Raw genomic sequence first — 286,610 nt, 5'->3', positions numbered from 1 at the left:
TCAGCATTCACCGCCGCCTGGATTCCAGCAACATCTCTCCAGCACTCCTGCCGTCATAGTGGACATGCCGCAAGAATCTTCGGAATCCTTCAGCCAGAACATGCAGTGGAATTCATCGAGTGCCGCCAGTTTCTTCCAACCGCCAACGGTCGTGGACTCTGGCTTTGTTAGCCTGAACCTTCCCACGTGTTCTCCACAGAGTGTTGGTCGGAACATTTCTACTCCTGTGTCGACCACACAATTCAATACAGTTTGTGGTGTCGAGCGAGGTTTTGCTACTTTGGAAAATCCAGTAGTAAATTCAAACTCGAATCAGTTCCCGCCACGTGTGTATCCTTCCGCACCGGCTAGTCAACAGGTGTTCAATGCTCGCCAAACAGCAAATATCACACTGAGTGTGCATCCTAGTGGACGTATGTGGGATCCTTGTGTTGCTTCTAATCAGGTCAACAATTCTGTGCTGGACAGTAATTACTCCGACATCTACAACCAGCCCCACCACTCACAGTCGAGTGAATACTGTGTGCATAACGGACATTCACCGGCGTACTTAAGCACTTGTGGCTTCTCTCCAAGCTACCACGTCAATGAGAATGCACATTTTGACTATGATCCTCACACCGTTCGAGCGTCCGTCACTTCTCAGCTGCCCCCCCGGCGTTAAGTGAATTTTGCGATTCCCGCATTACCGGACGCCAATAATCCGGACTCGCAATCACCTGCATGCTCTACTTCCGTCTGAAGTAATAGGCGCACCTCCGCAGTGACTGCAGTGCCGAATCTGCCGAAATTACCAGACTTCAAACCCGCTCACCCGGAGTTCTTTTTTTAACCTGGTTGAGCAAACATTCAATGCCTGTGCTTTGGACGACGACGCACGCTTCGCCTGCCTCATGAACCATCTTCACGACCGCGTCGATTTAATTTATGATCTGGTCAAAGCACCCCCCCCTAGCAGGCGTCTCTAAAACCAGGAGAGAAAATGTGCGACAGCTCATCTACGAAGAGCGTCTCGGCGACAGGTATCCGTCCCAGCTGTGGCGGTGCACCCGTCTTCTTGTCGATGAGCAAGTTATGCCTGATGACACGCTCGCAGAGATCTGTACTGAAAAGCTGCCTTTGCCTGTCCAGACTGCAATCTCTGCGTATGAAGATAGGCCAGTAAATGAACATTTACGCGCCGCCGACAGAGCATACTCCGCCAGGCAACGTGAGCTCCGTGCACTGCATTCTGGACGTGATCGCACTAAAATGCTTTCTGACGCCACGCCCTTGTCTGGTGCTGCTGATAACAAGTTTTTTAAACTAGCCACCCTGCCTGCACCTTCAACTCCTCACAACGACAGTGCATCGGCCTCTGTGGCACATACTCCGTCACCTAGCAACTACCCACGGGAGCACAGGCCCGCCCAACCTTACTGTTTCTTCCACGCGAGATTCGGGGAGCAAGCTCGCAAATGCCAGCCACCATGTTCTTACCCAAACTCCAACCGCAGGTAGGCTACGGTGCCACCTCTTGCAGTGTAAACAACGGGCACCATCCCACGTTGCACTCTGTTTCGGACAATAACAGTAAGTGTGGTCGAGTCTATGTTCGCGATCTACGATCAGGTGTATGTTTTCTGGTAGACACTGGCGTAGATGTCTCTTTGCTGCTGGTTCGCCTAGCAACTAATAAAGTGCAACCACACAAAACAATACTTCGTGCAGTGAACTTGTCTACCCTACAGTGTTCAGGTTCCACTTTGTATACAGCGAAACTTTCGCCCGAGTGCAAGCTGGAGTGGACGTTTCTAGTGTCAACAATTGAAGAACCTATTCTCGGAATTGATTTCCTCAAGCACTATCAGTTGTCACTAGATTTTGTGCAAAATACTGTGTTTTACCCCTTCCTTAACAAACATATTCCTTTCGCTTCGTCGAGTGACAGTTCGGCTAACACCAAACATGTGTGCTGTGCTAAGAAGTGTGTAAACCTATCCTTGGAGCTGCAATCTTGGACAAACAAGTAGCTAGTGGAGTGCACCAAGTCTTCTAAGTTGCGGATGGAACGTATGGAAATGCTGGTGCATCTCCGCGACATACACCACGAGTTGGCCTCCACACAACAACGCCTCGCGGCACTACAAGCAGACGACTCGTCGGCTACAGAGAAGGTCAGTCCGTGCCAATCTGGTGTTCCCGTGCCCGCGCACGTTAACGACAATGTTGTGAACTCTGTAAACTGTGTCAGCACCCACTTTTGTAATGATAGGGTATGCCCGAGTGCTCATGCTCCTTGCGTTCCGAATGGACAATTAACTTGCCAAGTTCATAGCAATGAACTACGGCCATCTGCTGTCCGGCGACGCCCACTCGTGCCTACAGCACTCATAGCGGCACGGCCTGCTACCAAGAACCAGTGTACCAACCTCGCCCATGTTAACACGTGTGCGGCCTTTACGCAGCCTACGAGCGGGTGACACACCTGTACTTCCGTGCCCTCAGCGCCACAGCTTGGCCCGTCCGCCACTGCCTGCTCCGCTTCACGGACATCTGACTATCGTGCCGTGCCACATATTGCAGTAGTCACTAACGGCACAGTTCATCGGTTACGTCTAACCGATGGGCCGCCCATACGCCACCTCAAGCCGGAATTTATGAAAATTGCAAAAGAACAATTGGGCGATCTGTTACAAAAGGGAATAATTGAACCTTCTTCCGGTTGCTGGGCTAGTCCTATCCTGTTTGACCAAAAGAAAGACGGCACTTGGCGTATGGTCGGAGACTACAGGCGTTTAAATGCTTGCACCATCATTGATAAATATCCGGTCCCACACATCGCAGACTTCAATCATGCGCTCGCAGGTGCAAAGTACTTCTCTGTTTTGGACTGTAAGCACGCATTTCATCAGATTACTATGGCTCCGGAGGACATTGAAAAGACTGCCATAACCACTCCCTTTGGGCTGTTCCAATACAAATTTATGCCGTTTGGGTTGAAAAATGCCCCCCAAACGTGGCAGCGTTTCATCAATCAAACTTTATCCCATCTAGACTTTTGTTTCGTATACATGGACGACATATTGGTTTTTGCTTCTACTTTAGAACAGAGTGAGGAGCGTGTTCAAGTCGTGACAGATATTTTAGCAGCCGCTGGTATTGAACTGAACAATAAAAAGACTCAATTGCACCAGTCAACCGTCACATTCCTAAGTTATGTCGTGTCATCGGACAGTCTGACACCACCACAGGACAAGATCAAGCCTGTTCTTGAGATGCTACGCCCTCAGACCTATAGGGAATTACGCAGGTTCATCGGAACAGTTAATTATTACTGAAAACATTTGCCAGCCGCTTCTGCGGTGCAGGCTCCTCTCACAGATGCTCTCGCTGGCCCACAAACTTCTGGCACCCGCCAGGTACCATGGACACCAGACATGGACAAGGCATTTAATGAACTCAAACAGCTGTTCGCCTCCGCTGTCACTATTGCTCACCCATGGGTGGACGCCACAATGTTTATCACTACTGACGCTAGTGATAATGCTATCGGCGCAGTACTGAGTCAGACATACAATGATGTTACGACCCCCCTGCAGTTTTTCTCAAAAAAGCTAAACAATGCTCAGAAGAAATACTCAGCATTCAACAGAGAATTACTTGCAGTTTATGAGGCCATAAGACACTTCAGAACTGATGTTGAGGGACGAGATTTCTATGTGCTCACTGACCACAAGCCGTTGGTTCCTGTCATAAAAAATCCTGCTGCTGATCCGCCCCCACGACACTTTCGTCACATCGATTACATCTTGCAATTTACTAATGACATTCGCTACATCCAAGGAGCAGACAATGTGGTCGAAGATTTTGTCTCGCGTGTTGGTGCTGTCACAACCCTAATTGACTTAACGGACCTACCTCGGTTGCAATCGCCAGACCCCGATACCATGCAGTTAATTTTATACCACAGCTCCTCTCTCCAACCGGTACGCTCTACTTTCCCTGGCATATCTGACTTAGTGTGGTGTGATGAATCGACTGGTACATTGCGGCCATTCATTCCTAAGCCCCTTCAACGCCAGGTCTTTGACAAACTACATTCATTAGCACACCCCGGTGTCAAAGCTTCCACCCGTCTGGTAACTGAACGGTTTGTCTGGAGAGACATGCGCCGTGATTGTCAGTCTTGGGCAAGGGCATGCATGGTGTGTCAACAGAACAAAGTTTCCAGGCACATTTCTCCACCCCTTGGCTGTTTTGCCCAACCGCCAAGCCGGTTTCACCATGTTCATGTCGACCTCGTAGGCCCTTTGCCCCCCTCCGAGGGTTTCCGTTACTTGTTTCCAGCTATTGACAGGATGACTCGGTGGGCTGAGGCTGTGCCTATTCTGAACATTACCTCCGAGACAGTAAGTTGAGCATTCTTAGATTCGTGGATCTCTAGATTTGGCTCACCTGTTTACCTCACCACTGACCAGGGGCGACAATTCGAGTCTTCAGTTTTCTCTGACTTATGTAAAATGTGTGGTATTGTCAAAATTCATACTTCTGCATACCACCCCCAAAGCAATGGGCTTGTCGAGCGATGGCATCGCACCTTAAAGTCTGTCCTCCGTTGCCATGACTCACTATGGACAGAGGCACTGCCCTTCGTGCTTCTTGGCCTTCGTGCGACTTTCAAGGAAGACCTCAAGGGTTCTGTAGCCGAGTTTGTGTATGGCCAACCTCTGGTTTTGCCTGGAGAATTAGTCACTCCGACCCCACTTCCACGGCCCTCTGAACTCCCTTCACTTCTCGAGCGGGTGCGCTTGCACTGCAGCAAAATTCAGCCGCCACCTCCGGCTGCTCATACACCTCTGCGCGCGTACGTACCGCGCACGCTAGACTCTTGTGAGTACGTGTTTCTCAGAGACGACTCAGTCAAAGCCCCGCTTCAGTCGCCCTACACAGGTCCTTACAAGGTCATCAAACGCTCTGAGAATAACATGGATCTCCTCATAAAAGACTCTGTAACCACGGTCTCACTCAACCGAGTGAAACCAGCTTTCATTGAGCCTCAGGTGAACCTCCCTGATTCTGCCCCTATTTCTCCCACTCCTGCTTCGAGCGGCCATCCATCTTCCCACACCATGCATTTGGGTAATGATTCTCCACAGCATGCTTCTCTGCCGAGCACTGCTCCTTCTCCGCGTTCATCTAATTCGAGTGGCCAATCTTTTCGGGGCTTCACTCCTCACAGCCCTCGCAGTCGAACTGCCAACCACTCAGATTCTACCATTGTGTTACCATCTTCGTGTGACAGCTCTCTGTCACGCCGTTCAATCCACGCTGGCTCCTCATTGCCTTCGGTCACGCTCCCTCGTCTGTCAGCTGATCGCCCGAGGTTGTCTCCTGCGCAGTCCAGTGCACCTGCCACCCCCCTCCTAGCAGATGCTTCCCCCTGCCATGGCTTTCCCACACCTCCCTGCCTTCCTACCATTGCTCGTACAGGTGCCATCCAAGAATTCACAACACATGTGCACCCTGATGATATACATAAATTATCTGTTGTCGTAGATGGCGATACGGTGTGTGTGGTACTTGCGTGTGACAATACTGGGGGAGGAAGTGCAGAATCTCGTGTGGTGTGCCGCTTTAAATTGAGCAGAAGTGCTGCATGTGGCAATTTGCGTGCCTTTGTTAGGCCTTCTGGCAAGGTGATTCTCCGTCTGCCGGCTGACGAAGTGCTACACCTCCACTCCAGGACGGGACGTCGTCTTCAGCCGCCGGCGTCGCTTGCTGACTTCACCGTCGATGTACCGGGTTTCACCCCCCCGATCTCCTACCAGTCGGCCGCTTCTGCCTGATGCAGAAGAACTGTGCGTTACCTTCCTAACTTCTCACTCCCTCCCCCCATCCACAGGGACGTACTCCATACTGCGCGGGGGGGGAGGGGGGGGGCTATGTGGCGTAGAGCGCCATAAAAATCGATATTTGTTCTGTGTGTAAGTGTGCTATCTTTGAGGAGAGGGCTTTGGAGAGCATGTTGGACACTAACGGCAGTTAGTCTCCGGACTTGTATCTGTGTAGACGCTACGTGTGAATAAATCTGTATATGAGAGAATTCTAGTTGTTTACCTACAACTATACCATATTCCCTCAGATACATCAGCATTTGATACAATGTATGTTGTAATGCTTATTAAATGATAGCTCCTGGAACAGAGGAAAGAGTTGAAAGGAAAGGCTAGTAAGGCTTAAGGACAAAGGAAAAGTCTCCCAGGATCCCACATCAAGGGAGACTTACAAGACACATTAAGGTTAAAATGTTTTCAAATGAATCTTTCACTCTGAAGCAGATTGTGTGCTGTTTGGATACTTAGTGGTAGATTAAAACTGTGGGGCCAAGAGGGACTGTAATCCACAACATTAACTTTCTTGCACGATGCTCTTACCAATTAAGATATTCAGGCATGGGTCATGACTCACACTCACAGATAGGTTCTGGTGTAACAGAGAGACGCTAGCAGAAGTAGGGCAATGAGAGTGGATTTAGAGTCATGCCTAGATAGTTCTGTTAGTAACAGTATTGCCCACAAGAGGAAAGGTTCTAGGTTCCAGTCCAAATCCAGCACACATTTGTAATTTGCTAGACAGATTCAGATTTTCAGATCTTATCCAGTACCTACAATTCACTGTACCATCTTATTGTGAATGATAAGTTTCCATTACCTTAGGTTATGGGTGACTAACCTTAAGCTCTTACCAGTCTTTGTTGTTGTCTCTGCATTCTCTGAGCTTCAAATTTTATACTAAATGCTATAAAATGGACCAGTTACTGACAGTGCAGTCTGCCACAACTATAAATAATGACTGTCTCCTAGCAATCAGATAAAATCAACAGTTTTTACCCAGTATATGATGCTGCTTCTCCTTGATAATATCAAATTAGGATCTGTGTACCACTGATGGCTTAGATTAAGGAGAACATCTAATAAGAAACAATGAGGTCTGTATTTGGGAACACAACTTCACACAATGTTAGTGTCAGATAACAACAGTAAAATGTCACATTTTACCTTCGTTTATTCTTCTCTATGTCCAAATATGTAGCATGAAAAAAATCTTACCTTATTATACCCATTATATCTGCTCCTTAAAGAAGTCATTCCAGCAGTGTGCAATTTTTACTTACATATGCTTTTGCTAATGGCAGAACACAACTATTGTGATTAGCTCTCTCTCTCTCTCCAAACTGCTAGTGGAGATAGACAATGCAAGACTGAAAAAAATTGATAGTCTTCATTTTCCTCTTTGTAAATGAGAAAACAGAAGAAGGTAGACAGTGATGAGCATACTATTTTATCTGTGGTTAATGCTACAGCAGGCTGAGATTAGTCACTGAATTATTATTTGACATTTTATTAAAAACTTCATGAACATAATTCCTATCTGTGGAATGTTACACCAGTAGTGCACCAGGGTGGGGACGGTTAGTGATTAAACAAGCAAATCAAACATGCTATCTTACGATATATGAGGGATAGGTTGAGACTGTCAGTGCTGTATATCAGTTTTGACATGTGACATAGTGATGTTGTGAGATCTGATGTCATTTGTGTAAGTGGAGATACAGGAAAACAGAAACAAAATTTATTTTTTCTTCTGTAATATTTTTTAGGGATCTAGGTAGTGGTGACAAACTTGTCTGTAATTTACCCAAAGGTCTAGTTTAGGTTGGAAGCTGATAGTTTGGTTGTGGATTGCTGAAGCCAACAAATGTCAATACAAAATCTAGTTATGAGAATCTGTAGCACAGTATGAGATATAGATTACGCTCAAAAGTGAAAGTTTGGTTATGAGTTGGCAATTCCAATGAATGTGATGTCATGATGATAACTCTTATTATGATGGCAAACGGGCAAACATTGTATACATACTAGATTTCAATTAATTTTGTATGTGCATTGTTTTGAAGAAGTCATGTACACACACACACACACACACACACACACACACAAAACAAGCGGGTGCGTGCAACAGCATAATGAATTTTAAGCCAGTTGAGCTAATTTCTGTTTCATCAGCTTGGTTTACATTGTAAAAATTGACTATATCATTATGAACTGGGTAGTATTGTGATTGTTGGTGCTAAGGCTACCTTATTTTTACCTCCTATGGCTATCTAGTAAACTGTTCTGTAATTTGGCAAGGTAACATCAACATTATTTGGTGCACCCCCTTGTAATATATTGGTTGCCTGTTAATGAGGTAATATTGAGTACCTTTACTAATTTAATTTTTTCATGACCTTCACTCTAATACTGTGGAAATTAACTGGCTTTGTCCTTCCTTTTATGAGGAAGCTTTATAGTTTCCTTTCAACATGAGTATTGAAATAAACAGAGGCTAAACATTGCCAAGGTCTTCTATGCTGACAGCACGCACGTTACACACACACGTTTATACCATTACCTTTTTTACACCTACATCTACACTATGCAAACAACCATGAGGTGCATGGCAGAGGCTATGTCCCATTGTACTGGTTTTTAGGGTTTCTTCCTATTCCATTCACATACTGAGTGCACGAAGACTGATTGTATGAATCCCTCTGTGCATGCAGTAATTATTCTAATCTTTTCCTCATAAGCCTTATGTGATTGATATGTAGCGGGTGATACTATATTACTGGAGTGCTCATTTGAAGCCAGTTATTTAAACTTTGTTAATAGACTTTCTCAGGATAGTTTACAACTGTCTTCAAGAGTCTTCCAGTTCAGTTCCTTCAGTATCGCTGTGACTCTCTCCCACGGATTAAACAAACCTGTGACCATTCATGCTGCCCTTCTTTGCATATATTCAATATCCCCAGTTAATCCTATCTGGTACATGACACACACACTTGAGCAATATTCTAGAACTGATCACATGAGTGATTTGTAAGCAATCTTTTTTGCAGACCAATTGCACTTCCCCAGTATTCTACCAATAAATTGAAGTCTACCACCTGCTTTACCACAACTGAACCTATATGATCATTCAATTTCATATCCCTACAAGGTATTATACCCAGGTATTTGTATGAGTTGGCCAGTTCGAGTGATGACTCATTGATATTATAGTCATAGGATGCTACTCATTTTGTGAAGTGCAAAGTTTTACATTTCTGAACATTTAGAGCAAGTTACCAATATCTGCACCACCTTGAAATCTGACTGAATATTTATGCAGTTTCTTATAGATAACTGCAAAATCTGCAAGGTCACTAATGTACACCATGAGCAGCAATAGTCCCAACACACTTCCCTAGGGCACACATGAAGCTACTTCTACATCTCACAATGACTCTCCATCCAAGATAACATGCTGTGTCCTCCCTTCCACAAAGTCCTTCATCCAGCGACAAATTTCACTTGATAGCCCATATGATCATACTTTTGACAATAAGCATAGGTGTCATACTGAGTCAAATGCTATTCAGAAAACAAGAAATACTGCGTCTACCTGACTACCTTTATCCAAAGCTTTCAGAATGTCATGTGAGAAAAGTGAAAATTGGGTTTCACGTGATTGATGTTTTCAAAATACAATTCTAATTGGCATTGAGGAGGTCATTCTGTGCAAAATATGTCATTACGTTTGAACTCAGAATATGTTCTAAGGTTCTACAACAAATCAGTGTCAAAGACATTGGAAGGTAATTTTGTGGAACACTTCTACTGCCTGACTTGTAGCCTTAATATACAACCAGAATTTCTTTGGGTTCTGTGAAAGATCATTTAACAACATTCTGCTACAGTAGTCACTGAAGGCATCATGCATTGCTCTGTTGAAAGCCAAACATTTTTCATTCAGCATCTCTCTATTTATAGTCCTATGCTTTGTTTTACACCTATTATGCAGGAATCTCTGTTTCTTTAGAACTTTCTTTACAGTGTCTATACCATGGAGGTCCCCTCTCATTATGAAATCCTCTACTGGAAATTTATCTATCCTGTGTATGATCAACCATAGTTCCTCTACATTATCCTGCCTTGTGCTGGAAGTTTCACGTTCCTCACTGAGATATGACACTACTGCTTTTTTATCTAGTTTACTGAACACAAATAACTTTCTGCTTGTTTTAGTTGTCCTATGTACTTTGCTAATTATTGTTGCGAGAACAGCGTCATGGTCACTGATACCAGTTTCATTAAGGGCATACTCAAAGCAGCCACATATATTTATTGCCATTAGATCCAGTATATTAACATCATGATTGGGGTTCCCAACTATCTGGTCTTGGTAGTTTTCAGAGAAGCATTTCGTAAAGTTTCACAGGATGGCCTCTTACACCCATCACCAAAAAATTGTAATTTTTCCAATTAATTGTTGGGTGCTTAATGTCCCCACATATGTCTACAGTATGATAGGAGAAGTTATGTGCAAGTGATCTAAGGTTTTCTCGAAAGTTTTCAGTTACATCAGGACATGAGTATGGTAGCTGAGAGAAGGATCCATTTTCCTCATTGTTCTACTTAAACCATAATTTTCCCAACTCAGTTATTTAGGCTCAGGATGAAAATTACATAATTTTGCCACAATTTTTGTATGTGGTTCCTGAGAATTCAGGAATTTCCTGCCAGGTCCCTCCATCAGTTTCCTTAAGTCTGTCATAATGGGTACCCTAATGCTTCCAGTGTTGTTAATTTCTTTGTATTTATATCCCATATTTGTAGGATATAAGTTACTTCAGGATGCTGTTTTTTCCCTTTTTTTCCAATATACCAGATACGTAATCACAAAAAAGTCTCAAAATAAAGCAGCACATGTAGAAAAGAAATATGCAGTCTCAGTGGTACTCAAGAGGCTTTTTTAAAAAAATTTCTCTCATGTTTCTTTTAATTAATTTTCTCAAATACTTCTTGTTTATTATACAACCAATCACTTCAACTAAGTGAGAGTTCCATCCCCAGTGACTGTAGACATCACTGATATGTTAATTTGTAGCGTACCTTTGTTTGTTGTAGGGGGTCACCAGACCAAAGTCTGTTTCGACGCTGCTCTCCACACTGGTCTATCCTGTACCTTCCTCTCCATCTGTAAATAACAACTGTAAGCTACTTCCATTTGAACTTGTTTGCTGTGGTCAATCCACTGTTTCATGCTAAAACTTTTACCCTCCCACAATGGCAAAAGTTATGTAGTGACCAGTCTCACTTTTTTCATAATTTATGTACAATATATATTTGCATAATATGCAGCGAAATACTCGTTAGAGAGTTGTGCATTATTTATTTATTAAAAATTGAAATACACTGTATTGATGTTTTACAATAATATTTATTTTGTATTTCACTGTGGATCAGGTTTTGACTTTTTAGACCATCCTCAGACAAAATAACATAAAATAAATAGTCCACACAACATCAGAAACAGTTTATAGTTGTACAGACATTGGTTTTCCAATGATATGTGACCTTATAAATGAAAACCACAAGCATAATTAAATACACAGACAAGTTATAAACAAATAAACCTTATATTACATTATACACAGAAGTAAAAGCCAGAAGAATATACAGGACAAAATAGCACACAAGTGAGTACTAGCACAGACAACTCTGTGTTTTACGGAAAAAATAACTTGTGAATATGATGAATAAGCAGTGGGGAGGCATGAGGGGTGGGGGTGAGGGTGGGGTGGGGGTGGAGGTGGAGGGGCAGCAGAGGGAAGATGGAGTCAGTGGAATGTGGGTGGAGGATAGTTCTACTGTTTACAAGAAGCATATTATGTGATAATAGGAAAAATATTAAAAGCTGCTTACACCTTTAGCAAGGGTGGATAATGGAACTCTGTTTCATCATTAAGGATTAAGTCAAGATTTTGTGATTGCTATCTACTGATAGCCAGAATTCCAAGTGAACTTAGTTTTCTACCTTTTATTTGGCCTATGAAGAACATCACATTTAATATCATACGAACAACAGTTATTCAAAGAATATACAGCAAAGGTGTAATCTTTTATTTTCTTTCTCCAACTTCTTTCAAGCTCAGTCAGTATAGTAGTTATAGCTCTACCTGATTGACTCACACACAGTTTGCTGCACAAATTGCACAGGAAATCCTATAAATTCCACTATGTTGTAAAGTTGGAGTCTTTACTTTTGAACAGAATGTGGACAACCACTGTTATAGAAAGCAGGTATTTATTTCCTGGATTTTACTTTGCCAGCAAGTACCTGTGATATTTTTTCTGTGTATACCATGGGGGCCATTTGTTGTCAGTGTGATTTAGTTAGTATCTTCTGAGGAGAATAAAGAAGTGTTGTTCCCCTCTGCCTCCTCTTTCTACAAAGTATGCTGTCAGTTTGGATAGGACTGTAACCATTACTTTATACAATTTTTTAATTATTTTTAAGTCATCTTCAAAATCTGGTTTGGGTTGTGGTATAGATAACAGATGGTGCACTGTGGCATGGATGGCTACTTATTTGTGTTATAGGATGCTCGGAAGTGGCAGTTACTACTGTGTCTATAGAAGTGACTTCCCTGTGTATATCAAATAAATATTTTTGCTTCCTAATATCATTGGTAAAGTCTGAAAAAGTTGTGGGAATGAGATGGGTTACTATCCTGAAATCAAGCACTTCCACTTTATATTTCGATGCAGATGTATATTTAAGCACAAGCATGATGTGCACAAATGCCAAGAGACTGGTAGCGAGCACAGTGAATGGCAAGCAGGAACGCATGGTGAACATTGACTGTCACTTTGGCACCTGGAAGCAGGTGCAGGTGTGAGCAGCACTGGGTGAGTGTGAGAAACAGAGGTGTCGGCTATGTCACATGGCTGGCACACGGGAGAGAGGGACTGTTTATCAACACGTGGCATCAATCTGTGTGGAGGAGGTGGGTGTGTTGCATGTGTGAGGGTGGGATTGGCATTCAGGCCCATGACTGGTACACATGGCACAGGGAGGGATAGGCATGGTGTGGGTGGTGTGTCTGTCACAGAAAACTGTTTGTCACACGCAAAATGTTTCATAAGACTGACCTGAGAAGCAGCCAGACCGGAGCCGGTGGAAGAAACTTGTTCTGTCACTGGTGTCATGACTTTCAGGTTCTGCAGCTGAATGCGGGCAGAGGCAAGCTCACTGAAGGTGATTGAAATGCAGTGTTGGAGCTCGCCATTCTCCCAATGGAGTTTCATCACAGACTTGCACTACGACAGTAAAATGTTCACACTCCTCAGAATGCCACCTGCAAGAGAAGAACACTCATGCACCAAACTATTCACCACGAGAATACTTTAGCAGGAAAGCAAAAGGTGAGTGTACTGTATGTGTGTATTCGTAGGGTGGTGCAGCACCATGCCCTGAATGACATTCGGAGAAAGTTAGTGGTGTGACAAGAAATCCATCTCTAGGATCAGCTCATCTATATCGGCTAGGTAAAATGTCAAGGGGAAACACAAGGATTTGATGGGTGAACTTTAACTTTGACTCAGCCAAAGTTTTTAGGGTCAAAGCATTGATTGCTGAGAGGAGCAAAGTTGACGGAGAAAATGCATGCGGAGCCATCGATGTAGAGATTATAGATACGATCGTGCCCTTGTTGACAAAAAAATTGAGTTTCGAAGAAATGTCTGTTACATAAAATGCAGGTGTACCAACCTGTGGCAGAGAACATGGAGATCAGTGCTATCACAGGAGAGAGTAAAACTGATCAGTGATCCATAAGCGTGATCAGATTGACTTGAAGGAATGTGGTATCAGGTGTATCTAGAGATAGGTGGGTAGCTTAGCACTCCACACCACCCAGAGCATTGTATCCAGCATAGTTACTTGTTCATCAGCAACCATAGGCAGCACCAGAGTTGTGATGGTGTCCAGTCTCCAAGGTATTCTTTGTATAAGATTATTAGGATGAGCTCACAGGTGAGGCACTCTATAATCGTCTTCTTGGTGAAGTCATACTTCAGAGCCGGGGAGAGGAGCAGGTCACAGATCAGGTCCAAGTGGTCGTGAAGGTGTGTCATGAGGCACAGGAACCTGGAGTTATCATCGGAAATGTGGTGTAGCTCAAAAATGTGCTCTACCAAAGTGAACCACGACACAGGGTTGTCTTCTGACAGCGGCAGTAACTTTCGTAAGCATCCAGGGGGAGGAGACAGAGGAGAATTAGGAACCTCCGGGAACACTGAATTGTCTTTGTGAGCCACAAAATCCCATTCCAGCAAAGGAATGGTAGCATGGCAGTCCAGCACAGCAGGCACAGGCGGTCCTGTGGAGAAAATGGGCGTAATGGCAGAGGGGGGGATATAGGTCCAGAAACATGTTTGTCACAATAGCCATGTGTGAGATCACTGAACATATATGTCATGTTACAGAAGGCCATCGTAGCAGGCATGGTCAGTACCATGGAACAAATGGGCGGCAGGAGCTGGGGTCCTCGAAAATGATATGCTGGCCAAGGGTGTCATGTTGAAAAGTTCAACTTCGGAGAAAATGCAGAATGCCATCACGACAGGCACAGGTGCTGCTGTGGAAACAGTGAGCCAGTTTATGGCAGGAACCAGAAAACACATTGTGCGGGAAGGGGTGGAAGGGGCAGGGGGGGGGGGGGGGGGGTAGATTGTGAATGTTTCCAACACCAACATGAATTAAAGTTCAGGACATACAGTGGCAGCAAAGTTTGTTGTGCGGTGATAGTATGTAGCCGGATGGGGGTGGGGGTATGCATTCATCAGTTGCACAATACTAGCAGCAGGTGCTGGCCCATACACTGAACTTGCACTATTATGGTCAACCACCTGCAGAGAATTCCTGGGGAATGCCCGTGGTGCACTATTAGTGATGATATGTCCTGGCTAGTATTCACGGGAGTCATAATAGGTGTGGAGGATGGCTGACTGAAACATGTTACATGTTGCGGTAATGGCAGCATTGCACACAGCACCACATCAACAGATGTGGGAGCATGCTATGAATGAATATTCAGCTGTGGAAGCAACCTGACCTGTGTGTTCAGATTACAATCGCAAGAAACACTGTTCTGAATATAGTCTGAGTTGAAATGTACATGGTGAGGAACACAATCCGGCCATACAAATCCTGAGTCCATTGTTCTAGTCGGAGGTGTAGCAAACAGCCACTGTGGTGAGATGAACATGTCATGTGCCATGGGTGTAGTACATGGATTGTAGTCAGCAGGAGAAAATCCAGCTGCGGGAGACGTGATGAGTACATCTGGAGAGTTGGTTTGAGCTTCCAGGTCCATGGGGAAAGTGTTGTATGGAGAAATCATGGCAGCAAACAATCACTTGTAGAACAATGAACCAGCACAGGAGACATGGAATATACTCAAAATTCATAATGGGGTCACCACTGTGGGAATGGGATGGGTTACTATCCCAAAAAAAAAAATGGTGCAAATGGCTCTACGCACTATGGGACTTAACATCTGCGGTCAGCAGCCCCCTAGACTTAGAACTACTTAAATCTAACTAACCTAAGTACAACACATACATCCACGCACAAGGCAGGATTCAAACCTGGGACCGCAGCAGCAGGGCGGTTCCGGACTGAAGCGCCTATAACCGCTCAGACACAGCAGCTGGCAACTATCCCCAAATCAAACACTTACACTTCATATTTCAATACAGGTGTATATTTCAGTACAAGTAACAACATGTAAACATACAACAAGTCACATAAACAGACTGAGTTATCTCAAACTTTTGTCCAAAGAACTTGTCAGCGGAGAGAGAGTCCTCGTTTGTGGATCAACTGTAAACTTAATTTTAGTGTGTTGTGTATTTAAATATTTGAATAATTCATTTGATTGTCTTGTGCTCCACAAAAAGAGTATATTGTCCTTGTACCATGGACCTTGCCATTGGCAGGATGGCTTGTGTATCTCAGCAATACAGATAGCCGTACTGTAAGTGCAACCACAATGGAGGTGTATCTGTTGAGAGGCCAGACAGATGTGTGGTTCCTGAAGAGGGGCAGCAGCCTCTTCAGAAGTTGCAGGGGAAACAGTCTCAATGACTAACTCATTTGGATTGTAACATCAATCAAAATAGCCTTGCTTTGCTGAAAGCAAGGCGAAACTACAGCCATAATTTTTCCTGAGGACATGGAATGCTACTGCATGGTTAAATGATGATAGCACTCCCTTAGGAAAATAAAGACAGACACCTATTAGAATATCTGGGCTGGAACTACTCAGGAAGATTTTGTCATCGGGAGAAACAAAACTGGCATTCTACAGATCAGAGCGTGGAATGCATGATCCCTTAATTGAGTCGGTAGGCTAGAAAATTTAAAAAGATAACTGGAAAAATTGAAGTTAAAGATAGTGGGGATTAGTGAAGTTTAGTGGCAGCAGGAACAAGACTTCTGGTCAGGTGAGTACAGGGTTATAAATACAAAATCAAATAGGGTTAACGCAGGAGTAGGTTTAATAATAAATAATAAAATAGGAATGCAAGTAAGCTACTATGTATGAATAGTATAGTGAACACATTATCATATCCAAGATAGACACAAAGCTCACACTCACCACAGTAGTACAAGTTTATATACCAACTAGCTCCGCAGATGATGAAGAGAAAGAAAAAAATTATGATGAGATAAAAGAAATTAATCAGATAGTTAAGGGAGATGAAAATTTAATTATGATGGGGGACTGAAATTTGATAGTAGTAAAATGAAGAGAAGGAAAAATAGTGCATAAATATGGACTGGCAGAAAGGAATGAAAGAGGGAGGCCTCTAGTGGAATTTTGTACAGACTAATATTTAATCATCACCTAACACTTGGTTTAAGAATCATGAAAAAAGATTGTGTACATGGAAGAGACTTGAGGACACTGTACGGGTTCATACTGATTATATGATAGTAAGACAGAGAATTCAGAACCAGATTTTAAATTGTAAGACATTTCCAGGGGAAGATTCGACTTTGACCTCAATTTATTTGTTATGACTTTAGATTAAAACTAAAGAAATTGCAAAAAAACAGGAAATTAAAGAGATGAAACCAGGATAAGTTAAAAGAACCAGAGTATGTAGGGCATTTCACAGGGAGCATTAGGGTATGATTGACTAGATCAGGGGAAAGAAATAGAGTAGAACACAAATGGGTAGCCTTGAGAAATGAAACAGAGAAGGCAGCTGAGGAACAAATAGATAAAAATACAAGACCTACCAGAAATCCGTGGATGACATGAGAGATACTGAAATTAAGTTATGTAGGAAGAAAACAAAAATGGAGCAGATAAAAATGAACACAAATGTCTAAAAAGTGAGACTGACAGGAAGTGCAAAATGACTAAGTAGGAATGGCTAGAGGACAAATGTAAGGATTTAGAAACGTGTATCACTTGGGAAAACAAAGATACTGGGGAAAATTAAAGAGGTCTTTGGAGAAAAGAGAAGTGTGGTCTGCCTATCAAAAGCTCAGATGGAAAACCAATCCTAAGCAAGGAAGGGAAACCTGAAAGGTGGAAGGAGCATATAGAGGGTCTGTACAAGGGAAATGAACTTAAAGGCAATATTATAGAAATGGAAGAGGATGTAGATGAAGAGGAGAGGGGAGACATGATATTGTGAGAAGAATTCGACAGAGCACAAACATGACAAAACTCTTAAATCAGGGGTACAAAATGCCCTGAGACTTCAAGAAGAATGTAATAATTCCAGTTCCAAAGAGAGAGATGCTGACAGGTGTAAATAGTAATGAACTATCAATTCAATAAATCATAGTTGCAAAATAGTAGCACAAATTCTTTACAGAAGAATGGAAAAAACTGGTAGAAGCCACCCTCAGGGAAGATCAATTTGGATACTGGAGAAATGTGGGCACATACAAGGCAATACTGACACTATGACTTATCTTAGAACATAGGTCAAGGGAAGCTAAGCCTACATTTATAGCATCTGTAGATTTAGGGAAAGCTTTTGTCAGTGTTGACTGGAATACTCTCTTTCAAATTTTGAAGGTAACAGGGGTAAATACAGGGAGAAAAAGGCTATTAACAACTTGTGCACAAACCAGACAGCATTCATAAGAGTTGAGGTGCATGAAAAGGAAGCAATGATTGAGAAGGGAGTGAGATAGTGTTGTAGTCTATACCCAATGTTATTGAATCTGTACATTGAGCAAGCGGTAAAGGAAAAGAAAAATTTGGAGAAGGAATTAAAGTTGAGAGAGAAGAAATAAAAACTTTGAGGTTTGCTACTCACATTGTAATTCTTTCAGAGACAGCAAAGGACTGAGAAGTGCAGTGTCTTGAAAGGTGGATATAAGACAAACACCAACAAAAGCAAAATAAGGATAATGAAATGTAGTAAAATTAAATCAGATGAAGCTGAGGGAATAAGATTAGGAAATGAAACACTTAAAGCAGTAGATGAGTTTTGTTATTTGGGTAGTAAAATAATGGTTGATGGCCAAAATAAAAAGGACATAAAATGTAGACTGGCATGGTAAGAAAAGTTTTTCTGAAAAAGAGAAATTTTTTAACATCTATTTGATGTGAGACATGTACAATAAACAGTTTAGACAAGAAGAGAATACAAGCTTTCGAAATGTGATGCTACAGAAGAGTGCTGAAGATTAGATGGGTACATCATGTAACTAATGAAGAGGTATTGAACAGAATTGGGGAGAAATGTAATTTGTGACACAACATGACTAGAAGAAGAGATCAGTTAATAGGACACATTCTGAGGCATCAAGGGATGCCAACTTAGTATTGGAGGGAAGTGTGGGGATACATGAATACAGTAAGCAAATTCAGAAGGATGTAAGTTGCAATAGATATTCAGAGATGAAGAGGCTTGCACAGGATAGAGAAGCATGGATAGCAGCATCAAATCAGTCTACAGACTGAAGATCACAACAACAACAACCTGATCACATACCTCATCCAGTATTGTATTTTAAAACTTGAGTGTTCCTTACCTAAAAAGTTTTGCTCAAAGGAGGTTATAAGATGAACATCAACAAAAGCAAAACGAGGATAATGGAATGTAATTAAATTAAGTCGGGTGATGCTGAGGGAATTAGATTAGGAACCGAGACACTTAAAGTAGTAAAGGAGTTTTGCTATTTGGGGAGCAAAATAACTGATGATGGTCAAAGTAGAGAGGATATAAAATGTAGACTGGCAATGGCAAGGAAAGCATTTCTGAAGAAGAGAAATTTGTTAATATCGAGTATAGATTTAAGTGTCAGGAAGTCGTTTCTGAAAGTATTTGTATGGAGTGTAGCCATGTATGGAAGTGAAACATGGACGATAAATAGTTTAGACAAGAAGAGAATAGAAGCTTTCGAAATGTGGTGCTACAGAAGAATGCTGAAGATTAGATGGGTAGATCACATAACTAATGAGGAGGTATTGAATAGGATTGGGGAGAAGAGGAGTTTGTGGCACAACTTGACAAGAAGAAGGGACCAGTTGGTAGGACATGCTCTGAGGCATCAAGGGATCACAAATTTAGCATTGGAGGGCAGTGTGGAGGGTAAAAATCATAGAGGGATACCAAGAGATGAATACATTAAGCAGATTCAGAAGGATGTAGGTTGCAGTAAGTACTGGGAGATGAAGTAGCTTGCACAGGATAGAGTAGCATGGAGAGCTGCATCAAACCAGTCTCAGGACTGAAGACCACAACAACAACAATCCATAAACATTTCAGCTGGTAAGGGACTCAGAGCAGACCCCATAAGTAAACCTATCTGATTGACTGTGTAAAGTCTGTTGAAATTGGTAATGTCTCAGTTACTATCTTCTGTCTCCACTGGATTCGTTCTGGTTTTATACACCATTTATGTTAAAATTTCCATAGCCTGTCAAACAGAAATAGAAAATAGACTAGCAATATGAAATTAGTCTAGTTTAGCACTAGCTCAAAAAGGTGCATAACTTAGTTTTTCTGCTAATGCAAGCAAATATGGTATTCATGTTTGTGAGGCGTTTAGAGCCACTATCAGCAAACATGGATTGGCATGTTTTAATAAGATTCTTCACTTTCATAGAATATTCCATCATGGTGTCATTAAATAACTGAAGGGATTCTGGAGGGTCGAGGAATGTAAACACTTTTTCACTATATTCTGCCTTATTAATTAACACTAAACCATTCCCTTGTCAACTTTGATGGCAATCACACCTTAAAATGAAAGTATTTTCTTTAATGCAGTCAACACCCTTTGCTCCCTATAACTTGATGGAAACATCTACATTTACAATTTTTAGTTCATATGCTATCAAATGTTTTTGAGATATTGTATGACAAAGAATATTTAAGCTCCACTTCAGTTTGTCTATGTTTTTCTTGAAAATACTGGATTTTGGAGCACATTTAATTCACTTATTTAAAATCTTTCAAAAGTCAAATTTACATTTGATCAGTTTATGACATACTCTAATAACTATTAAGATTTAGCTGCTGTTGGTACTAGTTTCTGTTTAAATAACTGTTTGTGATTTTAGGTTTCTGTCAAAGGTACATCAGATTTTTTTATGGCAAGTGAAGCTTCTCAAAATGCATTGTCAAATAAGTTGAAATAACAAGGGTGCAGGAGTGTTGTAATCGCCAAGTGAACAATTTTCAGATGTAGATACACATTATCATGCACCAACCACATAGCACTTCTTCATTTCTTCTTTCACCCAGGTTCTCTTGACATCATGGATAGCTTTCTTGCCCCTTCTGCAGTGCTTCTTGACTTCATAGTAGTGTATTTTGGTGTTATGTTTAGTTATAAGCCCCAGCAATAAAACCAAATGTGTTGCATGGCTTAAAGTCCCATTTACACTGAAAAAAAAATAATAAAATAAAATAAAATAAAAACAAAAAAGAAAGAAGCAAGTAGAAATGAATGCATATTCACAAACAATGCACAGGGATTGCAGATAAGCATTCACATTAGAGCAAACAGAAGAGAATGCAAGGAAACAAACATCAAAACATGTGCTGTGTGTGCTGTTTATTGTTCTTTGGGATTAACAATGTTGTGGTAAAACTGCTTAACTTATATCCTACACAGCGTACTATAGTCATGATAGAGAAAAGGAATGTACAACTTGGAATGGTAAAAGAGGAATTTATGTGGTAGGGTGTATCTGGCTCACAAACTGTACAGTTTATTTACAAAATGGACCGGCTTAAAATTTATGTGTTAGTTTTATTAAAACACGTATTTCCTTTCTTGATCATTTACTTTCATACCGCTCAGTCTTTAGTATACATAAATAATAACTACAATATCCACGAACATGTTATGAGACAGAAAGGAAAGTTCCTGGTCTAATCAGTAAGGACATCAGCTTATAAAAGTTGCATAACAAATAGTGCAATACAAATGCACAGTAGTCTTCCACATAAGATAAAAATTATTTTATCATTCTCACTTTGTAGTAAAACCCTAAGGTCGTGCTTAATCACTCTTTCTGTTCAGCAGCAGAATTTTTGTAATAAATACCAATGATAACTGAAATAAGTGTGTGTGTGTGTGTGTGCGTGTGTGTGTGTGTGTGTGTGTGTGTGTGTGTGTGTGTCTGTGTGTCTTCATGTTCCTTGGCAAGTTCTCAAAATCGAACGAACCCACTCCTGGGAGGGAGTGTAGTTATATTTACATAACATACTTCCATTAAATCAGCAAGGAAGTTACAGAACATTTTAGAAAATGAGAAGGTGAAGAAAAATTTTTTGGATTTGGTGAGACATAAACCAGCTATACACTACTTCATTGCTCCGCACTTGCATCCATTACACTATGCTGAATTTATGTAACTTACAACCAGGTATTTTATGTTACCATTTCCTGAAGGCTATAGTCACCCACATGTTATTAATTGGCATTGAATTGTAAGAAACTGTCCAAGAACAATGCATTTAGATAAATTTTCAATATGCCATTGTCTTGAAATTGCACAGTTTCATAACACACAATTTATAAGACAAAAATAACCAAATAAGAAAACACTTTAACCGCAGGTATGACATTACCTTTCATTTTATTAGAACAAATTGTACTATTAACAATGCATTTTCAAGAGATCTTCAGTATGGTGGTACTTTGAAATGGCATGTACTTGCAAGATGTAATTAATAATACATAACTCACCAATTATGGGCTTCAATCCCAATCTGAATATGGCATATATCTCCCTTGCTCTGCTTGTAACATACGGACCATTCTTTCCTCTTATTGGTTAAATGTTTCCTTGCACATTTCCAAAATATCACAGAACTTATTTTATATTTAATGGCCAAAAATGCTTACTCAGTATGAAGTAACAGGATCAGACATCAAAAACCTCCTACTGCTCCATATCCACATTAATACAACTATTAACTGTTGAAGCACAGAGTCCTCTCACTGACAACTGAATGCACACTGACATGGAGCTGGTCTTAATCAAGAACGTTTGCATACAGTGGAGAAGATGCAAGTGGACAAGGCCCCACTGTCAGCAGTCCAACGTGTTCATGGTTGCCAACTGGGGTGCTGGCTGTGGGTGACAGTGGCGTGGTTCTGTCACCCAGTCACCACCTGTGTTACATACAAATCCTGTGATGACACATTGCTTGGGCACAGTGACACATCCCTGCCCTCTTCCATGCAGCTAACACCACAGGCATCTGCTAGCAAAAAAGGACGCCCACACCAGCCAGATTGCTGTTGGTGAACAGTTAACACAGGTAGTGGAGCCACCATACCTGCTCAGGTAACCCAGCGATGACTACGGTGGTGATGGCAGCAGCACAATGGCAACTGCATGGCATCATTGTTGGCTTTCATTGGCTTATCAGTATCTGAAGAGTCACACTCATAGGGACTGGCTATCTCCAGCTCGGCAGGGTGTATGGGCAGAAGTGTCCCAGACAATTGTGTGCTGGTCACAGCGATGACCCCATAGATGGAGGCTCTGTGGACCATGCAGAGGCAATAAATTAAGGCAGCAGCAATATGGGTATATCTGCCCAGTGCTTTGAAGAGTGGGTGGCATCCAGGCAGCTGCTGGCAGACACTGGTTGAGAGCCCAGGATAAACAGTGGCTCGATCTTGACATCATTCACACCCACCAGGACATCCAGTGAACAGTGAAGGAGCCCCTGGAAGGGGACAGCACCTGCACGAGATCCCTCCAATGGCATCCACTGAAGCTGTGGCAGGTCATTACCCCACCAGGGGTGTAGCTGATTCCAATGGCGCAAGAGTGAACATTCACCAACCATGCATCTCCCGAACCATAGCCAGGTCCATCCTGTCCATTGAGCAAATATGCGCACCCAGACTGTATCGTCTCCAGCATATTATGAAGGAACAGTGGCACCACAGGCCATCGCACAGGATGGAGCACGTGTAGCAGTGTCTCGGGTTTTCAGCCATTTATAACTTCTGCTGGGCTCCAGCCATTTAGTAGGTGCTTAGGAACAGAGGCAATGCCATATTGGCAGATAAGCCCACAAAACACTTTGTCAATTCTGTCTTAAATGTACATACCATATGTTTTCAAATGCCCTGAGCACTATCTGAGGTCATCAGTCCCCTAGAACTTAGAACTACTTAAACCTAACCAACCTAAGGACATCACACACGCCCATGCCTGAGGCAGGATACGAACCTGAGACCGTAGCTGTTGCGCAGTTCCAGACTGAAGCACCCAGAACCACTTGGCCACACCGGCCAGCTCCATATGTTTTACCTCACCATTTGATTTGGGTAAAATGGTATGGACTTGAGCTGAGTAATACCATTTTGGGTGTAAAAATTGTGGAACAACACTGAGGCAAACTGTGGTCTGATATTTGAGACAATCGTCTCGGGCAAACCTTTGATCACAAAAATCTGTGTTAGAGCCCACACAGTAGTGCCTGACAAAGTGGAGCACATGTGCATGACATATGGGTAATTGGACAGTGTGTCCACAACTATTAAGGAGATGAAATGACACAAAGGATCTGCAAAATTGATGTGGACATGGTCCCATAGCTGATCAGGAGAGGGCCACGGAGCTAAAGTCATGAGGGAGCTGCTTGATGGTCGGCACACTGTTTGCGCCTGTGGAGAAGTTGAATCAATGCTGGGCTAGAAGGAAAAATAACTTGCTAGTGTTTTCATGTGGGTTATGCCCCAGCAGCCACAGTGGAGAAGCACAAGAATCTGGGACTGCAGGACAGGCAGGGTGACAATATGGACTTCATCTGAATCAGTACTAAGGAGGAGTATTCCATCAGCTGCCACCAGCCGATTGCAAAGAAGGGAAAATTATGGAATGGGCCCACCTCCTCAGCAGACAACTCGTTGGGCCTACCTTTCAACGCAAAATGAGACACCTAAGACAGCACTAGATTTTGCTGAGTGAGTTTCCTATGTACTTTGCTGTGACTGGGAGCCTATCCAATGCCAGTTGCACATGATCATGGATTAAGAAACACACAACTTCCATTTTGTCAAAATCTGGGTCAGGACCAATGGGTAAGCATGCAGTGTCTCTAGCACTGGGATGATAATGAATCTTGTACTGATATGCACTCAAAAATAAAGCCCACCGCTGAAGTCTTTGTGAGATTCTGTCAAGAAGCTGAGAACAGGGACAAAAAATCACCACAAGCAGTTTATGGTTGGTGATGAGATGTAGGTTTCCATAAAGGAAAACATGGAACCTGTGGACCTTGTAGAGGACCACCAATGCTTCCTATATATTTGTGACTAATTGTATTGGGCTACTGTCAATGTCTTTGAGGCGTATGCTAGAGGTTGTTCAGTTCCACAAGCTTCCCTGTGAGACAAAACTGCCACAAGTCCAATCCAAACTGGGATGCATCTGTGGCAAGAAGAAGCATTTTACCTGGTGTACAGGTATCAAGACATAGGGAAGAAATTAGCAACAACTTGATGTGGGTAAACACCTTGTTGCAGTCCACAGACCAAATGAAAGGAACATCTCTTTTCTGCAGATTGCTTAAGGGATGAATGGCATCGGCTGCATTGAGGATAAACTTTGAACAGTGACTGACTTTTCCCAAAAAATCCTTCAGGTTTCATGGTTAGGAAGATTGGAAATAGCCTCTAGATGATGCTGCAACAGACAGATGCTGTCCTTCAAAAGAAGATGGTCCACATATTTTACTTCTGTCTGAAAAAAAAACTTGAACTTCCACAGATTCCACTTAAGGCCTGCCTCTTTCAGTTTAATGAGAAGAGTCCTGTTGCCCATATGATCCTTTTGTCAGGACCCTGTGATAATAACGTCATCTAGACAGATTGCAGAGCAGGAGATGTCACATATTAACTATTCTAAGAATTGTTGAAAAATAGTGAGGCCCTAATGCAAAAAGGGAAGCACATGTAATGATATAAGCCGAATAGGATGTTGATAACCATAATTTGTTGGGATGTGGAATTTAGATGAAGCTTTATATCTCCCTCTGCTAAAACAATTTTTGAAAAATATTCATGCCACTTTTTAGTTTTGCAAGTATTTTGCCAGTCTGTGGAATGGGGTAACAACCCACTAGGAACTGAACATTAAACAAAGCACCCCAGAAAATTTGGGAATGACAACCAATGACACAGCCCATCAGCTAGAGGAAGCAGGTTCAATGATACTTTGGCCCTGCAATCAATCAAGTTCCTCCAGGGTGTATAAGTGGCCAAGGAAAAACAATTCCCGGATCTCCCGATTTAAAATACATTTTCTCCCAGGAGAAAATACACTTTTTCTGTGTTAACTGACAGTATACTTTCTGTCAGAACTGTAAAACTTATCAATCCTTTGAATGAATATGGTTTTATACAGCAGCGTAGAATTTCTCAGCGCTCTAGAAAACAAAACTCGGGGGGAAAAAACGTGTTTTGGAAAGATCTTTGATGTGCAGCAACATGTATGCTGCATATTTTCATATTACTAACGTATAAATTCGAATTCCACCAACAGGAAAAGTTAAGGGTTTAAGTTACTATACACAGTGTTGCAACAAGAAAAGCAAAGCTTTCACATATAATATTTGTCTCAATGATTAATAAGCTACAAGAGGAGCTAAACTTTCACATACAATGTTGATCTGTTTAGTGCATGTTACACTTTAAGATACATCACACAAATACATCAGTAAAATTTTTAATACCGAAATAAATCTCTGATATTCTGGGCTCGAAATTCTTTTAAATGTCTTGTCACCAGAGAGTTGATTTTTAAATGAGAGCAAATGCTCTGTGATTTAAGAAATTCATTGTACATTTTCGCACATAGTTCATCTTGCGTAAAAGGAAATTTATTTTGAAAATAACACTTTTCAAACCACAATTCACAATATTTTCCCACAATCTGTTAGAAATAGATTCATTTCAGCAGTTGCCAGAGAGCGCCAGATAAGAGGTGTCACAGCACTTGTGCAACAACGGTGATGTAGAAAGCCTGTATGTTCGTACGTGTAAAACATTAAAAGATCTTACTTACATTATGTCAGAAAAGAAACAAGACAGCAGAGAATACTCCAAGAGTGTTGGAATTTTGTGAACCACACTAAAATCATAGTTCACCTTAAAGCACACATTCGCATGTCCAGATTCCCAATGGCATAGACCTCGACCTGATATTCAGCTTTTCGGTATGGTTTTGGGAGGTAAATTTTCTTGGAGTACCAGTACTGTATTATCTCATGTTTGGTTCTTTATTATGGCATAATGCCATAGGTGCCAGAAGATGAAAACATGCACTTGAAATGCTGCAAACAGTTGACACTGGACAATAGTGTGGAATTAAACACTTTGTTTCAAATAAATTTACTGCAAAGCCAAATTCCTTTAGCAAACCGACAAAAATAACTTTATTGTTCAGCAAGGCGATTAATGCTTGACTGTCAGAAAGGTGGAAATAAAAAATAAAGTCTGACACTAATAACATATTTTAGCCTTCCGAAATTATGTGAATATATTTTAATTCATTTGATAGCTCTCTGTCACAGAAATCCATCTTGTTTTCATTTGACAAGAGAGCAGTAAATGAAGAGGAAACAGAAAAATCACTAAATTAAATGTAAACACGGTCACGGGGGACACAAAGGACCCAGTGTCGACCTGGAAATGGAATGGTTGTTGCTGAATCAGGAGCATAATATAAATCTTACTGGAGATGTTGAACTTGCAGCCATGGACTGGTGTAACACTATGCACTGCCATGTACTCCACATAAGTGTCTAAGGTCCAGCTGTGAGGGGAGCGATGACAGACCATGGCCACAAGGCGTTGTTTATGGCAAACAGTCTACATGACACATCTACAAAGTTGTCAGTGCTGGAAGCATACACAGAAACAATCAACATGATGGTAAATTGCACCAGAAAACAGCAGTGTTTTATTATGACTCAAATGCCTTAGGGGAACAAATTGAGAATGCCACTGATATTGAGCCAATGAGTGCACTGAGTAACATCTATGACATCCTCAAACTATTCAGACACAGTCTGTGACATTTCGAAAGCCTTAGCTATAGCCAAAATCTCCTCAACCATTGGATCTTCTAAACACAGTACCTCCCAATGGATCTATATGTTTGGGGAACAAGGAATAATTACTCATGAATTAGAGAATTGGCATAGGAGTATTGGCGGAAAGCACACACAGAGTTGGACTTCCCACTCAGCCCACGAAGGTTGGCTACACATGCTTGATAGTACTGGTGTGGTTTCTTTTGTCGCTGGTGGAACTCCATCAGGAAACTCTAACGTGGGTTTGCTTAAGATAATAAGCACAAAGCAAGTCACGCAATTCGGAAAATAACAATGCTGATGGGTCTTTCAGTTGGGCAAGATTTTAAAGCAAGTGGAAAGTTTCAGAGCAATCCATGACAAGAAAAGAGCTTTTTGCAACAATGGATCTTCTATCAGAAATGCTGCAACATGCTGCTGCAGATATCACACAAGTGTGACCCAAAATTCCTTTGCTTCTTGAAACAATGGAAAAGCTGCGTGATGGGTGGAAGTGGGGGGAGAGGTGGACAGAAGTGTAGACAGCAGTGGCCATGGGGCCACTGCAGCCGGAAAATTTGAAAATAATTGATGAAACAAGTCTCACTGCTGCTGTTGTTGCACAAGCTGTGGCTGCTGCTATTGCAGCAACTGGACCAATGCTAGATCCATTTCACTCGTGAAGAGCATGTCCACAAGAAACTACGTCATCACCAAGGTTGCTGTATCTATACTCTTTATTGACACAGTACATAAACAAAATTACATTGGCTGATAACTTTATGCCAAGAAATGACAAGGTTAGAGAAACATTAACACAACTGTTAACTGTCTTAGTACAGAGTCCTACCACTGACAACTGAATGCACACTGGCAGAGAGCTGGTCTGACTCGAAAAAATTGCATAAGGTGGAGATGATTCAAGTGTCAGTGGTCAGACTTGTTTGCATTGCCAGCTGGGGTGATGGCTGTGGGTAACAGCAGTGTGACAGCTTCACTTGGGCTAGATAGAAATGCTGCAGTCGCAGATAGTGCAGGTGCATTACCACAAATAGCTGCTTTATATTAGGTAATTTCTGGGCCACCAGAAATAGCTGATTTACATCATGTAATTTCTGTTTGCAGTGACATATGTGAAGCACTACAAGCAATTCATTAACATATGTGTAATGAAGATAATGTCAATAAAATATGATTAATGGAATGTGAACATACATATGATGTGTTACATAGTATACTGAAAAAATCTACTATATATGTTGCTAGAGAGCAGATAGCATGATCCAGGATAGGCAATATGAATTAATCACCAAAAATCTCTAACATAACAGTAATATATCAGCCATGTAATTAAAGATACCATGAACATAAGCAACAGGTATCATCAGGTCTTTCATAGTGATCCTAGTGGTTTGATGGTTGACTACCAAAACATTCACAACAAAGTTCCAGTGTTTGAAACACTCCTAAAACCAGTGGAGCTTACAAAATACTAGGTTCATAAAAATGGCAAAAACCCAATGTTAGCAGTTCTGATATTCTAAGGGAAATTTAAGTGTATATAAAAAGGATAGGCTAGTGGGAAATGGATGTGACGTATTTGTCACAGTAGATAGATGGGCATAAAATTATGAATGGCTCCTTCCATTGACAACCAAAACATTTAGAGAAAAACTCTATTTGTTAGTACCTAAGTTTCCCAATCAAACTGTAATCATCAGAGGACACTATAATCAATCAAGATAACTACTGTTGTGTTAGTAGTGGGTGTGAAAAGACAACCTGTGAGGCATCATAAAAGCCTTCTCTAAAAACTACCTAGCACAATATTCTGAAAAGAAAGTTGCCACTCACCATATAGTAGAGATGCTGAGTCGCATATAGGAACAACAAAAAGACTGTCACAAATAAGCTTTAGGCCAACAGGGCCTTTGTCGAAAAAACATGACACACAACACACAACACACACACACACACACACACACACACACACACACACACACACAAACAAACACTCACACACACATGATTGCAGTCTCTGGCAGCTGAAGCCACACTGCAAGCAGCAGCAGCAGTACATGATGGGAGTGGCAGCTGGGTGGGAGTAGGGAGGAGGTTGCATGGAGGGGGTGGTATAGAAGGGTAGGGGTGGGGGACAGTGAAGTGCTGCTGGGGAGGACAGGGACGAGGTGGAGGAAGATAGGGCAGCTTGGGAGGGGGGGGGGGGGGGGTAGTGGATAAGGAGAGATGTAAGACTGGATGCGTTGGTGGAATGAGGGCTGTGTAGTGCTGGATAGGGAACAGGGAAGGGGCTGGATGGGCGAGGACAATAACTAACAAAAGTTGAGGTCAGGTGGATTGCAGGAACATAGGATATATTACATGCAGAGTTCCCACCTGCACAATTCTGAAAAGCTGGTGTTGGTGGGAAGGATCCATGTGGTATAGGTTGTCAAGCAGTCATTGAAATGAAGGGTGTCATGTTGGGTAGCATGCTCAGCGACAGGGTGTTCGACATGTTTCTTGGCAGCAGTTTGTCAGTGGTAATTCATGTGGACAGACAGCTTGTCAATTGCTATGCTCACATAGAATGCAGCACAGTGGTTGCAGCTTAGCTTGTAGATTACATGACTGCCTTTGATGGGATAAGTGATGTTGATGACCGAACTGTAGTAGGTGGTGGCAGGAGGATGTATGGAACAGATCTTGCATCTAGGTCTGTCACAGAGATATGAGCCATGAGATAAGGGGTTGGGAGCAGGGGTTGTGTAGGGATGGGGGAGTATATTGTGTAGGTTCAGTGGAAGGCGAAATATCACTGTGGTAGGGGTGGGAAGGATAGTTGGCAGGACATTTCTCATTTCAGGGCATAACGAGAGATACTCGATACCCTGGTGAAGAATGTAATTCTGTTGCTTTAGTCCAGGTGGTACTGAGTTACGAGCGGTCTGCTCCTCAGTGGCCGGATGGAGAGACTTTTGGAGTTGGTGGGAGACTGGAAAGACAAGGCGTGAGAGATTTGTTTTTGGACAAGGTTGGGAGGATAAGTATGATCTGTGAAGGCTTGTAATGGAACTGACAAATAGATGTCATTTTATTTTATTATACACTAAAGTCGTGTTAAAAAAGCTTTTGCTCAGGATAATACTAAGTTAGGTGTTGCGATCAATAATCGATGTTGGAATTGTATGTTCTTTGTAGCTTATGACTGTGATCTTTGGTCTACAACGGGTTTTCGGCCACTTGAGTGTTGGCCGCGGTTGAGTATAGTTGTGTATATAGTTTTGGCAATAAATGTGTTTTTGATACAAAGAAACCGTGGAATGCTGCGTCATTTTTCAATAGTCCAGTAATAATTAAAAAACCCGCACCTTTTCTTGGACTCAGAGCAGCAAAGGAATCATCGCCAAAGTGCGCGTCATATATCTTGGCGGCCGAGTTTAGGTTCGTTCTGCACATCTGACGTCACAAAACACAGTCAGTCAATGAACAGAGAACGACGTTGCCAGATCTCGACAGCAGTGCAGAGCATGGACGAGTGTCTTCAGTTTTAGAAACGTTCAGTCATAAATAAAGTAATAGAACAAAAGCAATGTCTTGATAGCAGACTTTCTTTTACAGAAAGTTTGGAAAAAGCATTCTTTATACCAATTGCTTCATATTCTATTAATTAATTAAACCAAACAAGCAATAAGACTCCTAATTCAGGTGATAGCAAGGAAAGGTGTTTGTTTCAATCTCATGAACTGCTTTTTCGCAATAAAGAACAGCGGTAATTGTTTATTTCCTATTGTACTTCGACGAAGCGTGAGTAATTCATAGTCATACCAACAGTGTTTATAAGTAGTTGTGTGAAGTGTTAGAGTCATTATGGAGTTACACTGATCGATGAGTTGAGGTAGCGAAACGGTTAAGGTGTTGGGCTGCCAAGTGAAAGGTTATGAGTTCAAACCTTGTGCAGTGCTTAATATTTTCTTTATTTAAAAACAATATTGGAATGCCTTACTTCACGAATTTTATTCGTTTGAATGAAATTTCTAGTGCTTTGCCTCTTCATTAACTTTTTCGCTCCTGCAGACACGTGCTCCCCGCATTCTGCGCTGTGCGCGATTTTGTCATCACTGCACTTCTTGCCTGTGCAGACACATGGTGTTCCCACTGCTTTGACACACTTGTCATTCGATTTCACAAAAACTATTTGGCCAAAAAATTTGATTTTTACACGTCTTCTTGCCTGATACCTTCCCCCCATAAATGACTTAATTTTGTTTTGATGTTCAGCATTAAATGTAGTAAACCATTGCACGAAATTTTGAAGAGTTTGCAGAGGTAAAAGTCCATAGCGTATACTTTGCGTATGGTCGATTTTAGTTGCCACAACGTTGAGAATGAAATGTGGACAAGATACCTAAATTTCATATAATATTTACTGTATAACAATATCTCATTTAATTTAAGTACCACATGGGTGTCGTATGTAATATTGAGAAATATTCCGTCTTTCGCGACTGTAATAAAAGTTTTATATACACACGGCATGTTTGGCTTTATTTTAAAGCACTTCCATCGGTGAAAGGTATGGCACATACACAATGGTATTCATGTTCTATTTCTTGTTTTTGTTCCACAGTCGCAGTTTTACCAATGGTATTGAAATATATCCCTCTTCTGCAACTGTAATAAGCGACTTATTTAGACCAGACGCATTTCTCTCTTTTGAAGCATCATAAGAGGACTGTATTTTGTGTCCTCCATTGCCAAGTCACCTTTCGTAGTTTTGTGCTGCGGTAGCACAATATTCAACGTTTGTGTTGGCTCATCAGTGTTTTAGCAAATAAATGCTGTTTGTGTGTGCCACACACAAAATTATATTTGACATAGCTCTGAGCACTTCACTGACAGACGGTATATTCAAGTCCTAATGTTTTTGTAAGTCCACAGTTTTGTTTAATGTATTTTGTCTACTTCCTTTTGATTGATTGAAGTGCTTTAAAATAAAGCCAAATGTGCCCAGTGTAAGTAAAACTTTTGTTACAGTTGCGAAAGGTGGAATATTTCTTAATATTACATACGACACTTATGTGGTACTTAAATTAAATGAAATATATAGGTATCTTGTCCACATTTCATTCTCAACATTGTGGCAACTAAAATCGACCATACAGAAAGTATACTCTACGGACTTTTACCTCTGTAAACTCTTCAAAATTTCGTGCAAAGGTTTACTATATTTAATGCTGCATAATAACTGCATTGAACATCGAAACAAAATTAAGTCATTTATGGGGGGAAGGTATCAGTCAAGAAGATAGGTAAAAATCCAATTTTTGAGCCAAATAGTTTTTGTGGAATCGAATGATAAAGAGTGTCAAAGCAGTCGGAACACAATGTGTTTGCACAGGCGAGCAGTGCAATGACAAAATCGCGCACAGCGCGGAATGCAGGGAGCACGTCTTTGTAGCAGCGAAAGGGTTAATGCGGCCGTGGAGGCTTTACTTCATGAACTGCGTGCTCCCCCCTACACGTAAGCTTGCGAACTATGCTATACTATGGCGCTGCTTCTATTGGCGCGTGCGTCGTGTGCAACTGGCAACGCAGCAATCTCCAGCGTCTGGGCGGGCATGCGCGAGCCGCCAAGATAAAAGAATTGAACTATAGACAACGAGAAGCCACATGGACAACGCAGACTCAGCAGCATCAACAAAGGAGACATCACGGCCAGCTCTACTAAAGTACTATACAGCCATTAGCCACACCGTAACGGTGTCCTTATGGAGATAACTTTTCCTGCACAGTAGAGCGGGTTTGTGACAACTGGGGGCTCTTTGCCGGGATTAAGACATTTATATGTACTGGATTGACGAAATCTGTTGTGCAGAAGTCTAATGACCACGTGGTACGAAGAAGTGCTATACATGGAAGTCAAGGGAGATGAAACGAAGCAGTAAAGTGGACTGACCACATGTGTGAGGACCCAGACTGAAAAGATAAGTACATTTGTGTAGTGTTGTTTATTCCTTTTATTATTTTGTGTGTGAAATTTCACGAAAATGACCATTGTGAAAGAGGAAAGTGGTGCTGAATCTGAGCAGGGTTGTGAAAATTTGTTAGTCTTTGAGGACGTAGATATGCCGATAAAAACGGACAATGAGTCAGTCAAAGAAGTGGATCAAGGTCTTAATTCATCAGAATGTGAGACGTTGGACATTAAATTACTGTTACAAATGATGGAACAATCGTTAGCTTTAAATCAAACAGTTGCAGCCCGCTTACGAGCTAATGAAGAACAATTGCAAAGCATGAATCAGATGGTCGCGGACGGTTTTCGGGTTATAAATCAGAAAGTGTCGCATCTAGAGGGAGCAATGAACAAAAAAATTGATAATGTCTTACTTTGGGGTAATAAACTTTGCAACGATATATCAAAGATAGACAAGAAACTTAGCAAGGCTGAAACAAAGATTTTGGCGGTAGAATCTAAAGTGGGAGAAGTAAAAACTAGTCTGAGTAACAAAATTCAGTCTGTAAAAAATGAACTGGTCACAGACAGAGAGAAAAATGCAAAGTGTTTTGTTAATGTTAATAATCAAATAGATACAGTTTGTGTAAATGTAAAAGCTATGGTGGTAGATCTTGAAAGTAGAGTAGATTCGAAACGAAATGTTGTGAATGATAAAATGGAAACAGTCAGTAACACAGTAAAACTCCACGAGATTGAAACTAAGACAAACGTTAGTGAACTAAAAAGTGCAGTATCAGAGTTAAACCAGAAGTTTGAAATATTTAGCAATGATGTAGCTAACAAAAATTTTTCTATGAACACATGTACCTTATTATCCAATATTCCAGTTAAAAACTTTTCTAATGAGTGTAGTTTGCATCCTGTTGACTTTCTGCAGAGTTGTAGAGAGAATTTTTTTCCCAATATGAGTGAAAGTTTCAAAATTAAGTTTGTTAAAAAAATTTTGGAGGGGGAATCTTTATCATGGGCCAATCAAAATTTTTCTATTGAAATGTCTTATGCAGAATTTGAAATTGAGTTCTTAAAACGGTTCTGGTCTGAAACTGAACAAGCCAGGATAAAGGGCGAGTTCCTGAATGGACCAAATTGTAGAGAAACACAGGGGACTATGAAACAGTTTTGTAAAAATCAATTGAAGAAACTTGTACATTTGAGTAAACCCTTTGATGAGCTCTCACAGATAGTTACAAAAGTTGAAAAAGACTATTTCTTAAACGTGGGGAAACCAAAAGCAATCTTGTCGGATAATGGTTCTCAGTTTTTGTCTAAAGTTTGGAAAGCCTTTGTTGATAAATCAGGAATCAAACATGTTCAAATATCTGTATATAATCTGTCGTCAAACCCAGCTGAGTGGTATATGCATGAGATTGGTCATTTATGTCATACATATTGCAGTCATAAACCTCCTACATGGTATGACCATGTACAAGACTTTGAAGATGTTATGAATAGCTTGCAGCACACTTCCACAGGATTTTCACCTCATGAAATTATGTTTCATCTAAAACCAGACAACATTATTACTGAACTCATAGAATTTCCACCATGCACAATGATGACTATGCATGAACGTGAAGCCATAGTCAAAGAAACAATGATAAAACAGGGGGAAATTAGAAAAAGATGACATGATGGCAAGATCAAAGCATCCAAGTTTAAAGTAGGAGATTATGTTTTAGTAAAATCACAGGAGAAATCAAAAATTCTAACTTCTGAAATAAAGAAATTCTTTGATATATACATGGGTCCATTCGAGATTGTAGAGCATCCACACCCAAATGCATACCGGTTGGTGTATCCTAAATCCAGGAAAGTTCTCGGGCTGAGGAATATTGTTTCGTTGAAATTGTATAAACAAAAGGGATAAGACTAGTCTGAGAAAGTTAAAAGGTAACTCAAACAAAAGTTTTTCACTAGAAATTTTGTATATAAAAAATTGTCTGATTTTGATACAGTTTTGTGCCCTTGAAAATGTTTATTATTTGTTTAATGTGTATTCACTGTATGAAGTGTTTCCAATGAATTTTCTGTGTAATATGCTAGCCATGTTAGTTTTTGATATTTCTGTATGTTTATGCAATTTGATTGATGTTTAATAATTTGTGTAATTTTAGTTTGTGTAACTCTCACACCACACTTGTTGAGATGTCATTTAAAATGCAAGCCACTAATCAGCACTAAATCTGCCTTGCAACAATTAAGTTTTTTAAATTTTTTACTCTTAAAGGCAGAGTCCTAATTACTACACACTTAAGTGCTTGAAATGTCCAACTCTACAAGGAGACAATCATTTTCAGTAAACCACATGAATTACTGTATATTTTTCTCTCAACCACTGCAAATTCAAAGGAAGTAATATTTTTTAATTTTGATAAATACATACCGCTCCAAAACTTTCATCCATGATTCTACCTTTGCACTTTTACTGTGAATATGAACCCTCATAACAAACTGCCTGTAACTTTACTTTTGAAAACAATTGCATTTTTTTATCCTTGGAGTAATGTCTCTGTGATAAGATATTTTACACCCAATATGTTAATGCATTTGTATTACATGTTTATTGAATTTATTAGTATTTAAAGAATCTTTTTTTTTTTTTGACCAGTTCATATCTGTGTAGTATTACTCAGACAGATACTGTAAACTTCTCCCACTAGATAAACATTACCAGAAGGTTAACTATGTATCCTAACCATGTACTTACATATAAACATTATGTAACCAAAAGGTGATCTCTGTATGTGATTTTTAGATAACATGGCATTATAGTCAATGAAGCAATACAAACAGCTAAGCTTTAGAAACAGACACACTGCAGGACAAGCAGAAATCAAACCTTTTAACGGAAGCCACCTATGTGCAGATGGACAATGTGGGACAGACTATGAGTAGTGTGAAAAGTGGGCAACAAAAGAAAATAAAACAACCCTGCAGTTAAAAGTTACAGTCTTTCAATGGTTTCATGTGAAGTGCTACAACTTTATGGACTCCTCTAAGTGAAAATTGTGAATCTTCTTTCGTATTTCAGTTACTCTAAGGTTAAAAATTGTATGTTTTCCTTTACTGAGTATAACAATTTCAGTGTTAGAATAATTCAAAGGAAACAGTCCTATTAAAAATTTTGATTTATTTAAAAACATATTCTTGGCAGTTCCATTATTCTGGTGTCAGAATTTTGTTCGCATTTTCATACTTACAAAATTCTTGGGGGGCTATTGTAATGGAACTGACAAATAGATGTCATTTTATTTTATTATACACTAAAGTTGTGTTAAAAAAGCTTTTGCTTAGGATAATACTAAGTTAGGTGTTGGGATCAATAATCGATATTGGAATTGTATGTTCTTTGTAGCTTATGACCGTGATCTTTGGTCTACAATGGGTTTTCGGCCACTTGAGTGTTGGCCGCGGTTGAGTGTAGTTGTGTAAATAGTTTTGGCAATAAATGTGTTTTTGATACAAAGAAACCGTGGAATACTGCGTCATTTTTTGATAGTCCAGTAATAATTAAAAAACCCACACCTTTTCTTGGACTCAGAGCAGCAAATGAATCATCGCCTAGACAAAGAGAAGCCACATGGACAACGCAGACTCAGCAGCATCAACAAAGGAGACATCATGGCCAGCTCTACTAAAGTACTATACAGCCATTAGCCACACCGTAACGGTGTCCTTATGGAGATAACTTTTCCTGCACAGTAGAGCGGGTTCGTGACAGGCTTCAGTGAGATCCTCTCTATATTTCAAGAGGGACCACTTGTCACTGCAGATATTGATGACCACTTGTTGTTGGGCTGTATGAAAGAGACATTTTGGTATGGTTTGGGTGGCTGCTGTCGAAGTGGAGATATTGCCGGTGGTTAGTAGGTTTGATATGAACAGAGGTAGTAATGTAGCCATCCTTGAGGTGGAGGTCAACATCTATGAAAGTGGCTTGCTGGATTGAGTAGGACAAGGAGAAGCAAACTGGGGAGAAGCTGCTGAGGTTCTGGAGGAATTTGAATAAGATGTCCTCACACTTGATCCAGATCACAAAGAAGTCATCAATGAATTTGAATCAGGTGAGGGGTTTAGGATTCTGGGTGTGTAGGAAGGATTCCTCTACATGGCTTATGAATAGGTTGGCATAGGATGGTGCCATGCAGGTGCCCATAGCCGTACCTCATATTTATTTCTAGGTAATGTCTCAAAGGAGAAGTAACTGTGGGTGAGAATATACTTGGGCATGGCAATTAGAAAGGAGGTTGTTGGTTTGTAATCTGTCAGGCATTGGGAAAGGTAGTGTTCAATAGTGGTAAGACCATGTGCATTAGGGATGTAAGTGTAAAGGAGGTGGCATCAATAGTGACAAGCAGAGCACCATATGGTAAAGGGATAGCAAATGTGGAGAGCTGGTGGAGGAAATGGTTGGTATCTTTTATATTAGAGGGTAGCTTCCAAACTATAGGTTGAAGGTGTTGGTCTATGACAGCAGAGATTCTCTCAGTGGGGGCACAATAACCAGCCACAATGTGACTTCCTGGGCTGGTGGGTTCTAGACTTTAGGAAGCATGTAGAAGGTAGGAGTGCGAGGAGTGGTAGGTATGAGCAGAGATGTGGACTCCTGGTAGAGGTTCTGGGATGGGCCTAAGAATTTGAGGAGTGACTGAAGATACTGCTGGATTTCTGGAATAGAGTCACTATGGTAATGTTTGTAGGTGGATGTATCTGACAGCTGGTGGAGTCCTTCGGCCAGGTAATCCTTGCAGTTGAAAGTAACAGTGGTGGAGCACTTATCAACTTGTAGGATTATAAGGTCTGCATCAGTTTTTAGGCTGTGGATTACAGTTATTTCTGCAGATGTAAGGTTATTTTGCAAATTGAGGGATTGGGGAATGATGGCGAGACAAGTTTTGAGTTTAAGTAATTCTGGACAGTTAACAGGGGATGATCTGGGGGCAGTGGGGGTGGATCATGGTTGGATGGAGGAGTGAACTGCATCAGGCAGCATTTAACATTGGTGTTTGGCTGAATCTGACTGGTAGGGTTGGTGGCAAAAATATGTTTCAACTGTAGGAAATGGGAGAAGGAGATAAGGTTTTTAAAAGATCCAGCACGATTGAATTTGGGAGTGGGGAAAAAGGTGAGGCCTTTGGAAAGGACTGACATTTCTGTAGGGCTAAGGCTTCTGGAGGAAAGGTTCATGATTGTGTTTTGGGTCTGTTTAGGTTATGGATTCTGTGTGGTGGTGGGAGTGAGTTTTTAAGTGTGAAGTAAATGTTGTAGGTCTGAAAGACATGAGTTTTCAGCCATGAGGGGACATGGGAGACATTTGGAGGTTGTCCTAGGGGTTGTGGGCAGTGGTAGTCCAAAGCAGGAGTAGTAAGTAAGCAGGGTGGAGAGTTTTTTGAGGTGGCATTGTGCATGGTGCTCCAGTTCCTGGAGAGCAAGAGTTTCAATGTGTGTTATGGGTTCCAGGAATTTGGGATTGCATAGCAAGAGAATTTTGTGGATGGAGAGAAGGTACTGCAAGGAGGTTTGGACTTCATTGATATGGTTTTGCAGGACTATGTTGGTGAGTCTAAGGATTGGTGGAATCTGAACAGTTGGAGGTCATTGTGAAAGGAGGGATGGCAGCCGGATATGGGTAATTTGATGGTAAGGTCATTTGGGGTGATTCCATGAGCCAAGCAATAACACAGGAACAGTATGTGGGACTGAGTTCTGGCTAGGGATGAGAAAACTTTTCTGTATTGATGCTGATCGAAGGAGTAAGGATCCATGGTGGTGGAAAAAATTATGTAAATAACATAGAATTACGTAAAAAAATTCGAAAAATACATCCAAATACATGGGAAAAATCACAAGAAGGATGAAACAAATGAAATAAGGGGAAAAAACAAGATGAAATCTGAGGGAGTCAATGACAGTGAATAGCAAAAATTCAATAAAATTGGTGTGAAGTCATAATGAGATCAAAGAATATATATTACTGAGGGTAGCAGGTCTAAGGGAGGATAAGTGTGAAGAAGGGGACGGCAGATGTGATTGGATGAGGTGGAATTAGTGGGTCCGAACTGGGATAGAATGGCGAAAGAGTAAGGAGTGGTGGTGGGAGGGGTGAGGAGGGGTTCATAGGATGAGATACAAGCTCATGTGGCACTGGAAAGGTGAGGGAAATAACACGCGGAAATATGGGAAAGTGATACAGGGAGAGTGATAAATTTGAAGGTTTAGGTATTTAAGGTAAGGTATTGAAGGCAAGGTATTGGCCGGAGTAATGTAGGATGTAAGACGCTGCACTAACAATCAGCGTGTTTTTGCAGCCATCTGTTGTGTGCAGCCGAGATGGTTGATACAGTGTGGCTCATAAGTAGAGTGTGCAGTGAGATTTGTAAGGAGACAAGAGAAACACAGGAAAGAAGAGCAGGAAGGATGGTCATTGAATATAGTAATGCATTAGAAAATAGTAACAAAGGAAAACAGCACAGGAAAACAGCACAGGGTTAGGTTCAAAGAAACTGAAAGGATTATTTGACAGAAGGAGTCCACCAGCAGTCAGATACATCCACTTCCCACATTACCATAGTGACTCCATTCCAGAAATCCAGCTGGATCTCCAGTCACTTCTCAAATTCTTAGCCCATCCCAGAATCTCTCCCTGGAGTCCATCTCTCTGCTCACCCCTACCACTCCCTGCACTTCTAACTTCTACATGAAAAAAAAAGTCTAGAAACCCACCCACCCATGATGCCCCCTGGTACATGGTTATTGTGCCCCCACTGAGAGAATTTCTGTTCTTGTAGGCCAACACCTTCAACCTATTATCTGGAACCTACCCTCCTACATAAAAGGTACCAACCATTCCCTCCACTAACTGTCCACAGTTTCCGTTCCTTTACCACACAGTGCCCTGTTCATTACTATCAATTTTGCCTCCCTTTACATTAACATACCTAATGCCCATGGTCTTACAACTATTGAACATTACCTTCCCAATGCCCAATGAATTCCAAACCAACAACCACCTTTCTAGTCGCCATGCCCAAGTATATTCTCACCCACAATTACTTCTCCTTTGAGACATTACCTACAAACAAACCTGAGTACAACCATGGGCACCCACATGGCACCATCCTATTCATGGGCCATCTAGAGGAATCCTTCCTAAGCACCCAAAACCCTAAATTCCTCACCTGTTTCAGATTCATCAACGACATATTTGTGATCTGGATCAAGGGTGAGTACAATTTATCCACATTCCTCCAGAACCTCAACAGCTTCTCCCCGGTTTGCTTCACCTGGTCCTACTCAACACAACAAGCGACCTTTATAGATGTTGACCTCCACCTCAAGGATGGCTACATTAGTACCTCTGTTCATATCAAACCTACTGTCACAAAAGTGTACTATACCAACCCAAAATCCTCTACAGTGCTCTCCCCAAAGAACTAAAAATAATACCAAAACTGTACATATTTAAAAGAGAATTAAAAAACATGTTATTGAGCAATAGTTTGTACAGTATTGAAGAGGTTATGAATCATTGAAAATAAAAGTGCTGTTAATATTTCCCTGACATAATAAATATGTGCAATTGCTCACATTTAAATACTTGCTGTTTCTATGAAAGTGTGAAACAGTGTTAAGGTAAGAATGGAAATAATCTTTGATGTGAGAATCACGAGCTTTTTTTTTTGTATGTTGTTATCCTACTTGTATATTTTTATGTTAACGTTCTTATAGTTCTATTAAAATTGTAATGTCTAAGTGACAAGTAAATTCAATTATAAATTTTCATGTACATGTATTTTAAATTGTAATGTTTATTGACAAGTCCTATGTCATTTTGATGATATACTACAAGGACACTAATAAATTGAACTGAATTGAATTGAACTAACACCTGGCAATATCTCCACTTTGACAGCAGCCACCCATTCCATACGAAAAAGTTCCTTCCATACAGCCTAACCACATGTGGTCATAGCATCTACAGTGACAAATGGTCCCTCTCAAAATATAATGAGGGTCTCACTGAAGCCTTCATAGAGTGTAATTATCCTCCCAACCTTGTACAAAAACAAATCTCCCATGCCTTATCTTTCCAGTCTCCCACCGACTCCAAAAGTCTCACCATCTGGCCACAGAGGAGCATATCTCTTGTAACTCAGTACCACCCAGGACTGGAGCAACTGAATTACATTCTCCACCAGGGTATAGACTACCTTTCATCACGCCCTGAAATGAGAAATCTCCTGCTGACTATCCTTCCCATCCCATCCACAGTGATATTCTGCTGTCCACCGAACCTACAAAATATACTCATCCATCCATGCCTAATCCCTCCTCCCAACCCCGTATCTTGTGGGCCATATCCCTGTGACAGAACTAGATACAAGACCTATCCCATACATCCTCTCAACACCACCTACTCCAGTGCGGTCATGAACACCACCTATCTCATCAAAGGCAGGGCTACCTGTGAAACTAGTCATGTGATCTACTGATCTACAAGCTAAGCTGCAACCACTGTGCTGCATTCTACGTGGGCATAACAATCGACAAGCTGTCTGTCCACATGAATTACCACTGACAAACCACTGCCAAGAAACAAGTGGAACACCCTGTCACTGAGTATGCTGCCCAATCTGACATCCTTTGTTTCAGTGACTGCTTGACAACCTATATCATAGGGATCCTTCCCACCAACACCAGCTCTTCTGAATTGCGCAGGTGGGAATTCTGCATGTGATATATCCTATGTTCCTGTAACTCACCTAACCTCAACTTTTGTTAGTCATTGTCCTCACCCATCCAGCAAGCCCCTTCCCTGTTCCCATTCCAGCACTACACAGCCCTCATTCCACCAACGACTCCAGTCTTCTTACTTACTTCTCTCCTTATCCACTACCATGCCCAGCAGTTAGAAGAAAGCATAGGTCACAGCCAGATACAAAAATGGTAGCAGAAATGATCTGTGAAACTACTGTCAAATATGTTGACACCCATTTGTTGCAGAATCTTAGAACATATTCTGAGATCAAACATAATGAGGTGTCTCAAACAGAGTGACCTCTTCCATGCCAACCAGCATGGATTCTGAAAACATAGACCATGTTGTTTTTGTTGTTGTTGTGGTCTTCAGTCCTGAGACTGGTTTGATGCAGCTCTCCATGCTACTCTATCCTGTGCAAGCTTCTTCATCTCCCAGTACCTACTGCAATCTACATCCTTCTGAATCTGCTTAGTGTATTCATCTCTTGGTCTCCCTCTACGATTTTTACCCTCCATGCTGCCCTCCAATGCTAAATTTGTGAGCCCTTGATGCCTCAAAACATGTCCTACCAACCGATCCCTTCTTCTAGTCAAACTGTGCCACAAATTTCCCTTTCGCCAATCCTATTCAATACCTCCTCATTAGTTACGTGATCTACCCACCTTATCTTCAGCATTCTTCTGTAGCACCACATTTCGAAAGCTTCTATTCTCTTCTTGTCCAAACTAGTTATCGTCCATGTTTCACTTCCATACATGGCTACACTTCATACAAATACTTTCACAAACGACTTCCTGACACTTAAATCTATATTCGATGTTAACAAATTTCTCTTCTTCAGAAACGATATCCTTGCCATTGCCAGTCTACATTTTATATCCTCTCTACTTCGACCATCATCAGTTATTTTACTCCCTAAATAGCAAAACTCCTTTACTACTTTAAGTGTCTCATTTCCTAATCTAATTCTCTCAGCATCACCCAATTTAATTTGACTACATTCCATTATCCTCGTTTTGCTTTTGTTGATGTTCATCTTATATCCCCCTTTCAAGACACTGTCCATTCCGTTCAACTGCTGTTCCAAGTCCTTTGCTGTCTCTGACAGAATTACAATGTCATCAGTGAACCTCAAAGTTTTTACTTCTTCTCCATGAATTTTAATACCTACTCCGAATTTTTCTTTTGTTTCCTTTACTGCTTGCTCAATATACAGATTGAATAACATCAGGGAGAGGCTACAACCCTGTCTGACTCCTTTCCCAATCACTGCTTCCCTTTCATGCCCCTCGACTCTTATAACTGCCATCTGATTTCTGTACAAATTGTAAATAGCCTTTCGCTCCCTGTATTTTATACCTGCCACCTTCAGAATTTGAAAGAGAGTATTCCAGTTAACATTGTCAAAAGCTTTCTCTAAGTCTACAAATGCTAGAAACGTAGGTTTGCCTTTTCTTAATCTTTCTTCTAAGATAAGTCGTAAGGTTAGTATTGCCTCATGTGTTCCAACATTTCTACGGAATCCAAACTGATCTTCCCCGAGGTCCATTTCTACCAGTTTTTCCATTCGTCTGTAAAGAATTCGCGTTAGTATTTTGCAGCTGTGACTTATTAAACTGATAGTTCGGTAATTTTCACATCTGTCAACACCTGCTTTCTTTGGGATTGGAATTATTATATTCTTCTTGAAGTCTGAGGGTATTTCACCTGTCTCATACATCTTGCTCACCAGATGGTAGAGTTTTGTCATGACTGGCTCTCCCAAGGCCGTCAGTAGTTCTAATGGAATGTTGTCTACACCCGGGGCCTTGTTTCGACTCTGGTCTTTCAGTGCTCTGTCAAACTCTTCACGCAGTATCTTATCTCCCATTTCGTCTTCATCTACATCCTCTTCCATTTCCATAATATTGTCCTCAAGTACATCACCCTTGTGTAAACCCCCTATATACTCCTTCCACCTTTCTGCCTTCCCTTCTTTGCTTAGAACTGGGTTGCCATCTGAGCTCTTGATATTCATACAAGTGGTTCTCTTCTCTCCAAAGGTCTCTTTAATTTTCCTGTAGGCAGTATCTATCTTACCCTTAGTGAGACAAGCCTCTACATCCTTACATTTGTCCTCTAGCCATCCCTGCTTAGCCATTTTGCACTTCCTGTCGATCTCATTTTTGAGACGTTTGTATTCCTTTTTGCCTGCTTCATTTACTGCATTTTTATATTTTCTCCTTTCATCAATTAAATTCAATATTTCTTCTGTTACCCAAGGATTTCTATTAGCCCTCGCCTTTTTACCTACTTGATCGTCTGCTGCCTTCACTACTTCATCTCTCAGAGCTACCCATTCTTCTTCTACTGTATTTCTTTCCCCCATTCCTGTCAATTGTTCCCTTATGCTCTCCCTGAAACTCTCTACAACCTCTGGTTCTTTCAGTTTATCCAGGTCCCATCTCCTTAGATTCCCACCTTTTTGCAGTTTCTTCAGTTTCAATCTGCAGTTCATAACCAATAGATTGTGGTCAGAATCCACATCTGCCCCTGGAAATGTCTTACAATTTAAAACCTGGTTCCTAAATCTCTGTCTTACCATTATATAATCTATCTGATACCTACTAGTATCTCCAGGATTCTCCCAGGTATACAACCCTCTTTTATGATTCTTGAACCAAGTGTTAGCTATGATTAAGTTATGCTCTGTGCAAAATTCTACAAGGCGGCTTCCTCTTTCATTTCTTCCCCCCAATCCATATTCACCTACTATGTTTCCTTCTCTCCCTTTTCCTACTGACGAATTCCAGTCACCCATGACTATTAAATTTTCGTCTCCCTTCACTACCTGAATAATTTCTTTTATCTCGTCATACATTTCATCTATTTCTTCATCATCTGCAGAGCTAGTTGGCATATAAACTTGTACTACTGTAGTAGGCATGGGCTTTGTGTCTATCTTGGCCACAATAATGCGTTCACTATGCTGTTTGTAGTAGCTAACCCGCACTCCTATTTTTTTATTCATTATTAAACCTACTCCTGCATTACCCCTATTTGATTTTGTATTTATAACCCTGTAATCACCTGACCAAAAGTCTTGTTCCTCCTGCCACCGAACTTCACTAATTCCCACTATATCTAACTTCAACTTATCCATTTCCCTTTTTAAATTTTCTAACCTACCTGCCCGATTAAGGGATCTGACATTCCACGCTCCGATCCGTAGAACGCCAGTTTTATTTCTCCTGATAACGAGGTCCTCTTGAGTAGTCCGCGCCCGGAGATCTGAATGGGGGACTATTTTACCTCCGGAATATTTTACCCAAGAGGACGCCATCATCATTTAATCATACAGTAAAGCTGCATGTCCTCGGGAAAAATTACGGCTGTAGTTTCCCCTTGCTTTCAGCCGTTCGCAGTACCAGCACAGCAAGGCCGTTTTGGTTAATGTTACAAGGCCAGATCAGTCAATCATCCAGACTGTTGCCCCTGCAACTACTGAAAAGGCTGCTGCCCCTCTTCAGGAACCACATGTTTGTCTGGCCTCTCAACAGATACCCCTCCGTTGTGGTTGCACCTACGGTACGGCCATCTGTATCGCTGAGGCACGCAAGCCTCCCCACCATCGGCAAGGTCCATGGTTCATGGGGGGGCACATAGACCATGTGAAACCCAATTTGCACTTTGCTCACATAACATACTGAAAGCCATGGATCAAGACAGTCAGGCAGCTGGTGTATTTCTCAGTTTCAAAAGGCATTTGACACCTTACCACATCCACAGTTATTCTCAAAGTTCTTATCAGATATTGTAGGAACTGAAATTTGTGACTAGATTCAAGATTTTTTTGATATGGAGGACACAGCACGTTATCTTGGAAAGGCATTGACTGATATAGAAATAATTTCAGGTGTGCCCAGTGGAAGTGTATTGTGATCATTGCTGTTCATATTGAATATTAATGAATGTGCAGACAATATAAATAGTAACTTCACACTCTTTGTAGATGATACAGTTATCCTTAATGAAATACTGTCTGAAAGAACCATATAAATACTCAGTCAAACTTTGATAAGATTTCAGTGTTGCAAAGATTGGTAACTTACTTTAAATGAAAAAAAAAAAAAACATAGTATCCTATAACTATAATATCAATAAATCACAGTTAGAATTGGTCAACTTATACAAATACGTGGCAGGGATGAAAGGCAAAGATCACATAGGCTCAACTTTAGGTAAAGCAGGTGGTAGACTTCAATTTACTGGTAGACTACTGGGCAAATTTAGTCTGGAAATGAGATTGCTTGAAAATCACTTGTGCAACCCATTTTAGAATATTGCTTACATGTTTGAGACTTGTACCAAGCAGAACTAAAATATGGTCTTTTATGGATACAAAGAAGGTCAGCACAGATGGTCACAGGTTTGTTCAACCCATAGGATAGAGCTACGAAAAGAAATGAACACACAGGTGCTTGAAGACATATGCCTGTGAAAACCTACTTAGAAAGTTTCTAGAAAAAAGTTCATGTGATAAATATAGGAATATTCTACAACTCCCTACATATCACTCTCATGAGAAATGCAAAGACAAGATCAGATTAATTATGATGTTTTTGCCTCATACATTAAGGTATGTTATTGGATTTAATCTGGACTAACAAAGTTTTGTTTTTATACGTGATACCTGCAGATAAGAAAAAGTATATGTCATAACTTATACATAAAAAACTATTACTTACTGTTCTTCATTTTTCCATCAAAATCTGTGTTTGAATTTATAAAGCAACTAGTCAGACAGCTCGAACCAATTACACACTAAGCAATGTTAACAAGGGTGATAGAACTACAGGGAAGTTAATAGCATATTAATATGATTTTGAAACATATCAAGTTGTGGTGGTGTCTAGGTGCATTGTCGATTAAGCCCTCGGATACTTGCAGAACAGCTGTAAATTGATTTCCAGGGACTGTGCTAATGACATACACTAAACAAATTTTCAAGTAATGTGATGTTTCTCTAGGTTTATTATCACAATAAACATTATGATGACTAGATCTAACCTCAGATTAAGCAGTTGCTTACAGGCAGATATGCACACACTCCTATGACACAGTATCACAGTGACAAATACAGTTTACTTTATCATACTAAGACTCACAGGTGAAGATCAACATTGCCTTCAAATTACATAGTTACTGGGTACAATAAGTTGTTCCATGATTGAAAATAATGCACACAAATGTGTACAGTTCTTCCTAAACCATTAACACAATATAAACAAATGGCACTCTTTAAAGTATTATATGATTGGTGTTCAGCCACAAACTGAAGAACAAAGAGTTTCACAAAGATACAGCATCAAGATAACATGATACTCACAACTTCAATAAGTGTGTGTTATGTGTGTGCTAGCTCATGTGGGACTTTATCAAAGAAGTTGCTTGTGAGCTTTCTAAATGTGAAGAGACTGTTGTGGGGTGGGAGTTAGTCTTATAAAGACTAGTGTAAGGACATAAAATGATTTCAAAACCTACATGATGATCTGAAAGATGGCTAGCTTATATATTGCTACTTCAGAAGTTCGATAAGTATTAACAGTAATTTGGTTTATGAAAATGTTGTGGGTTAGCAAAATGGTTCAAATGGCTCTGAGCACTAAGGGACTCAACTGCTGAGGTCATTAGTGCCCTAGAACTTAGAACTAGTTAAACCTAACTAACCTAAGGACATCACAAACATCCATGCCCGAGGCAGGATTCGAACCTGCGACCGTAGCGGTCTTGCGGTTCCAGGCTGTAGCACCTTTAACCGCATGGCCACTTCGGCCGGCTGTGGGTTAGCAAATTAGGAAGTTCATGAAAAGTCAAAAACTAATCATAAAGATGAAACATTGAGTTGCAGAAATGAACAATGGAAAGATGGGACACCCTACCTGAGATTCTTCCTATCCCCTCCTGAAATATCATTTCACCAGCCACCCAACCTCTACAACATTCTATTCCATCCCTATGCGATTCTCAATGCCAAGAGCACAGAGATTATATCCCGGTGGAGAACCCAGGTGCAAGACTTACTCCATACACACACCCAGCACTTCCTATAAGCTCTGTTGCCATCACTCCTCAACTTTTGGTAGTGGTGTGACTATCAACCAGCTGTCCATCAGGATGAGTGGCCAACTTGATGTGTTTTATCTCAAGTTTTAGGTTATGTTTTTTTGTTTATCTTTCCAAACTTACTGGAGATCAATGTGTCATTGTAAGAAGGGTAACCGCCTAATTACTGAACATGGGCTGGTGTCTGACATGAGCAAGGACCAACAGCATCATTGTTTGGAGATGAATGACTGAATCATTTGAAACATCTCCTGAATGGAGTGGTTGCAGGGTACATTAAAACGAGTGGCCTCTAATCTCAGAGTCACTGATTGCTATGAGCAAGTACAAATTAATTATTAAACACAATACACGTTCAGTCTTTGTGTCTCTTCACAACAATCTGCTGAGTCCACTGAATCCTATGGCAAACAATCACATAAAGTATCCAATTGGGAGGAGGCAATTTTAAAATAATTGCAAAAAATTTTGAAAGATATCACATACTCTAAAACCAAGAACCAGAAAAGGTTTCAACACAAATTGCACAGCATGTCTGTACAAGAGACAGACAAAGTAAGAGGGAGTGAGCTTGCACTCTTAAGCAAAGAACAAAAGAACATTTATCCCAACTCTATTCTGTTTCAGCAACAGGCCATTTCAGTATCACTGATGAGATGTTTATATTTTCCCAACTCCGCGTTGCAAATGTTTTGACTTTTGAGTGAAATGCCCAGTCAATGTGCTGTTGTTTTCATGTTGATTCTAGCAACAGTGAGAGTTGTTTAGTTCTCTGGGTGTTGTAAAATTCCTGGATTCGTCTCGTCGCTGTGCAGCCTATGAAAAGGATTGCGGAAGACTCCCAAATAAATACCAAAGTACAGTGCAGTTTTAACACCAATATATTTCCAGGACTCTGGTGTCCGAGCCTGGTGAACTGTACCGGTTACATCACATGTACCCAAAATTGGCATCAAACGACACAGAGTTCACAACAATCACTAACGAGTGAGCCTACAATACATTTGCTCACAACCCTAGCCAAAAAACGAGCGCCCCAAGGCACCTGCATGAGCTCTATTTATACTTTTGTTAAAAATTACCTACAATGAAAATTACAATTTTATGTAAAATCACAATTAAAAGTTAAACCGAATATGAGATACACATTGCTAAAAATTTACAATCTCAGTGCTGAACAAGGTGTACCTATTTTCAACTTAGTTATGAGTTAATATAACATTTTCTGACTAAATATGTTACAGGTAACAATTAAATTTCTAAATTTGTTTATAACAAATCAACTAGTGCCTGAATTTTAGTGCTAACATATATCGGAGATTCAATTAACATGCTTTATTTATATGTTCTATTTAATTTGCTGTAGTAATTTTATAATGATACGTTTACTGGTACATCCTGACCACGTGCTACATTTCTTTCAATTAGTTACAGTATTAATTTCACATTTATATTGTGTTTTTCACATAAGAACAATGTTAATCAGCAAAGCATCATTTTCGAATTATATGTATACTGAAATAGTGGTTATTTTTGTATGTAATTTGGAAACTGGTCACTTTACAATCAGGCAATTAGGACTGGTGTTTATCTTTAATGCTCTGTATGTAATTTGGAAACCGGTCACTTTACAATCAGGCAATTAGGACTGGTGTTTATCTTTAATGCTCTCCGAGGGGTTCTGGTCGGTAGCAATGAGATACAGTAATATTTCACTGATCAGTGATAAATCTCTCCGATGGTGTCACAGAATACAATTATTGCTGTACACAGAGACTATTATGGAAAAAAAACTATGTAAATGAGACTTACTCCTTACAAACATTAACGAAAATGTATGGTTCCTCCAATAATTAAGTAACACTTTATTGCTGCTCAAAAGGCTTGAAGCTGTCCTATTAGATGAAGAGGGCTTCAAGAAAAAATAAGTAGTAGAAGAAGAAGAAGAAGAAGAAGAAGAAGAAGAAAAGGAACTTCATCAATTTGAATTCTATTAGAAGGCAGTTTAATGAATATAAATCTCAGTAGAAATTTCAAAAGTTATGCTCATTATACAAGTACACAGTTGTTTTCCTTTTAACAGTGACGCAAGTACAAATTAAAAATAACACATCACATCATAGAACAATACAATACATATATAAACAACCCTGCAAATAAAACCTGCAAAATGTCATCCTAGGTATATCCTGCTTCACTCTCTGCCCATGGAATGGAATAGGTTTGGTGTGAAAAGATATCATGGGGAGCAACATACATGTGATGTATATGATCTCTTATCAGTCCACATGTGCTGGAGAAACTCTGAACAAATGACAGTAATAACTCTGCCGGTTCAGCATTTTGACAGTTGCTAAGGCAAGCAGATTCTTTTGTCTTTATGTAAATCTTATTGGCAAATCACTTTCTACATTTGTTGACACAGGTTTGTCACATACGTAGTCAACAGGGTCACTGTCTGCCGCTATTTTCAACTTAAGATTCTGGCAGAAACTGCCTTGGTGCACATGAGTTCAAATTAAATTTAATACTATATTCTCCCCTCCTCCCCCCCTTTCCAGTATTCAATAGGCAAGTTCTACTTTAGAGGTCAAATCTTGTATAGCTCCCCCAACCCACAATCATAGACATTCCATGTCCAGTAGGAATGCCACAAATAACTCTTTCACAGTGAAAAACATGCACTCATCAGCTCTGTTCTCAAATTTGAGCTCCACCTGCACCCACTTTTCTACCCTCTGCTTACAGGTGACAATATATCCCAACAAAACACAATTTTTCACCACTGGAATTTTAGCAGTCTCTGAGATATTTTTGAAAAAAAAAAAAAAAATGGCTTGCCAAGACATTCATTTTTGCTCCTGTGTCTATAAGAACAGTGGGTGTTATTCCACCCACAACAGCTTGAACTGCAGCCTGAAGCTGGTCATCGAAATGTTCCATACATGACAAAGGACCAAAAAAATGGTTCAAATGGCTCTGAGCACTATGGGACTTAACAGCTGTGGTCATCAGTCCCCTAGAACTTAGAACTACTTAAACCTAACTAACCTAAAGACATCACACACATCCATGCCCGAGGCAGGATTCGAACCTGCGACCGTAGCAGACAAAGGACCATCATGTAACTCATCACATATATTCTTTCTGTCATTACAGTGTACCATATGTGTTACTGCATTATACATGTATCCCCATACCATTCCATGGTCAATATCTGGGAGAGGATAAGCCTTAGGTCTAGTTTGTTGCCTCTAGTTTGTTAACTGATTAGGCATGGAAGGCCCTTCATCAGTGACTTCAGCCACTCTTATAGGTTCAGAATGTTGTTACGGCCAACAAGGAGGTGATTCAGAATAATTTATTGCCCTATTGCAGTTACCATTAGCATCCTGCTTAAGTGGTGGTTAGCAAAAATTCTGTTGCCACTGGTTTCCATGGTTTGAGGGAGCTCAGTACCATTCATTTGGGATATTCCCACCCTTCTGGTATCCAGGATGGTACTGATACTGAGTATTTGTATTTTGCCTCAAATACCCTTAAGCATTTTGCATTGGATCGTGTCCATTTTCAATTCTAGGGCCTGATGGAGGCAGAGTGGCACTGCTGCAAGTGACATGATTCTGGCCATTGTTGTTGTGGTTCACAGAATGCTGTGTTACGGCACCAGTCGGTTACTATATTTGGTGTCCTCCTGAATCTGATCGAGTGAATCTACCACAGACAAAAAGTTTTCCACTTGGTCTTCTGCTGCATGAGACACTTTTTCACAAATGCTGATTGGCAGTTTGCACTTCAGTATCCAATGACATCTCTGTGTGCCACTGGCTTATTTCATAGCATGTTTCTCCTAGATATTTCTCAAAATCTTTTCTGAGATGTCATGTTTCAGGTTGTACATCTCACGATTGAAGACTTCATGTCTTAAGCAAGCTTGACATGCACTGACCAGGACCTCATAAGAAAAGCTTGTTCAAACAAATGCACAAATTTTAAGTCTAAAAGTTTTTTGTGCTGCAACACATGTTAAATATAGTTACCAACGTTTTAGGAAAGCTGATCCAGTTGCTGTACAGACTTTTGTAAACCTTATCAAGGAACAAGAGTGGCAAGATGTTTATAGTGCTGATACAGTAGACGATAAATATAATGCTTTCCTCAAGACTTTTCTCGTGCTCTTTGAAAGTTGCTTTCCGTTAGAACGTTCAAAACAGGGTACTAGCACAAACAGGCAGCCTGGGTGGCTGACTAAAGGGATAAGAATATCTTGTAGAACAAAGTGGCAATTATATCAAAACGTTAGAAACAGTCAAAATCTAAATGCAGCAGCCCATTACAAACAGTATTGTAAGGTGCTTAAAAAAGTTATTAGGAAGGCAAAAAGTATGTGGTATGCAGATAGAATAGCTAAGTCTCAGGATAAAATTAAAACCATATGGTCAGTCGTAAAGGAAGTGGCTGGTCTGCAGAGACAGGTCGAGAATATAGAATCAGTGCGTAGTGGGGATGTCCGTGTTACTGATAAGTCGCATATATGTACAGTACTTAATAATCACTTTCTGAATATAGCAGGTGAACTAAATAGAAACCTAGTCCCAACAGGGAATCATATAGCGCTCTTAGAAAAAAGTGTTCCGAGACTGTTACCTGAAATGCTCCTCCATGATACTGACAAGAGGGAGATTGAGTTAATAATTAAATCACTAAAGACCAAGAACTCTCATGGATATGACGGGGTATCTAGCAGAATACTGAAGTATTGTTCCACGTATGTTAGCTCAGTACTTAGCCATATCTGTAACTTTTCCTTTAGGAGTGGTCGGTTTCCTGACCGATTAAAGTACTCGGTAGTGAAGCCACTTTATAAAAAGGGAGACAGGGATAATGTTGACAATTATAGACCTATTTCTATGCCATCGGTGTTTGCTAAAGTTATTGAGAGGGTTGTATATACAAGGTTACTGCAGCATTTAAATTCACATAATTTGCTGTCAAATGTACAGTTTGGTTTTAGAAATGGCTTAACAACTGAAAATGCTATAGTCTCTTTTCTCTGTGAGGTTTTGGACGGATTAAATAAAAGGTTGCGAACGTTAGGTGTTTTCTTTGATTTAACGAAGGCTTTTGACTGTGTTGACCACAAAATATTACTGCAGAAGTTGGAACATTATGGAGTAAGGGGAGTAGCTTACAATTGGTTCCCCTCCTACTTTAAGAACAGAAAGCAGAAGGTAATCCTCCGCAATATTGAGAGTGGTAATGATGTTCAGTCCCAATGGGGCACTGTTAAATGGGGCGTTCCCCAAGGGTCGGTGCTGGGGCCACTGCTGTTCCTTATTTATGTAAATGATATGCCTTCTAGTATTACAGGTGATTCAAAAATATTTCTGTTTGCTGATGACACCATCTTGGTAGTGAAGGATCTTGTGTGTAATACTGAAACATTATCAAATAATGTAGTTCGTGATATAAGTTCGTGGCTTGTGGAAAATAATTTGATGCTAAATCACAGTAAGACTCAGTTTTTACAGTTTCTAACCCACAATTCAACAAGAACTGACATTTTAATCAGACAGGATGAGCATGTTATAAGCGAGACGGAACAGTTCAAGTTCCTAGGCGTACAGATAGATAGTAAGCTGTTGTGGAAAGCCCATGTTCAGGATCTTGTTCAGAAACTAAATGCCGCTTTATTTACCATTAGAACAGTATCTGAAATAAGTGACATTTCAACACGAAAAGTAGTATACTTCGCATATTTTCATACGCTTATGTCATATGGTATTGTTTTTTGGGGTAATTCTTCTGATTCAAAAAGGGTATTTTTGGCTCAAAAACGGGCTGTTCGAGCTATGTATGGTGTAAGTTCGAAAACCTCTTGTCGACCCCTATTCAATAGTCTGGGAATTTTGACATTGCCCTCACAGTATGTATTTTCTTTAATGTCGTTTGTTGTTAGCAATATTAGCTTATTCCCAAGAGTTAGCAGCTTTCACTCAGTTAATACTAGGCAGAAATCAAATCTGCATGTGGAATGCACTTCCTTGACTCTTGTGCAGAAAGGAGTGCAGTATTCTGCTGCATCCATTTTCAATAAGCTACCACAAGAACTCAAAAATCTTAGCAGTAGCCCAAACACTTTTAAGTCTAAACTGAAGAGTTTCCTCATGGCTCACTCCTTCTATTCTGTCGAGGAGCTCCTGGAAGAGATACAAAATTAAGCAAATTCCAGTGTACATTTTTGATTTTCTTTATTTAAACTAACGACTTGTCGCCTGAATATGTTTCTTATATTTCATTTTGTCTGTTTCTACAATCGTGTTATAATTTCATGTATTGACTCGTTCCATGACCATGGAGACTTCTCCTAAATGTGGTCCCACGGAACAATAAATAAATAAATAAATAAATAAAAATAAATAAATAAATAAACTGATTGAAAGTTGAAGAGGCTTCAGAAGTTGTTGCGGTCCACAGCACAGACTCTCCTTGCATGTATGATTCTGCAGCTGTAATTTTTGTCTCTCACTCCACATTTTAGGTAAGGTCACTGTAAAACTATCAGTGAAAATGACAGGATGTTGATACCTTTTCTGCAGGTGTATAAACCTGGAACTGCTGGTGCCTGAGCAAATTTTCCTTTGAAAGCTTGATGGTTAATGTGGGTGCTGCCCCCAACAAATAGTACAAACATTCCAGACACGGGCAACTACACCCTTGATGATGTGGAATAGACTAAATGAATTGCCTTGTATTACCATAATTTCATTCACATGTGACAGTGTCAGCATTATCTCATGTGGTGAGTTCTTTATCATCTCAAGTTATTGTTTCAGGTCAGTGGCCTGCATATTAACTGTGTCAGGCAAGTCATGGGTTAATATCTGTCTTATTTGACTGAGCTCTTTTCATATCCTCTCACTCAAAGTCCCTGGTCAACTGATTGTACTGCAGCATGGATTTCCTTTTTGGCTTTTTCAAGAATGTCACTATTTTTCTATATAATCCACTCATTAAACATTTTGTTAAACTGTTCACCTTGAGCAGACAGGGTCTGTTGTATTATCTTTTGTTGTTCAAGTGACAATCTGTTAACTTGTTATGTCAATTCCGACAAATTATTTTCCATTGTAGTCTGAGTACTTCTTCATTCTTTAACATCCTCCAACAACTGGCTTACTATACCCGGTATTTCTTGAAATGTTTCTGTAAAACCATATATTCAGTTCTTCACTGAATCTAAAGTGGCAGTAATCTGATTATTTATGCCTTAACTACTCTGTCAAACTTTCTGTGCATCTTGTGGATTGTGCTTTCAACCTATCATCAGTTCTAGTAGACTCTTCTCCCAACACAAGAGGAATTTTAATTTATTCCTTCAGTCTATGATCAGTTCTATTGGCTTGTTCAGCATTATGAGAAGTCATCAGCTCTGTCAAGGTTTCAAATAAATCATAATAGGATGTAAGAGGTTGTCTGGTCAGTGTAACTTCTACACAAACTTATGGTTGTACATTAGCCTCCCTCAACAAATCCCTCACATTAGCAACTGCAGATTCTTAAGTATCCACATCAGAATCTGCTATGTTCATAGTCAGACTGATAATGTTGTCACAGTTGACAGGGACTTGTTATTCTGCATCAGGGTCTATTTCCGTCATTTTTGGTTTTCAAAATTTTGTCATAACTTCAATCTCACAGATTCCTGTAATATTTTTTAAAAAAAGTTATTCACAGAACTTAAGTTCACTTATTCAGTAACAGTGTGCTGCAATACTTATTGACTACTACAGACAGACACAATGAATGCTCATTTAAATAACATACAATCAGCTAGCACTCCATCTTGCCAGTGGGACAACTTCTTTAAAGCAATGTGCAGAAGGACATTGTTGTTGTTGTTATTGTCTTCAGTCCTGAGACTGGTTTGATGCAGCTCTCCATGCTACTCTGTCCTGTGCAAGCTTCTTCATCTCCCAGTACTTACTGCAACTTGCATCCTTCTGAACCTGCTTAGTGTGTTCATCTCTTGGTCTCCCTCTACGATTTTTACCCTCCACACTGCCCTCCAATGCTAAATTTGTGATCCCTTGATGCCTCAGAACATATCCTACCAACCGAGCCCCTCTTCTAGTCAAGTTGTGCCACAAACTTCTCTTCTCCCCAATCCTATTCAATACCTCCTCATTAATTATGTGATCTACCCATCTAATCTTCAGCATTCTTCTGTTGCACCACATTTCAAAAGCTTCTATTCTCTTCTTGTCCAAACTATTTATCGTCCATGTTTCACTTCCATACATGGCTACACTCCATACAAATACTTTCAGAAACGACTTCCTGACACTTAAATATATACTCAATGTTAACAGATTTCTCTTCTTCAGAAACGCTTTCCTTGCCATTGCCAGTCTACATTTTATATCCCCTCCACCTCGACCATCATCAGTTATTTTGCTCCCCAAATAGCAAAACTCCTTTACTACTTTAAGTGTTTCATTTCCTAATCTAATTCCCTCAGCATCACCCGACTTAACTCGACTACATTCCATTATCCTCGTTTTGCCTTTGTTGATGTTCATCTTATATCCCCCTTTCAAGACACTGTCCATTATGTTCAAATGCTCTTTCAAGTCCTTTGCTGTCTCTGACAGAATTACAATGTCATTGGTGAACTTCAACATTTATATTTCTTCTCCATGGACTTTAATACCTACTCTGAATTTTTCTTTTGTTTCCTTTACTGCTCGCTCAATATACAGATTGATAACATCGGGGACAGGCCACAACCCTGTCTCACTCCCCTCCCAACCGCTGCTTCCCCTTGATGCCCCTCAACTCTCATAACTGCCATTTGGTTTCTGTACAAATAGTAAACAGCCTTTCGCTCCCTGTATTTTACCCCTGCCAAATTCAGAATTTGAAAGAGAGTATTCCAGTCAACATCGTCAAAAGCCCTCTCTAAGTCTACAAATGCTAGAAACGTAGGTTTGCCTTTTCTTAATCTAGCTTCTAAGATAAGGCGCAGGGTCAGTATTACCTTACGTGTTCCAACATTTCTGGCAAATCCAAACTGATCCTCACCGACGTCGGCTTCTACCAGTTTCTCCATTTGTCTGCAAAGAATTCGCATTAGTATTTTGCAACTGTGACTTATTAAACTGATAGTTCGGTAATTTTCACATCTGTCAACACCTGCTTTCTTTGGGATTGGAATTATTATATTCTTCTTGAAGTCAGTGGGTATTTCGCCTGTCTCATACATCTTGCTCACCAGATGGTAGAGTTTCGTCAGGACTGGCTCCCCCAAGGCCGTCAGTAGTTCCAATGGAATGTTGTCTACTCCCGGGGCCTTGTTTCGACTCAGCTCTTTCAGTGCTCTGTCAAACTCTTCATGCAGTATCGTATATCCTATTTCATCTTCATCTACATCCTCTTCCATTTCCATTATATTGTCCTCAAGTACATTGCCCTTGTATAGACCCTCTATATACTACTTCCACCTTTCTGCTTTCCCTTCTTTGCTTAGAACTGGGTTTCCATCTGAGCTCATGATATTCATACAAGTGGCACTCTTTTCTACAAAGGTCTCTTTAATTTTCCTGTAGGCAGTATCTATCTTACCCCCAGTGAGATAAACCTCTACATCCTTACATTTGTCCTCTAGCCATCCCTGCTTAGCCATTTTGCACTTCCTGTCGATCTCATTTTTGAGACATTTGTATTCCTTTTTGCCTGCTTCATTTACTGCGTTTTTATATTTTCTCCTTTCATCAATTAAATTCAATATTTCTTCTGTTACCCAAGGATTTCTACTATCCCTCGTCTTTTTACCTACTTGATCCTCTGCTGCCTTCACTACTTCATCCATCAGAGCTACCCATTCTTCTTCTACTGTATTTCTTTCCCCCATTCCTGTCAATTGTTCCCTTATGCTCTCCCTGAAACTCTCTACAACCTCTGGTTCTTTCAGTTTATCCAGGTCCCATCTCCTTAAATTCCCACCTTTTTGCAGTTTCTGCAGTTTTAACCTACAGTTGATAATCAATAGATTGTGGTCAGAGTCCACATCTGCCCCTGGAAATGTCTTACAATTTAAAATCTGGTTCCTAAATCTGTCTTACCATTATATAATCTATCTGATACCTTCTAGTATCTCCAGGATTCTTCCATGTATACAACCTTCTTTCATGATTCTTGAACCAAGTGTTAGCTATGATTAAGTTATGCTCTGTGCAAAATTCTACCAGACGGCTTCCTCTTTCATTTCTCTCCCCCAATCCATATTAACCCACTATGTTTCCTTCTCTCCCTTTTCCTAGTCTCGAATTCCAGTCACCCATGACTATTAAAATTTCGTCTCCCTTCACTACCTGAATAATTTATTTTATCTCATCACACATTTCATCAATTTCTTCATCATCTGCAGAGCTAGTTGGCATATATACTTGTACTACTGTAGTAGGCGTGGGGTTCGTGTCTACCTTGGCCACAATAATGCGTTCACTATGCTGTTAGTAGTAGCTTACCCGCACTCCTATTTTTTTATTCATTATTAAACCTACTCCTGCATTACCCTATTTGATTTTGTATTTATAATCCTGTATTCGCCTGACCAAAAGTCTTGTTCCTCCTGCCACCGAACTTCACTAATTCCCACTATATCTAACTTTAACCTATCCATTTCCCTTTTTAAATTTTCTAACCTACCTGCCCGATTAAGGGATCTGACATTCCACGCTCCAATCTGTAGAACGCCAGTTTTCTTTCTCCTGATAATGACATCCTCTTGAGTAGTCCCCGCCCGGAGATCCGAATGGGGAACTATTTTACCTCCGGAATATTTTACCCAAGAGGACGCCATCATCATTTAACCATACAGTAAAGCTGCATGCCCTCGGGAAAAATTACTGCTGTAGTTTCCCCTTGCTTTCAGCCGTTTGCAGTACCAGCACAGCAAGGCCATTTTGGTTAGTGTTGCAAGGCCAGATCAGTCAATCATCCAGACTGTTGGCCCTGCAACTACTGAAAAGGCTGCTGCCCCTCTTCAGGAACCACACGTTTGTCTGGCCTCTCAACAGATACCCCTCCGTTGTGGTTGCACCCATGGTACGGCCATCTGTATCGCTGAGGCACACAAGCCTCCCCACAAACGGCAAGGTCCATGGTTCATGGGGGTAGGAGAAGGAAATTACAAATAGTAAAGTTCACCATTCAAAAACCCAAAATGAGCCAAGAGCTATTTAAAAACAATTTAAGAAATTTGTGGAACAAGTAAAGATGGGCTAACACTATGCTGGTGTCCCTTACCTTTTCCTTACACTGTTGCGTAGCATCATACAAAATTTTCCTCATCTGAAAACAGAAATCCAATCTCAATAAGTCTTACATTGAGATGAAGCATTTCCCCCGTTTATATAGGTTTTCTCCTCTTGTGTTCAGTTAGATAAGATCCATGAAACGGAAAAGAAAAATCACATAATACACATACAATTATCTTTTTACCATGTCCCACAGGCCGAATTTTCATAACCAATTTAGACAAAGATTACCACTTCTCATCAAAAACAAGATGAGTAATCAGTTTTATTAATTAACAATATACCATATTTACTCGAATCTAAGCCGCACTTTTTTCCGGTTTTTTGTAATCCAAAAAGCCGCCTGCGGCTTAGAATCGAGTGCAAAGTAAGGGGAAGTTCTGAAAGATGTTGGTAGGTGCCGGCATAACTAACTTCTGCCGTTGAATATATGTAGCGCTACACAGGCATGCTTTGCAGGCACAAAGACAAATACTGGTGCCAAAACCTCTGCGTCAGTAAATAAATTAAAAAAAAAAGAAAAGGTGGAAGACGAGCTTTTTTCTCCGCCCCGAGTTTCGACCACTGCAGTTTCATACATTATACAATGAAGTAAATACAAATTCCGTTTTGTTCATCTTAGGCTAAATTTATACTGCCCGCGATGCGATGCTGAGCCGAGCGGAGCGATGAAGCACTGAAATCGCGTGACAATGGGCGGCTTTGGTTTAACAGTGGCAACAGAGCGGTGCCCGTTTAGACTGCAGGCTGGGCCGAGCGATATGATGCGGTGCGATGCGATGACTCCACTGTAGTTGCAACCGAGTTTGCGTTTCGCGCGTATGTTTGGAGCGACTGCTTGTTTGGGCTTGCATCTGAAGTAATTGCTTGCTTGCAATGGACATCGAAAGACTAATTAATAATGTGCGTGAATGCTCCGTGTTGTGGGAGCAGAAAAATAAATATTACCACAATACGGATTTTGTTCGTCAAGCATGGAATGAAATAGCTGAAGATTGTGGAACAGACAGTAAGTACAAAAAAGTAGAATAAATAGCTACAAGACTCCAAGAAATAAGTAACACAAACAACTTCGTTTATTTTCTAATTTTAATTGTGTATAGATACTATTACAGTATTTTGATAATGAAATGACGTTCACAATAGTTATAGTATTTGATAATTTCGACATGAAATATATTTGCATTAATGACTGTTGACATAGTTTTTGAAGGCCTCTCTGACACTCCTCGCTCTTCTTGAAGCACTACTGTTTGCTCTGTCATTTTGGAATTTCACGTATACATTTTCAGGCGAGGTACTGAAGAATAAATGGAAGAACCTACGTGACCCTTCCCGCTTTGTACTCAAAAAAACTCGTGCTGAATGTTCGGGAGACGAAGGTGGCATGCCGCATTTCCAATCCAATTGGGCGTGGTATGAGCTAATGACCTTCCTGACTGACATAATGACGCCACGGGAGACCAAGACTAATGTTCATCACAGTAAAAGAACAGCATCGCAACACGACGACGCACACGACGATGTACCATTTTCACCAGCTCTTACAGAGAAAGAGAGTGTTTCACCTGATGAAACCATACATTCCATAAGTTTGTCATGCATATCTTTTCTAATATTTTTGAAATGATACAGGTAATTTTTATGGAATTGTACTTATTTACATTATCTCTCCCACCTTTTTTTAGGTATTTGAATTGCAGTGGCTGCCTGAAACGAACCATCACATAAGTATGTAATTAGTTCAACTACGTTTGAAGCAGTTTTCTTTGAGATTGTTGCAGGGACACCATCAATGCCATAGTTCTTTCATTGCTTTTGCTACTTAAACTTGTGTGATAGTGCTGATGTACACTGACTTACTAAATGTGCTTATTTTATATTTATTGGATTGGGTATTATTATTTATGTCTGATTTTATCATATTACCTGTAACACCTGCAAAAAATTGTTAATTGTGTAGGCTACTTCTAAGGGAGTTGTTGATTTTTTTTATTTTCTTGTCATAGTGTTATCTCTTTTCATGATGCTCTGCTTTCACCTGTTTCTTAATAACATTTCATAGGACCTTCACTTTATTTGTGGAATTATAAATGCATTTATCAATATGCATTATTTTTGTTACTCTTTATTACTTTTTTCAGTATTTTGGAATATTTTGTGTAATGTATGTGGAATTCAGGCAATCAGTTATTCAAGTTACATACACTGAAGAGCAAAGAAACTGACACACATGCCTAATATCGTTCACAGCCCCCATGACCATGCAGAAGTGCCACAATACAATGTGGCTTGGACTCGATTAATCTCTGAAGTAGTGCTGGAGGGAACTGATGTCATGAATCCTTCAGGGCTGTCCATAAATGCATAAGAGTACAAGGGGGTGGAGATCTCTTCTGAACAGAACATTGCAAGGCATCCCAGGTATGCTCAATAATGTTCATCTCTACGGAGTTTGTTGGTGAGCAGAAGTATTTAAACTCAGAAGGGTGTACCTTGAGTCACTCTGTAGCATTTCGTGATATTTAGAATGTCGCATTGTAATCCTCGAATTCATCAGAATGCATAATGGACATGAATGGATGCAGGCAATCACACAGGATGCTATTGTACATGAAACCTGTCAGAGTCATTTCTAGGCATAGCAGAGGTCCCACATAACTTCAACTGCACGCGCCTCATGACGTTACAGAGCCTCCACCAGCTTGATCAGTCCCCAGCTGACATGCTACCTCAGAGATGCTGTATCTCATCACTCGTGCAATGACTATAACACCACATTGAAACTCACTTAAATCTTGGTAACTTGCCATTGTAGCAGCAGTAAGCAGCTATCAACTGTGCTAGATACTTGTTGTTTTATATAGGTGTTGCTGACCACAGAGCTATATTCCACCTGTTTACATGTCTCTGTATTTGAATATGCATTCCTATACCCTCTTCTTTGGTGCTTCGTGTATTTTATGTAGTAATCTCTTCCTCATGTGATCCAACTGTTTGTTCTAGAATTTCCTCTTATGGTTACAGTTTTCTGGGGAAATGCAGTTTGAAAGTGATGGAGCACACTATGTCTATGCACAAAGCCCACCAATATGCCAGTACAGCAACATGGTTTACCTATAAACAAAAGTACAGGAGCCATGGCAATGCTCTTATAACAAAGCATGTTAGAATGATAATAACAATAAGAAGCCATGCAACTATCTTATGACATCACTGTGACTCAGGGTGTTTACCTCACTAGTAAGTGGCAACAGCATTAAGGTGCAGATAGATTGGACCTATTATCTTCAGCCACATTACATGGCTCATATCCAGTAGTTGAAGTCAGCCAGCCAACATCAGATCACTGCCTTCTGGAGCTACGTGAAACTGCCAGCAGTCTTTGTCTTGGCTCCACAAAGCTTTGACCTATTGACACCCCCAGCCTCCCAGACTTTGGTATCTTGGCTCCCATACCGCGACAGTGTCTAGAGACAGTTGTCTCACTGGGTGAAACTTAGGACATGGGCTCTATGATATAGTAGTGACCCAGTCATTCTATGCAAACAGTTGACCTTCGACTCAACCTGTCATAAATGTAAAATAAGACATAAAATTTGACTGATAAACTAGTCTTGTGTCCTTGTGAATTTATGCTCCTAGATGGAGATGAGTGAATTTTTGTTATTAATAAAAAAATGGTCATTTATTGTCTACCTGGGTATTAGTTTCTCTGGTGCAAGACTCTTCAGGTTAACATACACTCCTGGAAATTGAAATAAGAACACCGTGAATTCATTGTCCCAGGAAGGGGGATCTTTATTGACACATTCCTGGGGTCAGATACGTCACATGATCACACTGACAGAACCACAGGCACATAGACACAGGCAACAGAGCATGCACAATGTCGGCACTAGTACAGTGTATATCCACCTTTTGCAGCAATGCAGGCTGCTATTCTCCCATGGAGACGATCGTAAAGATACTGGATGTAGTCCTGTGGAACGGCTTGCCATGCCATTTCCACCTGGCGCCTCAGTTGGACCAGCGTTCGTGCTGGACGTGCAGACCGCGTGAGACGACGCTTCATCCAGTCCCAAACATGCTCAATGGGGGACACATCCGGAGATCTTGCTGGCCAGGGTAGTTGACTTACACCTTCTAGAGCACGTTGGGTGGCACGGGATACATGCGGACGTGCATTGTTCTGTTGGAACAGCAAGTTCCCTTGCCGGTCTAGGTATGGTAGAATGATGAGTTCGATGACGGTTTGGATGTACCGTGCACTATTCAGTGTCCCCTCGACGATCACCAGTGGTGTACGGCCAGTGTAGGAAATCGCTCCCCACACCATGATGCCGGGTGTTGGCCCTGTGTGCCTCGGTCGTATGCAGTCCTGATTGTGGCACTCACCTGCACGGCGCCAAACACGCATACGACCATCATTGGCACCAAGGCAGAAGCGACTCTCATCGCTGAAGACGACACGTCTCCATTCGTACCTCCATTCACGCCTGTCGCGACACCACTGGAGGCGGGCTGCACGATGTTGGGGCGTGAGCGGAAGACGGCCTAACGGTGTGCGGGACCGTAGCCCAGCTTCATGGAGACGGTTGCGAATGGTCCTCGCCGATACCCCAGGAGCAACAGTGTCCCTAATTTGCTGGGAAGTGGCGGTGCGGTCCCCTACGGCACTGCGTAGGATCCTACGGTCTTGGCGTGCATCCGTGCATCGCTGCGGTCCGGTCCCAGGTCGACGGGCACGTGCACCTTCCGCCGACCACTGGCGACAACATCGATGTACTGTGGAGACCTCACGCCCCACGTGTTGAGCAATTCGGCGGTACGTCCACCCGGCCTCCCGCATGCCCACTATACGCCCTCGCTCAAAGTCCGTCAACTGCACATACGGTTCACGTCCACGCTGTCGCGGCATGCTACCAGTGTTAAAGACTGCGATGCAGCTCTGTATGCCACGGCAAACTGGCTGACACTGATGGCGGCGGTGCACAAATGCTGCGCAGCTAGTGCCATTCGACGGCCAACACCGCGGTTCCTGGTGTGTCCGCTGTGCCGTGCGTGTGATCATTGCTTGTACGGCCCTCTCGCAGTGTCCGGAGCAAGTATGGTGGGTCTGACACACCGGTGTCAATGTGTTCTTTTTTCCATTTCCAGGAGTGTATTAATGGTGTTAAATTTCCCATTTAGGTCAAACAATGGAAAATCCAGAATGCAGTGTAACAATATTATGAAAAGGAAAATGGCTACTCACCATATAGTGGAGATGCTGAGTCACAGGTAGACACAACAAAAAGACTGTCACAAAGCTTTCAGCCAGTAAGGCCTTCGTCAAAAATAGACTATTTTTGATGAATACCTTACTGACCGGAAGTTTTGTGACAGACTCTTTGTTGCGCCTACCTGCGACTCAGCATTTCTGCTATAGGGTGAGAAGCAGCTTTCCTTTTCATAATATTATGACATTTAGGTCATTAATTTTATAAACCTGTGACCAGTTTTCTTTGTTTAGGAAACTGTAGAAGTAGTTTATATTATCCTGACTAAAGCATTTACATGTAGTTTCTCAAGACATGTTGTTCCCAGTACATTGAAATTTTTTAATGAAGTGCTGTATAAGCTCTTCTTGACAAGTGTTGCAAGTGTCTGATATGTGGGTAGCAGCATTTACTTTAGCAATTAATTTGTAGGGTATAGCAAAGTTCAATTCATTCATGAAAAGTTCAAAATTCCATGTAGTGACCAGTGAACTGCAGCAATAACCAAGTCAAACTTAGTAATTTTTGTAGCTTAAATGGCACAGTCGTTTTTTGATGTTTGTTCTAGTCAAGCCAAGTAGAATAGTAAAACTGGTACTTTTCTTTACATGAATTGCTGTCCCACCTTGCTTCCTATTAACTCTGCAATAGCAGGAAGACAAAATTAACTTATTTGTTGTTGTATGTTGAATAAATATTCCTCTTTAATATCTGTTTGAATATTTGTGCATTCTTATAATACACTGTTTTACAATGGCAAACATGTTTATATTCAGATCAGAAAAAAAACAGTTTCATAATTATCCTATTATTTAATATTCAGATCTCATGAACATATAATATAATGATTTGCAGTCATATGATCATTTCCGTCAGCAATTTCATATTTTAGAATGTTGAAGAAATTTTCCTCTTTTGTCATCTGCTTGAATATCTGTACATTCTTATAATACAGTGTTTTGCAATGGCAAACTTATTTTTATATTCAGATCAGAAAATTCCAAGTTTTATAATTACATTATTATTTAATATTCAGATCTCATCAACATTTAACGTAATGATTTGCAATCATATGATGTTCACTTCCCTCAGCAACTCATTATGTATAAGCCTTTCAAATCCAAAACGTCTCAAGTCTATTGTCTTGAATCCACCTTCAAACATCATTTCCATAATGGCACGCCCAACAGCAGGTGATTGTTGAATACCTGTAGCAAAAAATAAAGTCAAATGAGAATTTCATTTGGATAAGAGAATTTAGACACAAAAATTTTTCATTGATTTTCATATAAATGACTGCTCTGCAATACACACTTAAGTGCCTGCCAGAGGATTCTTTAAACCCTCCCAATGTTAGGTTGATGACATGAAAATATTTTCTCATTCAGAGGAGAAAGTTGGTGATTAAAATTTTATGAAAAGATCTCGTTGCAGGTAAAAATGCTTTTGTTTTACTCATTACAACACCAACTTGGTTATCATGTCCATGACACTCTCTCCCCTACTCCGTGATGATTTAAAATGAGCTGTCCTTTGGTCTTTTTTGATTTCCTCCATCAATCCTACATGGTAAGGATCCCAAACTACCCAGCAATATTCCAGCAGAGCATGGACATGGACAGTGTAGGTAGTCTCTTTGGTAGACCTGTTGCATCTTCTAAGTATTCTGCCAATAAAAAATAGGCTCTGGTTTGCTTCTCCCACTGCATTATCTATGTCACTGTTCCAATTTAAGTTGTCCATAATTGATTTTTCTAGGCATTTAGTTGAACTGACAGCCTTTAAAGTTGTGCAATTTATTACATAGCCAAAATTTAATGTATTTCTTTTCATATACCTGTGGATGACCTCACATTTTTCCTTATTCAGAGACAACTGCTGCTTTTTGCATCATGCGGATATTTAGTCTAAATCATTTTGCGATTTGTTTTAATTTTCTGGTGAATTTACAATACAGTAAATGATAGCATCACCTGTCAACAATCTAAGAGAGCTTCTCAGATTGTTTCCTAAATCATTTTACAGCTGAGAACAGCAGAGGGGCTATAACACGTCCTAGAAGAATGCTGGATATCACTTCTGCTTTAGTCAATGATTTTCCAGTGATTACTATGGGCTGTGACCTTTCTGACAGGAAATCACAAATCCAGTCACACAACTGAATTGATACTCCATACACTACAGTTTGATTAGAGATCTCTTGTGAGGAATGGTATCACAAGCCTAATAGGAATCTACAAATATGGATTAGTTTGAGATCCCTGTTGATCTGAATCAGAAGGCCTGCCTTTATTAAGTTATTTAAGCTGCTTCATTGCACCATGGACATCCCCAGTTATGTAGCTCATATTGGCAGCTGTTATAAATTCATATTTTGAGATATTTACTTTGTCTTCTTTAGTGACAGATTTTATCAAAACTAAGTATAATAACTCTGCTTTATTGAAGCTGTCATCAGTAACACTATCATTGGTATTGCACAGTGAATGTATTGATTGCATCTTGCCACTGGTGTATTTCACATGTGACCAGAATATCTTTGGATTTTCTGTCAGATTTTGAGAAAAAAGTTTTATTGTGGAAGCTGTTAAGAGCATCATGCATGGATGCTGCACTAAGTTTCAAGTTTCAGTAAAATATAATCAGTATTAAGGCTTGTGTGTCCTTTTAAATTTGGCATCCTTTTTTAACTGCTTCTGCAACTGTTCTGACTTGTTTTGTGTACTATGGTGGATCAATACTGTCTTTTATTAATTTATTCAGCATAAATCTGTCAATTGCCACAAACACTATTTCCTTGTGTTGAAGCCACATCTGGTCTACCCTTACATAGTTAGTTTGGAAAGAGTTGAGACTGTCTCTTACGAAAGTGTCAAGCGAATTTTTTGTGGTGTCACCGCCAGACACCACACTTGCTAGGTGGTAGCCTTTAAATCGGCCGTGGTCCGTTAGTATACGTCGGACCCGCGTGTCGCCACTATCAGGGATTGCAGACCGAGTGCCGTCAAACGGCAGGTCTAGAGAGACTTCTTAGCACTCGCCCCAGTTGTACAACTGACTTTGCTAGCGATGGTTCACTGACAAAATACGCTCTCATTTGCCAAGACGATAGTTAGCATAGCCTTCAGCTACGTCATTTGCTACGACCTAGCAAGGTGCCAGTACCAGTTACTATTGATACTGTAATAATGTACCGTCAAGACCGACGTTCACCATGAATGGATTAAAGTTAAGTATTCCACCAGCTACGTCCGTTTTTTTCTAAAATTCTAATTTCCTTGTCCTGTTCCAGACCTCACGCCAGCCTGCATGAGCTAAAACGCGTGCCTTTCGGCTTCCTCTAGTAAAACGGTGTTGGCTCTCCTGCCAACTACAACATTTGGTGACGAGGCCAAATCGCATTCTTATCGATATTGCCCTGATTTACTTGTGTAATGGCTTCACCACAATCTCCAGACGTACTGTCCAAATTTTATTGCTTACAGAATCAGCAGACGCAGGCCTTACTGGATGCCCTTGGACAGCTCGTCCAGGGTCAACGTGCAATGCAAAATGATGCGGCAGCCGCCGCTCCACTGCTCACACAGCCACAACACGCTGTTGCACCAACTTTTCGACCTTTTGATGCTGCACTGGAAAGCTGGACGGAGTGGTCACACCAATTTGGATTCCATCTTGCCGCCTAGAGGATTCAAGGTAACGAGTGGCAGCCTTTTTTGTTGTCCTCAGTAAGGGTGCCCACGTACCATGTGATAGTCAAATTATTTCCCCGACACGACATAGCAACTCTGTCCTACAAAGAAATTTTGTCTGCACTAGATGCATATTTCAAAGAATCAGTCAATGTAGTTGCGAAAAAGGTATACCTTCTTTCGTACAAAACGTACGGCAGGTCAGACTAATCGGGAGTGGGTTGCAACCTTGCAAGGCCTTACTAGGGATTGTGCTTTTGAGTGTCAATGTGGACTCCCTTATTCGGATACTATGGTACGTGATGCAATTGCACAGAACGTTTCTGATGTTCGTATAAGGGAACAGATTTTGAAACTTGTCAGTCCCTCCCTTCAATAAGTGATGGACATATTGGATCGGCAGGACACACTTAACTTTGCTCAGGAATCATTTGAAACTTCACCAGCCGTGTGTCAGGTTAACCGGCCCACTGGGCGAGCTGCACGGAACAGTAAACAGTCTTCGCGCCGCTGCCGCCAGGCTCTCAGCCACGTGTGCCGCGCAGGCAAGCAAATGCAGTGCTAAAATCATGCCCGCGGTGTGCTACTAGACGTTCACGTGAGAATTGCCCGTCACACCAGGTTATTTGCTTTTTCTGTAATAAAAAAAGGTCATGTTCAGAGTGTTTGCCAGACAAAGCTCAGATCGGAAATTCGCAACCATTCCAGGCCCTTTGCTTCGCGCCGGAATCAGATTCGAACCAAGGATACTCAGGCTCGTGGAACTTCGCCCATGGAAATTCATGTAGTTCATTCCACTCCGCCCAGTGCCACTCTCTCTAACAGTGACTGTGTTCGCCCCACAAACAGTGTGCATCGACATCGCCGGAAATCCCATTAAGTCGCAAGTGATTATGTGCCAGTGTCAGTTCACAGTGCACGAGACAGTCGCTCTTGTCGTCAGCAAGACAATAAACTTTTTGCAGACTTGGACATTAACGGCAAAGTAATACCATTCCAGCTCAATACCAGAGCTGCAGTTTCACTGATCAATCAAGACATGTACAAGCAGCTGGGCACACCTCCGTTGCATGCCGCAAATGTTAAGTTAACTAGTTATTCCGGTCAAGATATCCCTGTGTTAGGATAGTGCAGCCTTCTTGCAACATACAAAGGCCAAACAAAACTTGTGTCATTTTACGTCCTTCGTTCTTCTTCTGCAGTGAACTTGTTTGGTTTCGATTTATTTCAGTTGTTTAACTTGTCTATAGTAAATCAGCTCCTATCAGTGAACCAGACTGTGCCTTCCAACAGTGTTTCTCATCTATGTGAAGAGTTTGCAGACATTTTTGCACCGGGCCTTGGTTGCGCTAAGAACTATAAAGCACATTTGGGACTGAAAGTAAACGCGCAACCAAAATTTTTCAGAGCGCGCAATGTTCCCCACGCATTGCGTGATGAGGTCGCAAAACCATTACATGATTTGGAATCACAAGGTGTAATTGAACATGTGTAGGCTTCTCTCTGGGCATCACCCTTAGTAATTTTGCCAAAACCTTCTGTAAAATTGAGACTTTGTGTGGACTTCAAGGCAACAGTGAATCCACAACTAGTGATTGCAACTTTTCCTTTACCCCACCCGGAAGATCTTTTTGACAAACTGTGCCCGGGTAAATATTTTTCGAGGTTGGACCTAGCAGATGCGTACTTGCAAATACCGGTGGACGAAGAATCCCAGCGCATTTTGGTGGTTAACATGCATCTTGGGTTGTATCAATTCAAACGACTGCCATTCGGGTGTGCATCTGCCCCTGCATTGTTTCAGCAATATCTACAAACTGTTTGTGCGTCGGTCCCTACTGCAGCAAATTATCTGGACGATATTGTGATCTCTGAAAAGACGGAAGAAAAACATATAGCCAATCTCAGAACATTATTTCAGGTCTTGCGACAAAATGGTCTTCGCTTGCGGAAGGACAAATGCGTGTTTTTTGCTCGTGACTTGCCCTACCTGGGACATGTACTCAATGCCCGAGGCATACATCCCAGTCACGAGCACCTCCGTGCCATACAAGACTTGCCTTCGCCACAGAATTTGAAGCAGCAACAGATTGTGCTGGGAAAAATCAACTATTATCAGCGTTATATCCCACACGCCTCTTCCATTTCAGCTTCGCTTCATTGCTTACGCCATAAAGGTGTTCCGTTCATCTGGACGACAGAATGCGAACGCGCCTTTCGCCAGTTGAAATCAGCGTTGCTATCCAATACTTGCCTTACGCCATTTGATCCCCAGAAGTCCCTTTTGTTGATGGTGGATGCATCGGATTTTGGGATCGGTGCTGTGCTTGCGCACAAAGATGGATTGCATGATCGCACTATTGGCTTTGTGTCCAAATTGCTCTCGTCTGCGCAAAGAAATTATTCACAGATCGAGAAAGAAGCATTGGCTCTCGTATTTGGTGTTACAAAGTTTCATGATTTCTTGTATGGTCGTCACTTTACCATCATCACAGACCACAAACCTTTGACATCGTGTTTTCATCCGAACAAGCCTGTACCTCCACGTACAGCGCAGAAATTCATTCGCTGGTCTATTTTCCTCTTGCAGTACTGCTACGATATCTTGTATCAGTCCACTGCTAAGCACAGAAACGCCAATGTGTTGTCCCGTTTGCCTGTTTGCCTGTTGCTGAGGAAAGAGCATTCGATTCTTCCAAACTTGCTTGCATGTTCATTGATTCAGAAACCGATGATGTGGTCGAATCATTTCCGATTGATTTTCGTCGTGTAGCTACAGCCACAGCTGCCGACCCTGTCCTTGCTACCGTTCTGCGTTTTGTTGCTACGCAATGGCCCTTGTCAAAGTCACGGATCGGGGATCCGATGGTTCGCCAATTTTTTGCTCACAAGGAGAGACTTTTCGTTCGACGTGGTGTTTTGCTGTTGCATTCTGATAATGATCAGTCCAGGGTCGTGGTACCACATTCATTACAGTCCTCTGTCTTACAGCTTCTCCACCAAGGACATTGGGGTATAGTGAGAACGAAACAACTTGCTCGTCAGCGCTGTACTTGGTTCGGAATCGATGCCGCAATTACGAAAATGTTCTCTTCTTGCATGGTGTGTGCCGAACAACAATGAGCACCACCGCGGAAATTCTTTGCATGGCCAAAAGCCACTTCCCCTTGGCAATGCTTGCACATCGATTTTGCTGGTCCATTCTGGAATGCTCGATGGTTGGTTGTGGTAGATTCCTTCAGTAATTTTTCTTTTGTTGTCCGGATGTCTTCCATGACGTCATTTGCCACCATCCAAGCGTTATCTGCTATCTTTTGCATTGAAGGTCTTCCACAGACTATTGTTTCCGACAATGGCCCACAATTCATGTCTGCAGAATTTCAGTCATTCTGCAAGGCCAATGGTATTCAACATCTGACGTCCACGCCGTTTTCGCCACAGTCAAATGGTGCCGCTGAACAATTGGTCAGAACTTTCCAGTCACAGATGTTGAAGTTGAAAGAGTCGCATTCTCGGGAGGAGCGTTATTGCTCTTTTGTCTTCGTATCGCTCTCAGCCCCGAGATGGTTGCTCGCTGGCTGAGTTGCTCCACGGTCGTCATCATCGAACCTTGATGTCTTTGCTACATCTGCCGCATCAGGTTCCTGTGCAGCGGCAGACACCTGCTTTTGCTCCACGTGACGTTGTCTACTATCGCCACTATCGAGGTTCACAGTGTTGGCTCGAAGGGCACATTCTTCACTGCCTCGGACGGACTATGAATCTGGTTTTGGGGGCCTCTGGTGAGCTGCGTTGGCATGTCAATCAGCTGCGCCTCTGTCGTCGCACAGGATCTGTCGCTCCCCGTCTGCTTTCAGCGATGGTGCTGTCCGGTCAGTGCCCTGGGGACCCACCTACTGGCTCGCCTCAGCCCCAGGTGTTACCGACGCTGCCTTCCATTTTGCCCCATGGCTACGCGCCGCCGCTGCCTGTTCTCCCGCCAGCGACGCCCACAGTGGACGCGTCGCTGCAACTGCCGGGTGCCTCCCTGGGTCACACGCTGCCGATCGCTTCCCGTGACCAGATGTCCTCCGACATGGAACTCTTGCCCGCTCCGGACCATATGTCGTCTTCACCCATCGGGTGCCCCGGCCCGATGGAGGTTGACCCTTCGGCCCCTCCTGTCTCCCTGCGGGCACATACACCGCATGTTGGCGTGCACCCTGGAGCAGGTTTTCAGGCGTTTCCTAGCTCCCCGCGGTCCGAATGGCAGGGTACGGGTGGCACAGCCTCGCCTGTTGTTAGGCTCCCCACCTCGTCACGTACGTCAACATGGGGTCCTCCCCATGGTGGGCAGAAGCCTTATGCCGCAACCGTACGCCGATTTGCGGGGGAGGCATGTGGTGTCACTGCCAGACACCACACTTGCTAGGTGGTAGCCTTTAAATCAGCCACAGTCCGTTAGTATACGTCGGACCCGCGTGTTGCCACTATCAGTGATTGCAGACCGAGCGCCACCACATGGCAGGTCTAGAGAGACTTCCTAGCACTCGCCACAGTTGTACAACTGACTTTGCTAGTGATGGTTCACTGACAAAATATGCTCTCATTTGCCGAGACGATAGTAAGCATAGCCTTCAGCTACTTCATTTGCTACGACCTAGCAAGGCGCCAGTACCGGCTACTATTGATACTGTAATAATGTACTGTCAAGACCGACGTTCACCATTAATGGATTAAAGTTAAGTATTCCACCAGCTACGTCCGTTTTTTCTAAAATTCTAACTTCCTTGTACTGTTCCAGACTTCACGCCAGCCTGCGTGAGCTAAAACGCGTGCCTTTCGGCTTCCTCTGGTAAAACGGTGTTGGATCTCCTGCCAAGTACAACATTTTTATCTGCATTTTAAACAGATATATTTTGTGCTTATTTTGAGTTGATTTAGATGTTGTGGTGGTCAGTGTCACTACAATGAACTTGAGGTTACTAATCCCTGTATCCATCATGGTGCTCCCTATTTGCTCATGATTATTTGTTGCTAAGAGGTCAAATATGTTTTCACAACCATTTCCACTTCAAGTCAGCTCCTAAACTAACTGGTCAAAAGTGTTTTCAGAGGAAGCCTTTAGTATAATTTCTGACAGTGTTTTATATCTAACACCAGATTTGGGCATGAATTTTCACAAACATATCAAGGACAGATTGAAGTCACCACTAACTACAGTTGTAAGAGTGGGATACCCATTTGAAATGAGGCTCAAGTTTTCTTTGATCTGTTCATCAACTGAATCATCTGAGTCAGGGGTTTGGTAAAAGGAAGCAATTAATTATTAATTTATTCTTGTTCTCAAGTATAACCTCCACCCATATTAACTCACAGGGACTATCTATTTCAATTTCACTATAACAATACTGATTGTTGCTGTATCTAGATTCTTCCTGTGTTTGTCCTGCACCATTTGAGACTGAAACCCTTTCTAAACTTTCAAGAGACCCTCTAAGCTAAGAAACCATCTAGTCCATTCCACACAGTCCTCGCTATTAGTGTAGTTGCCTCCTGTGTGTAGTGTACCCCTGACCTATTAAGCTGAACCTAAAAATCCACCACCCTATTGCGTAAGTCAAGAAATCCACAATCTACACAGTTGCAGCACCATTTAAGTCTCTGATTCAGACCCTCCACATGGCCCTGTAACAAATGTCTGCAATCAGTTCTGTCAGTGACGCTGCAGAGTGTAAGTTCTGCCTTCATCTTGCAAGCAAGATTGGGTATCTTTACCACTTCAGCTAGCCACCTGAACTCAGAGAGAATCTATTCTGGTCCCTACTGACACACATCATTGGTACTGACATAAGCCACCATCTGCAGTGTTACACACAAAAATTAAGAGATCTAACAGAAATCAGGTTACATATAAATTATGTTTCTGTTTGAGTTTGTAATAGATAAATTATTGGTTACTGCATTTACACCTTAAATTTAATTAGGTCAGGTGCAAGCATTTCAAATTTCCAGCTTGGAAACTGCTAGTAAGGTGCTTCAACATCTACACCTACATCATTCCTTTACGAACTGTTGTGGACTCTACGACAGAGGGTAATATCTACTGCACCAGTTATTAGGGCTTTTTCCCTCTCCATTCACATACGGGGAATGGGAAGAATGATTGCTTAAACAACCCTGTGCATGCTCTAATTAGTCTAGTCTTGTATTTCCCATTCCTATGGGCGCATTATGTAGGGGGCTGTAACATGTTTATAGATTTGCCACTTAAAAAGTTGATTCTAGGACTTTATAAGAAGACTTTTACAGCGTAGTATTCTACTGATGAACCACAGTCAGCCATCTACTTTATCTATGGCTGAGTCTATTACATTTCAGTTCCTCAAAAAATTTTAATCACAGATATTTGTATGAGTTCACTGATTTGAACTGTGACTCATTGATATCATAGGCACGGAATACTGCTTTTGTTTTTTTCCCCCATTTTGTTTAGTGCACAGTTTAATGTTTCTGAATATTTAAGAAAATGTGTAAGAAAAATGTGTTTTCGGCTACACATGATCAATAGTCCTGGAACCATGCTGGTTGGTATGGAGCAAGTCATTTTGTTCAAGATACCTCGTTATAATGGACCTCAGATTATGTACTAAATAGATTTTGCAGATATTAGAAAGTAGTTTCGTAGAGTACTTCTGCTGCTCTTCTTGTACCTGGATGTGACCTGTGTTTCATTGCAACCAGTGGGCGCAATTTTTTGTTAACAGGGTCTTCAATGCATTATGTTTAAAAGAGGGGATCATCTGGTATAGAATCTGATAGGGATTCCATCAGGCCATGGAGGTTTGTTCAGTTTTGATATCTATTTCACTCAGCTTTGCAATGATGCAAGAATCAAACTGAGGTAATACACCTGGGATTTTCTTCGCAAACAAAAATTTGAAAATGGAGTTACAATTTCTGATTTTTCGTGGACACCCTCAACTTCAGTACTTGTCCATCCATAAATGTATGGACACTAACTTTAGTATTGCTAACAGCCTGCAGGTTTCATGAAAGATCTTTTGATAATATTTGACTATAGCAGTCATTGAAGAGTTCACAAAGCACTCTCTTGATAGCCACACACATTTCACTCAGCATCTCTCTATCTATAGACCTATGCTTCATTTTAGATTTATTTTGCAACAGTTTTCTTTACACATTTCTTCAGAGTGACTGTACACCATAGATGGCCTCCCTCATCGTGAACTAGGTACATATCAATTCACTGCATGGTCGACCATTCCTCTAAACTTGAGCCACAGTACTTCAATGTGCTTCTCTCCAGAACTAAATGTTTGGTTCCTCACTGGCCTTTTATGTAGTTTACTCAACATATATACTTCCTATGTGCTTGAGTTGCACTTTGAACTTTGGTAACCATTGCTGCTACAACTATCTCATGGTCATTGATATCAGTTTCAGTGCAGACATCCTCAAAGAGGTGGGGTGTATTTGTCACCATTAGATCCAATACATTTCCATCATGAGTGGGGTTCTGAACTATGTAGTTCTCAGAGAGGGCAGTAATGTTTCACAGGATGTCTTGTCATACCAACCACTAACAAGATTATAATTAGACCAAAGTCTCCTCCAAAGATCTGCAACTGCATCTACATGGATACTCTGCAAATCACATTTAAGTGCCTGGCAGGGGGTTCATCTAACCACCTTCACAATTCTTTGTTATTCCCATCTCTTATAGTGTGCGGAAATAACGAACACCTATATCTTTCCATACAAACTCTGATTACCCTTATTTTATCATGGGGGTAGTTTCTCCCTATGTAGGTCTGTGTCAACAAAATATTTTTGCATTCCGAGGAGAAAGTTGGTGATTGGAATTTTGTGAGAAGATTCCATCGCAACGAAAGATGCCTTTCTTTTAATAATGTACAGCCTAAATCTTGTATCATTTCATGTTTCATGATAGTACAAAACGTGCTGCCTTCTTTGAACTTTTTTGATGTACTCCATCAGTCCTATCTGGTAAGCATCCCACACTGAACAGCAGTATTCTAAAAGAGGACGGACAAGCATAGTGTAGGCAGTCTATTTAGTAGATCTGTTACATTTTCTAAGTGTCCTGCCAATAAAACACAGTCTTTGGTTAGCCTTCCCCACAATATTTTCTATGTGTTCCTTCCAATTTAAGTTGTTTGTAATTGTAATTCCTATGTATTTAGTTGAATTTATGGCCTTTAGATTTGACTTATTTATCGTGTAACTGAAGTTTAATGGATTCCTTTTAGCACTCATGTGGATGACTTCACACTTTTCGTTAACTATGGTCAACCACCAAGTTTTGCACCATTCAGATACCTATTCTAAATCGTTTTGCAATTTCTTTTGAACGTATGATAACTTTATTAGTGGATAAATGACAGTGTCATCTGCAAACAACCTAATATGACTCCTCAGATTGTCTCCCAAATCATTTATATAGATAAGGAACAGCAAAGGGCCTATATCACTACCTTTGGGAATGCCAGAAATCACTTCTGTTTTACTCAATGACTTTGTGAATTACTACAAACTGTGACCTCTCTGTCAGGAAGTCACAAATCCAGTAAAATAACTGAGACAATATTCCATAAGCATGCAATTTGATTATAAGCTACTTGTGTGGTACAGTGTCAAAAGCCTTCTTGAAATTCAGAAATATGAAATCTATCTGCAATCCCTTGTCAATAGCACTCAACACTTCATGCGAATAAAGAGCTACTTGTGTTTCACAAAAATGACGTTTTCTAAACCCATGTTGACTGTGTGTCAATAGACCGTTTCCTTCGAGGTAATTCATAATGTTCGAACACAATATATGCGCCAGAATCTTGCTGCATATTGATGTTAATAATATGGGCCTGTAATTAAGTGGATTACTCCTACTACCTTTCTTGAATATTGGTGTGACCTGTGCATCTTTCCTGTCTTTAGGTATGGATCTTTCATCGAGCGAATGGTTGTATATGATTGTCAAGTATGGAGCTAATGCATCAGCGTCCTCTGAAAGGAACCTAATTGGTATACAGTCTGGACCATAAGACTGTCTTTTATTTAAATTATTTATTTAAGTTGCTTCACTACTGCAAGGATGTTTACTTCTACATTAACTCATGTTGGCAGCTGTTCCTGATTTGAATTCTGGAACATTTACTTTGTCTTCTTTTGTGAAGGCATTTCAGAAGGCTGTGTTTACTAACTCTGCTTTGGCAGCATTGTCTTCAACAGTATCTCCATTGATACCATGCAGAGAAGGCATTGATTGTTTCTTGCCACGGACATACTTCACATATGACCAGAATCTCTTTGGATTTTCTGCCAGGCTTTGAGACAAAGTTTCATTGCAGAAACTGTTACAAACATCTCACATTGAAGTCTGTGCTAAATTTTGAGCTTCTCTACAAGATCGCCAATCTTGGTGATAATGCATCTGTTTAAATTTGGCATGTTTGTTTCGTTGTTTCTGCAACAGTGTTCTGATCCGTTTTGTGTACCAAGGAGGATCAGCTCCATTATTTGTTAATTTATTTGGTATAAATCTCTTAATTGCTGCTGATACTATTTCTCTGAATTCAAGCCATATCTGGTCTACACTTACATCATTAATTTGGAATGAGTGGAGATTGTCTCTCAAGAAGGCATAAAGTGAATTTTTATCTGCTTTTTTGAATAGGTATATTTTTTGTTTATTTTTGGAGGATTTGGGGGTTACAATATTCAGTCTTGCTATGAAAACCCCGAGTTCACTAATCCCTGTATCCATTTTGATGCTCGTTATTAACTAAGAGGTCAAGTGTGTTTTCACAACTGTTTACTATTCTCATGGGCTCATGAACTAACTGCTCAAAATAATTTTCAGAGAATGCATTTAACACAATTTTGGATGATGTTTTATGCATAGCTCTGGAATTAAACATGTATTTTCACCAATATATTGAGGATAAATTAAAATCACCACCAACTATAATCGTATGAGTTGGGTACGTGTTTGAAATCAAACTCTAGTTTTCTTTCAACCTTTCAGCAACTGTATCATCTGAATTGGGAGGTCAGTAAAAGGATCCAATTATTATTTTATTCCAGTTGCCAAAAATGACCTCTGCCCATACTAACTCACAGGCACTCTCTACTTCAATTTTGCAACAAGATAAACTACTTCGAACAGCAACAAACACGCCACCACCAACCGTGTTTAGCCTATCCTTTTGGAACACCATTAGGTTCTTCACAAAAATTTCGGCTGAGTTTATCTCTGGCTTTAGCCAGTTTTCAGTGCCTACAACGATTTGAGCATTAATGCTTTCTATTAGCACTTGGAGCTTTGGTACTTTCCCAACACAGCTATGACATTTTACAACTGTGATACCGATGGTTTCAGTATCTACATTCTTCCTGTGTTCAGCCTGCACCCTTTTTGGTTGAAGTCCTTGTTGTGTTTTCCCTGAGACCCTCTAACCTAAAAATCCACCCAGTCCACACCACACAGCCCCTGCTACCCATGTAGTCACTTCCTACATATAGCAGACACCTGATCTATTCAGCGGAACCGGAAACCCAACCACCCTTTGGTGCAAGTTGAGGAATCTGCAGCCTACATGGTTGCAGAATTGTCTGTGCCTCTGATTCACACCTTCCACTTGGCTCTGTACCGGAAGTCCACAACTGGCCCTGTCAACTATGCTGCAAATGGTCAGCTCTGCTTTCATCTTGCAAGGAAGACTGGCAGCCTTTACCACTTCTGTTATATGCTCAAAACCAGAGAGAATCTCTTCTGATCCGAAGTGACACATGTCACTGTTACCAGCGTGAGGAACCACCTGCATTTGGCTGCACATTGTGCTCTTCATGGCATCTGGGAGTACCCATTCCACATCTGGAATGACTCCACCCAGTATGCATATGGATTGCACATTGGTTTTCTTTCCCTTCTTGGCAGCCATGTCCCTAAGGGACCCCATAACGCGCCTAACGTTGAAGCTCCCAACTATCAATAATCCCACCCTCTGTGATTGTCCAGATCTTGCAGGCTGAGAGGTTTCCTCTAAAACAAGATAGGCGACAACATCTGGCTCAGCAACAGCATCAGCCACAGACAGTGCCAGAACCTGTTTGTTAGACAATCTGGGGAGGCCTTACATGTGGCCGCCTGTGAATTCTTTCGCTGCTTGCTATGTCCTGGGGCAACCTCCCACTTGACCACAGGTGAGGGGTCAACCTCAGTGCAAACAGTGTGTCTAGTAAATTAGATTAACAAGCAGAGATTTAAAACCCTAACAACTGAAGCACTCAGGTAAAACTAAATAATTCAACCCTGATTAGGAACTTGTAATATGTCACAAAATTAGTTTACTTTCCAACCCAAATGAAGACGTGAGAACTGTGACTATTAGATATTAAATAAACATGCAGAACCACTAGAAACTAAACTATTAAAGCACACAAATGATATTATAAAATTCGCTCTTGGTTAGGAACTCGGTTACTTCCCTGTTGCTGCTTGTGTCTTGGCCAGCTGCTGCTGCTGCCTGACAGTATGATTGGGGATATGAAATGAGTGTTTTTGTAAAGCTTACATTACATCGGGAGACAAGTCAAGTGGGCAACAGCAGGATCAAATTACAAGTTTAAGTCCTCCCCTTATAACTGAGTCTTGCTCAAACAGTCTTGCAAGCAGCTTCAGCTTCTATTTCAGTGGATCTGAATTTCTCACCTACTACAACAAACACAACACTACTTTCATTTTCCACTAGTGTATCCTTTCAATGTGCACTCAAATTTTCCCCAAAATTCTCACAGTTGTCATTTCAGGATTTAAGCAGTAGTATTATGTGAGCTTCACTGCTTTTTAGGATTGCTTTAAGTTCTATCATTTTCTTGTCAATGCTTCAGCAGTTAACCACTAAGATATTTATACTCTCACCTGTCAAAAGGGTGTGACATTTCTTCCAATCTTACACTGATATTTCTGTATCTCCTACATCTGGATTGGACAGAGAGTCATCTAATCTATAAAAAAACCTTCACATTCATCCCACATTCCGTAAGCTACTAGGTAGCAACCTCTGATGTGTAGTGCAATCCTGACCAATTTAGGGAATCTTTTTGCTGTAGCCACCAGAAAGATCGCGGGAGGCGCACATTGGCACGGCGCGGCACGGACGGTAGTTGCCGCAAGTAGAGTCCCGTCCACCAGAGGGCACGTGAGAATTCGGACGCGACCTCTGCCGGCATAACAACAACAACAACAACAACTACAACAACAACTCCGGCAGCACGGGCCAGGCCGAGTCAGTTCACATCGGGCAGGTCTAGCAGACAGTTCCCGGTGTACACTAGGTGAAGTGCGACGGTAACGTGAATCGTGTTATTACACTTTTAGTTCTCATACCTATTGCTCCAGTCTAGGAAGTCACAGCATAGCTTGTTGCATAACCTTTAAGTCTCTGGTTCAAGACTTAATCTCAACTCAGAACGAGGGGGCTGTGATCAGTCCTGGGGATAATGATGCAGATTGGGAGCTTTATTGAAATATTGTGAGCAAGGAGGGTATTCTCATTTTTTTCTGCCAGTTGCTGGAGTGATCCAAGTATAATTTTGGGTCCATAAGACAGGCATCATTTGTCCCAATGTCCGCCACAATCTGCAGTTGGTTGCACCCTATTCTCTGAAGGCTGCCTCTTCAGCATTTTCAGTGATGCTCCCATGCACACACAGTGTTCTAATTGGTAAGTAATAACCTACTCTCACATAGATAGCTATCTGTATCTACATACATACTCCACAAGCCACCTTATGGAGCAAGGCAGAGAGCAGCTTGTGCTATTGCTAGTCTTTCCCTTTCCTGTTCCACTCACAAGCAGAGCAAGGGAAAAACAACTGTATTGATGCTTCTGTATAAGCTGTGATTTCACTTATCATTTCTTTACAATCCTTATGCAGAAAAATCATTCTGTAGTCTGTTGCAAATGCCAGTACTCTCAACTTTCTCAACAGTGTTTCATGGAAGGAAAAAGAATGTCATTTTTCCATCAGGGATTCTGATTTGGGTTTGTGGAGCACTGCTGTGATACTTGTGTGGTCACTGACTCTACTGGTAACAAATCTACCAAAGACTTAAGCAGTACTCAGGAACAGATATCCTTTGCACTATCCTTTACACTTTGCAATGTTACACCTAGATATCCAGTTGCTGTGTCTGTATCAAGTAGCACACCACCAGCACCATACTCAAACATTCACAACTTTTTCCCTAATGATTTGCATGAACTTCATCATAATAAACTGAAATTCCATCTGAGTCATATTGTTTCCTCCTACATTGTCAACATAGATAGTTTCCTATATACTACATCATCAGCAAACAGTCACATATTGCTGCTCACTTTGTCTGTCAGATTGTTTATGTCCAGGAGCAGTCATATTACCTTTAAGAGCAGTCATATTACATTTCCTTGGGGATCTCCTGATGAAACTTTCCTTTCTAATTTTTGAAGATAAAACTGAATAAAACAGTGATGTGGTTAGATAATTTGAAATAATAATCAGTCTTGACTGCAAATTTTTATTAAAAAAATTAAAATCACTCTCACTGATGTGTGAGCTACTCATATACATGTTCCATTCAGAAGTTTCTGCAAGTCTAAAAAAAAGTAGGTTACAATGAGATATCCATCACTTTTCTGAGCAGGACCTGTCAACTGCCTTTCAGTATGAGTTCAATAATTGATCCTCTACAGATAAAGCTACTTTCATCTATCCAAGGCCTTTGATTCCAAACACTATAACATTGAACTTTAGAAACTAAATACAACATTATGACATTAATGGTACCCATTTATACACAGGGGGCCTTACCTTTAAAATATAAAGCAGGGAATCACGTTAATATCCTGCATCAGAGAAGTGAAAGTAACAAAAACTTTGCAAATGCTGTAGCCAGATACAATTAAAATATTTACTGATGTGTCAAAAATATCTGGCCAACCATTAGTGCCTACTGCCATCCTTCATCCTGACCTCCATAACATCCAAGCAAAATCGTCATACACCATCCTTCTGAGCATTGGTTTTGTGACAATAGCCAAGGCCATCTAGTACACAGTATAGTTGAATGGGCACTGAACAAGATCCTGATCATATCTGACTCATTACGACCAAGTGTGCAAGGCATATCTTAGATAAGCACAAAAAATAAACTCCAATCAAATGAAATTTGGAATTTTGTATTGTATAAATGCAACACTGAGATTATTTTGCCATGAACAAGGATAAACTTTGCCAAAATGTCACTGATCATATCAAATTCATTTGTAATCATCAGTTCAAAACCTAGTGACACTACAAAATAATATTTTTTTTTTCTTAAATACGAGCTGAAAAACAGGAGAAGACTGATGAAGAGATGATAAGACTGGAACTGGCCTTAGTCCTAATGCTGGAGTGGTGGTGGTGGTGGTGGTGGTGGTGGTAGTAGTAGTAGTAGGCACTGTGAAAAACCTTAAAAAAACTTCACAGACGCTCAGCATCAGACTAAGAAAGGGAAATTAAAAATATGTGCAGTGAACTATCAAGTGTGTGAAGTTTGACAACACCCAATAACACAAGTCAACAAATTTTGAATTTTTGTCTGGGGGTTGCATAAAAACATAAATTTCTGACTAAGCTGTTTGCACTGACCTTGAATCTGAAGCCTGTCTCTCTCTACAGTGCATCATGTTTTTGCACCATCATCATCACCCAGATCTGTACCTAATGAAACTGAAAAGCAGTGTACCTAATGAAACTGGAAAGCACTTACAGGAAATGTAGGTGAAATGGAACAATAAAATGGAAAAAAGTAATATGAGAGAATATGAATTAGAAGAAGCAAAGGGACACTTACAAGGTGGAGGTATTACTTCCATTTATGTTTGCCCCTGAATGAACATCTGATGTCCTTCCTTTTGTGTGTCACATCTCCTTCACATGTGATACACCAACAGTAGTCAGATGTAATGTTTATTCCCCAATGACCTTGATAATGATGTTTCAGTGTTTTAAGTTCCTGATGGAACCATTCACCATGTTCCTCTAATTTGTTGGCCGAAGTGTTCTGAATTTTATATTTGTGTGACATCAGAAAATGTAGTTTTAGGGGGACCTTGCATCCTAACCATTTTAACAACTGTAGTATATTTTCCACAATTTCCTTGCAATTAGTATTCTAGTCAAGGAAATTATGTACAACATTTTTAAACTCTATCAACTGACCCATTTTTGTCATTTTACTTTCAAAATGTTCATCAGACATCAACTTACATATATTCAGTCCAACAAATATCCCTTCTTCCAGCTTTGCAGCCAAGAGATTTGGGAATTGGCTACACAGGTATTGGAAACAGTTTCCCATTTTATCCAATTCTTTATATAGTGCTTCATCAATCCTAATCTGATTCACAATGAAGGCAATAAAAAGTTATCTGGATTAACCAAACACTCATTTGCAATGTTCTTCAGTTCTACTATCAGGGATTTCCTCTTAGGCCCCTCTCTCCTACTCCATGCTCATGATATGCTCTACTGTCTCATTCACACATACAGCAAGGCATTTTCGTGTACTGTGCTTTCTGGCTGAGAATAATACCAATCACTTTAAAGTCACCACACACAAAGCACTGGCTTTTTTCATACTTCACTTTTTCAAGTAGCATTTTCATGATATTGTATGTCTCTTTTAAGTATACTGAATACACAATTGGAAATTGTGTTAGGTCATTCCCAATTTATAGCAATTCTTCTTTCAAACTTAGCTTTGAAGAATTTATGCAAACCTCCATTACTTGCTGTCATATTTTTGAGCTCCCATGTTTGTCAACTAATCTGGTAATGTCTTTGCAGAACACCAAACTGTCCTCAACAAAAAATGTCTTGAAGGCTTTATCATGATTTCTGTACACTGACTATGATAAACCATGTGCAAATAAATTATTTTCACTGAGACGTGATGCCAGAAGTTGTGATGCTCCTTTTGAGAATCCAAGACTTTTGCCAAATTGTTAAATTCTGTTTGAGTAAGAGGTTTTGGGTTATTATCAGCACCACACTCAACACAGATTGACAACTTTCATGACTTACCTCTGGTTCAGAGAATTCAAATGTATCCATTTAAGTTTATGGAGAGAGAATCAGAAGACTTGTACTATGAGGGACAGGTCTAATTGCTGAATGTAAGTTCAGATACAAGATTTTGTTCATCTTTATTTTATTGTATCTTGCTAGTTTCATCATACAGAAGTGAAAATCACCAATATGTAGGTAAAATAAAGTGATCAAACTTCATCATTCCCATGGTATGTCTCAAGCTGTATGCACCATAATATGGGAATAATGAAGTTCAAACACTTCATTTTATCGTCGCTCCACGTCCTTAACTGCTCCACATGTGTATGACACAGAATGTGTGGAGCAAATGATTTGTTCTGAGCCCTGAGCTTCATGCTGAAATAAGCAAAATATGATTTTTGCATAACTTCTGTTATTTGTCTATGTCTTGTACTTATCACAGAAGCTCTACATATGTAACAAAATGCATCTGGGCTATTCATATACTGTCTTTCGAACACAGCATCAATAAAATAACACCACTCACAATAACATGCGTAAGCACCTTCTCCTGGCTCTCGCACTCACTCAACTATTGATTGTTGTGGTGATAATGGAGTTTCAGCTGTGAAGTTCATTCTCCCCCTGTACTTCACTATCCTACAAACAAGCAGTGTCACCACATTTATACAAATTATGCTACATAACACAGACTTGACAGCCAATAGCGAAATAGCCCATAACAGGTTTGGCGGAGGCATAGCTGTGCAGAGAAAACTAATGGTGATGCAAAAAACTTATATTTTCATGTTCAGGGGTGCCAAATTAGTAAAGAACATCACTGACTTTCCAAACCCCAGAACCCGTGTCAACCTGTGTAATCATTGGCCATCTCTTGCAAAAATGCTCTCTAGGTCTGAATAACAGTAATTAACACAATTTGTATTAAATATTAATTTAAGTGTGTGTTATTAATACATACTTAAATTACTATGACAACTGTCCATGCACTAACAAACAGAATAGGAAACGTATGTAAATCAACTAGTAGAATTATATTTATTGGCCAACTTGTAATTGACATTGTGTCTTGGTGCTCAATGGTTACATGGTGGACTATGGACTCAAAGTTTGTCAGTTTCAGTTTTTCTTCCTATTTATCCTTTCTTTCACCACTTGTACTACTTGTTAATGTGCAAAATTCTGAGTTGCATCATTTTTCAGAGGCCACATCCAGCAGTAGGGCCCTGTGTACCTGGATGAGGAAGGCAAGGTTATACCATGTCCCAAAGGATCATGCCCAGTAAATCACTTGGGGATACAAACTATAGGCTGATGACAGCTCTAATTCAGCAGGTAATGCAATTGTATACATCTGCCACTCTATGACAAGTGTTTCTTTATAGTTAAATGAAATGGCTTTAGAACATGGGAACTATTGAAACTTACATCCACACAGAAAACTGCCTAAATCCATGGCCAATAAGCTGTTACATGTACATTTTCATCAACCTTGGCAAACCTCTGAAAGCCTGATACATTGCCACTTTTGTCTACAGTTTGTTTGTGTTTGAAGTCCAATTGACCACACCACTTAACAGCCAATGCCAGCTAGCCTTAGATTATCAGCTGCCAAACAATGTATTCTCTACATTATTGGTTATTAAGATATTTATGACAGCTCTATGTTTTGAAAGCACACTACTAGAATATGCCACATGCAGCTTCCCTAATGTTATGGGACACTGTGGTGGGCAACAGTCTTCACAAGCCATTTGTGCTGGGAATAATATTGTTTCTTTTTATTTCTTTTCAGATATATATGATTATTTCCATGTTTTTCACCTGTATAGAAATTTCTTGAGGTAGTTTGAGCAGTTTCTTCTGCCCATATTCCTTCCTCTTTACAACACAAAACCTTCAATAACAGATTCCTTGATCTACTTTGTCCCTTTAATATTTGCAATTGGAGTGTGATAATCATGCCAATAGCTGATCTTGTGGTGTTGCCAAGTGTGTTTTGTGCTAATTAGATCACTCCTGAACTTGATTCAGTTGATTCAAGTTTAGTGTAATAGAATGCAGGGAATTCATGAACTCAGTTCATTTTCTAAACTAAGATCAAACTAGATCTCCAGTCAGTGACGTATATACAATTGCCCTACGTGTACAGTTGGCTCTTAACATCCCAGCAATGTGGAGGGACAACAACAATCAAGTAATGAACGTAATGCAGTAGATGGTTGAACTACAGTGGTACAAAACTTCAGTGAGCCTTCTATAGATACCTGCACACAGAGGTGGCCAACAAAATGGATATATGGACATTGACACAAAGGACACAGTGCATTGGGCACTTGATTATCTCTGACTTCACTACATTTGATGACATCCCTGAATTTAAAGTGGCACTAATCACCCCTTTAACCCCTTCAAAACCATGTTTATGCCTTCGGGATTCTGTAACACCAGCCAAACCTGGCAATGCTTTCTTGATAATGTCCTATGCTGTTTTGCCTACCTGAATTATATCTACACCTGTGCCTGCAATCTTGAGGAGCGTTGCCAGCATGCCCTGGAAGCATTTTACCACCTCCTAGAACGGGAGTTATCATCAGCCTAGAGAAGTGCATTTTCAGTGTTGCAGAGATTGACTCTCTTGGACACAGGATATCATCCAATGGCTCAATTCCACACAATCATCAGAGAATGCTGCAGTTTCCACAGTATGGCAAATTTCTTCTAGTGCCACCTCAAAATCACTGCAAGCGTGCAAGCACCAGTCACTGCTACACTTCAGGGTGACTGCACTAAAGGCAATAGGCCTAGTCCCTGTATGATGCAAATGATAGTGAGTTTGGAAAAAACAAAATGTGAGCTCTCACACGCTGCCCTCCTGGTACACTTGCATCTGGCTGCCCCATTTGCAATCGTAATGGATGCCAGGCAGTCAGCCCTAGGCACCATTCTTGAACAACAGACTGAAGGTTCCTGGTAGCCACTGATATTCTATTTCATGAAGCTCTCTGTGCCACAGTGGAATTGGGCTGTATATAATTGTGCACTCCTTGCCATATATGAGGCAGTCAAGTACTTCTGCCCCTTGGTGGAAGGACACCCCTTCACCGTCTACATCAACTATCACTCCATTACAACAGGCTCTCGTCGAAAGGAAAGCACACAGATTTCCCCTAGGCAATTGCATCAGCACTCATACATACCATAGTTTGACAATATCGCCGCTGACTGCCTCAGCCACTCCTGTGCCCTCACTGCATCCCTCAATTATATGGCCATGGCCACCACTCAGGTAGCTGATCCTAAACTATTAAGACTGCAGAATGACTCAAACACCAGCCTTAACCTCAAACCACACACGAATTCCAGTATGGATTTAGACATCTGGTGCAATGCTCACATGCATTCTGATCGCTCATGTAACTACGCAGAGTGTATCCACCCTTACCTTTTCCTGATTTCTATGAGGTAGCTTTCAAACACTTTCACGGTCCAGCCCACACTGGTGGATGTGCAACTGTGGCACCATGGAGGAGCATTTCACATGGTCTGGTATCCAGTAGGACTGCATCGATTGGGCCTGCAGCAGCCTCCCATGTAGTGCACTGAAAGGCTAAAGGCTACCCTGTAGCTAACGGCATGGTGGAGAGAGTCCAGAAGACCCTAAAAGCTGCCCTTACCTGCCAACCTGTAGCTTTGACCATCGCCCTGCCACTAGTTATTCTAGGCTTGCGGGTGGCCCACAAAACTGACACAATATTTTGGGCTTGACTGATTCAGCACTGTCTCACTCTGGCCTTTCTGATTGTGGAGCATCCACTTCACAGAGGCCATTATGATATAGTGAGTGCATTGTGAGCAAGGTTACCAACTGCTGTGATAAGTGTGTGGCTGTCAGAGGCAAAATCCAAACATTGTTAGATTAGTTCACCTATGGTCCCCAAGTTCATTATTGTGCCATGTGATCTCCTTGGTTATTATATTAGATTAATCACTACAATACCAATTCGCAAATTGTTCATATTTTAGCCTTTTCCATTTTTGTCATATTAGATATGCTTATGTTACCCATGTTCCAGACATTCTTTCATGACACGTACCACGATTTATCATCCCATTTCACCCAACTCAGCTAGTAATACTTCTGTATCTGCATGTGATGTTCAATTAATGTAACTCCCACCATGGAAAGGGAAAAAGCCCCAGAACATATGAGGTATGGGATCATCTGTGAGGTATACTTGGGCATTATAATTAATGGCACACTTTCCAAAAGAAGCAGTGATCCAAGTTTTGGTCTTGGCTTGCCACAGGTTTAACTTGTCACATAATATCCATAAAATGTATATTTCACTAATAGTAAGAGAATTTATTCTCAAGAAGCCTTTAGGCTAATCACATAACTAGTCTCGTGTTCTGTAAGTATGTCTTTTGTTTAGGAGGTAGCAACAACCTACATTAAAGGCTCTCTAAAAGTCAGACACAATGGCGAAAATGTTGTTTCCAATACCTATTACATTTTGATGGTCAAAGTTAAAGAAAGAATGACATAGCGAGAGAGAGAGAGAGAGAGAGAGAGAGAGAGAGAGAGAGAGAGAGAGAGAAACATGTTCCAGAGTGAATCAGTTTAAGTCAGACATTGATGCACAGATAAGTTCATCTGTCTTCTGAGTGTTCCTAAAAATTGGTCTAATTTATGAGTTTTTCCAGTCATGTCAGGCATATCGCTGCCAGGTCGATGAAAAACTGCTGTTAGAAGAAACACCAATTATTTCATAAAATATACACTCAAAACAGCATCCCTTCAATATCAGTTCTGCTTTTCAATTCTGTAAACACTTCTCTCCGTGCCTGTAATTAAAAAAAAAAATTACAGGAAATAAATGAAAGGAGGAACTAGAGTGTGATTTTTCTTCATTGAAGCAACTTCAGGAGACAAAATTTGATAGGTTTGGCTTCACTTGGTCATTTTTTTGTGTCAATATGATAAGTGTGTACAGATGGATTGATTTTGTAGGATTCATTTTCTTTGTTCTCCATATCTCTGTACAAAGTTTCACACTTTGTATGTTTCTGTCAACAGGGTTCTAATTATCTATTACATGACTATGTTATTTTATTTATCTGTTGCCCAGAACAGTGATGCAAGAGTTATGTATTCTTTCTAATGCTTGACTTACCATGGCCACTAAATCCAGTTGCTATGTAAAGATTATGGTAATATGGATGGCGTCCAACAATTCCATTTTCATCTGCAACATTGGTGTCATAATATCCAGCCCAGGCATTTGTCACCTACAAATAAACATCAGTTATCATTCTTTGCCGTAAATTTGCTTTTCCATATAATGCAAGACAAAATTCAAATTGATACCCAAAGTATAATTTTTTGACAATAAATTCACACCACAAAATCATTTAACCAACTACTAAGCATTCATCAATAATATTAGATTAATATTCTTCCTATAAACACACTTATTCATCAACTAACTGCAATTAAAATGCTTGAAATCTATAACTAAAATTAACTGATTTGTGTGAATCATGAAGACTAAACATACAAAGATTTATAGAAATTATGAGCATAAAATACGTAAATGTAACTGTTCAGCATACAGCATAAGCATGGAGTCATCAATACACATATTATGCTAAACTTCAAGAAACTATGCTGTTCAGCTTCTTGTTTATTTCACAGTCAACTCCTATATTTCCTTGAAGTGGTGAGTGACTCTGTTTACTCACATCATTATTTGATTATTTGTATCCCAAACAGATTTACAATATTCCATTAATCATACATCTGGTATACATCTCCACAGAAGGTGAAGGCCCAAGTGCACTGATATCTGGCTAATTGTGGATATAGGAGTACAAATGAAAAATGCCAAGTTTATGACAGAAAGTGATGAAAAATAAATTCATTGCATGGTGCAATTGAAGTTATAGTCATCTTGGAGAAGATAAACACAGGTCATATACGGTTTTCAAGGGAATCTTATACCATTCTTCCTACAAAATAGTGGAAAGTTCAGGTAACAATGATGGAGGTTGATAGTGATCATGCCCCCTTCTCTCCAAAGTAGACCACAATGGCTCATTAATATTGTGATGTGATGACTATGGTGCCCAGGGGAGAAGTGAAAATTCATCCTTAAGCTCACAAAACCAGTACTGGAGAATGCAAGGTATGTGAACAGGGGCCCTGTCACCTTGAAACACAGCATCACCATTTGGGAACAAACATTGTACTATGGGATGGACTTGATCAGTCAAGATCATCACATCATCTTTGGCAGTAATGTAATCTTGCAGAGTAACCATGGAGCCCATGGAATGCCATGATATGGCTGCACAAATCACCACTAAACCCCCACAATGTTTCACTCTTGGAATGTAAACTGAGCCAGAGTTTGGAAACAGAATGAAACAAGACTCATCCTGTAATAAATCAAGATCTAATGGAACATTTTTCTCAGTTAACAAACCATGTGATATCAAATAAATTTCTGCCAGATTTGGATTGATTTTCATTTATAAATCATATATTCCATAAATGTTGATGTTCATGTGGTTTTCCATGTGTTGGGTGCATTTTTTCTGCAAATATAATTTTCCATTTATATATAGATATGTTCTCATATTTCAGTATTATACTACAAAAATTATTTTGCAAATAATTAACAGAAAATGCTTGAAAAACAAAGCTACATCATTTTTGCTGTTTTTACTATTCAGTATTAAATGCAGACAAAGGATGCATATATAAAAATTGATATTGCAACAAACAACAGGTTTCCAATATTTATATTTGCAAATTTTGCAACCTTCAATATTATTACTAAAAATCTTTACATAAATACATATCTTCAGGAGACATTCTGTGAATTAAATCTGATGTATAATTTAAAAATGGAAGGCACCTTAGTATTATTTTAATTTGTGGAATGTTCTGGAAGATTCAAAAAACCATTAACACAACTTATATTACAATTGTTTGGCACCAATAAAATCAGTAGAGATCAGACTGTTTTCAGAATCATTCAGATGAGTTTCATACTGTTTTTGATATGAGAAGCTCTTTGCGATATGTAAGGCAACAAGATAATGAAAAGAGCTCTAAGTATTATGTTTTGATATTTCCTTGTGGAAATGTGAAAATATGTGTGAAATGTTATGTGGAATTATGAATAAACCATATTATGTAACAGAATAACTATTATCTTCGTGCAGTGTATAGTGTAACATTTCACTTAGTTAAAAAGAAGTGTTGCACAGTGTATTTAGAACTGACAAATGACATGTATGGACTGCTGAAGTATATTTATTTAATGTAGTTTAGAAAGTAGGACACATGTGTTTAGTGGGGGGCTTTTCAGTATGTGCATGTTGATTGCTGGTACAGGAGACAGCACTGCTACTGGATAGGGCGATGTTGGCAGTGGTTCACATTTGGCCACATCTGCTGCTCTTAATGTTTTCTTCCTGCTGCAGATCCCTGCCACAGAGTTGAGCTGGCTTCCATGGAAGAAGATGCCTGTGACGATGCCTAAGAAAGTCATGGAACAAAACAGGTTCAAGGGGAGGGCTGCTCTGAAATTTAATTGGGTTCATTGTGAATTTTGTTAAAATATACTTGTCAACTACCCCCATGAACCATGGACCTTGTCGTTGGGGGAGGCTTGCGTGCCTCAACGATACAGATAGCCATACCGAAGGTACAACCACAACAGAGGGGTATCTGTTGAGAGGCTAGACAAACGTGTGGTTCCTGAAGAGGGGCAGAAGCCTTTTCAGTAGTTGCAGGGGCAACAGTCTGGATGATTGACTGATCTGGCCTTGTAACAATAACCAAAACGGCCTTGCTGTGCTGGTACTGCGAATGGCTGAAAGCAAGGGGAAACTACAGCCGTAATTTTATCTGAGGGAATGCATGATGATGGCGTCCTCTTGGGTAAAATATTCCGGAGGTGAAATAGTCCCCGATTTGGATCTCTGGGCGGGGACTACTCAGGAGGATGTTGTTATCAGGAGAAAGATGACTGGCGTTCTACGGATCGGAGCACGGAATGTCAGATCCCTTGATCAGGCAGGTAGGTTAGAAAATTTAAAAAGGGAAATGGATAGGTTAAAGTTAGATATAGTGGGTGCAGTAGCCACCAGAAAGATCGCGGGAGGTGCACATCGGCACGGCGCATCACGGACAGTAGTTGCCACAAGTAAAGGCCAGTCCACCAGGGGGCACGCAAGAATTCGGCCGCACCCTCTGCCAGCGGAACAACAACTCAGGCAGCACAGGCCGTGCCCAGCCAGTTTGACATCGGGCATGCCTAGCAGACAGTTCCCGGTCTACATTATGTGAAGTGCGACGGGAAAAATGAATCATGTTAATACACAATTGGTGACGAGTAGGGTCGTTCTTTCACGTGTTGCTCTGGTTTCGCAGCTTATCCATGGCACGGGGAATTTAGTGTGGGTATGGTTGAGCAGCAGAAGGAGCTCATGGCAACCATGACACAAGCGCTTCCGGCGTTGCTTCCTCGCAGTCTGCTCGAACGCCATTCCCTCCTCCCTTTCCCCCGTATGAGGAGACGGCGGAGGATTGGCACGCATATGAACATCGCCTTCGGCAGCATTTCCAGGCATTTCATGTTGCCAATGTGGAGGTATGTCGTGCTCTATTCTTGTCTTGGATATCTCCCTCGCTGTATCACGTTTTGTGGTGGCTAGCGCCACCGCAGGAACTCTCGTCCTTGTCTTTTGACGCATTGCATTCATTGCTGTCTTCATATTATCACTGCCCCACACATGTTGTGGCGGCTAAGGTCGAGCTGTATCAATGCAAGAAACAGCCCCATCAGTCTTACCGGGCATGGGCCGCTACCCTGCACAGTCTTAGTCGCAAGTGTCATTTTGTCACGGAGCAGTTGCGAGAGTCGTATGCCCACATTATGGTGCGAGACGTCATTGTTCGTTTGGCCCCTGATCGGGAGATCCGGCAACAGGCCCTGCAGTTGGAAGACCCTTTCCTTGAGGAAGTCCTGTCCCTTGCTCAATCGTATGAAGTCTCTCACACCACAGGTCAACAGTTGGAAGCGTGGTGCGACGTCGCGGTGGTTCAGGGCGGCACGGCCACGTCCACTGCGTCCGGGGTGGACGACATGCGAGCAGTATAATCCGGCCATTACAGCCGCTCCCACATGGCACGTAAACAGAGTTCTGGCCACCGGCCCCTGTTACCATCCTGTGCCTCATGCTATATACATCATGACTGGTCAGAGTGCCCCCAGCATTAGGCTGTTTGTTGCAAATGTAATAAAAAAGGACACATTGCTAAAGTTTGCCGCTCAGCCTCAAAAGAATCGAAGGCAGCAGGTACAGAGAACATGGATGTTGACATTCAGGAAGTTTCATGGGGCCAGGCTCCCAACGCATTGGCACACAAACTCTTTATTGAGGTGTCAGTTCGGTTGCGCCGACTACAACTGCAAGTAGATACAGGTGTGGCAGTTTCCTCATTGAATGCACAAACTTACTCCAACCTTGGGTCACCCCCATTGGCACCAGTTTACCAGCGTCTCCGGGGTTATGGTAAACAGTTCATTCCCCTACTGGATCAATTCACTACCAACGTTACTTACAAATCAGTCACTTGGCCTCTTACTTTTATTGTTGTCAGTGATGCAAGCCCTGCTAACCTTTTTGGATTGGATGCCTTTCAAGCTTTCGGTTTTTCTATTGCAGACACCATACAATTGGTCTCCGAAGACGTGCCCTATCAGTCACTGGAATCTTTGACCTCTGCCTTTAACGATATCTTTGAGGAGAGCCTGGGGCATGTTTCAGACTTTGAAGCTTACTTAACATTGAAGGCGTCGGCTCGCCCACGTTTTCTACGCGTGCGGCAGATCCCCTTGGCTCTCCGCCCTCAGGTAAAAGCAGAGCTAGACCGGCTGACAGCCCTCGGGGTCGTTCTTCTCATTTCTTCTAGTGAGTGGGCTTCACCCTCATTATTGTCAGGAAACCCTCGGGACAATTATGTCTTTGTGGCGATTTCAAGGCCACCATTAATTCCTAATTGGTGGTGGACACCTATCCCTTGCCTCGTTCTGATGAATTGTTCTCCGACGTGGCGGGAGGCCAATATTTTTCGAAAATCAATCTTTTGGAGGCTTATCTTCAGATTCCACTTGATGAGGACTCCAAACAGCTGGTGGTCATCAACAGCCCGTTTGGCCTTTACAAATACCAGCGGTTGGCCTTCGGAATATACAGTGCCCCGGCAATATTTCAGCATTATCTTGAGCACATCACATCGACAATCCCTCATTGTATTAATTACCTGGATGACATAATAGTCACAGGCCACAGCACGAAGGAACACTTGCACAACCTTCAAACCCTCTTTCTCAAATTCAGGTCCGTGGGCCTGCGTTGCACCTGCGTAAGTCTTCCACCCGTCCATTGAGTATGTGGGCTACACCATCTCTCGGCATGGCGTCCAGCCACTAGGAAGTTTGGTCCAAGGTATTGTCGACCTTCTGCGGCCCGCTTCGCTGAAGGAGTTACAAGCTTTTTTAGGCAAGATTGCCTATTATCACTGGTTCATTCCCAGGGCTTCCACCATAGCCCACCCTCTGTACTGTCTTCTGTCCAAGGGTGTTCCTTTTGATTGGTCGCCTGCATGCAAGCGAGTATTCACCTCATTGAAGGGCCTCCTCATTTCAGCACCTTGTTTGGCTACTTTTGACCCCAATAAGCCGTTGGTCCTGGCTACAGATGCTTTGCAGTATGGAGTGGGGGCGGTCCTGGTCCATCCAAGCAGCCAGTGGCGTTTGCATCTAAAACTCTTGGTCCCGTGCAGGCCCATTACTCCCAGGTGGGAAAAGAGGCTTTGGCCATTGTCTATGCTGTTACCAAGTTTCATCCTTTCTTCTATGGCACGAAGTTTCAGTTAATCACTGACCATAAGCCATTAATATTGTTATTTGACCCCGCCTCTCAGATTCCAGATAGGGTGGCCCACAGACTGCAGCACTGGGCCTTGTTCCTCTCTAAGTACCATTATGACATTCATTTTTGCCCTACCAGACAGCATGCCAATGCCGACGCTCTTTCCCGTCTTTCGGTGGGCCCGGATCCTAAGTTCAATAGGGAGGAGATTATGTGTTTTCATTTGGATGTGGTGTCCCGCCAAGCGGTCGATGGCTTCCCGATCACTAGTTCTAGAGTCGCCAGGGAAATGGCAGCTGACCCGGTTCTATGGCAAGTAGTTCGCCTCGTTCAGCAGGTGTGGTCGTCCGATCTCCAGGCCGGGCCTCGGACCCTCTTCGCAATTATTTTGTTCTACGAGACTGCCTCTCAGTCTTGGAAGGAGTTCTCCTTCTGGCTACTGATGATACAGCTCCTCACGTGGTTGTTCCTGCAAGTTTGTGAAGGGAGGTCCTCACATTATTACATCAGGGGCACTGGGGTGTTTCCCATACTAAAACCTTGGCTCGCAGACATATGCACTGGCCCGGTATTGACAGAGAAATTGAGCACTTGGTGGCTGCCTGTTCCCAGTGTGAGAGCCAACAGGCATCTCCCAGGTCAGCGTTCTCTTTATGGCCGCCTGCAACCCAGGCATGGGAACGTGTTCACATAGATTTTGCGGGCCCGTTTCTCAATGGCTTTTGGCTCATTGTCATTGATGCTTATTCTCAATTCCCATATGTGGTTCGCTGCTCCTCAACCACTTCAGAAGCTTCAATCAAGGCACTCACAAAAATCTTTTCTGTGGAAGGTCTGCCAGTCACCCTGGTATCGGGCAATGGATCCCAGTTTATTTCGCATACCTTCCAGGATTTTTGTAGGCACTTCGTTATTCGGCATGTTTGCTCTCCACCCTTTCATCCACAATTGAATGGGGAAGCCAAGCGCATGGTGCACACATTTAAGACGGAAATGAAAAAGTATGTGAACGAATTTCCTGTGGAGGAGGCATTGACGTTTTTCCTGATGGCATACCAGACCACACCAATGGGAGAATGCAGCCCTGCAGAGCTCCTCCACGGGCGCCAACCTAGGACTCTGCTGCACCTCCTCCGGCCTGGTCCTCGCCAGTCTTCGCAAAACGGGGGTACCGAGCTTTCCACCGTGTATGTTGGTCTGGGCATGTGGGTTTGGTCGCAATCCACGTTGGATACCGGCGGTGGTCCTGCACCACAATGGCTGCTGGCTCTATACTTGCAGGCGGGGGACCGGGAGGTACGTCGTCACCAAAATCAGCTATGTCCACGTTTGGACACCCACCGTCCAACCCCTCAGGTGCCGGCTTCCCCATTGCCGGCACCCATGTTGTTTTCTCAGGGGACACTACCGCCCCTCTGCCCTGTGACTCTGCCACACTGCGATGGTTCTCAGCCTTGGCAGCCTCCAGTAGCTCCAGCACCAACATCACCATCGTTAGAGATGCCCCGGCAAGAGCCAGCCCCCCTCGCAGGCCTAGTTTCTCTGGAGGCTGGTTCACCTGTGGTCGTGCCTTTCCCATTGTCCCCGCCACTGGGTCTTGCCCCTTCCAAGGTGGAATGGGATCCGGAGTTCAACAGCTTGTCGCCCATTCTGTCCTGGGGTCCGATGATGGGACGACGGGGACTTCTTCATGTGGGTCACTTCCAACCAAATTTGAAGGTTCTGGCTCGAGGGTTGGCAGATCCCCCCCGACTCCAGCATTCCAATGGACATGGAGGTCATCGCTACTGCACAACGCTCCACCTTCTGACGCAGTGGGTCACAGTGGCTTCACCCCCCCGAAGGAGGAGGAGTGCAGTAGCCACCAGAAAGATCGCAGGAGGTGCACATCGGCACGGCACATCACGGACAGTAGTTGTCGCAAGTAAAATCCCATCCCCCAGAGGGCACATGAGAATTCGGCCGCGCCCTCTGCCCACTGAACAACAACAACTCAGGCAGCATGGACCATGCCCAGCCAGTTTGACTTCGGGCATGCCTAGCAGACAGTTCCCGGTCTACACTATGGGAAGTGCGATGGACAACGTGAATCATGTTAATACAGTGGGAATTAGTGAAGTTTGGTGGAAGGAGGAACAAGACTTCTGGTCAGCTGAATACAGGGTTATAAATACAAAATCAAATAGGGGTAATGCAGGAGTAGGTTTAATAATGCACAAAAAAAATAGGAGTGCGGGTAAGCTACTACAAACAGAACAGTGAACGTATTATAGTGGCCAAGATAGACACGAAGCCCATGCCAACTACAGTAGTAGAAGTTTATATGCCAAATAGCTCTGCAGATGACGAAGAAATTGAAGAAATGTATGATGAGATAAAATAAATTATTCAAGTAGTGAAGGGAGACGAAAATTTAATAGTCATGGGTGACTGGAATTCGAGACTAGGAAAAGGGAGAGAAGGAAACATAGTGGGTTAATATGGATTGGGGGAGAGAAATGAAAGAGGAAGCCATCTGGTAGAATTTTGCACAGAGCATAACTTAATCATAGCTAACATTTGGCTCATGAGTCATAAACGAAGGTTGTTTACATGGAAGAAACCTGGAGATACTGGAAGGTCAGAGATAAATTATATAATTGTAAGACAGAGATTCAGGAACCAGGTTTTAAATTGTAAAACATTTCCAGGGGCAGATGTGGACTCTGACCACAATCTATTGGTTATGAACTGTAGATTAAAACTGTAGAAACTGCAAAAAGGTGAGAATTTGAGGAGATGGGACCTGGACAAATTGAAAGAACCAGAGGTACACAGCTTCAGGGAGAGCATTAGCGAACGATTGACAAGAATGGGGGAAAGAAATACAGTAGAAGAAGAACAGGGTAGCTTTGAGAGATGAAATAGTGAAGGTAGCAGAGGATCAAGTAGGTAAAAAGGCGAGGGCTAATAGAAATCCTTGGGTAACAGAAGAGATATTAAATTTAATTGATGAAAGGAGAAAATATAAAAATGCAGTAAATGAAGCAGGCAAAAAGGAATACAAATACCTAAAAAATGAGAGTGACAGGAAGTGCTAAATGGCTAAGCAGGGATGGCTAGAGGACAAATGTAAGGATGCAGAGGTCCACATCACTAGGGGTAAGATAGATACTGCCTACAGGAAAATTAAAGAGACCTTTGGAGAAAAGAGAACCACTTGCATGAATATCAAGAGCTCAGATGGAAACCCAGTTCTAAGCAAAGAAAGGAAATCAGAAAGGTGGAAGGAATATATAGAGGGTCTATACAAGTGCGATGTTCTTGAGGACAAAATTATAGAAATGGAAGAGAATGTAGATGAAGATGAAATAGGAGATATGATACCCTTTCAAATTCTGAAGGTGGCAGGGGTAAAATACAGGGAGCAAAAGGCTATTTACAATTTGTAGAGAAACCAGATGTCAGTTATAAGAGTCGATGGGCATGAAAGGGAAGCAGTGGATGGGAAGGGAGTGAGACAGCATTGTAGTCTATCCCTGATGTTATTCAATCTGTATATTGAGCAAGTAGTAAAGGAAACAAAAGAAAAATTTGGAGTAGGAATTAAAATCCATGGAGAAGAAATAAAAACTTTGAGGTTCGCCGATGACACTGTAATTCTGTCAAAGATAGCAAAGGACCTGGAAGAGCAGCTGAACGGAATGAACAGTGTCTTGAAAGGAGGATATAAGATGAACATCAACAAAATCAAAACAAGGATAATGGAATGTAGTCGAATTAAGTCGGGTGATGCTGCAGGAATTAGATTAGGAAATGAGACGCTTAAAGTAGTAAACGAGTTTTGTTATTTAGGGAGCAAAATTACTGATGATGGTTGAAGTAGAGAGGATGTAAAATGTGGACTGGCAATGGCAAGGAAAGTGTTTCTGAAGAAGAGAAATTTGTTAACTTCGAGTATAGATTTAAGTGGCAGGAAGTGGTTTCTGTAAGTGTTTGTATGGAGTGTAGCCATGTATGGAAGTGAAACGTGGATGATAAATATTTTAGACAAGAAGAGAATAGAAGCTTTCGAAATGTGGTGCTACAGAAGAATGCTGAAGATTAGATGGATAGATCACATAACTAATGAGGAGGTATTGAATAGAATTGGAGAGAAGAGAAATTTGTGGCACAACTTGACTAGAAGAAGGGATCGGTTGGTAGGACATATTCTGAGGCATGAAGGGATCACCAATTTAGTATTGGAGGGCAGTGTGGAGGGTAAAAATCATAGAGGGAGACCAAGAGATGAATACACTAAACAGATTCAGAAGGATGTAGGTTGCAGTAGGTTCTGGGAGATGAAGAAGCTTGCACAGGATAGAGTAGCATGGAGTGAAGACGCCACACACACACACACACACACACACACACACACACACACACACACACACACACTTGTCAAGCAAATAGGGAATTGTCTGAAGTGTTTCCTTTGTGTAATAATCTGTTATAATATATGTGGTTTATAAAAGGAGAAAATTCTTTCATTTAGTAGTATGCAAAGAAGAAGTCTGTCGTCGAGTTTTCACCACTCAGCAATATGCGAAAAAGGAGAAGAAGCCAATGATACAAGGTATCCATGGCACACGTTGATGCTGATTTGAAGGGAAGGAGAGATTTTTTTCAAGTCAATATGCCGGTAATGAGAGAAAAAGGCGTTTTGACATTAGCAGCCTAACCTCCAGCTGATGTACTGCACTACTCAGGAAGATACATGGAGAAACCTAGGAATCATTACATTTGTGGTGACTGTGCTACAGAATGGCAAACCTTCAATATTTAGCAAGAAACTTGAAATAAACCAATAATTTTTATCAAAATAAGTTTTAGTACAAAAGTGCACTGTCCTTGGCCACAAGGTCAACTGCGAGGATTATTCAGTGCAGCTAACATTAATAATACTGCATTTGAGAAACATTCACAAGAACTGAGCTGTTGAGGAGAAAACTTTTAATTCCTCAGCAATACAGGAAGAAAAGAAGAAATTTAGTTGTCAAGAAATCACTACTAAATTACTTGACAACAATTACGATGGAGAGTAACATACATGTCTATGATCTGGAATGTGGCTGTTTTTGAGCCATAAGTTCCACATCATAGCATGCTGCCTGACTGGCTGCAATAACATCAACAGCACATAAAAGACCAGTGTAGGACAGTGCTGCGACAACTTACATCTTAGCTTCCCTCTCTCCCTTTTTTAAGTAGCAACAAGTGGTGGGATATTTACATGCAGATTTCAGTACTAAGTTAGACGTTGCAAAGCAATGACTGATTTAAGTAAGAGCTCAGTGCTAAGCTCAAGACTTCGATTGAAGATTTAAGTGCAAAGTAGACAACGCAAATAGTACTTTGCAACAACTGCTCAAAAGTAACATGTTCCTAAAATAGCATGAACACCTAGAATTATTTTATAAGTATAACATGATGTCATAGGAGAAATGATGTATATGACATAATCTGCTACTAAAAAATTATTGATAAAATACTTGAAAATGGCCTAAGGCTGAAATTGCACAATCGTACATACAGAAAATAAAGAGACTGGCAGCTGAAGGCTTCAAGAAATCTTTCAACAAATAGTAGCCTTGAATGGCATATCTTGGAATCTTGTAAGAAGAAAAAAAGAGAAAAAACAGAAATAACCAACTTGCAAACAATATTATCCAGTTTACAGGGAGAGTTATGTACAGAGATAAACCAACAATATGATCTTGTAAGAAATGAGGTTTTGTAACATTATAAGAAGGTAAATCAGAATGTAAAACAAATAACAGAATTAACTGAATAAAAGTTTACAAGAGTAAATGAACAAAACTTAAGACACACAGTTATGGTTAAACAGGTTAGAGCAGGGCAAAGATTCAGACATAACGGCTTTACCAGGCTCAACCTTCACAACTTTGAAGGAGCATGTAAATAAATTAATTACAGTACTTAAACCGTACAAGAAATGAAAGATTCATTAGTTAGCACACCATTGTCTGCAGTTGGTTTACAAAAAACAGAAGGGGAAGTATGAAATCTTTGGATGGAACTTAATAATACCAAAGAGGGAAGAAGTAAATGGAAATTTAACAAAAGTAATGGGCTTTCACCAGAACTATTGGAGGAATTAAATTAAGGTGGAGAAGATTTAAGATTTATTTACACCCACGACACAGGAAGTGGCTATAAGTATTTCAGCTAGGGGTAATCATGAAGCGTTACTGATGCTAAATCTATCTCACATGACCTGGTGTAGTATTGGATGTACTTTTATTTAGTTACTATGAGTACACAAATATTTCCTTCACACTGGCATTAATTTATATACTTACCTCAGGCAATACAGCCATGTTTCTTATTTATTTATTTGTTGTCTAAAGAAAAGAGGAGACAAGAAAGAGGGAACTAGAATATCAAGTATCATTTATGAAAATATGCAAGGAACAGATTGTGCCAATATAATCAAAATTCAGTAGATCCAGATTTTAAATTAAATGACTTAGTGCTTGTAAGAGCCTATTGTCCAAGTTCAAATGTGAAGTGAGGAAATACGAAGGCCCTTACAAAATAGTTGAAACACCACACCTGAAAGAAGTATTTCTTATAGAGCCATTGAATGGAAAAGAAAAAGGTCTCTACACTGTTGACACAGTAAAGAAGTATATCACATAAAAACGAAGTACTAGGGTAGACAAAATACTGCCCATTTTTCCCTCATACTCTAACACATATTGCAGGTATTAAAGTTCAGACAAGCACTTGTTCAAGTAGCATTTAATGGCCTCCAATAGATTACTAATTGGTATGAAGATCATTAGATGTTAGCCATGTCAGATATGATGGGTAGAAGGATGAAGATAGAACCTCAGGCTTGCTTTAGGTGATGTGCTAACATCTGAAAGATTAAAATTACAAGAATAAAGTACTAAATCTCAGACTTACACTATGTGAGGTGCTAACATAAAGTACTAATACCTATAGCAGACAGTGCATAGAAATACTGAACAGGAGCAATGGACAGAGTGAATGGGATCATAGAGGAGTACAAGGGAACTTACTAGAAACACAAGTTCAAGTCCCAGAAACCTAATTTAAGCAATAGGAGTGAGTTAACAAAAGAAAGGTTTAAAGTAGTATGGAGGATAGAATATTAGGCAGGACAGTGTACCCAAATGTAAATTAGGGGAATGATTGGGTGTGTGGGTAAACAAAAGGGAAGGATGATCCACACTAAAAGGAGAGTATAAAGAATTTATGCAGGGACATTATCTCTGCCAGGAGTTTATATAAGGATATAGGAATTGGTTTTCTGTGGAGCATAGTGTATGTCAGTGTCTACAGGGTTAGGATGTCAACAACTTGTCTGACTGACTCCCAGGTTGCAAAAGTAAATGCATTTCACTGATTTTTGTAGTTCGCTTGTAAGTTGAGGTACTACCTGAATGACATGAAGGAATGTGTCTGAGCTTTGTGAGTACTAGTAATAATACCAGAAGAAGAAAGGCAATGTGTGGTTGTTGCTGCTTGGAAGTATGTAACTTCTCAGGTTCAGTATCACAAATGGAGTGAAGCTGACAAATGGCAGAAGGGTGATTGGTGGTGCTGACTAAGGGCAAACTAAGAGAAATCTACCTTCATACATGTGTAAAGTTTTATATGGCTTTGTGGTCAAGTAGCACATAGCATACCTGTAAAGAAATCTTATACTGGCGATATCTATAATTTTTGGTTTGTGATTGAAAAACATCATGGTTGGGATAATATATACTTTTGTAGTGGAGGTTAGCATAAGATGCATTAAATAAAAGGACCATATAAGTTATCTCTCTTACATGGAAAGAGAATGAACATAAAATAAGAGGTACTAATAGCTAATGATGTCTTAAATAGAAACAAAAATAGATTTGCACGTGTGTAATAACAAGTAAAGGTTTTATATTCTTACAAAAGAGATGGTATGTTTTATAATCTTAAAAAAGAAATCTAAATAACTGAAGCTCATGGTGCTTAACTTATAAATGGAAAGGAACAGTAGAGACTATATATATTTATATCAGTATGTTAACTAATACTTAATAAACCTGCTATCTCTAATGTATTAGCTAAGAATCTTCTGATAAGAATTGTCTATATTATGGTTATGTATTTTTGTAAATTTTGCAGTGGAGATGAATTCATCTGCGGTGGGGCATAAGTGTAACATATCACTTCATTAAAGTGAAGTGTTGTACAGTGTATTTAGGACCAATGAATGATGATCATAGACTACTGAAGCACATTTACTTAATGCTGTTTGCAAAGTGGGAGACATTTGTTGAGCATGGGGTTTTTCTGTATGCATATGTTGATTGAATGGTAGGGAAGGTGGCGTTGCTACTGGATGGGGCAAGGCTGATGGCAGCTAGCATTTGGCCACACTTGCTGCTCTTAATGTTTTCTGCATGCAGTGGATGCCTACCTCAGAGGCACTAATAGCATCTGTGTCCACGGAAGAAGATGCTGTGATGATGCGAGAGTCAAGGAACAAAACAGGTACAAGAGGAGGGTTGCTATGAACTGTAACTGAGCTCATTCTCAATGCTTTTAAAATATACTTGTTACGCAGACAGACAACTGTTTGAAGCATTTCCTGTGTGTAAAAAGCTGTTATAATATGTGTGGTTTACAAAATAAGAAAATTCTCTCATTTAGTAGTGTGCAGAGAAGCAGTTTTCAGCACTCAGCAGCAGGCTGAAAAGGAGAAAGAGTCAGTGATATCAAGTGCACACACTATAGTTGGATGCCTACTTGGAGAAAGATTCAGTGATATGAAGCATACACAGTATAGCTGGATGCCTATTTGGAGAAAGATATTTTTTAACGTCAAGATGCAGGCAATGAGAGAAAGGTGTTTTGAGATCAGCAGCTTACTTTCCAGCTAGTTAATGCACTACTCATTGAAAACTGTTATGAAGATACCCAGTTAACATAAAAATGATGGATGGCACCGATAAAAGTAGCCCGTGTAAGTATAAAGGAAATGCAGTGAAATTACGGAAACTAAGAGCTGAAATGAACTTTCCATTTATTTACAGTGAAAAATACAGTGAAAAACACATTTATAGAAGATGTTGAAAGTGGCCCCCTGCAACATCAGTACACAGCTGTGCACATCTAACCATACACAGTCATACCTGACATGAACTTCAGATATCAATGGCAGCAGCTTCAGAGCTGATGTCTTTTAGTTCCTGTATTGTGTGTGTATTTGTTTCATAGACCTTGTGATTTTGTGGACTGAAAAGAGAAATGCCTAACTTCACTGATGAAATAAACTGAAATGCTGACATAAAACTGCTAAAAATTGACACTGCAGAAAATTGTACACAGTTGTAGCTGTTTACCATATTTCAGAAGCCAAAATATTGTATTCGCATTCAGAGGGAAGGCAGGTTACTTTTACCTGGGCTACCCTGTACAAATAGCTGATGATGTCTTAAATAGAAACAAAAATCAACAACAACCCTGTACTAGGGTAGACAAACTTCTGATCAACACATTCTGAAATATTTCTCTCATACGCTACAGAAATTGCAAGTATCTTTAAGTTTTAAGTTCTGTACATGTAGTGGCTTGAGTAGATTAATAATTGGTATGAAATCATTAGATGTTAGCTACATCAGATTTGATGGGGAGAAGGATGAATATAGAACATCAGACTTGCAGTAGGTGATGTGCTAACATCTGAATGATTAAAAATATGAGAATAAAGTACTAATACCTTTACCATATGGTGCATAGAAGCGGTAAGCAGGAACAGTGGATGGAGTGAATGGGATCACAGAGGAGGGCAAGGGAATTTACTAGAAACATCAGTTCAAGTATCTGAAACATAATTGAAGCAACAGGAGTGAGTCAACTGAAGAAAGATTTAAGGCAGTAGGGAGGACAGAATATTGGGCAGGACAGCATACCAATATGAATTAGGGGAATGATTGTGTGTGTGGATGAACCAAAAGGAAAGGATGACTCACCCTACAAGGAGAGTGTCTAAAGACTGTATATTGGGACACTATCACAGTCAGGAGTTTATACAAGGATGTAGAAGTTGGCCTTCTGTGGAAGACAGTATATGGCCTGTGCCTACAGAGTTAGCATGTTGACAATTTATGTGACAGACTCCCAAGCTGCGAAGGGTAAGTGCATTTTACTGATTTTGGTAGTGCACTTTTAAGTGCAGGTACAACATGAATGACATGAAGGGATGTGTGTGAATTAGTAATAGTACCACAAGAGGAATCTAGTAAGTAGAGTAATGTGTGGTTGTTGTTCTTTAGAAGTATGTCATTCCTCAGGTTTAATGTCGGATGGGGAATAAAGCCAGCTGACAGCATAAGAGGTTATATACACGGGTGCATTAACTAATATTTAATAAACTGGCTGTGTATAATGGATAAGCTAAATATTTTCTGACAAGCTTTCTCCATATAATGGCTATGTAGTTTCATAGAGTTTGTAATGTAAACACCATCTTCCATCCGAGGTGGGGCACATTCAGTGTAACATATCACTTCATTAAAGTGATGTGTTGCACGATCCTCATGTTGGTTGAATGGTAAGGGTGACAGTGTTGCTGCTGGATGGGGTGATGCTGGTGGTGCTTCATTTATGGCCACACTTGCTGCTCTTAATGTTTTCTCTGGGCAGCAACCTCCATGGAAGAAGACGCCCATGACAATGCATAAGAGAGTCATGGAACAAAAGAGGTTTGAGAAGAGAGCTGCTATGAGCTGTAACTGGGTTCATTGTGAATGATGTTGAAAATACATTCATCAAGCAGACACTGAATTGTTTCTTGTGTGTAAAAAGCTGTTAAAACGTAATGTGCTTTATGAAAGAAGAAAATTCTTTCATTTAATAATGTGTTGGTTTCAGCAAAATGCCAAAATGGAGAAGAAGTCAATGATATGAGGTATACGCAGTATAGCTGGAAGCCAATATGGAGACAGAGAGATATTTTTTCAGGTCAAAATGTCAGTAACGAGAAAAAAGGCATTTTGACATTAACAGCTTATACCCCAGTTAGAGTATTGCACTATTCAGCAAAGACTATCATGAAGATATACAGGAAGCATTTCAGATGACATTTAACACCCTGGACATTATATATGATATTACATGACATTTCAGTGCCTTTGGACACTGATGCCATCTTGAAAAGCTAAATAAACTTTTTAAAAAATTTTGACGTCATCTTCCTTGGACTTGAATATACATTGTCTGCTAAACAGTAAATGTTTTTGTGCAATGTCAATGTGAAATATAGCCCTTAAATTATTTAGCAATAGTAAGAAAGGAGGCATCACATGTGGGGCTGCTGCTGGGATTATAGACATTTTGGCAGTAGTATTAATAGTTTTTATATTATATAGAGACCTAAAAGATGAAATTTATGTTGATAAATAATACGTATGCAATAGTCCACCTCAATAGCTGAGTGGTCGGAGATGATCTTGAGTCAGGGACCAGGTGTTGTGTTGCCTTCATCATCATATCATATTCAAAATTAATATAAAAGTTTCCAGTTTTTGATTTAAAATCCATGCCATTATTAAAAAGTTCTTATATTTGATGCCATGGGGAACCTGTCTCTATCTGGCAACACTGGATTTGACTGGCAGCAGCAGTGCACCAATGCGACAAATGTGAGTTGCATGGATTCACAAGCTTGCTAACTTTGTCTCCCTCCTGCCCCACCATCACAAATCCAGAACACTGTCTAGCCTATGATACATCATTACAATCTAAAGTGCCAATGAACTTGAACTGAAAGTGATGTGTGTTATCAGTAACAGTACAATATTTTTGTTAGGAACTACTTTCGTATGGGAAAAAAATAAAAGGTATTCATTTGATGTGGGATGCAAATTGAAAGTAATAGTATACGTAGAAGAATATGGTAACAGAGCAGCTAAGTGGCATTTCAAGAGTGGTAGGCTAGTAATGAAGAACTGAAAAAAATTAGGAAGACTGAATGCGTAAAAAGAGGACTGAATGCAAAATGGGCAAAACTACATGGTGACATATTGAAATGGATTCAAGAACACCGTTGTAATGGGCAGTGGAATTAATACAAAAATTACTCAAATAGATGCTCTTAAGCTAGGATTACAGTGGAACTTAACAGACTTTAAGGATGGAGTTGGTTTGTGCTGCAGGTTTATGAAGTGTCATGAACCAAAACCAAAATATCTCACAAAATGCCACAAGGCTATGAAGAGAAAATATTATCTTTCCATCACTTTATTATTCAACATTAAAAGAAAACCAGAGTGGAACTAAGACAAATAGTAAATATGGACAAAACTCCTCTGACATTTGATGTGATGTGTGATCGAACTGTTGCCATGAAAGGTGCTAAAACTGTAACTATAAAAACAAATGGGCATGAAAAAATGCACTACACTGTTGTCCTTTAAAGTTGTGCTGATGGTACTAAACTTAACCCAATGATAATTGTCAAGTGCAAAACAATGACAAAAACCTTCTGAAATACCACCAGATGGTGGTGTTCATGTACACGACAAGGGTAGGATGGACAAGGCTGGTATGAATTTACAGATTAACAGAGTGTGGGAGTGAAGAAACGTGCTTTATTGTAGAAGAGTTCTCTAGTTGTGCTAGATCAGTTTATTGTCATTTGAAAATTTCCATGAAAGAGAAATTAAGACAGAGAAATGCAGAGTTTCCAGGATGGGTTATTTTACCACTGCAACCTCTCAGTGTCTTGATAAACAAAACATTTAAAGTGTATATGAGAGAGAAATGGAACAAATTGATGATGTAATAAACCCAACATGAATTCATGCCATAGGGAGCTTTGAAATAATCTACAATCAAACAAGGGTGTCTGTGGATAAAACAGTTGTGGTCCAGAGTGAGAGAAGACATTATTGTTGAATCTCTCAAGGAGTGCAGCATAAGTAAGACTGTTGATGGCAGTGAAGACCATATTATATATGAAGAGAACAGTGATGATGATGAAAAGGAAGAGGAAGAAGGAGAAACTTCAGATGAGGATTTTCAAGGGTTTTAAAGAGGAGTTCAATTTTAGAAACTAACTTTTTTTTTAGTCTGGCTTTGCAACCTTATAATGCAAACAGTAAAAATGTTACTTTTTAAAAAAAACTGCTTAAAAATTAGGGTGTGTCTTATAGTCTGTAGCATCTTACAGTTCATAAAATACAGTAGTAATGAACAAATTAGCAATAAAGTCATGGGAAGCTATCTTTGCTGAGTATACTAGAAAAAAATCACTCTTTACGTCAGACCTGTTGTTAATAAAGATCCTTTCATTGAAACAGACATAATTTTCATGGTATAGGAAATGTGTGGATCTAACTTCACCATCTATGAACTTACATGTGGTAGAAAATAATGAGACTTTAGACAACATTTACAGATATTTTGGAAGAAAAATTATCAGAAGCAAATCTGAACTAAAGGCAGAACTATACATTGCAAACAGTTGTAGGGAAAGCAGCAACTGTAACATATTGATGGCAAATAACAACATTAACAACATTAACAAAACTTCAACTGTAACAGGCTACAGCGAAAACTTTGGTTTTAGGAGTGTTCAATCGATCTTGCAATTTGAAATGAGGGAAATGTGTTGGCAGAATTACTGGCAGTATGTTATGGTGCTCTGTCACAAACTGTGTTCAAGACAGAAAGTTTAGATGGTTTTATAGGCAACAGGTATTAAAAAGTCACAGTTATGATAGAATTTGCAACTGACACAGTCTACATAACATACGGACACCGATAGAGTGCTATAGACAAGATAGATGAACTATTACAGTACAGTCAACAATGGATCACAAATATTGTTTGTGATATGGGTTCAGCTAATCCAGAACCATCATGCTCTTGTAGTATTTCTTCAAAATTTTCAAATTTCTGCACTGTATGTCTTCTCTTATCTTTATCCCTTTTTGCAACTATCTCACTATCAGTCTATCTTCTTCTCTTTACTCATCTAATAATCATGATATAGTTATGTGGCGGTCAAATAATCTCAAGCCACCACTGAATATATTAACCTGAAACTGTGAATGAGAAGCTGAAAAGAAATTGTACAGGCTTATTACAAATGATTGAAGCGATTTCACAGCTCTACAATAACTTTATTATTTGAGATATTTTCACAATGCTTTGCACACACATACAAAAACTCAAAAAGTTTTTTTAGGCATTCACAAATGTTCAATATGTGCCCCTTTAGTGATTCGGCAGACATCAAGCCGATAATCAAGTTCCTCCCACACTCGGCGCTCACTGCAGGCCGACCCGTTGATTTCCCCTTACAGAGGCATCCAGAAGCTTTAAACTGCGCATACCATCGCCGAATGGAGTTAGCAGTTGGTGGATCTTTGTTGAACTTCGTCCTGAAGTGTCATTGCACTGTTATGACTGACTGATGTGAGTGCAATTCAAGCACGATATACGCTCTCTCGGCTCCTGTCGCCATTTTGTCTCACTGCGCTCTCGAGCGCTCTGGCGGCAGAAACCTGAAGCACGGCTTCAGCCGAACAAAACTTTATGAGTTTTTCTATGTATCTGTAGTGTATCGTGACCATATGTCAATGAATGGAGCTACAGTGAATTTATGAAATCGCTTCAATCATTTGTAATAGCCCTGTATTATCTATTACAGTTTATGCTAAAGGTACCCTTATAGAGAAAATAACTTGATTTAAAAAAAATTACTGTGCCTGAGTTTATGGTGTTTATATGATATGAAAATCCTTATGCTTCTTTCTAAACACAATTTACTGTTGATCTGAATTATGCAAACTAAGCTATGCTATGTCATATTGATACTGTTTGGTATGTGTTGAAGGCAAGGATGACGAAACTTGAATAGGAGTGCTAGTTCTGCAAGGTTCGCAGGAGAGCTTCTGTAAAGTTTGGAAGGTAGGAGACGACGTACTGGCAGAAGTAAAGCTGTGAGTACCGGGCGTGAGTCGTGCTTCGGTAGCTCAGATGGTAGAGCACTTGCCCGCGAAAGCAAAGGTCCCGAGTTCGAGTCTCGGTCGGGCACACAGTTTTAATCTGCCAGGAAGTTTCATATCAGCACACACTCTGCTGCAGAGTGAAAATCTCATTCTGGAAACATCCCCCAGGCTGTGGCTAAGCCATGTCTCTGCAATATCCTTTCTTTCAGGAGTGCTAGTTCTGCAAGGTTCGCAAGAGAGCTTCTGTAAAGTTTGGAAGGTAGGAGACGAGGTACTGGCAGAAGTAAAGCTGTGAGTACCAGGCATGAGTCGTGCTTCGGTAGCTCAGATGGTAGAGCACTTGCCCGCGAAAGGCAAAGGTCCCGAGTTCGAGTCTTGGTCGGGCACACAGTTTTAATCTGCCAGGAAGTTTCGAAACTTGAATGCTTTGGGAAACTTATGTGCACTGAAAATAAATTTGAATTTTTACATAAGGAGAAGTCAGACTGGGGCGACCAGCTTTTGATCAAGGGTTTAAGGGAGATGACTAAAATCTGACCATGATTATAAGGGAGAATAAGGGGGATTTAATCATAGTGAATTTCAGCTGCACAATTATATGCATTTCCTTGAACTGGATGACAATGGGGATGTAAACATAAAAAGTAAGACATACTTTGCTTACTTTTACTCGTATATCATATTTTGGGGTAGCTCTTCAAGCTGAGAACAGGTTTTAAAGAGTGCAATGAAATTAATAAGACTCATTTGGGGAGTAAATTCATTATATAAAAAGTTCATTGAAATATGTGTTGCACAGATGTGTTCTAAGCATGTTTCTTATGTTTTTTGTTATGTTTCACACCTACAAGGATCCACTCATTTTTTGGTCTATAGAATCAAAACACTGACAGCACTTTTTACAGTAGAAAACTCCTCATACAGAGCATCTTCATTTACAAAATCAAGAACAAATTCTTTAACTATGGCTTGTAACTCACTAAAAGAAAGTTCAGTTTCCATCTTTAATGGTAAAAGACAGTGAACTGGATTTGCAGTTGATACATCAAAATTTTTTGTTATGTAATTATTTAAGGAATGGTAGAAGTTAATAAAATCATCTCTGGCACATTGTTCCATGGATGGACTTAAACTGTTCAATAATTCTTCAGAGGCAGTACCAAAAAAACTGTCTTTAATCCTTTGATGAATCTTATTACACACATCTTTCATCACTTCATAGGACTGCATGATGCAGAAATTTGAAGTTTCAAGGATTTTTCCAGACTCAACAAATAAAGCATGTATGTTGGAAAAGAAATTTAGATATGCCTTAGTAACACATTCCTTTTCTGGATTTTCTTCACAAAAAAACTTTGTAAATATTTTTGAACAGTCATCCACACTCTTAAAATAACTCTTAATTGATAACCAGTTAGGGATTAGTCTGTCCACAGCAGATGTTAATGAAAGCCAATGGGTAGGAACATGACAAACAATTCCTAGCCACTCAGCATCAACAAAATTGACAAATGCTTGCAACTCTTCTCTTCTCTTTGCAGATACAGAGAAATGGCCATATATTTTCATAACAAACATTTCAATATCGACATCTAAAGCATCACAGCATCTTTTGTGGCATTATGTAGCAAGTGATTTGAGCAATTTGCTTTCACCAAATGATTGTTGTTTTCTACAAGCAGTTTAAATACAGAATTGTGCTTCCCATAATTAACATTTGCATTATCAGCACAATATGCAGTCATGTTCTGTACATCTAAATTATGTAAACTCAATGAAGAATTGATCAGACTGTGAACAGCATTAGCTGTCTCATTAGCCTGTTCAATAAAGTCCAGAAGTCTATTTTTTAATCCATTTTCAGGATCAAAATAATATCTTACAACAATAGACTGTCAGACAGAAAATATTTTTGTGTTCATTGAGATTATAGCCTACCCCCATGAACCATGGACCTTGCCATTTGTGGGGAGGCTTGTGTGCCTCAGCGATACAGATGGCCGTACCGTAGGTGCAACCACAACGGAGGGGTATCTGTTGAGAGGCCAGACAAATGTGTGGTTCCTGAAGAGGGGCAGCAGCCTTTTCAGTTGTTGCAGGGCCAACAGTCTGAATGATTGACTGATCTGGCCTTGCAACACTAACCAAAATGGCCTTGCTGTGCTGGTACTGCGAACGGCTGAAAGCAAGGGGAAACTACAGCCGTAATTTTTCCCGAGGGCATGCAGCTTTACTGTATGGTTAAATGATGATGGCTTCCTCTTGGGTAAAATATTCCAGAGGTAAAATAGTCCCCCACTCGGATCTCCGGGCGGGGACTACTCAAGAGGATGTCGTTATCAGGAGAAAGGAAACTGGCGTTCTACGGATTGGAGCGTGGAATGTCAGATCCCTTAATCGGGCAGGTAGGTTAGAAAATTTAAAAAGGGAAATGGATAGGTTAAAGTTAGATATAGTGGGAATTAGCGAAGTTCAGTGGCAGGAGGAACAAGACTTTTAGTCAAGCGAATACAGGGTTATAAATACAAAATCAAATAGGGGTAATGCAGGAGTAGATTTAATAATGAATAAAAAAATAGGAGTGCGGGTAAGCTACTACCAACAGCATAGTGAACACATTATTGTGGCCAAGATAGACACGAAGCCCACGCCTACTACAGTAGTACAAGTTTATATGCCAACTGGCTCTGCAGATGAAGAAATTGATGAAATGTATGATGAGATAAAAGAAATTATTCAGGTAGTGAAGGGAGACGAAAATTAAATAGTCATGGGTGACTGGAATTGAAGAGTAGGAACAGGGAGAGAAGGAAACATAGTGGGTGAATATGGATTGGGGCTCAGAAATGAAAGAGGAAGCCCTCTGATAGAATTTTGCACAGAGCATAACTCAATCATAGCTAACACTTGGATCAAGAATCATAAAAGAAGGTTCTATACATGGAAGAATCCTGGAGATACTAGAAGATATCAGATAGATTATATAATGGTAAGACAGAGATTTAGGAACCAGGTTTTAAATTGTAAGACATTTCCAGGGGCAGATGTGGACTCTGACCACACAATGTATTGGTTATGAACTGTAGATTAAAACTGAAGAAACTGCAAAAACGTGGGAATTTAAGGAGATGGGACCTGTATAAACTGACTAAACCAGAGGTTGTACGGAGTTTCAGGGAGAGCATAAGGGAACAATTGACAGGCCTGGGGGAAAGAAATACAGTAGAAGAAGAATGGGTAGCTCTGAGGGATGAAGTAGTGAAGGCGGCAGAGGATCAAGTAGGTAAAAAGACGAGGGCTAGTAGAAATCTTTGGGTAACAGAAGAAATATCGAATTTAATTGATAAAAGGAGAAAATATAAAACGCAGTAAACGAACCAGGCAAAAAGGAATACAAACGTCTCAAAAATGAGATTGACAGGAAGTGCAAAATGGCTAAGCAGGGATGGCTAGAGGACAAATGTAAGGATGTAGAGGCTTATCCCACTAGGGGTAAGATAGATACTGCCTACAGGAAAATTAAAGAGACCTTTGGTGAAAAGAGAGCCATTTGTATGAATATCAAGAGCTCAGATGGAAACCCAGTTCTAAGCAAAAAAGGGAAAGCAGAAAGGTGGAAGGAGTATATAGAGGGTCTATACAAGGGCGATGTACTTGAGGACAATATTATGGAAATGGAAGAGGATGTAGATGAAGATGAAATGGGAGACACGATACTGCGTGAAGAGTTTGACAGAGCACTGAAAGACCTGAGTCGAAACAAGGCCCTGGGAGTAGACAACATTCCATCGGAACTACTGACGGCCTTGGGAGAGCCAGTCCTGACAAAACTCTACCATCTGGTGAGCAAGAAGTATGAGACAGGCAAAATACCCTCAGACTTCAAGAAGAATATAATAATTCCAATCCCAAAGAAAGCAGGTGTTGACAGATGTGAAAATTACCGAACTATCAGTTTAATAAGTCAGAGCTGCAAAATACTAACGCGAATTCTTTACAGACGAATGGAAAAACTGGTAGAAGCTGACCTCGGCGAGGATTAGTCTGGATTCTGTAGACATGTGAGGCATTACTGACCCTACGACTTATCTTAGAAAATAGATTAAGGAAAGGCAAACCTACATTTCTAGCATTTGTAGACTTAGAGAAAGCTTTTGACAATGTTGACTGGAATACTCTCTTTCAAATTCTAAAGGTGGCAGGGGTAAAATACAGGGAGCGAAAGGCTATTTACAATTTGTACAGAAACCAGATGGCAGTTATAAGAGTCGAGGGACATGAAAGGGAAGCAGTGGTTGGGAAGGGAGTGAGACAGGGTTGTAGCCTGTCCCCGATGTTATTCAATCTGTATATTGAGCAAGCAGTAAAGGAAACAAAAGAAAAATTCGGAGTAGATATTAAAGTCCATGGAGAAGAAATAAAAACATTGAGGTTCGCCGATGACATTGTAATTCTGTCAGAGACAGCAAAGGACTTGGAAGAGCAGTTGAATGAAATGGACAATGTCTTGAAAGGAGGATATAAGATGAACATCAACAAAAGCAAAACGAGGATAATGGAATGTAGTTGAATTAAGTCAGGTGATGCTGAGGAAATTAGATTAGGAACCGAGACACTTAAAGTAGTAAAGGAGTTTTGCTATTTGGGGAGCAAAATAATTGATGACGGTCGAAGTAGAGAGGATATAAAATGTAGACTGGCAATGGCAAGAAAAGTGTTTCTGAAGAAGAGAAATTTGTTAACATTGAGTATAAATTTAAGTGTCAGGAAGTCGTTTCTGAAAGTATTTGTATGGAGTGTAGCCACGTATGGAAGTGAAACATGGGCGATAAATAGTTTGGACCAGAAGAGAATAGAAGCTTTTGAAATGTGGTGCTACAGAAGAATGCTGAAGATTAGATGGGTAGATCACGTTACTAATGAGGAGGTACTTAATAGAAGAGGAGTTTGTGGCACAACTTGACAAAAAGAAGGGACCGGTTGGTAGGACATGTTCTGAGGCATCAAGGGATCACCAATTTGGTACTGGAGGGCAGCGTGGAGGATAAAAATCGTAGAGGGAGACCAAGAGATGAAAACACTAAGCAGATTCAGAAGGATGTAGGTTGCAGTAAGTACTGGGAGATGAAAAAGCTTGCACAGGATAGAGTAGCATGGAGAGCTGCATCAAACCAGTCTCAGGACTGAAGACAACAACAACAACAATAACAACTACGAGATTATAGTCAATTTGTTTTAGTAGCACCAAAACATCTAATATCTTGATACATGAAAAAATGTTTAAGAGGAATAAAAATGTAAGATTTTTGCTACTTATGTTTGTTCTGTTATTGTTGTGGTGTCACTGTGAGAAAAAAGGGTCAACACCAGTGAAAATCAAAGGCTGTAATAAGGTACATGAAAGTTCAGTTATGATACAAAATATATTTCTTCGTTTAAAACACATGTTGTATTATTATGGATGGAATATGTCGATCATATTCTGAGCCATTTTTCTATTTCAGGTATGTTTATGCAAAGTTTATGGAGATCCTGCAATTTTTATGACGTTTATATTGAAAAGAGGTTTGCGATATTCTGCAATATAATGATGTTGGTGATGATGATGTAATGATGTTGATGGATTAGGGTGTAACTGGTATTTTTTTGGTAATGTATTGTACTTTTGTTAATGATGGTACACTGCATAAGATTCTGAAAAATTACTGCAGGGAATTTATGTACATACTTATGTTCAATATTGGTCTGTGGCATAAGGTGGGTATGGCTTGTTGTCAACATCTGCATTGTAATTAACAACTGTGTGGTTATGTAGCCTTGGCATGAGAAAAATATTAGCACCTAATGAAAATCTTTAAAACTGTCTTGACATTTTAAAGGCACGGCTGGACATAATTAAAAAGTGAAGAATTGTTTAGTGTTAAACAAAATGGACGAACTACAGCAATAAAATTATTTGACAATAGCAAGCAAAGGGGGCATCATAATCCAAGCACATGACTTTCTTCCATAACTACATAGACCAGATTTTATGGCTTTGGCACCACATTTTCCTGTTGTAGGCGTTTGCATCACTGATGTGTGATTTTGGAATTCCAGGTCACCCTGCAATTCCCAGCTTATTGAGCCCCTTTGTGGTTTTTTGTGCTGACAGGGTTTATGGGTGGGACATTCAGTTCTGCAGTGACTTTTGCAGCTATTGTCCTCTTATTTTTTGCAACAGTCTTCTTCAAAGACCATCTGTCACAACCACTAAACACGCACTTTCATACTCATTGTTATTTAGCAGATGATTTTTTCCACTTTCTCTGTACACAATATAAATCTTTCCTGCAGCACCTCCTGAAGCACCAGTTGGCTACCTCAGTTACTGAAGCACCCACCAACAATTTCCCATGTTTAAATTCACTTAGTTACAACATAAAGCATTCACAACTACACAGAACACTGTTCTGGCCATGACTGATACTTGCAACATACTGAGGATGTTGTACACATGCTGTTTGGGTCAAATACAACAGCAAAACCTGCAGGCTTGGCTAGCATCTGCATTTATATTCAGGCATACATTTCTCAAGGTGTTTCCACATTTTTGTCCAACCCCCATACATTTTGTTCTGGAAGTTTGACAAATGCTCTAGTCGTAACAGATAACTGATATCTCCCATCCAATTATTCTCAAATTATGGTAAATCTTCTTAATGCTTTGTACAAATACTCTCTCTCTCTTTCTTCTACTTTTTGGAACTTACTGTTTCTTTTATTCATTGATATTTCTTCCTTTCCTACAGCGTGAGTAAATTTTTTCCCTCTTGCTATTTCTTCCTAAATCCACATGCTGGACTTCTTAATTCTTTGTCTTGTACTCAAAATTCAGATATTTTCCTATCTATTTTACCTCACTGTGAAAGTGTGAAATGAATAAATTCTTGTGCAATCACTATGCAGTTCATCAGCACACTTGACGATGGCGACATGTCTGATCGCCGAAATATTGTGCCCGTTGGACACTATGAACCAGCAGTATACCCGTGGACTGTTCGAATCACTATGTAGTTTAGCAAGTCCGGTCTTATATGATGGTTTTCATCCATTGAATACAAACTAAATTTGTTTATAGGAATACAGAATGACCTTAGATAATCTACAGTGCATTTAAAATTAGTTGCAACTTCTGACACTTCAGTACGGATTGAATGGAGTGAAGTGCAGTTGCCAGTCCATGCTGAACACATCAGCAGGCAATGATAACAGCAGGCCTGCTTGGTGCATAACTCATCAGCCATGCAAGCTGGCTGATCTGCAGTCTTTCTCAAACACTTTAAAAGAAACTGCATGGTAATAAACTCTGAGTCTCGCACATTTTATGACTTAATGATGAATTACCTATCATTTCCTCAATGTTCATACTTATTGTGATACTGCAAGAAATTCTTAAAGCTTGCAGTGAAAAGTAGGGGTCACTATACATTTGGTGTGTGTTTGGCCATACATTGCTGCATATGAAATTTAGATACATAAAATTAGTCTTTAAACCTCGAAGGATATTGCTATCTGTCTCCAGTGTTGAGAAAATGAGATGTATGTAAAGGGCTCCATCACAAACTCACTCGCCAGTTAAAAAGCCAGAATGAAATATTCAAAAATCCCTATATCTCGTAAATGGTCTGGGATATTGAAACAAGATTTTGGCAAATGATAGCATGCAAAGAGAAGAATATTTTGCCATATTATTAATATGCGAAACTTACATCTCTACCATGATATTCAAGCACCAACAGCTTTCTTTAATTGAAATAATGTAATTTTTAAGGACCATCAATAGCCTCTGAAATAAGAATTGCTGTGGGTTTTGCTACAATATAAGTGGAGAAGCTACACATTTATTTTTATACTGAGACTGTGCTTTCTCATAACTACTGATATCGCCCTCATTTGCTAGTTTAATAACACACTTGTTTTATGATTCTGCCATAATTTCAACTGCATTAGAATGTTAGTGAGATGTATACCTGTAAACTCTGCTGTGATTACACAAAAGAAGCAGATGTTGCCACAGCAACAAGAGAAGTAACATATTACTCAGAACTTGACACAGACCTTCCTGAACCCACGTGTGCTCAACTACATTCTTGGTATGGATGACAACTCAAGACCAGTCCTGTGGTTGTAACATTTGCAATGACTTCTTTCATCAGCATTTCGACCTCACTAAGCATAAATTACTTGTTTTTTTTTTTTTTTTTTTTTTTTTTTTTTTTTTTTTTTTTTTTTTTTTTGCCACGTTACTTTTCACCTATGCCCATATATTCACAGTCAGATTTAAATGAGCATGGTATGGAGAAAGCCTGATTAAACCATGCTCCTTAGCATCAGCCATTTCGACAACCTGGTAGTGTGGAATTTTTGGCTTGTACAGTGCTACAAGTTCCATTAACTTTTCCTTACATAAGCTAGGTTCAACTTTATCCAGTTGAACATTTCTCTGTACCCAGAGAAAAATAGCTGCTTTCCTCTGCTGCATTGTTGGAGCTTCATCCATCAGGCAACTGAGTAGTAATGCACATTGTTCAATAGTATTGTCAATTTCAGAGGAATATTTTGCAACAGAACATTATCTTTACATCCAGTGAATATGTTCCTGGATGACCACTTTTATGGTGAATCTCATGTTCAGATATGCTGCACTGTTATTGTTACCTCAACACCAACACAAACCATTCGTTCACAATATCTGATGACTGTAGAACACTTCAACACCAGAAAATATCACTTTGCAATGAGAGCTAATGAACATAAAAATGGTTCAAATGGCTCTGAGCATTATGGGACTTAACAGCTGAGGTCATCAGTCCCCTAGAACTTAGAACTACTTAAACCTAACTAACCTAAGGACATCACACACATCCATGCCTGAGGCAGGATTTGAACCTGCGACCGTAGCAGTCGTGCGATTCCAGACTGTAGCGCCTAGAACCACTCGGCCACTCCGGCCGGCTAATGAACATAGGTGCCTCTAATGCACCTCACCACATGGTACTGTTTATCCACGGCATGGAAAGAGAGGCATTTTGCCAACTGAACTACAGGCAGCATGGTAGGGAAAGCTGACTCGGCATTGGTATTACCTGGGCAATGGGGTCACATCCCTTCCAATGAACCAAACATCAAAAGCCGCAACTAATTTTAAATGCACTGTAAATTGTGCTTGTGTTGGGTGTTGGATGGATGGTAAATCTTGTGAACATTAAAACATCCTTTCACCATCAAACCCATAGCCTAACTGCTAATATTGTGCAGAGGAACTTTACAGGATCTATGGAAATTACAGTATAGTGGGCTGTGAGCTGCTTTAGAGTCTGTACTAGCAACAATTAGCAGTAATTGTTTGAAAGCACGAACTACACAAGTGACATTAGAACTTTATGAGAAATTGTTATACATAGAACATTTAAGTGCTAGTTACTTTCTGCACTACGTTGTAGCTGAACAATGCTATATTTATACCAGCCCTCTATTGTTTAGGCATCAAATTCAGAATTTTGAAATTTTATTGTTAATTTTGGACTAATGCAATTTGTCACATAAAGATGTTGCTATTGCTGGCATGCGTGGTTCGTTAATCCCGGCAGTGTGTGTATTTCTTGCACTAGTCATAAACTGATTACCATTCTGAAAAATATTGCACCAGGAATAGAGCAGCCCCAATGTGTTTGCTGTTCTCAGGCAAGGGATTAGTTGGTTACTATACATAAGCAGCTGGAAATTGCCCTGGCTGCTGTCAAGTGGCTGGAAGATACAGTGAATGGGTGTACTGGGAGGGCTACCAAGAGTTGTGTCACATTGGAACAAACTATGCGTGCTCATGGAGTTCCAATGAAGCTCACAATATGCAGCATTCTTAGTTGAGTGGAAGGCTTGAACCAGAGACAGAGGGTTCTTTGACAACCTAAGCTGTGACTTCCTAGACTTGAGCCATAGGTCTGAGGGTTGTAGGGTCACCATAGACAGGTCAGGTAGGCACCACACATCAGAGGCAGCTACCAAAATAGCTGGCTCTGTGTGGGGTGCACACAAGGGAATTTTAGATTAAGCAACTCTCTATCCAATCCAGAAAACAACAGCTATTGGGAACCCAGAAGTATCACTGTAAGATCCAAAGAAATGCCTCCTACAATGAGAATATCAAAATCCTAGTTGTCAACAGCTGAAGCGTTCATGACAAAGTGCCAGAGTTTGAAGCGCTCCTAAAAAGCACTGAAGCTCACATTAATATTGGACACAGAAAGCTGGTTAGAACCTAAAGTTTACAGTAGTGACATTGGTGTGTCAGAACAGCATGGGATTCAACCTTTTATACAATGACACAAGCTCAGCACAATAGGCTGCGGGGTGGTAGGACTGGACCAAGTGACACAGGCAATCACCATCGACAGTTGCAAAGAACATTTATTTGGCACATTTAAACAAGACAAATAACAAATAAAACCATCAGCACATTTTTAAAATTACCACACATCTTTAAAATTACCATTTAGATGAGAGCAAGTTACTTCAAAATTTAAATATTCATAAACCATGGCACTTATGGTCTATTACACATTTAGTGAAATGAGTTAAAAATTATTTACTCAAAAACTATGATCAACCTGAAGAACAATTTACCAAAAATTTAACAAGAAAATGTATTCCTTTGTTACTGCAGTGATTGATATTACCAAAGTAATTCAGAGTACAGGCAACAACAAATCAGATACCATGGCACACAACCATGTTACTTAAATGGCAGGCACCTTACAATGTAGGATGTAAAATATAAAATTTCATGTGACCAAGCAACCTTGTGGGATTTAACAAACTATGCCCAGAATTGGATGCCTGCTCACTCAGCTGTTTCCAATACAGGCTTGGAATGGACCCCCCCAAACTGGAGCAGCAACGGTCATGAATAGGCACGAAAAATCCCAGAACTAGTGGGTATCTACAACAGACTGACATCTGCCTTAAGTAACTAGAAACACGATAATTCATTACAGCACATCATCTGTAGAATTAATCAACCTATTAATGAACATCAGCTAAGCACTACAAATCCATTATCTTATGTGTGTAAGGGCAATTATACATTAAGCCGCGAGCAAACTAGATACACAGCCAGCCGGCATGTGCAGGCAAAGGGGCAGAAAATACATAACAGCACAAGCAGGACACAACATTGGACCCTGCAACCACCACCAAGACAAACAGCGGAAGTCCCGATAAAACGAAATCAAAATGAAAGTAACAAGCGTGCAGGCTAACGGTATACCGAGTTCAGCCCCCAATGCAAAACACAAAGTGATTTACAGCAAATAGCCACACTTAAATTTGTTGTTAAAAAAGAAATAATTACAATATCCACATACTGTCATTGAAGGAATTCTTGTACTTTCATTAATAGAATCAGTTTCAACCTATTTAAACACACAATAACAACTGGCCTCTCAGTAACTCTTAAGAATTTATGAAACTACTCATTTAGAATTAGACACATGTCTCTCAGACACACTATTACTTCAGATAGAAATGTAACAGTAATGTTATTGCAATTCATGGCAAAATATATCCAGGGAAAATTTATCCATATATATCTATAGCAATTGGCGAGCTTAACTCCATCGTGTGATATAAATACAATAGCCAGGCAGCACTTAGCAAGGACCAGCCAAATTGTTTTCAATGATGGTTAAACACTGACAGTAGCAATCTACAAATAGAATGTATCAGCACTCCAGGACCTAGTAAATGTTAATCATCACATCACATACAGCTCTCACTAGAACATTGCATACTAAGCATGTTGACATTAAACACATTCGAGGACAGCCTGAGTAGGAGTAGCAACAGCCTGCCAAGATAATGAAGTCAATGGCACAGAACCCAGTAGTCAATTCTGGCCACAATTTACAGCACAAGCAAGGCCCTTACCCTCTTGCTTGTTCAATGAAGCCAACTGCCACAGATCCCGGTGCCAGGAGACATGTAGCAGGTGAAATACACCAATGGCTTCCCAGTAACGTGATTGCTTCCATGCCAGCAATATTTCCTATGATGCTGTCACCCGGGTAAACAGCCCCTTTTAGATGTACTCTTCCTGCTGCCTCGCATGGCACCTATACTGTCCACCAGACTTGGCAAATGACGTTATTGCTAGGCGTCCCAAAGCAAAAAATCCTCGCTTCTTGCTAGAGCATACCCCTCACTCCCGTATCGGCCCAGTAGGTGGCGCCACCGTGTGCTCTGTGCACACCTCTAGATAGATGATGCATACCAGTGGTGGGAATATCACTAATGGAGGAACACTGCTCAGAGATCTTTTGGGAAAATTTAAGTTTATACCAAAAGGATAGGGAAATAGGAAATGGAAGAGGTTTATTTGGTACAATAGACAAGAAATTCTAATCCACCGAGATGAATGTTGGAGCTGCATGTGAGATTTTTTGGGCAAGTCTCAGTATCAAGGACAGGCAAAAATTATAACAAGGTCCTTCTGTCGACCACTAGATGCGCCTCCTGATGTACTGAAAACTTACGAGAAAACTCCAGTTAACTTGTAGATAAGTTCCCTAATGATGTTGTAATCATTTGAGGAGACTTTAACCATCCAACAATCAGTTGGGATACTTACAGTTTTGTTAGTGGTTGGCAGGACAATACATCCCATGAAACACTACTAAATGCCTTCTTTGAAAACTACCTAGAACAGATAGGACAGAACCCCATTCATAATGGCAGTGTATTAGACCTAACAGGGACAAACAGACCTGACCTCTTTGAAACTGGTATCAGTGGCCATAACACAGTTATAGCAACAATGAGTACTAAAACTCAAAGGACCACTAAAATGAGCAGAAAGATTTATAAGTTTAGCAAAACTAGATGGAGAAACAACAGTGTCATACCTTTGGCTCAGGACAGGGATGCAGAGAACTATGGCTCAAATCTAAATGATTGTGCTTCCATAGATACCTTTGTATGTACCTAGTAGGACAGTTCATAAAGGGAGCGATCCTTCTCGGTACACAGTGATCTTTTACAAAACCCAAAGGAATTCTGTTCATACATAAAGGCTGCTAGTGGCATCACAGCTGGTGTCAAGTCACTCATGAATGAGACTGGAAATAAAGTGTTGAGAGTAGCAAAGCAAAAGAAAAAATACCTAATCCTGCTTTCAAATGTTCCTTTACAGAGGAAAATCCAAGAATATTGCCCCAACTTAATTCTCATACCATAGAAAAGGTACGTGAAATAGATATCAATGTCAGTGGCATTGAGAAACAGCTGAAATCATTAAAATTTAACAAAGCCACGGAGCCCGATGGAACCTCTGTCAGAATCTGTACCTGATTCAGAGCTGAGTTAGCCCTTCTGTTAACTATAATATATTATAGATCCCTCAAACAAAAAACTATGCTCAGTAGTTGGAAGAAAGCATAGATCACACCTGTCTACAAGAAGGGTAGCAGAAGTAATCCACAAAATTACCATCCAGTATGTTTGATATTAATTTTTTGTAGAATCTTAGACCATATTCTGAGCTCAAATATAATGAGGCGTCTTGAACAGACACATTTCTCGCATAAAATCCTGATAGCCAAAGGTCAAGGCAGTCATGTAAATGCAGTACTTCTTGATTTCCAAACAGCATTTGACTTAGTAACATACCTACACTTATTATCAAAAGTATGATCATATGGGGTATCAGACAAAATAAGTGACTGGATTTCAGATTTCTTGGCAGGGAGAACACAGTGTTTTATAGTGGAAGGAGGGTCATCAACAGGCAACTTCGGGGTACCCCAGAGAAGTGTGTCGGCTCTCTTTCTGTTCATGTTATATATTAATGAGCTTGCGGATAATATTGAAAGTAACCCCAGACTTTTTTGCAAATTATGCAGTTATCTACAATGAAATACATTCTGAATGAAGCTGTGCAAATATTCAGTCAGACCTTTATAAGATTTCAGATTGGAGTAATGACTGACAGCTTGCTTTAAGTGAGTCACAGTTTGAATCTGCAAACTCATACAAATCTTTGGATGTAACAGTTGGCATGTACATGAAGTGGAACAATCACACAGTCTCAGTCATGGATGAATCAGGTATCAGACTTCAGTTTCTTAGTAGGATACTAGGGAAATGCAATCAATCTATAAAGGACATCACTTACAGATTACTTGTGTGGCCCATCCTAGGATACTGCTCAAGTGTGTGGGACCCATACGATATGAGATTATCAGAGGACACTGCACATATACAGAGATGGGCAGCACATGTGATCACAGGTTGTTTAACCTGTGGGACAGTGTTATTGAGATGTTGAAAGAACTGATCTGACATCTCTTGAAGAGAAGAAACTATCCTGAGAAACTCTACAGACAAAGTTTCCAGAACCAGCTTTAAATGATGACTCTACAAATGTGCTATAACCTCCTACATATTGCTTCCGTAAGGATCATGAGAATAAGATTAGATCAATTACAGCACACACAGAGTCATTTAAACACTCATTTTTCCCCGTGCTCCATATGTGAATGGATCAGGAAAAAGCGCTAATAACTGGTACAATGGGATAAAGCCTCTGCCATGCACTTCACAGTGGAGAGTAGATGTAGATGCAAATTAAATATATTTTAAAAGACTGACCAGTTGGCTTACACAGAATTTGTAGTGATGCTCAGATTTTATTCAATATATTCCACATTTTGTATTTATCTCCAGAGTTGTGGTGTGTTGGTGGCCCTACCGTGAAAAATACTTAGCGCACATTCATATGTGGTGCATCTGTAGTGAAGATTACACTGTTTATAGTTCATTGACGATTGCTGAAGATGGAGCATTAATCCTTACAATAAACTGCAGACATGCATTTAATCTACAATGCAGCAGGATGTAGTACCCATAAAGCTGAATGAATATACACAGAAAATTGTTTCTGAATAGCTGCCACCAGACTTGGAAAAACATTTTGACCATAGATAGATAGTTAATGATAACTGGGTCATTGTTGCCAGAGGTAACTTGTCCAACAAAGAATTCTTCACACTTTAGAATTTTAAGAGGTGGTGGAGGATTGCGAGAGAGAAGATTCGTCAACAAGCAGCTATTAACTTTCTCATGAAATGTCCACTTCAAAGAATAAAATTCAGAGAGTAATGCTGGAGAAACAATTACATCCTTATCACAGACAACAAATGTAAGCAATGGATTTGAACACTTAGTTCAGTACTATCAAAGAAAAGTCAAATACATTATCATAATGCTAGACTTCATTCATTTGTATTGTTTGTAGGTGACGCCTCTTTCAAACATGAAATATTTTCAAACACTGCAATGGCCATATCCAGACTGGTTGAAATTCATATTACATCCTCATCTCAGATCACCAACAATGATTCTCTATGAGCTTGCAGGCTGGAATTGTCAAAGATCCACTAATAGGGAAGAGAAGCTGTTAGCAACGTCGCTTCTGAAGACTGGAAGAAAGCTGTCAAACATATGCAGATCATCATAGAAAGAGCATGGAAGAATGAAGCTGTTTTGAAAACTTCACTGCAGGAAATGTTTATTTCATTAAGCAACAACAGTGACATTGACAGTCACAGTGAAAGAGACACTTCAGGCATCTGTCATACCAACAAGAGTGATGCCAGTGGAGGTTTCCATTATCACCATAAAAATGGAGTATGGGCAGAGTCAGCTGCATGTTTGGAGTGCACAGTGTACAATTGTACGTAGTTACATAACAAAACTATATAGTCATAAGTTTTGAAATTTTAATAAGAATGTCTTATCAGCAAATAATTCCAAATTTAGCTCATTTCAAGAATTCAGTCTGTATCACACAAAGTAAATATTACTGTTTACAGTACAATTACTGCAATACAGTGGCCCTGCTTTTTCTATCACTTAACAGCCTCATTATAAAACTAGCAATCCGTTTCTTATAATAGAACTACAGAACTGTATGAGCAGTTGATCAGTACTCAATGCACAAGCGAACCATTATGTGCCATGTTTAGCAGAAATTATCTCACATTAGGGATCTCCAGTTCCGAACAGATGAAAGTATAATGTATTCTCAAGATTTTGTTCACATAATATGTTTACCTAACTACAATAACAAAAAAGTTTCCCGCATATAAAAAATTTGGTAACATCAACAGAAAATGAAAGCTAAAATTAAAACATAATGTAACTCTTCCAGAACAAACTGATGATAGCTCCATCTTTGTACACTGAATAGTTTGCCTTTTTGAGCAAGTATGAATGAAACATAAGATTACACAATCAGTTCTGTGCAGGATGTTGCAACTCTGTTCCACACTTTCATGTCGTCCTGCCAAACTGTCAGTTCTAAGGTGTTGTGCAAAATGAAGAGACCTATTTCATGAAACTGGTTTCATGAAATGTGGAACTTAAATTGGTTGCAACACATACACAGATAAGATAACACATGTCTGTCCACAGTGCATTTCATCACTTCTGTGAAACCGTTTGTTGAAACTAATAAAAATGTTTCCCGTGGCTTTAATTTCAAGTTTTGAGTGGTCAGTTCTACATTGTTTGTATTGATACATCTGTGCTTTGTTTCCATGTAAAAAATTACAACCATTTCATTTCACCTGAGGCTGGCAGAAGCTGTTCCACCTCAAGATGTACAGCAACAGAGACAAAGTTCAAAGGCGTTGGGAAACAGTGGTACAAGAAGTGGAAGGTTCAGGTTTGAGGTCAATATGAATGCCTAGGCACATAATAAGTTACTACCTAATCATCATATTATTATTTCCATCATCCAAGGCAACCACACTTTTTAAAAAAGTAAACGAATACTTAAAAATAAACTGAAGTACCTACTCACCATTTTCATTAATCCTCTAAAATTGTGACCAAATTGTTATGCTTGGAATCAAGAAATATTTTGTAAGACATTCCCTGACAAGCTTATCTGCATTTAAATTTGTGACCACATCAATCCACATCAACTATCCTGACTGACTTCAATGGTGAAATAAGGGTTTTTAGTTGTATATGGAGCACCTTATGATTTCTGGATATAATTTTGCAACATTATTGATTTAACTGTGCTTTTAACAGTTCTGACAGGAGCATTAAATCCAAATCATATTCTACTGTCTTGCGAATTAAAGTCAATTGAAGATCAAAAATTCATTTTTCATCTGTCAGAATAGCGCTCAGGTATGGCTGCATGAGGTAGGTTTACAGAGGTTATCACCAACAAAGAAACAGGGGTCAGGAACCTGATTTGTATCTGATAGTAGCAGCTGTGGTCATGGTAAATTCACCCCTCTCAATTGAAACAGCAACCTAAACCTGAACAGAATACTCCCTCATCACTGTTTTTTCCAAGATCTCACAGACCAATGGTTGTAAAACAGACATCTGCATCAGTACATGCAAGCTGAACAGAGGGATGTCCTTTGTAATGGTAACAGCTTGCTCCTACTTTTTTTTAGTTCCGACACGTATGCCATGTACCGAACCAATGACTGAACGGATGCATTATGGAAAATTCCAAAGTTGATTATAGTATTGTGTTTTATGCTTTCACACATTCTCATCAGGAACTGCCATTTATAATGAATGCAAACAAGTCCATATTGCATCTGTTGCTTCAGCTACAGCCATATCAACAGTTTGTTCCCCCTCTAATGAAATATTGACCCAAAGATTTGAAAGAGTTGCCAGTAGCTAGGTACCTGAAAACAGTAAAATGAAATAAATAAAGTAGATAATACTTTTTTGGTGAGTAAAATAAATGACCAGTTTTTAATTAATTCAAAGTTCTATTTCAGTGAAAGAATGTAAAGAGACCTGGAAGAACATGTAATAAAACCACAAAGATATCATGGTCTCTGCTGCAAACCTTGATGTTCCTGAAATCATATGTGACTGCTAAAGGAAACAATCTATCTGGGAATCTTCTGTCTCCACTTTCTCTATTATTAGAAGCTGATGACTCATCAGCTGTCAGTGGAACACAGGGAGAAGAAGAACTTAGTGAAGCCATAAGTGAAGCAATAAATCCTTGTTTGGTGGAATATGTTACTATCAGAAAAGAAAATAAGACAATAATTCTAAGTTCAGAGGAAACTGGGACAATGAGACCTCTTCCCAATAAAAATAAGGCAAAGAAGAAAATCCAATGAACTGATACTGATGAAATAGTTGTGAATTGCACCGGGTCAAAAATCACATCAAATGATAACCCCAGAAAGCATTTTTTATTTATATTGCTTCCAGTTCTTGAAGATATGACTACCTTGCAACTCAAGAATTTTTAAAATGACATCATTCATTTGATCAAATTGTTGCTGCAGAACGGTCTGCAACAGCTGATATTTGTAATGAACTGGCACTTTTTTTTAACAAAAAATTCCTAATATAGTTCTTTTCCATTAATTTTACATAAGTAAGTACCTTTTTCATTCCACTACCCTTTTTAACACATATATTTCTCTCATGTTGTTTCATATTATTTGTAGAAATTAATGACTTTTGGAAGAAATAAAATGGTTTTCACAGTCTTATTGTCAGTTTTTCCTCAACACGCAAAGCTAAACTACAGTTGCTGTCCTTCTTTGTTAAGTATTACGTACAAGGGTCATTCAGTAAGTAATGCCCCACTTTTTTTTCTCAGAACATATTTATTGTTAAGAGTCAGAATTTGGTGGCAATATGCATCAATATGTCTTGTCCATGTCCTATTTTTCTATGTAGTCTCCAACATGTTCTATGGCAGCATGCCAACATTGTGGAAGAGCATATATTCCCTACTGGTAAAAGCTCTTGTTCTGTAGGCATAGCCCTGTTTTCACTGGATGACTGACACTCTCATCATGTTCAAAGTGTATTCCCCAAAGAGACTCTTTAAGCGGTCTAAAGAGATGGAGGTCTGAGGGTGTCAGGTCTGGAATGTAGTGTGGCTGAGGCAATGATGTCCAACCCAATTTGGCGATGCGTTCCTGGGTTCTCAGACTTGTGTGTGGGCATGCATTTTCGAGTTGGAGCTAGATTTCTGGTGGATTCTTGTCCAATCAAACATGTCAGAAATGGTTCCTGAGTTTATTCAGAGTCTTCACATATGTCGTTGAATTGAAGGTTGACTCTCTTGGCATCACATCCATAAGAATGATGCCATCACAATCCCAGAAAACTGTCACCATGACTTTTCTGCCACAGGTGTTGTCTTGAACTTCTTCTTTTGTGATGAATGAGGATGATGCCATTCCATGGACTGCCTTTTTGTTTCCCGCACTAAGAGGTGCACCCAGCTTTCGTCCTGCATAACAATCCATGACAGAAAGGCCTTTCTGTTGGTCTCAAAATCCTCCAACAATTCAGATGACATAGCCTTTCTTTGAATCTTGTGGTCCTTTGTGAGCATTTGTGGAACTTATTGTGAGCATCTCTTTGAGTATCCAAGAGCCCTGATCATTGCAGATGCACTTCCAATGCTGACCAACAACTGTAGAACCAATTGTTGAGTTGTGATGGCCGGTTGGCACAAATAATGGCATCTGCATGATTCAGCATGACTGGAGAAGTGGCTGTGACAGGACATCCTGAGCATGGCTGATCATGGAGCTCTGTTTCTGCATTCCCTGAGGCTGTAACTTTCTTTACCCACTGCCCGACTGTACTTGTATCAACTGCAGCATCACCACACACTGCAACACAAACGTTTATGAATGTTCACCATTGTTTCTTTTGCTGCACACAAGAATTCAATAACAGCACACTGCTTGTAATGAGAGTCATATGTAGACACCATTTTGACACAGTACTACACCTCTGCATCTGCCAGAATGGTTTGAAACTTCACTGGCACACAGAACAAACATCAAATATGAAGCACCAACAAGGACATTCGTCTACATATATTAATGGCTTTTTACAAAAATGTGGAGCATTACTTATTGAGTGACCCTCACATGAATGGTTTTTGTTATTTGCTCCTTCATGCGTGATCTGTCACCCGGTTGATATATGTGCCTTAATGTTCAAACATCTTTCCGTCACAGTGGACCTGCTATACAGCACAACTAGACCATGATGTGAGACTTCTTCAGTGGGTAGATGCTGAAAGAGATCTATTTGCAGTAACTCTTATGTATTATAATCACAATGTTTCCTCTACACAATTTCATTTATAGTTGTGGGTGGTACAGATCTCACACAACTTGTAGCTCACAAATAGATCATAACATGTATTGCTCTTATGTAATTTTATGGTGGAGGAGGAGGAAAGGAAAGGAAAGGAACTGTTGATGTCAGCAGCATTGGTACTCAATGCAGGACAGTGGCCATGGGTAAAAACGTGTGTCAGACTGGGATTCGAACCCAGGGTCTCCCGCTTACTAACCAGTTTCGTTAACCACTGCCCCATATGGACAGAGTGTTTATCAAAATTGTGTGAACTATCTCAGTACACCCTTCAGCCAACCCACATTCCCACCCAGTACCACCTATCTGCAGTCCCTGTCCATGTCCTCCATGCTTGCTACTTCATGCATCTGCAAATCAACTATGTGAATGCGTCATTTTTGTTCTTTCAGACATGTCTCAAAAAACAAACACCACACGCAATTCACAGCTGTGATACATATTATGAAATGAAAGGGAAGGAAAGGAAGGCCCAGTTAATGTCCACTGCATCAGGATTTCATGTGGGACAATGGAGACAACTGAAAATGTATGCAGGCCTGGGATTCGGACCCAGGATCTCCTGCTTACTAGGCATTTGCATTAACCACTGTGCTACCTGGACACTGCATTACTGCAATTGCGTGGACTACATCAGTATGCCCCTCAGTTGACCCAAATTGCCAACTAGCGCCATGTATCCTCCTGTCCATGTTCCCCAAGCTCGCAACTTTGAAATTCCTGCAGGAGATCAAACAAACTTGTGCATTCACACAGAAGGTGGTGAATTCATTGCCAATTGAGGCAAATCAGTTACAAGAATACATGGTGTCTGTTATTTTGGGCATGTCCAGAAGAACAGACACCATGCACTCATACAGTTGATTTACCTCAATTGGCAATGAATCTACCACTTTCAGTGCAGATACACAATTTTGTTCAGACAGGGCCACTCACACCCTGTGACATCTCTCAGTCCCAAGGTGAGATGAAGACTCTATGAGCTACCAAAGCTGCTTTCTGCAACGTGTGCCACTCTGGCCCTCTCTGGAAGGTTCCAGATGCTGTCATAACATCTATATAAGTAGAACACCATGCCAGCCCTGGCAGTCCATGAGTTCAACTCATGATGATGATGATGGTGGGGACAGCTATCAAAAGCTTGAGTGTTTTATGCAAAATGATGTGACTTGTAAACCAAGAAAATTTTATTGAAGCAGGACACTACAAAAGACTCCGAGGACATATGTCTGTTCATCTCTCACAATCCTTTTTTCTCTTCAACAGATTGGCATGTCAAATTCAAATTTATGTCACATACTAAGGTCTATGGTCTCCCTACAGTGCAAATATTTTGGACTTGTAAGCCAACACAATCACAAGATATGCCCATTTATGTCCCACATTTTGAAACTCTAATAAAACTCAAACATCAGAACTTATAGGGTACTTCCCATTGACCTAGACTCATGAAATTTGGCAGGAAGCAAGGTTTCACATTACAAGTAATGGTAAAAATCTGAAAATTGTCAATTTGTAAAAACAGAACATGAAAAAGAATTTTTTAATCATTTCTTATCTGTCTGTCTGGTTGTTTGTCCATCTGTTAAGACTCCCTTTTCCTTTTGAACAGGTTGGTGTATCAATTGACATTTATGTCACATACTAAGGTCTATGCTTCCTTGGAAGTGTAAATATTTTAAGCTTATGAGTCAACTCAATCAAAAGATATGGCCATTTATGTCATATATTTTGATACTTGAAAACTCATTCATCAAAACACGTAGGGTACTTCCCGTTCATCTGGAATCATGAAATTTGGCCAGAAGCAAGGTTGCACGAACAGGTAAAGTAAAAAAAATTCTGCAAATTATTAAATTGTAATTATGTCACATAAAAAATATCTTTAAAACATACACTGCATTCATTATCTGTTAAAAGAGTGACATACGAAGATTACTGCATGTAAACATAAAATGTAAGTTGTAATCATGTTTTGATAACTAAATAAAAAATATTTTATTAAACTTCTTTGTGTATGTATATAAATTGTAGTACCCTGCTCACTCTGGGCTAGTGTGAGGAAATAATGCAGGGATTTTGCTATCCTAATCACAGAATCCTCAGTGTACGAGTTCTACTCACACTTGACCAATTTTAATTCCTGAAAACCACTGTTGTTGAAAAACTACAAAATGTTTGTTGGTGCTTTCTATTTAATGCACACTCAGTGCAAAGATTTGGCTTGAGCAGATGGATCTTCTGGGCACAGTACGAGTTTTTTGAATTGTGTAACAGTAATATCTCTGAATGCTTGGCAAGAGTTCTGTTGTCTGTTGTTGCCTTTAGAAAAAAATGTTCATGTTAATTTTGCAGCAGTTCTCATTGAGCCACAATAGCTTTCAAAAGTATCTCTTTAAGGGACTCCAAGTAGCTTGAAATCTTGACATTTTCAGTTTTTTTTTTCCATCGTTCTTGAACAACACATTTCCTCTTTCCAGTGATATGTAATACCTATATATTATTGCCTTATTTTTGGTTTATTCATGTATTTAAACAAAACACTGTGCAGGTGTGACCATGTAAATTTAACATTTCTCAGACTGAAATTTGATTTGTTTAGTCACCTGCCTCCAAGAGCGATATTTAGGAGGTTGGGCTTCAAAACCTTTCAAAGCAATTGATGAGGAGAAGTCATATGGAGAAAATATAACTATAATTAATCTGGAGTACCTAGGTTATGTACAAAAGTAAATGAGTATGAGGCTCTGATGACTGAAAACTGCATTCAGGGTAAAGAAATTGGAAGATGGCAGAGGATTAGATGGTAAGAAAAAAATCACAGAATCTGTCGTAGATAAAATTAAAAAATATTCCAGCATTGAAATCAGCAAGCAATGTCAGCAGCATAGAAGATATGACAAAAACTGTTTGCACAGTTTTGTTCACCTCTCTTCAAAAGATAATAATCACATTCATGGTAGTGTTTTCCAGGAAGTGATTCATGGAGCAAATGGCAAAATGGCCAGAAATATATTCACAAGCCAGCTATACCCTTTGCCACGGAGGATGTATGGAAAAAAACTTTCAAAGGTCTGTCAGATGTAATACTATTCAAGAAATGTCTACATGACTCCTAAGGAGTCCATCAACAGCATAATCTGCACCGCAATTCCCAAGACAGTGTTTATGTCAGTTAGTACATTACATTTTGGTGTCCTTGATGCATTGGTAACATTCAACAAAGGAAATGTTGCAAGCTGTGAAGTCCTTAGAAGACTGCTACAAACTGTTGTCATTTCACAGTGAAACAAATATTAACAAGGGCAAGACAGCGAAGATGAGAAAGAAAAAGGAATTTGCAAGACAAGATGGAAGAGGATGCAGATAAACCACTGTATGGAGCTTACTTTAATGGCTCTTTCCAATAAGTTGTATTTTTTAAGAGTAAGGAGTACTTTTTCTCAGTTCCTAATTGCCAGAATTTGTTCAAAATTACAAGATGGACTCTTTGGAGTATTGTGCATTTTTTAACAGAGGAGTTTAGTTATTTTTTAAATCTCAAAGAAGTTAGGACCTTACACAGATAAAAAAGTGTAGACAGTTTTTTTATTTTTATGTCCACTTTTTACATATATAATTATTATCTCAGATTAATCAATAATTTTAGAATTCCTTGTGTTATACTAGTTAGAAATGTGTGACCTAGAAGTCATATTTATTTGAAAATTTTATTTCAATAGTTTCTCACAAAATGTACCATTTGTAGGAATAAATTTTACATTGTATGAGATAGGGATTTTTCAACCTGATCAAAGTCCCTTTTTTTGTTATGTGGCTGAGACAAGTGCATTTCGATTTGCAATACATCTATTTGAAGCATTGAAGAAAAAACTGTGTTGGTGAAATGACATTACTTATTATTACTTAAGTACTTATTTAAATGTATTTATTTTGCAATATGTCTACCAGAAGGAAACTTACATCATTGCTACTTCTGATACAAACACAAGAAGCATGACTATGATGAAGTGATTTTAAAAGGTTAATGAAGTCTTTCATGAAGGGAAAAAACTACCAGCAGTATATCAATGAAAACTACATAGTTTAAATATCTGAAAAGTAATCAGTGTAAGATAGTATCTACTATTCTCCCGGTGGTGACATAGATATATTCATAGCAAAACTAATCCAAGTATTGGACATTATTATTAATCCTAAGGGCAAAATTCTCATTTGTGGAGATTTAAACGTCAACACCTTGAACCTGGATGAGTTCTGCAACGTATTTTTGAACATTACGTACAGCTATAGAACATAATCATTGACTAACACAGTCACAAAGGTAACTAAGCATTCAGCATCAGTCATTGTCCATATACTAACTGACTTGCATAAAGAAAACTGTGAGGTTGTTGTAGGTAACCTGGGCCTTTCAGATCACTGTAGTCAGCTCTTGAAATTAAACATAACTGTAGAAAAAAACTAAAATAGTCACATACAGAAGGGTCTTCTCTAAGCAAAAAAGGGTTGAATTTACCATGCATATGAACAGTCAAATATGGGAAGAGGTGTAAGTGGAGACTGGTACACATAAGAAGTTTTTTAAGTTCGTATTGAAATTTAATTTCAGGTTCAAAGAACTATTCCAAAAAGTATTATGAGTCACTAAAACACAAAACGAAAGTAACTGGGTGACCAACAGGATAAGGAAATCTTCTGTAATGCTCAAACACTTCAGCGGCATAAAAAAACACCAAAATGACCCTGAATTAAAAAAATTCTATCAAACATACAAAAACATATATAGAAAAGTTTTAGTAATAGCAAAAAGGTTTCAAAACAATGAAATTATAGAAAATAATTAGGTACCTAACAAAGTACAGTCTTCTTTGTAAGGAACAGTTTGTGTTCAAGCCTGCTAAAAGAACACAATTAGCTATATCTCATTTTACAAAAGTTGTTCTGGAAGTGCTAGATAAAGGAGATAATATAACAGGCATCTTACTTGACATCAGCAAAGTCTTCAATACAATAGACCACACAATTCTGTTAAATAAACTGGAAGTTCTAGGTATAAGACGGGCAGCAAATAAGTGGTTTCATTCATGCCCAGAAAACAGAGTGCAACAGGTAGAGATCTCTCAAACAAACTCTAGTCATACCATAAAGTACCTTTCTGTCCCAGGCACTTTAATACTGGAGTCTCCCAAGCAAGCTTGCTTGGCCCACTACTCCTCTTGATATATATCAATGATTTTTCCCAGAGTGTCAAACTTGGTGAAACAGTGCTGTTCACTGATGAATCAATGAAACATCACCAAGTGTAATAAAGGACAAAGAAACACTCATGCATGTATGAAGGTGGGTAGATAACAACAAATTAACTTTAAATGTAAAAAAACCAACAGTGTTAGTTCACACATTAGCAGAAAACTCAAAAATAACTCTTTAAAAGTGAAAGATGAACTCATAGAATGTGTATCACAAACAAAATTTCTAGGGATGGATATTGTTAGACACCTAAAATGGACTGAGCATGTTACTGAAAATGGACTGAGCATGTTACTGCCCTAGGGAAATGATTAGCTTCAGCATGCTTTGCACTGAGAATAATAAAGTCTGTGTGTAGTAGCTCATGCACTAGAACAACATATTTTGCATAAGTTCATTCTGTGATGAGTTATGGGATAATGTTGTGGGGGACAAAAAAGCAGAACGTCTGTTCTGCTTTATGTATAAAATGCATGTTTGACCATCAGGTGTTCCTTCTTACTTTTCTTCTTTTATTTTATTTTATTTATTTATTTATTTTTAACCAAATATCGACCAGTTTCAGTCACAGACCATCTTCACAAATATTGTCCTAAGATACAAATAAATAAGTATAGTATACAGGAAATGTTACAAATTCTTCTCCAAGGAAGTGCAAAATATACATAAATACTCACAGGGTTAAAACAGTGTAAGCCACTTCATCACATCTGTCATTACATAAATAATGGCCACATCTCATATGCAGAGCAAGTCAGAGAGAGAGAGAGAGAGAGAGAGAGAGGAGAAGAAGAAGAACAAAAACAAAAAAGAGCAGCTGATGGTCAAACATACATTTTATACATTACTTGATGAGTTAATAGTCACCTTCCAAAAATGTTCAAAACAATCTCCAAGCTACAAAAAAGGGCTGCATGAATTATGACAAAAAGCAGTGAGAGAACACAGTGTACTGAGTTGTTTACATCTATCAGAATCTGGACTTTTCTATGAGAGTACATTTTGCAAACAGTGATCCACATTAAAAAAGACATTGATCAGCACCCAACAAACAGATCTCTACATGAACATGGAATCAGATCCAGTGACCGCTTGTATCTCAATGGAAAAAAAAGCCAAAATAGTGAGCTATGTAATGGAATTAAAGTACACAGTAAACTACCACAAGAGGTCAAAGAGAAAAGTGAAATACAGGCCTTCAGGAATACCCTAAACAATTATTTGTTAGAAAAGTGTTTTTATACCATACAGGATTACATAAAATGACACGTAAATTTCATTGACTAATCATTAATTACTGCAATTAAGAGGCATTTTATAATATATTCAATAGAACAGTAAAATACAATGCCCAAATGGGTAACTCAGTATGACAAGAAATTAATGTATCTATATATGTGTGTAATTGTGTACATTTATGTAAGTCTGTGTCTGTATTTTATGTTTTTGGCAACATACATACAATTTACACTGTCTTGATTTGGATAAATAAATTAATAGTAGCCTGAAGTAAAATTTAATTTGAATTCAGTTTGAATATACATTATCTATTCAGAGATTAGTGCAAGTTGCTGTACTGCAATATTATAATATCATTAGTTACTATAGCAACACACCAAATGACAGTGTAAAATAATACACAAGGCTAATGTGAACTCTTACTGGATAATGATGATATCTTTTGTAGTCAGGCAATTTCACTTGAATTGTCAAATGTCAATTGTTACGATGCATATCTACAATTTTCCTGTATCCACAGGCTGTAATACTTTATGCTTGCACTAAGAAATGTAAGATGTGTACCACTGCCTACAGTTTGCTAAGAGTAATTTGAGATGATGTGATAAGTTGTTGATACAAAAACATTTCAAAATTTCAGAATACTTAACATCATAAGACAAAGAAAAACTGCACACAGAGAAAGGAAGGAATAAAACATAGACCTTAACATTTCATCATGGAGCACTAGTCTAGGTGGGAAATATTGGGGAACAAATTGAATAGGGCATGTTTAATGAACTTGCAGAGAGTAGGTTATGGAAGCAATGGAAAATTCCCAAAAACTACATGCATTAAGTATTACAAGAGAAATTATAATAATTTTATTCTATTTAGCAGGAGAAGTTTTGCAGTAAACTCTGAATGTTCAAATTATTCACCAAGCATAGTTAATGTAGAATGTAGTTTATCATAGTAGTTAACAAGTAATGTAATGTAAGTAAATAAATAGTAACTGGGACACTTAGGAAACACAAACTTTGCCTACAGAGGCACAGGGACTGAACACAGTAACAGGTCACATATTATTTCACCTATTTTTATCAGTTTTGCTTGCCTGATGAAAGAATCCTCAAATATTCATTGCCCTGATGGCAATATGCTACACTTTAAAAAGCATTGTTCAGCACCTTTGTCAACAAACTTTGTGTTAGCTGTGGTGTAAAGTGATGCTACTAGCTTGTAACATGTTATCACTAGAGGATGCTCAAATCTGATGGGCAAAACCGATCAAAATATATCAAATAACATGCAAGCCTTTGGCTTTTTTTGTATATTAAATAACATCTGTATTACTTCTTAGGCATTAAAACCTTCCACTAATTTGATCTATCAGTGTATACTGAACTAATCAACTTCTGATAATATGTATAATTATTCTCTCTAACATTTCGATCGTACAAGAAATTCATCAAACATTATTGCACCAGAATTTTGGAACAAATAAAGCAAAAATTTTACAAAACAACCTAAACATTTTTTTCTGTGGTGTACTGGTGTTCTTGCTATATATGAAGTGGCAACAGGTCAGCATTAGTTCTGGTGGTTCCACATCTGGAATTGCACTATATCCAAAAGACTTCAAAACATAAGTTAAACATTATTATGACTGGCCAAATAACTTTCTTGGAATGCCACACATACATGACACAGATACATGACACTGTGTTTAAACAGTCACCAAGTGTCTGTAAACAATGGCCAGAATTTTCTACCAAACAGTCAGTTCACTGACGACAGAACTCCACTCCTCGGTCACAGTGTCATATGAGAATTTCTAAGTGTATGTGCTCACTGTTGGAAAATCTCTTTACCCTCAGATGTTCTTTCAGGTTGCTGAAAAGATGGAAATCATGTGGTGCAAGATCTGGACAGTAGAACAGATGCTTCCAAACCTCCGATCAAAAATGCTGAAGCATAGCTTTTGTTGTATGACACACTTGGGATACTGCATTTTCATGCCTTTGCTGAATTTTCCTTGCCTCTCATTCTTTTCATTCTTTACAGCTTTGCATAGCAGTGTCAGTGCTACACAGTATTAATGGCTGCACCCTTTGCCGAAAATTCTGTCTGCACCCTTGAAGAAAATGATGGCCAAACCTTCCCTGTTGATGGCGTAACTTTGTATTTCTTCCCCAGAGGTGAGGAAATGTGTTTCCATTCAACAGATGCTCTTTTTGTTGCATGTCTGAAATGACAGACCTATGTCTCATCATCCAGAATCATTTGGGTTACAAATCATTGTCTTCCACTGAATGATGCTCAGGGAAGTCCAGAGACATCACAAATCTTGCATCTTTGTGTGCATGTGACAGTAACTGTGGAACCCAGCAAGAGTACAATTTCCAATACTGCAGGTGATCTCTGATGGTGGAATTAACACTAATGAACACTGTCTGTTGAGATGCACATCTGCTAAGCAGTGTCTGTGACATTCACTCTGGGATTACCGTGAATCAATTCCTCAATTATATGGACACTGTCATCTGTGGTTGATGTTGGTTGACTTCCTACCCAATCAACATCACCCATGTTTATGATGCCTTAGTCATTTCACTACAGCTGGACATGACATCATGTTTGTTACATATGCCACCAGAATTTCATGTGTATCTTTGTGCAATTTGCCAACAATAATCATACTGTCCCACATACTTCACTTTGGAATATGTTTCCAGTTGGCCTGCCATTTCACTCTTTACTGCAGGAGAACTGTGTGAAGTGGAGACCCAGAACATTTAATCACTTCTGACAATATGCCACTCTTGTTGTGCAATTGTCTTAGTATGTGACAACATGTGTAACTTAGTTTCTGAAGTCTCTGTGTTCCAGATGGATCCTTGTTGGAAAATGATGACTAGTCAGACGTAATACGTTTGTTTGTGTGGCCATTATCTGTAGCAGGAGTATAAATATACACTTCATAAAATCAAAGTATTTTTTTGTTACAATCTGGATTTATTTATTTTACAGACATATTTTGCCTTTTACCTTACAGCATCTTCAGTGGGTTTAATCTGGAATAATTCAGTTTTGTTACTGTTTGTGATACTTATAGATTACAAAAAAGTTCATGTCTTATATGCAAATAAATTCCACTCACTTATATTCATTTTTACAGTGAAAAACTGCCTTTGAATTTCTAAAATGACTAGTCAGGCAAATATTCACTGAGCAGGGCAAACAAGGATGAAAGCTATACATGAAAGTTAATAGCATCTTAATTTAGAGTGACCAGATGTCCAAAATCAAAATGTGGGACACAAATTAGAAGTTGTAATAAATCGAAATTCTGTGCAAACTGTTGTTAATACCATAACTATATGGTAGATTTGTATTAAAATATTTGGTTTACGCTACAACTACACACCTTTTTGTTAAACGCACACAAAACGAAAACATCAAAATTCCTCGCTTTACTAGCCGAGTAAATATTTTATTGTTGACACATACAAACACAATACATCACTTTGATGTAATGAGGTCCTTAAGTGGGGTAAGCAGTGATTACTTGAATAGGTTACTTACTTCTCGCTCTCAGTTATACTTTGCAGAAAAATGTAAGTCATACAGGCTTACTGACAGGCACAAAAAAAAAAAAGTTTGCTATCTTTTCGATTATGCCCTACATAATGCCAGCTACACTAGGTGTGTGTGTGTGTGTGTGTGTGTGTGTGTGTGTGTGTGTGTGTGTGTGTTTAGCTTGTCAGAGGATATATCTGAAAGCTAGCAAGTTTTCTTTCTTTTGTATGTGGAATCAGTGTTTCTGCTTTTTGATGAGTGGTCTTTAATCCTCAAGTATTTACTTTCTACAAGAATTTTCCTGCAACATTGATTCAAGAATGTAATATTTTCAAATAGAATTTTGTAAAAATAAATGTGTTAAGTTTCCAGAAAATGATCTTGGTTATAATCATTTCCTTGACAATTTTCATACAAAACCTATTTTTTTCATCAGTTCATAAAACATCCATGATACAAATTCTCTCTCTCTCTCTCTCTCTCTCTCTCTCTCTCTCTCTCTCTCTCTGCAGCAGCATTATTTCCAAGTAGAGCTAGTACAAATGCAGTAATGAGCTACAAATTTTGCACCAGATATCTTAACATGCAGGGAAGTTGAAAATAATAGACATCTTTCATCAACACACTTAGCTGTTCTTAATCCACAATTTTTCTCTTCACATACATTTCTGACATAGTTCACTTTCTCAAAAAATTCATCTTCAGGTATTTCTTTTGTAATATTTTCATTATACTCTGCTAAAGTTATACAACTTTGCTGAATTGACTTCCAAAGAGAAGAATTAAGACAGTCACTTACCACTGTTCATGGGTAACTGCCAGAACCTTACCCCTCTACTACTCGTGTCCAGTTCCTCCCTTACCTTCAGTCTTTCCTCTCTTGTCATTTTCTGCTCATATACTATTCCATTCTGAAAATGGATTCCACTTTTCCCCTTCTCTTTCCCACTCAGCTCTGTGATTATTAACATTATAAATAAATATGTTAACGCTGTTTCTGAGAGCCATCTATCAGTCCCTCTTCTGCCACCCACTATTTGCCTACCCTCTGCTTGCCCTGAATTTCTTTACCCTCCATGATGAAACAATGGTTTCATCTCACTCTCCTGGTATAGAACTTTTAAGTATTACAGGGTTTAGGTTAGCATCTCACTATTGTAGATCAGAAATGGAGAAAGGAGGAGTTGCCACATTCATCAGGAACTGTCATAAATTTAAGAACATAGACATTCATAAATTTTGCCTAGAACAGCATATGGAAGCATGTGCAACAGAATTAGATTTTCACAAAAAATCTTTCATAATATTAAGTGTATATCGAGCACCTGCAGGTAACTTTAATCTGTTTGTAAACCACCTTGAAGCTGTACTGGCCCATTTAACAACCAAAAACAAAGAAATAGTGGTTGCTGGTGATTTCAATGTAGATTTCCTTAAAGAATCTCCCAATAAGAACCTATTTGAGTTAGTAACACTATCATTCAACTTAATTCCCACAGTAAAGTTCCCCACTAGGATAACCACTTGCTCACAAACAGCCATTGATAATATCTTTATAGAAAAGTCAAATGAACAAAATTATATTACAAAACCAATAGTCAATGGCCTCTCAGACCATGACATGCAGTTCCTTCTGTTAAATGTTAATACTGAACAGGATATAAAATCTGTTAAATCTGAGCTCAAGAGGGTAATCAGTAAGCCAAAAATTGATTATTTTAGGACACTCCTCAGAGACATTCACTGGACTGATGTTTACAGTGCTCATGGCATGAATGAAAAATATAACATTTTTGCTAATAAAGTGCTTACCTTATTTGAACACTGCTTTCCCCCAAAACTTACCAAGGTTAGAGCAAAGTCTACAAAGAAGCCATGGATTACTCGAGGAATAGGGGTATCTTGTAAAACAAAAAGAAAACTGTATCTGTCAATCCGAAACATTTCCAATGTTGATGCTATAGCACATTATAAGAAATACTGCAAAATATTAAAGACTGTAATACGGATGTCAAAGCAAATATATTACAAGGAAAAGATAGTCATATCAGATAACAAAATAAAGACAATATGGGATATAGTGAAGGAGGAGACCGGTAGAACCAGACATGAAGAGGAACAAATAGCATTAAGAGTAAATGATGCATTGGTGACAGATGTGTATAGTGTTGCAGAACTTTTTAACAAACATTTTATAACTGTTACTGAAAAGATGGGGTTGTCAGGTTCGGTAGATGCTGCTATGGATTACCTTAGACCAGACATTTCAAGTAACTTCCATAATATGAATTTGACCCTCACTACCCCAACAGAAATAATGTCCACCATAAAATCTTTAAAATCAAAAACATCTAGTGGGTATGATGAAATATCAACAAAGTTAATTAAAGAATGTGATTCTGAGCTAAGTAACATATTAAGCTATCTGTGTAACCAGTCGTTTATCAGTGGAATATTTCCCGAATGGCTGAAATATGCTGAAGTTAAGCCACTGTTTAAGAAGGGAGATAAAGAAATAGCATCAAATTTCCGTCCAATTTCACTGTTGCCAGCATTCTCAAAAATTTTCGAAAAAGTAATGTACAGTCGTCTTTATAACCATCTTATCTCAAATAACATACTGTCAAAGTCACAGTTTGGATTTCTAAAAGGTTCTGATATTGAGAAGGCTATCTACACTTACAGTGAAAATGTACTTAATTCATTAGACAAAAAATTGCAGGCAACTGGTATATTTTGTGATCTGTCAAAGGCATTTGACTGTGTAAATCACAATATCCTTTTAAGTAAACTAGAATATTATAGTGTAACAGGAAATGCTGCAAAATGGTTCAAATCTTATATCTCTGGCAGGAAACAAAGGGTGTTATTAGGAAAGAGACATGTATCAAGCTATCAGGCATCATCCAACTGGGAACTAATTACATGTGGGGTCCCACAAGGTTCCATTTTGGGGCCCTTACTTTTTCTTGTGTATATCAATGACCTTTCATCAGTAACATTACCAGATGCCAAGTTTGTTTTGTTTGCTGATGATACAAACATTGCAATAAATAGCAAATCAAGTGTAGTCTTAGAAAGATCAGCCAATAAAATATTTGTAGACATTAATCACTGGTTCCTAGCCAATTCTTTGTCACTAAACTTTGAAAAAACACACTACATGCAGTTCAGAACTTGTAAGGGGTGTCCCAAGAGTATATGTCTAACATATGATGACAAGAAGATAGAAGAAGTGGACGGTGTTAAATTCTTGGGATTACAGCTTGATAATAAATTCAACTGGGAGGAGCACACCACAGAACTGCTGAAGCGTCTTAACAAATCTCTGTTTGCAATGCGAATTTTGTCAGACATAGGGGATATAAAAATGAAAAAGCTGGCATACTATGCTTACTTTCATTCCATAATGTCATATGGGATTATTTTCTGGGGTAATTCATCAAGCCAAGCTAAAGTTTTCCGGGCACAAAAACGTGCAGTAAGAATTATATGTGGTGTGAACTCAAGAACATCCTGCAGAAGCCTGTTTAGGGAACTAGGGATACTAACTACAGCTTCCCAATATATTTATTCCTTAATGAAATTTGTCATTAAAAATATATCACTTTTTCAAACCAACAGCTCAATTCATGGAATCAATACTAGAAATAAGAATAATCTTCACAAGGATTTAAAGTCACTTAGTCTTGTACAAAAAGGTGTGCATTATTCAGGAACACACATTTTCAATAACTTGCCAGCAGCCATAAAAAGCTTAACAACCAATGAAATTCAGTTTAAGAGAAGCCTAAAGGATTTATTGGTGGCCAACTCCTTCTACTCCATTGATGAATTTCTGAGGAAAACCAACTGATTTGTATATAAGTACAACATAACTTCTGCACAATTTCAGTGCAGTAATGTGTTCACTGAAAATTTGTGTGTGTGTGTGTGTGTGTGTGTGTGTGTGTGTGTGTGTGTAAGTATAATCTAACTTCTGCACCTTTTCAGTGCAGTAATGTGTTCATTGTAAATAAGTATTACAGTAGTTGTATTACATGTTTCTTACCTTATAAATAAATATAAAACTTTTTTATTTTAAATTCAGTGCAATAGTATTTGTAAAATGACTCTTAGTGTTCATTAAAAAATGACGATCATTCCACTTGGGACCTGTGGAATGGTACATTAGCTTATTTGTTTTAGTTTAAATATTTGTCATGTATTGTTGTTTTTCTGACATGTTCCACATCCTGGAGGACCTCCTCACTATGGATCAATTGGAATGAAAGTAAATCTAATCTAATCTAATCTAGCATAAAGGTAACCAATCTGAAACAGTTAGTGCTGCTACAGCCACAAAGGCATGCACATCAAGCATACGTGTGGTGGGACGAAGAGATGCAGGGGTGTGCGTAGTTGTATACTATAGTTAGAAGACTGAAAGCTAGTATAAATTACTGAACTTTAAATGAGCATGTGTGCTAACTGCCAAATACCATCAGGTGACTGGTTGGCACTCCCCATAATTTTGTTGTTTCCCTCCAGGAATTACCATATCACAATCATAACAGTTAAATATTTCATTAACACATTGAAGGATTATTCTGATTTTAGTACCTTTAACTGTTCAAATGCTGAAACTCTAGCTGCAAGATATGGCCAAACACAGCTGTCAAAATAACTATAGTCAACCTCAAGATCCTCTGTGTTTGGTTCTCCTTCCTCTTCTGTAGGTGATTTGCCACAGATGAAATGTCCACCACCCTCTCGCCTGATAACAGATAAGAAAGAAATGTGTCATAACTGTGTTCTAGAATACTTCATAATTTCTGTACACTAACAAGAAACTGAAATAGAATTATTAATCTACAACCACATAGCAGCACACTCCTTTCACATAGAAGGTGGCTGTGATACGTCATAGAATGGGCTCTACAACAAACCAAAAGCACTGTTGTGCCATTCTGATGCATGACCCACAAAACAGCTAACCACAGTTCAAGGAGAATGGCTGGAATTGGGTACAAGTCACATACATCATACTCAATGGCATTCTGGATGTCTTAAATAGAACTGGTGTCTGGTGACAGAGAGACAATGCAGTCTACCCTCATGTCCATGGAGCATTCCTTAATGCATACTGATTCAAAAAACTTAGTAGAATTGAGCCAGGCGATGTCTCAATAACTTCCAATACTTCAACAGGTGAACACCCCATCATTTTCAAGGCTCAAATGCAACACAAAAGTACAGCGCAAGGAAAGTGGGGCTATTCTAATCAAGAACCATAATATGTCATATTATAACACTAACAGTGTAAACAACTAGTGCCATTACACAACCAGAACTAACCAACATCAGACATTATTGAGATGGGACCAAGTAACACCACCTTCGTTCCTTTGTTGTTTTACCATGAAGAGAGCAGGATTCCAAGCAGAATTCAAGCAAAACCCTTGATCGTTATTTATAAAGTCACCTACTAATTTAATCTCAACTGTTTCTGTAATAACACTATCCCAATAGCTGGAAGTGTGTGCTGCCTTGGTACCAGTCATCCTGTGGAATATTAGAACACAGAGATTAACATCTTTGTGTTCTTATATTCCAGAGGATAACTGGCACAAAGGTAGTGTTCTGCTATAGCAGATTTCTTGGCTGTTGTAAGTGTGTATGATGCTTAAGCTCTATACACAGGTCCTCCATAGTCATGATGGTCTGACCAGTATACAACATGCTACATCTACAAGGGGTATGGTAGACACCCAACCACTTTACCCACACTAAAATCACTGTTAACAGATACTAGAAGGATCCTAATCTTAGATGGTGTTTGAAAAACACGCTTCACACCACCCTTTGACAGAATTTGACCAACCATGTTGGAAATAGTAACTGTTGTGATAATCAAATCATGAAATAATGACAGAAAAAGGATAAATCATCTACATATGAATATTAGCTGTTAGCCTTGCCTTGTAACTTAGACAGGGACATACAGTGCAAGCTACTTTAATCAGTCCATTAAGAGGTCATACATCCTGAGAAACCACTAATTTCATGCTCACTGATTGTGAATTGGAGACAAGAAACATGAAGTTATGTCCTATCTGTATGCAATCAGTCTGAAATGCCAAATGCTCTCAAATGCGAAGTAAGGTAGAGTTCAAGAGTCCAAAATCAAAATCAAAAGAGTTCCAGTCTTTGATGACCAATACCCTACAGCAGATCCCATGTGAGTGAGCATTACCTTAAGCTAAGCTTGTGAACTAAGAAAGACTTGCATAGCTTGCCTGTATGTGCCTCTGGGCTAGGCTCATTGGTCTCCATTGTACAATTGTCTACCTGTTTCTATGTCTGTATGTCACTCTTATGGTGATGAATACTTGAACCTAAACGTTTGATTAGAGCAGTGGAATCTGGTACTTCCATGGTTTGTGTTCTATAGGCCAGGGTGCCCATTTGTTCTGGTAACTGAATGGGGCATCTAGTAAGCCTCATCTATGTTTTTAGAAACCAGTCTATGCTCTTCTACATATTCACTGCCCACACAGGAAGAAGCAATAAAAAGCAGACCAGTAAGCCACCTGTGAATCTCGCTTCTCTAACATTACCATGTCTGCCTCCTTAGCCTAACATCCAAGTCTTTCTGTACTATCTCCAACCAGAGAGCAGGCCTCAGTTTGATCCCATTGCCATTTCACTCCTGTACACAGCCGCTCATGTGTCAAGAATACAGATGACCAAAACTCCCATGTCACTTTTGACATCAGTGGGATTCTTTAAATAAGTGTGTTGTGACACAGGTTGGGTTATAACACTGTGTTAAGGCCAAAATGCCATAGACTTACATGCCACTTCATTATTTACATCACTCACCTAATTTGTGGTTGGTTGATAGCACAACATGCATCTGCATTATAACCGTTCTGGTGAAAGCTGACTTCAACATGGGCTAAGCTGACAAACTATCTGGGTCTAATCTGATGTGGGCCCCATGAACCAAGATACAAAGTACCCATTTATGCTGAACCAGATTGTGACAGTTGTCAGCATGAATATACAAACCAGTACAAGTTGGCTTCCTATGCTGGCATGTCCCAACGTACCATCAAATTTCCTGGTTGTCAACATATCAAGGGAGGGAAGGCAACCATCCTTTTCCACTACCATAGTTACAAACCTTAAAAGAATCAGCTATGTAACTATAAAAGCATGCTGGATACAGTGTCATCAACTCCAGGATATGTTACTCAAAATTCATACATATTATAAAAATAACTCTTCTCCTAAACCACTGCTCCAATATCAACCAAACTTGGCACACATATCACTTACTATCTGAAAAGAATCACTGTGTGTGTAGGAACACCTGCCTATCAGATGGGGGGGAGAAGCTGTGAGAAAGAAGTGTAGCTGACAACACATAAATAGCTAGACTTCATTCATCCAGTATTTGAAGATGAGCGCAGTTGTGAGTTGCAACAACTTTAGACACAATTAGAAATGTTTACAAAGTGTTTTTTCACTGACAACACCCACAAAATGATGAAAGGAAAAAAGTTTATTGCTTACTGCATTTTTGCTGTGCATGCAATGAAACTGCCACATCAGGCATGAAATTTTAATTTATTACTTATTTGCTGCTAACTGTATTCATCACAGTAATCACAGTAATCATACATATCACTGAATGTACCTGCACAATTACATCATTGCACAACACATAGTTCAGGAGATATGGTGTAATCAACATTGAGCTGTGTGTAAACAAAACTGCAAGGTGAAATTCGCTAGAGAAACAGGTGAAATATGTGTACAAATATATGTGAAATGTATTAACAAGGTGTGAAATATATGTGACATGTATGCAGGCAAAGCCATGGATAAAAAACTCCTCCTAAGCCCCTGGATTCACTTCACTCAAACTTGGTTCACAAACTATTTGCTATCTGGAAAGCAACACTGAAAGGGTAAGAACTGGTCAGTGAGTAAAAAGCAAGTGGAAGACAACATATGCCGAGATATATGTTTGTTAATTCAACACCAAAACTAACCTCAGTCAACCATAACAAATCAGATAAGAATGAGAGTGAAGAGTGAGACCACATCGAAACTTACTGAAATAAAAGTATTGTTTTGATGCAGTCCATGTCACTGATGTAATAAACCTGCTGAGTTCCTAATGTGATGTACATACCAGTCTACTACAGGGCTCAACAGAGTATCAAAATGTTTTGTTACATAGTACATCAGAGCACCGAAAATGGGCTCAGAGGAACATCTTACTTTGAGCTCTTTGCAAGGGTATATTATCTAGAAGGGACAGCACAATAACAGTCATGACTTTTGATAGTCTCTTTACGAGGAACATTTCTCCAGGAAGTTGTCACTCTTCCTCTTAACACAGTTTGTTATGTCAGCACTTAAATCTACAGCATGTTGGATCAGACTGTGTCTTTTGAACATAATCCTGTTTGTCCAAGACAACCATAGCATTTCCCTTGTCCATGGGTAAGATAACAATACCAAAATCCACCCTGAGTGAGTGCAAAGCAGCCCTCTCAGCTGTTGTAATATTACTCTTGGTCAAAAGTACCACAATTAATACACAACTTATTTGTATTTTAACCTCCTTGGCAGTGTCTAGTGGTTGTTTAAAAACAGCCTGTTTGACAAGTAATTTTAAGAGCTGGCAAATGTTTGTGCAACAGTGTAAAATTCAACCTTTCCCTAGCTTGGATAAAGCTGCATCAGCCAGAAATTTCCCTGTGCGATTGACCACAGAATGTTGAGTAGTGATATCACACTCTGAACCACAGAAAAATACACACTTAGCTGAATGCCGGACAGTAACAGAACAATATTCCTACTCATGCTACATCCAAGACACACTGTGCAGGGAGCCCCAAGAAAATGCCAAAATTGATAAAGCAGTCATCAAATGAAGCCTTAGAAACAAAATCCAATTGTAAGTGAGTTTCATGGGTTTGTCTTACATTGGTTCAAAGGTCCACATCATCTTAGGCCATGAAAATTTGTCAGCTGTGTTACTCCACCTCCAAGTTATCTTTTGCTAGAATGTTTTTAGCTAAAGACAGAGCATTCACACAACGTGTTACTGACCAACCATGAAGCAAGTGAGTAATGTAAATAAGAAGGTGGCACATTAGTTAATGGCATTTTCACTTTACACAGGCAGCATTTCGAACAGTATTGGTCAGATTCTTTGGATACATGATGTGTAGTGTGTTTTTTGACCATCATATAAGATTACGGCCCTTTTAAATCTGTAAAGGATGACCTTGGATTACATAAGGCAGTTTTCTGACATATCCCATGCAGCTGTGACATGTCGTACCATATTTACCCAATAACAAGACAAGATTCTTTCTCAGATTCATCATTCAAAAACTAAAGGATCATCTTACATTCACAGATTAAACTATTGTTGCTGAGGTCAACATTTTTACATCATGTAACAGATTAATATAGAGGTCATCTAATACTGACAGTGAAGCTTTAGTAATTGAGGCCACATGCAGATTTATGTTAAAGAATTGGAATTGATATGTAGTGTCATAAAATTGCTCTTACTAGCATTTATGGTACTGCCACTGGTGCAGCCATGAGTAATGTCTAATTTGACTACAATCTGTTTTAATGGATTATTCTTTAACATATCTTATTTTATCAATAAACCACTGTTAATTTTTTTCTGGATTGAATAGAGAAAGTTATCACAAAAGTAATGAGACTTGTTAATTAGTTCTGTTGAGTAAACTGTAAAATCAACTTTACCTAAACATATTATGCATTATTAAAGAAAAAAACTTGCTATTTTCGCAATAGCATTGAAAAAGATCACAACTAAATCTTTTTCTCAGTTAGCAGCCTTTCCATTTATACTTGGAATTGAACTGAATTTAAAATTGGAAACATACTCAACAACAGTATACATTTCTGCAGGAGACAGTAAAAGTCTAGATAGGTGTCAGTGGCATAGTTATGTATTTCATTCAGCAATGAAAAAATGGCTGTGTGCTCAGATCCCAACATAAACCACAAGCTCAAAGATCACAGAACATCTGGGCGAAACGATCAAATATTTGTGACAATCAAGATAATAAATTTCAGTGCTGTTTGTTTATGGAAATACACTGTCTCTTTTCTTGCCTCTCATTGGTTAGACTAATTATCATCCCAGATAATGATATCAGTGATTATTATTATGATGATGATACCACCAATGACTAACTTAGATAAAATGTAAAAAGGAAGTGTAAATAAAAATTTATGTAAACCATTTCTTTTTGTTTATTTTAATTCTCCTTGTACTACCAAAATGTAGACAATCAATAAATGGCATATGTGTCAAATAGGTATAAAGCTAATTTTTTCAGGGAGATAGTTTATTTCAATAAAACAGTCTGTAGCTTTGATTAGTCACAATATTTAAAAATAAAATTTTTTCAAGAAGCCCCTTAAAAAGAAGGAGGCTGCCTTATTTTTGGGGGTCATCTCACCCACAGATCATATTGTATACCGATCAGACCATCAGGGCTGTGGAGGTCCTGTATATAGAACTGAAGAGTCACAAACACTTACACTTACATCATTTAATATAATTAAGTACTGATTGGCATTAAACTGAGAATTTCTGTGTGGAGTCTGAAATGTTGCTCTCAAGTAGTGTCCGACCAAATGTCAATTTCTGGCCAAAGTCAATTAATCAGCTATCACTCTAAACATTCAGCTGAAGCCAAAGATTTGATAGCTCCACTAAATTTCATTCAAGATTGGCAAAATGTGAATAAAATAATGCCTTTTTTAAAATATAATATAGACAATTTAATGAGATTGTTAAAATTATCTTGCAACATGTCAAATAACAACACTTTGAAATAAAGCCAATTATAATATTTATTTATTTAAAAAAAAGTACTTGAACAATTACAACTAGAAAAACACACAATAATAGCCAAATGAATGATAAATTTCCATTAGCGTTTTGATATCTATCAATGAAAAAAATAATAATCAAAGTTATAAAGTCTTATGTTGTAAGCTAAAAATAATAATTTGTTCAAACATTTTCACCAATCAAGTTAGTTTGCCTGTCTGCAAACAACTGTCCCACTGTGCTGAACAACTGTTCACTAGGATCACTAATAGGAGGAGCAGATAAATATTTAAGTGCAATTGGGTGTAGATAAGTATAAGTACATGTGCTTTTCACAAACTCAATCCTCCTCTTCTCAGTCAGATAAAAATGTTTGTAAACATATGATAAAACACCAAAGTAGATAATCTAATTTGTGTGTGAACTTGTATTTACTGGCAAGGGTGGCTAACCAATGCAACACAGTGTACTTAAGTCTGCGCCAAGTATGTCAAAGCTTTGAGACTGTAGCAATTTAATTGTCAGGTGTTCACTGCACATGTGCAGTTCCAAAAATTAGTTCAGTTTTGGCACTTGCTAGGAAATTCGGCTTCAGCCAAAACTTTGGCACATTTTGGCTGAAGCCGAAAGTTTGTCTGAAGGTGGGAGTTTTGGTCAAAGGTTTGGTTGAACACTACTCTCGAGTCAGATTTCTACACTACAAATCATGGCATTTATCCCTATTTTGGAAAACGTATCTCACTGCACTTACAAGTGTTCATACTGTGAACAAGGCACTCTACTCTTATACTCTGTTTCTTAACTTCAAATACATGTAGTGTTACTGGGAAACAGTCACTGCTCTATTTCTTCTTGACATATTCAGATACTGTCAATATTTTTGAATCCAATGAATATCCATTGTCTCTCTGAAATATAGGGGACCATTGCAAGATGAGACAAAAAAATCAAATCATTGTGAGAGGAGTCAAATACTTCTAGTTCATAATTAATGCCACATAGTTGGTACCCATCATGTTATTTGTATATTCAAGCCAGATTAATGGAAACATGGTATCTGATGTACCTCCACTAATGATGCATGTGACTTCAGAGAGCATGTACCCACACATTTCACAGGTTCACTTATAGAGGCCACTTGTGTTGGCCCCCTGGCACACACTGGTGAGCCACTAAAGAAACATCATTATTTAAGCGAACGTAAATGAGTGCTTCGCCTATTCTTTATGCTGTATTACTGTTGTCCAGTCAACATGTTCAGTGCTATGCACAACCTGTATCTTACATGTTGCTCTATAAAGAACTATATTCCCTGGTTACATTTTCTCTGCGTGATAAGTCACTCAACAAGGATCTCAACAGAAGAAATACTCCAACTTCTCACTGCCCAGCAGCAAGCTTTCACAGAATAACAGCAGGCTTTTGCTACCGCTCTCAATCAAGTGGCATCTACGTTTTCATGGCAGGTTACTCTCCCATAAGTGCAACCATTGGCCTTTCTGGCGTATGATGAATCGACTGAAGATTGGGACTTCTATGAGACATGGTTAAGCCAACATTTCCAGGTTTTTCATGTGGGCGGTGCAAACTTGTGTGAGACTTTCTTTCTTTCCTGGCTTTCGTCGTGCATTTATCAGTTGCTGTGCCAGCTTGATCCCTTGCAAGAACTGACCAGCTTATCATTTGATGAACTGAACAAGCCACCCATTTAGGATCAGACAGCCATAACTACATTTTTGACACTTTTGAGATGTTAGTACCATAAGATACACGAAATCAAGACCTACATTACAATCAAACAAGCATAACTCTATCTTTCCATTTCCATTTTAGTTGTCAATGTATCTACATTTTATGAAAACTAGTAAGAATCAGATAGCCGGAAGAGCTTTTTAGACCACTGGACACAGTGTTAATTTGTGAAACAGAACAGCTCTTATGTTCCTCTGAACCTAATAGAACTGTTAGAAGTTGCTTTTCCTGATACTTCTCTTTAGAAGCATTGTCGTTGTCACTCTGTGACAAGGCAAGGAAGATAAATATTGTTTCAGTTGTGAATGGGTTTACAAGCAAGTAGGAGCACTATGGGGTCCAAAGGAAGAAAGATGGTTCAAATGTGCCTGGAGAAGAAACAGAATTTAATGGAATCTTGTAAGTATTAGAATCTGTTTCTTAGTGTATATATTTTGGTAGTATATAGTATATAATAATAATTATTATTATTGTTGTTGTTACAGCTGTTGTCATTATTATTATTATTATTATTGTTATTACTGCTGTTGTCATTATTATTATTATTATTATTATTGTTTATATTCATAGCTGAGGAAGAACATGATGTGGAGATGGTCAGGACATTCATTGGTTCAGATACAGATGATGATCTTTCCTATGAACCAGACAACACTGCAGATTCTGGTGAGTAGCCAAACAATTACTGGACACTATAGCAGTTCCACTTAATTTTCTTTTCCGTTCCTCTGAATACCTGTCATGTTATTGTTACAGACAGCAGTACTGAACATGGAATGTCCCCTGTAAGGAATGTCACAAAAATTGCTGAGAATGAAACTAATGCATAAGTAAATCATCACCTTCAGGAAGGGGAAATTGCAGATGACAATGCTGGTACTGAGAGTAGTAACAAAACAAGAAAATGAAAAAGGTTGTGGTTAAAGAGAAACGGGAAGGAAATCAAAGAAAAATCAATTGACAGCATGGTAGGGCATATATTTCTACAAAGAATTCCGAAGTTCCTGAAAGAAATGTGAAGCCAAAAGATTGCACTAAATGTCCACAACAGTGCACCAGTAAGTTTACTGAGCAAGACAGACAAAATTCCTTAGAGCCTATTGGGATCTTGTGTCAGTTGATCTACAAAGGCAGTACCTAAATAAGTTAGTGGAAGAAGAAGAAAAACCAAGTGTGAGGACAAAATTGGATAACTGACGAAGAAAGAAGACCAAGAAAAGTGTGTATGCAGCTTTTTCTCAAAACATTTGATATTTCTGAAAACTTTGTAAGAAATACTATTAAAAAAAGAGATGAACATCATGTAACTGAGAAAGAGCAAAGAGAATGTCATGAGCCAGGTATAAAGATACCCAAAGAAAGTAAAGAGGCTATAAGGAAACACAGTAAGAGTTTTCCTACCCTTCCTTCTCATTACAAGAGGAAAGAGTGTACAGCAGATTATTTACCTGCTGATATAAGTATTAAGATAATGTATGAGTTATATTGGGAACAACGTTATGGGGAAGGAAAGATAGTCAAGAAATTATGGCTGTATAGGGAGATATTCACAAAGGAATTTAATCTGAAATTCCACAGGCCATAAAAAGATATGTGTGATAAAAGTTTAAATTTTTCACACGTATCGGCTGAGAAAAGGGAAGACAAAGGTTTTAAAAGGGAACAGGAAGAGCATCTACAAGGGAAAAAATGGCAAGGGAATTTAAGAACATTAAGAAAGAAAGTGCAATAAAAGGTGAATCTTTGCTGGCTGAATTTGACTTCCAAGTTGTGCTTTACTGCCCTAAAGTGAATACAAAGGCATTTTTCTATAAAAGAAGGCTCTCCATGTACAATCTCTCAGTTCTTAGTGTAGGAGAAAACAAAACCGATTGGTACATGTGGGATGAGACAACAACAAAAAGGGGGTCCGTAGAGGTGGCTTCATGTCTGTGGGATTTTTTGAAAAATCATGCACAAGAAAAACCGATAAACTTGTTTCCTGATACATGTGGGGACCAGAACAGGAATGTTAACACAAGCATGCTGTATTTACATGCAGTGAATACACTGGACATTCCAGCTATTGACCAATGCTTTTTTGAGCCTGGACATTCACAAATGGATGTAGACTCAGCACGCAAGCATCAAAAGAAAAAGTAAACATGTGGATGTTTTTGATCCAAATGGCTGGTATACAATTGTAAGCATGACTTCCAACAAGTACAGAGTGACAGAAATGGATAACACTCAAATTTCAGATTTGAATCAGCTTCAGAAGAAAATAATTCAGAATAGGAAAACTGCTGAGAATGGAGAAACTGTGAAATGGCTTAAGATTGTTTCGATGCAGTATAGGAAAGATCAGCCTGACATGATATGTTTCAAGTATTCCTACAAAGATCATGACTTTCAAGTTTTTCACACCAAGAAAAGACCTGGCCTATGAAATTCTCCAAATTCAGGACCTGAAGACAATACTCTGTGCCCAGCATGTGAGAGTCCCCTCTACATAAGTAAAGAAAAGAAAAAAGGTCTTATAGATTTATGTAATAAGGGTATTATACCTCCTAGGTATCACGCATTATAGCAAGGACTCAATGCTGCTAACAATTTAGAAAATGAGAAAAACGTGGGAGAATCACAGGAATAGACTTCATGTTTATTTTTTGATTTTGTCTCCTTTATTATTGTTGCTAGGTCACCACCTTAGCTATTTCATGTAAACCACTAATTTTGGTTCGTTTAAATGTATGTGTTGTATTACTTTTTAAAACAATCAACCGTGAACAGAAAAACAGGTGCGAGGGAACACTGTGTTTTGTTAAAATGACTTTTCTTGTGTTTCTTATGTGAAGTTTAGAAAACAAGAATATTATGTCTGTTACCTGTAAATTATTTTATATGCTGCAGACAAATAATGAAAAGTGAATATAATAATGGCTTTTATGTATTCTCCATCACAGACTGATGATAAACTTCCTGGAAAACACTTCTTTTGCTTATAGCACTCATTGAAAGCATTTCATTAGTGTCCATCGAGTGACTAAAATATGTAACACATAGTAGAAAACAACAGTCAATGAAGTATACTTTTTATTTACCATAGATAGGTTTGTGAGAAACTATTAGAAAGTACTCAGTTTCTTGGACAAAACCTTTAAATCAAATCATCTCAAAACACTGTTTTTGTCGTTACGTTTCTTTGATCCTAGATGGGTGAAGCATCTCTCACCAATTATGCTGTGACAGAACGCATGTCATTGCAACACATGCATAATTTAACCATTGTCAGAAATGCCCAAACCAATCTTACAAAGCCTGGGCTGCAAAATTATGCAGGTTGAGCTGTCAATGTAAATATGTCATTAGTACTTATCACATATCCTACACTGATCACATGGCACGTGGTGTTGTTATTTTATGGTCCCAGATAGGGAAGTCGGTGAAAAAGCACTTCAGTGTCAGAATCCAACACTTATGGATGTGCTCAATATAGCACAGTCCTTTGAAGTGTTACAGGCCACAGGCAACCAGATTGCTGAATCAGGGGAAGTATAGGACGTTACTCAGTCAAGCGCTGTTTGGTACACTGCAATGTTCAGGATGATAGGGACGCTGATGGTGCAGTACAACCTTTTACTTGGTGTCACAAGGGACAGCAATGGTTACAGCCACACTAGCAACAAAACACATCACAGCAGCAGCTGCATGCCACCATTCCATTGTGCTGTATGCCCTAAGCATTGGGTGATTTGAAACAAGTATCAAAGAAAGGCCACATTCCTTTGTGTGTAACACCTCTTAAAATGTGGCAGACATAATTGTACTGATGGACATAAACTGTACTTTACAATGACTGTTTTCCTGATAAATTCTTTATTGACTTGTATGTGTTTAATAAACCACTAAAAATGCGACAGGACATGGGAACTGCAGTGACTTTAGTAAATGCACAAACATACGTGGACTTGGGCTCCCCTCCCCTCACATAAGTTTCACAGAAGTTGGTTTGCTTCAATAAATAGCAGATCCTGATCCTAAGTCAGTTCTCTGCTCCTGTCTCTTAGAAAGGTGTTGTTCGCCCTCTCACCTACCTTGTTGTGGCGCATTCACATACCACAGACAGGTATGGGTTAGATGCACGTAACGCTTTCGGTTTCTCGACTGCCAATGAGGTAAATTTAGTATCAGATCAAGTTCCATATCAGAAGCTGGAGCCCTCTGGTCTGAGTTGTCATCTCTGTTTTCCCCTGGCGTATGTTGTGCTACCAGTCTGATACATACCCTCTGCCCCGTCCTGATGAATATTTGCAAAATTGTCAGGTGGCCACTACTTTTCCAAGACTGATTTGTTGGAAGTGTACTTCCAGCTTCCCTTCCTACTAGGTGCCTTCTCATTGTCAATAGATGTTTTGGCCTATACCAGTATCAATGCTTGCTTTTTGGCATCACTAGTGTGCCTGCAATTTTTTAGCAGTTTTTACAACAGCTGACAGTCTCTGTACCCAGATGCATCAATTGCCTTGGCAGTATCATTGTTTTGCGTTCATCCACAGAAGACCATCTTAGCAATCTCTGATCATTGTTTTCTGTTTCACAGTATGCTGGTCTCACGTACAATCTTTTAGCCATCAACTGAGTACATAGGTTTTGAAGTTTCTGACACAAGGGTTAAGCTGTTGTGTCACCACATTAATGCATTTGTGGCTTTGCCATGGCCAGCCTCTGTTAAGGATCTGCAGGCATTTCTAGGTAAAGTTGTGTAAGTTTTTACTGGATGCATCCACTATTGCTCACCCACTTCACATGCTTTTGCATGAATATGTGCTTTTTTTCTGGTCCTAAGCTTCTGACCAAGCATTCACTTTGCTTAAATCTAAGCCTCAATCTTCCCTGTGTCTGACCACTTCTCAGCTGGGTCAGCACCTTGTGTTGTCTACAGATGCCTCTCACCATAGTGTTTGCATGGTGTCTGAACAACGCATTGCTTACACTTCTAAGAGTTTAGCTCCCACTCAGCAGTGGTATTCTCAGATTGAAAAGGAGGCTTTAGTGATTGTTTTCACCCTCAAGAAATTTCATATGCTCTTCTATGGTTACAATTTCCATTTAATCATGGATAACGAGTCATTGGTTGTTCTTTTTAACCCTCCAGCTGCCATGTTAGACAAGGCAGCACATCATTTGCAGCAGTGGGCTCTCCCCTTCTCCTGTTATGATTATCATATCCATTACTCACTGACAGTGCAACATGCAAATGCCAATGCCTTATATCACCTTCCAATTGGGCCAGACCCACGATTCAATTAGGACAAGTTGCTTTGTTTCTATTTAGATACTGAGAACAAGAAGGCAGTCAATGGTTTTTCCACCTCTAGTGCCACAATAGCATCGACTGTCACCATGGGTCCTGTACTTAGTCAGCCCTGTCTTTTATGCAGTGCGGTTGGCCGATAAAACCCCTGGGCCGTGCCTTGTATCCCTTACATAATTATTTCTCTCTCCAGCACTGCCCTTCAGTGTGTGATGGGGTTCTTTTGTCCCTACAGGGGATGCTACTCTCTGTGTTGTGATTCCTGTTTCCTTACTCTGTAATGAACTGCAACTTCTGCCTGTTGGTCATTGGGGGACCTCTCATACCAAAGCTTTGGCCCGCCAGTATGTGTATTGGCTGGCCAAAGATGGGGACATTATGCAGTTTATTGCTGCTTGCACTATTGTGTTCAACAACAGGTGGCCCCACCTTTTTACCTCTGGCTGACACTGCAGCACACATGAGAGTATCTACATATCAATTCTGCTTGGACATTCCCCCCCCCCACGACTCATTAGCAGCCATCACCAATGCAGCTCCCACGGGACCTGACGTTGCAGCCACCACTGCTGCCTCTGCCTCTGTTGTTGGGTTCTGTGAGGCCATCAACGCTGACCTTGATGAGGATGTCACGATGAAGACACCATGCCCGCTCCTGCCCTATGGCTTCTTATGAGCAGGGGGACGGTGAGCCAGCCCGTCTCTCATGACTTCCACCCCTACTCGCCAGTGCTTGCCTGCCACATGCTGCAGCACCTGCCATCATTGGGCAACAAAATGGATGTCAGCACCATCGCTGGTGTTTTCCGTGATTCATAATCTCAGTACCTTGTGAGATCAGTCCCCCCCCCCCCCCCCCCCCTGCCTGCCCCCCTCCTCCATCCACCCGTTTTTCATTACACCAGTGCTCTTTTTTCTGTACCATGCATTTTTCTGTGCCTGATGTTTGTAGTGATGTATGTATGTAGTTTTCCCATTCCCTAGAAAGGAGGAGTGATGTACCTTCACTCACAGCATGTGCGATTTTAGAGCACGAGTGTCCATACAGTTCACAGGCCCGCTTATAGGGGCCACTGAGGCATGTTCTGGTGAGTTGCCAAAGAAACAGCATTATTTGAACAATCACAAACAAGTACTTGGCTTATTCTTTACACTGTATTACTGTTGTCCGGCCAATGTGTTGTGTTATGCACAACCTGTATCTTATGTGTTGCTCTTTAAAGTACTATGTTCCATAAATTGTGTTTGCCCTTGCTATAATGATATTCATCACAAGGTTTGCTTCAACAAAGAGGAAATATGAATTGTATGATATCTCAAGAGGATAGCATTACACATGAATTTCATAAATGACAGCACCAACCCTTGTTTTACTGGTCAGGACTGACACGCATTTATGACCTGCAAGCAATGTTGTAGTAAAGCATGTGCGAAAGCCATTATTTTATCTTTGCAGTTACTTCAAGTTGTTGAATACTCTCTCATGACACCGAGTGATGAAAGACTTATCCTTAATTCATTACTATTGATACTGTTCTTCAGACACACCTGACTTTCTCTCCAGCTGTTGGCAAAGCTTTTGTTGAAATATATCAGTTTAAATGGTCTATGACAACAGTGTCTCATTTATTTCCCATATCAGTAAATAAGACGGGAATTTCCAAGTGCTGGAAAGATTTGTACACTGCTGTCATTTGTATGAGATCTCGATAAGGATTGAGCAAGTGGCCTTATAACCGAAACAAATATCACATACTGGTGAAAGTTCCTGGATGGCTATGGCAAATAAAATCTCTTATAGACCACTACAAATCTTCTAAAACACTAAATGACCAGCTCTAGGCGTGTAATGGAAATACTGTAGTTATTTGGTACAGACAAGTCTAAAAATAATAAGATGCCTTTTGTCTTGTGTGACATATCTCTCCTAAGGCAACATTTCACTTCTGTAAGACATTATAATTGTAAATACTTACATCATACAAGAAATGTGTATGTAAATTTTAATATACAACATTACATATAACAACATATAATATGTAAATACATGCAACTTAATACATCTACATACAACATGAAAACTAAACAACCACTTTCCAGTATTAATAAAAACATGTCCATAACTAGTTTCCAGTATGTGTATGCTTCCTCTTGTCTCACTGAATTACTGATTTTTAAATGCTCATGATACTGTATTGTCACCATCATCATAACTTTGCATTTTTATAAATTCTAGACATTAGAGGTGTTTTACAGCATTCGTCATTTCCTCTACCCAACACACTAGGAGCCTTAGCTATGAAAATTATAACGTCTCAAGTGCTTGGTGTCCATAGCTTCCTGCACTTGTTGATCTCACATTGTAGTGTTTTTCCTTGTGTTCATAAAATCAAAAACCATTCATTCTTGTCCCCATCATTATATTTTGCAGAGTGCTGTAGAAATTTTTATAAAATTTTTTGTGCCCTAGGAGAAGATTTTAAGTAGTGTTGCTCAAATTCTGTGCAGGTTGTTGCCATTTGGAGGATAAGATACAGTATTTGGATATGTTTTACTTGACTTTTTGGTAATAAAACTGAAATGCCTTGGTATTATGAATAGTAAAAGTTACTTATTTATAAGTTTGGGACAGAAATATGTTGCAAAGAAAAGAAAAATTAAAAAGAGCATCAAAATAAATACTGTGTTAATATCTGGATCCAGTTGTCACTTGGACATCAATGAAAGGTGGTGGCTAACTATGTTACAGGCTGACTGTTTGAATATGCTACTTTATTTCCTTCAATATTTATGTACACAAGGTGTCAATTTCAAAGTGAGAACAGTCTCCAAGATCGATAACCCATAATCTTCTCATATTTTTTGGGTCCCCTTAGGTATATGGCTGCAAGGGAGGGGAATAAAACCAATGCACACTCCATGTGCATACCAGGGGGAGTCATTCCAGATGTGGAAAGGGTCCTTCCGGATGCCATGAAGTGTACATGGTGCACCCATCTGCAGCTGGTCACTCATGTCAGCACCAATAATGTGTGTCGCTATGGATCGGAGGAAATCCGCTATAGCTTCCAGCGGCTATCTGATTTGGTGAAGACTGCCAGTCTCATTAGCAGGATGAAAGCAGAGCTCACCATCTGCAGCATCGTTGACAGGACTGACTACGGACCTTTGGTACAGAGCCGAGTGGAGGGTCTGAATCAGAGGCTGAGATGACTCTGCGACCATGTGGACTGCAGATTCCTCAACTTGTGCCATAGGGTGGTGGGGTTTTGGGTTCCACTGGATAGGTCAGGAGTCCACTACACACAGCAGGCAGCTACACGGGTAGCAGGGGTTCTGTGGCATGGAGTGGGTGGTTTTTTAGGTTAGATGGCCTCGGGCAAGTACAGAAAGGGCGACAGCCTCAAAGGGTGCAGGGCAAAGTCAGGACATGTGGGGACCAAGCAGCAAACGGCATTGTAATTGTAAACTGTCAAAGCTGCGTTTGTGAAGTACCGGAACTTCAAGCGCTGACAGAATGCACCGAAGCTGAAATCGTTATAGGTATGGAAAGCTGGCTGAAGCCAGAGATGAATTCTGCCGAAATTTTTACAAAGGCACATACGGTGTTTAGAAAGGATAGACTGCATGCAACCGGTGGTGGCGTGTTTGTTATTGTTAGTAGTAGTTTATCCTGTAGTGAAACAGAAGTGGATAGTTGCTGTGAATTATTATGGGTGGAGGTTATACTCAACAACCAAGCTAGTTTAATAAGTGGCTCCTTTTACCGACCTCCCGACTCAGCAGCATTAGTGGCAGAACAACTGAGAGAAAATTTGGAATACATTTCACATAAATTTCCTCAGCAAGCTATAGTCTTAGGTGGAGATTTCAATTTACCAGATATAGATTGGGACACTCAGATGTTTAGGACGGGTGGTAGGGACAGAGCATCGAGTGACATTATACTGAGTGCACTATGTGAAAATTACCTCGAGCAGTTAAACAAAGAACCTACTCATGGAGATAACATCTTGGACCTACTGGTAACAAACAGACCCAAACTTTTTGACTCTGTAAGCGCAGAACAGGGAATCAGTGATCATAACGCCTTTGCAGCATCCCTGAATATGGAAGTAAATAGGAATATAAAAAAAGGGAGGAAGGTTTAGCTGTGTAGCAAGAGTAATAGGAGGCAGATTTCAGACTACCTAACAGATCAAAACGAAAATTTCTGTTCCGACACTGACAATGTTGAGTTTCTATGGAAAAAGTTCAAGGCAATCGTAAAATGCGTTTCAGACAGGTACGTGCCGAGTTAAAACCGTGAGGGATGGGAAAAACCCGCCGAGGTTCAACAAAAAAGCTAGAAAACTACCGTAAAAGCAAAGAGAGCTTCACTGCAAATTTAAAGACAGCCAAAACCTCTCAGACAAACAGAAGCTAAATGATGTCAAAGTTAGTGTAAGGAGGGCTATGTGTGAAGCGTTCGGTGAATTCGACAGTAAAATTCTCGGTACCGACTTGACAGAAAATCCTAGGAAGTTCTGGTCTTATGTTAAATCAGTAAGTGGATCAAAACAGCATGTGTAGACACTCTGGGATGATAATGGCTTTGAAACAGAGGATGACATGCGTAAAGCTGAAATACGAAACACATTTTTCCAAAACTGTTTCACAAAGGAAGACTGCACTGCAGTTCTTTCTCTAAATCCTCGCATGAACAAAAAAATGGCTGACATCGAAATAAGTGTCCAAGGAATAGAAAAGCAACTGAAATCACTCAACAGAGGAAAGTCCACTGGACCTGACGGGATACGAATTCGATTCCACACATAGTACGTGGAAGGTGGCGGCAGGAAGGACATCCGGCCACCCCTTTCCAGTAACCTTGCCAAATCTGTTCCTAACAATGCTGACCCTGCCTTAGTGCAGGACATGGCACCAGTGAAAGATAGAAAGAAAGAAAGACAGAGTACATGAAAGAACTTGCCCCCCTTATAACAGCCACGTACCGCAATTCTCTAGAGGAACGGAGGGTTCCAAATGATTGGAAAAGAGCACAGGTAGTTCCAGTTTTCAAGAAGGGTCATCGAGTAGATGTGCAAAAACTATAGGCATCGATCTGTTGTAGAATTTTAGAACATGGTTTTTGCTCATGTATCAGGTCATTTCTGGAAACCCAGAAACTGTTCTGTAGGAATCAACATGGATTCTGGAAACAGCGATTGTGTGGGACCCACCTCGCTTTATTTGTTCATGAGAACCAGAAAATATTAGATACAGGCTCCCAGGTAGATGCCATTTTCCTTGACTTCTGGAAGGCGTTCGATACAGTTCCACACTGTCATCTGATAAACAAAGTAAGAGCCTACGGAATATCAGACCAGCTGTGTGGCTGGATTGAAGAGTTTTTATCAAACAGAACACAGCATGTTGTTCTCAATGGAGAGACATCTACAGACATTAAAGTAACCTCTGGTGAGCCACAGGAGAGTGTTATGGGACCATTGCTTTTCACAGTATATATAAATGACCTAGTAGATAGTGTCAGAAGTTCCATGCGGCTTTTCGTGGATGATGCTGTAGTATAGAGAGAATTTGCAGCATTAGAAAATTGCAGCGAAATGCAGGAAGATCTGCAGCAGATAGGCACTTGGTGAAGGGAGTAGCAACTGACCCTTAACATAGACAAATGTAATGTACCGTGAATACATAGAAAGAAGGATCCTTTATTGTGCGATTATATGATAGCGGAACAAACACTGGTAGCAGTTACTTCTGTAAAATATCTGGGAGTATGCGTACGGAACAATTTGAAGTGGAATGATCACATAAAATTAATTGTTGGTAAGGTGGATGCTAGGTTGAGATTCATTGGGATAGTCCTTAGAAAATGTAGTCCATCAACAAAGGAGGTGGCTTGCAAAACACTCATTCGACCTATACTTGAGTATTGCTCATCAGTGTGGGATCTGCACCAGGTCAGGTTGACAGAGGAGATAGATAAGATCCAAAGAAGAGTGGCGCGTTTCATCACAGGGTTATTTGGTAAGCGTGATAGCTTTACGGAGATGTTTAGCAAACTCAAGTGACAGACTCTGCAAGAAAGGCGCTCTGCATTGTGGTGTAGTTTGCTGTCCAGGTTTCAAGCGGGTGCATTTCTGGATGAGGTATTGAATATATTGCTTCCCCCTGCTTATAGCTCCTGAGGAGATCACAAATGTAAAATTAGAGAGATTCGAGCACACACGGAGGCTTTCCGGCAGTCGTTCTTCGCGCGAACCGTACGCGACTGCAACAGGAAAGGGAGGTAATGACAGTGGCACGTAAAGTGTCCTCTGCCACACACCATTGGATGGCTTGCAGAGTATAAATGTAGATGTAGATGTAGATGTAGATATGATAATCTCTGAATGATTTTTTCCACTAATTGACTGTACAAACTTCTTTATTTGATATAACTATCATGATTTTGGGCTTATGTCATTATCAAGTAAAGCACTGACGAAAATTCAACTTTTATAGTCCTGTCTTCCTCAGTTGCGTGTAATATTACGGTATATTAATAATTTTTACTTATGGACCGTCTGACAGCAACTGAATAAAACACAATTTTAGTGCCATACGCGTTTCGCCTTTATTTTCTGCAAGGCATCATCAGTGGCAGGTTGCGTGGACAATTTCCTACATATTATGCTCCTGTTGCATTTTTGGTGTTGTTCTTCTTCTTATGAACGCCAATTTGCGGTTTTTTCCCCATTCCACAACACTATGCACTGAACACTTGTTTTAAAACTGCAAATTGGCGTTCATAAGAAGAAGAACAACACCAAAAATGCAACAGGAGCGTAATATGTAGGAAATTGTCCACGCAACCTGCCACTGATGATGCCTTGCAGAAAATAAAGGCGAAACGCATATGGCACTAAAATTGTGTTTTATTCAGTTGCTGTCAGATGGTCCATAAGTAAAAATTATTAGTATACCGTAACTGACGAAAATTTTTTTGTATAAATGCATGGAAAAGGAGAAGGACCAAAATTTCAAAACATTATACCATTCCAATGTCAGATTGAAATTTGTTAAGTTTTAATCTGGCACTGGAATGGCATATAGATGTTAAATTTTGGTTCTTCTCACTTTTTATGCATTTGTACACAAAAAAAACAGCATTCTGCTTGGTAATGGCTTCGTGTGTGTGTGTGTGTGTGTGTGTGTGTGTGTGTGTGTGTGTGTTTTAATTCCTAATAATAGACCAAACTGCTGTCATCAGCCCCTAGACTTACACACTACTTAAACTAACTTAAGGTGAGAACAACACGAACATCCATGCCCAAGGGAGGATTCAGACCTCTGGTGGGAGGGACTGCACAATGTGTGTGTGGTCTATTATTGGCAAAGGCCTCGTTAGCCGAAAGCTTATATTGTGACAGTCTTTTTGTTGTACCTATCTGCAGCACATCATCTCCACTATACGGTGAATAGCAACTTTCCTTTTTATAATAGTGTTACATTCCATCGTGGATATTCCATTGTTTGTAAACCAAATCCAGAATTTATAAAATGCAAATGTTAATAAAAAGTAGTTGTAGAATTACTAATTGCATACACATAGCATTAAGTTTATACATGACACAGTTATTATTCAACCATTCAGTTATTCAAGTTACCTGAAATATGTACCAGTAGGATCAATGACGACTGGTGTCTGGCTGGGACCGTTTGGACAGTGGAAACAATACACATATCTTTTTCTGTAACAAACAGATGAAATTGCTTCTCATGACATGAAATATGCACAGAAATATACAAAGCAAAATAATATGCATCACATGCAGTAAATAAAGAAGAAATAAAGCAAAGCAATTTTTTTTGTTGCAAAGCCAGCATAAAGACAAATGTTAACAATTACAAGACAGAGTTTAAAAATTTTTATCAGTCCGTCATAGTAAAAGGTTCTCTATCTTCATACCACTGTCTGTATTCCAGCCAGGATTTGCCAGTGTAATACAAATTAAAATTGTTTATTCTTTTAGTTCTTCATATTATTAGCAGAGTTTTTCAACCACAAATTGTCTGCATATATCATACTTCCAATTTAAACACATTATTTCTTCATTTCTTAACACAGTCTGTGATTTTTATCTAGGTATCTGATATATAGATTACCTAAGGAATACCGTATGAAATAACTAACTGAATGAAGAGAGACAAGGACAGACAAGAGGAACAGGGGAAATGAAGACAGTGAAAAGAAGTTAGACTAAATATAGAACACAAAATTGGAGAAAGTTGGGCGGAATGACATGGAAAATTCTGAAAATTAGATTACACAGGGCATTCAGAAGTTCCAATTATAAATTTCTAGCACTTTTAGAGAGGCACGAGTACATAATATTTTGAACAGAAACCCATGCCCAGAAATATACCATTTCCATACTATGAGTTTTAATTTAAGGAATTGAATTATGTGCGATACAGTACAATTATTAGGCAACAATTAAAAAGGAAACATAACGAAACAACCATTTATGACTTAAGCACATTTGTTAGCATTAAGACTTAAACACTATGACTCTACAGCAATAGTCTATTGCAAGAAAAGTGAAAATTTAATTAATCATCTTCAGCAGTCTCTGGCTGAAATTGAGGCCTGGGTGAGAAATAATGGTCTGAAATTAAATCTAACAAAGACTCAAATCATTCACTTTACCACAAAACAAGCTGTACAGGATATACTAGAAATACCATATGAGGACAATCACCTTGCCACCATAAACTGTAGCAAATTTCTAGGTGTAATGCTGAACAAGAATTTATCATGTACAGACCATGTAGACGCCATGTGTCACCATCTAAATAGTCTAATATTTGCAATGAATGTTATAAGCAGTATAATAGAAACACCAGTCAAAAAAGTTGTACATCATGCATATTTTGTATCTGTGATTAGATATGGGATAATTTTTTGGGGATCAGAAAAAACAAACTTATAATGAGTCTTTAGGCTACAGAAAAGAATCATTAGAGCCATGGCAGATGCAGAAAAACAAACAATCATGCAGACCTCTGTTCAAGGTCCTTGATCTTATGACTATTCCTGGTCTCTATATCTATGAGACAATTAAGTTTTCTAAACAAAACCCACAACTTTTTGAGGATAACCTGTTTAAGCATGATTATGAAACAAGAAACAAATATCAGTATAGGTTACCAACTCATAGGCTAGAACTACTGGAGAAGACACATTACTATATGGGTCTGAGGTTGGGAAATAAAGTCTGTGAAAACTTAAAAATTATGAACCAGAAGAATTTGGACATCATTTAAAAAAATACCTAGCAAGTAAATATTATTACAGAGTAGAAGAATTTATGACTTAGTGTCACAAATAACTGTGCCTGATGTTACATTTTATTCTGTCATGCTAAAAAAGTACTTTAAGTAAATATTTATTCTTAATTTTACTTTATTTAAAACACAATTATTTTAAATCATTTTGTGGTACATAAAATTACAAAATACCTGTGATTATTCTGTATACTTACAATTAGAAATTAACTTTAAACTGACAAGTCATCTGTGTCCCAATCATCTGATTGTCTATGAAATGTTATGTGACAATAAAGTTTCGATTCTACATTATTCTAAAACAAAAAGAGACTCCAGCATATGGTATGTACAAAACAGTATTGATATATTACAACAGCAGCTCAACATGGTGACATCAAACATATTGCAAACTTTGTATCTATGAAGCATGTTCTGGTAAACACTCCCCATCCCACCTGGCATCTCTTCAGTTTCTAATGCAGGAGCCAGAACTCATGCCAGCAGATCTTCCTTTATCTCTACAAGAGTCACAGCAGGGCAGATGTTAAGTGACATCAGGTGACCATCTGACATAGTACACATCATTCTATCTACCTTATTGAATACCAGGACAATCAACTCTCATACTTTTCTCTTTCCCTTGGCAGACATGGACCTGTTACACATCTGAACTGAAACTGTCATAGAATGGAAACAGTACTTTTCTGGACATGGGTACCTATGTAAAATAATACATATTCATTTCCCCCTACATGTCCTAGAAGCTTGTAACAGAAATTTCTGAATACTCTGCATATAACTTTTATTCCATAGACTCACAATGAGGAGGACCTCAAGGATGTAGAACATTTCATAAAACATGTATACACAAAAATAATGCTAATGTTCCTTCCCCAGACTGTAAATAAAATCCTCTTCAAGAATGTAGAATAAATAAAAAAATCTTAAATATATTTTCATTTAAAAGGGTAACAACAAATTTGTCAGGAACAAGTAAATGTATATAAATGAGGTCCTGAATACAAAATATATGATCATTACAAGAAAAGCATACTATTCGTCTTGAAAATTATATGAATAAAAACAAACTAAGAAAAGAAAAACAGAGTATAGTAACTGAAATCAGACATGACAAGGAGACATGACAATGACTTGCCAAAAACTATCGAAAGACAAAAACAATGGTGGATGACAGTGAAGACTACATGGAAGAATGACAAGTCTGGAGACTGAACCAAATCAAGAGCCTAGACTTGGCAATAGCAGGAACAAAACAACGATGAGTACAATGGGCAATATGAGAGCACAATCAGAACACGACTGAGAGCGCAATCAGAACATGACTGAGATCCAGACACTTGCACTGTTGGCTTTATAGTGCAGCTGTGAGTGCTGATACACTGATGTATGTGTGTGGGGGGGGGGGGCACAAGGGGGTGGGGGGGGCACATGGGGGAGGGGGGTGGAGGTAGCCTGCATATAGCACAGACGTGGCAATAGCAGCATTCACAAATTTTAGGAGCGCCGCCATCTAACGCCTGCTGTAAGCCCACACATAGCGATGGGCTTTCAAAATTGTTGGGCCGAGAGATCAGCAGAGCACTCTTGAAAGATGTTGAAATAATTAATAAATAAATAATTTAATTAAGAAAATAAAAATTATGCAGACTGGGGAAAATGAAGATCTATAAGAAGGTAAAGAATAACAGATGAAACACGTGGTGTAACATATGAGTAGTGTGTAACCTTATGTCTTCCTAGCCAACAAACAATCGTCACAATATATGAAGGTAGTATGTGTTCCCGAAAGAACAGATACCATTAACGACTGTGCAGCTTCTCTAGAATGAAATGATAATTAAATCGACACCCTAGCTGCAAATAGGTGTTGATGTACGTCATTGGGGACTTGTTGAAAATGTGTGCCTCGACTGGGACTCGAATCTGGGATCTCACCAATGACCTTCGAAGGTATGTGGTGTACATCTATTGTCTGCTGCATTTGCCCCCACAACTGTTTGTAGGACATATGCAACTTATTATACTCCCCCCACACTTACCTAAATATGCCCTTCCTCTGCACTTCTCATCACAGCCTGAAAACACATCCTCCAACTCCTCATTTTGTTTCTCATCTCCCACACTTTAAAGGTTAATTTCAATGTCAATGGTGACTGGTGAGAATCACAGTCCACTTTCCAATTGCTGATACTGCAGCACTCCCACTCCATCCACAGTGAAGACGTGAAATACTGCCATGAATAGGATTCCCTTCATCTTTATCTCTGATGTACAACAGCTGCAGAAGAAGGAGCAACTAATTACTGTCCATCCCCCTTCAAAAGGTGTGATGTCACCTGACATAATTCTCTCACAAACATAGATAAGGAATCCTCAACATAAAAGCTCCAATTATTGTGGCATGCAATAACTTATTCAGTACACACTTTTCAACAAAATGTTTCCTATGGTGGTAACCACACAATACCACACCTTAACCAACAGTGCAATTCAGCCTAACCTCTTAATTACATTACAATGTAATAAAAAATAAAATTTTCCTCATTATTTCCTTGACCATAATCCATATAGTATTTTGCACACGTGTTGCATAACATCCTTGCATTCACCCTTTTCTCTCTTTCTTTCACCTCTTCTTAGCAGTGGATGCCGATATTTGTGGCAATGATTCTGCAATTTCTTGAAATGATCTTAAGCATTCAACATGAACTATCACTGCCATAGTGGCCAACTGAAGATTGACAGTGGCCCGTGACATCTTGGGCGGTCCCTAGTACCTGGTAACAAACTTTTTTTGTTTTACTTTTTGTGGTATATGGACTTGATAACATTACCCACAGCCCTATCCTATACTGCAACAATTTTCCCGTGCATCAACCTACCAGCTCATGGCATTCCAGGGTCTTGGTCTTTGCCCTCTGCACATCCCTCCATACTTCCCTTAGAGTCTGGCCAAAAATTGTGACTCCCTGTCCCTGCCAATCTTTGGTCTGACCATATCAGACAGTGAAGGTACCATATCTTCCTCTCATACACCACTGCATAGAGCTCGGTACCAGTGTGAACCCCGTAAGCTGCTACAACAAATATTAAGTATGTAACCCAGTCATTATGGTGAGAGTTTACATAAAAACTCAACACACTACCAATAGGACAATGCACATGTTCCATTCTACTATTAATTTGTGGTTGCAGTAGACTAATTCTTAATTTTTGAACAAATAGAAAATGACATATTTGTGGCATCAAGTCCAACATGAAATTTGCCCCTTGCTCTGTGGTTAATGTTTCAGGTGCACCAGACTTGAACAACCAGTTGTGACCACAACTTATGCCACCATAATTGCTTGCTGATTGTGAATGGCAATCATTTCCATGTACCATGAGAAATGGCCAATAATTATTAAAAATGAAATCAAACAATGGAAAATCAAGAATGGAATGTACCAATATTCTGAAATTTGTTGTAGCAGTTTACAAGGTTCACACTGGTACTGTGTGTGTGTGTGTGTGTGTGTGTGTGGTCTAATTTTGACAAAGGCATTACTGGACAAAAGCTATATTTGTGACAGTCTTTTTGTTGTGCCTATCTGCCACTCATCACCTCTGCATATGGTGAGTAGCAAGTTTCCTTTTCACAGTATAATTAAAACTGAAATGATCTCCCCTTGTCTGCTGAAATGGAACTATGATATCCATCCCTATCTTTTGAAATGGTTTAGTAATCTCAGATAACCTTTGAAATGATACTTGCTTATGGTGCATGTCTGCTCAATCTTTTATGTATTTGCCTGCATCTTTCTTCCACCCCTTCCAGTAGCATTCCACTACACTGTGGTTCAAAGCCCTGTAACCACCAGGGCCAGATACCACGTGGTGGTGCATTTCCTTTAACACTTCTTCCTAGAGCTTAGCCAACACCATCATGTGTGTCACCAACTTAGTTGACTTACAGAACAGGCTATCACATATGCTGAAATGCAGTTGTGTCAAGTACAGCTTGCAGTCAGTGACAGCAGCTTGCACTGCTTGCCACTGAGCAAGGTTGTGACCTAGTGCCTGTACTACTGTTACCTTCCCACTCAACCCATCTGTGCTTCCATGCTTCTTCCCTGCCTTCTGCACAACTTCATAATCAAACTCACTCAGTCTCAACGCCCACCTTGTGAATTGTGAACCTGCCAGAAGCGTCTTTAAACCATAATAACCACTGTAGAGCTGGATGATCAGTTCTTCCCATACAAATACCATCAAAAATATATAATTGCATGCATCAAGTTGACATTTCTTTTTCTGTTGTGGAACAGTGCCTTTACAACTTATTTAGCTGTTGCAAAGTGTAAACCATAGGATGCTCCTCATCATCTACCACCTGACTGGTTGTAAGCATCACAAGACAACACAAACTCCATTTGATAGCATGGGAAAATTAACCTAGCTTGATGTCAAAGCTTTTTTTTAATCACTCAAATGTGGCTTGACACTCTTTCATCCACTTGAATTTCTCATCATTTTTCAATAGTTGTGTGAGCAGTCCTGCAACATCTGCAAACCCCTTTAAAAATTTCCTATAACAGTTGGTGTGAGACTCAAAAGCAATTGCAGCTCCTTACTGTTCTTAGGAACTGGAAAATCTCCTATTGCTTGTATTGATTAAAAAAAAAAAAAGGCCAAGGTTTCAGTGTCCCAGTACTGATTAAGACCCTTTGAGAATGGGAATGCTGTCTTTGGCTGGTCCTCTTGAACTACTTCTAACTGATGGCTCACACTTCTTAAATCCATGTTGGAGTTATTGGTGGTGTCTGTGATATTGGGTATCAGGTACATGTCTGTTACTGTTTTACTATTAAGATATCTGTAGTGAGAGAAGGTTCTATATTTTTTTTGGAACTGCCTACCAACTTCTTGGGTATGGCCATGATGGCAGCTCCTGATGAACCAGTGCTCTCCTCTATTATTCCCCTAGCTACCTTCTGGTAAATGAAACCCTCCATAACTGGATGTAAATGCCAAGGTAAGTGAAATAAGGCAACTGAATAGATAAAAAATCTACTCACCAATGGGCGGCAGGAGATCACATGCATAAAAAAAATGTTCTACTTATGCAAGCTTTCAGAGCCAGTGGTTCCTTCTTTTGGCAGAAAGCCATTGGCTCTGAAGACTTGCATAAGTAAAATCTTTTATTTATACGTGTATTCTCCTGTCGCCACTTTGTGGGTAGAATTTTTAATCCATTCAGCTACATTTTATTGACAAAAATTGATTCTTTTTGAGGTATTTGATATGGTTTTTGGTATACCAGTGCTTCATCCCTCTTGGGATTTGCTGTTGCGCCACAGATGTTGCCAGCAATGGATCATGAGCAAAAATGAACACTTGAACTCTAATAGCAATTTCTCTACCTCCAACATTTCTATTCCTTTCAAATGCTCTATATTCCTATGTAATGCAGTTTTATCAGAGGCTTCCATGTCACACATTTGATGTGTCCCAATCATCCTCCTCTAGGATATGTAAATTAGCTGGTAACAGTCCCTTTGTTAGCTTTACCTCATCGGCACCAGCATTACCTTAATTCATGTGTACCACTCTCCCACAATCTCTCTCCTGCTCACATACAATGCTTCTTCTTACAGAACAATGTGATGTTTCGAGAGGCGACTGTTGACCTCAGAAGTTAAGTCGCATAGTGCTCAGAGCCATTTGATGTTTCCAGTACATTGTTTTAGTGGCTCTATTACACATGGCATATCAGCAGCCAACTCTGGTTCTACATTCACCCACAGCAACTTTCCAGTGTCGACCAGGACAGTATCATGTGAATCAAAGGTTGGTATTTTTGTTCACAGTTTAACCAGTTTGCATCTCAAGAGAGATAAATCTAGTGACAGTGTTTCACTGGCAACAGTTTCCCTAGCTGGACTGTTGTCCCTCTAAAGTTCCACCATACCCCCTGAAGGCCAATTTTGTCATGATGTTCTAATGGAAAGTTTAACCCCAGGATCACTTGCATGAGGCACTACTTCCATATAATGCTTAAACTGAACTACCCCAGCCTGAAAATTTAATATCATTGAACCAATGACTTCACATCACTGCACTGCAACTAACCCACGCAACCTATAGCAAAGTGAGTTAAATCGCTTCTAAGCTATGAGGCCCAGACTTGCCACTCACACATATGCCCCTGGGGCCAACAAAAATGTATGTTTTCTGCCTCCCGTGATTCCCTCTATACAACATTCTGCCTCTGCATATATATCAGTAGTACAAAATTTAACAGGAATGCTAGTATGCAACAGCCTCCCCAAGATCATTATGAACTGTCTGATACCACCTTTTTTATACGCTTCCATGTATTTGTCATATGATGCAGTGCTTCATAGGGCCTTTTTATGTTTATTTTTACAGGTATCATTCAGTTCAGTTTGCCCAAAAACATATTCTTCTTTGTAAATACATGTAGAATATTCTGGAATGATGTACATTCTTGTGATTGTTAATAGATTGTTGTCTTTAACAAAAATATGTACATATGCCAAATTAAATATCAGATCATGAAAGTGAACTAATAAATGTTTAGCAACAAATATTAAGAGGCTGTGGAAATGTTAGCATAAATCACTAATGCCTTTAATTGCAATTTGTAATTTCGCTAACACAAAAACCTCATTATGATTCAAATGAAAATAACAATCATTATCCAGTGATTTAATTTCACTTGTTATTAATTTTTATGAAAATCATTGTAATTGATGATGCTTGAAAATTATGCAGATATTTAACTCTTGTTCGTTACACCACCCAAATTTACAAAATTCCAGTATTTGAGAAAACGTGTATTTTATTTATATAATCTGGCAAAGCACAATGTGTATACTTCGAACAAATGTTAGCAATAAAATCCATACAGTCACTAATTACAAAATTAAAGTAAAATCAAAATAATTGTTGAAAGCAGATTGTGAATTAATTTTCACACCTAAAACCAAGATGACAATAAAAATATTATGTTATTTGACATTATATTGTATAACCTGTACAAATGTAACAGCAGTTGGTGTGTATGAATTTGTTTTAAATTGTAAGTTACATTTTGTAATAAATTAACAATGTTAGCAATTGTTAAAATTGTATTTAAAGCAGTGCAGGAGTCTGCGGGGGCAGTCAGTCAAGTTTTGTTTACTTCAGGATTTAGTGCAGTTCAGTTCGGTTTAGCTCAGTCTCATCCTGTTGTTTTGCACTTATGTCAGTTCTGTCAATCAGCTGATGTCAATAAATAATTTGTCAAGCTTGAAATTTTTGTGATGGTCTCCTTATTCATAGCATCCACAACATCGATGATGAACTCCAGGCCAATGCAAGTTAAGAATTAACATTTAAAAATCGTTACAATGCCACTTAGACTTTAGTTTTCATCATACGTTTAATGCCTGTCCACTTCCCCCCTAGTTTATTCCCACTATAACTCCTGCAATGTCATTGAGGGTGTCCACCCATATTGTGGAGCACTTCTGACACTGTCTGTGGACTTGCCCTAACTGTCCACATCTATAAAATCTTAGATTAGCAGAAAACACCCCTTATTTATGTGCATCCATTTTGTCACGTCAATTTCTTCAAACACTGTAGCCAACCTGACAGCAGCAAACAGGCCTTTTGGGCTTTTGGGAAACCTGTATGAACCCTTCTAGACATATTGGGTGACAGGCACCGGAGGCAGGAATCTAGTGCCCTGCATTCCTGTTCTTGATGTATAACCCTAACTGCCTTATCAGTGTCCCCAACTCACTCATCTATACATTAATTTTGCATATCCTACTTGTAAAACTTTCTACTGTCTCACCATTTCTCTTTGTAAAACAACATATTTATTCATGGAAAAACCTCATGTTACTTTGGTTCTTATATAGTGTAGCATGAAGCCTTGTTTCAGCTGATCAAACTTCTGTGCATTTCTCAGTTTCTCCAAACATCTCTGTTATAACTCCAAGTTGAACAAATATATTTCAAGGAAGACACAATACATGAAAGTCACAGATCAAGTAAACAGAGCAAGACGTGTGTACACTTTAACAGTTAAATCATAACTGAGTCCAAGTCTAGCGGCCGCTGGCTGGCTGGCTGGCCACTTAGGTGGCGCTGCTGCTGCATGGCTGGCAGACAGCACCACATGTAGAGGATGGGTGTAACTGCGTGGCGGAACTTTGAAAGATCGGCGAGTCATAACACTTTTCCCCCCTTTGAATTTTTTGCACAGGTCTTGATGGAAGTGGCCTGTAGACTGCTTACATCCATAGGCATTGTTTGACTGGCTGTAAAGTCTCGAGGAGGAGGCTTCCTGTACAGATGGAAGTGTCCCCGATGATAACGGGTCGAGATGACAGGAGATGAGGGGGTCAAATCTGCGGGGGGCCCCATGCACCAATCTGCCCGTTGCGGCAAGTCTGGTTGTTATAACAGGAGACATGGGCGATGTGGCCGCATCCGTAGGAGAAGGAGGTGAGTAGAGTTGCTCCGACAGTTGTGGTCATCAGGTTCCTGCACAGGCACGTCTCCTGGTGGTGTCAGTTCTTGTGCTAGCACCTATACGATGGTGAGAGGACTGCATTGTGAGTAATGAGAGAGTCCAGTATCCCGAGCATCAGGTAGAGACGAAGGTGGTGTGGCTGCATCCAAAACAGGTGTTGCCGGCACATGAGGCTGAAGCTGGTCCGAATGATGCACTGCAACATCTGTGTCTGTCTGGATTTCATACAGCCGTCGGCCACGGTGTCGTAAGATGTGACCAGGACTCCATTTTGGCCGCCTGCCATATCCCCGTACCCATACAAGGAGGTCGTCGGTGGTGAACTGGCCAAGTGAAGGCACCCGCGTCCGTGAGGTGGAAGGCCGCGGAAGATGAAGTAGCGTGCGGGGCTGTCGGCCATGTAAGAGCTCAGCCGGGCTGTGGTCGCCCATGGGGGTGAAACGGTAAGAAGCCAGAAATTGGAGAAGCGCATCATCAGCAGCAGAAGAAGTCAGGAGTTTCCTCATCTGAGCCTTAAATGTGCAGACCAGTAGTGCACCCTCACCGTTTGACTGTGGATGGAATGGAGGGCCGTGACATGCATGACGCTTGACGGGCACAAAAATCCGCAAAATCGGAAGAGGCAAATTGCAGACCATCATCAGTAACAAGAGTTGAGGGAAGGCCTTCCAAAGAGAAAATGCGAGCTAGAGCATTGGTGGTTGCCGCGTGCAACAGACAATGAAAGGAAAGTTAGAGTAGGCGTCAATAACGAGAAGCCAATAAGTACCTAAAAAAGGTCCTGCGAAGTCAGCATGAATACGCTCCCAGGACTTCTCAGGCAAAGGCCACGGTGACAAAGATGACTTTGGGACGGCGGCCTGTGACGCCCAAGGGCCGCAGGCAGCGACCATGTGTGAGATTTCAGAGTCAATGCCATGCCAGTACACATGACAGCATGCCAGAGATTTTGTGCGAGAGACACACCAGTGCCCTTGGTGAAGGAGGCACAAGACCGAAGCACGCAAAGACGCAGGGACCACAACACGCAGCTAAGCATTTTTGATGGAAAGGAGGATAACACCATCCCTAGCCGTGAGGCGGTAACACAAAGCGTAGTAGTTCTGCAACGGATCAGAAGTCTTAGCAGATGGATGATCTGGCCAACCCTTCTGAATACAGCATAAAACCAGGGAGAGGGTAGGGTCAGAACCCGTAGCAGCTGCCAGCCGGTCCCCGGTGATGGGGAACCCGTCCACAACCCGCTGCTTGGCAGCATCCAGATGGAAACACAAAAGTTTGTCCCTATTGAATGCCAGATTAGGACCCATGGGAAGGTGAGACAATGCATCAGCATTCACATGTTGAGCCGTCGGCCAGAAATGAATCTCATAATTGAAACGAGACAAGTAAAGAGCCCAACGCTGGAGACAGTGTGCAGCCTTGTCAGGAAGTGAAGTTGATGGATGAAACAAGGAAACAAGTGGTTTGTGATCTGTAAGAAGATGAAATTTGGATTCATAGAGAAAAACACCAAACTTATGAAGAGCACAAATAATGGCCAAAGCTTCTTTTTCAATTTCAGAATACTTTTGTTAGGCATCCGTGAGCATTTTGGAGGCATAAGCAATGGGTTGTTCAAAACCGTCAGAAAAACAGTGTGCAAGGATTGCACCGAACCTGTATTGAGAGGCGTCTGTGGCAAGCACAAGATGTTGGCCTGTTTCAGCATAGTCTTCAATTTCTCGAAAGCTGCATCGCATGACACGGACCAGTGAAAAGGCACGTTTTTATGCAACAGGTGATGCAACAGCTGAGCCACCGAAGCAGCAGATGGTAAAAACTTGTGATAGTATGCTATTTTCCCCAAGAAGGCCTGCAGTTCCTTAACAGATGTAGAATGAGAAAGGGCATCGATCGCAGTGACAGTTTGCTGAAGCAGACGAATACCATCCCGAGAGAGTTGAAACCCCAAGTATGTGATAGATGCCTGAAAAAATTTTGATTCCTGAAGATTACACTTAAGACCGGCAGTCTGTAAGACATGAAAAAGTGTGCGGAGATTTCGAAGATGTTCATCAGTGGTGGAGCCAGTGACAACAATGTTGTCCTGGTAATTTATACACCCAGGGACAGTGACCAATAATTGTTCCAAGAATCGCTGAAAGAAAGCAGGGGCGCTGGCAACCCTGAATGGCAATCGTTGGCATTGATAGAGGCCGAAAGGCATGTTAAGGACCAGAAACTGCCGGGAAGCAGCGTCAAGAGGAAGTTGATGATAAACTTCTAACAGGTCAAGTTTAGAAAAATACAGGCCTCCAGCAAGTTTAGTGAACAATTCTTCAGGTCGAGGCATAGGGTAAGTGTCGATAAGACATTGAGCATTGACAGTGGCTTTGAAATCGCGACAGAGACGAATATCACCATTTGGGTTAGCGATGACGACAGGAGAGGACCACTCACTGGAAGTGACAGGAAGCAAGACCCCTGAAGCAGTGACACAATCCAGCTCCCATTTGACCTGATCACGAAGGGCCACGGGAATAGGCTGAGCCTAAAAAAACATAGGCTGAGCAGTGGGTTTGAGTGTGATATGAGCTTCAAAGTCTTTTGCACGGCCTAACGCAGGAGAAAAAAGGGGTGAAAATGTCGTCAACAAGGAATCCAATTGAGCATAAGGAATAGCATCAGAGATGAGATTGACAGAGTCATCTATGGAGAACCCAAAAACGCGAAAGGCATCGAAACCAAAAAGATTCTCCGCGTTACTCTGGCCGACCACAAATATGGGAACAGTGCGAACAACAGATCTGTAAGATACCTCAGCATCAAATTGTCCCAAGACAGAAATTGTCTGTTTATTGTAAGTCCGTAATTGCCTAGTGACAAGTGACAGGATTGGAGAACCCAACTGAAAATACGTCTGAGAATTGATGATAGTGGCAGCAGAACCAGTATCCACCTGCATGCGAACATCTCGACCAAGTATTTGGACAGTGAGGAATAACTTCCCTGAAAGGGAAGAAGTACAATTGATAGACAACACAGAATCAGAATCAGCATCATGTTCATGAACATCATGTATGTGGTCAGATTTGCAAATGGAGGATACATGACCCTATTTTATTGCATTTGTGACACATGGCCCAACATTGTGGACAATCTTCTCGTGAATGTTTCGTATAACACTGCGGACATGAAGGAAGTTGCCGTGGGTTTTGCTGCAGTTTCTTAGAGGTTTGTTTACGGTTAGGCCGAGGCTGCACTTGGGAGCATACTGCGGCCACATCGGCTGGCAGGGACATGCCACACGCTTCATCACATCATCTACATCACCCCATGCCTCTATTTGCGCTCCAGCAGTGCAAGAAATTTCAAAAGACTGAGCGATGGATAGGACTTCATCTAGAGTCTGATTTGCCAACTGAAGGGCACATTGCTTAACTTCTTTGTCAGGTGTCGATTGGATAATAGCATCCTGCACCATGGAATCAGCGTAGGATTCTTTGTGAACTTCAGTAACAAATTGACATTTTCTACTGATGCCGTGACATTCAGCAGCCCAAGCGCGATAGGATTGATTCAGTTGTTTTTGACAAAGATAAAAGGCAACACGAGAGGCTATCACTTGCATTTGCTTTTGAAAATAGATGGACAGAAGTGAGCACATTTCAGCAAAGGACAAAGACACAGGATCTTTCAAAGGGGCCAATTGCGACAACAACTGGTACATTTGAGGTGAAATGCATGAAAGGAACAGAGACTTACATGTTTGTTCGCCCACAACATGAAATGCCAAGAAGTGCTGTCAAAGACGTTTTTCATAATGAGACCAGTCTTCCGCCATCTCATTGTAAGGAGGAAAAGTAGGTAGAGACAACGACGAGAGACGCCCTGCATTTGATGGCGTGATGAAATCACGAATCGCATTTGTGAGAAGCATTTGCTGTTCTATGAGACCTTGCAATAGTTGCTCTACAGTAACCATGGAAACACGTGGATCAACAATGGAAAAGAAAAATCACTACCTCGTTGCCAATTTTTATAACTTGAAGTTGAACAAATATATTTCAAGGAAGACGCAATACATGAAAGTCACAGATCAAGTAAACAAAGTAAGACATGTGTACACTTTAACAGTCAAATCATAACTGAGTCCAAGTCTAGCGGCCGCTGGCTGGCTGGCCACTTAGGTGGCGCTGCTGCTGCTAGGCTGGCAGATAGCGCCGCATGTAGAGGACGGGCGTAACTGCACAGCGGCACTTTGAAAGATCGGCGAGTCACAACAATCTCACAATGGTTTTGTTTCTCCTATCAACCATAATTTTGTTATTTGCAGTAACATCTGGCCATTCTCCAATGTTTGCTGATGATTCCAAGTAACTCAAGAAAACACATCCTTAGCTGAATTTCCAGAAAAGGGAGTGATTAAAATAGCAGTGGCTGGATGTAACCAAGAACTATGTTATTTGATTAATGCTAACTAATCACCCTTTCCCATAATTTGGTACAGTAATATCATCCTATCCACTCTTAACTGTGCTATCTCATTAAGTGAACACTGCAACTCCTCCCACTGGGCAAAGCCCCATGTCCCAGACTGTCACTGAGGAAACTTTATCACCAGTACACAACTAAGTATTACACATTATCAATCAGTAATAGCTCAAATACTCACAATTATAAAACATTAATTTATACTCTACATCTCATCATGAGACATCTTGACTCAGTGCTTTACCTAGCCATAAGCCATTAACAGTGACAAGTAAAATACACTACCGCCACTGACTTGGCACACGGTGCTGTATACCATAGCAAATTACTTTGGGAACGCCTTATCAGGTGTAAATGATATTCTCTGTATTAACCCAACACTGTGGCATTTCAGATGGTCTAACTCCTGCATCTGTATATTAGGGGATAGGCTGTGCCACCCTGGTATCAGTCTGCTCCCTTCAAGGTAGGAGTCTGGCTGCTGCAGAAGTGAATCTAGAGGTGGTCCACCAGTAGGAAAGTGCAAAGTCCTGGGAGGAGGACTTGGTGCTAGAAGATAGTGCAGTGGTGGTGGAGGCACAGACTCACAGTGAGTGCTTGCTGACCCACATAGCTCCACTGCCCAGTGTAGTCCTCATGCAGTATATACTACCAGACTGCAAATGTCTCTGCTAAAATTGACAGGTGTTTATACTGGTTGAAAGCTCCTTTGTTATGCCAATGAACTGCTCCCAGCCATGTATTGAACAACAGATCTGTAACTCAATGGTATAGAAGCCATTTGGCATGTTCATCGATACCCCTGTCTTTCTGCTGCGTTGATGTAATTGGGGTGCTTGGTCTTGCTCAGCTCATAATGCATAAACAGCCCGGACGCTCCAACTGGTATGCCAGTACCATGGCACCTGCTGAATGGTTATGGCTTCCGCAATAACTGTGGCTGAGCCACTATTTTCCACTGTAATGTCCAAATTACAACTGCTTGACAGACTCGAGAGAAACAAGTGAACATTGAATCTTGAATGCAAAATATAACATTATTATAAGAAAAGAGTGCTACTCACTTTAATGGTGAAGTAAATAATAATAAACTAGTAAAAGAAGAAGAGCACTCAATAAAGATGTTGAAATAATAAATAAATAATTTAATTAAGTAAACAAAAAGCATATAGATTGAGAAAAATGGAGACCTATAAGAACGTGAAGACTAAAAGAATGAAAGGTGTGGTGCACCTAAACTGCCAAGTTCAGGAGATGGAAAGTTTGTTGTATACAGAATTAAAAATGTTACTAGGTGCTCAAAGGCAACCATAGTTGCTTTGATGTAGGGACCTAAAGGAATAAAGCTATTACAACTGACTAAGAGTTGCCTACATCTAGAGTTTACAAAGTAACCAAACAAAAATGGTGCTGTATTAAATGGATGAACAATGCCAATGAATAATGGGCATGATAAATATTTACAAAAATGTTTCTTCCACAGATCCTAAAGGAAATGGTCCTTGTTGATGTGAAATAAGCAAAAAAAGCCTTAAACAAATTTTTTTAGGAGGTAATGACAAACTTTACAAAAACAAGTAAACATTGAGTCTTGAATGCAAATTATAACATTATTACATGAAAAGAGTGCTACTCACAGTAAAGGTGAAGTAAATAAAAATAAACTAATAAAAGAAAGGGAGAGCACTCAAGAAAGATGTCAAAATAATAAATAAATAATTTAATTAAGAAAATAAAAAGCAGGTAGATTGAGAATAAATGGAGACTAATAAGGAGGTGAAGAATAAAAAGATGAAAGATGTGGGTAACATTTCACTAAGGCAGAGTTATCTGTAGCCCTGTGTCTATATAGTTGACAAATGATGGTTGCAATAGTTGAAAGCATTTAGCAGTTTAAAAGTTAAGAATAAAAAGCTTTTTTTTGGAGGGGGGGGGGGGGGGGAGGGTAGGGTTAATCATTCTGTGTGTAATTCTTCTATGGATGGATGCCACATGTCTTCAAGATGGGACAATGATCATAGTATGTATGAGATGTGATACCTACATGGGACCTCCATGAGTTGGCTCCCAGTATGGAGTAGCGAGGTGCACCACCCAGTAAGGAACATGCCGCAACAATGTTGTATGAGTTCATAGCTGAGCTGAAGACCTTTAGAGAACTGTTTAAAATGTCATTAGTCTAATGTATGATCTGAAACTGTATGTACAACTGGTGTTCCTTGTTACTGATGTTGTAATACAGTAAGTTAATGTACAAGGGGATACGTTACAAGCAGCTGTCAAATGAAAAAGTATTCTGTATTCCTCTGTAGAAAGTTAAAAGCTGTTTAGTTCATTAAATTCCAGCACCAGGACAACTGCAGCAATAATGAAGTCCATCAAGCTGCTCGAGTACAGTCCTTGTAGATAGTTTAATTACATGTGCAGCACTTCAGAACTCCATGATAATGACAAATTTGAATGCAAACACACATATATTTAAAGGGAAATATTGCAAAGAGCTCTGCTGAAATTGTCACTCATGTTAAGTAATACCATGACCTTACAATTTTATGTATGACATTCTTGCGAGCAAAGATGGATGTACATTCAATAGTTAAGCAGATGTATCCACTCATTGTGCTTTTTTTTCACTACTAAATACTTTGTGTTCAATGTGAGTGCTAGTATGTCATCATAATATCCAAAGAACTAAATAACAAATTTTTATGGGATCAATATGTTTGGTTAAATAGCATTTTTCAGTCCAAAAATGGTTCAAATGGCTCTAAGCACTATGGGACTTAACAGCTGAGGTCATCAGTCCCCTAAACTTAGAACTACTTAAACCTAACTAACCTAAGGACATCACACACATCCATGCCCGAGGCAGGATTCGAACCTGCGACCGTAGCAGCAGCGCGGCTCCGGACTGGAGCGCCTAGAACCGCACGGCCACCGCGACCGGCCATTTTTCAGTGATGAAAAAGGAATGAGATGAAACTGCAAACACATGAGAAATAATTTAGCAGTCAGAATAAGTGGACCAAGATGAAATGGAATGAACTTAAATGTCATTTTTAATTACTCACTTCACAGAGTGTTCTGGTAACACACATAATTATCCCAAACAACAAGGAGTAAAACTAGATACATACACAACTGGTCTTGTTTGCCAATTTTTACATTGCAACTTATTCAATGTGCACAGCAAAGTGAAGAGCATTTGTCTGTCAGCTTATGAAAAAGCTTTCTCCATTGTAGTTTGATATCTATCCAGAGCCAGGGAATTCTGTGTTCAATAGTTTGTGCTTAATCATTTTTACTGTTATAATATTTAGCTTTGTGTTATAGGAATGAAATCAGGCCCTCGGTCAATATCTGATTGGAAACTGGTGCAAAATAACAAACAAGCAGAATAGACAATTTTTAGATTGATGACCATAAAAAGAAAATTGATCACTAGACTCATAGAAGAAATTATTTAATTACAGATCAATGAAACATACAGTTGAAACATAAAGTTGTTAGAGAATGGAAAAAAGCAGGTGCACCAGCACACAGACTGGGACCAAGACAGAAGGGCATAGAATTACACTGTTTAGCATTTGCTGATGACATGGCACTGATCGCACAAGACATTACCGATGCACAGAAACAGCTAGAATTATTACAAGAACAGGCAGCTAAAATAGGATTACAAATTTCATTTGAAAAAACAAAATTTATGACTGACGTCAAAGATGCACCTTCTGATCTCAAAATTAGTAATAACTACATCTCTCAAGTAAAAGAATTTAAATATTTAGGTGAATGGATTGCAGAAAATTGTAATGAAAAGAAATCTGTCAGATCAAGAGTCCAGAAAATGGAGACGGCGTTTCAGTTAACAAAAAACATTTACAACAAAAAGAGTCTCTCGTGGAACTGCAAAATACAACACTACACAACAGCAATTAGACCCGAAGCTCTCTACGCATCTGAGACACTAAACCTTCAACACAGAACACTAAAAGAGGAATTAGAAGTGAAAGAACATAAGATAATGAGGAAAATCCTAGGACCAAGAACTAAAGATGGGGTACATTATCCAAAACCCAATGCAGAAATATATAAAAATATCTCCAAAATAACAGACGCAATGCGCATGAGAAGAATCCAATTCATGGGGCACTTAGAAAGAATGGACTCAAACAGGTTAACGCACAAAATCCACACATTTTTAAAGAACAAAACTACAAGACCGAACTGGTACAAACAGACGGAAAAAGACCTGAGAGAATTAGGGTCTCCAAATCTACATGATAGAAATGAAATCAGAAAAATCACAAACACACGGGGTTTTGAGGAAGAAGAGAGAAAAACTAACCGACATACATGGTCTACGCAACGAAAGCTAGCCCATTCATTGTTTATGAAGGAATACTGGGCGAAAAGGAAGGCCAACAAATGTTGATTACGTGTGGTCCTAAGTGATCCATCCGCGAAGAAGAAGAAGAAACATACAGTTATAAAGTGGAACTTTCTAGAATAAAACACTCACTGGATCAGAATATCAGAGAATTAGCTTAACATTTTAATGGCCATGATATGAATTAGCATATTTTAGGTCTGGAATACAAGATTGTATGTGAATTGTTTACACTGCAGTGTCTACTGAATTAGATCATTAATATGGACTACTAGTGATGCTGTGTCCTCCAGAGGTACAAGAGACAAATATACACTGCTGAACATGAGGTTGTCTGCAACTCAGGCAGCACTAAGTTAAGGCTAATGTTCAAAGAGGGCACCATGCAGCAAGGACTATTTTATGCTTACTCCATACGTTACTCGAATAGTTCCTAAGTGGATGTCTGTCCACCAAATGTGGATACAAGCGGACACATGGGGCCTCTCAGTCAGTATTCATCCTGTATGAACATCGGTACCAACAGTACCTCATCTGGATGGTATCTATAGTCACTGATAAGAAGAGTCAAACTGGGAATTTTATAAGTGATCGTAGTTACCATTCATTGGATTCAGGCCTGTACCACAGTTAAAGCCAGATCAGTGCAAGTGAACAGTAAGCTATTACCATGCAACTTCATCATACTAAAGTAAAGTAATGTAATATCTATTTCAATAAGGTATTGAAATTTTTTGCTGATCTATGTTGCCATACAGTTTTGTTTAGTTGTTGCCTGACCCTATTTGCCCCTGAGACAAGGCTGTATAGTTATTGCATGCAAGCAAACCACCCCATAACAGCAATTACTTTTGGTGGTAGGAGTTCTCTTCCTGCCCCCTATTTATGTCTGACACCAAGCACATTTTGGTAAATACAACAGACGAGATAAAAATTAAAACTGGGTATTATTACGGAAATCATAGGGTTGCTGTGAAGTCATAATATTAGAAAAGTTAAACTAAGACAGAAAAAAGCATTTCCTGTGTATGGAATTTACAGAAACCTGACAATTAGAACAAGTAAATTCTTTAAAGAAATGTGCCATAGGTTCAATTCAATCATTTGAGCAGTGAATGAAACTGATTTAGAAAATGTGTGGAAAGCTCAATGTAGAGGTGTAAGACACAATACAGTCTACCAATTCCTTGAAAATACAGATAGTAAAGAGCACCAAAAAGTTAAACTTCAAGAATAGAATTATTATTTGCCTAAGAAGGACAGTGCATATGGAAGGTAACACTTACTACAGTAACTACAGAAATAAAAATCAGTAAATCCATGTTGTCTTTCTTATACATTTACGAAGAAGTGGTATACTAATAACAAATGTGTTCATAGTAAAATACATACCGTGGTTCAACAGGCAAAGGAGTCTTAAGGTACCCAGGGCCTTTACCTATTCTAGCCATTTCAGCTACTTTTCTTGAATTTGCGCCAGCAGCTATCACTGCACTCTCAAACTTAATGGGTCTAACTTCACCATCTTCTGTTTTTACCTGTAATTAAAACCAAAATTGTAGCAACAACATATAAAAAGACATTTAAGGAATTAAAAAGATTTACGTACCAAAACAGTGTCAACTGTTTCATAGGTTCCTGGCTCAACGCCTTCTATTAGCATGTCAGGCATTTTTCTAAATTCAAATCCAATAACCTCTCCTGTTACATATTCCACTCCTTCAGATATTGCTTTTTTCTTGAATGCCATTAGCAAAGACCATGGGTCAAACCTGAGATGAAACCATACACACATTTGAAGATTGTTAAAGCAGTTTAAAGAAAAAATAAGACACTACTTGTAAACTTTCTAGTAAACTATTTCATAACATTAAGAAAGAATATTGTCAACATACATGCAACCCTTATAAATATACTCATAGACTACTCTGTAATAAAATTCATAATTATGTAGTTATCATTATTAAATAAAATGGAATGATTATATAGTATTATTGGCTGTGAGACACCATCTGGGTAGTTACCACTGTGAGCCATCACAATGACAGTAATTAATGTAGTCTCAGACCTAGTTTTTGGACTAGAAGGTACTCAGTAACATAGAAATTATTAATATTTTTGCTGTGATGTTCTCTGCTACTCCTTTCTTGATTAGTAAGCATTTTCAGAAGCAAGCACATTTCTTTACTTTTTCTTGATAACTGATTGCTCAGAGGCAAAATTTTATATAAATGCTCCATTTAGCAGAATAAAATGCTCTGTCTGTAGACTCAGCTGCCTTTATCCATATCCCATGTGCCTCCTTACCTATACTCAAAATGAGCTTCCTTTCATCATTTTTTGTATCAAAGGAAAATTCAACCAAGAAACCTGATAAATTATAAGACAGCATTTTTGGACATTGCTTACCTTCAGGAGGCAAGATGTTTAGTACTGCCAACAGACACTTATAAAAGTAAAGACACTACCCTAGATTTCAGAGCTATTGGTTCTTTCCCCAGGAGAACAGGAGGTAGTTTAGAATGGTAGAAATGGTAGGGAATGTTGCCAGTAGAAGAGGGACCCACCTGTAGTGGGATGTGGGTAGATGAGAATGAAGGGGAAGATGTCGAAGTATGTCTCTAACACCTTCCCCTTCATCTTTGTGTACCCACTTAGTCATTACAGGTGGGTCCTCTTCATCCTGGTTTCTGAGTGACTGGACTTTCATTCTCAACCTTCATCAGCCTTTCTCTCTCTCTTCTGCAAGGAAAGAATGAATAGTTCTGAAACCTAGGATAGTGTCTTCACTTTTTATAAAAAGTGTCTATTGGCAGTGCTTTCATCCTTTTTCCTACACTTATTTACCCAAGCACATCTTAACATGCAAACTGGTGCAGTGGTTAGAGAAAAAGACTCATATGTGGGAGAGGCAGAAACCACTTGTAGCACAGCTACTCTGATTTCAACTTTTCATGGCTTCTCTAAACCATTTCACATTATGCCAGGATGGGTCAATGAACAAGGATATAGCTGATATTCGGCATCATTCTTTTCCAATCCAAATTTTGCCTGTCTCAAGTGATTTCAAATTCAAAATGACATTAAACTAAAACCTTCCTATTATCTTTCTTTTCCTACCTACCTTTCTTTTCTGATAATGAAACTGCTTATAATGTTCCAGAGGATCAAATCCAACATACATTTGTCTAATCTCCACCAAGACCCTCCTTAGCTTTAAATAGAAATAAAGGTCACAGTAAACAATGTGACTGAATGAAAATGAAAGATGTGCTAGCTTTGCTTATGATCACAATAAGTTAATTCCATAAATGTGGAGAGAAAAAGAGAAGAAATTTTAATAGTTGGAGTGTGGAACACAAACTGCTATCAGATACATGGGGAGAAAACACATAGACATTCTAAGAATATACTAAAGGCTAATATGTATAGCAGCGTTAAGAAAGAACTATAACGATACAACCTTCCCCAAGATTCTAATGAAGAGACTGATACTGCCTTTTTTGTATGCATTCGGGTGGCTGTCGGACGAGTCAGTGCTTCCTAGGGGCTTGTATGTGTGTCTGTATATATATCATTCTGTCCAATTTGCTAAAATACTTGATATACATTGAGAAATCATATAGAATGTTCTGGAAGGACATATATTATCATGATTGTGAGGGGATTTTTGTCATTAACAAAATTATGTACAGTTGCTGAGTTAGATGTTTAATCAAGAAATTGAAGTGTTATATCTCTGGCGGAAAATATTAAGAGGCTGTGGAAATGTTGGCATAAGTGGCTGGCACCTCTAGTTCCCTTAACTGCAGTTGATTGGTGGGTTGACACAGAGAACGTCATTATCTTGAGAAATGGAATAAAAGTTATTACCAAGCGACGTATTTTCATTTGTTATCTATTTGTATGTCCTCCTCTGTAATTAATATCCTTTGTAATTACATTTCTAATTACCTCTCCAATTGTTAACATCACACGAATTTTCAATTTTCGGAATTTGAGGCCTTATTGGTAAATTTTACAAATGTAATCAGATGAAGCACGAGATTTGTACTGTCATTGAATGTTAGTAACCAAACCCAAATTGTAATTAATTACATAACTAAAATAATACAAGAGACATTATTGCAATTAAAGTTCAGATTGATTTTCATATTTAAAACCAGTGATGATACTATAATAATTATTTCAATTAATATTGTATATTGTACCTTATTCGGCTGTAACATCAGTTTCTTTACATTTTGTAAATTTTAATTGTAACATCAAAATTGTACAAATTTAATAATGGGTTATTTTGAAATTTATTGTTACAATTCTATATAAAGTAAAGCAGCAATGCTGAGAGTCAGTTGTTGAGTTGTTTTGTCAGTCAGTCAAAGAGAGCTGTGAAGTATGTCAGTCAGTTTAAGTGACGAGTATGCAGTTCAGTTGTCAATAAATTTTGTGAAGTTGGAAACTGTTATATTCTTTCATCAAATGAACTCCAGGCAATAGAAAGTTAAGTTAAATGTAATGATCCAAGCGGAACATTATAGAACAAAGAATTCCACACCAGGCACAAAAAAGCTTTGATACATATATGAGGATATTGATACCTATGACCACTGGTAGTGAGCAAGGACTGCATTATCTGAATTGACCAAAGACTGCAGTGTGTTACAAACTGTGTCTGTGAATGTACATGCTTCTTGTATTGTACTTGTCAGTAAAATGTTTATCTACATCATTGTTCCCATCTTGATACTGCTATTTTTGCCACCCCTAGTGAATTCTGCCAGCAAATTCAACACTGCACTTTTAACTTTATAAAGCTCTGGAAAACTGGAAAACAAACATTACAAGGGGTACAAAAATTTTAATCAACACCTCAGGAAAAAAAGAAAAAGTCAAGCTGCAACCATGAAGTACAATGATGTCAGTAATCTATACATTCACCTTTCAGTGCAGCACATCACACTTTTCCCTACAATGGATGACTTGATGGATACTTTTGTTGTAGAAGTCTGCATTTTGATTATTCAGGAAATGTTCCAACTCAAAAATTACCTTGCCATCATTCTCAAAATGCCTAACATACAATTGTTCCCATCTGAAGTGAGAGGAAGAAGTCATTGCGTGTAATTTAAGGAGAACATGGAGGAGGGGGTAAAATTTGAAAGCCCAAAGAAGCAGCATTTGTGACTGTGCCTTGCACAGAATGAGTTAGGTCATTGGAGCATAATGATTCCCTTCCCACATCCCCAATTTTTCATCTTGGCAGCCTCCCATAACCTTATCCAGAGATTTTGGTGATATGCTCCTGTGATGGTTTGTTTCTTGCAAACCAAATGAAATTGGAAATTAGCCTATTTGTAGCAGTGGTGAAGCCACTCATTTCCACCTCTTGCTTTTCTCTTGTCTCAGGGACACAGTGATACACCAAGTTATCATACACAGGTGGCTAAATAAGTAATTTGGATTTGCCTGACACAGATGCAACATTTGATCTGCTGTCTTAGTTCAGCAGTCATTGAACAAATCAAGCAGCAACTTTTGCCAACTTCAAAATTTCATGCAAGATGTTGAAAACTGGTCCATGACTAATACTTACTTTTTCCACAATCACCTCAATTGTGTACACTGGTCTTTGAGCACTTTTCTTGGAATTCATAATTCTTCACAGAGTGATTGTCTCCCACTTCATTATTTTTCAGTCAGAATTCTTTGATTATATTGGAAGCAGGTCTGCTTCCTAACTATTGTCTCATTTGATGGTGTAATGTTACCATACATTCCTACCCAAGAATATTTGCTACATCCTCTCTACCAAAAAATCTTCAGTTAAGTCACAATTTTTGCTTGACATCGCACAAAATTGAACTTTTGACAATAAGATTAAATTTGTTAATGAGTCAATTGCTTATTGGAAAACGAGAGGTATTGCATCTATTTGACTGCCTTGATTCCAGAAGTTTCAGTATGTCATGTAAGAAAAGTGTGAGCTGGGTTTCATGAGACTGGTGTTTTTCTAAATCCATGCTGGTAGATATAGAGGTGGTAATTTTGTTTGAGATATCTTACTATGATTGAGCTCAGGATAAGTTCTAAGATTCCACAACAACTGGCTGTCAATGATATTGGACGGTGGTTTTGTCGATCGCTTCTACTACCCTTCTTGTAAACGGGTGTGACCTGTGCTTTATTCCAACTACTTGGTATGATATTTTTGTTTGAGGGATCTAAAATAGACTGTAGTTAAAAGAGGGGCTAATTCAGCTGCAAATTCATTATAGAGTCTGATAGGAATTCCGTTAAGCCCTTGAGCCTTTTCCAGTTTTCATGATTTCAGCTGTTGCTCAACACTCCTGACACTACCAGTTATTTCACTCATCTTTTCGGTGTTAAAAGGATTAAATTAGGGCAATTCTCCTGGGTTTTCCTTTATAAAGGATTATTTGAAAATGGAGTTAAGCATTTCAGTTTTTGCTTTGCTACCCACAATTATGGTTCCTCTCTCATTCATGAGTGACTGGACATTAACTTTAGAGGTGTTAAACAGCCTTTACATACAGCCAGAATTTATTTGGATTTTGTGAAAGGTAATTTGACAATATTCTGCTGCACCAGTCATTGGAAGCTTCAAGCATTGCTCTCTTGACAGCTGAATGCATTTTATTCAGTATTTCTCTACCTATAGCCCCATGCTTTGTTTTACACTATTATGCAGTAGTCTGTTTCTTTAGAAGTTTCTTTACAGTGACTGTGTATCATGGAGGATTCCTCGCATCACGGACTGTTCTACTGAATACCTATCTATCTAGTGCATGGTGAACTAATCTTTAAACTTTAGCCATAGTTCCTCTATATGCTACTGTCTCGTGCTAAGAGTTTCACGTTCCTCACTGAGATATGGCACTAGTGCTTTTTTATCTAGTCTACTGAACATATAAATCTTTCTACGTGTTCACATGTCCTTTGTACAGGGTGTGGCAAATAAAAATGGCCTGGAGTACAGAGTTCCAGGGTACAAAGGAGCACAGCAGAGGAAAGGAAATACAGAACTAACCTGACAATAGCAGATGTTGAAAGTGTTCACCATCCATCTCTTGGCACTTTTGGATCCTGGTCAGCAAGTTGCTGAAGTCTGAACTACTTGCTCTAGATAGTTCTCAGAGAAGACTTTAATATTATTTCACAGAATGTCTTGTCAGGCCATCCACTAACAAAACTGTAATCATCCCAGTTGTTTGTTGGATGATTGAAATCTCCACCAATGATTATAGTATGGGTTGGGTTGATTTGGGGGAAGAGACGAAACAATTGAAATCTCCACCAATGATTATGGTATGGGTTGGGTTGATTTGTGGGAAGAGACCAAACAGCAAGGTTATTGGTCTCATCGAATTAGGGAAGGATGGGGAAGGAAGTCAGCCATGCCTTGTCAAAGGAACCATCGCAGCATTTGCCTAAAGTGGTGATTGGGAAACTTCTGTACAAGAGAACTCACCATTTTCCCTAAAGTTCTAAATTACATTAGGAGCTGAGACTGACAGTCGATAGAAGGATCCAGTGGCAACTGTATGGCCCACCCCCTTATGCTGGGTCTTGCCCAAAAAATCTCATGTACAGGTCCAATTTCTCTCTCAGAGGAGTTGAGTTTCTTATTTGTTTTGACAAGTACACCACTTCCATTTTCCATTAGCCTATCCTTTTGATATAAGCTTAATTCTTCCCCAAAATACTCACTACTGTCAACTTTAGGATTTAACCAGCTTTCCATACCTAGCATTATATGAGCTTCAATGTTTTTCAGCTTCTTAGGAGTGCTTCAAATTCTGGCTCTGTGTTCCAGCAGTTAACTATTAGGATTTTAATACTCTCACCTGTGATGGCAAGGGGGAGGTGGTATTTCTTTGGATCTTACACTGACCTCAAAGCGTTATCTCTGGAGTGGATGGAGAGCTGTCTAATCTAAAAAAAACCTTGTGTGCACCTCAACACAGTCAGTTACCTGTGTATCAGCCTCAGATAAGTATTGCACTGCTGACTTTGGAAAAGCCAGTCATGTTTAGTTTTTATGTCCAAAAAGGGCAGTTTACTGCAACCTCAAGTCCTTCTTGGGCATTCCATCCATCAATTCAACATATAAATGTAAAGCAGCATGTAAAGTTATTAAAACAGAGATAGCCTCTGAAAACCAAGTACAACAACATTCCAATTCAACTAAACACCATAAACACACACTTTACCAGTACTAGCTCAAATAAAAATCTCACTCAAGATCCAAATAAAGCTGAAGTTAAGCTCCCAGCTCTAGATAGTAGGCCATATGACAACTACTGATCATCTCGTATATCCTACAGGCAAGTTAGTGAAGCAATTTCCAAACTCAGCAACTCAAAAGCAGAAGATTTGTATGGACTTTCAAATTATGTAATAAAAAATACAAGAAAGAAATTCTACTGCTACTAACTAAAATCGTCAACTGAATGCTACATGAAGGAATCTTCTCAAACCGTCTAAAACCTTCTATTGCAATACCTATCCATAAGAAAGGTGATAAAGCATCCCCTGATAACTATCGTTCCATCCCACTCAGACCAATCATATCAAAGTTATAGTATACTGTAAGCACATACAAATTAAAGAGTACTTTGAGCAAAATCATCTTCTGATCTTCTCACAGTATGGTTTCAGACCTCACCTTTCAATTCTCAAAAGCAGTTGGAACCAACACCACAAAAAATATGTTATTCTTTTGAGAATAACAAAACAGCTGTGCTATTTCTCTACACTTGACAAAAGCATTTGATTCTTTCTACACAGATGGCAGTAGTATTGCATACACAATGTATAAAAGGGCAGAGCATTGGTGGAGCTGTCATTTGTAATCAGGTGAGTCATTTGAAAAGTTTTCCAATATGATGATGGTCGCATGATGGGAATTAACACACTTTGAACACAGAATGGTAATTAGAGCTAGTCACATGAGACACTCCATTTTGGAAATCATTGGGAAATCCAATATTCTGAGAGCCACAGTGCCAAGAATGAACCGAGAATACCAAGCTCAGGCATTACCTCTCACCAGGCACAATGCAGTGGCTGATGGCCTCCACTTAATAACCAAGAGTAGTGGTGTTTGTATGAAGGTTTCAGTGCTAGCAGAGAAGCAACACTGTGCAAAATAATTGTGAAATCAAGGTAGGATGTATGACAAACATATCTGTTAGAACACTGCAGCGATATTTGGTGTTAAAGGTCTATGGCAGCAGACAACTAATGTGAGTGCCTTTGCTAACTGCATGATATCACCTGCAGTGTCTCTCCTGTGTTTATGACCATACCAGTTGGACCCTAGATGATGGGAAAACTGTGGCCTGATCAGATGAGTCCTGATTTCAATTGGTAAGAGCTTATGGCAGGGTTCGAGAGTGCCACAGAGCCCATGAAGCCATGGACCCAAGCTATCAACAAGGCACTGTGCAAGCTGGTGGTGGCTCCATAATGTCGAGGGCTGGGTCCTCTGGTCCAATTGAACTGACCATTGACTGGAAATGGTAATACTAGTTACATGGAGACCATTTGCAGCCATTCATGGGGCTTCATGTTCCCAAACAATGATGGAGTTTTTATGGATGACAATGCACCATGTCACCTGGCCATAATTGTTTATAATTGATTTGAAGAACATTCTGGACAATTCGAGCAAATGATTTGGCCACTGAGATTGCCTACCATGAACCTCATCTAACACTTATGGGTCTTAATCAAGACCCATAATTGAGATCGTGCACAAAATCTTGCACAGGCAACACTATTGCAATTATGAATGGCTACAGAGGCAGCATGGCTCATTATTTCTGCAGGGGACTTCTAGTGACTTGTTGAGTCCATGGCACATTGAGCTGCTGCCCTATGCTGAGCAAAAGGAGGTCCAACACAATAATAGGAGGTATTACACTACTTTTGTCACCTCAGTGTAAAGGGGAAAGGTTGTTACCAAAAGACCTTGAAAGGTTTTGACCAATTAACTTCAGATTTCCATAAAATACTCTAATAAACATTCAGGCAGACACAGGCTACATATTTTTAATATATAAACATTTTCTCTCTGAAAGTCAGACCTATACATTGTTGTTGAAAAAAATAAAATGTTGTAAAGGGGCAAAGCTCGTGACCGATGAACTTGAAACTTTTAAATGATTTCTAATAAATATTCAGATGAAGAAAGCTATATATTTTTTAAACAACAATATACATGTTTCCTGATAAATACAACTGTGTAGTATGTCCTGCTGTGAAAATGTGTGGTCTCATTTTCTTTTCCACTGCCAGTTTTAACTACAATAGCAGGACATTTAAACATTAGATATATCATCTCCCTTATACATATTCTTTCTTCTAATATATTATTTTAAACAAAAATTGTATACATGACTATGTGCTGTTTTGTTTTCTTCCACCCAGTTGGTTTCAATAGAAAACAAAAAAGTTGTATTTATGGCTTATCGGCATTGGAAAACCAATAAAAAATCTGAATCACCTGAAACTTTGTAATCTTACCCATTCACCAATTAAAACTACGCAGAATACTATCATTGAAACTACTATCCTCACAGATGCAGTGGAAAAAGGGGTCTCTCATACCCCAAACATGATTCACCCACTCATTTTAAAAAAATTCCATTCCAAGTCAAAGTTTCGTTGGTAATAACAACAAACAAAGCTCAAGCTTAGAGAGTGGGGAGAAGAGGAAATGCACAGAGGTTGGGGAAGGGGAATGGACATAGAGAGGGGGAAAGAGAAGTTGGAAAGAGAGAGTGGGAGGAAGAGGTGGAGAGAAGTAGGGGGAGATGGTTGTGGACAGAGAGGGAGCATCAGAGGTGATGGACAGAGAGAGGCAATGGACAAAGAGAGGGAGAGGAGGAGGAGGAGGTGGAGATTGACAAAGAAATGAGGGAAGAGGAGATGGACAGAGGGGGAGAAGGAGATTATGCTGTATATCCAAATCCGATACATATTTTGCAACTGTACAGCAATGCTGTGTTCGCTAGTTGTATATACACTTGAACCTTGTTTGTACATAACTCTGTGATGTGTAATTCTTATTTGTAATTAAAGTTTTTTTGATACCAGCAAAATATAACTTCAAAATGTGTTAGTTAAACCTTACGTATACATAACATATTCTTATGTAATTCATTGTTATGGTGAAAAATTGAGTTTTGTGTAATTGTAATGGGCAACGTTGTATGAAAAGAAGCCCTGTGATATTTTCCTTAACTTTGTGGATGTATGCAAGTACTGCAAATGGAGACAGGGAAAAAAGACAGGGTTAACAAGAGTGGGCGGCATGGAAATAAATAGACTCCTGGCTCAGTTGCTTTCAATACGAGAGTTTCTTTTGTGATAACAATCAAGAAGTTAAAAGCTAACAGGTGACATTTATTGTCAAACAGTGGTACTATCATTCAGTCTCTCTCTATCAACCATGAAGAACAGAAAAAGGAAAAGTTACACTCTAGATCAGGAAGTAAAATTCATACGAGAGGTGGATGCTAATCTACACAAAACAAAATCTGAAACTGCTTCAGACTTAGGAATTGCCTATACCACACTATGTACAGTGATCAGCAAATGAAAGAGTATTTTGAATGAGTTTTCAAAACTGGATGCAAAAAATTAACAAACTGCACTTTCAGCAAGAAGGGAAATGCATAGATTTGGAAAAAGGCACTTTTTACATGGTTCCAGCAAAAACAGGCTACAGTTCTACTGATCACTGGTGACATGCTGAAAGCAAAGGTGATGATTTAGCTTGAAGTATGAACATCACTGCTGATTTCGAGGCTTCATCAAGATGGTTACAAGGATTTAAATATTGTCATGGAATCACAGAGGAGAACAGTTTCCCGTGAATCAAAAGCTGTGGATGATGTCACTCTGCAACACTGGATTGATGAGGCTCTGCAAGGTATCTTAAGGTATCCTCAAAACATCTACAATTGTGATGAGACTGGTGTATTCTACAGCCTGCTTCCTAGTAAAACATTAGCTGAAAAGGGTGTCTCATATTATGGAGGGAAGAAAAAAAAATTCATGTGACAATTTTTCTCATAATGAATGCACATGGATATAACTAACTTCTCTCACTTGTGATAGGATCATCTAAGAGTGCGAGATGTTTCAAAGATGTAGAGGTGAAACCTATGGAATATGAATCCAATAAAAATTCTTGGATGACTATGATTTTAATGGAACAGTGGTTAAAAAACTGGACATCAGATTGAAAAAGAAAAGAAAAAATAGGATCCTTCTTCTTATGGATCAATGTGCACCACATTTACCCCAAGTAATTTAGAAATTTTCCCATCAAATTGTACCAGTGTTCTGCAGCTGCATGATTTGGGCATTATTGCAAATTTCAAAGAGCATTATAGAAACAGCTGGTTCAACATTTGAAAGCACTGACTGATGCAGGAAATAAAAATCTCTCCACTAACATACTATAAGCCCTGGAATTTATTTTGTCTGCCTTGTAGCTGGTGTCTTCCTTGACAATCAACAGTTGCTTCCATAAAATTTGTATCTTACTGGAAGAGATTGCTGCTGATGACGATTATAATGGTGATGATAGTGAAGTCATGTCTGGTATTGAGCTAGCTCTACTGGAGTGTGCTTATTTAGAGAGTTTGTACATTTTGATAATAATCTCGCCATGTGTGTGGAACTGCAGGATGAGGAGATCATTGCTGATGTGTGCCAAAAATGCAGTGATGATCAAGAAGGTTGAGCAGCTTCAAGTGACAGTGATTGAGATAAAAAATGAATCTTGAAACATATAAAATAGTGAAGTGTTAAGTGCAATCAATGTATGCAGGCATTATATCAGTGCAAAAATTTGTAGAGAAAAAGCTCAGAATTTATTAATAAATTTGCAAAATGAGGTATATACACTTAATGCACAAAAATGAAATAAACCAAATTATCTAATTTCTTTAAAGCAGGGTCAAGCTCAAAATAATGTATTTTCTCTTTAATACTGTATCTTCATTGTCTGTACAGTGCATAGTGCCAAATTACAATATGGTATCTAATTTCTCTAAAGCAGGACTAAATAATATTTTTCTTTTAATACTATACTTTATATTTGTTATCTGACTTCTAAGTAATTCTGAGCTACAAGTAATCTTTTCTCTTTCCCTTGATACATGGTCAAATCATGTTCAACTGAATAAACAATTTACCCTCATTCTTACCATATGAGGCAGTATTGTATGCAGATGATACAACTCTAATCACAAAAGTTGATGATATAGAGGTGGTGATGCAAATACAGCAATGGATTGATGCACTAATCAGCTCTGGCAAATTATTTACAAATTAATAATAATAAAACTGAAAAGACATTGTTTTCAACTTAAGTGTTTCCAATGAAGATCACAAAATAGTTAAACTGTTAGGTTTGTACAGAGATCAGAAACTCAGCTGGGTGACACACACAGAAAAATTGTGCTCCAGACAGTCACGAATTATTTACCTGTTATATAAGCTTAGGAATAATGTAAGCAAAACCGTATTAGTGTACATCTATTTTGCATTTTTACACTCCTGCGTTACCTATGGAACTCTTCTATGGGGTAACTGCCCAGCTCAAAAATTGTATTCAAATGACAAAAGAAGGCTATCCAACATTTAACACCACTTACTCCAGATAATCTTGTAGATCACTTCCAAGAGCTCAATATTATGACAACCCCTAGCTTCTATAAGTATAGCTGTCTTCTAAGTGTTAAAGAGAATTTAGATAATTTTAATCTTAGGATGTCTGTACAAGAACACAACATAAGAACAGGACAATCAAATTATATGCCGTACCCTACAGTAGGCTAGCTAAAGTACACAACCGCAACAAATATCTAGGCGCCAGATTTTTCAATAGACTTCCAAAGCTGTCAGTGCTGTTCCCTACAATACATTTAAAATTGTTTTAATAGAATGGTTAAGAAGAAAGCACACTACATTTTAAAAGGGTATAAGGAGTCAGGCAAAAGTGACATAAAGATTTGACTAATTACTCTCATACTAAGTTATAACAATTCATTGATTAAAAGATTCCTGTGTATACAATTTTCACTTTATATGTAACAATTTGTTACTGATGTAAATATCATGGAATTCTCTTAGCATTATATGTAAATATTTACACCAATAACATCTAAAATGTTCAAAGATGAATAAATTATATTCGGTTAACTCTTTTCAAATACTTGTACTTATGACACATCATGAAATGTTTGGTACATAAATTAATCCACCACACCATCACTGGGACATAAAGCTCAGAAAACTACAAAAAAATCTGCTGTTGTACAATTTAAGCAGACAAAAGGTACTAGATTTCATTTTAAAAATGTTAGCTCACAGATAACTTATTGGGTTTCAGAAATAAGAGAAGTAAAACAGGCATTCATTTCAATAAAGACAATAGGTATGTATGGTCCTGTGCTTGGAAATAACCACTGGGTATCAAATGAAATATTCTTAATCCAGAAAAAAGAAGATGGGGACTGAAAGATGGGGACTGGAGGCAATGCTTCATCATTAACTCATTCTCTTTTTTGCACAAGACAATCCTCTTCACTCCCTTTGAGATATGTTGATGTCACTGACCAGCAAAATTACTGTGAAATTAAGGAGATATGCACAGTAGCAATGGTAATCATTCCTGCCAAAATGCTGATGAAGAAAATGGGCGAAATTTCTTGAAATATTATATGATAATTAACAATAGAATGCTAGAGGCTAGAGACCTTCATATAAGGTGGCTACTAATATACTTTTTTATTTGTTCTTATAAAAGACAATCATAATACAACATATTTACATTGCAGTTGAGTTAAAAACTGATGCTTAACTGGAGGAAAAAATTCTGGCTCTGTGCATTGTATGGTCCTCAAGTACTGATCATCAGAAGGAATATAAACTGAAAACATCTGAATTATGTTATAGAAGGAAGTTAAATGTACAAAGGGAGTTCCAGTGCAAAATTAAGACGTACTGAAAGAATACGAGAGGAAATAAACATTTATGAGAAGAAGAGATTAGTTAGTTGGATATATGTAGGAGCATGCAGGACTACTTACTGGAAGAAGCATGAGAAAAGAAAAAAATGTGTAAGGGCAGACAAGGAATAGGATAAGCAAAACAGATGAGGTGATGCTGGATGTATTACATATTTAGAGGTGGAAAGATACAGACAATTTAGAAAGTGATAGACATTTGCAAAGTATCTGAAGAGTGACGATTCTAAAAAAGTATGAGAATCAACTGCAGGAACATTACCTGGAGACACACACATCAGAGTAAATTTTGAGTTCATGTGCCACCTTGCAGAGTGTGGTGGTGGTGGTGGTGGTCACATAACTAACTCTTTCTTGCTGCTTATACAAACTGTCTACAGTCACAATGGCTGCCTGTATGACTTCACACAACCCCAAATTTTAGTGGCGCCATTCTTACCTGACATGAACAATGTTTCCTCTGTAAGATCTATCGCCACAGCTACTTGACAGTGAGTGATGCATCAGTGTCAGGTCTAGGGGCCCTGTACAAGGAGCAGGAACAAATCTGAAGTGCTCTCTTCCATTGAAACTGAAACTGAGCCAGTGAGTCTTGTTTAACTTGTTAAGGGGAAAGCAAGCACAAAATGGGAGCAGCTTATTAACTGTCAACAGTTTGATTGTATGGAAATTATATGAAATGGTGTATAAGTAGCAATAAGAAGATATTTAAATTCACCGAGATAGAAATTGAAGCTGCCTGCCAGACTGTTTACTGAAGACTTAGTATCAAAGATGAACATAAAATTATAATTGGATCCTTCTGCTGGGCACCAGAGTCATCTCCAGATGTTATCAAAAATGTAAGAGAAATCCTCAACTCACTAATACACATGTTTCCCAATCATATTGTCATCACTTGATGAGACTGCAATTAACCAACAGACAATTGGAATTGCAGATTTGTAAGTTGTGGACATGACAAGAAATCCTGCAAAATAATACTAAATACTTCCTCTGGAAACTACTTAAAACAACATGTGATGGAAGTATATGAAGTGATACCCAAAAGAAATGGGACTTTTTCTTTAATTCACATTTTACGCACAGACATTCAATCCCCTTTAAAGTACAATCCACTTGCACTAAAATACTTGTCTAATCTTTTTGTTGAAACATTATTTAAGTTCACTTCTGCGATGCTTGACAGGACCTCCGTCATTTTCTCTTCACCTCAGGAACACCAATAAAACACTTCCCTTTCACGTCTCTTTTCATTCTAGGAAGCAAAAAAAGTCACACAGGGCAAGGTTGGGTAAGTATAGGGATGAGGAACAGGGATCATACCATTTTTGGAAGGGGCATTGTCATAATGGAAAAACTATTTATCTGTCTGCCACAAACCATGTTGTTTCTGCTGCACACTGTTGCATAATCTTTTCAAAACTTCCAAGTAGAAAGCCTTGTTAACTGTATGACTCTGCAGAACAAACCGTGAATGGACAACTCCTCTCACTGCGAAAGAACTAATCAGCCTTGTTTTAATGTTTGATTTCACCTGATGAGCTTTCTTGGGGCAAGGCAAACTTGAAGTCAAGGCACTACTGACAGCTCCACAGTTTTTCAGTGATCCATTTTTGATCTTTGTTGATGACTGCATGAATGTTTTCAACATTTTTATGTGTTTGGGACATGGAAGGATGATCAGAATGAGATTTGTTATCGATTGATATTTCATAATTTTTTAGATGGGAAAATGACTCAAACATTTGAGTTTTCCCCATAGCATCATCCTCGTATGCCATCTTTAACATTTCAAGAGTTTCTGTTCCACTTTTTCTGAGCAAACAGCAGAATTTCATCACCACACAATGTTCACAAAAATCAGCCATTGCAAAAATAGTAATCACACAAGACAGTTGTCATGACAGACTCTGCCAAAACCAATCCTGACCTCCTTCAGCAACAGCACTTGGCTGACTGACTCTGGAATGTTTGCTTTATGCACTTCTAGGAGCAAAATGTGGTACTGCAAAAGCTCTGCCCAACAAAAAATTAGTTCGGTTTCTTTTGGGTACCCCATCATATTAGATGTAATGGCAACAAATAAGCCTTGTCCTTTTGAGGACATCCATATTTATACTGGTATCAGTGACTATGAGGCAGTTGTAGCAACAATGAGTCTTGAAGTACAAAGAGAAACTAAAATGAATAGAAAGATTTACAGATTTAGTTAACAATGGTAAAGAGGCAGTCTTCTCACACCTCAGAGAAGCAGAACCATGTAGATCTGTAGCTCAAGTTTAAAAGGATAGTTGAACAAGCACTGGAAAGATATGTACATTGTAGAAGAGTTGAGAATGGGAGGGATCCTCCATGGCATACATTAACTGCAAAGAAATTTTTAAGATACAGCAATTATTGGATAATAGATGTAATACAGAGCACAGGGGTAGAGATAGAGAGGTGCTGAAAGAAACATGTTTGGCTGTCAACAAGCCTGCATTAACTATCACAGCAGAATATTATTGAAAGATCTCTCACAAAACCAGAAGAAATTCTGGTCATATGTGCTGTACTCTACAACTCCATCTACCCACAATATGGATGTAACTGGTGTCTTGCTGTAGCTCAGGTCCCCAAACAGCTTCACAAGACAGGTGGATTGTATATCAACTCAGTGGCTCACCTAAACACGCTTGTCTGTTTTCAGGCTAGATTCCAGAGCAGAAATGTGTGGCACCAGTTTCACGACCAATGGTGCTTTCATCTCCCCGGTGGTGCTACATGTGCAGGACTATTTCTGTCTGATGTTCATATGTCCACCAGGAGACTGAGCAAATATCAATCTGTCAAGCATGTGCTTAAGTGGCTCTCTGGCCAAGAGTGGCCAGTTCCAACAGCAGTACCAACCAATGAGAATCACCACAGCAGCACCACAAAGAGCCAGCAGCAGGCAAAGCCAGAGCTATTGCCTGCACAAACCTTGACCTCAATTGGACACTGGAATGGTTTATGCAGACTGAACTCTAGGTGCTTCAGTCTGGAACCGCGCGACCGCTATGGTTGCAGGTTCGAATCCTGCCTTGGGCATGGATGTGTGTGATGTCCTTAGGTTAGTTAGGTTTAAGTAGTTCTAAGTTCTAGGGGACTGATGAGCTCCAATGTTAAGTCCCATAGTGCTCAGAGCCATTTGAACCATTTTTTTGTGTCACCTTGCTACACTCCACCAGTCTTGTAACATACAGCATTATTTATGCAGAGGCTTCTAGAGTGGATCACCCAGCTAGAAGGCCTGTTTAGGGACTGCAGATATCAGTGAATAAATCCTAAATGTAAAAAGCACTATGCAGACTCACTGTTTGCAATATGATCCTTTCCTTTCTCCAGATGAGGAAATTAGAAATCATCAATATGCCACTGTATCAGAAACTAGGATTGCTGACACTTTGGCTGTTTCAAAAGCAACTAAAGAGTTAAGGCAATAATACAATTACAGTGCTGGGGCAGTTCAGTCCTACCATCTGCAATAAAGAGGCAACCTTCACAGCCAAATTATTGGTAGTCCAGATGCCAGCGGCTACCAATATATTAGGGCTAGTCCTTTTTGCCATATTAAGCCTCAAGCTGCATGACTCCACCAATCAGATGTGGGTTTCTTTGTATAGTTCTCCCTCCAAGTTGGATGACATTATTGTCATGGGAAAAGACTCAAGGGATCTATCACTGAATCTGAAGATACTGTTTGAAGTTTTGGAAAGCACCATCTTCAAGTGGAACTATGAGAAATGTGTGTTTTTTGTATGCAAAATGAAAAATACCTCAGACACATTTTTACTGCTTCAGGGCTCTGCCCAACATTTCAACATGTGGAGGCCATACAAAAATTGACAGTGTCCACTGATGCCAAACAATTAAAGCCATTTCTCTGACAACCGAACTGTTATCAGGAATTTATTCCATAAGCTGCAGGCATTGCAGGGTCCTTGCACCACCTTCAGTGAAAAGGTGTAAAATGGCACTGCTTGTCCACTTCCCAAAAAGACCTCCATGACACAATGAAGGCTCTCCTCAAGCTGATAGCTTATGATCCTCAGAAATTGTTAATAGTGCCATGGATGCTTCACATAATGGGCTTGAAGTGATCACACCCCACAAAGCAAACAGCATCGAATACCCTATTGCTTCACATCAAAAACTCTGACGATGGCCTGACACAACTACAGCTAGAGAGAGAAAGTGGCTCTGACAATCATTTTTGCTCTCAAATAATTCTGTGATTATGTCTCTGGTGAATGATTCATCCTTTTGACCAACCATAAGCTGTTGTTGTCAGTTTTGGAGTCTCCAATGGTTGGCCATGTTTTTGTTTATGTATACATATGACTATTCCACAACATAACATGCAGTGCAGTTGTACTATCTGCCTTCTGGCAGGTCAGACCATGGCTTTTCATATGTCACCAGTGGTGACAGTTTGGAATCCATTAAAGTGAACACTCAGTTTCCCATTCACAATAAATGCTGTTTGGTACATTATGTCATGTATGGTCAACTTGACAGACAGTTAATCAGCAGCCACGACGTTGCAGAATACTGGCATCACCAGTATGAGCTCTCTGCTTTCAGAGGGGTCTTCTCCACCAGGGGAAAAACAGCAAAACAAAGGTTATCATTCCCAAAGACCTGCAGTGACATGCAATCCATCAATGCTATTGGGTTGATATCTCGACAAAATGGATGGCCCAAGAGCACATATATTGGCAAGATATTTTTAAAGATATTGAGCGTTCCCTCACCAATTGCTGCTCTTGCCAATGACACCAGCCAGCTCCAGCCAGGAAATGATTCAGGTGATATCCTCCTATCCAGGCATTGTCATGAATTCATTTGGATGTTTCAGGCCCTTTTCCAAGGGTACACAATGGCTCATCCTCATAGATGCACATAGCAAATTTCCATACGTCTCAAGCATGCTGTCCATACCCACATCATCATCATTATCATCATCATCATCAGAGTCATCTTCCTCAGTGTTCTGTCCTAGGCTAGGTCTTCACATGTAATTCTCCATGCAGTCCTGTCATTTGCCAGCCTCTTCATTTTCTCATAACTGTTTTCTATCCTTATACTATCTACTATATGGTATCTTGTACCTCCTCCTCTTATTCTTCTATTCACTGTTCCTTCCATAGCATCCACCAGAAAACAATCTCTTCTTAATTACTTTCAAAATTTCTCTCTCTTTCCCCAATCTTGTCAACACCTAATTTCTCACTCTGTCTCCCTGTTTTGTCATTTCCATCCTCCTCCAAATCCACATCTCAAATGTTTCTATTCATCTTTCTTCCTCTTTCCTCAGTGTCCATGTCACAGATTCGTATAATGCCACACTCCATACAAAGCACTTTATCTGTCTCTTCCTCAGGTCCCTGTGCATGCACCCACACAGAAGCCTCCTCTTTTTATTAAATGCCTCCGTGGCAACAGCTACATGCATTTTCATGTCCATATTGCATCTCATGTCTTCCATAATTATACTTTCCAGATATCTGAAAGCACTAACTTCTTCTATAACTTTCTGTCCTAACTTTATAGTTGTCCTTAGTTTTCTTGCACTTATCACCATACATTTTGTCTTTTTCTTATTAATTCTAATTCCAAGTAACTCATAGATCTTATTTAATTCTCTTAATATCCCAATCATAGTTCTTACAATCTCTGTGAATAACACCATACTATTTGTAAATCAAATACACTCTATCCTCTTGACACTTACTGTGCATCCTCTTTTTCATTTTAGATGTTTCTGAATCGTATGCTGAAAATGTATGTTAAACAGTACTGGGGTAGACAGCAGAAATGCCTCATTTCCTGTCCAACTGTGCTTTCCTCTGTCATCTCAATCTCCATCTGTAATCATATTTTCTGTTACAGGTATAGGTTCTTAATTAGCATTCTGCCCCTCCAGTCAACTCTTTTCTTCCATAGAACACCCATTAATTTATTCCACTGTACTCTACCAAAGGCTTCTTCCAAGTCAGTGAAAACATTATAAACTTCTCTTCTTTCTTCAATGTATCTCTCACCTACAATTCTCAACAGTCCAATTGCACCTCTTGTACCTTTCCCTCTTTTAAATCCATACAGTTCCTCTACAATAATTTTTCTTGTTTTCTATGAATTCTTCTGTTTATCACCCTTAGTATAACTTTTGCCACACGAAAAATCAAACTTATTGTTCTAAATCCTCACATTTCTTGCCACTGCTTTTCTTCTCAAATGGTATCATTACTATCAAGACAAAGTTATCTGGCCATTCACCTTTTTCATGTATCTTATCACACAAATAAGTCTAATCTTTCAGATGACTCCTCACAATATTTTTAAACAACACTGCTGATAATCCATCAATTACATTTGTTTTATCACTCTTCATCTCTCTTAAAGCCCTTTCTACTTTTCCTTACAAGATGAATCATCCTCCATTCTCTTCTATAACCCTTATCTCCCCTTCTAACACAATATTGTTTGTGTTTTTGATCAGCCTCATATAGGCACTCTACATATTCTTGCCACCTTCCCAAAAGTTCCTCCAGTTTATGAACTGTTGTGCCACCATTTCTTTCTATTCCCATTCTTGTTCTGCTTTTCTTTGCTTCAAAGACTAGGTCATCAACTAATCTAGACATCATTTCATATTTTTCTTCCTTTACTAATTTCTCTATTTCTTTACATCTATCTTTCATCTGTGTCTTCCTTGCCTGCTCTGCTTTTCTATTTAATTGATTATTTAACTCTCTGCATTGTCTTCATTGGGCTCTCTATCAGAATTTGACATAAATGTGTCTTTCAACAGTATTCTGACCTTCTTCCTTAGTTTCTCACTTTTCCTCCTCTCGCTCTCTTCAACCTAATTTGCAAGTCCACTACTGCCAAGTTGTGCTCTGAATCTATATCTATAATGAAGCATATCACACTAAATAACCTCCTTCATATTAATCAGCATAGAGTTGGAAAATATGTCATAAGAAACCTAACTCACACTTTTTTTCACATTACATCCTAAAGGCCGTGGATCAAGGCAATTGAGTGGAAGTAGTATTTTTTACTTCTAAAATGTACTTTGAATGTACTTTGACTGCTCCAGGGTATGCACTGGTATTCTTTGGGCAGTTTTTGCACCTATTCTGAATTACAATATAATCAATTCAATGCCACTCATCATGAAACTTAGATATCCACATATACCTTCTTCTTCTGTGATGTTAAAACAGTGTGTTTCTATCATAAGAGAGCTGACCATGGCGACCGAGCAGTTCTAGGCTCTTCAGCCCGGAACCATGCGGCTGCTACAGTCACAGGTTCGAATCCTGCCTCGGCCATGGATATGTGTGATGTCCTTAGGTTAGTTAGGTTTAAGTAGTTCTAAGTCTAGGGGACTGATGACCTCAGATGTTAAGTCCCACAGTGCTTAGAGCCATTTGAACCATTTCTATAATAAGAGAATTTTCTCTGCAGAAATGTACCAGTTTTTCACATCTGTCTTTCCTATTTCCCAATCAAAATCTTTCAAACACTTCCCCTTCTTTTCCCTCTCCTACCACTGCATTCAAAACCCCCCCCCCCCCCCGCCCCGCCCGCCAATTATGCAGGCATTTCTTTTTTTACCTTATCCATAATTTTTTTTTTCAATCTTTTCATAATATTCTTCTACTTCCTTGTCAGTGTCACCTCTGAATCTCGTCAACATCATCAGTCTTTCATCTGTGTGTTTCACTTCAAATACTATTTCATCAGCCATTTTCCTATAATAATCACCATACCATAGCTGCCACTCTTCTCTCTGTCCAAGTAAAATAATTTACACTCTCAACTATACAACTCTCCCTTAATCCCTCACCTTGCTTCACACATACCAAATATATACTGGCTATTCTTCTTCATTTCCTGTTTGACATATTTCAGCTTGCCCACTTGCAATGGTGTGAGCACATTCCATGTTCCAATCTTTATCACCTTTCCCCTCTTCCTACTACATTTCCTCTTTTCTTTTTCATGCTTCTCCAAAGCTTCTGTACTTGATATTGATGTAATTCCCTGCTGAAATCTGATTGAGAGGAAGTTTTGCCTCCAAATTCTTTTGCAAAGAGAGAAATAACATGTGTTCCCTGGGAAAAATAATGTGGCAGTATCCTATTCCTTGCCACATACACACTTGGTTGCCCAGATAAATTCAGCCACTCAATACACCCATGGCAAAAACTATTTAAGCTCTGGCCCAAATCTTCTCCATTGAGGGTTTACTGGGTACAATTGTCACAAGCAATGGTCACAACTTATCTTTCATAGACTTTGAACAGTTTTGTGAAATAAACAGAATTCAACATGTGCAAATGGCTCCCTTACATACTGTTTCTAATAGCTCAGCAGAACAATTTGTGCATACTTTTAAAACCCAAATGGCCAAGCTACAGTGTGAGTACCAAATGGAAGATACTCTCACACTGTTTCTAACATCATGTAGGACCATACCTCAAGAAGCTTCATGGTCATCCTCAGCAGACTACGTTGTCAACGATAAAGCTAGTTGCCCACAGCAACCCACTGCCAGTAGATCACCCCCATCATTTTATGCTCCACCAGGAATTTTGGGTTACAGTGTTCAGCAGAGACAAATGTCAATGGGTTCTGGAGCAGACACTGTGCCTTTTCGGCCAAACTATGCTAGAGACCTAGCCATAAAAGCAGACTAAGATCTGAAAACATATTAACCAACTCCACCCCCATGCAAACTCAAATGCCTCGATCAACGATTCTAACACATTTTCTTTTCCAGGGACACAGAGTCTAATCCATGAGCTTGACTGGCAGCTGATGACATCAGAAACTTTAACAGTGGAAGCCCCATTGAGAGGACAACCTTAACCCCCAGGACAAGAATGTGGCTGCAACACAGGTTCTCATCCCAATACGTATGACATCAAAGGACCCAGGGGATCACCACTAGAGGTCACAACTGCTGCAACAGACTACCATCTCTCCCTTAGCAGATTCTGTATCCTGTAACTCTGTCTACCCACAATACAGACATTATCAGCAGGTTGCTGTAGCTCAGGCACCTGTTAACACTGGAGTGTATCTCAACACACTGGCCAACCAAATCACGTCAATCAGTTTTCAAGTTAGATTCCAGCAAACGCCACAGAAACGTGCACTGCCAGCTTTACCATCTTCTGTGCTAGTGTCCCAGCAAGTCAGGCTACATGAGAGGGACCACTTGCCTCCACCAGTTACATGTCTGCTGGAACACTGAACAAGCGTCAATCCACCATGTCCGTACTTAAGTGGTCATCTGGCCACAGAACAGCTTGCTCCAACAATGGCACCTACCAAGGAGGATCACTGCAGTGGCACTACAACAAGCTGCCAGTAATCACAGCTGGAGAAATCACCTCCACAGTCCTCAGCCTCAATTAAACACTGTGCTCTTGGGATGGTATGCACCAGTTGAGCTTTGATTTTGTGACAGTGCCTAGTAACTGTCACCAGTGATAGACATCTGTCCAAACTTAGAATAATTTCAGTATTGTCAGTTCTTGTCAACAAAGAAGTATCCTCAGAGACTTACAATTTCTTCTGTAAAATAAAATCAGGAAAATAAGAATGTGTGTGTTCAGAGTTTATGGAATTGCTTCACTGAAGACATTGTTTGTGAATAACATCATTTTCTGTTTCTTTGTAATAAAGTGTTGTTTATTAATACTATCTGGGAATCTTATTTGCACGTGTGGATGCACTCTGGTCACCACAAAATGCAAAGGCTGCCAATGGCACCATAGTGTGCCGGCACTCAGGGATGACACAGGAACTGAAACAGTGTAGTAAAGTAAACACAGGAATGCTTAACTACGTTTTCAAAAGAAGCTACAGAAGCACTGCCTCAGTTTAGTTCTTGCACCATAGCAATGATGATGATGTAGATATTAACGTCAGTGGTCTACACAAATAGCTGAATTTGCTAAAATTATACAAGGTTCTAGGGTCTAATGGAGTCCCTGTCAGAATCTAACCAGATTTTGCAGTTGAGGTAGCTCCAGTTTAACCATGACATGCCATAGATCACATAAACAAAAAAACTGTGTCCAGTGGGTAGAATAAAGTTAAGTCACATCCTCTATAAGAAATGTAGTAGAAGTGACCCACAAAACTACCATCCAATCTCATTGTTGTCCAATTGTAGTTTTGTAGAACACATTCTAAGCTAAAACATAATGAAGAATCCTGCACAAAATGATCTCTTCCATGTTAACTGTCATAGATTCCGAAAATATCTGCCATATAAAATCTCACTCACAATTTCTTTCACATGACATTCTAAAAGCCATGGATGAAGGCAACTGAGTGGGATTAATATTGCTTGACTTTTAAAATGCACCATTAGAGGATACAGTCCCACTGCAGTGCTGCACTTGCAGCTTCAGCCTGCCACATCAATAAGGCAGCCAATAGGGTTCCTCATGGCTGATAAAAATACAGCCATTGAGCAAACAGTCAGTCAGTTATGTACTCATGTGGGATATTGTTGATTACTGTTGCTTCTGTGCTATAGGCTATTCAATGACAAACTTGCTTGGCATTTGGCCTATCTCTATGGTTTCAATCTGGATTGTCTCTCTCTCTGCTCTTGGCCTGCTGATATGTTTGTGGCAAAGGTTTATACTTTGCACTTCATTATTCACAACAGTTGCTTTAGTCTTGTCCTTGTCTGTATCGTGCCTGCTGGTCAGTCTGCCATGTTTAGCTCAGTTACTACTTGGTGTCATATTCTATTCAACAGGTGGCCCTTCCACCTTATGGCTTCAGGTGTTTGTCTCCTGTATTCCGATGAATGGGTTAAAATCCTGCAACTTACAGATACAAGAATTATTAGTATAGTTCTCACTTTAAATGAAAACTGTTTGCCCCAAAAGTGATTTGGTTTGGACTAACATCTGCAATTATGTCATATATTTCCAGAATGAAATTTTCACTCTGCAGCAGAGTGTGTGCTGATATGAAACTTTCTGGCAGATTAAAACTGTGTGCTGGACCGAGACTCGAACTCGAGACCTGTGCCTTTCGCGGGCAAGTGCTCTACCAACTGAGCTACCCAAGCATGACTCACGACCCGTCCTCACAGCTTTAATTCTGCCAGTACCTCATCTCCTACCTTCCAAACTTCACAGAAACTCTAGAGCACTTGCCTGCGAAAGGCAAAGGTCCCGAGTTCGAGTCTCGGTCCGGCACACAGTTTTAATCCGCCAGGAAGTTTCATGTCATAGATTAATCTCAACATAATGCCAGCCTATAAGACAAGAAGGAAACTGTATCTGACAGGCATGAGCAGCTCTGCCAACATCTGATCTACACAGCACACAAATGCAGTGCGTGGGCAGTCATCCACAAATCTGAGTCTAGCAATGATGTTGATACTATAGCTAACTGCAAGACATAATGCAGAATACTAAAGAAAGTAGTCCAACATAGGACTAAACACATTTTGAGGAGAGGACACCCAGATCAATCAACAAAAAGAAGAAAATTGGCACACAATGATGGAACTGGTACAACTGGAGATGACAAGAAGAAACATACTGAAAATTTCATTTTTCAAAAGGACATAGATCCACCTCAGAGGCACCTGCATGTAAGTGTAATTCTTAATAATAGGATAAAAACTTAACTATGGGATAAATTTGAGTATCATCTGGACATTTGTCATGTGTCCAGTGAAGGGCAAATTGATTATATGTGGAAGGTTAATGAAAACTTTTATCCTAAATGTAAATGTAGAAAGTACCTCAAGTCTGTATGTAGATGCACATAAAAGATACAGTCCTTGTAAAATTGGATGGTTCTTTTTAAAATAAAAATTTTGTAGTCCCACATGTAAATTAAAATTTACCTTGAGTTTCTATCTTGATTCATGTAGCAATATAATCGTGCACAACTGGAAGAATATTTTTGAAACACTGTGTGTGTTAACTGGCTTCTTAAACTGACATAATTAGTATGGGTTTCTAAACAGTTCCCATAATGGATTCCCCCTGTCTCATGTCTCTATTGGGTCAGTATGTTGTTTCAGTTTTGTCATTGTTAGTGGTGGGCGGTGGCCGTATGTCATTCCTGATGCCAGCATTTTCCCTGGGATGGAATTTGTGTATCCTCTCTGTCTGTGTCCAGAGTAATCTCACGTTCAAGTGTGAGAACATTTTCCAAATATTCACATAGCATATAACTCAGCTGGTACATGAATACCAGACCAGTATTTTGTTATTTGGATATGGGAAATGGTCTAAAAATTACATCCAGCCTGGTTGGCACATTGGCCCTCAGTGTCAATCTGCCAGGCATTTTAGAACTGGTGTCAGCATGCCTCTCTGTGCCCATGAAGTAGGCACTTTACTGGGCTAGGCCATCCAAGTTGGTCAGGGGATCTGTTATTGTATAACAATATGTTAAAATATTTAATCCATAACAAAACTTTTGTCAACCACAGTAATCCAAAATATGTTAAAAACAGTCATAAAGGAAAGAGGAACCTGAAAATATATTATCTACATCTGGTCTGGGGATGACTGCATTTTATAATCACTGTTTTCTGAATCAAATCCTTTCTCAGTTCTTTTTAGTATTATCCTTGTCAGTTTTATTCTGTGTGTGTGAATAAGTTCCTTATTTCTTCTGACTGTTTTTCACATACGAGGGTCGGTCAAAAAGTAATGCCTCCCATTTTTTTTCTACTTAAAGAAATTAAGTTAAGTGAAAAATTTGAATTTGGCGCCATTCCTCAAACCTTCTTCTGCAATCCACTGCAGTAGTAACTTTCTGTGTCAACAGGTGGCAGCACAGCAGAAGTTTGTAAGATGGCCGACATTGATGTTCGTTTGAGACAGCGTTGTGTGATTGAATTCTTGAATGCAGAAGGTGAAACGCCCATACGCATTCATGAAAGACTGAAGAAGGTGTATGGTGTTGTGACAGTGGATGTCAGCACTGTTAGACGATGGGTTCGTCGTTGTAAGGAAGCTGAAGGGCAAACACCGTTGACTGACGAAAAGCGGAGCGGCAGGCCGGTGAGTGCAGTGACTCCACACAACATTCAGCAAGTTGATGACATCATTCGTGGTGACCGTCGGGTGACTGCAGATGAAGTGTGTCACATTATTTCTCTTAGTAAAGGCAGTGTGATCACGATTATTAAACAATTGGGGTACTCAAAAGTTTGTGCACGGTGGGTTCCAAGAATGTTAACCGATCAGAATAAAGAGGCAAGGAAAACAATAGCCTCCCAACACTTGCAGCGCTTCCGTTTGGAGGGAGATGAGTTTCTGAAAAAAATTGTGACCGGGGACGAAACATGGGTGCATTTTTTTGAACCCGAATCAAAGAGGCAGTCAATGGAGTGGCGTCACACAAGCTCGCCGAGGAAGAAAAAATTCAAAACTGTGCGATCGGCAGGGAAAGTTATGGCAACAGTTTTCTGGGATACAGAGGGTGTGATTCTGGTTGATTTTTTGGAGCAGGGATGCACAATAAATTCTGTTCAATACGTCACAACCCTCAACAAACTTAAAGCACGTCTTCAGCGAGTTCGCCCAACAAAATCAATGGCAGATGTTCTTCTTTTGCATGACAATGCAAGACCACACACCAGTCGTCACACCTCTGACGAGATTGTCAAAATTGGATGGGAAGTTTTGCCTCATCCCCCATACAGCCCTGACCTGGCACCATCAGACTTCCATCTGTTTGGGCCACTAAAAGAAGCTCATCGTGGGATTCATTTTGGAGATGAGGAGGCCGTCAAAACATCCGTGCGTCAATGGCTTAGGAAGCAGAGCTGTGATTTTTACCGTGCTGGGATACATGCCCTTGTTCAAAGATGGACCAAAACTGTAGAGATGGGCGGAGATTACATTGAAAAATGACAAAATGATCCTCAATGTTGTGGTTTTCAACCTATGTAATTGCATTTAAATTTCCTGACAATTAAACGTAGAAAAAAAAATAGGAGGCATTACTTTTTGACTGACCCTCGTATTTTAGATTAATGTAGTTGACACAAGGCCTTAACCAAAAATTTAATCCAGTGCATTTTTATATTTGTATCCTCCCTGACCTCCTGATGATGAGATAAGTCTGAACACCAGTCTGCAAAATTATTTAAAGACAGCTGAGAGGTGTTTCTTTGGAAATAAGATGTTATTCATGAAATTTATGCAAGCTGCATTCATCGAAAATATTTAATGAGAAAATTATTTACATGCGTAATGAGAAAGCACTTCATTCATTAGACAACCAGTTAAAGGTTACTGATAGATTCTGTGGTTTGACAAAATATCCTTTTAACTGGCCACAATGGGACACCCTGGTTGGTTGGGTTTATGGGCTTAAGGAAAATGTAGAAGGTAGGAGTGTGGGGAGTGATAGGGGTGAGCAGAGAGATGGACTCAGGGGAGAGGTTCTGAGATGGGCCTAAGGATTTGAGGAGTGACTGGAGATCATGCTGGATTTCTGGAATGGGGCCACTGTGGCAAGGTTTGCAGGTGGATGTATTATCTACAAACAAATTCAGGGTATGCTATGGGAAGCTGCATAGCACCTTCCTATGCCAACCTATTCATGGGCCATCTAGAGGAATCCTTCGTAAACACTCACAATCCTAAAACCCTCACCTGGTTCAGATTCACTGATGACATTTTTGTGATCTGGATCGAAGGTGAGGAAACCCTATCTGCATTCCTCCAGAACCTCAATAGCTTCCCTCCCATTTGCTTCACCTGGTCCTACTCCACCCAACAAGCCACCTTCCTAGATGTTGACCTCCAACTCAAAGATGGATATATCAGTACCTCTGTCCATATCAGACCTACTAACCATCACTTCGACAGCTGCAACCCATTCCATACCAAGAAGTCCCTTCCATATAGCCTAGCCATGCATGGTCAACGCATCTGCAGTGACAAGCAGTCCCTCTTGAAATATGCCGAGGATCTCACTGAAGCCTTCACAGATCGTAATTGTCCTCCCAACCTTGTACAAAAAAAAAATCCTCCCATGCCTTATCTTTCCAGTCTTCCAACACATCCCAAAGTGTCCCCTTCCAGCCACAGAGGAGCATTCCCCTTGTAACTCAGTACCACCCAGGACTTAAGCAATTGAATTACATTCTCTGCCAAGGTTTCAACTACCTCTTATCGTGCCCAGAAAAGAGAAACATCCTGCCTACTATTCTTGCCACCCCATTCACAATGGTATTGCACTGCCCACTGAACCTTTACTATATACTCGTACATCCCTGCACAGCTCCTGCTCCCAACCCCTTACTTCATGGCTCATGTCCCTGTAACAGACCTATATGCCAGACCTGTCCCACACATCCTCTCACCACCTCCTATTCCAGTCCGGTCACAAACATCACCTATCCAATCAAATGCAGGGCTACCTGTGAAATGAGCCATGTGATGTACAAGCCAAGCTGCAACCAGTGTGCTGCATTCTATATGGGCATGGCAACCAACAAGCTGTCTGTCTGCATCAATGGCCACCGACAAACTGTGGCAATCCTCTTGCTGAGCATGCTGCCCAAAATAACACCCTTCATTTCAATGACTGCTTCACAGCCTGCACTGTATGGATCCTTCTCACCAACATCAGCTCTTCTGAATTGTGCAGGTGGGAACTTTCCCTGCAATATAACCTATGTTCCTGTAATCCGCCTTCAACCTTCGTTAGTCATTGTCCTCACCCACCCAGTGCCTTCCCTGTTCGCATTCCAGCAGTATACAGCCCTCATTCCACCATCACACACAGTCTTTTTACTTCTCTCCTTTTCCATTACCTACCCCCCCCCCCCCACCTCTCCCCTACCATTTGTCTAACCTCACAACTGCACCTCGCTGCCCTACCCTCCCTCCACCTCGCCCCTGCGCATTCTCCAGCAGCACTTCACTGTCCCCCACCCCTAGCCTACTATCCCTCCCCCTCCCCACCCTAGCCTCCTCCTTACCCCCACCCAGTTGCCACTGGCTGCCTGCAGTGTGGCTTCAGTTGCCATGTAAGTTCACATAACACCTGCAATCTGAAAAATGCATGGGAAATTGTACTCCAGCTGTACATCAGATGACTAAACAATTGAAAAACATTAGAAGTGCTAAACAAAACACAACAGAAGGTGAAACCATGGCCGGCAATGAAATACACACCCCAAAAAAAGTTTTGCATCACCTCGGTTCTCAGAGTTCCGCAACCTGTACAGAAACTTGGAATAGAGATCAACATACATATCATTTCCATCCTTTTTATTGCTCATTAAAACCACACATTGCATGTTGTACCACCATACAGTGAGCCCATCAGAGGTGGTGGTCCTGACTGCTGGACACACTGGTACCTCTAATACCCAGTAGCATGTCCTCTTGTACTGATGCATGCCTGTATTTGTTGTGGCATACTATCCACGAGTTCATCAAGGCATTGTTGGTCCACATTGTCCCACTCTTCAGTGGCAATTCAGTGTAGATCCCTCAGAGTGGTGGGTCACATTGTTCATAAACAGCCCTTTTCAATCCACCCCAGGCATGTTCGATGGGGTTCACGTCTAGAGAACATGCTGGCCACTCTAGTTGAGCAATGTCGTTAAACTGAAAGAAGTTATTCACAAGATGTGCACAATGGAGGTGCAAATTGTCGTCCATCAAGATGAATGGCTCACCAATATGCTGTCAATAGGGTAGCATTATCAGTCGGTAGATGGAATTCACATATCGTACAGCCATTACGGCACTTTCCATGACCACTAGCGGCGTACTTCGGCTCCACATAATGCCACCCCAAAACAGCAGGAAAACTCCACCTTGCTGCACTCACTGGACAGTGTGTCTAAGGTGTTCAGCCTGACCGGGTTGCCTCCAGACATGTCTCTGACGATTGCCAGGTTGAAGGCGTAAGCGACACTCAGCGGTGAAGAAAACATGATGCCAATCCTGAGCGGTCCATTCAGCATGTTGTTGGGCCCATCTGTACTGCACTGCATGGTGTCATGATTTCAAAGATGGACCACACCATGGATGTTGGGAGTGAAATTGCACATCATGCAGCCTATTGTGCACAGTTTGAGTCATAACATGATGTCCTGTGGCTGCATGAAAAGTACGAGGCGTGTTTTTTAAGTAAGTTTTGTTTTGAAATTAAAAAAAGATGTGCTAAGATATCTCAATAATTTTATTTTTACATGAAAGCCTGTAGCTTAATCTATGCACTGACGTCATTACAGTCTGATTCTTCCTTGTTTACGTTGTGTACTGAGTGTTTAAGATGCCTCTGATAATCGTGAGTCCCGCCGACTGTGAAGTACGGGCTGTTATAAGATTTCTTAGTGCTAAAGGCCTAAAATCAATCGATATTCATCATGAGATCTGTGCAGTTTATGGAGAAAACATTATGAGTGATGGAAAGGTAAACAAGTGGGTGAGAGCATTTAAAGATGGCCGCACAAATGTGCATGATGAACAACGGAGTGGCCGTCCTTCGGTCATTAATGAAAGTTTGGTGCAGGAAGTGGACAATAAGGTGAGAGAAAACAGATGCTTTACAATTTCCTCCTTGTGGGATGACTTTCCTAATGTTTTTCGTAGTGTTTTGTATGGCACTGTGAACTAGCACTTGAATTACCGAAAATTGTGCGCACATTGGGTACCGAAAATGTTGATGGATGTGCACAAAACCAAACGATTAGACAGTGCATTGACATTCCTTGAGCGGTACCACACTGACAGTGATAATTTCTTAAGCCAAATTGTTATGGGCAATGAAACATGGGTGGCCTATGTCACACCAGAATCAAAGCAACAGTCCATGGAAGTTGATCAAGAGCACCGTTTTCCTGCAAGACAATGCCTGTCCGCATGTGGCGAATCAGACGAAAAAAATCATTGCATCTTTTCGATGGGAAACTTTAGATCATCCTCCATACAGCCCTGATCTTGCACCCAGTGACTACCATCTGTTCCTGCACTTGAAGAAACACCTGGGTAGTCAGCACCTTCAAGACGTTGAGGAAGTCAAAACAGTGGTGATGCAGTGGTTAACAAGTCAGGCGGCAGACTCCTATTAGGAGGGTATTTAAAAACTGGTACAATATTATGACAAGTGCCTCAATGTTGACAGAAATTTTGTAGAAAAGTAGATTAAGGCACAGACTTTCATGTAAAAATAAAATTATTGAGATATCTTAGCACATCTTTTTTTAACTTCTAAACAGTACTTACTTAAAAAAACACACCTCATATTATTCAACATGGTGGCGTTGCTGTCAGGGTTCCTCCATGCCATAATCCATAGGTAGAAATCATCCACTGCAGTAGCAGCCCTTGAGGGCCCTGAGCAAGGCATGTCATCGACAGTTCCTGTCTCCCTGTATCATGTCTAAATAACATCATTTGCTTCACACCGAGACGCCTGGACACTTTTCTAGTTGAGAGCCCTTCCTGGCACAAAGAAACAATGTGGACATCATTAAATGATGGTATTAACCGTCTAGGCAAGATTGAACTACAGACAACATGAGCCATGTACCTCATTCCTGATGGAATGACTGGAACTGATTGGCCGTCTGACCCCCTCCATCTAATAGATGCTGCTCATGCATGGTTTTTTACATCTTTGGGCGGGTTTAGTGACATCTCTGAACAGTCAAAGGGACTGTGTCTGTGGTACAATATCCACAGTCAATGTCTATAATCAGGAGTTCTGGGAACTGAGATGGTGAAAAACTTTTTTAATGTGTGTATATAAAAGTGTTTTTGTGCATGTGGGGGACGAATTCTCTTTGCAGCTGCAGTGAAAGTGAGCTGATTAATGAAACAAGAAACATAATCAGACCAGCCAAAAATACCTATCCTAGATAGTGATGATAGGAATTTTACACGGAAGATCAATGAGTGATGGCTACATAGGCAGGATAAATGACCGGGTGTGAAATCAGTCTGACACTTTAGGGACAGCATTTTTAGATCTTAATAAGTTTGTCACCATATGTGTCTAGGACAAGATGGACTTCATCTGAATAGGTTAGGCTCCAAAACTTACAGTAAATTTTGGGCAGTGTGTGTGTGTGTGTGTGTGTGTGTGTGTGTTTTAAAAAAAGCCAAGGGAAAATGAATTTTAGTAAAGGGGGTGATAATTTAAATAAGACTACAAAAAATATTAAATGTGTTTCCGCCAGTAAAACAGATCATCTGTTGGTACTAGAAAAAAACGAAAAACGGAAGTCAGAAAGCAAAGGAAAGGTAAGTGCTCAACCAAGTAAACCAGAAAAAATGGTTCATAATTTTATGCTGTTCCATCAAAATGTTCAGTCTCTGTGCAATAAATTCATAGAATTGATAATAATGCTTTCCAATGAATTAAATGAGGCTTCTGTGCTATGTCTTAATGAGTACGGGTTGAGAGAGGATATAAAGCAGAATTCCGCTAATCCGATCCCTGGTAATTCAAATGTTCAGTTAATCCAAACATGAAAAATGTTAGTCTAAGTATGGAAAACTGTGCAGTAAACTGCTGTATGTACACACCATTTTAATTTACACAGTACAGTAAACATGTATTAGATAAATTGGCAAGAAAACATTAGGTTTAAACAATTCATAACTATGAAAGAAAAGCTGTCAAACTTACTAAAATACAGCAGACATTTTATCCCTACTTATTAGATGACAAAAACTCAGTCATTGTTTTTTGGCATAATGAAGACAGTCTGTTATATGACGCATAGTTGTGCCATCATCTCATAAGCATCTGATTTGATGTATCGAGTTCGAGTCTCGGTCGGGCACACAGTTTTAATCTGCCAGGAAGTTTCATATCAGTGGGCTGTTGCTCCAAATAATGTAACCAAGGTCAAGAGCTTCTGCTGTGTCACTGTGTGGCACCAGCTCTCCTTTGTCGCTTTCTGGCTCATTGTCACTTCTGTCACAGCAGTCCACTTCTTCCTGGTCTTGAGTCACAGCAGCAACTAAATCAGCATCAGTAAGATTCCCAATACATGCCCCATCTGCTGCCATCCACCCATCTCCATCTCCTTCAATAGCTTCTTCACATCCTGGGATTGTCTGTATCATTTGTAGTAGATTTTCCTCTTCATTTTCAACTAGGTTGTCCTGAAATTCAAGAGATATCCACAATTTTCTCCACAATTTTCTCAGAGTATTTTCTGAAATATTCTGCCATGCCTCAGTGGCCCAAAAAACATCCTTCAAATTGGTCTTTTTTATTTTGTCCACTAAAGGAATGCTATCATCTTGATCAGCATTCCTAAAAATTGTTTTCTGTAAATCAGTCTCAATGTTTGCAGTACACCCTGGTCCATTGGCTGTAGAAGTGGTGTAACATTCGGCAGCAAAAACTTCATCACAATTTCTCTATCACATAATTCCTCAGTGCTGGGGTGAGATGGCATGTTATCAATCAAAAGGATTGCACAGGGAGATAAATTATTTTCCTTAGAAAACCATCAAACAGAGGGAACAAACTGGCCATGAAACCATTCTTTGAACAGCTTACCATCCATCCATACTTTCTTTGGTTGTGATAATATACGGGCAGGGACTTCAAGTTGTAGTTTTTAAAAGCTCTGGCCCTAGCAGATTTGCTGATCAGCATTAAAGTTAGCTTGAGATTACCAGCAGCATTCTTGCATGCCAATGAAGTTACACAATCTTTGCACATTTTAAAACCAGGAGCATGGTCTTCTGGTTTTGATGCCAGGCTTTTTGTTGGCAATGCCCTAAAATTAAGGCCAGTCTCATCAGCGATATAAATTTCTTGAGGAAAATACTTTCCCTCTCTTATCATTTTTTAAAACTCACCCAAGTATTCCTTAGCTGTATCACAGTCAGAAGAAAGCTTCTCTCCAGTAATTGTTAGCTGACGGATTCCATGACGTTTTTTGAATCTGTCCTACCAACCTGTACTCACTCTAAAAGACTCATCACCATTCATTAACTTGTTCAGGGAATCAGTGCTCCATTCAAAGGACTTCCCCTTTCTCTTTCCTGCATAAACCAAAGGAAAAGATCTTCATCCACTTTATTGTACTGGGACTGTTTCAAAGTCTGCCGAATGTTGAGTGTTTTTTTGAAGACGCTGCACAGGACTGCTCAAGCTTCCCTCGGTTCTTCTTCCAGTCACAAATGGTTGCTTTACCAACACCCAGTTCCATTGCCAGTTTAGGTACATTCTGACCATTGTCTACCTGCTTCAAAGCATTTAGTTTTTCTTTGAGAGTTAATGTTGAATGTTTCCGTTTACTCAAGGTGAAAATATGTATGAAACTACACCTGAACGAATACAATACAACTGTTATGCATGCCAATGATTGATAACTAACATAACCAAGTGCTTTGTGAGCCAACTGGCAGTGCACTGACCTCAGACACTACAGAGGTCTCAACAAAGCACAACAACAAGGGCAGGGAGTGAGAGTGAGCCATTGTTCCCACACTTGTTCTCATTTGTTACCATGGTGTACCTACTTATCCGCTTGGTATACTTCATTCTAGAAACTCATCACTGTAATTCCAGCTAATCTGAACAAATTGGTAGTCTGAACAAGGTCCGGTCCCAATTAGTTTGGATTATTGGGACTCTACTGTATTACAAACAGTGAACATAACAAACTATGCATTGACAGCCTACACTTGTAGAAAGCAACTTCAATGTGGTGCAAACTGCATCTCTGTCAGCAAAGGAATAGCTTACAAAAATATAGAACAACTAGAGACACTAAATAGGGAAAAGGCTGTTGAAATATCATCCATAGAATTGTCATCACATAAAACAATTGTAGTATGCCTTTACAGATATCCTGATGGAGATGTAAAAAACTTTATTCAACACATGCAAAAAACATTAATTCTAACTGTAAAAAGACCAAAAACTCCTCATATGCAGTGATTTCAGTACAGAGTTTAGCAAACTCCATAAAATAAGAACAGAACTATTGAATCTCTTTGTTTCTTACAACTTGAAAATCACAATACATTCTCCAACATGAGAAAATTGCTCAACAAAATCCACAACAGATCAAATAATAACTAACTATAATCAACAACATTAGAGAGCAGAAATAATAAAGACTGGACATGGAGACCACTATGGACCAACCATAAGTTTCAATACTGAATGTGACTGAAATATTTAGAAATCATTTAAAAGAAGAATCATGGGAGCAAATTTATGGTGCTGGAAATATATCTAACAAATTTAATATCTTTATGGATACAACTAAATATCATTTTGATGTAGGATTTCCACTTAAAATTAGCAGGTCAACATACACACATACAAACGGATCACTACAGGTATCAGAAAATCATGTGCGGAGAAATGATACCTCTACAGAGTTACAAAAACATATCAGACAACACCAGAATTTGACAGATATTTTAAAAACTATAAAATAATTCTCAAGAAAGTAACAAAAAGTGCCAAAATGATGGAAATGACAGATACATAAGAAATGCATCCAATCAAACAAAAGCTGTTTGGAATATTGTAAAGAAATAAACAGGAAGTAACAAAACAAAACCTAAAATAATATACAGTTGAATTAAAATTCACACACTATCTGCAAACAAAAGAAGGTAGCTAATAAGTTTAACAGCTATTTTGTAAATGTAGCAGAAAAACTTATTGAGCAAAAGGTCACCCATAAACATTCCTCACATATAACATCAAAAATTGAACAGGTAGAAAATGCAGTAGTTCTCATACCAACTAATACAGCAAAAAATCAAGATTCTAAAATCAAAACATTCATCACAAGTAGATAACATACCAGCTTTTGTTGTAAAAAAAATTGTAGACTTAGTTTCTCAACCACTGATGTATCTTGTAAACCTGTCCTTCTCAACTGGCAGATTTTCAACATGTTTAAAAACTGCTTAAGTTAAACCACTACACAAAAAAGGAAACCAGAAAGAGGTGTCAAACTATAGACCAGTTTATCTACTGTCTGTGTTTTCTAAAATTCTAGAGAAACTCTTTTATAAAAGACTGTCAAATTTCATAAATAAATACAATATATTAATAGCACCTCAACATCGTTTTAGAAGAAATCACTCTCCTGAAACAACTATCTTTTCTTTTCTTTTCTGTATGAAACTCTACAGGCCCTAGATAGGCACGAACATACCTCAAGTACAGTCCTAGACTTGTCAAAGCATTTGATACCATCAGTCATGATAAGTTACTATGAAGGGGATCAGCACATAACTGGATTAAATCATACCTCCATGAAAGAAAACAGCTCATAGAGATAACACATGAAGTTACTGGGACAACCAAAACTCATCAGTCAGATTTATTAGTGGACAAACATGGAGTTCCCCAAGGTTCCATATTGGGTTCAATTCTGTTATTACTATATGTTAAAGATTTACATATAAACAGTAAAAACAGTAAGCTGTATCAATTTGCAGATGACACCAGCATCTTAATTACATGAAGTAACAAAGAAAACTTTGAAAATGACATTAAGACCATCACAGAGGAGATAGTACAGTACTTTGATGCAAACATTTTCATTATAAATTTGGATAGAACTGTTGCAATGGATATTTTCACCACCCAGAATAGGACACCAGCAAATCCTCATGTAGAAATAAGTGGACAAAAAATTGAAAAAACAGGGAGTACAAAATTTCTCGGTATATGGATTCAACAAAACATAAAATGGGACACACATGTGGACTATGTTAACAAAACTGAGCAAAACATGTTTTCTAATGAGAATAATAAGAAACTGTATATTACACGAGAATATCAGGACCATATATTTTCCTTATGTTCATTCAATATTGAAATATGGTGTAGTGTTTTGGGAAAATTGTGGGACTAGTCAGAAATCATTTAGATTGCAGAAAAAGATTATTAGATTAATGGAAGGATTAGATCAAAAATCATCATCATCAGCCAATTCAATCATTAAATGATGTGGCCTCTTCGAGTTGTGGATTCAGGTGGGCTTTCAGCAGTTTTCTCCAAGTGGGACGGTCTTGGGCAGTTCTCTGCCAGGTGTTACCAGCGATTTTCTTGATGTCTTTGTCCCATCTGTCTGGTGGTCTTCCTTTAGGCCTCCGGTGCTCTCTTGGACTCCACTCAAGTACTAGCTTCGTCCATCTGTTGTCTTTTCTTCTTGCGACGTGGCCAGCCCACTGCCATTTCAAGGAACTTACTGTCTCTAAGACGTCCTTAACCTTCGTCACATCTGCCCTTTTCCTATCCTTTCTTGTATAGCCCATCATGCAAGCCACTATATAGGAAAGATTAAATACTACCACTTCCATGTATTTATATACTGGAGAATGTAATTATTAAAAAAGAAAAACTAAACAGTGGCAGTCCAAGCATCACCCGTAATGAATTTGTACATAGCCACCACACAAGACAAATAAATGATGTACATGCACAACTGGCAAACACAGGCTATTACAGAAAGGCATATTACACCTTAGCACGAAATTGTACAATGCACTACCCAAATCCACAAAAATAATAATAGATTTAAACAAGTTCAAATCAACTGTGAAGGATTACTTGGTTGAGCACTGCTTCTACATAGTAAGGTAATGTCTAGAAAAACAAAAGTACTTCACCAATTAGGACTGTTTTTATAAAATGTGTACAGTAAGAAGATATTGTATAATTTTATCTTTTGTTAAAATGATGTCCAGAAAAAAAGAAAAAAAAATCAAGGAATGCGTATTGTAATTATCAAAGGGTCTTATATCTTTTGCTCACTGTACATTCCTAGATTCACAGGACCAATAAATAAATAAATAAAAGATGGTTACTCAGATGATGATGACTTTGGTATTTATAGTGATGTAGAAGAAGAGAATGTGGAAACAATAGAAAAAAAATACCATCAATGAGCAAGATGCAGACTCCAGTGATAGTGACACTGATATTTATATTTTCTAGGAAGGAATGAGTCTACAAAATGGTCAAAAATGTGTCCACCAAAATAGGTTTGCATTCATCTGCAAAACATCATCAGTCATTCATCAGATGTGAAAGGAGCCGCAAAGAATACAATAACACCAATAAAATGTTGGGAATGCTTTCTATGATGAAGAGCTGCTCTCTAGAATTGTTGAGTACACTAATAAAAAGATATCTGACTTCTGTATTTATGTTCAGCAAGGAAAGAAAACCATACAGACACACAATATATTTTGTGTTGTTGCTGTGGTCTTCAGTCCTGAGACTGGTTTGATGCAGCTCTCCATGCTACCCTATCCTGTGCAAATTTCTTCATCTCCCAGTAACTACTGCAACCTACATCCTTCTGAATCTGCTTAGTGTATTCATCTCTTGGTCTCCCTCTACAATTTTTACCCTCCACGCTGCCCTCCAATGCTAAATTTGTGATCCCTTGATGCCTCAGAACATGTCCTACCAACTGGTCCCTTCTTCTCGTCAAGTTGTGCCACAAACTCCTCTTCTCCCCAATTCTATTCAATACCTCATCATTAGTTATGTGATCTACCCATCTAATCTTCAGCATTCTTCTGTAGCACCACATTTCGAAAGCTTCTATTCTCTTCTTGTCTAAACTATTTATCGTCCATGTTTCACTTCCATACATGGCTACACTCCATACAAATACCTTCAGAAACGACTTCCTGACACTTAAATTTATACTTGATGTTAACAAATTTCTCTTCTTCAGAAATGCTTGCCTTGCCATTGCCAGTCTACATTTTATATCTTCTCTACTTCGACCATCATCAGTTATTTTGCTCCCCAAATAGCAAAACCCCTTTATTACTTTAAGTGTCTCATTTCCTAATCTAATTCCCTCAGCATCACCCGACTTAATGCGACTACATTCCATTATCTTCGTTTTGCTTTTGTTGATGTTCATCATATATCCTCCTTTCAAGACACTGTCCATTCCGTTCAACTGCTCTTCCAACTCCTTTGCTGTCTCCGACAGAATTACAATGTCGTCGGCGAACCTCAAAGTTTTTATTTCTTTTCCATGGATTTTAATACCTACTCCGAATTTTTCTTTTGTTTCCTTTACTGCTTGCTCAATATACAGATTGAATAACATTGGGGAGAGGCTACAACCCTGTCTCACTCCCTTCCCAACCACTGCTTCCCTTTCATGCCCCTCAACTGTTATAACTGCCATTTGGTTTCTGTACAAATTGTAAATAGCCTTTTGCTCCCTATATTTTACCCCCGCCACCTTCAGAATTCGAAAGAGAGTATTCCAGTCAACATTGTCAAAAGCTTTCTCTAAGTCTACAAATGCTAGAAAAGTAGGTTTGTCTTTCCTTAATCTTTCTTCTAAGATAAGTCGTAAGGTCAGTATTGCCTCACGTGTTCCAATATTTCTACGGAATCCAAACTGATCTTCCCCGATGTCGGCTTCTACCAGTTTTTCCATTTGTCTGTAAAGAATTAGCGTCAGTATTTTGCAGCTGTGACTTATTAAACTGATAGTTCGGTAATTTTCACATCTGTCAACATCTGCTTTCTTTGGGATTGGAATTATTATATTCTTCTTGAAGTCTGAGGGTACTTCACCTGTCTCATACATCTTCCTCACCAGATGGTAGAGTTTTGTCAGGACTGGCTCTCTCAAGGCCGTCAGTAGTTCTAATGGAATGTTGTCTACTCCCGGGGCCTTGTTTTGACTCAGGTCTTTCAGTGCTCTGTCAAACTCTTCACACAGTATGGTATCTCCCATTTCGTCTTCATCTACATTCTCTTCCAATTCTATAATATTGTCCTCAAGTACATCGCCCTTGTATAGATCCTCTATATACTCCTTCCATCTTTCTGCTTTCCCTTCTTTGCTTAGAACTGGGTTTCCATCTGAGCTCTTGATATTCATACAAGTGGTTCTCTTTTCTCCAAAAGTCTCTTTAATTTTCCTGTAGGCAGTATCTATCTTACCCCTAGTGAGATAAGCCTCTACATCCTTACATTTGTCCTCTAGCCATCCCTGCTTAGCCATTTAGCACTTCGTGTCGATCTCATTTTTGAGATGTTTGTATTCCTTTTTGCCTGCTTCATTTACTGCATTTTTATATTTTCTCGTTTCATCAATTAAATTCAATATTTCTTCTGTTACCCAAGGATTTCTACTAGCCCTCATCTTTTTACCTACTTGATCCACTGCTGCCTTCACTATTTCATTCCTCAAGGGTACCCATTCTTCTTCTACTGTATTTCTTTCTCCCATTCCTGTCAATTGTTCCCTTATGCTCTCCCTGAAACTCTGTACAACCTCTGGTTCTTTCAGTTTATCCAGGTCCCATCTCCTTAAATTCCCACCTTTTTGCAATTTCTTCAATTTTAATCTGCAGTTCATAACCAATACATTGTGGTCAGAGTCCACATCTGGCCCTGGAAATGTCTTACAATTTAAAACCTGGTTCCTAAATCTCTGTCTTACCATTATATAATCTATCTGATACCTTTTAGTATCTCCAGGCTTCTTCCATGTATACAACCTTCTTTCTTGATTCTTGAACCAAGTGTTAGCTATGATTAAGTTATGCTCTGTGCAAAATTCTACCAGACGGCTTCCTCTTTCATTTCTTAGCCCCAATCCATATTCACCTACTGTGTTTCCTTCTCTCCCTTTTCCTACACTCGAATTCCAGTCACCCATGACTATTAAATTTTCGTCTCCCTTTGTTGCTAATTGCATGTCATCTGACAATAAGTGAAAGACGATTTAGGTTCCTCTTATTTTGTCTGAGATTGACACAAGATATACGGGTCTCAAATGAAATGGGAATTGAGCTATGTCATCTGACAATAAGTGAAAGACGATTTAGGTTCCTCTTATTTTGTCTGAGGTTTGACTACAAGGATACTTTAGACGAAAGAAAGAAGGCTGACGATTTAGATCTTGTGCATGAAATATTTCCTTCCTTCATAGAAAATTGTAAAAATGCTTATTCAGTTGTGGAGTACTGCACTATTGATGAACAGCTAGGAACTTTCAGGGACAAAAGTTTCTTCAGGCAGTACATCCCTTGCAAACCAAGTAGGTATGGGATTAAAATATTTGCTTTGGTGTATGCTAGGATATAATACACCACCAACGTGGAAGTATGTGCCAGTAAACAGCCTGGAGGGCCATCTGCAATTAGCAACAAACCAACAGATGTTGTGAAATGTCTCACTTACGTGATCTCAGGATCTGGGTGTAATATAACCATAGACAATTGGTTCACTTCCTTAGAATTAGATGATTACTTGTTTCAGAAGAATCTTTCTCTTGTTGGAACTATGAGGAAGAATAAACATGAAGTCACCCATAGTTTACTCAAAAACAAAATCAGGAGATAGGAACAACACTGTCTGGGTTTCAGAAAAAGTTAACTCTAATGTCATACATCATCAAGAGAAACAAGGGAGTTCTGATACTTTCCACAACGAATCATGATAATGCATCTGATGTCACATCTGGTGATATGAAAAAGACAGAAATGATAACCTCTTATAATTCAACCAAAAGCTGGAGGTGATATTGTTGATCAGCTGTGTAGTACATATAACATATCCCGAAAGACTAACAGATGGCCACAGTGATTTTCTATAGCATGATGAACATTGCAGCTATAAATGCACAAATAATGTACCATGCAAATAACACTGATGCTAACACCAAGCATAGTCAGTTTCTGAAACATCTAGCATGCAATCTACCTGATGATTACTCAGTGCCAAGAGTTCACTACTGCCAATAGATCTCAGACAAGATATTCAAAGTCTTTTTCCAGATGAAGGCGCAGTTCAACCCACAGAGGAGGACCAAGACTCAAAACATCAGATATTCTGTTAAAGTGGTTGTTCAAAAACTGATACAACAAATACAGATGCTGCAACTCTAAGAAATTTCTTGCTATAGAACATGCACGGCACATATGTGCTGGCTGCTAATTGTACAGCTGACTGAATGTGACGTTTTTTGCTGTAAACTGTATAATGCATTAAGTAAGAATGTTTCTATATTAGGACTGTAATATGTTTATTCTAAAATGAAACAACATGCCACACAACCACTGCATGTTCACATAATGTTGGTAGTGCATTGTCATCTGATGTAGTCAAATGAACTGTGGCTGTCAAAACAGTTCCAAGTCCAGCTACTAAGAGTGCTGTGTCTTTTTATGTGTTTTATACTTACTCTGCGTATTCCTTTCATTCCTTGTTTTTGTGAATTTATCATGTCATGTTTGCTCCTTGCTGATTAACTGTTACTGTGTTACTACAGGTTAACTAGTTCCATTTTAGAATCAATTGTGTTTTCTGCGAGGAATCAGTGAGTTAAAGTACAATATCCCCCTGCAATCAATTAGGAATGATACAGGTAAACAACAAAGCCATAGAAAGCACTTATACCTCCATATGAGTGCTTTATTCCTAGTTCTGGTTATAAGCACATCTGAGCAAAAGTTGGTCTGCCAAAGTTGAGTTGAAACTGGTAAGTGGTGACCCCAACTTCATCCAGAACTGCAAGGAACTGAACAGCAACTGATTTATATTGAGATTGCGACACATCAGAAGAATCAACTGTGTCAAGACTAGTGATCTGCTCATGTCCGTTTTGGTCCAGTAACCCACACCTGTGTTTCGCACAGATGGAAGTAAGTTTCTGCTACACTAGAATCATGCACCCCCAGACATGAATTCCCATTAGAGGCTCAAGACAGAAATGATAAGGAGAGTTGCTGCCTCACAACAGAAGGATAGAATACACCAAGGTCTTATGCAAGAGGATATTGGAGATATTAACCCGTCACAGTATCTATGGCATCCGAGTGACGAGGTGGGTACAGATACAGTGTCAGATAACTTACTGCACACTCTGTGGAGCAGTATATTATCACCACAGGTAGAGACAACAGTGGCATCTCGAACTGAAACATACAGCTCATTCTTCTATGATTTTATCAAGTAATTTAGCTTATTTTTCACATCACACTAAAGCTAATTCAGGTTGTTATATCATTAGCTAGGACAAATGTAGGTAATCACACATTCTGATCCCCAAAATGTAATTTTCAATAACATCATGTCAAAGTACTTGTCAGTATTATATCCATCCATTGCTAGGAATCAATTTGTTTGGTTACAATTAGAACCATTCAGTAAGGAACAGGCAAATAATGGAAGAGACACCAAAAATGCTGTTTTTATAATGTCTGAAATCTGTAACAACTCTGATTAGCATACTGTCAGTTCACTATGCAATTGCTAATCATAACAATAACTAATTACTCAGTAATTACTGAAGCTCATAAAACAAAACCTTTGACAACATAAACAGAGCAATTATTTGGATTACCGTAATATCTATTGAAATTCTGTTCACACCAAAAAATAATCCATATGTATTTGAAACCAGAAACGTGTTAGAAAGATTTGGAATGGAGTAGTTTCTGTGTAATTTACAAAAATATAATCAGTATTGGTTATTTAAAATATTTTGATGATATTTTCTTATAAACAGAAGAATTGTGGCTCATTTTGTATCATATTTTATGCATTTAATTTGTACCTACCAAATGATGCTATTTTTTGTAATTGCCAATAACTTTTGTAATAGTAATTGGTGAGTTTGCTGTATGTAACAATGTATTGATTGTTATAAAAGGTATACAAAGAGTGCAAGAGGAGGAATAGGGAGGGCCAGTATGGTGTAAGATGTCAGTGAGGACTCTGTGACATAAAAACAGTACACATGAAATAACTGACTTTACATGATTATTGAGAACCAAGCAGTTCTCTGTCCCATTTTCACTTAATAAACCTCCAAGTGACAGCATCTGTAGCAATGCATCAAGAGAAAGATAAGTTAACAATACGAATTAATATTCTGAAGATGCTGAGTTACACCCACCAAATTACAAGAACTTTATTTATAGCTGTTATTAACATTGCGAAAAGACCTTTCATTTTATTTTCACTTGGGACAACATTTCTTTTATCCCCAGTGTTGCAGTGTATAATTGTGACATCAAGACTGAAAAAGACTTTATTTGGAAAGCAAAATTTTGGTCTGGGGGCTGGAATCCTTTGAAACCAAAAATTATGTGGGTGAGGAAACTAGACTATGGAATTGTGAGTACCAGCAGTTACAGTCAACTTGGACATCGCAACAACTGAGGCACACCAGCTACAATTATTCCATTTTTTCTTCAAAATTGTCAAGTCAGTAGGTTGCATGAAAAACTGTTTGTTTAGGGAGTGTTTTCTTTTCTGTTTGTTTTTTTTTTCTTTTTTTGTGAAAAATATTCACCTGATATGTCATGAAAGTAGGACTACCAATCAAAAGCTGTAGGAGGTAGAAAATTAACCTCATGAGAATGAAGTGGAAGTGCAGAACAATATTAGTGATGTACTTTCAGAAGGGAAAGGAGCAGGTTTAGATTCAGATAATATTGGTTCATTGTTTCTAGGTTTCAGCCAAGAGGAGATAGTTGGTGACAGTAACAACCTTTTTAATGTGGTTGCCAGATTCACTGGGGAGAAATTAGATAATCAAAGTTAGAAGCTAGCCAACAGGATTGGGAAGCCAGACAGCCACAATGAGAGAAATCTTGAAAAACAAAATGAGAAATTAAACAAAAAGTTGGATTATTTAGATAAAAATTTGGAGAGGCAAGGTCAACACTAAAAAATATTCAAAGGATGCAAATGAAACTTGTAGTACTCCCATGGAAAACAAAACAGAGAACATTGAAGACACACTAATTAAAGAAATATAAAGCACTGGCAGTAGCCTTAAAATCTTACATTACATGATTAATATTGAAAGCAACCTGTCCAATATTTAACAAAAGAATTATCAGATGTAAAATGTGTTGTTGGTGCATTTGTTGGTAATGTTTCAAATGTAAAAGTAAAAGTACATGAAATTGAGGAAACATTGTAACTAGAAATTTTTGTAGTAAGAATGCTAGTACTTTTGAACAACAACATAAAACACTTTAGATGGATAATACAGACAGATGCATTAATGAGACAACTGCCACAAACATTACAATGGGGGTTAATATACATACCAGATGAGGCTCTTGAACAATATTTAAAATATGCTGATAAACTAGATACAACACAGGAAAGATGTGGGAGACAGAGGGACTGGCAAAGAGAACACGGATTTTATCAGAATGAGGGGTGGCCCAATGATCATCAAGGAGACAGAGACAGAAGAGGAGATAATAGGAATAATTACCATGATAATAGTAACAGAAGAGATAATCATTGGAGTGATAGATGCAGGGATGATGATAGGAGAAATAATAAATGGAATGAAATGTGTAGGGATGATGAAAGGGCCCATAGCAAAGACATGGGCAATGGGAGAGTAATGATAGAAAATTTGATGACAGGAACTTTGAAAATAGAAGGAAGGGATTGGTAAACTATAACATGCTTCATAGGGAGCCCTTCAGTTTGAGGCAAAAAGAAATTGATATCAAAATCAGGCTAATAATAATTTTAGAAAGGGAAGAGGTAATTTTCAGAGGAGATTCCACAGTAGTGGTTATAATAGTTTACACCAGGTAAACAGAATACAGTTTAGTAGGGAATTTTGGGAAGATATATTAAGATAAATGAAAGAGGAAGAAAATATGAAGCAAAAGGGTGAAACTGACTTTGATAATGAGGTCTTGACAAACATATTTAATGAATCATGTAGCTATAAAAGAGTTTTGCTTAAAGATACTGCTAGGAATCAGTTTGTTTGGTTACAATTAGAACCATTCAGTAATGAACAGTCAAATAATGGAAGAGGGGCCAAAAATGCTGTTTTTATAATGTTTGAAATCTGTAACAACTCTGTTTGTTCTTATGAAGGTAATGAGTAATGAAAGTATAGAGGAGAATGATGAAGCTATTTGGGCTGAGTTTGAATGGATGGAGACAGAGACTCGTGTACTTGAGGGGAAAGAAGACTGGATAGGTAGTGATCATGATAATAACACTTGTGCTATGAATAATGATGTTATTGATAATGATTTAGGTTATGCTGCTATTAATAATGTTTCTGATGTTGAAAATCATGAATATGTTATGCTTTGTGAAGAGTTAGGTGAAAGATTCATGTTAAGATTAATGAGGAGAGTTTGATGTAAGAAGTTGATAAGGGTGCAATTGCAGGTCCCAACGATGATTTACTGATAAAAAGGGAGGTACAAACGATCTGCTTATACCAACCAATCAATATCAGTGAAATACTATCCACTTGTTTTGATGACAGTAAGCAACATGAGTTGATTAGTAATGAGATTTTGAAAGTTACTTGTGATTATTTTGATAATATTGGTAATGCTAGTGAAATATGTCATTTATGGAACGGATTTTGTCAGCATACGTATCCAGAGTAAGTGGGTGGGAGGGGGGGGGGGGGCGAAGGGGGGGGGGGGGGGGGGGGGGGGGGGGAGTTACACGAGCGTTCACTGAAAAGTAACGCCTCCACCTTTGTAACTCCAACAGTTGGCAGCATTGGTATGCAGCAGGTACTGGCTTGTTCATAGCCTCTTCTCTACAGCTCCAGTTGGCAGAAAGCCTTAGCATTGAACTATTGTGTTGTTACAGTGAAGGTATGGAACCTTGCACAGATGGTCAGTCAATGCGATTTAAGCAATGTGCAGTCATTGAATTCTTGACAGCAGAAGGTGTCACCCCAAAGGATATTCATCAGAGAATGAAAGCAGTTTATGGTGATTGTGTTGATGTGAGTACTGTGCGTAGTTGGATGAGTAAGTTTAAAGATGTTGAGGCTGGTACATCTGACCTACATGACAAACACAGAGTTGGACATCCTGTGACCACCGAGTTTCACAAGCAAAATGTTGACAGATTGATTCCAGATGATTGTTGTATCACTCAGAGAGAAATTGCAAGCACAATCGACATTTCACAAGAACATATGGGTCACATTATTGCTTTGCTTGGTTATTGGAAGATCTGTGCATGATGGGTACCCCAGATGTTGACTCCTAAAATGAATGCATACATCTATGGCACCTATAATCTTCTTGGTATTTTTCTCTCTCCTATCCTCTTCACATGTCCAAACCATTTTAATCTATTCCTTTCAATTTTCTCAGTCAACTTCTCCACTCCAATTTCCTTCCTAACATCTTCACTTTTCACTCTGTCTCTCCTTGTCTTCCCTAGCATGCTTCTCAAACACTTCATTTCACTGGATTGTATCCTACTCTCCTCTCTTCTAGTCATAGTCCAAGTCTCTGAGCTGTAAATTAGTATGGGTGTGAAGTATGTCTTGTATAGCACCAGCCTGCACCTAATTGGCACTTCCATTACCCACACCAAGCCAATCACACACTGGTAAAATGTACTACTCTGTTGTATTCTTTGGCTAATTTCTGTCTCCAAACAAGCATTTCCCATTAATACACTTCCCAAGTATTTAAAGTTGTCCACTATTTCAATATCCCATCCCTTCATATGAATTTGTCCCTTGCCTTCTCTATCCCCTTCGGTTACCACCATGGTCTTGCTTTTCTCCACACCAAATTTCATTCCATATTTCTTGACCTTATCATTTAGGATGTCTATTTGTTTTTGTACCTCCTTACTGCTTGTTCCCCACACCACAATATCAGCAGAAAATAGTAACAGCTTCACCCCCCTTCCTCTATGGGCTTCTTTTGTCTGACTATTTCATTCATCCCCATTACAATTAGTAGTGGTGAAACCACACTTCCTTGTCTTAGTCCCGTAACATTCTTAAACCATTCAGTTCTTCAAACTGGTGACTCCACACAACTAGAGCTTTTTTCATACATTGCCTGGATGACTTCAAGTGTTCGCTTTCCATCTCTCTTTCTGTTCAAGGTTGCCCATACCTTTTCCCTGGGAAACTGTCATATGCTTTCACTAGGTCGAGAAATGTCATCACCAGATCTTTCCCATACTCCCATTGTTTTTCCATCAACTGTCTCATTCTAAAGATTGGGTCCACTGTTGATCTACCATGACAAAAGCCATACTACTCCTCTTCTGACTGCCCTTCCACTTTTTCTCTCACTCTTCTTTCCACTATCCTCTCCATTATTTTTGCTACTTGGGATATGAGTGTGATCCAAAGATAGTTGTCACTCACTTTCCTGTCACCCTTCTTGAAAACTGGGATTATTATTCCCTTTCCCCATTCTTCAGGTACACATTTTTGGGTCCAAATGCATCTTATTTGCCTAAATAGCCACTGTAGCTGCCTTTATCATCTCCACAGTAATTTCATCTATCCCAGGTGCCTTTCCTGTTTTCATTTTTCTCAGAGCTAGTTCCACTTCTAACATCGTTATATCCTCCTCTTCTTCCAGACCCCTGCCCCCCTACCGTACTTCTATTCCCTTTCCATCGCCATTCTTCACATTTAGTAATTTAAAATTGATTAACCCAATCAATAGTAAATCGAGCAAACGTATAGTTGTGACGACCACAGCGGACAGAGCCATCACACCGACGTCATCTCAGACGCCGTCTCAATCTGTTCCACCGCGCGACCGTGGCACGGGGCGCAGACGGCGGAGGGAGCGCGCCGCGGGCGGAGGGTACTTAAATCGGGCGCCGCCGCGACCGAACCCAGTTCCCTCTGAGCAGCCATAGCGTACGGATCTCCGTGCCGGCACGTTCACAGGAGCTCAGTCCGTCAGTTCACCTGATGATGGCGACATGTATGATCGCCGAAATATTGTGCCCGTTGGACACTATAGACCAGCAGCACACCCGTGGATATTTTGATTATCAAATACACTGGGAGAAACTCAAGAATCACAAAAACAGGCATGGTTGTGAAAGAGAGAAAGCTTTCGATGCTACTGCAACTGACGGGAACAATTGCAGGAGATAGTTATCAAAAGCAGTTGAAGTGTTTGAGCCGATCACTGAAAGACAAACAGCCACTGTACAGTGATACACATGGAAAAGATGATTTTGCAGCAAGACAGTGCCTGACCCCAAGTCGAAAATCCTGTCAAACCACACTTGGAAACATTGAAATGGGAAGTTCTACCCGTACTGCTGTATTTTCCAGATATTCCTTCTTCTGACTGCCACCTTTCTCGACCCATGGCACACGACCTAGCTGACTAGCAATTGAGGACATATGAACAAGTGCAAAATTGAATTGATTCATGGCTCCTCTCAAAAGATGCCCAGTTTATGCGCTGCGGGATTCGTATGCTGCCCTAAAGATAGGAGAAAGCAGTCGTCAGCGATGGCAAATACTTTGAATCATAAATTTTATGTAATTTTTTCACAATGATGTCTCAAACTTCGAGAAAAAATGGCAGAAGCAAAGTAGTAGACCTAGTACATAGAAGAGGCCTCTCTTTGCCATTTCGTTTAACAGCTGAGAGCAGTGATTCAGGCATGAGAGTTGACTTTTTTCAGGAAACAGAACTAAATGGGGTTATAGAAAATCAGTCAATTGCATTCACCAATATGACTGTACAGAAACTTGAGAAGAATTGCATCATCACTGAAAAAGAGCTTTTGGCAATAGTTCGAAGTTTCAAGAAATTCAGGAATTATTTACTTGGTCATAAAGCTAAAGTTTATTTAGATTTCAAAGCCTTATGTTATATTCTGTAATGTAAATTGTATCATGGGAGAATCGCCAGGTGGGCAGTTTATTTACAATGGTCTGATTACACAATAGAAGACATACAAGGGAGAGAGAATGTTATTGCTGATATATTGTCTATGCTCCAGAAGAAATGATAATGAAGACAGAAATGGGAACAAGTGTGAGATTTCAAAATTATGTGCATTAAACAAGTGAAAGATGAGAAATAAATCAAGAAATTTGCACTCAGTTCAGAAGAAATCAAAATCATGATGGCAATTGTAAATTAGTTAAAAGTTATTTGGGAAAGAAAGGTTATGAGAAAGTACAGTTATATTACCAAGTTTATAAAGGTATTTTATCCTATAGACACAGTTCAGGTATGTTGGCCTGAGCAGCACATTGACACGTTTTCTAAGTATACACATGAAAGGTTTGGTCACTGTGGTTCATTAAAATGCGTGTTTACTTCCATAATATTGTCATAATGTCTTGCCTCTTGTGATAAATGTTAGAGAATTAAAGTTAACGACCAAACATGTAAAGGTTATTCGTAAAGAGTCATTCTTAACAAACAGGTGGATATAGTTCATATTGTTTTATATGGCGAATTACCTAAAGCAAATGGATGATACTACTATATATTTATCATGGTAGACTTATTTTCTAAATTCATTAAACTTTATCCTTTACAGAAAGCTACTAGCAGAAAAATTATAACCACAGTCACACAAGATTGTTGGTATCCCAAATGATTTTCTTTCTGACAATGGGAGTCAATTAACATCAAAAGTCTGGAAAAATTTTACTAAAGACTCAAATTGGATAGATTGTCTAGGTTGCTTTAAAGATGTACTAAACAGTTTACAACAAATCACAACTGGATTTTCTCCATATGAAATTTTATATGATAAAAAATCTGCCTACCTCATCAATGAATTAGTTGAATTGCCATTGTGTAAGTATAATTCTGCAGCTGAGAAAGAAGACAGTTGGGAAGACTATGGAACAACACTATGAGGTGCTATCCAAAATTTTTGGGACTGGTGCTGCCATCTATTGAAAACCTTACCTTTGGACTAATGGTCACCATCACCCTTGAAGTAGTTCCCATCCACATGTACACACTGGTCTCAGCACTTCTGCCACTGGTCAAACATTTTCTGGAAGTCCTGTTCTTTCACTGCCAGTGATGCTTCTTGAATCCTCTCTAGAGTGTTGAACCGATGACTTTTTAACTTGAGTTTTAGTTTTGGGAATAGTGCGAAGTCACAAGGTGCCAAATCTTATGAGCACAGTGGATGGGGTACAACCACCATCTTGTTTTTTGCCAAAAACGTCCTGGTGAGCAAGGACGTGTGATAGGGCACGTTGTCATGATGCAGCAGCCAGTTCCCTTGATGCCAAAGTTCGGGCCATTATTGCCACACATTTTCATGCAACCATTGCAAAACATCACAGCAGTATGTGGAATTCACTGTTTGGTTGGGTGGGACAAATTCTTTGTGCACAATTCCATTGGTATCAAAGAAAACGATGATCATGCTCTTCCCTTTGCTCTTCACCTGTCTCGTTTTTTGGGTCTTGGAGAGTCCCTCAAACACATGCGTACAGCTCATGCTCTGTCCCCCAAACACTTGTTGAATCATTGCAAAGATCTCCATAACACTTTTCCCGAGATTCGCACAGAGTTTGATACACATGTGCTGTTCTGTTCACGGATCCATCGTAAAATCGCCACACACCAAACACAGAGTATTATGGAAATCACCGTCGACACACAACATCTCCTCCCAGCTGAATGCCACTCCACACACTGGCTCATCAGATATGCAGCTCTCGCGACCTAGTGGTGCAAAGATCTACTACTCCTACTTTCCAGATGGCAGCACCAGTCCCAAAAATTTTAGATTCCACCTCGTATAGTAAAAGTAAACAGAGACATGACAACAAAGTGAAATCAACATCATTTAAGATTGGAGACCTTGTGTTAACTAAGAGTTATGCTACGTCAAAATTTATAAACAGTGAAATTAAGGAGTCTTTTGACATATATGTTGGACCATTTGAAATTTCAGAAAACCCACATTCTAATGCACACAAACTTATCAATCCAAAATCTAGGAATTTTAGGAACTTAGGAATGTAACACTGTCATAATTATACATACAAGCTAAACTGATTACTGCCATATAAGAATCTGTTTATTTGAAATTTCACATTATATTACACTTTGCTGTCCCTCAGGGGGACCCACATTCATCCATCCATCATGGGTTTGGCAAATGCAAGGGCCCCAGACATGTGACATTTGCCTCTACAGCAACACATTTCTGATGTCACATATTTACTTAGACTTAACTTTACCTATAACTTATAAATGTTCATATTTGATTTGTACACTTCGATGTTTGGAGATGCATGTACTTTGTAGAGTCAGGAGCTCTGGTTATGAAGATTTGCTTAGTTTTTCACTACACACATATACTGCTTTTTTAACATTTGTACCACTGAATAATTCTGCCATACTCAGTATTGGACCAACAACCATCTATAGAGTTGACACCTGAAATTGATAGCAGTGAGATTTTTGGGGAAAATTCAAGAGTATATCGAGAGGATAATAAATGGGAAATGGAGTTGGTGTCTTTGTCACAGTAGACAAGAAACTCAAATACACCAAAATAGAAATTGAAGCTGTCTGTGAGACTGTCTGGACATCAGTATCAGGGGTGGGCAAAAATGCAATCATACTATAATCATCAGTGGAGACTTTAATCATCCAAAAATTAATTGGGAAAATTACAGTTTGTTTAGTGATGGGCATGATAAGACATCCTGTGAAACTTTACTAAATGCCTTCTCTGAAGTAACCTCGAACAAATAGTTAGGAACCCCACTCATGATGGAAATATATTGGATCTAATGGCAACAAATAGACCTGACCTCTTTAAGGATGTCCACATCAAAACTGGTATCAGTGGCCAAGACATGGTTGTGGCAACAATGATTACAAAAGTACAATGGGCCATGAAAACAAGCAGAAAGATGTATTTGTTCAGTAAACTAGACACAAAATCAGTCGTGTCATATCTCGATGAGGAACTTGAAACTTTCAGCACAGGGCACAAGCATATAGAGGAACTCTGGCTCAAGTTTAAAAAACTAGTTGATCATGCACTGGGTAGATATGTACCCAGTAGAACAGTTCATAATGGGAGTGAACTTCCATGGTATACAGCCACTGTATAGAAACGTCTAAAGAAATAGAGATTACTACATAATAGGTCCAAAACAAAGTGTAGGGCTATAGACAGAGAGATGCTGAATGAATAGAATAGAATAGAATAGAATAGAATAGAATAGAATAGAATAGAATAGAATAGAATAGAATAGAATAGAATATTTTTATTAGCCTTTCAGTATTTTTCATACAATTGGCTTCGTCAAAGTTTACAGAGGGTTTTAATTTCAGTACGATATTCAAATAGTTACAGAAAGGGGAGAAAAGGAACTAAAGACCTTTTCTTCAGCATTATGTAAAACAATGTTTTATACAGTAATTAAATACACACATAAGAAAAGAATCACAGTAAATAACTAGCTTATATAATATCAAAACATTTTCTTCATAACTTAGGTAAAACATATATTTTGATGATTAGTTTCTAAGAATTCTTCAGTTGTATAGAATTCGTTGTTTTTTAGCCAGGTTTGGAATGTATTCTTACATTTATTTAGTGGTACTGTACGAGCTGAGCATGGTTACTTATTGAAAAATTTTATGCTTAAGTACTTATAGTTATTATGGACTACAGCAAGTCTTGTGGAAGGCAAGTCATGCAGGTGACTGTTTCTTGTACTGTGTGCATGCACATCACATCTCATGTTCAATTCTTTCAGATTTTCTCTGGCATATATTAGACAGTTATATATGTACATGCTTGGCACTGTCATTACGCCAAGAGATTTAAAATAATTTCTGTAGGACTCTCTGGGTGCTAACCCCTCCATGTACCTGATTGCTTTCTGCTGCCATCTGAAAATACATTCAGCCCCTGGGGAGTTACCCCAAAGCAATATTCCATATTGCAGTTGGGAATGAAAAAAAGCATAGTATGAGTGGAGTAGCAATTGCTTGCTCACACTGTTTCTTAATTTATACAATAAGAAAAGTACTCATGCTAGTTTACTACATAGATAATTGGTGTGTCCTTCCTTTTGGTCTATGATTAGTCCAAGCAACTTCACTGTTTTGTTTTCATTTTTAGTTACTTTGAGATTAAATATTATTTCTTCTGTTTTTGTTTGATTTATGCACAGCTGGATAGCCTGACACCAGTAATTAGCCATTTGCATCATTTCTCTATTTTTGTCCAGTAAACTCTGTAAGTTCTCTCCTGTACTTCTTAATGTCACATCATCAGCATATAGTATGTTCTTACACGGTATGTAATTCGAGAAGTCATTAACATAGACAATGAACAGAAAAGGTCCAAGAACAGAGCCTTGGGGTATTCCTCTTTCTATAGGGAGTATTTCTGACCTCTGCTTATTTGCATATACAAGTTGTAACCCATTGCTTGGATAAGATCTGAATAGTCGGAGTGTGTCATCTTCAATGCCATAGTATTTTAACTTTTTGATGAATATGTCATGTGACACTGAGTCAAAAGCTTTACTTAGGTCAATAAGAGTTCCAGACATTGATACCCTTTTTTCATACCCTTCATAAACATTGCTTACCAAAGCTTCTACTGCTTTTACTGTTGATAGGTGTGACCTGAAGCCAAACTGTTGTTCATTTAAAATTTTGTTGGTTTCAAAATACCTGTATATCTGCTTATGCACACAATTTTCTACTAACTTGGATATGATTGGTACTATTGAAATGGGTCTGTAGTTATTTGGGAGGTTTCTTTCATCTTTTTTATACACAGGCACTGTAACTGTGAGCTTAAGACAGTTGGGAAATATTCCTTCATCAAGTACCCTGTTTGATAGTGAGAGAAGTGGCATTTCAATTTCTTTTGCTATACATTTAATGATGAGATTACTGAGTCCATAATAATCTTCTGTTTTGGAATTACTTAATTTGTTTATTGACTTATGATTATCATTTAATGTGATTTGGGTCCAAGTGAACTTCTCATTTCTTGTCTGTTTTGCACAAGTGAGCAATGCTTCTGCATCTGAGGCAGAATTGATGGGTGGGGTGGTGACGCTATTTACAAAATATTCATTGAGAATATTGCAGTCAATAGGGATACTCCTTTCTTTATGGTATTATTAATTTCTGTTTTAATGACAGTCCAGGCAGCTTTACACTTATTTTTAGAATTTAAAATATATTCATCATTTGCACAGCACTTAGCATTTTTTATTTCTAATCTGCAAAGGTTTCTCATTTTAGTGTAATTTTCTTTGCCCCTATCACTGTTATGAGATTTATCTTTCATAATCATCAGTAGTATTCTGAGTTTGTTAAGTTGTGGGGTGTACCACTTGTTTTAAAAACATCAAGATGGCGGCTACAGTAAAAGTTAAGCAAGTGTCCTTCCAGAAAAACTTAAATTTTGCCGTAAAAAAGAAATCGTGTGAAAATTGTAAAGACGAAATCAAGAAACTGAATGAACGCATAATGAGCTTACAGTTCATAATTGGCAGTTTGAAAACGGACATTTCGAAAATACAACAAGAAAATAGTGAACTGAACACGCTAAAACTTGTGCGAGATACGCTATTTTGTCGAAAGTTGACATGTTGAGAAACGTGGCTGTTGTACTTAAGGTTTATAATTTATATAAAGAACAGCTACCAGCCACATTTATGGTTTAAAAAGGTTTATTATCTTCAGACCATGACCGGTTTCGGATTTTTCTTTACAAATCCATCTTCAGATGGCAGATTACAAGCATTCTTAGTTGGACCTAGTTTTGTTTGTGTTATTCGTTTGCTGCACTGGGAAAGGAAAGAAATATTTTTGTTGTCATATCGGTAATGGTATTTTTACGAAAGATTTACTTCTTTTACAAGATCTAATTGCTCATGAGATATGTTTTTATAAACATTAGTAAACTTGCAGGTTAGTGTACTTACGAGCTGTGTAGTTCTGCCTGCACGAATATTTTGTCAAAAAAATTCATTAGAAACTTCATCAGCAGCAGCAAAACATGTAAAAAAAGACCAAATTTTAACAGAAAGACCAGTGGACATCGATTTCAACAACAAAAGAACTAATATTCCTCATCAGCCAAGTATTATTTTAGACGAAAATAACAAAAACAAGAAGACTCCAAGTTCACAAGGAAACACAACAGTAGTGGTAGAACCAACATTTGAAGTGTCAGAAACAGCACCACCATCAACAACAACAAATAGAAGGGTGTTGGACAGAAGAAATGCTGAGCCTCCTTCTCATCTCAATGATTTTTTATGTGTGGGCCTGAAGAAAAAGAAGGGACAACAGTAGGTAGTGTCAGGTGTCTCCTCTCTCCCGTCTCAAGGCCGACACCAATGGATTCTCAGTCAGGTAACAGCAATAATAGAATGAAAAAGCAAGAGGAAGGCATCTCTTTCTTTCATCAAAATATAAGGGGCCTCTTAAACAAAACAGATCAACTCCTTATTAACATTAGTGAAAAGGACAGTATAAATAATGCCCAGATTTTGTGCTTAACTGAGCACCATGTTACTGATAAATGTGCCTTGCCATCTATAGTAAGTTATACTTTAGTAACATACTACTGTAGGGAATGTAAAGATAAAGGTGGAGTAGCAATTTATGTTAAGGATAGTGTAGCATACAAATCTATAAATATTAAGAAATATTGTGTGGAACAACAATTTGAGGCATGTGCCACAGAAATAACAGCTAAATTCTACCCAATAATAGTGTTGGCTGTCTACAGGGCTCCTTCAGGTTACATAAAAACTTTTCTGCATTCAATGGAACTCCTCCTGTCATGGTTACTTTCAAAGGCGAAGGATATTGTAGTATTAGGTGATTTCAATATAAACTTTTTGACAGAAAATAAGAATAAAATAGACTTTGAGATTGTGATGATCTTACACAATCTGACATCCCAACAAGAATTACATCCGAGTGCCAAACTATGATAGACAACATTTTTTTAGATGTAAATAGATATCAGAATTATATTGTCAGGCAGGTTATAAGTGGGCTTTCAGATCATGATGGACAAATTCTCACTATTTATGTCGTTATTCTGTTCAAAAAAGAATTTCCTCGATGGAAATTCATAAGAGTAATTAATGAAGAGGCAAAAGGAACTTTCAACCACAGGTTGCAGCAAATGGATTGGTCTTTAGTATATAGCCATGATGATGTTGATACTAAATTTAACTGTTTTATAAATGAATTCTGTGCTCTTTTTGAAGAAATATTTCCCAAGAAATGGGTCAGAAACAGTGCTTCCAATTCTGTAAGCAAGCCTTGGATTACAAAAGGTATAAAGCAGTCATGTAAAACCAAAGGGGAAACTTATGCTGCAATAAGATTCTGTAAAGATGTAGAAAAATGGGAACACTATAGAATATACTGTAAAATTTTGAAGAAACTAATACAGAAATCAAAAGCACTTTATTATGAGAAGAAAATAGATAATTCTAATAATAAAATAAAAGCAATTTGGAGCATTGTAAAAAAAGAAACAGGAAGAGATACAACAAGTAAAGAAGATATAAATAATAGTAGATATGAAGGTATCCTAGTAGATAACCCCAAAACGGTGGCTGAGATTTTTAATAAACACTTCCTATCAGTAATTCAACAGATTGGTTGCGAGCCCGATGTTGATGAAGCTGTAACTCTTTGTCAAGCCGTATATTCAAACACAATTTCAGAAATGCACCTTAATCCTGTCACTGTAGAAGAAATTCAAAAAATCATCATGTCTCCAAAAAGTACATTCTGCAGGGGTTGATAATACATCTAGTAATTTATTGAAATATTCTTGTGTGTGGATAAGGGACATTCTCTGTCATATTTTCAATGCTTCCCTTCAGAAAGGTGTTGTTCCCAGTAGACTTAAGTATGCCATTGTGAAGCCCTTGTACAAAAAGGGCGATAAAGCTGAACTAACTAACTATCGACCTATCTCTTTGCTGACAGCTTTCTCCAAAATTCTAGCAAAGCTAATACATGTAAGAATTACTGATCATCTCATGAAGAATGGAGTTCTCAGCAAGAGCCAATTTGGCTTTCAAAAGGGCCGTTCAACAGAAGACGCAGTCTACGCACTTGCAAATGAAGTCCTCGAAACCCTTAATGAAAAAATGCTAGCACTTGGTGTCTTCTGTGATTTATCCAAAGTGTTTGACTGTGTTGATCACCAGGTTCTCTTGCAAAAAGCAAAATTAGTAGGAATAAGTGGTGTTGCAGGCAATTGGCTACAGTCGTACCTCCAAGACAGAAAACAAGAAGTTGTGTTGAATAGCTCAGGTGGAGTATATGACACTTCCTCAGATTCTGAATGGAGTTCCATTACATGTGGAGTGCCCCAGGGCTCAATTCTTGGGCCACTATTATTCCTGATTTTTGTAAATGATCTACCATCATGTACAAGCCTGCCGTGTAAATTTACATTATTTGCTGATGATACCACAATTTTTATGAGCAGTAGAACAGACAACAATCTTGAGGAACTCATTAATCACATACTCTCAGATATGGTTAATTGGTTCAAGGTGAATGGTCTCTCATTAAATTCCAGTAAGACCAGCTTTATTCAATTCTGTACAAAAACAGAAAAAGAGAGAGAGATAAGTGTGACATGCAGTAATCAACCAATAGTTAGAATGGAAACAACAAAATTTCTTGGAGTGCACATTGACAAGAAAATGGACTGGTCTTCACATGTTATTGATCTCTGTAAGAGGCTTAGCTCTGCTACCTATGCTTTACCGGTTGTCACTACATGTGTTGAACCTAACACTGCCAAAGTGGCATATTATGGCTATTTTCATTGTCTCATTGAGTACGGAATTATTTTTTTGGGCACCCAGCCATTAGCAAGGAAAGTGTTCATTGCACAGAAGCGAGCTTTAAGAATTATATGTGGATTGCGCACAAGAGACTCTTGTAGAAATAGTTTTCGTAATCTTAAAATATACACAACTACATGCCAATATATTCTTTCTCTCATGCGTTTTGTTTGTAAAAATATAGATATATTTCAACCAAACAGTAATTATCATGAGCATAACACACGGAGGAAGAATGACATACACAGTGAACTCAGAAATTTGAGCTTGGCACAAAAGGGTGTCCACTACACTGGAGCAAAACTCTTCAATGCTCTTCCTCCCAAAATAAAGACAAAGATTCATAACAAGAGTGAGTTTAAGAAAGCACTAAAAATATTTCTCTCAGAAAAAGCTTTTTACAGTCTAGATGAATTTTTAACTAAATAAATTGTAATATTTTGATATTATATAATACAAGTTGACATAATGCCACTAAGAATTTTATTTAACCTGAGCTCTGTATCTGTGTGTGCTCCGTATCTGTTTTCTGTAGTGTTTTAATGATTCTAAGAAAAGATGTATTTTCTTTTTCTGTATTGCTGCCCAAGGAATTTACTGTATAAATTTTTATATAATTATGTACTCAAATTTCTGTATACGCTATAAGATTATCAGATTGTATTTGTAATAAACTGACTCATTCCACGTCCTTGTGTATCCAACACAGTTGGACCTATGGAACACGAAAGAAATCAAATCAAATCAAATCAAATCAGTATTTTGTTGCTTATGTGTAATACTACTCTGGTACCTTTTGGTTATCAAGGGGCATGTCATTTCTACTATAAGCTTGATCTCTGCCAGGAAAATGGAAAAACATTTATTAATCATTTTCTTGATATCCATTACATGAGTCCAATCCATTTCTTTTAACTGGTTTATCATTTGTGTACACTGGATTCACCTAGAATTCTATATGTCACTCCTCTCTCTGTAGAACTGAAGGCTGACTTTTCTATTTGAAGCCATAGCCCTGCATGATCTGATATTCCTAATTCTATTACATCACATTGTATGGAGTCTCTTTGCACATTGCTAATTATGTTATCAAGGCATGCGTTCGGTCTAGTGGGGTTTTCATTGAGACAGTAATAGTTTACTGACTTCAGAGTGTTAATCATATGAATTACATTTTTTCTCTTTGCCCTTATATCTATGTTAATATCACCTACAATTACAATTCTATGCTGTTTATATTTTGACAACAACAATATTAAAGTATTAATTTTTTCTATAAATACTATCTCATAAGAGCCTGGGATTCGATAGATTGAGACAAATGAAACACATTTGGCTGTCATGAGAGTAGTGCACGATGCCTTCAATGACTATGGTAGTGGATTATTGTCAAGTGATCTTTCACGGAAACCAAACAAATTCTGATCATATGTAAAGGCTGCTAGTGGCTCCAAAGTTAGTGTCAAGTCCCTAATGAGTGAGACACAAACTGAAATTGAGGGTAGCAAAGCAAAATTAACTCCATTTTCAAATGTTCCTTTACAAAGGAAAACCCAAGTTAACTGCCTCAATTCTGAAAAGATGAATGAAATAAGTATTAGTGTCAGTGGTTTGAGAAACAGTTGAAATAATTAAAACTGCACAAAGCTCCAGGACCCGATGGAATCCCTGTCATATTCTACACTAAATTTGTGGCTGAGTTAGCCCCTCTTCTAACTATAATCTAGTGTAGATTCCTCAAACAAAAAATGTGCCCAGTTCTTGTAAAAAAGCACAAACCACATCTGTCTACAAGAAGCATAGTAGAAGTGATCCACAAAACTATCATCCAATACCCTTGACATCAATCTGTTGCAGAATTGTAGAACATATTCTAAGCTCAAACATAATGAGTTATCTTGAACAGAATGATCTCCTCAATGGCAACCAGTATGGATTCTGAAATCATTGATCATATGAAATCCAACTTGCACTTTTCTCCACGATATACTGAAAACTTTGGATCAAGGCAATCAAGTAGATGCAGTATTTCTTGATTTCCGAAAAGCATTTGACTCAGTACCACTCTCAAGTTCAGTGTTAATCATATGGGGTATCAAGTGGAATTTGTAACTGTATTGAGTACATTTTGGTAGGTAGGACACAGCACAATTACTTCAGGTCTCAGCCAAATGCTTATTTGATAACTAACTAGCTTGTAGACTACTGCCTCATTGTGGGACTGTGCTGCTAGTTCTGAATCTGGGATATTTTCTTGCACAGATCATAAACTTTTTTCACTTACCTCACTGTTTATTTTATATTACTGCTGCTTACTTGGACATATGATAACACAACTTATCATTGTGGTACCTGAAGCAATAATGAAGGAATAGGTATGGACTCACAATTGTAAAACACCAATGGAATGCTAAAACATAATGTTATTTGTGGTTGGTGCACTTTATAAATAGGCACACCTGCTAGAGGGTTAATTACCTTTTACATCATTAAGTAGGATTATTAGGTAGGACCAACATAGGTAATTTCACCTTCTGAACACTGAAATGTGATTTCCAATAACATCATGTCAAAGTACTCATCAGTATCACATCCCTCCATTCCTAAGTACATGCATAGCCAATTCGTTTGGTTACAATTAGAACCATTCAGTTACAAACAGTCAAATGAAGAAAGAGCACCAAAAACACTGAAATCTGAAACAGCTCTGATTAACATACGGCCAGATTACTATGCAATTGCTAATCATAACAACACCTAATTACTGAGTAGCTACTAAAACTCATAAAACAAAATTTTTGACAATAGACACAAAGTGACTATTCAGTTTACTGTAGTATCTACTGAAATTCTGTTCACACCAAAAAATATTGTGTGTTTATTTGAAACCTGAAATGTGTTAGAGTGATTTGGGATGGAGTAACAAAAATATAATCAGCATTGTTTATTCAAAGCATTTTGATGACATTTCCTTAAAAACAGAAGAATTGTGGCTGATTTTGTATCACATTTTATGCATTTCATTTGTACCTATCAGATGAAATTATTTTTTGTAATTGCCAATAACTTTTGTAATAGCAATTGGTGAGTTTGCTGTATGTAACAATATATGGATTGTTATAAAAAGTAAATAAAGAGTATAAGAGGGGGAATAGGGGGGGGGGGGGGGGGGAAGCATATGGTGTAAGATTTCGATGAGGACTCTGGGAGGTAAGAAATAGTAGACCAGAAACAGCTGATTTACATGATTATCTAGAACTATGCAGTTCTCCATCCCATTTTCAGTTAGCAAACTTCCAGGAAATAGCATCTGCAATGAAGCCTCAAGAGCAAGATAAGTTAACAATGTGAATTATTATTCTGAAGATACTGAGCTAAACCCACAAATTACAATAACTTTATTTACAGCTGCTATTAATGTTATGAAAGGACAATTAACTTTCAGTTTATTTTCCTTCTGAGACAACATTTTTTTTATTCACATTGATGCAGTTACACTGCAAAATGAAAATGTCACTGGACCACATGGTGGGACTTGCAGTTCAAATACTGGAAGCCATTGGTCTGGCCCAGATTAGTGCAGTCACGTCACAGTACAGCTATAAGCTGGGCAAGGTGACAGTTGCGTGTGCCGATGAGGACTCACTTGATGCAAAGGTGGAAAAGTCATGCAGGTCGGCATGCTGTTGTCACAAGGTGGCACTGGAAACAACTGAGGGTGCCACCACAGATGTTCAAGGAGCAGGCCTGCTGGTAATGCTATGTCTACTAAGGTTGAGCAGTCTGCGAGTTAGTATCACTGGAGATTTGGCTAGCAGGCACAAAAATGTATGGTGTGGTGCTTTCATCCAAATGCTGGTAGTGGTCAGTCAAAGGCGCAACGGACTGCCTATCACCAACTCACTGCCTGTGCATTAGCAACAGAAGTTCTGGTCTGAAGTTCCTAGTGGACACTGGTTTGAAGCATCGCTGCAAGCTGACAACTGCCTTCTGCCTATCGGCTGGCAACAGTTTGACTATTGTGACCTACGGCATATGGCACACAAAGGATGGACTTGATGGACTTGAACGTAGGATCAATCTATCCATTCACCTGGGACTTTACAGCCACAGACATCATGTAGGCTATAATTGGTGCAGATCTCTTGCCATATTACAACTCTTTCCATATGTGGGTAACACTAATTGGTCGAGAGCATTACCAGGTTTCCTGCCACTAGGTTTCATTGCAGTGCAGCCTTTCACAGTGTGAAGCTGACACAGGCACAAGAGGGTGAGTAGGCTTCTTTAATAAGTCAATTCTCAACTTTGAAAAGGCCACCAGGGGTGCCTAAGCAAATACCGCACAGTATGTTGCATCATATCAAAATGACAGATGGACCACCAGCGTAATGCAGAGCTAGAAAGCTAGGTATTTGGCACCGGACTGCCTTGTTATTGCTAAGGCAGAGTTTGACACTATGCTATGAGAGGGTATTATCAGACCACTGAGCAGTTTGTGGTCCTCTGCCTTCACCTGGTGCTTAAGAAAGATGGAGCCTGGCACCTCTGTAAAGATTACTGTGTGCCTAATGCAAGAACAATGGCTGACTGTTATCCTGTGCTATTGTTAAGGGGCCACAATTATACATTAGACAGAGCAACAATATTCAGCATACATTAAAGTGATTCAAAAGAAAAACACCTTTTGCTTGCTGTACATTAGGTTTTCTTACTTATCTTGTGCACCCAAACACATTACGTCTCAATTACAAGGCCTCTTCAGTGGTTGTCAGATCATCGTCTAATTCATTATACCTAAGCCAAATAGCTTTCTCTCTGATGGCAAACTGGTTAAAAATTTGCACTTTTGTTTTTTGTCATTGTTTTCAAAGTATAGCAATTTAACTGCTATTTTTGACATGGCAGCATGTAAAAGGCATTTTTCTTTTGAACTACAGTAATTTATATACAGCTGCTGTAAAAACGGCCAGCACAAGAAACTTGATGCTCAGTGTACTGGACTGAGCGAAAGGCTATATGCAGAAAACAGTGGCAAAAGAAGACCATCTGAAAAACACAATTATAATGTCATTTGGGCTATTTGAAAGCATGTATATGAAATTCTAATTACAGAATGCAGCACAAACATGGCAAAGGTCTATTGACTCTGTACTTCAAGGCCTTCTCTTCTGTTTGCGTACCTGGATAACGTGCTTGTGTTTTTGGTCAAACCAGAACAACTTCAGCAACACCTGCAGAGAGTGTTTAAGCAACTGGAGTATTATGGAGTCATTTTGAATATTTTAAAGTGCATTTTTGGGCAACCTGAGGTTACCTTCTTATGACACAGAATTTCATCTGCAAGCTCTCTAAGTGCATTTTTGGGCAACCATGAGGTTACCTTCTTATGACACAGAATTTCATCTGCAGGCTCTCTATCTTCAACAGAGAAGGTCAAAGCAATCAAGGTACTATGGCAGTTCATAGGTTTGATGAACTTTTACAGTTTCACCTACCTCATGCAGCAGAATTGCAGGAACCACTGATTGCAGAACTGGCAGGACCTAAAGTGAAAGGCAGTGCACCAGTGCAGTGGACTGAGGCTATGTGCTCTACATTCAAGGCCATAAAGTGGAGCATGGCTAACGGAGTGCTCCTTGTACATCCCTTCCTCAATGTACCCCTAATGCAGCCCCTCCATTTAGCAGTGTATTCAACCCAGATGGCTACCAGTGCAGCAATACAACAAAGCTTACAGGGATCATGACATCCATTGGCAAATTTCTCTCAAAAACTGCCCCCATCTCAGAGAAAGTGAAGTGCCCATGACAATGAGCTAATAATCAAATATGGGGCCATTAAACACTTCCAACCACAGATTGAGGTGTTAATATTTACAGTCTTCATAAACCATTCACCAATGCATTTAAGCAGAACAGTGTCAACTGCTCTCCTCACCAATGTAACCATCTCAAATTTACAGTGCAATTCAGTACTGACATTAAGTACATTTCAGGTATTGATAACATGGTGGCTGTCTGTCTTTCACACATCAGCTGTGTGATGAGCCCTATTGACTTTTCCACACTGGTCCAAGCACAAATAGAGGATGAATAGCTCTCAACATCTGTCGACAAGGCTACATCAGCATTAGGACTACAATTTCTTGACATTCTGGGAGAAGATGTCAGGCTTTACTGCAATGTCTCCCAAGGAAAACCTTGTCAATTTCTTCCATGAGCATTCAAAAGACAAGCTTTCCACAGCATCCACATGTGCCATCCAAGAATCTGTCTCATCTTTCATCTGATGTCTCAACATTTTGTTTGGCCAGGGATGGAAAAAGAGTCTTGAGGATGGGCACAAACATGTCTACAATGCCAAAGGTGTAAAGCATCTCACCACATACATGTGCAGATTGGTGATTTTCTGAATGTAACCATACATTTTGCACATGTTCACCTTGATGTAGTGCAACTGCTTACTCCATTGAACAGTCAATGTTATTTATCAACATGATTGATTGTTTCACCCATTGGCTAGAGGCAGTGGCCATCAACAACATTACCACTGAAACATTGGCCTTGCATTTGTGTCAGTATGGTTAACAAGTTTTGGCTGCCCTCTGCATATCACTAATGATTGTGATTAGTAATTTGAGTCAGACTTGAAACACCCTGCCAAGTTTTGTGGGTATGTCCATGACAAGACTACCAGTCACCACCTGCCATCAATGGTATGATTGAATGCTGGCATCTTTCCCTGAAGGTGGCGTTCATGTGCCATGATACAACTTAAACAGCAGCCCTTCCTGTTGTCCTCCTTCACTTGCAAACCACATATAAGCCCAATATCGATTCTTTGGCCACGGAGCTAATCTACAGAGAGATATTATGTCTTCCAGGTAAGTCCACTGATGCCAATGCCCTGCATACATCCACAACAAACCAATCGGAATTCTGACAGTGTCTGTGAGACCATATCCCTCAGATCTAGCCTTCAAAAGCTTCCCATCATGCAACACTACCTTGTTACATGCATCAAGATCTAGAAAGCTGCTCCCATTTTGTGTTCAGTACCGGATGCATGAAACTACCAATGCAACCTCCAAACAGTGGCCCGTACCATGTTTTATGAAGAGATACGCAGACATTGGACATCTTGGTGAATTGCTAGACAACAATCAGTTCCCTCAACAGAGTCAAACCTGTGTATGTACTGCAAGAGGCATCACCATCCACAACCCCAAAAAGACACTAGAATCTTCAAGAACCGGAGACCCAGCCACAAGTACTGCAGCTCTCATGAAAGCCTGACAAAGAACAACCACCAGCACAGACAACCAGATCAAGATGACATGTTCATTGCCCTACTTGTTTCACTGACACTAAGGCTCCAACTCCACCGATGGGGCTGAGATAGCATCTGAAACAAGTGTCTTCACACGCTAGTGTAATATTAAGTGCTCATGTAGGGCTGGTGGTGCAGTGTTACATGATGTAGCCAAGTGAACTGCAGCTGCCTAAGAAGTTCCATGCACAGCCACCATGGTTGATGTGTTTTTTATGTGTTTTATGCTTACTCCATGTATTCCTTTTGGTCCTCGTTTTTGTGAATTTATCATGACATGTTTGCTCCTTGCTGATTAACTGTTATTGAGTTACTACAGGTTAACTAATTCCCTTTTAAAAGCAGTTCTGTTTTCTGCAAGGGAACAGTGCATTAAAATACAATATCCCTCTTCTATCATTTAGCAACAATATCAGTAGACAACGCACCCACAATAATGCTCTTATGTCTGCAGGTGAGTGTTTGATTGCTAGCTCTGGTTACAAGTATATCCAAGCAAAAGATGTTCAGCTGAAGTCACCCCAAAACTGACAATGTAATGGAAATGATGCAGAGAGGTCAATGGACATGCATCCTGGTGAATTGATAAGAGAAATATCAATGTAGTTAATTCCAAGAGATAAGGAAAGCATCGGATGATAGCCTAATGGGAAGATTGTAGATGACATAAGAAAACATGCACTGGAGCAGCAAGGATGAACTATGAAAAGGTCTAGAGGAACCGTTTATTCACCAGCAGATGTCAAATTACATTTACATGTTCATTATAAATATTGTATTAACATATAAATGAAAATATGTTTAAAATTTTAACATAATTTCATATCATTCAGAATGAGTGAGAAGGAACATTAGCACATCAAGTCTTCTGTAAATATTTATTACTTTTTTTTTATTTTATTTTCTGGCCCATTCACATCTCGAGTATTTCCTCATTATGGGTCTACTGAATGAACAGTGTATAGTATATAATCTAACAAACCCAATTCCAACCATGTACGCAATATTTCCTCAAGCTTACTAAACTCACCTCCAATCTCAACACTACAAGTGTCGTACAGACATAAAGTGCCAATATTGTTTCAATAAGCCTAAATTGTAAGAGAAGTGAAAAATGGAAAGTCAGTCAATTCTCTGCTGGGAAGAAAGGTAAATGTTATGTAGTGGACTGTCCCTCCCAGTCTTTGCATTTTTTGCAGTTTATGAGCAATAAATGTTCAGAGCATGCATCAAAATACTTGTTGGTGACTTGCCATTCCCTGATTTAGATCTTTTGAATTTACCTTGCAGTTTTCGTTTTTATAAGGAAAAATGTGTAAAAAATTGGACTATGCTGTAGGTCATTCTGTTAACACAACATATATTCTGCATTCATAAATCATCAACTTCCGACCTAACCTAGACCTTGGGAAATGCTACAGACTAGCCTGTCACCACAACCAAGTTTTCAGAGGGAGAGGGGTGGGAGGACGCAATATCACACACTTGACAGAAAGGAAAGAAAACTGCCTGAACTTTTCTTGAAGAACTATAAAAGAGATCTTGAATATATAACTAGGAATATAAATGAAAGTGTAACATTGTAACAATCCATGTAGTACAATATTCACTTTATATAATGGAAAGAAGTACAAAAAATGTCCTTTGAGTACTAGGCTTAAACTGATGTATCTTATTGCTAAGATGGATGGGTTGTTATGGTTTTAAACCACTGCAACTACTGGGTCATGAGCACCTCTTACTGCTTAGGTCCTTCTCACAACTGCAAGCTGTTAGAAACAGTGTAACTAAAAATGTAAATCATTTATCAGATAACGGCACTTCACTACAGTCTACAAAGCACTTTAGTCATTTCAGCCATTGAAGTAGCTTACCATCCTTCATTTTCAAGACCATGGCAACCCAGCACAATTCCAGTTGTATCCAGCCAAGGAAATTTTTTCTTCAGCATTGACAGTGACAGTAATTCATTCTTAGCACCCAGTTGACTAGAAATAAAAAAGAACTTGACATAATACTACATCTTTGAAATATAATAATTATTGCACTTTATTCAAAATTAATGAATATGCTCAGGAATAGAAAGCACAACTCTATACTTATTTATTTTATTATGTCAGAAGCATCAAACACTGCACTTAACAACAAGTAATGACTGAAAACTGTAAAGATAAAAAAAATTTAAAACTAAAAACTGTGTGTAAACATACACATAATATAATAGCACTAAAGGATTTTGAACCTAAAGCAAGGCATGTCTAATGCACTTGGGGTAACCTTCAAGAACTCCTAAACTTTTCAGGTGCTTGGGTATTCCTCACTGTATAAGGTGGGCAATAGCCTGCCCTTATCCGCAATCACACAGCAGCAGTTCGTATGATAATCCCTTTATGTTCATGCTGTTTTTGATTCTTGCAACAGCAGAATATAGTCTGTTCAAAGATCTCCATATGTTCCACTCCACTGTGTGTGTCCTGGTGGAAGTTCTTCCCTTGGTATATTGTAATCTCAGAGATGGGTATCTTTTCCTAGTCACATTTCTACTCAAGTTTGTTACACCATGTTAGTGAGATTTTCTATCACATCCAGGAAATTTCTCCTTGATTTAAATTGATGATGGGCTGCTTGATATCCAAAAAGAGCGTGGACCATTGGTGTAAATGATTTAGTTTGTTTCTTCACAACTGCCACTTCACATCTTAAGCTAAGGGATGTGATACTGGCTAGGCACAATGGCTCATTGATGAACTGTGGTCTCAAACAGCCTGTGATAATGTGGCATGATCCATTGAGTGGTTTGTTGTTGTTGTTGTCTTCAGTCCTGAGACTGGTTTGATGCAGCTCTCCACGCTACTCTATCCTGTGCAAGCTTCTTCATCTCCCAGTACTTACTGCAACCTACATCCTTCTGAATCTGCTTAGTGTATTCATCTCTTGGTCTCCCTCTACGATTTTTACCCTCCACGCTGCCCTCCAGTACTAAATTGGTGATCCCTTGATGCCTCAGAACATGTCCTACCAACTGGTCCCTTCGTCTTGTCAAGTTGTGCCACAAACTCCTCTTCTCCCCACTTCTATTCAATACCTCCTCATTAGTTATGTGATCTACCCATGTAATCTTCAGCATTCTTCTGTAGCACCACATTTCGAAAGCTTCTATTCTCTTCTTGTCTAAACTATTTATCGTCCACATTTCACTTCCATACATGGCTACACTCCATACAAATACATTCAGAAACGACTTCCTGGCACTTAAATCTATACTCGATGCTCACAAATTTCTCTTCTTCAGAAACGCTTTCCTTGCCATTGCGTCTACATTCTATATTCTCTCTACTTCAACCATCGTCAGTTATTTTGCTCCCCAAATAGCAAAACTCCTTTACTACTTTAAGTGTCTCATTTCCTAATCTAATTCCCTCAGCATCACCCGACTTAATTCGACTATATTCCATCATCCTCATTTTGCTTTTGTTGATGTTCATCTTACATCCTCCTTTCAAGACACTGTCCATTCCGTTCAACTGCTCTTCCAAGTCCTCTGCTGTCTCTGACAATTACAATGTCATCGGCGAACCACTGTCCCCTTATTTGGCACAGCTGGAGTTATAGTACACAGGATGTACACACTCCACAACTGAGTAGTACAAGGCAAAAGCTGTAGTCCTTCCTGTCCTGGGCTGTGCACCCCAAGTAGTGCCTGCTAGTTTGCTTATGATTTTGTTTCAAGCAGTTTCTTTATATTCATGCAATCTTCCTTGTAAGATAGTGCTGTATGTAATGTGACAACCAAGCATTTTGCATTGCTAGATGTTATGGAATAAGTAAAATCAGCCTGTAACTCAGTTCTCACTGTCACGGATACTGACTTAAGTGGCAAATAGTAAGAGGTCACACAGTAGTTAAGTTCTGTGGATTGACAAAGAAGTATTTAGAGCTTGTATTATTATTAGACAGACATAAAATTATAATCAGTTCAGAACTTCACATACCATAGAAGGAAATAAATGCATACAACACCGCACACTACACTATGCCCTTACACAAACACATTGAAATATGGTCTATTTAGAATAATGTAACACATCCATAAGAAGTGGGTCACTCTGTGCATACACCACCACTCACCCAGTAGTAATATAGAGACTATCTTTAACAAATTAACTTTGGTCCTGGAAAGAGTCTCAGCAGTTATAACTAAGACAATAATATTTGGAGACACACATATTAACACAGGAGTTGAGGGCAGAATTAGCAATAACTTTATAAACATTTTGAACACTTTTGGCATGACACATATGGTAAATGCTGCTACTAGGGTATCAAAAAAGTTCAGCATCAGACCATGTATTTACAGATACAGATATCGACAGAGGAAATAGTACGAATTTGTAAAAGGTCTTGGCCCCTCTGATCACTACTGTCAAAACAACAAAACTAACAACAGACCTAGTAAACCCCACAAAAATGTAGGCCCATGGAAGTAGCTTTTTGGAATGTAAAATACAACGTTTTTCTTTAGCACTGGCAAATCAAACTTTGGAGGAGTGTACACGGAAAACAATATAGACGCTAAGTTCTCTAAATTCTGCACATTGTTTAAACAAATTTTTGAGGAGACATTAAAAGATGAACCTGGAAATGGCAAACACAAGTATAATACCATACAAATCAAAGCTGGTGACAGAGTAATGTAACATCCTCTGGAATTGGCAAATTTTGTAAATGACTATTTCTATGGTATTGTGAGAAGTTGCAACTAAATCTTCCTATGACACACATAGCACCCAAAATGAATTACACAGCTAGCACAATGAAGTTGCTCCCCACAACAGGCCTTGCAGTCAGAGAGACAATACAAAAATTAAAAAATAAGAATCAGCAGCCACACATCCAGTCTTTGCTATGAAACCAAGCACTGACATCATGCAAGCCTCATTAACAGACATAAGAAATGAGTCATTTACTTTGATAATTTTACAGGGTACCTAATGCATGTACAGGTTGTCTCCTTATTAAAGAAAGGAAATGCAGGGAGGATATAAAATACATGCCAGTTTCTTTAATAACAGCATTCTAAAAATAACTGAATCAATTGGCAATGGCAGACTTGCGAGTTACATGAACAAATACATCTTTTAAAATAAGTACAGATTGGGATCCAAAGTGGTAGAAGTAAAATATCAACCATTACAGAGTTTACAAAATTGGTACTTGAAGCTCTTGACATGGACAACTGCATTACAGGCATATTCTTACTCTTGTCCAAGTCTTTTGACACTGCTCACCATAAAATAATACTAAACAAACTACAAGCACTAGGTGTAAAAGGCATAACAAATGAGTGGTTCCAGTCTTACCTGCAAAAACAGGGTGCAAAAGATAGTTAGTTCACACATCTGCTGACAATAAATGTTTAGTAAAACAATTGTTGGACAAGAAACATATAAAATTGATGTTGCTGAAAGTAGTGTATTGGGTCCAGGGTGAATCAGAAGTCCACCAACAGACATTCAGAGTAACTTCTCATGGTCAGAGTTCACAGTCATGTAGAACTTTATTTTTATCTTCATTTATTTATTTGTTTATTTATTTATTTATTTATTTATTTATTTATTTATGGGGACATATATACATTTTGGAGGATTTTAATGTCTGGCATGTGCTGAAGCAAAATTTTCTAAAGTATCACTTGAAAATGGCCAAAATTGTAATTGTGAAATAAATAATTTCTGCAGTCAATGGCAAATACGGTATCCTTTAAAAAAAAAAATTTTTTTTTTTAATTCAGAGGTGGTTCAGGGATACAGTCTGAGTATTTTGGTATAAGGGATCTACAATTTTTGGTGCATCATTAGAGTTATCGCACTTCATTTGGTTTCTTGTCACTACCGTATTTTCTTTGTACCTGGATTGCAGTGAAAATAGTAGACGGCAGTCCAAATGTTGATAGCACTGTGTCTCTTGCATTCAGTACCTGCTGTTGCCAACATTAGTATCCATTCTACACTTTGTCTTCAAACTCGTTTTCAGTATAGTATATAGTAGTCTGTCTTGGATTTGTTTTTTTAGCAGTTTTAGTTGTATGTTAACAGTGATACACACTGTATGGATAGGTTTACTGATGAAGAGTTGGCCAGTATGCACCTTATATATGAGTTCACTGAATCCAGTGGAAGAGTGGCACAATGACACTACGCGGAGCTGTCCCCACAGTGACAACGACAAAATCACAGTACAGTGTTTCATCTGAGGGTTGCTATGTTACTATGTGTTGGGTGGTGTACACTTTGGTTATTGCATGTTATAGGCATCTTCACTGTTGTGAAGGTATTTTTTAGAAAAACAAATATGATTACAGTAATAAACCAAATAAATCATATTTACATTATTACTCTATAATGAGCCACTGGAGAGTGTGGGTCCTTTGTATCAAAATGCTCAGAAGGTGTCTCTGAAAAACCTCTGGAAATGCTATATCCATATTCAAAATCTGGGCATATCAGATCATCTTCATCAGATATTAACAGTAAATATTTATGTTGAAAAGCCTGTACTGATCAGGTGTTGCAGTAATGATGGTAGTAACAGCACACAGTGTTCAAGCTCAGTGGTATTGCTTATTCTTATGGTTTTTAGTAGTTAGTTATTCCTCAGTGTTAAATTATAAATGTTGTATGCTATTTACTACTACTATTGCATTATCAGTACTGCTGTCTTAGTATAGTGTAAATATGAAAATTATTTGAGACCCTGACATGATCAGAAGCAACCATGACACTCTGTTTCGACTGCCTGACGTACATGAAACAACTGCACCAGCTGCAACATGTGGCACATCTCTTACAGGCCCCATTGCCATATTTCCATGACAGACACACACCAACAGTCGAGCTGCCTATATGCACAATTATCAGCAGAGGCTTGATTAAGCCCCTATCATTCAGGCAGCAAAGCCCTATTTTATGGTTCACACAGTTATAAAGTTTTCTATTCGCACAGGTGTTGGCAGATGAATATAAGTATAGCTATGTTGTCACAAGACTGAATGAGGACATGGCTACAGAGGAGCAAGACATTCTAGCCGCACTGCCAAGAGCTGATCAGTATGTGATGATCAAGAATTCTTTAATCACCTGCCAGTCACAGTATGAGGATAAATAGCTTGAGAAATTGTTGCATACACAGGAGTCAGAAGATCACATGGCCTTGCACTTGTTTCATCACCTGTGGATGCTTGCGAGCAATGGCTTCAAAGATGATATACTATGGAACATCTGGCTGTCACATCTACCATCTGTTGCAAGACTGAACGAGGACATGGCTATGGGAGAGCAAGACATTCTGGTTGCATGCTGAATAATCATTATGTAACAATGAAGAATGCTCCAATCGCTGCCTGTTGCGATCTGAGGTGAATTGAGAAATTTTTGCATTGTAAAATCACATGCCATCACAGTTGCTTCATCATCTGTGGATGCAGATAAGCAATGCCATCAATAATGATATTCTACAGAGCACCTGGCTGTCGCATCTACGACTTTGTGCATAGAAAACTTTAACTGGTGTTTTCGTGTTTTAGATGCACTCACACAGACTATGGACCACATTTCAGAGGTCTATCCTACCAGAAGCATCACAGCAGTGGGCCCACAGATGGACAGTTCCCCTGTAGCAGCCCTCACATCTACACAAGCACAAATCAATGAATGTACTGCATAAGTCATCATTTTGCAAATGTCGCATCCTTGTAAACACACACAGTGCCACTGCCCAAGGAGGAGATGGAGTCAATCACAATCAGCAGCAAAAATCTGATGGTACCATAAGATGTTTGGTTTTGAAGCATGAAAATGCAACCCCTCCTCCCCCTTCCAATATGATGAGAAGTGGGAAATGCCATAGGGAGTCAATGACAATGGCAACTGGATCTTCAAATGCCAGTTATCACTCCTTTGTCATAGAGTGACACATGAAGCAACAATTTTTGTAGACATGTCAGCAGATGCTACTTTCCTGCCATGCCACAGCCATGAAGGCACTGTCTTTTCACTGCCAATGGATCTTCTATTCAAATGTGCAGTTTGATGACATTGTTTCTCAGTCTAGGTCTACAATGTAAGTTTGAATGCCAGTTAACAGTGGCAGATGTGGGTCACACCATTCTCAAGGCTGATTTTTTGTTGTTTTGTAAGTCTTTTACCTGGGCCTCAGGCATCAGCACCCCCTCGACATTATTACCTGTTCAACCAACCATGGAACATCATGCTGCATCACTGGTACTACTGTATGTAGTACCACGGGTGAATTGTCACATGTAGATCTTCTCAAGCAGTACCCAGAACTTACTGACATATAACCATCCTAATGCCTGCACAACATATCATGTTGCACTATATACTCATTGCTCCAGCACCTCTGATCCATGCAAAACCTCATTGATAACACCTGAGAAGTTAAGGGTAGTGAAGCAAGAGTTTTCATTCATGTTGGCACAAAGAATTTGGCAACCATCAAGCAGTAGCTGGCCCATGCCATTATATGTTGTATTAAAGAAGACCAATGGCTGTCACCCATGCGATAACGTGACGTGAGGACAATCCCAGAAATGTATTTGGTGCCACACATTGAGGACTTTGTACACAGTATACACTGAAAATGTATCTTTTCTACCATTGATTTAGTGCATGTGTATCATCAGATACCCATCGCACCTGAAGATATAGAAAAAGCTACTGTTACTACTCCATTTTACACCTCTTTGAGTTTATGAGACTGCCATTTAGATTATGCAATGCCACACAAACATTGTAATGTTTCATGGAGAGAATAAGGTGTGACCCTGATTTCTGTTATGTGTACATTAATGATATTCTGCTGACGTCTTTGTCACAATCAGAGCATGTGGAACATTTGTGACAAATTTTCAACTGCCTTTTTTCACAGGGACTGATTATTAACACTTTAAAGTGTTTATCTGGACCAAGAGAAGTGCAGTTTCTCAGATACACCATTGCAGACAAAGGAATCGGGCTGTCACAAGAGAAAGTGAAAGCCATACTCAAATACCCACAGTTGGTTACAGTCTAGGAATTGCAATGATTTCTTAGTGTTATAAATTTCTACTGTCCTTTTGTAAATAACCATCCACAGCAACAGCTCAATTAAATGACTTGATGAGTGGAGCTCTAAAACTGAATGATGAATTCTTGTGCACCATCGAGACTGAAGCAGCTTTCACAGAAGTGAGAACTGACATCACTGAAGACATGATGTTAGTGCACTTGGTCACTCAGCCCCCCCTCAGTTTGATGGTAAACACATCAGCAGCAGTGACGAGCACCATACTACAGCAACAAATAGAGTAGTGTTGGCAACTTCACTTTCAGCCAAAAGTTTTCATCAGCACAATAAGGCTAGTTGACATCAGCGAGCTTTACGTGACATATGGTACCACAAAAAAGTTTCACCATGAGCTCAAAGGGCAGCAGTTAACTTTAATTACTGACTACAAACCACTGGCATATGCTATTCGTCAGAAGTCACAAAAGGTAACACCATAACAGCTGTGCTACTTTGATTACATCAGCCAATTTCTGGTACATGTTATCCATGTACAGTTATTGTTGATTATTCTAGTTGTTAGATGGGTCTTTGATTGTCACCCATGGGAGAGTAAAACGAGACGTCAGGACGACAGTGGATTTGTCCAGTTAACTTCCTTATTCCAACTCTTGCCTGTACAACATCAGGAACAGCTTGGTGGAGATGTCCAGTTGCCTCACAAGAGCAACAATAAATGCCTAAGCATCACTTGAATGTGTCAGTGATGTCTCCAGCTCCAACTGTGATGACAGTGCTGAAGTGCAGCTGGCAATGGCTGTGGCCCCCTCTCCAGCCAGCAGGAGGCTCCCTGCTCTGGCAGCGGCTTTCTCGCAACTCAGGGCAGGCTGCCCCATCCCATCGTTGAACAGCGGGGTCCGCACTGCACTCCAAGGTGTTGCCCTGGGTGTCACAGGCTCATGGTGTAGGCTGTCATACTGAGATAAGAATATTTTAGCACATGAATGGCTGAGTACTTATATGTTCCAGACTATGTTCGTTTAGAGCTTAAGGCACTAACATTTCCATGGCGGCATGTGAAGAAAGACTTTGGTCCTTCCACTAGCGTATTGCAATGTCGGATGTTGCTAAACCGCACCCAGCTGGCTCTGCTTCGCAATGCCTGTCAGCCATCTTTTTCTTTGCAATGTGTAACACTCTTGCCTGCCTGCAACTGGCTCTGTTGCAACTCACTTCCATTCTGGCATACTTTTTGACCGAATATGGTCGATATGCAACATTGCCCTCCTATTCATTAAGACTCAGCCCTCAGATTGACCAAAGTTTTGCCTCTTAAGAATTATTCTAACAACTGGTTTTCTTAACCTGATCACTTAATCTTACACATTTCTACGGGGTCCCTTACACTGCTCCTTAACTCAAATACCATGCAACTTATTTCATTACTAGGCTTCCTGCACAATAACTTCTAACTCTCTATTCCAAAGTTACAAGCTGAAATAAATCAATTATCCTTAATACAACCCTTGTGCATTCATCCTTCTTCTGCTGTTTTGTGCCTGGGGTATCCAATCTACTGGACTTTGAACAATGGTTGGGTCTGAACTCAGTCTTGTGCTTTGTCTTCTATGTACCAAAACAGGGACTAAGTTCAGCAGAATAAAAGCTGCTGCTGTGGTTGGTGTGACAATAGTCAATGTTGTCTCTTTCCGGTACTGATTTTTCTGATAGAAATTTATCTTCTGCAATAAGATTTCCAGGGAGACTCATCCCTCCTGCTGATTCAGAGGTGTGTTTTTAGACTGCATTAATTCCAGCCATAGAGTTTGATTTAAGCTGGTTAGATTTGTGGCAGGTAGCGTTTCCATGGGCTCCTCTGGCCACAACAAACAAGGTTGCCAAATATTCAGGTGAGTTACACCTACAATTGTGGGTGTGCAGATGGAAAGTAGGCCCCATTATCTCGCAAGTTGTTGCATTTAATAACAAACCACTTCTGCTTAATTCTAGCCTCCTTGCTGATGCAAGCTTCTCCTGCTCGAAACAACCAGCCCCTAGTACCATCTTGTCAAAGGTAGAGTACAACCATTGCACCTCAACCTGATGACAATACAGTTCCATCTTGATTACTCCTTTATTACATTCTCTTATCTCCTTTTGGCCCATTATCAATTTCACTGAACAGGGATCCTGCCCCTCTCTTATTGTTATATTAAGACAGATTGTGATTTCCCCTTGGTGGTATTCTTGTAACTTTGCTTCCTCCATTTCTTCATATCTTCCCTTGTCTTTTGCAACTAATAATTGTGACTGCATTTTTATTCTTACAGATTTCTTCAGTATCCTCCACTTGACAGGATATGTATGAACTATGTAGCACTTGCAGTGTGCTTGTTTCCTTGCCAATGGTATAGAAACAGAAATGTAAACTTTCGCTCCATCAGTTCTCACCCTGAAATAAAAAGGTAAGTTTCTAACATTAACCCCAACTCCAGAAATAGTTCCTTCTGTTCTTTCCTCAGACCCTCTAAATACTGCTCTGGTGACAAGTTTATCCCAAGCTGACCTATTACAGCCTGCTGCAATGCTTTCTGTAGTTCTGTTACTTTCTCTTATGCTTCCCAAACACTATCTTCTATGGATTGCAACCATTTTGTCATTACTACTTCCTTAGCTAAGACTTCTACTTCAGTTTGTAGTTTCATTATATTGTGATTAACTACCCCGTCTGCACCTCTAGCATACATTATCTCCCCAGTCAACTGTTTTAGTAGTTGTGTGTTATTCAACACATCTTTTCCTAAATTTGCAATCTGTGTAGTGTGCAAATCACTCACAGCTTTGTGCTCTTTTGCCCACTGCTTAATCTCTTAATCAGTGTCGCTCACCCTTCAGATGTCTTCCTCATCAGCAATGTCAAATATTTTTTTCATAAGCCAACCTCCAGCATTGATCAAACCCCTCTTCCTCATGTATGTGGAATTACCACCAGTACCTGGGTCATCTCACTCCTTGATTTCTAATGTGCTCTATATGTTCTCTCACATAGCCCCACACTTCCTTTGAGTATCCCATGCCTTTCTATTCCCTGAAGGAATTTGTTGAATTCTTCTTCCAATCTTTCTCACCTTGTTACGCATCTCTCATGCATTTAACACCACCCGTATCACCCAGTGATGAGGGCTGATCACTATGTCTTCCTGCTTGGTGAACAGCACTCCCTCTTTCCAGGTACTCATTCTGTAATGCTTCCACCCTGACAAAGATCAGTAGTCCTGCTACGAACTGCATCATCTCACCTTCTCTGCCCCTCACCTATGAGCAGGAGTGCCTATTACTTTCCTCCCCCTTGAATTTACTGCTATTCCACAGCTGCTTACACTAATTACACAAAATTTATACCTAACCTAAAGATAATATTAAATGACATATTTCCAAGGCCTTTATCCATGCGGATTGCTCATTATTGTTTCATTCACGATCTCTCATTTATCTTCCGATACCTTTCCCTTCAACCTCCCTTTCTGATTCCCATCCCCTATACCTGGAATGACTTTCAGATTCCTTTGAAAAGGTTTCAATCACCCTACAAGCACAATTGTCAGTCTTGTTGGCAATTGAATCTCAACATTTACTGGTGATGTAGTCTCTCGTACTTGGCATGACCCCCTGAAACTTTGCAAAAAGCTTCTTTGTCTTTCCATTCGGCATATATGAAGTTGATAGCATCACCCACTGACCAACCTTGTCATAGTATTCTTGTTGTATGACCCACTGCTTCTTTCTGTTTCACCAGTGCTCGTGTATTTGCATTTGCCCTCTGTACCCTATTCCAAATTTCCCTAATCACTCTGGCAAATTCCTTAACAGACTCTAAAGTCTTCCCTTTCTTCATTTTCAATATGTTAAACAATGATGGCGTTTTATGACCATATACTACTTCATATGGCAATAATCCTGTATTTGTATGTTGCTTTGAGTTGTAGGTAGAGATGATGTACTTCAAATAGACATCCCAACTGGTGCGATGTGAGTCAGCGTAGTATCCAAGCATCTTGCTGACTCTACTATGCACTCTTTTAAGTTCTTCCAATGGCTTACTGATGGAGAGGACACATCCTTAACTTCTTTACATTCAATCGCTTACACAATTCCTTGAACAGATCTGACATAAAGTTCGTTCCCTGGTCTGTTAATATCACTTCAGGCACTTCAAACTTCTGTATCCAATCACTCATAATTGCTTGTGCCACTGTTGCTACCTCCTTGTGTGGCATCAAGACCATTTCTACACATGTTGAAATACGATCTATGACTATGAATACTTACTTATGCCCTGCAGGTGCTTTATTGAATTGACCTAAAACATCAGTCCCAAGAAATTCAGGTAACCTCTGCAATGGTACACTTGTTCGACACAAATATGCTCTCTGTGTGCACTGTATGCAGTTTCACACATACTGGTTTACATCTGTCTACCTATTCCTCCACCAATACTTTCCAAAAATCTTCTGTTGGTAGATCTGCACCCTCTATGACCCACTAATATGTGATCATGAGTTTCTTGTAGCATTCTATTCCTTCGCTTCACTGGTACCACTACCTACAGTCCAACTTGGTTTCTCTGCATAGCAACGCATCCTGCGTACAAAACTGTGACTGCTTAAAACACTGCTCTGGGCAGTTTGCATTCCTTATGCTCTTTACCCCCAATACATGAGTAACTTAGGAATAGACATCCTCAGAGAAGGGAAGCAACTTAAATCACTTAATAAAAGCAAGAGTTTTGGACTAGGCTGTATACCAGTTAGGTTCCTTTCAGAGTATGTTGCTTCGATAGCTCCATACTTAACAATTATATGCAACTGCTCACTCAATGAAAGGTCCATATCCAATTACTGGAAAGTTTCACTGGTCACACCAACATTCAAGAGAGGCAGTAGGAATAATTCACTAAATTACAGGCCCTTATCATTAATGTCGATCTTCAGCAGCATTCTGGAACATATATTGTGTTCCAACATTATGAATTACCTTGAAGAGAATGGTCTGTTGACACACAGTCAACAAGGATTTAGAAAACATTGTTCTTGTGAAACACAACTAGCTCTTTACACACATAAAATGTTGAGTGCTATTGACAAGGGATTTCATATTGATTCCATATTTCTAGATTTCCGAGAGGCTTTTGGCACTGCACCATACAACTGGCTTGTATTGAAATTGCATGTTTATGGAATATCATCTCAGTTATGTGACTGGATCCAAGATGTACTGTCTGTGCTAGTGACAAGGGATTTCATATTGATTCCATATTTCTAGATTTCCAAGAGGCTTTTGGCACTGCACCTTACAAGTGGCTTGTAGTGAAATTGCATGTCTATGGAATATCATCTCAGTTATGTGACTGGATCCATGATGTACTGTCTGTGCTACTGACAAGGGATTTCATATTGATTCCATATTTCTAGATTTCCAAGAGGCTTTTGGCACTGCAACTTACAAGTAGCTTGTAGTGAAATTGCATGTCTATGGAATATCATCTCAGTTATGTGACTGGATCCGTGATGTACTGTCAGAGTGGTCACAGTTCATAATAACTGACAGAAAGTCACTGAGTAAAACAGGAGTGATTTCTGCCATTCCCCAAGATAGTGTTATAGACCCACTGCTGTTCCTTATCTATATAAACAATTTAGGCCACAATCTGAGCAACCATCTTAGGTTGTTTGCAGATTATTCTGTCAATTATCATCTAGTAAACTGATCAGGAGATCAAAACAAATTGCAAAATGATTTAGAAAGGATATCCAAAAAGTGCAAAAATTGGCAACTGACCTTAAATAATGAAAAGTGTGAGGTAATTCACATTAATTTTCAAAATGAAACCATTAAACTTTGCTTACACAATCAATCAGTCTAATCTAAAGGATGTAAATTCAACTAAATACCTAGGAATTACAATTATGAACAATTTAAATTGGAAAGAATACATAGAAAATGTTGTCAGGAAGGCAAACAAAATTTCGTTTTATAGGCAAAATACTTAGGAAATGTAACAGATCTACTAAAGAGACTGGCTACACTATGCTTGTCCATCCTCTTTTGGAGTACTGCTGTGCAGTCTGGGATTCCTACCAGATAGGATTAACAGAGTATGTCTAGAAAGAAGAGTAGCATATTTTGTATTATCTTGAAGAAGGGGAGAGAGTGTCATGGAAATTATACAGGATTTGGGGTGGATAACATTAAAACAAAGGCATTTTTTGCGGCAGAGGAATCTTCTCAATGAAATTTCTATCGCCAACTTTCTCCTCCAAATGCAAAAATATTTTGTTGGCGCCAACCTACAGAGGGAGAAATGATCATCATAACAAAATAAGGGAAATCAGAGCTCAAGAGAAAAGATATAGGTGTTGATTTTTTTCCATACACTGTACGAGATTTGAATAATAGAGAATTATTGTGAAGCTGGTTCGATGAACCTTCTGCCAGGAACTTAAGTGTGAGTTGCAGAGTATCTGTGTAGATGTAGATGAATATGTAATACTGCAACTTTTCTACTTAAACCATACACATTTCCATATTTCTTCCCAAGTTTATTCTTGACTTCAAAGTCATTCACTCAGTCTTGCTGCCCATCGTGTCAACCTACTAGAAGGATCCTTCAACCCCAACAACCATTTTAATATTCCATGGTCTGTTATTACTCTAAACTTTTTACTGTACAGATAACATCTGAAATATGTGATTCCATAAATAAGGCTAACATCTCTTTTACAGTTGTGGAATACTTTCTTTCCACAGAATTTAGTTGTCTTGATGCATAAACTATCTGATTGTTTGTTTTGTTTTGCTTTAGGGTGCAAAAACATTTGGGGTCAAATGCACCCATGTCAAAACTATAGAACATGAAGACAGAGAAAAGTTTAAAAATGACTATACGTCAGTCCCAACTGTCATAAGAGAAGACAGCTAGAAACAGGGATGTGGAAAAACAGCTAAAAAGGACACCATACAGAAAGGGAGGTCCAAAAATAGAAATTAAATCAACTTTGCCATACTGCTTTGGTCAATAAAAAGTAGAAGATGGCATCGACAGCTCATGTGTCATTTGCTAAAATGGCCAATAATTCAGACAGAAAACCCAAGCGGGAATGTAAACCGTTAAAAAATGGGCATCCCATCAGGAAGTGGCGGACAGTTAAAACTTGTGTCCAATGTGTACAAAGTGGTGGGGTAGTGCCAATTATCAAATGATGATGGCTAAAAAGGCAGTGCCCAATGCACAGCCCAGTTAAAATGACCTCCTCCCAGTGGGAGAGCCGAGAGGAGGTCGTCCAAGCTGCTGGGAGAGGCTTAATAAGCCGGAGCTTATTCCCATGAAGGGTGGATCATTGGCAGTGCAAAAGGGACACCACCTCCTGACAGATGACAACACAGAGATCATCGGAGGGAATATAGGAACTAGAGGACTGAAGTGCAAGTACTGCAGCCTTGGCAACAGCCTCAGCAGCCTTGTTCCTGGCAGACCGAAAGCTATCTGATGTTCTACACCTTCTCTATCTTGTGACAACACACAACCAAGTGCTTGGTTTGATTCAACACATGATAAAACAAATTCTCTATTAAAATCCAGAAATTCCAATATCAGACTCAATGTTAAAGCTTCTTTCAGCTTCTCAAAAGCATGCTGGCACTCTTCTGACCACACACATTTCATACCCTTTTCTAACAGTTGTGTCTATGGTCTGGCAATAGCCACAAATCCTTTTACAAACTGGTGGTAGTAGTTCGTGACTCCTAAGAATGAATGCAACTCCTTTGCAGATTCTGGTAAAGGAAATTTCAGTAGAGCTCTAATTAATCTTGGGTCAGCCTTAACCCCATCTCTACTTATGATATGACCTAGTAATTCTCTCTCTTCTATCACAAAATTACACTTTTCTGGGCTCAATGTTAACTTCACTGCTTTTAACCTTAGAAATACTTCCCTTAACAGCTGCATATGCTGTACCATATCACTCCCCTAGATGATTATGTCATCGAGATAAAATAACCATTGTTGTGATTTTAAACCTCTTAGCACTCTGCTTAACAATCTCTGAAATGTTGCAGATGCATTTTTTTTTTTTTTTTTTTTTTTTAATCCAAATGGCATTCTTCTGAATTGGTAGTGTCCCAGAGCACTGAAAATGTTGTGTTGATCCTGTGGTGCAATTTCTATAACTATTCCTGCCTCCCCCCCCTCCACACACACACACACACACACACACACACACACACACACACACACACACACACATTATGATTTTCTTAAATTATTCCATCTTTCAGCTGTTGATCAACGAATTCCTCCAAAATTGGCTGCAAGTACCTAGGTATTCCATATGGTTTGTGGTAGACTGGTGATTCATTTCCCATTGGTACGCAGTCCTGTGTATATGCGTAGCTGGTTATGGCCCTTTTGGGAAAAATGAATCCTTAATATACAAAAGTAATTTTTCCATTCATTCCCTATTCCTCCCCCTAGCTGCTTCACTTTTTCTCATAATGCACTTTCAGTGGTTTCCGAGATTGTCTGTGGCTAACACCCCTTGTGTCCCATTCTTCTTCCACCAGGATTTCAATATTAGTGATTAACAACCCATTTGTTAATCCTATGTCCTCCGTGCCAAAATTATCTATAGAAACAGGTACCTTTTTTTCACCTTTTATTTCTTGAATGCATTCAATACCTCTTTTAACTAAGCAACCCAACTGATCTAATACCTCATCCTCTTCTAACAGTCCAACACACATGAAACTCCTACGGGTAAGCTAGACTCAGCACTGACACAAAGTGATTTCCCAGTGCCCTTAGGTACACAGTCACGTGGATCAGGTCTTAGTGTGGTCATTCACAGTTTAATCAGTTCATCTTTTGTGACAGGTTCCCCTTGCAACGTCGCTACACTGGCACGCCCTATGTTATCAAAGAATGATTGTGGCACAATGCTGATATAAGAAATCTAATTCCAGAATCATGTCACAGCCCTCTGCCCCTCACTCATGTGTGGCACAATCTCTAGACTATGTTTACATTGGACAGTATCCAGGCAAAAGTCTAGCAAAAATCCATGTCAAAGACCCCAACAGTGTGACTGCTTCACCCCCCTCCACACAATCTGTACCGTGGTCGGTCCCATTGCTCATGTTTCACCAGATCACCATTGGTGACCGACACATGTGCACCTGTGTCCAATAATATCTGCAAACCTTTTTTCCTACTATTCTTCTCATCGTACAGGCCACCCTTGCATATGATTTTGTAGCATTGAATCTTACTGGGAACAGTCATATGTGACCTGGGGTTCCCATTGGCATATAACACCTTATTCTTCCCCAGTCCTCTACTTCTAAAACCATTACTACTTCTTACCTTATTCAGATCACCGTGAGGCTGGTGACATTGCCTCCTTACATGCTCCGTTCGTTCACATCTGAAACATTTTATACTAGTTGCAAACACTATCTGTTTACCCTGCATTCTACTCAACAAATTGATCTCCTCACACTCTATAGCTAACTGCACTGCTGTGTGGAAATCCATCAGACCTGCTGTCCGTACATATCTTGACATTTCCTCACGCAACCATCTTAAAAAAAACATCAAGCACCCTCTGCTCGGCTTCTTGCAAAATAATTTCATTGACTGCAGCATCCTGTCCTAATTCATAGGTACATCCATTAATTTTCCTTATCCTGTCTGCACCTTGTTCCACAGTTTCCAAATTTCTCTTAGTTACTACCCCTAATTGTTCCCTGTAGTGTCTGGCACTATTTCGTTTCCTATCTCTTAGGATTAACCCTTTTTTTTTTTTTTTTTTTTTTTTTTTTTCAAAATTCTTCCAATGTTGTCGCTCCCTTAAGAGCTTCTGTATACCCTACATTAGTTTTAGCTTTCCCTGTTGGTCTCAGTTTTGCAACACTCAATAATTCCTTACGATACCAACCTTCCCTCTGAGCCACATTTCCAAGGTCTCCCTTAAAGGCCAGCACATCCCCAGTTGCCTTACCAGAAAAAGGAGCAATTAGACTTGTGACTCAGAAATATACACCCCATAGTGATGATCATGATTCTACCCCCCCCCCCCCCCACCAATGCAGTTCTGTATTATCTGCTGTTAATGGTGTTACCTTTTTTAACAATATCCGTACTGCTTCCGACTCTGACGCACCTTGTGTATCTCGTTCTATTGAAGCTTTGTCCTTGACAACATTCATTTTGAGAACTAGTATTCACAAGACAAGAAAACAAAATATGTTAACTTACTTCTTATGTATAATCATGAGCCATCCTGACTCCCAGCATTGCCCATCCATATGCCCCCAATGATTACATGGATAATATTTTACTGGAAGCAATTCTTTTCATGGTGCTGAGTAGTTTTCAAGGTTACACTGTGCACTTCTAACAGGCACTAACCAATCATGACTTGTATTACCTCTAACACTAGACCCTAGACAAATACACTGGTTCTCTACACACAATAAAATCTACTTTACAAAATGAATGACTGTCACACCTTTTCTTCATGACCAAAATACCATCAAAATTTTTTGGTCTCACCGTACTGTAGCCTGTACGTTCAGATGTTGCTCTACGAAGGTGATGTCAACAGTGTTAGGTGGGCTGTTGATTGTCACCCATCGAGACTGAAATGAGATGTCAGGACGACAGTGGATTTGTTGGTCCTCAACCATAGTACATCAGGGACAGCTTGGTGGAGGCATCCAGTTGCCTCTGATTTGAAACAATAGGTGACTGGCATTGCTGACAGTGCAAAGAGCTGGGCTGAGTGAAGCATCACTTGAATCCTGCTGTCAGTGATGTCTCAGGCTGCGAGTGTGATGACAGCCTTGTTGTGAAGCTGGCGATGGCTGTGGCCCCCTTTCAGTGAGCAGACGGCTCCCTGCTCTGGTGGCAGCTCTTCTGAGTCAGGGTAGGCTGCCCTGTCCCCTGGTCAAACAGTGGACCCTGTACTGCATTCCAGGGTGTCGTTCCAGGTGTTACTTGCTTGTGGTGTAGTCTGTGATACTGACGTGAGAATATTTTAGTACACGAATGGCTGAGTACTTCCACATGCCAGACTACATTAGGGCTTGAGCACATATTTTAGTACACGAATGGCTGAGTACTTCCACATGCCAGACTACATTAGGGCTTGAGCACATACTATAAAACTTCCATGGTGGCAACTGAGGAGAGGTTCCGCTAGTATATAGCAGAATTGGCTGTTGGTATACTGCACCCAGATGTCTCTGCTTCACAACACCTGTCAGCCATATTTTGCTTCACAATGCATAAAACTCTTGCCTGCGTGTGACTGGCTCTGTTGCAACTCACTTCTGTTCTGGCATACTTTTTGACCAAATACGATCAATATGCTACACAGTGGACACTCTGTCTCACATCAAAATGCTTACCACCACAATTGACTGTGAAGCCCTTGTGCACTCACACCTTTATCCAGAGCTAGGCACACAACTGGAGCAACCAAACAGCCTGCACTTTCAGTGCCTCCCAGTAACGTCAGCAAACATACAGGTGTATTGCAATGTTTCAGTGGTACAGACGTGACTGTTTGTTCCCTACAGTTTTGACGTGAAGCCATGATATCACTGCAAAACTTGGCACCTCTGGGGGGGTCCATGGCACAGTGAATCTAGTGAAGTGTACTTTTGTGTGGCCGAATGTGAACAAGGATTGAAAGCAGTCTCTACAACAGTGCATTGGTACATTGCTTGCCAGAGAAATAAAAATCACTCGACATGTCAAACCACCATGTTTATTCACCTAATCAACAATTCAAGCATGTCCATTTAGACATTATCAGACCAATAACACCATCTGAATTTTCAATTACTCTCACAAGGCCATCGATCACTCTTTTCATTGGCTAGAAGCCTTCCCTATGAATAATATAACTGCTGAAACAGTGGCAACCACATTCTTTCGAGGATGGATTGCCTGTTTCAGTGTGCCTCTTTATGCGATCACAGGCCAAGGCTGCCAATCTGAGTGAAATTTGTTTCAGCCGTTCATGACTCTGTTAGGCACTAAGCACATCTGCACTACAGCTTACCACACTGCAATTAATAGACTTGTGGCATGACTGCACAAACAACTGAAGGGAGCATTAAAATGTCATGACTCGTTTCACTGGACAGATGTGTTAGCCATTATGCTTCTGGACCTCCTTGGATCCATTAATGAAGACCTCAAAAAGGCTACAGCAGCTGATCTTGTATACAGACATACAGTACTACTAGTAAGCGAATTCCTCGAGAATACACTTAATGACTGTGCTGATGCACAGGATTTCCATCTCTAAGTTATGGGCACAAATCAGGCAACTCTGCCCTGTTGCACTGTGGGCTCAATTCAGTCATCATATTTTTATTTTCAAGGGACTAGTAACATGGGTCCAAGTTTTTAATCAGCATGATGTCGTACACAAACCACACCAACACCTTATGATGGACCTTACACAGTACTCAACAGGGATGAAAAGATGTTCAAGATCAACATTATGGGTTCTCCCAGCACCTCACCTGAAGCCAGCAATTTGCAGCTCACAGACTGGCATAGGCAACACAGACACTCTGCTTACTCAGAATGCTACATCCTTAGCTACTGGCAACCATCCTGGGGTGTCACGTTCGCTTCAATACCAGATACTGATGACACTAGTGGAGGAGTGATGCAGTGATCAGGCATTACAGTGATGATTGTAATGACAGCACAAAGTGTTGGAAGTATTTATGTTCAGTGAGACATGTTTACTCTTTAGGTTTGCAGTAGTTAGTTTTTCCTTGCTCTTAAATAATAAATGTTGTATGCTATCTGGATACATTGCTTTATCAGTACTACTGTCCAAGTATAGCACAAATAAGCAACAAGCCTCCCAAATTAGAAGTATATGAGAGGATCTTGTCAAAGTCAGATATGCATTGATTTTCATCTGAGTTCCAGTTTGAAAGGTGGGAGGAAATATATGCTGAAACAAATGTGAACAAAAAACACATTGCATTCCATTGCAGAAAGGAAAATATTGGCAACCAGAGGCATAAAAAATCCTGTGAAACTCTTAGGTATCTCTCTTCCATCAAAAATAGACAGACTGACCCAGCCTTTTTGCAGAGAGGTACTGCTAGCTGCTAAAAAATTTACAAACTATAAAATAATATATCAGGCAGGAAAACTATAGCAAATCAGCCTGGAATATTACCAAACTTGAGACAACAAACATCGGGCAAAAACATCTGAATCCACAAATTAAAAATAAAGATTGTCAAATAAGCTGCCTGAAAGAAACAACAAACTTTGTGAACGTTTTCTTCAACAACAGTGTCAAGAAATTAGAACAGAAATTTCCACACACAAATGTCTTATCCACCCAGGACCAGCTGCCAAGCTGAATCGTACTCTATCCAGCAACCGAGAGGGAGAAATATATGCAGACTGAAGTAATGAATGGAAATTCGTACTAAGGCTGGGATTCAGATTCGGGTCTCCTGCTCACTAGGCAGATGCACTAACAACAATGCCACTCTGGTACAGCGGCTCAGCACAACTGCACGGACTATTCTAGCACACTTCGCTCTTTAATCCAAATTCCCATGGATGCCTCAGCCCACTTGGTATTCCCCCTAAATTCGAACAGCACTGCAGAGGCCCTCCGACTGTATTGGAATAGCACTTCAGTGTCAAACAAAATGGGGGATCCTGACTGAAACCCAGGCCTAGGTGCTTGAATCAGATGAAACTATATGATTCCAGAGATATTTCCAAGTCTCAAACATCTGTGATGTATAGATGCAGCTGGAAGCGATGAATGAAAAGTTATACCAAGGCCAGGATTCAAAGCCAGGTCTCCTGCTCTAAGCACATACTCCTAATACTAAGCAACAGACAGCCACAGGAAACTAAAGTTGTAAATGAAGTTCATACCTACAGCCAAGGGTTAAAATCTTATTTATTAAGTAGAAGCTATAACACTGTACATGAATATTTAGAAAATCACAGATAGCCATTTATACCCATGAATACGCCACGTATTAAGCAACACTATATGGCATAATTATGAATCAAGATTTTAAACATGGCTGCAACAGCAACTGTTGAATTTCTTCACGATAAAGGATGACAGCCAAAAACAGTTGCTAACTGTTTTTGGCTGTCATCCTTTATCGTAAAATTTGTAAGAATACATGTATGTATATTTAATGAGAAACATTGTACCATCAACTGCACACCCATGCAGTTTGTATTTTTCTACGTGTGAATAAATATATGAATCAATCAATCATCAGTTTGTAAAAGCCAGTGTCTTGCGGTAACATACTGTTCCTACATACATTCAATTCTTAGCTGTGTGATTATTTTCTGGCGATCAAAGGCACAAAACATGGTCAAAGTTACCAAAGTAGGTAACAGAGGAGGTAAGAATAATAACTAGATGTAGTAGTTGGGCTCACTGTAAAGAATTATTTAACAAACTGGATATTCTTACCACATCAAGTGAATACCGTATATCTACCAATCTGCTGTGCATATCAGGGAAAAGATTACTACATAATTCTGTAGATAACCTATTTCTATAGATAATCATCGAACAAAAGCTAGCTTGAACTCACATTTACCACGGAGAAAAAACCTCAAAGGAACATTTTCCTGTCCGGGCATAAAACTGTATAATAAATTTCCCAAGGAGATGAAAATGATTGCTAAAACACATCTGTTCAAGCAGCATCTAAAACATACTTCATAAGTAATGCATACTATAGGCTTACATTTAAAAAGCAGAAAACAAGCTTCACAGCAAACTACTCCATGAAATCAAAATTTCTCAAAATTTAAAGCAGCTATTCAAATGTACCTACTGCAGAAGGTTATTCTAGTGTAACTGAATATCTAAATGTGTATAATTGTTACAAATAGTGGTAGTGGAAAATCTATATAGACTGTGTTAAATGTGAAACAGTAAAAACAGACTGCAAAATTCAGTCTACACAACAGTCTCATCAGTAAATGTCGTACATTATAAATAAATTTTTCTTAGCATTAAGAACTAGAATATTATGCAACACATTTTCATCATGATGCTGTATATATTGTAAATATCTTCTACTTTTTAAATTTGTCTCTCATACAAAAAGCTGCAGTTGTAAACACAAATACCCAGAAAAACAATAACCTTTATAAACTAGATTAACTGTTGTTAATTCATAAGCAGAGTATGATGTAGTAACATATATTTGAGTCTTTTGAGCAAGAAGGGATGATCTAAATCCGATTACAGAATGCGGTAAGAATGGTAAACATCATTTCGCGTTTTCGTGTTCTTATTAAGATTAACCATGCATTTTTTTCTTGTTGTTTAAAAAAACACTAGGTATAATTCTGTGTAAGTAGCAATTTATCTGCAGCTGTGTTGTATGTCCACGCCAATTGTATTTGTAATACATACAGTGTTCATAATCATAACATTAATTCATGTTGTCTCATTTCATCTTATAATACAGGCTTAAAGCATATCAGGTGTATCTACGTACAGAAGTTCTGTACAGGGTCAACAAAACATACAATTACTTGTAAGTCTTACGGTAATGGTTAACAACGGAGGAGGATAACTCCCTGACACATAATAACTTGAGATCAAATTGTAAGCTTTTATACGAAACTCATGTGCTAAGACCTATAGCGCACGGGAGTAATGTTTCATTTCATCATTTCCCCGTGCTTGGAGTGTTTCAGAATATTCCCCAATATTCTTTGTGACGCAGAAGTTGTTTCCCCTCAAAGAGACGTCAGGTAAATAACGATCAGTTTATTTTGAATGTACATCATTATATATTTGTTAAGACATTAAAAGAAATTTGCGTGTTTTTTTTCTGTTCACATGGAGAGCACGAGATAAAGACGACGCAGTCTTGCATGTTCACTGTGACCAAATAGCTGACGGCCAGCCCCATGGAGATCTTATTGGTGGCATTGTCAAGAGCTTCTGAACACTAAAAAAAAGTTAGATGCATTTTAAAATGAACTGGTGTCTACTGTACTATATGCGAAGCATTTCATGAAATATCAGCATGTTGTTTTAAGCATTTTCGATATTCAGCATTGTTACTTGCTTGAAATAAAATCGATCTCCATGTTTTTTATGCATTTTCGATATCGAGCATTGCTTGAAATAAAATCGATCTCAGAGATACAAATAAGCTTAAATACATTTGGACAAGAAATATTTACTTTATTCAATAACTCCTTGTGAGATACAATAAGACAGAAGGTCTAGATCTTCAGATTACAAAGAAAACGAAAGATTAATATATTTTAAGGTTTATTCAAGTTGTAATAAATATTTTTCAGTGCTATAGTTTCTTTGATAGTGAAATACACTGATCAATTAATCCGTGTCATAGCTTTTAATCGCTACGAGTTAGAAAACGTAATGTTACGAGTAATCGCGCAGTTCTCATTTGATGTAGCTGAAGACTCTACAGACAAATAAATATTAACGAATATAAGTATTCAAATTGTACTATTTATCGAAAATAAAAGAGACCTATTTACGTCGTTTCGTAGCGCTACACTTAGCTGCACGATCGTGCAAGTAATAAAAGCAAATCCAGGTGATTAGCTTTATCCACTGCAACATGACAGAGGCATATCACAGCAAGCTCAACGGCTCACGCATCATGCGAGGCTCTTCGTTCAGTTTCTGAGGTGGACTGAAGGGAGGTCTTGAAGACGTGCATGAGGCATATATTCGTGTTTATAGGCTGGGAGTCGAGTTTCCCGAACGTACTGGAGCTGCAGTCAAGTCTTCGGAGGAAGCGAATTCACAACATCTGGAAACTCTCCAGTATGCCAATATCTAAACATTTGAGTGTCTGTACCTGAGGTGCACATGGGGCCAGAAGATGGCACATTGAATTGCCGAAACTGGTTGTGAAGATAAAATAAAATAACTTCTCAAATTGCATGGCTGTTTTGCGAGTCTGCGTGTTAAATATTTGATTGGCCACTGTCCAGTGTCCACATGGATCAACTTTGAGACAGGAGGGAGTCCAAGAGGCATAATAGTATGTTCATGGTACGGGAGTATCAATGGCTGTCCATAGGGTGTGTAGTGATCAGCTATATTTTATACTTTCTCTGCTGCAAACTGTGTATGATCGAAACAACATTGTACAGTTGGTATCAACCGAATGAGACAGTGGAATTGTTGGGGCACTGACCTCATTTTTGGGAGGATGTAGTTTGGTCTCTCTCGTCATGCTGGTGTCATTACTTCAGCATTTTCATATATGTGTATGAACATTTTGAGCTACAGTATCTATTTTCATTGTATATGATGACAAATCCTATACTATCGTTATATGGCCACTGGATGAATGATTGACTAAATACATAAATAGATTCCAACTTACTGTTGAAGGCGTGCATTTTCCTCCAGTTGCTGGGCAGATCTATCAGTTGCTAGAAAAAGATACCCATGTGGCATAAAAGATACATCTGGTGTGTTCTCTCCCTCTACATGAAGATAGCTCTTTAGATTTCGAAGAAATTCTGCTCCAAACATTGACATCTGTATGTTTTCAGGTAAGCTGAACTGTTGTCTGATACCGCCACAGGAAAGCGGTGTAGAGGCTTTCGCGTACTGTTGCAATCACATATCACATTACTTGATGACCAGTAACTATAATAAACATAATAAATTGACTAAACTTATAAATAAAATGTAGATACATACCGAAGGGTCTTTCTCAATGACAATAACTCTGACACCATTCCGCATCCTAGTCTTTAGCCAGAAGGCTACAGAGGAACCAACGGCGCCACCACCAATGACAACAACATCACATTGATCACTAAAGTGCTTCTTTGCGTATGGCTGTTTAGGTACAAAGGGAATAAGATTTTGTATACTTCTTAAGTCTGCATTTAATATCCCTGATGTCCTGCTAAGTGGATGTCTGGATTTCTGCACTGACAACTGATCATTATCAGTTGACTTTTTATAATACAGGCGAAAAAATGTTGAATTTCTTTCTAATAATTTCAAACTTGTACTACATTTGTTCATAAGATTCATGATTCTAACTCATATGCAAATGACCTGATGGAAACTGATATCTTATCAGAAGGAGCTACTGCAAAGTCCAAGGACGTATCATCGCCGTTATAATGATAACGTTGAGCAAACACAAATACTATGTAGGTAACCGTGTATATTGTTTAGTCATAACAGAGCTCAGAAACATAATTTTCCATTCTAAACTTCCAATAAATGTTATATTTATAAACTGCAAACTTAAATACGCTTTCCCACTGCTTTTGTCAATGTTCTTTTGCGTCCATGGGTCCATAGCCGCTGTGAATTTCTTAAAGGTACTCATTTTTCTGTGTATGTTGTTTTTTATTTTTGAAATCACTTTGTTTCAAGGTGTGGCTATTAGTTAATTTCGCCCAAGCAATCTGTAAAGTGCGTGTACGATTATATACCTCTCTGCAAAGACTATAGTTAAAACAAATCATCGCCGAGTGTTCAAAGTTTCAAATACTGCGCTTCATAGATGGTAAATAATGTTGCACCTTATTTCCCGATACGGAATGATATTGAACGTATAGGGGTGAGATTGAGAGGTTGCACAGTAATATTGAGAACATTTGGAACTTTTGAAATAGTTGGCCCCGTCCGGAAATATTCTGGCGTCTGTATTATTGACAATATCTTTGACAGTCTCTCGCCTGTGGAAGTCTCTTTGCGTATTTGCACTCACTGGTTGTAATTGTTGTCATCGGCGCTAAGTGTGGGAAGACGAAAATGGGTACATTACAAGGAGAACGGGCTAAAAGTGCTTTGAGCTCTAAATTAAAGCCATAACTGTGTTACGTGAAGGCGGATAATTACCGAAACAGAAACTTAAATTATGATTGCTTCGAGGTTATAATCAAGAAATAGTTGCAACAGTATCCTACAGTCACGAAGAAAGATGCCTTTAAAAAAAATTTAATTCTTTAATGAGAAATTTTCGAAAAGTGGTGAAATGAATAAAAGATTGTAGGAAAATGGTGAAGGGCTGTATAAAGTATTAGAATGTCCTTCAGGTATTTCGAGGAAATGAGTTTTCTTCTCGATAAAGGTGTGAGCTGGGTCAGCACACAGGAGTCCCTAGATGCACGAAAAGAATAACCCAGTTGCGGAAGTATTTTGTTTAGTTGATTCATTATATTCACGTGAAATGCACATAAGTTAATGATAATACACGTCAGTTTATCAGGTCTTTGAAGCAATACTAACAAGGTTTATCTTCGCAATAAACTTTGTCATTATTAGACTAATAACTGAGTGTATTTCTGTTTATATTCTGAATAATTATGTGTCCCCACACCCAGGTGGATTCTTGATGGCAACATGTTTCCCATCTATAGCACCAGTATATTGTACCTCAAACTCTTCTGCAATTTCATTCCATATTTATGGTGAACTTGGCAGTTGTAACATACAAGAGAAACTGTTTAGCCATTCAGTTTAGCTTGATTCTTTGTGCTAATCAACTTTGTTGCAGGTCAGTTAAAATGAGACTGTGGATCTTGTAATAACTCCTGGCAAAGAAGGAGGTGTTAACTCAAGAGGAGATTTTAACTTCAACCTGTCAGCAACAGCTTGAAACTGAAAGCTTCTGGCTGCAGCTTGGGTTGAGGAGTTGGACAGAATGACCTCAGAGCAGGAGCTACATGTCAATAAGGCAGTTAGTGACTTATTGTATGTGGAGCAAATGCAAAGTGTTCTTTGTGCAATGTGATCAGTTGTGGGACACATTTGTGCATTTTACAATTATTGACTGTATTATACTCTGTAGCTATCTGCATCAGTGAAGATATATTCTCATGGATTTATAACAATTTGTACACAAGTGTCGTGCATAATGCATTTTGTAGAAAATCATTAGGTGTGAGTTACAGCTGCCTGTTCTACAAATTTTGCCAGAAATTTGGTTTGGAAATTTTTTTTCCTTTAAGTGTGGTACTGTATAGGTACTTGGTTCAGTCTGGACAATTGATGTGATCCAATGAGGGTTGCTTGACCATTTTTAAATATTTTGAATTTTTTTTGCATATGTTTACTTTATAACTGAGAAATTGAAAACATAGTCCATATCAATTCAAGCAGGCTAGGAAAAAATCTTACTTTCATAGTCTCATCTGTTATTGAATTTATGTTAAAATGAAGGACTAAGTAAGGAACATGTTTTTTTCTTTCTTTTTTTTCTCAAAAAAAATTACTGCTCTAAGATACAGCCCTCCATAGATGACACTGTGCACTCCACTTTGAAGATGCAGATTTTGGAAAAAAAATTAAAATGCTGTATCTCTTGAACAGTTCTAGATATTTTGTTGGTTTTTTTTTATTATTTGAAAGATTTAATTGCCTTATGATTACAATAAATCCTCCATTTGGACTTACCTGTCAAAGTTCATTTACTATAGCAATCTGAACTTTTTTTATAATTTATGGAAAAAAATTTCAAAAATGCCAATCCATAAAATTTTCAATATTTTTTTTAGTACCATATTGTTCTACATTTCCTGAAAAAGAGAGCCTCCACTTTTAGGTTGAACAGGCTTCCACTTTTAGGTTGAATGGGTTTTATAGACAATTGAAGTTTTTGACATACAGAAAACCTGTTTTGTTGCCAAATTTTCACATAACAGGCTCATAAAAGTCAAAACATAGCCATATTTAACATAATTTTAGTTTTGAAAGATGAGTGAGAGACTCATTTTTCAAGCATTTTAAATGGTTCCAAAATGTATGTGAAAGGTCCAAAACTTAAAGGTTTCAATTTATACAACTTCTTTGCCCTCTGTTTTGTACTGAAATTAGCCAGTAAGTGATCTAAAAATGTGTTCCACTGCTTCAATATCTTCCTATGATATAGTGATGCCTTCCTGTTGAACCAGTAGGAACTGGAGCACTTACAATTTTCAAGACATTGTGAACAGGACGTGAGCACTGATGGTGTTGTCGCTGGTCTTCAGCTGTCATAACTGGTGTGTATAATCCTTGCAATCCGCCAGTCACAGTCATACACACGCCCCACAAACATCCCCCTTCTCAGGTTGTGAATGTGAATATTATCCTGCTGTTTCTGAGGTGTTGGCCAAATGAACGAAATTTCTTCTTTCTTGCTCTTTAAAGTGCATTCAATATGAGTTTGCCCATCACTTTGACTCCAAAAATGTGTCTTCTGAATTCCAGGAGTAGTTCGTTTGTACCATTCTTCTTTCTACTCACAGAATTCTTCAGTTTCCTCTTTGGACAAAAGAATGAGGGCTGTTTATGTGTAAAATTTCACGACTCTCGTAAAGTCCTCAGCATTCTGAATCACAGCTGTATTTGGTCTGGAAAGATTATGTTTTGTAGCATGGTGCTTCAGCAGGCCGCCTTCACCATCACAAGGCCCCTTGACCTGACTAATAGCACTGTCACTTGGCACAAGTGACTTACTCAGTTCAAACAGCTGGTAGTGATTTTTAAAAAGTGATGAGGACCACCATCAGAAATAATGATGATCTTCTTTACCCCTGCTTGCAGTTGAAGAATTTTGTTCATTGCTGGTGAAGCATGTGCTGAGTCATGTCTTGTGTCATCACTTATAACTGCGACCCTTGTGTCTTGTTTTGAAAATACGCCACTCCCGTAAAAATTGAAACCTGGTCATTACTCCAATGACTCCCTTGTACATCTTGTGGGAGAATTACAGACAAGTTCTCAGCAAAATCACAGTGAATCACTAAAAATAATTATTCAGCCTGTATACACCCTTTCACTTCTGCAATGTGTTGCTGTTGCAATTACTTCAGATGCTGGTGTGTTACTGCATTCACTAACCATTTACCAAGTTCATCAATGAAATTGTCAGAGGCAACAGTTTTCTTAATTAGTTTATTTTCCCTCATGTCACATATGTAATTTCTGCAGAGTTATCTGCTACATCTTCCAGGCCAAGTGTGTGTTAAGACAGCCGTCCCTTTCCAGGGTAGTCACCACATTCTTGAAACAAACAAGTCTCTCATTGTATGTCACAGACTACTAATGACATCACACGCCCACCCAAGATGTCATATGTCACTTGTTCCAGTAAGTTCTTCGAAGTTACAACACAATGTTCAAAATTCGCGCAGTACACACATAAACAGACATCTCTAGGTGTGTGTGGAACTACCCACTTAGGCTGTAGTGCATAAAACTTTGATCTTCCAATATGTGAAGCTGTATAGTTGCTCTTATAAAATTGCAAAAGTTTCTTTAATACTGTGAGTCATGTACCTCTTAACTTTCGCAACTTTTTGACCTTCAGCTGTTACAGTTATACTGTCTTCTTTTTGTTGGCACTCTGGCGAGAACAGTCCCATTTATCTTCCAGATAAAATGATTGCACTATTTGAACTTGAGCTGCTTCTACAGGATGACCATAGGGATCTGGTCTTCCAAAGACGCCTTTTACAGACCTCACATTTCTTGATTTGTCTACCATGTACTTTGATACTGATGGAACACGATTCAAAATTGTTTTCTTTGAAAATGTCTCTGGAATAATAGTTAAAACTTTCACATTTTCCCTATAGGATGCACAATATTCAACAGCTGAATTGATATTTGTGAAAAGTTCGTGGCAAGAGTGCTTTGGTTCATTTTCTTCTGAAGATTGAATTTCTACTTTGAAGAGTGTTGTCAGTTTTGATGAAGTATATTCATCCACAGCTTTAGTAATTTCTCTGTGCTTTCTTGATGCATAAAGCTTATGACTTGACATCACTGACCATGGTATCTTAACAGGACTAACACCTACCTCTGTGCTTGACTGATCAGGGTATTTAATTCTTCCTCTATTGATGCAAAATCTGTACCATGGGAGGCTTCACCTTGTTCAGATACTATCATTGTTGTTATTCTGTCAAAAAATTCAGAACTGCAACAGAGTCTGCAAACGAGAACACTTATTCCCAACCCGAACAAAGTCTGTTTTTTTGGTTTGTCTTATATATCAATGTTTTATGGATATGTAAATAGTCAGCACACTTCACCCCTGTGGCCCCAGTCAGAAGACATTTCAAACAGTCCTTTCCACAAAACACACAGCAACTGTGTCATCTGGCAAATTTCTCACAAAAACACAGGTATCTTAGAATCCTCTTCAGTAAGCAAATTAGCAGTGAACAACTACAATACAGAAACTTGTAATGAAAAGCCACAACAAAGAAACTACAAAAACAGTGTAAGAAATATCTGCAACAATGAAAGTAGAAAGAAGTAACTGCAACGAAGAAAGTGATAGGAAATAACTGCAATAAAGACAGTAGAAATAAACATTATAACAAAGAAATTAGTAGCAAACAACTTCAGTGAAGACATGCATTACCATTGAAAGTTAAAAAAAAATGATTTTTTAAATATAAAACATGTCCAACTTAAAAATGGAAGCCCTCCTTCACAAACAATATAACACTATGTGGTACTAATGAACAGGAAAAAATGAAAATTTTATGGATTGGCATTTTTGAAAAAAAAAAAAAAATCTGTAAATTATTAAAAAAATCAAAAGGCGACAGTGAAAGAATTTTGACAGATATGTCCAAATGGAGGATAGCATTATAATCACAAGGAAATTATCTTTCAAATAAAAAAAACTCTAACCAAATATATAGAACTGTTACAGAGATCATTTAAAAAAATTTTCAGAATTTCACATCTTCAAAATGGTGTTTGCAGTGTCA

The 286,610-nt window shown here is 39.3% G+C and overlaps 1 protein-coding gene across 1 annotated transcript; it reads right to left on the bottom strand.

Moving 5' to 3' along the window:
• Positions 1-65,798: 65,798 nt before the first annotated feature.
• On the bottom strand, positions 65,799-280,920 carry LOC124795892 (FAD-dependent oxidoreductase domain-containing protein 1-like). The gene is made up of 9 exons (XM_047259971.1): positions 280,579-280,920; positions 280,256-280,485; positions 255,586-255,699; positions 187,248-187,410; positions 187,031-187,176; positions 166,559-166,642; positions 145,573-145,726; positions 89,905-90,019; positions 65,799-66,118 (listed from the first exon to the last, which is right to left on the bottom strand). The coding sequence occupies exons 1-9, from the start codon at positions 280,918-280,920 to the stop codon at positions 65,979-65,981; spliced, it is 1,488 nt and encodes a 495-aa protein (XP_047115927.1). The 3' UTR covers positions 65,799-65,978.
• Positions 280,921-286,610: the final 5,690 nt, after the last annotated feature.

This window comes from Schistocerca piceifrons, chromosome 4, assembly GCF_021461385.2.
Source record: "Schistocerca piceifrons isolate TAMUIC-IGC-003096 chromosome 4, iqSchPice1.1, whole genome shotgun sequence".
In the NCBI taxonomy this organism is placed as follows: Eukaryota; Metazoa; Arthropoda; class Insecta; order Orthoptera; family Acrididae; genus Schistocerca; species Schistocerca piceifrons.
This window is presented reverse-complemented; position numbering and strand designations above follow the sequence as displayed.

What these genes read in the sequence shown, in the direction of transcription:
- LOC124795892 (XM_047259971.1), bottom strand. Translation starts at nt 280,920, where the DNA reads ATGAATCTTATGAACAAATGTAGTACAAGTTTGAAATTATTAGAAAGA. An exon ending in GGTCTTGAAAATGAAGGATG is followed by an intron (nt 187,411 to 255,585) that starts GTAAGCTACTTC and finishes GTTTCATCTCAG; the next exon opens with GTTTGACCCATGGTCTTTGC. An exon ending in AACTGGATTTAGTGGCCATG is followed by an intron (nt 66,119 to 89,904) that starts GTAAGTCAAGCA and finishes TTTTTGCTACAG; the next exon opens with GTATTCAACAATCACCTGCT.